At 31.4% G+C, this 212,035-nt stretch overlaps 25 protein-coding genes and 2 non-coding genes across 40 annotated transcripts; 16 read left to right on the top strand and 11 right to left on the bottom strand.

The window, feature by feature from the left end:
* Positions 1–6,371: 6,371 nt before the first annotated feature.
* On the bottom strand, positions 6,372–6,511 carry Bma-mir-5364. The gene has a single exon (XR_006228211.1). It is a non-coding gene; the product is annotated as a pre-microRNA Bma-mir-5364 (primary transcript).
* A 12,375-nt stretch (positions 6,512–18,886) lies between these two features.
* On the top strand, positions 18,887–20,729 carry Bm10403 (Uncharacterized protein; the record flags this gene model as incomplete). Its single annotated transcript, XM_001899887.2, has 5 exons — positions 18,887–18,953; positions 19,227–19,431; positions 19,615–19,793; positions 20,323–20,452; positions 20,663–20,729. 5 exons carry the CDS (start codon positions 18,887–18,889, stop codon positions 20,727–20,729), a joined length of 648 nt encoding a protein of 215 aa, XP_001899922.1.
* Positions 20,730–22,757: 2,028 nt separating this feature from the next.
* Bm10402 (Uncharacterized protein) lies at positions 22,758–33,104 on the top strand (the record flags this gene model as incomplete). Its single annotated transcript, XM_043078588.1, has 23 exons — positions 22,758–23,016; positions 23,457–23,711; positions 23,893–24,062; positions 24,912–25,072; positions 25,439–25,523; positions 25,679–25,858; positions 26,115–26,305; positions 26,394–26,486; positions 26,656–26,897; positions 27,269–27,437; positions 27,679–27,782; positions 27,907–27,999; positions 28,297–28,541; positions 28,771–28,993; positions 29,124–29,228; positions 29,439–29,549; positions 29,748–29,996; positions 30,143–30,360; positions 30,498–30,573; positions 30,869–31,012; positions 31,079–31,193; positions 31,388–32,522; positions 32,958–33,104. 23 exons carry the CDS (start codon positions 22,758–22,760, stop codon positions 33,102–33,104), a joined length of 4,770 nt encoding a protein of 1,589 aa, XP_042934522.1.
* Positions 33,105–34,440: 1,336 nt separating this feature from the next.
* Bm1416 (Uncharacterized protein) lies at positions 34,441–35,827 on the top strand (the record flags this gene model as incomplete). Of its 2 annotated transcripts, XM_001899884.2 has the most annotated exons (4): positions 34,441–34,561; positions 34,861–34,989; positions 35,232–35,417; positions 35,808–35,827. In XM_001899884.2, 4 exons carry the CDS (start codon positions 34,441–34,443, stop codon positions 35,825–35,827), a joined length of 456 nt encoding a protein of 151 aa, XP_001899919.1. The 2 variants fall into 2 exon arrangements, with proteins under 2 accessions (XP_001899919.1, XP_042934521.1); XM_043078587.1 differs by lacking the exon at positions 34,441–34,561 and having other exon boundaries at positions 34,875–34,989.
* Positions 35,828–36,728: 901 nt separating this feature from the next.
* Positions 36,729–42,684, top strand: Bm2313 (Uncharacterized protein; the record flags this gene model as incomplete). The annotated part of the gene is made up of 15 exons (XM_043078586.1): positions 36,729–36,783; positions 37,017–37,265; positions 37,478–37,632; positions 37,823–38,009; positions 38,270–38,562; positions 38,746–38,925; positions 39,256–39,421; positions 39,718–39,845; positions 39,994–40,219; positions 40,321–40,523; positions 40,880–41,212; positions 41,432–41,677; positions 41,902–42,129; positions 42,243–42,461; positions 42,559–42,684. 15 exons carry the CDS (start codon positions 36,729–36,731, stop codon positions 42,682–42,684), a joined length of 2,994 nt encoding a protein of 997 aa, XP_042934520.1.
* A 436-nt stretch (positions 42,685–43,120) lies between these two features.
* Bm10401 (Uncharacterized protein) lies at positions 43,121–51,109 on the bottom strand (the record flags this gene model as incomplete). Of its 2 annotated transcripts, none has more annotated exons than XM_043078585.1 (20): positions 43,121–43,206; positions 43,531–43,671; positions 43,963–44,092; positions 44,206–44,372; positions 44,554–44,605; positions 44,815–44,865; positions 44,975–45,033; positions 45,206–45,246; positions 45,456–45,588; positions 46,514–46,872; positions 47,153–47,376; positions 47,758–47,886; positions 48,061–48,110; positions 48,231–48,348; positions 48,466–48,575; positions 48,835–48,943; positions 49,031–49,154; positions 50,426–50,602; positions 50,860–50,903; positions 51,065–51,109. In XM_043078585.1, the coding sequence occupies 20 exons, from the start codon at positions 51,107–51,109 to the stop codon at positions 43,121–43,123; spliced, it is 2,349 nt and encodes a 782-aa protein (XP_042934519.1). The 2 variants fall into 2 exon arrangements, with proteins under 2 accessions (XP_042934519.1, XP_001899917.2); XM_001899882.2 differs by having other exon boundaries at positions 44,984–45,033.
* An 848-nt stretch (positions 51,110–51,957) lies between these two features.
* Bm6762 (Uncharacterized protein) lies at positions 51,958–56,476 on the top strand (the record flags this gene model as incomplete). Its single annotated transcript, XM_043078584.1, has 10 exons — positions 51,958–52,021; positions 52,359–52,511; positions 53,672–53,777; positions 53,999–54,152; positions 54,341–54,590; positions 54,684–54,792; positions 55,087–55,274; positions 55,538–55,705; positions 55,932–56,068; positions 56,348–56,476. 10 exons carry the CDS (start codon positions 51,958–51,960, stop codon positions 56,474–56,476), a joined length of 1,458 nt encoding a protein of 485 aa, XP_042934518.1.
* A 1,167-nt stretch (positions 56,477–57,643) lies between these two features.
* On the bottom strand, positions 57,644–59,298 carry Bm3283 (Uncharacterized protein; the record flags this gene model as incomplete). Its single annotated transcript, XM_001899880.1, has 5 exons — positions 57,644–57,762; positions 58,160–58,370; positions 58,450–58,626; positions 58,896–59,011; positions 59,187–59,298. The coding sequence occupies 5 exons, from the start codon at positions 59,296–59,298 to the stop codon at positions 57,644–57,646; spliced, it is 735 nt and encodes a 244-aa protein (XP_001899915.1).
* Positions 59,299–63,934: 4,636 nt separating this feature from the next.
* On the top strand, positions 63,935–76,754 carry Bma-unc-104 (Uncharacterized protein; the record flags this gene model as incomplete). Of its 3 annotated transcripts, none has more annotated exons than XM_043078583.1 (34): positions 63,935–64,034; positions 64,310–64,460; positions 64,580–64,748; positions 64,847–65,025; positions 65,119–65,230; positions 65,348–65,491; positions 65,651–65,811; positions 66,092–66,291; positions 66,528–66,682; positions 66,802–66,881; positions 67,138–67,409; positions 67,798–67,952; positions 68,124–68,244; positions 68,495–68,658; positions 68,800–68,972; positions 70,163–70,300; positions 71,029–71,169; positions 71,243–71,364; positions 71,460–71,624; positions 71,749–71,878; positions 72,004–72,088; positions 72,179–72,309; positions 72,501–72,593; positions 72,677–72,780; positions 72,950–73,169; positions 73,373–73,576; positions 74,219–74,316; positions 74,655–74,800; positions 74,907–75,128; positions 75,243–75,310; positions 75,570–75,729; positions 76,035–76,175; positions 76,324–76,461; positions 76,671–76,754. In XM_043078583.1, the coding sequence occupies 34 exons, from the start codon at positions 63,935–63,937 to the stop codon at positions 76,752–76,754; spliced, it is 4,926 nt and encodes a 1,641-aa protein (XP_042934517.1). The 3 variants fall into 3 exon arrangements, with proteins under 3 accessions (XP_042934517.1, XP_001899912.2, XP_042934516.1); XM_001899877.2 differs by having other exon boundaries at positions 74,219–74,325; XM_043078582.1 differs by having other exon boundaries at positions 73,373–73,630; positions 74,219–74,325.
* A 6,582-nt stretch (positions 76,755–83,336) lies between these two features.
* On the bottom strand, positions 83,337–87,695 carry Bm5781 (Uncharacterized protein; the record flags this gene model as incomplete). Its single annotated transcript, XM_043078581.1, has 12 exons — positions 83,337–83,591; positions 84,259–84,418; positions 84,559–84,707; positions 85,055–85,190; positions 85,331–85,479; positions 85,589–85,729; positions 85,867–85,937; positions 86,222–86,354; positions 86,540–86,671; positions 86,982–87,080; positions 87,294–87,443; positions 87,606–87,695. 12 exons carry the CDS (start codon positions 87,693–87,695, stop codon positions 83,337–83,339), a joined length of 1,665 nt encoding a protein of 554 aa, XP_042934515.1.
* Positions 87,696–89,055: 1,360 nt separating this feature from the next.
* Bma-rnh-2 (Uncharacterized protein) lies at positions 89,056–91,252 on the bottom strand (the record flags this gene model as incomplete). Its single annotated transcript, XM_043078580.1, has 7 exons — positions 89,056–89,194; positions 89,436–89,559; positions 89,621–89,711; positions 90,016–90,153; positions 90,306–90,455; positions 90,749–90,828; positions 91,060–91,252. The coding sequence occupies 7 exons, from the start codon at positions 91,250–91,252 to the stop codon at positions 89,056–89,058; spliced, it is 915 nt and encodes a 304-aa protein (XP_042934514.1).
* A 574-nt stretch (positions 91,253–91,826) lies between these two features.
* On the bottom strand, positions 91,827–96,262 carry Bm12685 (Uncharacterized protein; the record flags this gene model as incomplete). Its single annotated transcript, XM_001899874.2, has 16 exons — positions 91,827–91,871; positions 92,219–92,332; positions 92,548–92,629; positions 92,737–92,857; positions 93,018–93,210; positions 93,297–93,423; positions 93,551–93,687; positions 93,768–93,827; positions 93,913–94,041; positions 94,288–94,351; positions 94,474–94,628; positions 94,725–94,823; positions 94,992–95,103; positions 95,316–95,410; positions 95,851–95,964; positions 96,245–96,262. The coding sequence occupies 16 exons, from the start codon at positions 96,260–96,262 to the stop codon at positions 91,827–91,829; spliced, it is 1,665 nt and encodes a 554-aa protein (XP_001899909.2).
* An 8,815-nt stretch (positions 96,263–105,077) lies between these two features.
* Bm4138 (Uncharacterized protein) lies at positions 105,078–106,635 on the top strand (the record flags this gene model as incomplete). Its single annotated transcript, XM_043078579.1, has 3 exons — positions 105,078–105,288; positions 105,826–106,053; positions 106,424–106,635. The coding sequence occupies 3 exons, from the start codon at positions 105,078–105,080 to the stop codon at positions 106,633–106,635; spliced, it is 651 nt and encodes a 216-aa protein (XP_042934513.1).
* A 1,876-nt stretch (positions 106,636–108,511) lies between these two features.
* On the bottom strand, positions 108,512–114,031 carry Bm3692 (AVO3, putative; the record flags this gene model as incomplete). Its single annotated transcript, XM_043078578.1, has 14 exons — positions 108,512–108,656; positions 108,976–109,078; positions 109,268–109,388; positions 109,738–109,887; positions 110,204–110,299; positions 110,553–110,683; positions 110,773–110,842; positions 111,129–111,289; positions 111,587–111,703; positions 111,783–111,994; positions 112,387–112,493; positions 112,831–112,983; positions 113,299–113,457; positions 113,888–114,031. 14 exons carry the CDS (start codon positions 114,029–114,031, stop codon positions 108,512–108,514), a joined length of 1,869 nt encoding a protein of 622 aa, XP_042934512.1.
* A 3,594-nt stretch (positions 114,032–117,625) lies between these two features.
* On the top strand, positions 117,626–121,457 carry Bma-pqn-32 (DB module family protein; the record flags this gene model as incomplete). Its single annotated transcript, XM_043078577.1, has 7 exons — positions 117,626–117,796; positions 118,728–118,862; positions 119,208–119,387; positions 119,652–120,059; positions 120,363–120,476; positions 120,706–120,834; positions 121,203–121,457. 7 exons carry the CDS (start codon positions 117,626–117,628, stop codon positions 121,455–121,457), a joined length of 1,392 nt encoding a protein of 463 aa, XP_042934511.1.
* Positions 121,458–121,991: 534 nt separating this feature from the next.
* Positions 121,992–128,509, bottom strand: Bma-rict-1 (Uncharacterized protein; the record flags this gene model as incomplete). 2 transcript variants are annotated; one of them, XM_043078575.1, is made up of 17 exons in its annotated part: positions 121,992–122,094; positions 122,540–122,676; positions 122,788–122,964; positions 123,163–123,329; positions 123,531–123,709; positions 123,971–124,137; positions 124,548–124,631; positions 124,853–124,933; positions 125,111–125,199; positions 125,729–125,877; positions 126,116–126,256; positions 126,586–126,644; positions 126,782–126,912; positions 127,056–127,135; positions 127,538–127,768; positions 128,036–128,166; positions 128,366–128,509. In XM_043078575.1, 17 exons carry the CDS (start codon positions 128,507–128,509, stop codon positions 121,992–121,994), a joined length of 2,250 nt encoding a protein of 749 aa, XP_042934509.1. The 2 variants fall into 2 exon arrangements, with proteins under 2 accessions (XP_042934509.1, XP_042934510.1); XM_043078576.1 differs by lacking the exon at positions 121,992–122,094 and adding an exon at positions 122,095–122,215.
* Positions 128,510–129,368: 859 nt separating this feature from the next.
* Positions 129,369–130,320, bottom strand: Bm1415 (Uncharacterized protein; the record flags this gene model as incomplete). Its single annotated transcript, XM_043078574.1, has 3 exons — positions 129,369–129,414; positions 129,822–129,839; positions 130,280–130,320. The coding sequence occupies 3 exons, from the start codon at positions 130,318–130,320 to the stop codon at positions 129,369–129,371; spliced, it is 105 nt and encodes a 34-aa protein (XP_042934508.1).
* An 809-nt stretch (positions 130,321–131,129) lies between these two features.
* On the top strand, positions 131,130–137,263 carry Bma-efr-3 (putative 96.7 kDa protein C32D5.3 in chromosome II, putative; the record flags this gene model as incomplete). 5 transcript variants are annotated; one of them, XM_043078569.1, is made up of 18 exons in its annotated part: positions 131,130–131,206; positions 131,353–131,500; positions 131,815–131,940; positions 132,104–132,269; positions 132,385–132,495; positions 132,739–132,844; positions 133,072–133,231; positions 133,438–133,558; positions 134,082–134,233; positions 134,481–134,594; positions 134,754–134,893; positions 135,061–135,201; positions 135,327–135,426; positions 135,571–135,741; positions 136,058–136,243; positions 136,398–136,656; positions 136,722–136,810; positions 137,048–137,263. In XM_043078569.1, the coding sequence occupies 18 exons, from the start codon at positions 131,130–131,132 to the stop codon at positions 137,261–137,263; spliced, it is 2,583 nt and encodes an 860-aa protein (XP_042934503.1). The 5 variants fall into 5 exon arrangements, with proteins under 5 accessions (XP_042934503.1, XP_042934506.1, XP_042934507.1 ...); XM_043078570.1 differs by lacking the exon at positions 131,130–131,206 and having other exon boundaries at positions 131,384–131,500; XM_043078572.1 differs by lacking the exons at positions 136,398–136,656; positions 137,048–137,263 and having other exon boundaries at positions 136,722–136,778.
* Positions 137,264–138,858: 1,595 nt separating this feature from the next.
* Bma-sgt-1 (TPR Domain containing protein) lies at positions 138,859–141,176 on the top strand (the record flags this gene model as incomplete). The annotated part of the gene is made up of 8 exons (XM_001902689.2): positions 138,859–139,018; positions 139,273–139,382; positions 139,584–139,747; positions 139,977–140,081; positions 140,168–140,330; positions 140,402–140,581; positions 140,693–140,762; positions 141,112–141,176. The coding sequence occupies 8 exons, from the start codon at positions 138,859–138,861 to the stop codon at positions 141,174–141,176; spliced, it is 1,017 nt and encodes a 338-aa protein (XP_001902724.1).
* An 806-nt stretch (positions 141,177–141,982) lies between these two features.
* Positions 141,983–146,290, bottom strand: Bm5476 (Uncharacterized protein; the record flags this gene model as incomplete). The annotated part of the gene is made up of 12 exons (XM_001902690.2): positions 141,983–142,169; positions 142,413–142,549; positions 142,788–142,894; positions 143,051–143,174; positions 143,353–143,427; positions 143,764–143,924; positions 144,217–144,289; positions 144,395–144,561; positions 144,729–144,804; positions 144,937–145,193; positions 145,591–145,789; positions 146,165–146,290. The coding sequence occupies 12 exons, from the start codon at positions 146,288–146,290 to the stop codon at positions 141,983–141,985; spliced, it is 1,689 nt and encodes a 562-aa protein (XP_001902725.2).
* Positions 144,988–145,097, top strand: Bm15511. The gene has a single exon (XR_006227907.1). It is a non-coding gene; the product is annotated as a small nucleolar RNA Bm15511 (small nucleolar RNA).
* Positions 146,291–148,121: 1,831 nt separating the features above from the next.
* On the top strand, positions 148,122–153,810 carry Bma-mys-4 (Uncharacterized protein; the record flags this gene model as incomplete). Its single annotated transcript, XM_043078568.1, has 15 exons — positions 148,122–148,273; positions 148,585–148,749; positions 148,946–149,025; positions 149,313–149,434; positions 149,694–149,836; positions 150,597–150,741; positions 150,920–151,054; positions 151,347–151,510; positions 151,811–152,036; positions 152,214–152,303; positions 152,557–152,697; positions 152,779–152,872; positions 152,982–153,062; positions 153,282–153,382; positions 153,685–153,810. The coding sequence occupies 15 exons, from the start codon at positions 148,122–148,124 to the stop codon at positions 153,808–153,810; spliced, it is 1,965 nt and encodes a 654-aa protein (XP_042934502.1).
* Positions 153,811–154,559: 749 nt separating this feature from the next.
* Positions 154,560–157,329, top strand: Bma-mec-15 (Uncharacterized protein; the record flags this gene model as incomplete). Of its 2 annotated transcripts, XM_001899870.2 has the most annotated exons (9): positions 154,560–154,709; positions 154,850–154,959; positions 155,045–155,186; positions 155,513–155,566; positions 155,788–155,889; positions 156,381–156,554; positions 156,689–156,886; positions 156,965–157,120; positions 157,261–157,329. In XM_001899870.2, the coding sequence occupies 9 exons, from the start codon at positions 154,560–154,562 to the stop codon at positions 157,327–157,329; spliced, it is 1,155 nt and encodes a 384-aa protein (XP_001899905.2). The 2 variants fall into 2 exon arrangements, with proteins under 2 accessions (XP_001899905.2, XP_042934501.1); XM_043078567.1 differs by lacking the exons at positions 154,560–154,709; positions 154,850–154,959 and having other exon boundaries at positions 155,094–155,186.
* Positions 157,330–164,369: 7,040 nt separating this feature from the next.
* Positions 164,370–174,464, top strand: Bma-plc-3 (Uncharacterized protein; the record flags this gene model as incomplete). Of its 3 annotated transcripts, XM_043078565.1 has the most annotated exons (29): positions 164,370–164,499; positions 164,759–164,874; positions 165,230–165,419; positions 165,624–165,771; positions 166,087–166,171; positions 166,355–166,414; positions 166,592–166,681; positions 166,842–166,949; positions 167,106–167,221; positions 167,347–167,432; positions 167,704–167,842; positions 168,020–168,243; positions 168,413–168,486; positions 168,684–168,821; positions 168,933–169,123; positions 169,403–169,603; positions 169,884–170,006; positions 170,123–170,363; positions 170,795–170,895; positions 171,011–171,092; positions 171,210–171,335; positions 171,455–171,644; positions 172,223–172,428; positions 172,798–172,941; positions 173,195–173,315; positions 173,413–173,577; positions 173,756–173,902; positions 173,992–174,127; positions 174,395–174,464. In XM_043078565.1, the coding sequence occupies 29 exons, from the start codon at positions 164,370–164,372 to the stop codon at positions 174,462–174,464; spliced, it is 3,948 nt and encodes a 1,315-aa protein (XP_042934499.1). The 3 variants fall into 3 exon arrangements, with proteins under 3 accessions (XP_042934499.1, XP_042934500.1, XP_001899903.2); XM_043078566.1 differs by lacking the exons at positions 173,195–173,315; positions 173,413–173,577; positions 173,756–173,902; positions 173,992–174,127; positions 174,395–174,464 and having other exon boundaries at positions 172,223–172,477; positions 172,798–172,811; XM_001899868.2 differs by lacking the exons at positions 164,370–164,499; positions 164,759–164,874; positions 165,230–165,419; ... (10 more) ...; positions 168,684–168,821; positions 174,395–174,464 and having other exon boundaries at positions 168,978–169,123; positions 173,992–174,212.
* A 2,439-nt stretch (positions 174,465–176,903) lies between these two features.
* On the top strand, positions 176,904–180,330 carry Bm14825 (Uncharacterized protein; the record flags this gene model as incomplete). The annotated part of the gene is made up of 8 exons (XM_043078564.1): positions 176,904–176,956; positions 177,290–177,398; positions 177,778–177,919; positions 178,349–178,587; positions 178,696–178,926; positions 179,239–179,344; positions 179,440–179,607; positions 180,296–180,330. The coding sequence occupies 8 exons, from the start codon at positions 176,904–176,906 to the stop codon at positions 180,328–180,330; spliced, it is 1,083 nt and encodes a 360-aa protein (XP_042934498.1).
* Positions 180,331–187,560: 7,230 nt separating this feature from the next.
* Bm17502 (Uncharacterized protein) lies at positions 187,561–188,115 on the top strand (the record flags this gene model as incomplete). Its single annotated transcript, XM_043078563.1, has 2 exons — positions 187,561–187,659; positions 188,032–188,115. 2 exons carry the CDS (start codon positions 187,561–187,563, stop codon positions 188,113–188,115), a joined length of 183 nt encoding a protein of 60 aa, XP_042934497.1.
* Positions 188,116–189,763: 1,648 nt separating this feature from the next.
* Bma-unc-130 (Uncharacterized protein) lies at positions 189,764–193,920 on the bottom strand (the record flags this gene model as incomplete). 2 transcript variants are annotated; one of them, XM_001899867.2, is made up of 7 exons in its annotated part: positions 189,764–190,151; positions 190,493–190,671; positions 190,970–191,123; positions 191,271–191,404; positions 192,551–192,676; positions 193,410–193,538; positions 193,777–193,920. In XM_001899867.2, the coding sequence occupies 7 exons, from the start codon at positions 193,918–193,920 to the stop codon at positions 189,764–189,766; spliced, it is 1,254 nt and encodes a 417-aa protein (XP_001899902.2). The 2 variants fall into 2 exon arrangements, with proteins under 2 accessions (XP_001899902.2, XP_042934496.1); XM_043078562.1 differs by lacking the exons at positions 191,271–191,404; positions 192,551–192,676; positions 193,410–193,538; positions 193,777–193,920 and having other exon boundaries at positions 190,970–191,044.
* Positions 193,921–212,035: the final 18,115 nt, after the last annotated feature.

Here is a 212,035-nt window from a genome sequence, read left to right as displayed (position 1 = left end):
TTTATGCTACTCCTTTGGGAATGATTGTCAAATTTATTTGCAATAGTAAAGGGTCATAGCTGTTTTTGTTAATTAAGTGACTGAGTACGAAACGTCTGCATCATACATTGAAGAATGCCATAACTTTGATAAACTTCTTCCTCAGATTTATTAGTAAACTTCGTGGTTTCTAGAACTTCATACTTTGAATAATGTAAGCACTTAGAATGGTCCATTTCATGAAATTAAATTCGTTCAATATTTTATTTCCACTTGCTTAGAATTTTTCAAGGAGAATATTTGTTTCGGCATGCATATTTTATGACGATAGTTATGGTAAATGATGATAATTACAAAGGATTACTATTATTATAACTGTCATCATTACCATAACCATTAACAAGGATATCTTCGAAATTTCCGCATTCAAACAGTTATTTGTGTGATTTTTAGAGATGTAACAGTGAAACAAAAGACAACAATTGTCACTACGATCAAACATCCTTGTTTCTACTATTGCCATTACCATTAAAAATCATACTACCACTTCTGATGTTTTATTATTTTTGTTAATTGGCTATTCCATTGATGATTCTATCACTCATCCAATGGATTTATTTCGCGCTAAAGACGCCATAATCTCACATAATTACAACTCAAATTAAATATTATCAAGCGGCTATGATCCACAATAAATTATCTTTCGTAAAATCTCCTTACTTATAAAGCAAGTGCAAACGAGTTGCCAATAATTGAATTTTTTGATTGGATTTTTGTTGAACCATAAGGAAAATGCGATTTGAGATAAAACTCAATTTCAAAGATAATGCATTCAAAAGAACACAGCCGATGGTGAGAAAAATAAGAATGCAATTACTTGGTGGAATTTCACTAAGACATTAATTCTTCTTAAAATATTTATGAAAGAGCAATGAAATGGACAAAGGATCATACGAGAATGCTTGCTAATTTGAATGTTATCATCCTGAAAAGACGGAATATTAGATAGAATCGAAGGTACATACTCATTTCAAATATTCAAATGCCTGTTTTGAGATGATTGGGTCCTTCCTTATGATGATCTAAGCAAATACCCACGGGAAATCATGGCATTATCCAGAAATTATTTGTTTTCAAACAATTTCTTTCTCCTTTCTTTCTTGTCTTAATCTATCTATACTAATGAAAGTCTATCTGTTAAAGTGTTGACCCTTCCCAACAAATCCATTTAATTCATCATTCTTTTCTCATTTCAAGATCTGAAACAAAAAATCAAATCAGTAATTCCGTTCAATATAACATATAATAATTACAATTCACAAAAATCTGCTTTCTTATTACAGTATCGCCCAAAAATTCATGATGTTTTCATCTAGAAGTGGTAAAATCTTGATAAATGTACTTTAATTTTTGAGAATTGCATCAAAGAAGGACATTTAAAATCAACTATCTAAAAGCATATCAGGTTGATGTAAAGTGCCATATTATGATCATCCCTTTTGAAATAAGAAATCACTCCAGTTTAAATTAGCAACATAAACTAAGAAGTCTGGTGAGTGGAAAGGAACATCATAAGCTTGTATATCTCAGGACAAGAATTTTTCTTTCATGTTGAAAGCTGTCCATATTTTCAAAGTAGGAGCAGAAAAAATAGATGCAAGCGCTGATATTTATCTCTCTTCTCTTCTGATTGCACTACGTAACTTTACGTTTATTCGGACAATTTTCGGGTTGTTCCATGAAACAAAAAGGTGTTTATAGGTTTGAAAATTAATGTCAAGGACATGAGAATATATATGTCGTAGAAAATTTTTTTCAGAAAATGTCTCCTTTTTGCATGTTTGATGGAAAACAAATGCTTCCTATCAAATAAAATACGCGCTTTTTTCTTTTTACTTTTTATCCTACCCATACCTTTCTCGTTGGCCTAACCCAAAACTGGTGCAAAGAAAGAGAGAAATAACTTATGTATGTGGTGCAACTTTTAGATTTAATGCTGGAAAAGATATTTTAAAAGAAAGAATGAAAAATAATAGGTTAGTACATATGGCAATATTTTATGCCCCAATAATTTCTCTCTTTGAATGAAAATTATTTAGTAGATAAAGCTAGTGGTTCAATATCCAATTTAGAAACGGTAATGAGCTTTAAAAAATATCTGTTGTACTTTTTAAAAGTGCTATTCATTCCAATTCGTTCAAATGACACTTTTTTAGGTATGCATATTTTATCAGAATTATTACTACTAGTTTCCTACTACTAACATATGCACAAGAGAAATCCAGAAAATTGCAATTTATTATAAGGAAATCATTGGTTGTGTATTCTTACATAATCAAATTATATGTTTGTTGCGATTCAAAAGTTGAATTACAATCGAAATTTATAGCTAATAAACAGTTAATAGCAAGTATTATTCATTCTAGCATAATAGCTTGCAACAAACTATGCACTAATTTTCACCGAAGACTTTGATGACAGATTTATCCAATTTCATTTAAAATGGAGTGTCTCATAAAAATCACATCAAACAATCGACAAAAAAACTCAAATAACGAAAAAAATGTTGTTTACTTGAAATGTTATCTCTTTGATCTTTAGTGTGCATTAGAGGATTAAGTTATTTTTGAGCGAATTAATACTAAAATAATAGCTTATTATCGTTAAATAATAATTGCTGATTTTTGAACTTAAGAATTTCAATTTGATATAGCCTCATGAGCTTTAAGAAATTGTGATCAAAATTAATGACAGTTTTTTTGAGTAATTGTTTTCCTAGGACCAATTATTCTCTTTTATTAAACTATTTACAAAGGATCTTGGCACTCCTTCGTATATTTATAGAAATTATTTTCAATAATATGTATGAGAAACATATCACATTTCAAATTTCAATACAAAATAAGAAAACAAAATGCAATCATTGAGATGTTTCTGATTATTATCATATTTCACAACTACCAGATATTTCTTCCTTCCTTCTTCCTTATCCCAGTTAAAGATATCCTTCTATATTGTGTTAGAAACATTAGAATATATTTAAAGTTCATGTGCAGAACATTCGGTAATCGTCTGTATGATTTGCTTTTTGTTCTCAGTATTCAGCGAAAAACCAACGAAAATATATCACCACCTTGCTTAGTTCAAAATAGACCTAAGATTCTAAAAATCTGTCAACAAGCCTTTGTTAAAAGTTGTATAGAAAGGACAAAAGTTTTTGTAGAAGTCTCTGGACAGAAAACAAATAACTATTTAAATAAGTTTATTTTGAAGTAGATAATCATTTCATAAATAATATTGTAAAATTCTATTTTTCCTAATAATGATATGAAGAAATCCGAGCAAAAAACATCCTGGCAGAAATCGGTAAGTAAAACAAAATTAAAATCATTTTCTGTAATATGTTGATATAACACTCAAATTGGTTGTGTAGGAAGATTTGAAGTGGTGCATACGAACTTTGCTATTCGATAGAGACAGAAGATTATCAAGAAACTTTCAAAAGCTTCTGAGGTTGACTCTTATTTAAAGTACATTTTATTTGTATTATATCGTATTTTCCTTTGAATTAACTGTTTAAAAACAACTGTTCTTCCATGTTTGCAGCCAGTAGTCACTTTTGATGACATAAATTTGCATTTTCTCGAGCAAAAATAACAAGAAAAAAAATTAATAGAAATTCTGTAAAGGGTAACTGCAATGTCATTCATTATTTACTGGGTCATTTCCCGTTTCAGCAAACTTATAGTTCAGATAAGATCGATCTGAATACCGGCTGCATAAGTGACCATAAGAACGAGTCTTTTCATCTAGCTCTTTCATCTAGCATTGCTTTGTGTTATTGCTCTCGTTAGTCTAGTTTGTACCTCCAAGATTTTCATTTGTTATTTACTTGAAGACGTATTTAAACTTTTAAATTAGCTATCACTTAGTTGATTATTTAGTCCATTTTAAAATACAGCACTGTCATTAACAAATGATATAAATAAATGGAAGGAGTGGATACGGATGCTAGGTGATTAGCATTAAACGAGAAAAATAGCTGTTAATCTACAAATTTTATTCGATATATCTTATTATATGTCGAATATATAACATTTATTCGATATATACGAGTTTTATTTGATATCCTTCGTTGTACATCTCGACTAATTGCAAAACTAAATTTATTCATTTCAGCAAAACATGACTTTGCAGGAAAATTATGAAATAGGCTGTATTCAAAACATGTATTCTTCAGTAACACTAACAGCTATGACTGTCCTAAAAGTGACATTTTTCACAAGATGCTAGTAGCTCATTAATTTTATATTCTGATATACGCAGTTCTCTCTCTATTATGATCCAATTCTTCCTAATTTCTCTTTGGCTCTCCTAAATATTCAATTCCGAGAGCATCCGGAAATTGAGAGTCAAATAATTGCTAAATTTTTGCGGAGTGTCTATGAAAACTTGGAACTTTAATAAATGGCTATAAATGACAAACAACTGTTCCATTGGGGAATCATGGAGCCCATAGGCTTAGAAATTTTAAAATCTTCGTTTTCTTTCTAAATTAACAATATTAGAAAACTGATCATATATGATTTAACCTTGTAATATGAAAATTGAAAAATGTGACGAACGAAAAAATGAAACAGAAATCTAATGCCTGTTCATTCTCATTTATTTCCTGCTTTCTTTCTGTTATCTTTTCAAAGAACATAACAGGACTGAACTATGCATTCATCAGAATTTTAAAATTAAAAAATCATTCTCACTGAGTGCTGTGAAGTTGGCGGCTAACAAAATACCAACTTTTTTTTAAAATTATTTTCCTCTATCGACAAATTAATTTTTATAAAGCAGTAAATTTCATGAACGCCAGTTGAATCGTTGGAACTCACATTTACAGTTCATATATTTGTTGTTCTTTTAGATACGGATAAGTTCATAGAGTTCGATTTTTGAAAAATCTTTACTCGGCATTATTTTTAAATTGAAATAATGATGATATTTATTTAATTAAACTTCAAGACTACCATAAATATTCAGAAATGGTGAGATGGCAATAATCTCGGATGATAGGACGTTGCTTTTCTACTTTAATGATTAACTTTATTTTCACTTAGCACACTTTTTTTTTTCTTCCAACAAAAAAGTTCCAAGAAAAGTAATGAGCAAATAAATAAATATGGATACATGTTGACATAACATTAAGGATAACTGCAAGTACTAACCAACGCGGAATCCATATTTTCCAATAAAATCATGTTGTCTTTCTCGTATCCGCATAGTACATCCCTTTCTCTCTTTAAATGTTTGAGGAAAAAGAGTGAATCCAACTAGAAAATTGAAAGTATTGAGCAAAAATTACTATTTCCGTGTTTGAAGTGCAGTGCTTGAAGTATTGCACTTTAAATACGGAAGTCAATTTTTTGACTAAAAATCAGTTTTACTCTTTTATTTCTCAAAAATTATCTTCTAATTCGTTCCTTATTTTGTTTCCTGCATTGTGAGTTCTATTTCTATTTTTTGATGGGTTTAAAAAAATGAAAACTTACTATTTCATCTGTAACCTTTTGCAAATGTTATAAATAAAGCAGTAGCTTTCATTTCTTTTAAATCTATCAAAAAAGTTACGTTGATCTAAAAATCTGAAGATAATTAAAGATATTTTAGAAATCATAAAATGCGATCTAGTTTCCTGGGAACACTATAACTTGCTGAATAAACACAGGTAATTCGAATTACTGAAGCTGGCAAATTACATAGAAATAAGGCATACGTGTTATAACTACAGTTTCGCTATTACAAGAGATATATAGATATGATCAACATTCTTTTTAAAAAGGAAAGTAAATTCTTGACTCGATGCAATGCAGCGGAAATATACGACTTCGAAACATATGAAAAGCGGAACTACATTTTCCACATACTATCATGGATCCAACAGCGATGTTATATCACTAAAACAGAACTGTATCACTGAAAAAATGAGTTTTACTCATAGCTACCAATAAGACATTGACGACGTAGTTGATTAATACTAAAAAAGAAAAACCTGCAAATTAACCTGTGATCAACGCGGACAATCGATCCACAGTATTGTTTTGACCTTTGAGATTCTTAATCTCCTTTGTTATTGCACGTCGGTATGATCAAATTAAATGAATTAATAAAAAGGAAAAATCATACGAATCTCAAAATATTTCTTTTTTTAACGCATAAATCCCAAATGATGTCCAAAAAGTGGAGAAAAAATCGAGACAATAAAATGTCTTGCTGGTTGTTAAATTATGACATAGAACACTAGTTACTTTGTTACAACATCCACGAAGAAGTATGAAAAATATGTCACAACATCTATAAAAAAGTAGAAAGAAATTTAAAACAACCTTTTCGCAAAAAGGCGATGAATACTGGAGGTATAGCACTCAGCCAATAAACAATACCTCGGCACCTGTACGCATCAAGCAGAAGTAGTGTTTATTAGCTGAATTGCTTAACCGTGCTACAATTGACGATGAAAGGAAAAGAATGGAAAGAAGAAATCAAAATAGTTAGGTGAAGGATAATTTTTGCTTTTCTGGTCTCTGAAATAAGCGAAGTAAGAGCAACGAATATTACCGAAAAGTGAAGCTGAGCATCTGGCCAAAATTCTTAACAACCAAGAATGAACGACAGTAGGAATCCGGACGTGACACAACATCGCTGAAAACAAGGTAATATTATATGCTATTGATAAATAGTAGACATTGGACACTGAAGTTAAATTTCTAGCTGAAGAACACGATCAAATCGTATCAGCAACAAGGTGGTGCAGAACAAACCTGAACTTCCAAAAAGATTATTTAAAACTCAAGAAAAACTCTTCTAGGCATTCCCCAAAACTTTATATATCATTTAGTACCAATTTCCGGTCTGAAATTGCAGAATTGACTTTTTGATTTTAAGTGATCTATCCTGTATAAAAATACTGGAGAACTTACTGTAACCCATTGTTGTCATCCGAGAGTTCCGTAAGACTGCAAAAAGTTAGGTGAGATATTGCAGGAAGTTTATGAATGCAGAATCACAGCTTAAATTCCAAACGTGTCACCAACTAAATATTAGAAGATGAGTTCACTGGAACACCTTTCAGTATATATATGTATGGGATTTGTTAACCAAATTGTGATTCAGAAAGTCCACCACTTAATAATTACTTTCGAATTGCACTAATCAATGCAGTCATTCTAGCGAATGACTTTTGGTATCAAACAAAAGAATGTGACCGGATTTGATCTGTTGATGAATTTGAAGGTCATCTGATATTAAATAAAGTAAACTTGGAGTTCTCACATGGCATACTGACGACACTGGCTGAAATGTCGTCAAAATATGCCTCAAGCGTTATTAGTTCTTACTTTGAATTGTGGACAGATGAAAACATTACCTGTATTTACATACATATATCAGACATATTTCAAAAGATTAGCAGAGAGAAGAAATAAAAGTACGACGTATCTTGTAACTTATGATAAACAAGTCAGGATTAAAAAATTATTATGCAAAAAATTAAAAAAAAAAAGTTAAAACTATTATGCATGCAAAAAATTATGCAAAGAAATTAAAAAATTATTATGCAAATAATGAAAAGAGTGGAAAAAAATTTGGATGATTTCTTGCAGTGATTATTAAATCTTTCTAAATCTTTTCACGGAATGAATACAGTTGTCTAAGCAAGGTAATATTATTGATGGTCATAAACATCAGAATTCCTAACAAATCCTAACGACTACTTCACTCTAAATCTTCCAAACTCTTACTTTCACATAACAACGGTAACGTTTCAGCCATTTCAACAAAACCGTCAAAGTAATGCAGGGATAAAGCAATGATTCGCAAACTTAATTTCTGTTCGATTAGCACAATTCTAACTGGAAGATGTCCGTGATAGCTTTCATTGCCGGACGAAAAAGAACCCTGCCGAAAATTTAGTCTGATCCCTTGAGCCATTATATTAACTTTTACAGTTCGGAAATGGAATATGCATTTTTTACATCAAAGCATCTCACTGAAGATGTGCATCAGTGAGATGTTGTGGAACAGAGCATGGTGCCCTAACATATTTTTGCTCCATCTCTTTCGCCTGATTTCTCATCCGGAAAATTAACTGAACTTGTCTGTTCCGCTGAGGACGGTGGAAATATTTCGGTGAAGACTCTGTTGCTGTAGCAGCTTGCTTTTGATCTATAGAACTGACGCTTTCACTCAAAAGAGCGTGAAATATTTGGCCGCAACGCTGCAGTGATGGGACACTGTGTCCAAATAAATGAGAAATGAGTTATCTTCTAAATATTGTTACTGATAAATCGGGTGCAGAAGAGTAGAAGGTTACCAGATAGTATAATACCGAATGGTTCAGATGAGAATGATAAAATAAGAGGTGGAAATCGAGTGACTATCAACGTAGACTCAGCAATTGACACTGAACTTGCAGAAGGGAAGTGAATCATCAAGCAGAGAGAGAGAGAGCGGGACAAATAGATAAATAGACCAGTATGCCTTCCTCCCTGGAGGACAATGAACATTGAGAAGGGTGACACCTACATGAAAACGCAGTTGCCTTCCCTTTGAAAAACAAAGTGCATTGTTAAAAGCATCCGACTGTGCCGTGTCCTTCCTCGAAGTAATCTGTATACGTTCGTTTATGATTGATTCTCCGACAGTCTCGAATGCTGAAGGACAGGAGAAAATATAGTCACTAACTAACTGCCGAATGGAGGAAGTTCGGGAATAAATGGGAAAGATGTTTCTTCCCTTCCTGCCAGGAAAGAAAACAGAAAGACAGAGCAGAAAGTTTGAGATGCAGCTGACGTCACCGGGAGAAGTGGAAGTTTTGCTGTACTTTGGATGTGCATATATATTAAATGTCTACACGCACCCTGCAACCTACCTCTCACTGCAGCCTATTTCCCCTGAGAGATGGACGATATTCTGAACTTCTGATTACTCTTCACTCCACCCCCTGCAAAAGTGCATTCATCAGACTGCAGTCAGGCATGTGTTTGCGCGTGTAGACAGATGTAAACCGAGAGATGAAGGAAGAGGCGGTATTATATTGATTGTAGTAAGAGCATTGAGAAATCCGGAAGGACGGGACAAGGCATCCCACTGTTACTAACACACACGCAACACGTCAACAATAATATAAATTACGTGAAATAGATGTTTGCATTCTATGCACTTCCTAAGAATCATGTGTGACAATGGCAGCAATCGATTGATGGGCTGCTTTGTCGAGTGTGTACTCTTAGAGAGGCAGAAGGGAAGGAGGAAGTAATGATGATCAATTTAGTTGCTTGGAAAGTGCAGTCAGAAGAGAGCAAAGACTGTTTGCGACACATATCATATCTCTTGCCTGTCTTCTTAACACTGCCATGAGAAGAACCCATCATTTCTAGAGCAAAAGTTCGAGAAAGCAGGAAGCAAACTGGAGGCCATCATTGATTCCTGAGAAGTTTTGGAATTGAACTTCTACCTACTGAACCTCGTTTCCATTCAGTCCTGAGGCTGAATTTAATTTTGTTGGAAAAGATGGAGTCTCAGATTTCTTAATGCTTGCTATTCCATGAGATCCTTGATTGTGAAATTAACCTTTAGATCATCGACAACTTTTTTTTTCATGCATCTACTTTTTAGCTATGATAAGACTTTTTAATTTCCAATCATCTGCTAGTACTATTTTCATGTTAGCGGTATTCACATTCACTCGTGATGTTGTCTCGGCATTAAATGTTCTGTCATTTCGAATTTTGTACGAAGACTAGAATAGCTTATTTAATGTTAAGAAAGACTGAGAGATCAGACTTATCAGGTGGTTGTACCAATATTTTCACTACAGTCTTTCTTTAAATATACATAATGAATTATTTATTGTCACTTACTGCAAAAGTATAAGGATAGAGTCTTAATCTCATTATAATTAAAACAAATTCATAAAAGTATCTTGAGAACTTATTACAATTTGCACTGTTGAAAAAGTTGCAGCACACTGACAAAAGGAAAATGAGACGTTTAACGAGTAAATAAATTCACGGCATTTAATCCAAATAAATGTTATATTTGTTGACATTTTATGCAGTATAAAAAGCGTAGTTAGGCTACCAATTGGCTGAGACTTATCGTTCGCTAAAAAATATGGAATGGATGTGGAAATGGTTGAGTCATTTTCGCCGTTGAAGAGGAAATCTAACGTTGATCAATGGTCAATTGCTCCAACATTCACTGAAATATGTTTATTGGCGTTTTGTATTATTATACTGCATACTTTAGCTATCGTTTCAAGTTATGAAGTGATACTAACGCTGCAAGATGTTTTCTAAAAATGCCGAACTAAAACGTTCTTCACTGTATTATGTGTTTCATGCTTTCAAATCCAAAAGTCCAAAAGCTATATAGCGGAACTCTGTGACAAACGACAAATTTATTGTTATAATGTTTTCCTGACTTTACCATCTTCCAAATTTTGGTACTTTCCAAATATCGTGTTATTGATCAGTCCCAAAATATGTTCGGAAAAATTAAATAAATACGAATTATTTCGAAGATGTAATTAATTTTAAAAGATTTCCATGTAATTCTCTATTTCTCAATTTCATAAATCACATCCGGTAAGGCATCAAAGAGATAGCCAGAAATAAAAAAATCTTTCACTATTTGTTATGAAAGAAAGTAGCGATGCTTAAAACCCAATTTTCTAAAAATAAATTCAATTTGAAATAATTAGCTTCTATAATGCAATAATGGTTCAGTGGAATAGGCCTTAAAAGACGTGACACAAGAAAGGACCAGTAATGCTTCTCAAGCCATTACTTTTTGTTCAGTTCTTCTGTGGTTGAAATAACTTGAAATAACTACAGTAGCTGACTGAAATTTAAACTTGAGAAAATTGCAATATAAAAACAAATGAAAGTTAATACATGATATTAAAAAGAACCTAGCAGTTCTTTGAAATTTATTATTATTTCATTTAAAGGAAAAGTTTAGATTTATAAGAAATTCTCAAATCTTGACTGCTATGAATTAAGGCAATTTTTAAATCACTTGCTATAACTAGAAATCAATGATTATAAGTTGAAATTTAAGGATCAGAATGGAAGCATTTATTTGTATTTAGAACAAGTCCATGATAATAATAAGTAATAATCCTAACTGATAATTAATATTTACTTTTTGTTCCGAATCTTTTTCTGTTCTTGTGTAAGTTCATTTTGTTTATCTTGCAATGCTCCTTCTGTAATTAAATGATTAAAAACGGAGATGGGGCATTCAGAGAAAATTCCAACATATCAATGTTAAATTTTTTATTCTGCCGCGATTCATATCACCACTTCTATTAGATTAGTCCGATCATTTATGATATCACTTTTCTGTATAAAGATAAATGTATAAAGGCTTCTGCATACTCAAATATGATTTAGTTTAGAAAGACTCAATTGCAAAATGCTGCTTCGAACTTGTCTAACGATAGTACAGAATTCTGGTTGACACAATTTTTTCTGCAATGGCGCTACCGCTATCTGAAGGATAGTGCAAGACAAGCTACAGTTGAAAATATAGCGTACAAATGTAGTAAATTTTTTACAAGGAGTAGTAGAGCCAGAACTAGGGCACCGATATAAGCTTGGATTTATAATAGTATTGTATTTTGTAATTTTTTTTTTTTTTTTGCAAAACCTTATTAACTCTGGTAAGATAATGTATTTCTTGAAAACAAAAGCATTTGGAGCAGGCCTTATAAAAAGAAAAAATAGAGCTTTTTGTATCCACTGACACTCATTTTCATACCTTATTTACTTTGCTAAAATAATAAATATATGATAATATATGAATTATGGAATTAATATATATATAGAAAAATTATGAAACTTTAACTAGCTTTAAAGCCCTGGTAATTTTCCGTTTTTTTCAAGCAATAGGAGCATATTCCAGTATGGTGTTAGAAAGAACTGTTGGTGATTTATTTAAATAAAAAAGAAGCAGTGTAAATTCTTGCTAGTATTACCAGCCATATCTCCTAATTATAGGACTCCTTGCATCTTATTTTAACTGGTGAGCTAATTTTCTTTTTTTCAGTAATCATTAGAATTATATTGATGATCATTATAGTTAATTTTTTCAGAGAAACCTTACCCAAAAATAAAAGAATTAGCATATTTATTACAGACCTTATAACCCAATCTATTAGCATATAGTACAATTGTATGTGCGGCTTACTGTGCTTATTTTGCCCACTTAATCAACTCTCCATTTATCTTTAATAAATTAGGGTTCAGTCTAGGTAACATAGGTTCTTCTATATTACCACAGTTTTATCACATATATTAGGCTACGTGTTAAGTAAATAAATAATAAAAACCAGCACTATAGATAAGGCGTTATTAGACACAAGAATCTTTACCATCATTATTGGGTCAATGATATTTATTTTAATTTTGAACAGAATTAGTAATCCAGTAGAAATTTTCTTTTCTAGTAGTCTATCTCTTATTTTCAATTGATTCTCATCTTTGAAAAGGAGAAATGAACTATGAAATTACAGATTTCATTCAATTACAAAATATGAAAATTATTTGAATTACACATTTCAATTAATACAAATAGACCAGTACAAAAAATTATGAAGTAAAATGATTCATAATTTCTGAGCTATTTGTTGTTATGATTATAAAATTTTTATGAGCATATGAAATTTTTGTAGGAAACGAAATTTTAGAAGCAGTTTAACAAATCAAAGATAGAAAGAATGGTTTAATTTTAATTAAACATTCAGCTGTATATATGACTTAAAAATAAAATGAAAATTAATTTTTGACTTTTAAACCTGTCTGACGGGATTTGAGAAGCTGATTAAAATTAAAGGCAATTGCAGTGACATTCATTGGTCATCTGGTATTTGCTCACTTGAAAAGGACGCTCAACTTCGTGATGGCATACTTAGAAAACTGTGACATTTTTAAAAATATGAAATTTAATGTTTTGAAATACAAAGCTAAGAAAAAAAAGTATACAAATTTGTGTTTTTTTATGATAACAAATGCTCATTACATTTGTCATGCAGATGTTTCTTTAATACTTACCACTTTGAGATAATTCCAGTATTCTGATAATGAAATAGTTGGAATAGTTGATGATATAAATTTTCCGCTTTATCATGAAACAATAAAGTTTAGGCAATAAATTAATTAAAAAAGAGATGCTAATTATCAATAGTAAACTAAATGAAAATATTAAAAGAAACAAAAAATTTGGTTGTTTATCGAATGCATTTCGATACACGATTTACCAGTGAAAGAATATTTATTGCTTTTTCTCTTATATGTAAGTGCTGCAACGATTTGAGATAAAGTTTACAGATAAAGCATGAAAATTTAATGGGCAAAAAAAAATGTAAACAATACAGTGACGGTAAGATCAAATAAGCAATTTGAGAAATTTAATTGGTTTAGTCAAAATGAATAAATCAATTTGAAATATATGGATTACTTACTGAATGAATTGTCTAAATAATCTTCTGTGAATGAATCCGATTTCCATACCAGAATTCATGGGGTTGAGAGCATTAAAGTAGCATGTTATCATCATGAATATTTTCGTTTTCTTTGAATACAATTTATCATTTATCATTGAGTAAAATCATCACAAAATTGTTCAAAAAAGTGTTAATATAAATTTGATGTGCAATGGTAAATTTAAGAGCGATGTGTGAACAAATAATAAAGTGATACAACAAGATTTATTTTCTCATTTCCATTGTTTTCAACTAATTATATTTTTTGCGATTCCTCGATCTATTACACAATTAAAAAGCCTATCTTATAATTGTTTGAAAGTTCGATAGTTAGATTTCAGGATGAAGGAAATGTTTCGTTCATTTGAAACTTAAACTTCCAGATTTCCAGAAAAAATTATCTTTCGTTGATAAAAAATGTTGCCTTCAATTTTATAATCTAAAATTTATAATAAACTAAAATAAAAAAAAAAAAAAAAAAAAAAAAAAAAACTAAAGATAATAAGTATAAATCCAACATTAATGCGATGCTAAGTTAATTATGAGTTACTCTAAATTGATGTTTCCGCCTTACCGACATGCGTTTCAGTATTCAAAATAAAGCGAAGTGTTCCAGATATCCGCAACAACAATTTAAGTTTTCTTTTTTTCTTATTACTTGTAATCAACCTGCTCCTGTGTTATTTTAATTGGTTAATTAAAAAGGTAAGAAAGATAAGAGATGAATGTTCGTATTATTTGAATTGTCTTTGAAATATTGAATCATTTGTTATGAGTGCTGAATTAATAAATGATTGTATTTCTCTAATTTTTACTACATCTGCAAACTAATGGGAGTACTAATAATAGAGTTAACCGCATCACACACTTTTAATTAAAAAGATTAAAAAAAAAAACTTTGAAACAAGAAGAGAAAAAAATTTTAAGAAACAGCTGCAATCCATATTTTTAATTTGCTACAGCTAAAAAATCTAATAATCTTATTGCTAGTACTGTCAACATCAAACTATTTTAGACTTTAGTATTCCTGTGCTTATTTTTTGGAAAAATGAAAAACTGTTGGCAAATATTTATAATGACCACTAAGTATTTTTTGAAATTTCTTTTGAAAATCAATACATATGGCAGTCGAATTTGAATCCTTTATTTCCAATATTAGCTGACCAATAAGAAATTAATCTTCCAACTTCATTTATCTTATATGGATTGCAACTATTTCTAAAAAATTTTTGAGGTCATCTTAGCTTGATCTTTGATCATAGTTGTGTTTAATTTTATTCTTTGTTATAAAACATTTAAGTACACGATGTAATGGAAATTCTATTACTGTATGTTACATTAAATTTTCGAAAAAACTGGTTGTTATACGTACGCTGCCATTATTTCACGTTTTCTGCGCAATCTCTGCAGTATTGTCTGATTCACTCTTTTACATCAAATTATTAACATTAATTTGTGGTTAACAATGTATTTGCATCTATTATTTAAACAAAAACATATCTTAATGTATATTAGCCAGTAAAAGCTGAAATTTGTCAAAAATTTGTTATTGCTTTGTCAAATAAATTTATCCTAATTTTCAACTTGCATTTGTTATGTTTTCGTTATTATTTCGATTGTTTGAAAAAATTATAATATCTTTTTCTTGGACTTATCTGTTTAATTTTCATTAGCTCATCCTAAATATTATTTTGCTACGCAAATTGATAACTTTTCTTACCAGATAGAAAATCCGACCCATAGTTTTTACGTTACGGTACAAACATTAATACTAAATGTTTCCTGCAATAATAATGTTGAATAAACTGAGCATACTTTTTTTCAAATTAATCAATTTGGAATGTCTCTTTGCGTTTCATGTAACTTATGAATTTAATGGTCGTCGTTAATTTACTTATTTTCCTAGTGAAGAACAGCTTTAGCTGTTCATTTCTCTTCCTTTTCATAAAAAAAAAAAAAAAACAGAAATTATATTTTAAGGTCTGCTAAGGAAGTTAGTTCAAACCAAACAATTTAACAAAGTCTTAGTTTCTTGCATCTTTTTTTAAAATGAATAACTTTAAAATATGTGTTGGAAATAAAACAAAAATTTGAGACGGTGCGAAAAGTTTTATCACTTTTTTTTTTATTAATTCTTTCGTAACAAGCAGTACAGAACGACTGGTACTTTTCGAATATTAGGGAGCGTATCGTATCCAGAATACGTGAAAAGATTGCATTACAACACTAATTACTACCAATTAATACCACCGTAATAAGCTGCTAATCGAGGGATATCGTTTATTTCTGGAATTATCTGAACAGATCGATGAGTGTAAACGATTGCTAAAATTTCCTACCGCTTCAAAATTATTTTCACGTTTATTTAATTTTTATTTAATTTCTTTTACACATTTTTATTCCATTTAATGAAAATCTATCTCATTTATCATAAACTTTAAGCAGGAATAAATTGTAGATTTCATTTTTGATTTATTTACTTCAATGATATTTTTATTCATTTTCAAAACACAGGCTGAAGTCTATTGCTGAAAGAGGTATAATTTCCCAATATTTTCTAAATGTTATCATGAGCTAATTGAAGGAAACTTCTTAAGCAGCTGTCTTTCTAAGTGCATTCACTTCAAACTAAGCTTCAACTTTATTTCTTTTTCTACTTCATGGGTATAAATGTATCTGTTTGCTCAACGAAATAACAACTGATCGAAGCATACTCAAACATTTACTAGCATTTTGTTTTCAACTATCTCTTTTTGCTCAGACTTTAAATTTATGTTAAGTGTAATTGTTTTTACTTTTCATCATTGACACTTTAAAAGTTTCACTCATCATTTATTCCTTTTAAATGAATCTCGAGGATCATTATTTAAGCCAAATTAGTACGTGAATTCATTGAGTATTATATTGAATATATACGTTGAATGTATTCGTAGAAAGTTTTAACCATTTTCTATGGGCAATTATTTCAGCGTTTAGAAATTGTTATCTAAAAAGATAACTTTATTCCTTAAATAATAAATATAATATTTGCCAGTTATGATCAGTTTGTCTTACATCTGAAAACGAATGTAAATAATTGAAGTTGAAATGCCTGCAATTTATCTGTGAAAATTTTGAAGATTAATAAATAGATGATACTTAAAATTTACTTAAAATTTAATTTTAAAATTAAACTTAAAATTAAAATTAAAATTAAACTTAAAACTTAAAATTAAAGTCTTACTTAAAATTTAATTAATAAAATACTTTCTTTTTGTTTTTGAAAATCAAATAAGACAGTTCTGTGCGCTTTCGAGCAAAACAAAGAAACAAATGTAATGGAGAAAGGTTAGGAAATTGAATTCTGAAAGTTTTGCAATTAGTAAAGCAGTTGCACGTTGTTCGTTAGCTATTTGGTCTAATTATTTAACTAAGATCTAAAAACGGTTTCACTCGCTCATCACAAGAAAATAAACTCGTCTTTACACTGAGTTATACTACATTTCTTCTACTCATTTTCCCTTGTTTATTTCTCCGAAAATTATTTGATCTTTTAATTTTTGCAATATGGAGGAAAAATTTCCCTTTTTCTTTTCAATTTCATAACTGTTCCACAAAAATGATTGAATTAGAATTTTATTAAACCTAAAAATAAAACAGATTTGAGCGACTTACATTTTCAAGTTTCCTTTTGTTTATTTTGTATAAAAAATTTGTATTAAAAAAAAAAATAATAGACAAGCGAAAAAATATCAGCCTTGTGCATTTGTTATATCAGTTCAATTGTTTTGCTATTGACTCGACCATATTTTGTTTGATCAATTTATTCGTATTATGATTTACTGATTTGTCTACTTCCATATTTATCATTTCGATCCAATCTCATCTTAGTTACATGAAAATTTCAGAATTAGGTAAGCGTCAATTTTGATTAAAAGACTATTCAACACACCAAGTCTCAAATGTTGTTAGCTAAGCGGCTGCTTGGTAACCAGATGTCCGCTTTCCTTCTTTATTTAAAAAATTTTTCAATTTCCATTGCCCTGTTATTCCTACCCTACTGCACTAGAAATTCTAAATGAAAAGAATCAATGAAGTCTAAAATGTTGCGTTTATAAAATTTCAATAGAAATCTTTTTTGCATTGTTTTCGTTGTGAATTTTGATCTGTGAATACTTGGCATACTATTATCAATCAAATGTGTTCTCTCCCTGACAAATAGTCGAGCAAAAATTTTTTTCTATTATTATTAACATTCACACTGTAACATTTTATTTTGAAGGCGACTACGGCGAATGTAAAATAATTTAAGGATGAATGCAAATATCTGTATAAAATTATACATTTTACCTTGATCCTTGATTTTATGCCACGAATCTACCTCTTAAATTCATTGGTCTCTGATATGATAAATGTAATTGAACAGACATTGTAAACTAGTGAAAATATAGGACTCAATTTCAATCATTGATTTTGTTCTTGAGAATAATGAGAAATATTTTACATCTTCCAAATTAAAGTTTTTATTTCAGGTATATAACCTTTTGATAATTCCATGAATTCAGTTAAAAATAACAGACGATCCTATGTTTTCTACAATCGATAGACCAATCATTAAAGGACAATTAAGCATAGCAATTCGGCTGTGTTGTGCATCAGATCACAAAAAGCAATCATTTCTCAAGGTTGGTCTTATCAGTTGCAAAAATATTACAATCAAACTAACTTAATCAAAACATGCCTCACTTGAGATGGAGCACATACTAAATGATAAAAGAGAGATGAACATGGAATCATAGTTGCTAATGTCTATAAATTCCATACAGAAGATCTCAACAAAGAAGAAATGTCACATATAAGGGCACTTTTACTTCGATAATTACTTAATTTCTTGAGTTTCAAAAACGTACCCAATTTGGAATACGTATTACTTGAAACGTAAGCCATTGCTAAAATTGTAATCGAAGAGCATGGCAGATTGATAATAATTGATTTGGTTCGAAGTGAAAAAAATCAGTCATCACCAAAAAGTGGTTGAAATTGATGAACACTAATCCCAAAAAAAGTAGTGAAATAAGTACAAAATCAAAAATAGAAGAATTCAAAAGCTATGTCTACAGGAGATTACCTTTAATAGTATGGCGCACAATTTCAGACGTTTCTTCTTCCTTCGTTCAACTTTTGAAAAGCAGTTAATCACAGTGCAATGTTTCTTTTCAAAATTTGAATATCATTTAGAAAGATAATTATAGTTACAGTGAGTTATATACTTGAAATTTGTTTTTTCTTAGAAAGATGTGTCACATTAAAGTTTGACTTCAAGATAAGGTGATAGATTAGAAATCCCACTAATTATGAGAATAATTTTTAGTGGCAAAAACTTGTACGCATATGAAAATGGAAAAAACTGATCTCAAACCCTTGATGACAAAATCATCTTCACCTGCTGTTAGACAAGGTAAGCAACAAATAAAAATACATCTAACAAATTTTAGCAAGATATGACCATAAATTATTATTAATGTTGCAGAATTATTTTTACTTAGTTTTATCCATTATTATTCTTGATACTCTCTAATTTTGCTACTTCTTTTTAAATATTTATAAACGATTATTTTTAGGGTAGTACTTGAAAAATAGTTTCTGCTATAACATTAACTCAGTTTATTTCTTCTTACTCGTTGCTTTGATTTTTTAAGTCACTTGATTGTAACTCTATAAATAATTGCAGAACTTTCTCATTCGATGCAACTTAATGTCGCACAGATATGGCCATGTCGGTTCTGCGGTATAATGCTTGGCATTTGTCATTTACCACTTGGCATTGTGTTGCTTGTATTTGATGTTCTTACTAACAATATCTCGGAAACAGCATTTGCTGTGACAGCATCACTGTCATTTATCGTCTGCGGAATTTTCTCATTTATTTCGGCAAGGTTAAATTTGACTCTCTAACAGAAAAAGCCAATATAAATATTAAAGAACCATCTTAAAATGGATATTATTGTTGTAAGCAAGTTAGGATGGTAATTTAATTGGTCTCACAACCAATTAAATTCAAACTTGATCGATCTAGTCATATCAAAAAACATAAAAAAAAACAGCCAAAGTAGTTCCAGAAGACTAGACCGCCCAGCGCAATTGTTACTGCTGCTTTTTTCAATGTTTTCCATGGTAATGAGCATAACAATGTTTGTGGATAGTGCTGCTTTAATAAATTACAATTGTGATCGAGGCGAGTGTCACGGAGCAATAAGTAACGTCCACGTTGTTCTTCTCTGCTTCGGTCTGATCGAATGTTAGTTGGATCTTTTTATGAACTATATGTAGGAAAATTCGACGCAAAATAATTAAAACACTTCAAATTGATTCTTCTAATCCTTTCCTACATCATTTGCAGTTATTGTCAGATTTGTTTTCAATGGTACTTTACTATATTCCATTAAAATCAGTTCTGACTATATAAAAAACTTGCAAATTTTGATCAATGAGTTAATTAACGTTAGTTAAGCTCGTGGAAAAGTTTATAGTATTTTTTATTTCTAAACACTATGACGTGAAACATATTCAATATCACACGAAAATGTGTATTAATTGAAAAGCAACCATGTAGTATCAGATGAAAGTTTTTTTAACATTTCTGATCTAGAATATGTTTGACCAAGCTTGTTTCTGTGCTCCTGTGTGAAGAGAGAATAGGAGCAATTTCCGATAGGATCTAATTCATGGAAGACTAGAAATTATAAATACGTCGTGAAAGTTCATAATTGAATATCAGATTTTTATTATAACCAAAATGATTATTTTAACAAAACAGTGAATTTCAGTTACGGTAAGTTTTGCGACGATGATTGTTTGTTTTCGATCATTAAGACAGGCCTATCGAGTACGAAAAGCAAGTTCGCCTTATAGTACATTGATCGAAGGGGACTATAATGCCTTTTATATTACACCAAGGTTTCCTGAATTTTCTTTTTTCAAATCGTTATTGACAAATAAGAATCGTTTTTAGCAAAATGCTTTTTATTTCTTCCTTACAATGTTGGAAAGGGTAAATGGCAGTTAAAAAAAACACTGCGATTTGACAAGACATCTCTGGACAACCAAAATATATATGCATGAAGTTGAAGCGGCAGGTGCAGAAAGAAAAGCATTACTCTTTTGCAGGAAAATAAGTGTCTATAAAAAGAGCTCGAAATGCCGGAGTATGTCTTCAGGTGACCACAGACTCTGATACAATGTACTGTTTTGTATTAAATAACTTTTCATGTCAATAAATTAAAATACATTGCACAAAATAATTTGGAACATCTTTTTTCTGCTGAAAACGATACATCGGTGCGCTGAGATTTTGGTGAGTGTTTATTCCAGTAAATATGTTCAAATAGACCTCATCGACAATATCAGCGGTAATTCCAGTATAGCTTAATGAACAGGTCAGTTCATGCACAAGCTCGTACATTAGGATGAATCAAATATAAGATAACACAGCGAATTCATTTCCAAACAAACAGTTCCTTTGGACACTAGTATAAACAACCTTCAGAAAGTTGAGTCCCGCCAAGTGGTTTTATAACTTTCATAGATCTGACATAAAGGACATCTAACTTATCACCTCAACCAGCACCATTCCTCTTTCGATTACCGCTGATATTGTCGATGAGGTCTATTTGAATATATTCCATTTCTCAAGAAAATAAGAATGCGTTTACAAATCGTAGGATTTAGCATCATGAAATTATTTAATATACACACCAATTGCTGCAAACCGACGGCAGAAATGTTAAATAACAAACTGAGAAATGCTGTAAGAACTATGTTAAGTTAATCCGAAATCAGACATAATGAGAAACAGCAACTGATTGACTTAGCTGTTAAAGTTTAAAAAATGAAGTTAAACAAATTTAAGGATGACAAATGAATATAGATAAAGCCGTTACCACATGCTGGCAACTTTTTCATAGCTTTAGAACTTCAATGCGTATGTAAACTTTAACTCGACAAATTATGCCTCCCATTCTGACACTGACAATTCACCAATCGTAAATGCCATCACTTATTATCAATACAAACAATAAATTTAAATAGAAATGTCTCTAAACTCTCGAAACTTTAACTTATCTATTAAAAACGTATGGACAAAAACACGGACACACAATGAAATTTCACATAGAGACAATGTGGTTGCACTATGATATTTATTCACTGGGCTACGGCCGCGTTATTATTCCAATTCTGTCTAAGTTGTGAGGGTTCGATGAGAAGGAAGGGTGATGGTGATAAGTAGGTAAAGTGTCAAAGTGCCTGGTCCTGGAGATACTACTATGCAGCGCAGGCTTTGCTTCAGATAAGAGTGCTCAATTGGATTAAGTCTTTTCTGGGGAGAATGAGAGTTTATTGGCAGTTAAATCTTCATAGGCAAGGCATTCATTTCACCCTGTAACTGAACTTAGAACGGCCCAATAATGATAAGCCGATGGTAATATTTGGTAAAGAGAGTGTCACTCGCATGACATTATAGCCTAATAAAGTAGAGTTAACGTTGCAGTACCACCAAGCCTAAGCCTTTTGTAAACGTCCTTTACAGGATTGCTGTTACTCTGCTGTTTTATATTATGCTGAATGAGAAACGCAGTAACTGGCTGACGAACTTGATCATAAAGGCGAGAGACGGCAGTACGGTCTCAAAAATATGTTGAACAGACACTTCATTTGCCCACATATGATTTCATCGTTTCCTCTCAATTACAGACGCTGACGAAGGATTTGTTTTTGGACATTCGTGACGTACTTGCCTTTCTGGAAATTGTTCTGTCACTGGCACAAAAATAAATTTCATTTGAGAACTTCACTACGTTTTGTTCTGACAAGGTAGAAATTTCCAAATTACTAGAATATGACTCAGCACAGTTCGATGCTGTATATAATTTGGGCACTACTCTCAATGATGCATTTGTCATTTCATACATAAGAAAATCAGATCAGATCAGAAATATAGTTCAGGTAGAAGATGGAGTTGATGAGTTATTCTAAGTGGCGTAAATATTTCTCAGTAATTATGAGAAGTATATCACTTCATAGTGTGTTCTTCAAAAAACGCTGTGTTGACGTACATTAGAGAATTTCTAGAAATATTTGTTTAGTGGTTCCGAGTGCTCATTAGTCTTGGACACAGTTAAGTTTCAGATAAGAGGGAAGTAAAGTTTGAAAGCGTCAGAATAAACTGAATTCTTTAGAATAGCTGTGAATTGTGTGCCGTTACATGGCGTTTACTCCGGAACGTGGAGCATTAATCGTTGACTCTCAGTATGAAAATGAAGATCAACAATTTTTGGAGGAAATCCATCTCTCGAAAAGTAACTGTAACGGTGCAGACAGTGGTTCTATTAACGGCGATTACGGTAGCAGTAGTGGATTCTACAATCCGGATCATTCACAGCAATCGGTCAAGACATATGCACGATTACGAACAGTCAAAACTGAACCAATAGATTATGATGAACAAACTTGTTCAGAAAATGGTTTCTTGTTTTCTCATCCATCTTCAATTGTCTTTTGTTAGTTAATAGTTTAGTTTTAAGCCGGAAGAGATTTCTGTAAATAGTTAATAAATCTGTTATCCTTGGCAGGCTAGTAGCACTCTGTCAGTTGAAACAAAGTCCTTTGGATTCATCACCAATCGGTTTTGGAATAGAAGACTACTGCACCAGTCACCAGTCGAATTAGAATTACTAAATTAGTTGTAATTTCGTTGTAATAATAATTTTACAAAATTTAATTCTCTAATTGATTTGTACCACTTTTTTTTGATTCTTTATTAAACATTTTTGATTTTTGGGAGCTTAAATTCGAGATGAACAATTCAAAGAAATCTCTTCAAATTATTAGCCCCAAGTATTGCTAACTGATTGAGAATTGCTGTACCGCGCTTCTAACTGTTTACTGTTTTTTTTTTTTTCAGGCCGATCGGCTCAAAGTTTTGGAGAGGATACTGCATCCATTAGTGAAACAAGTCAAGCGGATTATTCTGCCAGTAACCGTTATGTAGGGCATTCTCCACGAACCAGAGGCTATGATATGATGAACTACAGTACTGTGGAATGCGCTAATCAAAATGGTGAAGGTGCATTGGGATTGAGTACCAACCGAGTGGTACAGGAACCAGGTCCTATAGGAGATGATATTGAGGAAAGACACGATAACAATGGCTTGCAGAGTCGTAATGCTATTTCTGTGTGGACGCCACCTTCATTTCGAACTTATCGTAATATTTCATCCGATTTCTTATTGCTCATTTGCTAACTTGATTAATACAATATTGTATTCAAGAATTTCAAATAGCTGGATTGACTTGATAGGAATGTAGTTCCTTCAGAATGTCGTGACATATGTTTCAGGTCCACCATGCTCTGTTGATTGGCGGCATCCACGAGTGAGAGATGTCTTACGTGACTACAGAAATCAGAAAATTAACTCACGTGAAGGTGCAGAACTGATCAAAAAAATAACGGGTAGTCCAGTATCTACAACAACAGTGAGAGTGAAAAGCCGAATGCTGGATGAATTGGTGAGTCAGCTTTGAGTTTTAATTTTGTCCGTTGCTTTTTATCGCTCATCCTAGCTACTTTTTTCAAATCATGTGTGTGTTTATACATCTATATAAAGCATTCATGAAAATTAATTCAGTCAGGTTTATTGTAAATGAAGTTATTTGGGTTTTTATCAACTAACTTTACCGGAATGCTGGGGAAAGAAATAGCCGATATGAACCAGTAAAATCGGCAGATCCTTTTGTTAATCATAGAAGGGAAATGTCATGATCATTCTCTGAGTTGCAAATATTTTAATGTACTCTTGGATGTTTTTAATAATTTTTATGGATTTAGCTTAAGCATTTTCACAATTCAGTGCACTTACGTTTGTCAGTATTTAAAAGTGCAGATTTTTTGGAATTCTCATAAAAAGCAAATATCTGTAACACCATAATTTCTTATGACTTCGTTAGCTGCAAAATTTTTTATCATGTCGCAAAAAGAAATACGTTGTTATTATTATTTTAATTCTTGAACTTTGAAGATGGTGATATGGAAGCTTTCGCTTCTGTATTTATAAAGGGCTATTTTGATTGTAAGGTAGAATCGAAGTGTCGTTATCTTAATAAAGAGAATATGATGAGCAAAGGAAGGGAATTGTGATTATAAAATGAGCTTTTTTTGAATTAATTGTAAACATAAATTTTCACATACTCAAAACCATTCAGTCTTTCAATGCTGAACATGTATCGGCAGTTCATACTGTCTAACATTTTTTTAATCAGTGAGTGGTAAAAATGTTGTAAACATTTATGGAAAATTTTTGAGAAAAGGATAGTCGTACTCATTTATGTTAGTGAATTTATTTTGGATTTTATGTGTAGGACGCACAGTGCGTAGAAAACAGTGTTGAATCGAGGTGTGGTTGTGAAATTGGTGGTGACGGTACAGATACTAATCAATCATTGCGAGAAAATGGAAGAATCAAATTTTTGGCGAACAATGTGAATAAAGCTCTAATTCCTGGTGTCAATGCTCCGATTGTGTTAGTTTTTTTTTTTATTTACTGAGTGTAATATAAAAGGGAATTATGATACATTTCGCTAGCAAAAATTACATAAGAGTTTTGCAGATGCTTTCGTCGTATTTCTATGAAAATATTCTGTTAGTATGTTGTAGCTATGAGCTAGGTTAATACAAAAAATAAAAATATTAAGATTGAATAACTTCAAATATTGGTACATCGAAGTTTATTACGATAATTATGTGTCTACATATGAGAATAAATTTTCTTATCTCTTTTCACACAAGTGAAAAATGGAAGATTACATTTGTGAGTGTGGTAGAATTATAGATTAGTGAATGTATAAGTTGATATTAATATATCTCAAATTCAAGCTAGTCTTTTTAGAGCTCCGCCAAATTCTCCTTACTATCTTTCATTTTCACGCCGCTTCAAGCAAACTTCATTAACAGTACCTCTCAATCCGGATGAGGTTCGGTTGTACAGACATGCATCTCATTCAAAATCGGGACGAACAATACATTTCAGATGTTCGCGCTGCGATACTCTACACCAAACCTACAAAAGCGGTGAACTATTTTGCTATTTGAAAGATTCAGTTCACTTAAAAATATATCTCTGAATCAGATTCCAGGTGAAATTGCACGTATAAAAATGGTAGATGGCGTTGTTGTTAGCCAATTGTATCCTGTACATCATGAACGTTGTAAACCAATAAGACTAGTGGAAGCCAGAGCGAAAGAAATTGAACGACGTTGCCGAAAAGATATAATCATGGGAATGAATCCGAAAGAAGCTTGGAAAAAGGTGCGCAATTCATTTCAGAAGCTTTTGGTACTGCAATTACTTGAAAATTTTTGCATGATACGTTTATTTTAAGCTGACACATCAAATTTTTTGGCTGTTATTAACCAAATAGAAAGGCTTTACCCGAATGTATCACCCGAAATCGCAAATAATATCAAATCTGAAACTTAGCTGTTTCTCAATTTAATCCACTAATTGATGAGCTGAAGATACATTTCATAAGAGTTCTAAGTATGTTTCTGTATACACTGTTAAGGGACGAAAAGCAGCTATTTCGGAAGCAACGGCAGCTGGTTTTCCTGTGTATGGTCCTGGCTCTATTTTATCTGCCTTTCCGGAGTGGGATAAAGTAAAAGCACTCTTTGGTGCCCTACGGGCAAGATATATTAGAAGACAAATGCATCTCAAACAGCGTATGGCTGGCAAGAAAAATCTCGACAACGATGAGTATGCTTCCTATATTTCGAGCATGCAACTTTCTCTTCTGTCTGTAAGTCACTTTACCAAAACTTCATTTTTTAAGTTCAATGTTTAGGAAGAAACTAGAGACTGCTGATTTTGACATGGCGGAAGTTGTACGACCAAAAAGATCGTGGGTTGGACAAGGAGCAACCTATGCTAATTCTGTGTAAGTTTATGTTGTGTGATTTTGAGGTTCATTAATTTTGGCGACGTTAAAATTGTCAATTGTAGTGTGATTTTTCAGTTTGAAATTAAAATATAGGAATTTAAGGTGTGTCTATTAATATCAGTTTTTTTTTTTAAAATAATTCATTGAAACTGATAGAATGTTGAAGGCGACATGATGACGGCGCATCAACAAGTGGTTTGGAGAACGTAGCAATTAGTGAAGGTGAGGAGATTGTGGGTAATGATTTCGAACTGGATGATTTTGAAGAAGAATCTCTCTATAATTTCATGCAAAATGCCGGAAAAGTTGCAAATTTCAACCAGGTCTGCAATACAAATAACACTTCTAATAGTGCATTCCCCAGAAATTCATCAAATGAATTGGCACTTGCATCTAATTTTACATCAGGTATCGTTTTATTGCTCCTCCAACACTTCGAGTTTAGGTTCAAAATACGGATATATTCATTTGTACGAAATGTATTCTAATGTTGTAATGTTTCGGAGAGTTAGATTGTTAGAAAATGAACTTTCTATATTGTATCTCATTTTACCTTTTGTTGGCGATATTATTTTGGTCTTTTCTTCAGGCAAGTGATTTTATAATGCTGACATTATATTGTTGTTTATATTGATTCGTCTTTTTTTTTTTTTTTGTAAGACTGTATAGTTCTTTTCTTTTGCCAACTCGGATTTTTGATCTGCTGATCTACTTATCACCCCTGTCAAATTTTTGACGAAGACTACATCGACTGTTTGTAAATGTTAGTTGTGTTTTAGAAGCAACAGTTGTAGAAGAGCGGCAGCCTGATGTTCGACAAAATATCCAGCAAGGGCATAGTACTATGGATTCTGATAATTCCAAGGTAACTTATGAAGTGCAGGAAGTAGAACGGGCAATTGCCAGAGCAGGTGTACCACTTGAACGAAGCTTTCCAGATCAACTGAAGTTGGTTTTGATTTGCTAGTTAATCATATGTTTTGAAAAGATAAGTTTTATATTATAGTTTATTGTATTGTTATCTTGATCGTGCATATGGAGAGTTTTTTCTTGTCGCGTAATGAGTGAAACTTTAGCGAAGCTCCCTAAAATGTCTTCAAAGCATGTAATGAAATCCAATACCTTTTTCAGGCTTTTTCATGCTATTTTTACTTTATTCCGTATTTGTTATTTATGCATTTTTTTTCAGTCGACCACCAATCTTGACACCAGCTCGTTCCAGTCCATCATCCAGCGTTCTTTCTGCTTCTGTAGAAGGCCTGTCAGACGTTGAAAAAAGAGCTGGACATCCAAGTAAGTTCTCTTCTGAAATAAAAGTTTGCTACTCCTTGTTAGAAAGCGCAGATATCTTTATGAATTCATATATTTTTGGAGTGCAATTCAGTCTTTTAAACACATTTCGCCTCTTTATTTACAGGAAAGAAGCGAAAGCGATCGGAGGATCCAAAACCAGGTCAAGATTATATTACATTTGTGTCTCCAGCTGGCGTTTTACCATGCGCTGAAAAAAGTCAGTTATTCTTATATAAAGTTCCACTTGTTTTCGTTGATCTAATTCGATTTTCATTTCTGGTGACTTCTTATTCACACGTGCATGATCAGACATTCTAACTTAATGAAGCGTGCTTTTCTGGGTTACGAATCGTTATAGATTGAGTTGTGTCGTTCATGTTGCAGGTAACTGACGCACATTGAGATTGCAGAATCTTCACTTAGCTTGGGCGGTCAATACGTTCATCTTTTTTTCATTCTTTCAGAGGTTAGATATTTAGCAAAATTTGAAAGGGAAACTGACAGAAAATTTCAGAGAAGAAATACACTGAAGAGGATGCGACGGAGAAACTAAAGAAAATAGAATTGTATATTGCCCAGTATAATGCACTAAGTGATAATAAAATTGCCACAATTCATGTGAGTCGAGGCGGTGATTTGAAATTGCATGGTAGTAAGTACATCGTCGATGCTTGTTTACACTCATCCATTATTAGAGATTTGAAAAATAAGTGGAGAGAGCGGGAAGAGGTTGATGAGGAAGGCGTCGATGATGATGAGGTTATATTTTGATTCATTTTAATCATTTTTGGAAAGTTTCAGTTGAGGAGTACTGTTTAAGCTTGTTAGATTGCTGCTTTTTCTTTAGTGAATAGCTTTTCTAGTTACATACTTATGTTTTGTAGTATTATTTGACTGATTTCCATTTTTTTAAATTGGTATCTTTGTTTGCTGAATTTTCCAACTCGATGCATCAAATAAAACGAAACTAGTTACATTCATTTTTTAGCTTGTTTCAATTCCGTTGGTTAGATGCTTACCAAACCTAGAAATTAATATTGCCAGCACTTCTGATGTACGTGCAATGCTTAACAAATTCTTGGAAGCAATGCATTACCCTTGGAAGCCATGGTTTGGCGTATCGCATAATCCAGATTACTGGCCGCCGTCTGTTCCATTTTACGATCCGAATAACGATCTCCTTAGTTTAAGCAATCTTAAACAACGAAAAGGTGAGTTTAAATTTTTACTTTTTTTATGGGTTGAAAAGGCATGGGCCTAGACCGCAGTTTGCAACATTAACTTTTTATATTGCATATGGTTCTCATGTACATGTTCTTAACCGTTGATTCAATTTTCCAGAAATTGAAAAGCATTCGATTGTGGATCTTGAAAGAGATATTCTGAAATATGCTTTCAAACATTATATAAGCTTCATGGAATATCATTTTGGACTTTCTGGACCAGGTAAAAGTTGTTATATTTTACATCTTTCATATTTGCTTAACAAAAGATGTTGAACAATCATCTAATTTGCTTGAAATTCCTATAATTTGATTTTTTACATTGTTATATTACAGTGATATTGTTTTCGAATCTTTATTTCATTCACTTTCTATTTGAATTTGCAAGAGCACTGTTTTTTGATGTCGTTAATTGACATAATTGATGTTGTAGATTATGACGAAGACTCGCGGAATATTGAAGGAGATACGAATGTAGGTACACGAGTGGTGCGGCAATGCACTATTGGTGTAAATGTCAATTTGCTGTCAGAAGAATCTTCAGGTTTTTTTTTTTTTTTTTTTAAATTCATGAAGTTATGCGTATACACGGAGATTAGAATGTGTCATGCCGTTGTTCAAAAAGCAGAAAGTTCGCCATTTTTTACTTTTTCGATCAGCTGCTTAAGTCTTTGTGCAATATAAATGTCAATTCTATCAATATAGAACGATCTTTATTTGTTTTACTAGTCATTTTTTTCAGCTGTTATGGCATCAGAAATACAAAAGGTGGAAGCAGCAAAAATACAGTCGGGTGAAGTTCAAGAGCCAGTTTCATCTGTAGGCTTTACTTCCGGAACTCCTCATTCATCACCAGGTAATGAAGCCGGTGAACAGTATTCCGATCCTGCAATTTCTGCAGGTGATGTTCCGGCTACTTCAACTTTTACCGCAATACCTCTTTCCAATGAAAGGATTTTGGAAGATCAGCTTTCACTTTTTCGGAATTCAGGTGAGCTGAAGTATGAAGTATTATATACTTCGCGTAAATATCTGTGGAAATTTGTTATGTATATGAATGCCCAATTATTTGACTAAAAATTGTTTTGCACTCCTTTTGCTAATGAAATTTAAAGTTTATAATCACTCTAGTTTTAGTTTTACGAATCCGTTACGATCAAATGGGTGCAGATGTACGGATGATTTTTGAATCAGTCATAAAGATTCAAAGTCATTCAACGTGCAGAACTTTGGTGGTTTTCGCGGATGAACGAAATAAGCTGAGCTTATCTGGTGACAAAACCCTGATATCGGCCTTTTTAAGTTCAAACATACCTCATTGTTTGCCTGCGGCTATGAATAACGGCTTTGATAATGTTGGTATTTCATTTAATGTTCTAAATTTATGCTGAGGCATTTCTTGACTGCTGTCCATTCTTTTATCACAGCGCAGTATCAAAAAAATATTTATGTTGTTCTGATGTATTATTTTCATTTTAACAATAACTTTTAGCAAGCCATAACACTGCCTTTGCTTCAACTTTACGACGACACCGTTGTCGATCGAATGACTGAAGACCGTGCATTAGGTAGGCTGTTCCATTGAACTAATAAATTTTCCAGCTGTTTTGGTTTTAATAATTTCAATGTCATCATTGTCGGATTGGCGTTTAGTTTTCATTTTATTAGCTTGTTTGTTAGAAAAATTAGCTCAAAGCTGCACATTAGTGTATAAAGGTAATTAATAACAGATAACTTTTTCGTAGGTTGGCTTCATCATGTAGGTAATTTAACTTTTCCTATTTTATCTGTATTCCATCTAATAAAATAAACAGATTGTATTTTTTATATTTCTGTGTATTTCTAGAATTTAGAAATTTTAAGATTTGCTGGATGATATGATGATGCACGTTAATTTCCCATGGACAGATCCATATGATGGCACTCAACCAGATTGTTGGCCACCTGAAATACCTTTCTGTTCGCCTTGGTCAAACAATGGAAGAGGAATATTGAACCGACGAATTGGTATTATCTTCTCTTTTTTTAAGCTGTATTTCTAAAATCATGAATTTTATAAATCACTTTTTTAAGGCGCTAATACTCCTGGTCAAGCTGCTAAAGTAGTTCTCAAAAGTGTTCGGTGGTTTTATTCCGAAATGCTGCTTGAGAAATTGAAATTACAAGATGGTTTGAAAAGGATTGCTCCGTAAGCAATTTTTTAAAGATATTAGTAGCTGACGCATGTTTCATCTTGTTAATTATTATAAATTCTTTTAATAGATCTTTTTTATCAATAAAATTCAAGTTTTCCAATTAAACTTTTTAATTTTCATTAGCTCAATTTCCATGATCTTTTGTAATACTGAACTTTTTTCTTTGCCTTGTACCGCTATATTTTAGATCATTAGCTGAACTGACACATAATCTTCTGCAAGAAAGAAGCAGTGCTTTGCAAACACCCATTCCACGTCCAGCTTCTCAAGAAATAACTCAGTTTCGTGTTCCTGGCAAAGTTGTAAAACGGAGTCCATCTCAGCACTCTTACCGTTCGCATTTACAAATTGCATCTCGTCATTCTAGTTCATCACAGGAATTACGAATGTATGATCAACCGCCGCCTGCACTACCGCCACCGCTAGAAGTACGGACTGACTTCACATTGCAAGATTTGCCTTACCGCGGCCATACAGCTCCACTCAGTCCATCACAGCATTCGGTTTCATCCCAGGAAACTGTTCCGTTTCGACTACCACCTCATCATCCGTTGGCAAATGCACACCTTACTTTGCAGCAAAATCCGGTTTCTGAAGAGCCTTATGATGCTCAAAACTATGAAGCTCGTTCGGAAAGTTATATTATATCTGATGATCGTGGTATTTCTGTGATGACGCCTGCTGAATCTTGCATACTGCAGGAAGTGCCTTTTCAGAATCCTAAAACAACAGTGCCAGCACACTCCCGTGTGTCGCCATCATCTCGAGACTTCAGAATGCCGCGAATTCCGTCTCAGCAAGTACTTACTCCTGAAGATCGTGCAGCAAGTTGGACCTCACGTCATTCTTCGGCCAGTTCTGGGTCGAGATCTTCACAAAGTAATAGAAGTTCACTTCACTCTAGTGTACATTCTGAGTCACGTGGATCAGTTGCAAGTGCATCATCGAAGTTTACTGCTCCGGGACATTCCTATCAAGTACCTGTATACAACAAACCAAGCGCAGTAAGGTTGCATAACAAGAAAGAGCAGCAGAAATATTCTATGGCTGCCAAATCTCAACATAGTCCTTACGTAGTTGAAGATTCTGCTACAGCGAGTAGGTTCCGAGACGAAAGCTCATTTCGGACTGCAACCCCGCACTCCAGTTACTCTGAATATTCTATTGCGTCGCGTGATGTGCTTGTTCAGGGCTCATTTATTGACGATGCAGTCAATCCACAGCTTCATTTTCAGCAAGCAGAACTGGCACGGAATTTTGTAGCACCGCAGAATCCACCCTTACAACAACAGGAGCATCAACAAGAGAAAGATTTTATAAGGGTTAATAGTTATTTCAGACCATTTTCTAATTGTGTTGTTAATCAAATGAGACATAGGACAAAGTCGTTTAGTGACATGTATGCGTAATATTTATTCTTAGTAGTTATTATCTTACTATACACTTCCTATTTCCAAAACTGATAAAAGAAATTAGAGGTATTTTTGATGTCAATAGTGTCCAAAGATATAGTATGGTTCACATTTTTTATTGGAATTTAGACATTGGAAGGATACATTCTGAATAAGATCTCTTTTATTTAATATGAAATTTTTTTGAAATAGTTGTACCAAACCTTTCTGTCGAAAGATTTTGATAACTAGCTTTAGTCTCAAATTTTAGGAAAATGTGAACTACTGTGATGGAATGATCGAAATTAAAGTGTTTTATATCGCAGAACATTTTTAAAATAAAAACGCTAATTTGTATATTTTTAGGTACTATGTGCCTGTGAGCCAGGTTTGGAGTTGAATGCGAATGATTGCGTACGATGTAATCGCTGCCATAAAAATTTTCATTCTAAATGTTTGCCGTTAAAACGGCGAGTTAGTAATTACTATTGTGCGTCTTGTTATGAGAAATGATGGATTCGTAATTTAAATTAAAAATTTTTGTTCCCTATTACTTCTTGATGTTTTCAAATATTGTAGTTTTAATTTACTTGATGAAGAATTTAAAACATAGTGATGGTGAATGATTATGTGTTATGTTTTCTTTGTTTATCCGCTTTATTACGTTTTTATAATATCAATTATATGTACAGTGACTTCATGTATTCAAAAACTGGGATTCATGTATAAAATCATAGTTAAGAATTCTTTTCAGTGCTCTCTTGAAAGTTTCAGTTGGATCAGTCAAGTAAAATTTGTATTGAGTTTAACCGAAATTTAGAAGTAAAAAAAATTTTTTTGTTCCGGTAATGTATATCAGTACATTTTTGAAAGCGTTTTTAAGTAATATTGTTTGCAGTGGTTTTCATATTGGTTTTTTATAAGTTTTTAAATATTGTACTTGTTTTATTCTATAACTTTTGTATATGCATTGGATTTGTATTTTTGTATATGGTTTTCTATTTTTTGCAGTACAAATTCGTGTTGTTGATAAATTAATGATTTCAAGCTTTATATTTAACCTGGGGAAGCTAATTGAGGGAAAAGCTACTGAGTCTGTTGTCATCACTAATTGTTATTCGGTAGCGATAATTCGAAATGCTGAATTTTATTTGCATCTCGATATAGAGTCGGAAGTTCTTTTGATTTTAATTAAGGGTAGGGATTAGTGAATTTTAGTTTCGAAGGTTGTCGAGAGTGGAAACTGGAGTTTCATGATGTAAGAGTTGGTATGTGGTGTTTGCCAGAGTATATTTTCTCGCATTGCATATGTTAAAGAGCTTGAAGGCTGAAGTATTGAATGTCTCCAAGATGAGAAGATTTATCAGAGAGGAAGGGGGAGAGAGAGAGAGAGAGAAATTGTCATTTGGTAATATGCAAAAATGTATTGTAATGACTTAGTATTATAAGCTACATATAGTTGCCATAGATTATTTGCAGGCAATTCTTAAACTTCTTCCTGCAACGGTTGTCGTTTCTGTACTAAGTTTGTTGCATCATTCTTTTTTTGTTGCATTTGAGAGTATAGAAGTTGAAGTATATAGTTAATGAACAGTTTTGTCTACTGATAGCTTTTTCTTTTGAATCCGAATAAGACAGCAGTACTCAGAAGAATGGCCGTCTGACAGTTCAAAACAAACTGAATTATGATAATTTTGTATGTAATGATTCCGGTCCAAATCTATGAGATTTAATTAGATTTTGTCGGTTCTGAATTTAATCTGTTAAGAATTTCAAACCCTTTACAGCTTAATAGTTCTTAAAACAGTGAATGCATAAAAGAAACTGAAATAGAAAAATCCGGCATAAAATGCATATTGTTAAAGCGTTGCCTTTCATTGTTTTTCTTGCGATTTGTAGCCGAGCAGCAAATACTCAGGTAGATGACTACTGGGATGCTGAAAAAGATTGGACGTCACATTTTGGGCCATGTTCGTTCTTTAGACTGTTTAATTGTGTACTTTCTAATATTCTATGAAGATGCATGAATTAAAGCTAAATGAAATGATAAAAATGGATTAAATAAGTATAGGAATGCAAAAAAAAAGAATGGAACAAGAAAAAATTTTAAAAATGTGGCAAAGAATGTGACACGATGAAGTGAAGCGGAGTATAGAGAAGAGGAAAATAAGTTAAATTAATTTAGACTGAATTGAAGTAATGAGTTGGCAAGATTAAAAAGGGTATAAATGATTTTCTAATTAGGATTCGATAAACTGTTATTATAAAGGCAGGTCTCATTTTATGTTCAAATTTTCGCCATGTGAGCCGAAAACAAAAATGTTGGCATGCTGTCGGCGCTTCAATCCCTTTGTGCTCTTTCTTCTTATGGTCCTCAGTTTAACGGCTATAGCTACCGGTATGTTGTTTATTCATATTGACAAATAACTTCCTCTCGAAAAGTTGCATTAAAGAATATAACAAATGATCACTGAAATCAAATCACTAAGCATATACAGCCATCACTGCATGCTACATTTATATAAAATGTCACATTTCCGGGCAAATTTGAGAGCAGTTAGAGTTCAAATGTGATAATACTTGTCTCATGTTTTATATCAATATGTTTCTACTTAATTGATATAGCATTCATTTTGACAGTACCGATACTGATGCTATGCTGCATTTGTCCACCATGGCGTGTACTATGCGAATGTTGCTTGTGTTGTCGTTGCTGTGCCATCGATGAAAATGGCAATTTTATTTATTTTTTGGAAGATGAAGAGAAAACAACTGAGGATTTCGGTATTAAGACAGAGGAACAAAATTCCATTAGAAGCAGAATGGGTATACTTCTAACATTATAGCAAATTTTTTTAATAGAATTATTTTACAGTATATCAATAAACTTTCATTACTATGTTCCATCATTTCAATACTGCTATTCATTCAAATTAAAAAAGCCGAAATCAAAAGAAACAGTGAACTACATTTTTATTACTTTCTTTATTCATGAAAAAGATGAGATTACATATTATCGTGTTTCATCTCATTATGTTCTTTCCAATAGTTCCAGAGAAACTTCTGACAGTATTTTGTGTCCGCATTGTTCCAATTAATAAACAAGTAGATAAAGCTCAACAAAAATTAAGTGCGAGTTGAATTGTGAGAAAGATGTCGAGAATCATTAGAAAATTGACCAGTATTTTAATAGCTCTGTAAAAAAAAATGTTTCAGAAACGATATCCAAAAAATAAAGAATGTGGAATAAGAACAGCAAGGAAAAAATATTAAGCAACTTCAAATTGCAAATACTGATAAAGTATAATGGGATTGTAAAGTATTTCTATTAATTAACTAAATACTGTTTTGAAACACAATTTTCTCTGTGCGCCTGCCATAATTCCTGTAATCCTTGCACCATTTCCGAATAAAAAATTTAAATTGTCGAATTATTAAATACATTTTGTTACTTCGTGGCGGATAAGCATCAAGTTCACATAGTGGTGATATAATCTGACTTTGAGAAAAGCTGAAGAAGTCTATGAATGAAACAATGAAACAGTAACCTAAGGGGAAAAAAATACTACAAACATTTTCGGGTCTTCTCTTCTAGTTAATTGGCTTGTAGTGATTATGTTAAAGGTCACGAAAACTTATTATTATTGTTCGTTGCATTCACAACAATTTGAGATTGACATCCATTTCATTTGATCTTCTTCACGACAATTTCCTTCGTTCACTTTCTGAACAGAATGTCAGGTATCAGAAGGGTATCAATCTTCGACTGTTTTGAAATATGTGCTGATGAAGAAGGTTGCAAGAGAATTTTTACCCACCAATATCTATCATTTAATTAATTGCATCTTTTATCAGCTAAGGAATTTACCTTACAGATTTATTTCCTTATCAGTACCCAGCATTTAGAGTGCGCAAACACGATCATATTTATTAGCTTGTTCGCTTCTAGAGAAATCTTGATTTTTCTACCGTTTTTCAGTTTTTTCAACTTTTGCCCTTCTCAATACTTCTTTGTTTGAAGTTTCAAGTTTTCGAAATTATTTTCATTTAATAATCTTCCTGAAAGAAAAATATTTCAGTCCTTCAAGCCGCAATTATTTCATTTTGTTCATTCGTTAACTAATCTTTATCACAAATATGTTTATCCTTCTTCTCACAGTGACACTCTTCCAATGCTACTTTACATTTGCAGGTGATTTATTAAATTTACAATATTTCGATCCTACTTTCACTTCTTAACTTGAAAAAAAAAACCTTTTGTACTGATTTATTACGCAGCACAAATCAGTCCACACATATTTGCTGTGATTACGATAGTTACACTTTTAAAATCACCTTATTTTACATAAAATTTTCTGCTTTAATACTTTGATTATCTTAAAATCAACTTGTAATTAAGCTGAAATTAAATAAGTCAAATTTCAGGAAATAATTTTATCCAAAAGGACACAGTTATAAGTTACTGTGAAAAACCTAGCAATAACTTGTGCGAAAATGGTGGAACATGTGTAAATGTTGGTCCTAATGACTACGAGTGTGTTTGCCTAAACGGTTATTCCGGAAAGAACTGTTCAAGAGACGAAGATGACTGCATAGAAAATTCATGTGCTATTGGAAGTACCTGTATTGATGGTATAGCCAAATATACTTGCGCTTGTCCGCCAGGAAGAATTGGTTTGTTTTATTTAATACGAGTCTAATTATGACATGAATTTGGTCAAGGTTAACTTTGCGTAATGACTTTTCACACATATTAGTGACCAATATTCGATAATCTTCCCACACTTCAGTGCATTCCAAAAGGAATCCCACAGAGATTTTCCATTGAGTGATTGTAGTATAATGGATGCTTTGAGGTATTCGTGAGAGTTTTATTGTTTACTCAGGGCTATTTTGTCATTTGGATGACCCTTGTATGCAGAAACCGTGTGGAAATGGTTCCGAGTGCATTCCGGACACAGCTAGTGGCGAGTTTTCTTGCAACTGCATGAAAGGTACCACAGGTCAAAACTGCACCACTGATATAAACGAGTGTTTGGAGGTTCCAAGTTTCAGTTTTACAGTCAAATTTGAAATCGGGAAGGCAAGCAGCTACAGATGAACGAAATGAAGAGCAAAAAATATATTTTAAAAATAAAAAATATTTGTATTTCCCTACTTTTTTAAAGTATTTTTTTTATTATTAAAATAATGTGTGAGCAGTTAGTTAGTTTGAATTTTGTTTGTTGTAGAATGAAAAATTGTGCTTCAATGGTGGTATATGTGTGAACACATTTGGTTCATGGTACTGCGATTGTCCTCTAGGATATAATGATCCTTACTGCATGATCCATGATAATGAATGCGAGCCAAATCCGTGCCTTAATGGCGCATCTTGTCTCGACTATGGCAATCGTTATGAATGCATCTGTCAAAATAGTAATTCAAACTTTTCTGTCCCCAATTTTTTTGAACAATGAAATCTTTATTTGCGTTATTTTAATCCAATTTTGCAAATTGAGTAAATATCATCTGTATATCTGTTAGAAGTAATTCCGTAATCAAATAGTTGATAATTTAACATTAATATTTCAATAATTTTCAATAATCAATAGATGGTTGACTAATTAACTTTAATTAATAAGTGACTAATAAATGAATTATTAAGCACATTGCAACTATTTATATGGATTTTTCAGCTTTTTATGGCACTAATTGTGAGAAGATCTGCCCACCTGGTTTCGAAGGTCGGATGTGCAAGCAGCATCGTATCTCACTAGAAAATAATCATCTCGAAGAGTTATTTGAGGAGCAGATTTGTTTGCTTCATAATTGCTCATCAAAAGCTGACAACAATATATGTGATTCAGAATGCAACTATCCATCGTGCCAGTATGATGGATTCGATTGCACTGCTCATTTACAACCGTTTCGGCTTTGTCCATTTTCTGATTTTTGCGGCCGAGTATTCCACGATAATAAATGCGATTCGGTTCGTAATGACTGCAAATACAAACAATGCTTTTAATTGTTCCTCAGAATTTCTCCGTCAAATTTCAGAATAGTCTCACAATGTTAACTCTATTCAAAAGAAGAGATGCTGATTCACTAATTGCTTGTATGTGGGTCACTGGCATCATTGTTCTTTGGTTAAAATCATCTTTGGTTTATTAAGGTATGTGATCGTTTTGAATGTCTGTTGGATGGATTCGATTGTCACGAAAAAAGCGAAACATGTTTGTTTGAAGATTACTGTTCCGCTCGCTTCAATGACGGATATTGCGATTATGAATGCTTTACTGAAGAGTGCTATTTTGATGGCGTTGATTGCACGCAGGAAATTAAGTATAATAAGGTTATGTTATACGCTAATTACGTTTCTGAGTTCACGTTATAGTAAGAGTAGCACGAAATAATGCCAGGGTAAATATTGGCTCTGACTTCATCAATATAGATAGTATTGATAAAAGCTATCAGTTCCCATTTTAGCATCAATTGAAGTTAGCTTACTATATCTCAAAATCTGATGATATGTGACACGATTTAAGCTGACCTTCAATCGCAATTAATTGATGTAAAAAAACTTATGCTTCATCATACTGCGTTTGTACCATCAATAGTTAAAGTCAGTAATTACTTATTAACTTTTTTTAAAGCAGAAATAACTTTTGATATTTCGTTTTAGTTGGAAGGAGCTTTGAGTTTAATAATCCTTATGAAGTCAGATGAATTTCTGAAACGCGCACCTGTCTTGCAATTCATCCTAAGCCAAGGTATGCGAGCGAGAGTTACTATTGCTGTTGATCGGCATAATCATAAACGACTTTATTCATGGAAATCAGATGCAAAAGGTTGACAATGTCTAAATTTTATTGATGGATTTTTGTTATCTTAATCGTTTGTAAGATATTCATGTAGAATATAAGGTTGAAAACAGATGGTTTGTTTTAAATTTTGAGGTAAAGATGACTTTGCCTTAGTTCAGCTTCTTAAATTTACTAATTTTTAATATATTTCACTTCGTTAATATTTTATCAGATCAGAATGTATCAGTTCATGTTTGTTTGAGCTTATTAAAATTCATATTGATTTTTTAAAACACTTGAAAAACCAAACATTGGGAAATAAAAACTTTTTTTCCCTTCAGGATTGCATGGTACAAAGGTATACCTAAATGTTGAAACAGCACAATGTCGCAAAGGAGCTAACTGTCAACATCAAATTAGTAATATTGAACAAGCCGTTAATTTCGTAGGTGCAATGAGCGCAAACCAGGTAGGATAATGTTTGAACTGGATAATTTAGTTGTCAAAAAAGCAAAATTAATGATTAATGATTTGTACTGCTACGAAAAATTACTCGTAAGTTATGAAGAATCCAGGATTAACAGTGATTTGAAATGAAAGTTACACGTGTATTCCAGTTGCTATGGCGTGTCGGTGCACGAATACACGCTGCTGAAGCTGAGCTATCATCCAGTACCACAATTTGGAAGAAGTGGATGGTTTATACGCTTTCGGGTTTTGTGATGCAAACATTTGTGATTGCCATCTTATTTACACTTCACAAAAAGCATCGAAATACTACGAGACAACTACAAAAGAAGGTTCATGTGGTCGGGACGTGGTTCCCACCTACTCTGGATGATTGTAAGTGTCGTTGGTGCAACCTTGTATTTCCTGACAAACTAATGTTGTAATTTTAGAGACTTTTTTATTAAGATAGAAGGGGAAAACAAACTTATTTATAGATTTTCCGCTAAAATTGTTTAAAGAGAGTAATGGAAATATCCAAAGTAATGGTATACCAAGCAAAAAAGTTAACGAAGATGAACAAAAGCATCATTTTATCGAAGTTTGTGTGATTCCTGATCCTGAAGAAGAAAAAATATGCAAAAGAAAGTGGACTGTGCTTCATACTCAGGCAATGGATTCATTTGCAATCAAAACTCCGGTGAAAACTCATTCACTTTTGTATTTCTTTTTCTTTTATGCCTTAAAAACTGCAGTCAAAAAAATAAAAGTATAGAAAATTATAAGAAACATTGTAATATATGTGGTTCTGTTATTGACAAACTAGTATTTTAATAAGCTTCTTTCCAATTTCTTGTTGTCATTACATGGAGATGACCTAGTCATCATATTTAGTTTTCATTACTCAGTAATTAATAACAATTTTTTCAGTTTCTACTCCTCAATTAACTTTATCTTTTCAACAAATGTGATCATTCGTCAATTTCAGATTATTTATTTCTGAATTATTAATAGTTTGATAATTAAGATGTCTAATGAATTGCAACCAAGATTCAGATCGACAAATTGCTTGTTAATACGAAAAGTAATGATGGAAAAACCGCACTGATGCTAACAGCTTTGAATCAGGAAAAGGCTGAGGAGATCAGTTGTACGGATGTAGAGAATTTGTTCTTAGCTGGAGCTCTTGTCGATGCTGTCGATGACTGTGGTCAGACGGCGTTAATTATGGCCATAAAAGCAGGACGTGCTGAAGTAGTGAAATGCTTGCTGCGATTTGGTGCCGATACTGCAATATCAGATATTCACAGTCGTACAACATTACATCACGCTGCTTCTATAAATGCAGCCGATATTATTCGTATTCTTCTTGAAACGGAAGAGATAGAGGCATGTTTTAATTTATGGAAATTTTTTGTTCCCAACTTTAATTCTTTATTTTGTCTTCAGTTTGAAAATATTTTAAATTCAAAATTAATCCCAAAAAATTGCTGCCAAAATTTAAGATTGATTGTTTTGAATGAGTGATCCATTTAGTTCATCTTTCAACAAAAATACAGAGATATATTTGCAGTTCAGGGTAGTTCACTTGATTTCATGCTTATTAAGGTAGATGCGATCGATGATGCAGACTGTAGTCCTCTGATGACCGTGGCTAAGCTTGGCTATCGAGATCCTGAGGCAATTGCTCTATTGATCGATGCGGGGGCTGATATTAACTGTACTGGTAATCATGTCAATGGTGAAATGTACAAGGGCAGAACAGCACTTCATTATGCCATAATGCAAAGTAATCAAGAATTGGCAAGATATTTGGTGGAAAGAGGCGCTAATTTGAATATTCAGGATCACATGGTAATGTGATTATCTAATAACTGTTAAAGTGACACGGGCGCAATACAGTTTCATTTATATAATCTGCTTACTTAACTGCTTATTAGTAGTTTTATTTTCAAAATTACCTATCAAAAAATTGAAAACCCTAGTTTTTTAATAAATATTGTACGAGACATTAATACAATATTTATTTTTCTCTAAGACGATTAAATTTGTCTCCATGCAGTAGTTTCTTTTCGCAGGGACAAACACCACTGTTTTTGGCTGCTTCTCAGGGACATGTTGAAATGGTTCACATGTTAGTGACCGCTGGCGCTCGACGATACATTCCTGATAATATGGATCAAACACCAGAAGAAATTGCAAATTACAAAGAATACCGGGAAGTGGTTCAATACTTCAGAAATCTTCGAATGCAAAACGACTCTGTGACAAATGGGAATGGAAGATCAAAAAGCAGAAATGTGAAGGTAATTCTTACAAATATCACATGTAAAAAATTTCGTGAATTTTGTCATCAAGTTTTTTTCAAAGATTTTCAAAGTTGCTCATGATAAAAATATATTTATTTTGAAAAATTTAGAAGCCACGACTCGTTACAATATCACCTACGCCGCTGGAGATGATATTGAATACAACTGCGATGACACCCGAAAGCTCAAATTCGTCGAATTCTTCCAGTTTCTTTGATCACTTTAAGGAATACTATAACCTGAGCTCACATGTCCCATGCGAAGTTAACGCCCAAGTTCCTAGTTTACCAAATACTATTCCGCAGCAAAATTCACAGCACTTCGTCCAGGTAAAAAATATGTGATTTAAAAACATATAATCATTTCCAATTCATAGAAGAAGAGATGAAATTTCTTTCCTAAAAGAAGTAGTAATGCATTTTTCAGATACCATATTCTTCCATGAATCATATGGCTAATCAAAACTACAATATGCGAAATAGCTGCTTAACGATTAATGAGAATAGGCCTGTATCCTCAACATCTCTTCTGGAATTTGAACATTATGTATAGGTGACGTTAATGCTATAATGAATTCAGCTTGAGAGAGAGAGAGAGAGAAATAAATTCTCGAACTCTTTTGAAAACTAATTTATTTAATATTTAGCAGTTCATCCATTCCTTCGTGCCATTTTTAGTGTCCTTGTTGATCTTTTTTTACTTCTTTTTACAGAATTTCTTATTTTATTAGTTAAATGTAGTTTAATATTAGAAAGGTTCTATTATCTTTAATCTATTTTCGTTGCTATTCATGAGAAATAATTGGAAAAAGGGGTGGAACGAAATTGAAATTGAACTAATCTAATATTGAGTAAAAATTGTCGAAATATTTACTGTGACATGTAACGTGTGACCAAGTAATCATTTTTATTAGTGGAGCATTAGCTTAGTGTAATCCAGTAACGACGTCATAAGATACATACAGTTAGTCGGCGATGATTTATCAGATTTATTTCTTTACAGCAGTAGTCGCATCTTTTGATTGTTCTTTTTGTAAATTCTCATTTTGCCACAATACGTTGTGATTGAGTGATACTAAAAACGTTTTTTTTTTTTTTTTTTTTTTTAAGGCTATAAAACATATTTAATAATATGATAATCTATAACGATAGAATGTTTTAAATGAAGTTTAAGTTGAAAAAAGGATTGAAACTTAGTTTGTAATTTGATTTTTTTTCCAAGATGACTAAGCAGTTTGGCTTTCTGAAATGGTCGTTATCGCTCTTAACATATCACATATTTTTGAGTACCTTTTGTGTTAATCATTGTATTTAGAACAGGAACAGAAAGAAAAAGACATGGAGAGGTAAATAAGAAGGACGGGTGAATGTCATAATTATAAAATTTAGAACATTTTACATCGATTAGGAATAAAAGTTGGCTTCTCATTAGCATCGTGCTTTACTCGTAATCGGATCGTTGTACACCACGGCAAACCATTTAGCTCCCCTTTAATTTCAATTGGAATTTCTGTCACATTCACCTCTTTGGTTGTACTTACTGAAATATTTTGCGATTTCTTTGCCAAAGTTTTTCTTTAAATGTACACCGCTGTAATTAAATGATTTACAAATTAATTAAAATAGATTCATCAAGTCAAGTAATATCATTATATTTGCAGACGTCATCATACCGTAGTTATTAGCAGTAATTATGTGGTTATTGATCTAGAAATTAGATTAACCTACTACTCAATCGCAAAATAAATCAATATTAGTGAAGAAATGATCATCTATAAAAAAAGTGATCTTGCTTTGTCCTAGACTAAATATTTATTGAAATGAAACTCACGTGTGATATCGCAATCAAGAGTGGAGCGTATATGTGTTCCAGTGCCTGAACTTTGACTTTTTGATGTCTTCACGCATTCCTTCATCGGAAATTTGTTCCGGTCAATCAAATCTTTTGCCGTTGTAGGGGTCTGAAAGTTTTACACTTTTAGATATTCTGGAATAAGTCGAGTTGTTTAAAAAATGTTTGTTTAATGAATGTACCAATCAATCACTACACTGAAATATTAAAAGGTTCGATGACCTTCTTAATTGGTGTTGAGGTTTCCAACGGGCTGAAAGTGGCAGGTACAGTCCGTATAGACTCTGTAGAATTTGGATGGGATTGAGATCTGCTTAGTGCAAATCTACTCCAACGGCTTGAACGTCGTAAACCACGACGTAGTGAATGTGCCTTTTTTGATCGCAAATCTGCAGATTGCAGTAGATTATGATTATTGTAGTAGCTTATCAGATAATGCAGGGCAAATTTCTGGGCATCTTCAATTTATATGATTTTGAATGTTAATAAAAATTTGCATAAATTCCTGAATCTTTAGAAATTACTATGCATTTAAAATTTTTAACAAAAAAAGATCAATAAACATTCAACCTATTTTTTCTCGCTTTGCACTATCAATAAGTTGTTTTTGTTTGGTAGACACCTGCAATAAATGAAAAGCATTTTAATTGTGGTTGATCATTCTTGCATTATTTCATCAGCTGAAACTTAAATTTACTAATAGTCCTATCACAAACTATGTTTTTTTTTTTTTAATATTTTAAAATTTTAAAGTTTAGAAGGAAAGCGGATAATATAAAATTCCAAAGCTTTACCATGGGATCCAAACCTATTGGTTTTAAAAAAGCTTACTTGTGATTCTGCAGTGCTGTTTATGATTGGTATTCCAGTAGCATTTACTCCCTAAAATATACTAAGTAATAACATATTAGGTTCTTAGGACCATTTTCATATTTTTGAAGATTCATCAAAATTTAAAGAAACTTTAGAATTTGCGGAAATGAATTTTTACTTGTATAACCTGCGTTTCAATCTGGGTTTCTGGGTGAAATTTCTGTATTGGTATTTGTTCTGAAAAATTAGTAATTTATTCAAAATGTCATTTGTGATAAGAACATTACGCAATTTATAATTTTCTATAATGGTTAAATATTTGTTGAATCCTGCATTTAGAAACGGTTTAATAGATAAAGTTAACGTGCCAAAAGATGTGTCAGGCGGTTTTATGTGTCAACAGTATTACCTTTTAAATGTTCATCTGCCTCAGATGATTGCGATCGATATCTAGAAATTGTTAAATTCTGTTGGAATAAAAGAATTTGAGTAACTCAGAGTTGAACAAATTCACTCTTTACAGAGGTCCCTTGCTTGTTAATATCGGTCAAGTTTTCCTTCTCATCTAACTTAAATGGTCCATTGCTCCTTCAACATACTGAAAAAACTCGCTTAATACAAAATTGATTGTACTAAGATTAGAAAATGTAATAAAATACCTGGAAACATAGCTAGATGAAAATTGTTCCGGTTTCGTTTCTTTAACCTGGCGCATCTGTCCAACTGTTGAAAATGATGGCAGGGAGCGCTGGATGGGATAACTTGATGGAATGTGACCAAACGATTGAGATGCTGAAAATAAATTTGAAATGAAATAGAAGACAACGATACTATGAAATGCTTTAAGATAAAGTCCTTATTGAGATTAATAGTTCTGTGCACATAATTCTCCTCCATGCCATCAAAAGATGTTTCTGACAAAATCAACGAATAAAAATGATTGTATGGGTTGTGCAGTAACATTGTATGGCAATCACTCTTTCAAAGAATTTCACTGTAATTCTATAAACTATTAGACGAATTCTTGATTCGAAATGACAAACGTCTAATAATAAATATTTATCTTTATTATCTATAATTTTACTTCTCAATTTTTGATTTTCAACTACTGAGGAAATAGCTTATAAATTTATTTTCCTCATATTTCAATTCTATATCATAATGATTTAAGTAAATAAGCAGTCAAGATTCAACACTATGAAATGTCTCGAGGAATGTTGTGGGTTGACATCTACGAATAAGCTGATTATGTCCAAAAAAGCATTATTATTATCACCTAGAATTCGATGAGAATGTAATTGATCAGTCCACAATTTCGTCTGTAACACATTGTTTTACTAATTAAAATATCATCTTTCAATATACATTTTATATAAATGGATCAATTTAAGTTTTTTGATATTGTAAGTTACCTTCTTAAGTAGCTAAACACGCAGAACTTCAAATTCTGCATAAATTTTTGCGTTTAATTTAGCGATTGGTGTTTGTTAAACGCAAGTTTAAAAACTATCAAAAGATAATATGGAAGAAAGTAGTGTTTGATTATGCACAATATTTTATAATACCAAAAAACTTCATTTTGATATCCGTAATATTCTGAAATTATCAAAGCTAACAGATCATTGATTGACTTAAGTTCTACATTAAATAGGCATTTAATTCAATTTATTTAAGAATAACTTACGACCTGGAACTTTTTAAAATTAAGAACACTCACATGATTCCGCAAAATCGCCATATTTTCGTATTTCTCCAAATTCAAATATTTGCGGCTCTCCAGCGGTCAAAAACTCACTTAATCCTTTTGGAGGGTTAATCTCTGCCTCACGAGTAATATCAATACGACGCTGTCCAATCAGTACTTCCTCAGTGTATTGTATTGGTAGATGATAATTCTCTGGCTTAATTACTCGTTCTTCAATTTGACGTTGCAAACGATGGCTTGCTTCGGGTTCTTTGCTACTGGACAAAGTGATAATCAGCTTTTCGATCAGTCGAATATTGCCGTTGATGGATCGCCGTTCACCACAGATCAAGGTAATATTTAACATTGACTGTGGTCTCAAGGCTACATTACTAAAGCAAATCCATATTTCTATCAAGATTACAGATTGTCTTACAGAAAAAGCAACATCAATCCATCATTACTGAAATCAATAGGTTAAATGTTTTTTCTTAATAATATGTTTAATGAAGAGAAAAGGAAAGAAATATAGACGTATTGAATCTCAGAGAATTTCAGAGAAGTTATATGAACAAAGACCTTCATAATTTTTAAGGGTACCTTAAAACTTAAAAAATAGGCGTTAATATTATACTAAACGATTTTCAAAACTGTTCAAATTGATATACTAACCCATAAACTTCACGTTGAGCAATATTAGTTACTTCTGCTGGACATAAATTATCATAAGTACGACGATCACTTGCTATAACTTGTTTACCATCTTGCAAATCACAAAATAATGTTGATCGTCTTATTTTAATTATATTATTTTTGACAAATATGTCTTCTTTCAAATTTAGTGGCCTTTTATCCCATTTTGTCTCGCTGACCTCGCGATTCATTATCGGTGCACTCTAAAGTTTAAACACTGAATACCAGATTTCAACTTACAAATGCAGCATAAACAATGTTTAAATTACTATTTTATAAATTATACAACAAATCTGCCTAATTTACAAAAAATTTGTATGCATTCATTTTTATACTGTCAACAACATTTGGTAAAGAGTATATCGTTTGAAGTGTTAAATGCGTTTTTTCTGTATCCAGTGACCAATTTCAATTTCCACCAATTCAATAGACAATAGCAATTAAATCATATTGCAAAGACGTAATTGGGAAAAAAAAAATTTATTTCTATGTGTAATATTCATAAATTCATAGTTTCAATTGAAGTGCATCCAATGTTCAATTTCCATTCCAATTCAATACACAAACAACAGTTAAACACTTACTACAAGCATTTTCTCGAGTTCTTCAATATTGCAATGTCCCAGCTCACTGGCAGAATAGACGTAAATTGTTGAATGGAGCCATAATTGACGTACCGTCGTTGTGACACGAATACGTTGTTCTGTGATCACCTGCATTATTTGAATATTTATAAAATGTTTTGGATCCTATCTCTTGCCAAGTGAATAAAAAGATTATACGAGCAATCATATTACGGTAAGAGCGATTGTGGTCGATTTAGTAACTAACCATAATGATATTATTGTTAGTTTTATCAGAACAATAGGATATGAAAAAGGGCAAACCGAAATCGGAAGTTGTAAGAGGCATTGTGGTGTTTTGTCACTTCTCATAGCTATAAAAAAATATTGCTTAACCGTTAAATTTCATTTCCAAAAACAAAGACTGACAAAAAAATAGGATTAGAATAGTTTTTGCGCATCCTCATTTCTTGAATGAAAATTAAAGAAATAACCTGCTATATCAGTTATCAGTATAGCATTCTGCCTCATCCGAGTTTTCTTCTTGTCTGGAATACTTAACAACGAAATCCCCGTTCCAGAAGTAGCTTCAGTCTCCTCATATACTTCTCTCTACAAAAACAATTATGGACATATGTAAGTTACAAAAAATTTACAACCTAAAAGTTAATAAATAAAATTATCTACAACTTAAGTTATTTGCATTCAAGTCACTAAGTTTAAACTTACGTTCCTCGAACTCCGAGAACTATAGTCTCGTACCGAATCAGTGCCGTCGTATAAAGAGACGCCTAACCTTCTTCTCGATAGCAGTCGAAGTCGTGATTTGTTCTTTCTCACTAAATACTGTCCAAAAATTACAGGAAAATTAATTTGAATTTAAAAATTAATTCTCTAATAAAATTGCTCTACAGTAAGGCTGTGTAATTCAATTCATCATCGTTGAAGGATGATCTGGTTCAACTAGATTATAGCATAATAGAAAAGAACTGTGCTGGCGTTTTTGTCATTTTCTTTCAAAATCACTCCGGAGTTGGTGATCCATCCTTCATCATTTTTCTCTAGTCTCTAGTTAGACTATAAATTTTCATATTCTACTTCGATGATTTCTTGCACTTCCGGAAACATCTTCACAATAACCACCAGGTCCATGATTATAAGAATACCTTGTTATAAGGTCATTGTATGGAGAATTTTTATCCTCAACCTATAATTATAAATAATCATCTGGGTCTCAAATATTGCGTATAAAATTATTTTTGCGAGTTAAAACTTTATTTTTGATTTAACTCACATCATTTTCGTATTCTCGTACAATAACTCCCTTGTTTCTTTTTCTCGTTCTTCGTTCTACTTTGTTGTTTGAGATAGAATCCGATCGAATTTTGTCCCTCGATAATTTAGTATGGCTTTCTGATCTATACATAATTATCATTTATCATTTGTTTAATTTATTCCTGAAACTTGACTTACTCCATTCTTTCCTATATGTTGGCCCTTGTTCTTCAATACTTTCTATTTACCAGTTTGTTATTAACTAAAAACAACAAATTGCTTCCTTATGGTTACTTCTTTCAACTAGCCCCATTTTAATTTGCTGTAAACTATCTGCTCCATATTCCAGTAAAAAATATAGCAGTTGTTTTATTAGGAAAAAAATATGACGAATCGTGGGCAACAGGAATCCGAATTTCAAAATGTTTTTTTTTTTTTATAAGTCAAAGAATGGCAGTTAATAATAAGAACAAGTTAGGGTCTTTAACTTTTCTCACAGAATGCCAAACTGAAAGCAAGTAGAGCATCAATTCCTTTCTGGCTCTTCATGTCCTTTTTCACCCTTTGATATTTAAAAAACTTCAAAAATTTAGTAAGAAAAGTGAACTGATAGGAATTAATTTACCTAAGACGTCAACCTCTGCTAAAATGTCCACTTTAACTTTAATCAATTAATTAGGTAGATTTTGCAGAGTTATTTATTATTCTAATTCTATTTTGTGCATTGATTTTTATATATGATAAAGAAATTTGTTTTACTTTTTGCCAACAAAAAAATTAAAAAATGAAACAACTAAAGGTGAACTTCCTCACAAATTTCTATTTCACTTCACTTTGTACTTCATTACTATTATTTTCTTTGTCTCTCATTATCCTTTTTTCATTTCTTGCCGATCAATTAGAACTGACATCGCTTTTTAAAATGTTTCAAAAAAAAAAACAGTCTTCATTCTTCCTCTTCTTTAATTTTCTCATAGACCATTTTTTTCTCTCATAATCCTTCTTAATAATTTTATGAAATAATTTCAGAAAATGGCGAGACAATTAAAAGTTTGCTATTACTTCAAATAATTTTCGACGAAATAAAAATTTTGAATTAAATTACTTGTAGGCTTTCTATTATTCACTTACAGAACATTTCAACTGCAATTTAAATAAACATGCTAAATTGAGCCACTTTGTCATTCCATTCAAAAAAAAAAAAAATAGCAACTAATTAAAAAGATTTAAATTCCACCATTATTTTTTACAAATTCTATTCATTATTTTTAATTGAAAATTTTATTACAAGAATCCAAAATAATTTCCAATAATTTGCCATAAAAAAAAAGATGTATAAAACACTTAGCCTTTGTTGAAATTAAATATACTACTCTGCTGAAGAGAAACAAAGCCAACTGTTTGAGAGACATACTTAAATACTTTGAAGCTTTTTGAATGGTCCATCCTTAAACTCGTTTCGCTCATGGGACGTGATCCTGTCTCACTTTCCTTGCTCTCAGATGATCCGTCAACAAGTGTTTCTCCACCGGTTTGTATTGTATTGTATATTGTTGAACCTATTTCCGGTATGTTTGCAGTCCGATGACTTCTTAAAATCTATTCCACTCATTTCAAGCATTCAACCTCTTATCAATCATCCTCTAATTATCCTTAATGAATCTCATCTGTGGACTGAATGAGTTCTATAACGAAGTTTTACCCAAAAAACACTTAAATTTACATAGTCGCTCATCTATCGTCTTTTCGATTTTATATCGCAATTCCGATTAATCAAACTACAACTTAGATAAAATAAATTTAATAATTTTCGTTTCACTTAATATTAAAAATCTTTTCAAAAGATACGATTTTGTTGTATCGAACACATGTCTGCCACTGCTTGAAGGCTTCTGAAAATTTGATGAAGCTAAGTTCTGTTTCAGTTTAGCTTTGAAATACTTATTTAAAAGCTCTATTACTGAAAAGAAAATTGAACGTAATAAAATAAGTGTAGTTAGTAGTTGTTGGTTTAAAATTTTTATCCAAAATTTCTTGAAATGAGGAAAATTACTTCGACATTTTTGAAGCAATAACCGCTCAAATTGTAAAATGACATTTTCAAGAGTGGAACTGGAATAAACCACCCACCACGAAGTAGTTTTTATAAAATTAAGATTTTCGTCAACTGTGTGAAAAAAATGGCACGATGACTTGTCCAATTAGTCATACTGCAAATAAAATTTTAGAAACTGTTTTAGAAATTCCCAAAAGGAAAATATTTGAAGAAACCTCTAATATGGTAAACTGTGCTGCCAAAAAAAATATCTAGGACGAAATATAGGACAAAAGAAAGAAATGTCGGATTACCACATTCATCACCAGAGTATCATCCATATTTTCATTCAACAGACTATCGTGATATCTGACTGATTGATATGATAACGTGGATAATGATAACACTCATCTTATGATACGATCTAAAAAAAAAGAAAAAATAATATTTGTCCACCTGTCACTTCATATTCGGTAAAAAAAGCATTTTTAAAAATGCAAATTGTATTTGAAAACAATAGAGAAACAAAAAATTTCAATTCCTTTGCTTATGAATTACGATAAAAAGAAAAAGGCAATTGCAAGTTTCTTTAAGGCTTTATTAATGATAATGATGACGTCACAGTAATGATAATATCTATGAATGATAGTTCTTAACATGTTCATCTTGCTTTGAAAGTGTCTCTATCATGATCAATGATCCTGTTGGGTAGGTGATATCAAGAACTAGTTCAACGAGGGCACTTGTTACATCAACTATTACATATATCCATGAATACATCGACGACAATAACGACAGTGGAAGAAGTGCTGCTGAAATTGTGACCATATGCACATCTCTTCTTTCACTCCAGGAATTATTGTCTGTCAGTAGTGCGAGTGATACGAATTAAATCTTTTTATTACATCTTTATGTTCTCAGTTCAGTCGCATATTCTGATTTTTTCATTACCGTTCACCTTGTCACAGTTCCGAGGTAAGCATTACCAGCTTAATTTGAAAAGAATAACTTTTTCAAGAACTTTTTAATCATAGTTCGTTTTCCTACTTTACTCTCGTTAGAAGTGATGAAATGCATGATAAAATGCAATCTGTTAGGAGTGATCAGATAAACTTGTTTTAAATATACTGTCATATCCTAATTTCTTCGAGAAATAGTCAGATTTTAACTCTGTCAATTCCGAAAAGATTCGTAAAATCAATTCCTTCGACGGATTCGTCAAGAAATTACTTTTATGAAAGCATTTCACTGTGACATCTTTTCGTTCTCAAACATTTGATATTCTGTGATACGTGCAGAGACCTATTTGCAGTTCATGGTAGTTCACTTGATTGTAAGTTTAACTGGACATTTTGCTGCTGGAAAAATAAAGGTGATGGCGCACCGTGGCAGATATATCGCGATAAAAGTGATGATCATAAGAACAGAAGCATTTTGTATTCCCGACTTCAAGACGACAAATTAAGTAGTTTTTTTATTTCTTCTTTAGAATAAATATATTGTACATAAATTACACAGATATTTAAAATCATAGTCAGGAAATCTTAGTTTAGAGGAATGAACTCTGTTATATTGTCAAACACAATGTTAATTTATAAAGCTCACAAATCTTTTCTTTTTTTAAAAACAATTTCGTGTGTTTTTTGTCTCGTGTTCATGCTTATCTAGTTTTAAAACTAAAAATAAACTTTTAAAATCATCAAATTTTTCAAATAAAAATTTTTACTTTTTTTATTTTACCATTACGCTTTGAATTGCTGCAAACTAAGTTTTTTTTAGAAAAAAACTTCTTAAATTATTTCAGGTCATAACTCTGCAATGAGAAAACAACGATATTGATGACTTTGAGAAGTTTATCTTTAGTTTATATTTTAAAAAATACTTAAAATTAAGTAAGCATGGACAAAACGACATTGAAATTGAAAAGAATATTGATTAATTCCATTCAAAATACATTGCCAAAAAATCTAAAAATTTGAACTTTTCCACTTGTAATTGCAATGTCAAGTAAGCAAAAGTTCTGAATATGTTCAGGCACTTCATTTTCTATTTTATCTTAATATTTGTTTTAATTCATTTACTGTACCTTTCCAATTCAAAAAACTTTTTTTTCAACTTTTCTAAAAACCGAAGTTACTGTTTGCTCAAACTAAAAATAAGGAAAACATTACTGCTATGTTTTTGGGCGGCAGAAATAGAGTAACCTACTAACTTGTTTACGAGGAAACTTACATGAAGGTTTAGAATGCAAAGAAATATTTCAGAACACAATAATCCACTGATGAATTGTCAGTAGTCAGGTTGCCTAGTGCTGAAGGTTTCAACAATTCGTTGATCAAATTTTAGTATTCAGGATGTTTTAATTTTGTGATTAGATATTTCAGATTGTAAATTTCTTAAATCTTGCTTCAGATTCCACCAACACTGTCTGGCCTTGAATTTATAATTTCTCAATTTGGTATAATTCAAAATCACATAGAATTAAATCAACTATTGTTTCACTTTTCTGTTTAATTTAAAATAAAAATTTCAGCTTATTAATAGATTCATTAACATAATTTTGCAGTGACAAACTTTTTTTGCATAACATACTATCTGTGATTGTTTACAGAAAATTCATTTCAGACCATTTTTTTCTGGCAACATCTGTAACACCGGAACAGAGATTTTCGAGTGACTGGACTTCATGTGCAATATGCTCCAAAACGGGTCTTTTCACAGTATTTGTAAGGTTTGCTTTGATAAATTAATCAGAATTACTCATATGATTCACTTCAATTACAACATACTCAAATTTTTTATTGATTTTAATGTTCGAACTTTGCTATGAATCATTTAAAATATTTATAAGAATTGTGGTAATTTGCCAACCAACACAGTTTCTCGGAATTAAATTGCAATTTCGATGCTTAAAATTATCTTCTTTCATTGACGTGAGTTATATGTTTTTAGAGCTTATCAGACACCGAAGACAAGAATCAAATTGTGCTGGAAATTTGCTAACGGAGAAAATAGCATTTATCGATATTGCGCATTTCTACGGAACTGGAAATCTTCTGATTACGCTAGCAAATATTTCACTGTCACTCCCAAACGACCAATCCAAGTATCACATTATTGTGTTTTTCTCTTTCTTTTTTTTTAAGAAAAAAAGTAAACGAGATTAATGGGGACGGAACCCTCAAATAAATTCCGTTCTTTTAAATATTTTTTAAAGTTTAAATTTAAAGAATTGCATTCAAGATTGGTATCTGTTTGAGAGGTGATTATTTCGAAAGAAATATTTCTTTTAAGTTTTACATCAAACTACACAATCATGGACAATCCATAGCAACAGCAGTTATTGACAGTATAAAAGTTGTTACCGAAGAATGTCATTTACCTTTAATAAGACCAAAACATCGACAAGTCAAGCTATATTCAATACAACCAAATGAAGAGAAAGAAGAATTTACAACAAAAGTCGTAACTTCTCAGCATACAATTAGCAAATTATCATCTACCAAGAATTTTACAATTCCATCTAATTCAAATTCTCCATTTAGTTAGTTTACTCTTTATAACTTTTTAGTTGTTTTGAAGATATGAAATATTTGCAAGGTTAAAAAAAGATTCCCAAAAAGGCGTTAAATTTCAGTGCTAAGTGATATTTTTGGAGATGCTTTTGCGCAGTTTTTGGAGGATGATTCGGACGGCTTAATTGTTGAAAGCCAGAAGACTGGAAAAGATGATGTAAAAAGCAGCGAGTAGGTCTTTCATTCCTCTTCTAAATAAAAGTAAAATTGAGAAAAGTAATGGAAAAAGCTAAGTGAAGGAAAAAAATTTTTTCAATAGTGGAATATTTGAGTCGGAATTTCTGTTAATGAAGCTTTCAAAAAATTGCTATATTATTTCAAAAATTTGAATGAACTGTATAAACTCTGGAGGTGGACCTATTGCATAATATGAATCAGATGGATGTAAATACTGAATAGACAAATTTTCAGATAAGTTTGTAAAATCGTTATTAAGCGTTCAGAAAATGAAAATAATATACTTAGATGGTTGGGTCGAAATAACGCCAAACAAGACAATGTGCTATTTGTAACAACAACACTTGCTCCAGAATTACCTTTCAATTTCAATTTTTTAAAATGCAATACTGCTGGTGGGTGCTTGTTTGATCAGTCGATGTGCTCTTATAAAAATTCACCAATGTCTCGCGGTTCAACTTTCCAACGAGTTAGGCGTAAGTATTTCGACTAATATTTTGAAAATCCACAAATGCCGACAATTCCCACTTTCGTAACAAAGTTTCTCGCTAATCTCATTCCGAAACCAAAAAGTTATAGATTTTTTAAATAACATTGCTGAATTGTTACTTAAAACACACTACACTTTTGAGAATGTGAAACTCGTAGTTCCTATGTCCAAGTGTGTATATGGTGCTTTTTTATTTTATTTCTCCTCTTCATTTGCGATATTCTGGAACTTCAATCTCTAGCATTTTAGTCTATGATCAAAATTTTATGCAAGCACTCACGAGACCGAATACAATAGCAGTATTAGAAACAGACACAACATTCACAGAAGATCATAAAATTGTATTCGATGTGTTAGAATTCACAGAAGGACAACGACTGTATGGATGCTGCTATAACACAAAATTGGATGCAGACGGTTCATTTACTGCATTTAACCTCATTGAATATCAATTTCATTCAGTGAAATGCATATTATGCTGTGAAGATAGCAACGATTAGAGGTTTCGAAGTAAGCCATCGTATCTAGGTAGACGAAACATGAAAGCGCTTTATCACTTCTTAGACACAAAGTTTGAGCAAAAATCTTGAGTAAACAAAATGCTATGCTTCTGAAAACAAAAATAGGAACTAATTTTTTCCAGAAACCTTAATCAACATAAGGAAATTATTGGGAGGCAAACGACCATCGGAATTATTTTGTCCATTTGCAACAGCGGCATACTCAACTCCACTTATTTGGAGGACAGAAAGGTTTACATGTCCCCAAGGTACCGAAAAGGTATAAAAATTTTGAATAATTAAAATAATGGGTAAACAGACCACTGATCAAATCTAAAATCTAGTATTTGATAATGCCTCCAGTAGATCGAGATAGTAACTCTCAACTTAAACTACTTTTACCAGGATCGATTATTAAATCACTGATTGATAAATCAAGTAAGCGACAAAAACTCTTTACTAGAAAAGCAGCTGCCAAATAACTATAAAAAAAAAATTAGACCGATAAAAATAGAAAGTGGGGGGATATACGACCCTCGAAATAATTACAGTATTTCAGATCCTGTTTATGTGTGAAAATAATGGAAAAATAAATGGGGCATGTGCAATGGACAACATCCGAATACACAAAATTTTGGATATTCTGGAAATGGAACCGTGTCAAAAGAACATTATCACATTCTCATAAATAATTTTCCAGTCAATAACTTTCTAGGTAATTTGATCACAGTACATTTTTTGACCTGCTGCCAAACAGTTTAGATATTCCATTAAAAGACGATCTGAAATCATCTGTTACGAAATTGACAGCTAAAATTCAGAAATATGTATTTTCAACAGCATTAAATCAGCATTTATATCTAGTCTGTTACTCATATCTGGCATATTATATTATTTTAATATCGAAACATCTTTATAATTATCGAAAAAAAAATCATTTTTTATAGAAAAATAAAAAAAAAAACCCATTTTATAGAAAAAAGTCATATATAGTAAAAGTAGTCCTTTATAGGAAAAAATTCTATGTAGTAAAAATATTCATCTCAAAAATCAAGTTCTCACACAGATAAAAAGCAAATTACAAGACATATTGGAAGGAGGTATTCCAATGCAAAAGACTATAAAACAACTGCTCGTACAATTTTTTTGAATAGTTACCAGGTTATGTAACATTTGTGACAAGTTAAAAAGGATAGCAGATGGCAGGAAAGAAATTAAGTTTATCACTTTCAAATTTTTTGAACCAATGATTTTGAAAAAGGCTGAAGAACTGATTTAGAAATACTCGAAGAAAATAGTGTCTAAGTGTCGTTATTCAATAGTAATCTTAAAATTAGTCTGCAATATCGACTATAATTATATTTTTGCTTCGTTTTTGTTATGCAGTAAATCCAAAGAATTAACTTTCGTTTGCTTAGAGTCATGAAAATGATTTAGTGTCATTCGAAGAAACGTAAAAATCAAAAAATAGATGGCAAATTAATCACTCGCAAGCAGAATAAACAAATGAGAGGTAAGCAGATAAAAGAGATGAAATAGTAAGGTGCAAATTGAAAGAAGTAGTCATGTGACCAAAGACAAATTCCTAAATTTTGACGAATAAAAAAGTCTATTCGAGATTGAAAACAAAACAGAAAACAAAGACATATCTGCAAGAAAATCACTTCCCACTTAACCATAGCTATGCCTACATAATCATTATACACAAAAATTCGAAAGACAAAAAATAGAAAAAAAAAAAAACTCTAAACATAATACACAGAAAATCAAATAACAATCCAGTAAAAAACGAAGAAAACAAAGAAACGAACTCCGGGAACAACAGAGATCATCGACAAATCAGCGTTTATCACTTTCAATCAACCAAATCAGGAATCGATTCATTGGTGACATCGAGAAGTGGTAAAACACTAGTAGTAGTTTTACTAGCACCATCAAGCGATGCTTCCACCTCTACATCAGCTTCAATTTTTTCTGAAAATAATGATTAATAAATAATCTAAATGAAATCCAAATATCGATCTCCAAAATGTAATTCCTATTTCCACTAATTTTTCAGTTCGAATAAATAACAAATAACATTACTCACGTAGTGATATCTTAAATCATTAAAAAATTTTTAGTCCCAACTGCAGAAGTATTAAAAATAGTGTTGTCTAAATAAAAAAAGCTTGTTTATTTTATTCCTGCAAGAAATGAAAACTAGGATCCGCTTCAGAAAAATAGATGCAAAAATGAAATAAGCAACGACCTAAGCTTTTAAAAATTTCTAAATTGAGACTCCATTGGGTATCAATAGTGAAATTCTATGGAAAAAAAAAAAAAAATGGTTTTGGAGAAAAATTTAATAAAATGGTACTTTACGATTTACCTTCAACAATTCCTGCATCCTGCTTTCCATCGTCACTTTTATCAACGTCGCTTTTTATAGTAGAATCGTCCTCTGTTTTTTCACTGGTGATTTCAACACTTCGCAAATCTACAGTTTCAACACCTTCCGTATCCCCACTTCCTTCATTTTTGTGCCATTTGATCGCAAAAGTAGTTACACGGACGTCATCAATACAAACCCTTCTTTGCAGCTGCAACGGACTTGAAAACTAATTCAGAACTTTTATAAATCATTATTCATTAGTCGAACTGAAGACAAAGACTTAGTACTTTTTCCAGGATTGGAGATGCAGGGGGTTCCTCCTGGAAATCCGGATCAGTGTATTCTGTTGCAACGAACCATCCAATATTGATGAACTCTTGTTCCATATACTTGCACTTTAACAACAGCACTGTTACACCAACAATTTCACTTTCCGGTATTTTAGATGGATCCGGACCACCAGCCTGTCAATTGCATCAAAACATTATAAAAATATTCCTATTTATTAAATACATTTCCCAAATTCGAGCCCATGGATGTGCCCAACAAAATATTTCCTACTAACCTTCGATGAAATTTCAAAAGGTTTAATCAAAATCCATATTGCACTCAAATCTTTATATTTCAGGTAACACGCAGCATACTAAGTAAAATAAAAATAAAACTTATTAAACAAATAAAACCATTTTTTATCATTTAATTTGCATCTCTACATGGTCCAAAAATAGAAAACCTCGAAAATAAACTTGTGACGTCCTTCCACAACTGGACCAACTAAAATAGAATCAAGAATTTGATCATATGCATTCGATTCCCCTGAACCGACATATACTAGTTCCCAGTCCAAGTCTAAAAACAATCTGAGAATAACATAATTTCTATGACATATGTTTGTTTCTATGACAAACATACTGTGTTTACTTAGAACAGTACTATGAACCTGCATTATTTGGCAAGCAATGCGCATTGTCTCATTAATAGACAAACCAATGCAAGGAAAAGTACAAATTACGTGTGAACTAACCATCTGCAAGAGGTTCATAACACTCAAAAGTGATTTCCAACTTGAAAGGGTCGTCGAATTTGCCGGGATTTCCCAGTACATTTACACTGCATACATTCACAACAGAAGCCATTCCTAGAATATAGTTAAGCAGAATAAAGTAGTGGATAGGCTCACAGAAAAAATTGAATTATTTCCTTTATCCGTACAAAAGTGCAAAATGACGGCTTCTGTCTAAGCGTTTCTTCCAAACAACATTTCTTTAAAAAATTGGTCATCAGGAGGGTTCACTTCATGTTTCAGTGCTATTCCTTACAAAGGAAAAGACATCTGTCCGAAATGTAGAATGAAATTTTACTCCTTCAATAAACTCTAATGCACTTTCCAGCTACCAACAACAAAAAAATACCGCCGACTGAAGGGCCAAACTATTTACATCATTACCTTTTGACTTCCTTGAAATCTAATTATAATCATGCGGTCAGAAAATGAAAAATTTCCATCCCAATATGAATAGCAGCAATTTGTTTACTGATTACTTTGTCAGCAGTCATTTTGAAAAAAAAGTTAAGCAGTCGCAGTTTTAATAGAAAATGTTGAGCAGTTTTTTAGAGGAAGTCTTAAAACTGTTAAATCTTCTAACAGAGATGTTCAATTCGATAAGAACATCATTTGTTTCTCAAAATCGACATTTTGACATTTCAGATTCCGCATTGATAAATAGTTCGATTATTCATTGATGATTTCTATAATTCTAATTCTTGAAATATAGTAGTGACTATATTGGAGTGCAAAGCCAAAATGTTTTCATCTAAATGTAATTTAGGTTGTTGTTGCTCGTTGCCGTTATTTTGCGAGGTTATTATCATGTCGAAATAATGATTATTTATAGAAGTAAAGAAAATTGTTAAGTATGAGCAGAGACTAAAGCAATGATTAGATTGGAATAAAATTTTCTCAGAAAAGAAATCTGATCTTACAAATTTATAAGTTTGGTTGATGATTGCAACTCATACTCACCTTAGTTTCTTTGTTTAAACAATGAATGAAGCTAAACTAAATTCAAATTTTGGATTCATTATGTTTAATGATATGTCAAAAATAATAAAAAGCAAATCCGATAAAAATTCATATCTGTGGTCCGTCGCTGGTCACCAAATAGTTGATGTCAATGTACTGTCATCTTTGTCTCCGAGTAGCTCTTCATTAATTACAAATAAAGGCAGGTTTTATAAAAGGAAGCTACTCATTGCCAGTCACATCATATCTGTAGAGAGGTACGAAAAAAGAGGAGAAGAATTCTAGGCTGATGGAATTAGATTTGTGTAGGACAAAAGCTTAATAATAGTAGAATGTCCTTCTCTTCATATCTAACTCTGCAGTCAGCTTGCATTGGCGAATAACATCGAAGGAAATTTTTTTAAAGGATTTTCTCTTGAAAAACATTAAGGCCCTTAGGTGGAATTGCGATTGTCTTTGAGGCAATGTGCGCAGGCGAAAAAGGCTTTAATTGCAATGTTATAGGGGCGCAATGAGTGTGTTGTTCAATGATGAGACACGCAGCAGAGAATATTATCAAAAAGGCTCTTTTCAGGCCCAGCAAAAAGGCCTGCCCTCCTCATTGTGTTTCTACTAAGTTGGTTTTAGCAACAGACTAGGGCAGTATAGTTCGAAGCGTTGAGATGCAAGAGGAGGAGACACTTCTTCCACTGGGCTCCGAAGAATCAATATATATGGGTTTCAAGCCTAGTGCACTTGGAATGTAATTTGCCTCAACTGTGGATCCTACTCTTTGTGGTCGTCTACTTTTCCAAAAAATAATTTTCATTCTAAAATTTTTACAAATTTTCATTTCATAACTTGAAAAAATCTCAAAAAATTCATTCTAACTAATTCGACGGATTCCATTAAGGATGGCACCACTTAGGTGGTACTGTTATTATATGATCTTTTTCTACATTAATAATTTCATGTCTCCAACTTAGGACTTATCAAATGTTTTTGATTTTAGGGATGATCAATTTGCCGGTTTTCAGGTTAATGTTTCAGTTAAGATAAGAGATATGCAAATAAACACAAAGTAAGTTTTGACTGAGAAATTCATCAAAAATCCCATTTAAGATTTAATTGGGTGAGTGCTTTCATGCTTCGCGAGAAAAATGCATCTCATCCATTCCCGTCCTAGGCATGTATTTGTGATAGAGAATGTTTGGTTAATTACTCGAGAGGGAAAGGAAGAAAGAAACAAGCTGTTGGCTCTGTGAAAAGAATTAAAATAGCTTTGCTTAACAAATTTTTGAATTCATTGAATGAACTTCTGTCTTCTCTTTTTGCGCTATATGTTTTTTAATGTGTTCTCGTTTGTTTCTTTGTTATATAGCTTTAATCTAACAATTCATAATGAGTAATTAGCTAATTCGATAGGTAACTTGAAATGATAGGATCAAAAAGTTATAATCACGAAACGATCTGCCCAAGTTTAATTTGCATCAAACGTAGCTTAAAGATTTGCAGTAGTCAAAACGCAAGGACATTAGTTTATTAAAAAGCTATGATGAGCTATTGGCGAATGCAGTAGTCCACTTTGACTTCCATATCGATATCATTAATACATTAATACCTATTCCAAATATGTTAATGAGACGTCTCATCCTTTTTGTTTCAGTGATTTATATTAAGAAAAAGAAAAAAAAAAAAAAAAACAGTGACAGTAACTTTGACCCAAGGTATACCTGTGTTTTTAATGAAGTTTTAACTCTTTAACTAACTCTGTAAAAGCAAAATGCTGGTTTAGAAATGTATGGAAACTGATTAGATAAAAGGAAAAGAGACAGAAGGGAGAAGTAAAAAACCAACACACAGCATTGCTTAATTAAAAAGCGAAAAATTTGTTATAGAAAAAGTCGCAAATAATGTTTGATTAAATCGTCTCGTTTAAAAAGTCTAAAAAGATATTAAGCAATTAAAGAAGCTTGTAACTGTCATCAATGGAAATATCAAGAAGACTTTTCAAATCTTTCACATCACTGGTTGACTTTAATTTTTTTCTAATTTTTCAAATGACTGGATAATAGCACTTTTAGCTTTTCCATCTTCCGCTTTTTCTTTATTCTCTTCCGTTTTCTTCTTTTGCTTCCCTTTTCCACTTTGTTACCTTTTTAACTAGATGTGAAAACGCAGCAGTTCGTTCCTGACCTCATTTTATGAATTTTTTTACCACAAGTATCCTTTCTTTTTTCATACCACTTTATAATTTGCAGTAATTGCTGCATCGTAATGCATCATACCTCTTTTTCCCTTTACTTTGTCTTATTGATTGATTGGCTGTTTAGTGAAAAAATTTAGACCAATAAGAAATTTAATTGGCCATCCGCACATACATGAGAGAACTGATTGGTGCGATTATATGTGTTAATTCTGCCAATCCCAAATTATTATTCGTTTCTTCAAATTTCTGGTTTAGTTGTGCGATCTTACGAATCGTTCAGACATGCACGCAAGCCTTGTCATACTTCACGTTGATCAGTACTGTGAACTATTTTCTTACAAATAATGATATGGTTGAAAATGTCATAACATATCTTAACCTTCCGTCCCAAAGCGCTGAAATAATCCAGTATGAAATAGCCATTACAGAAAGATTATGATAGCTATAAAAATTAAAAATCTATTTTTAAAGATACTAACTTCCTTTTAAAACTTCGAAAATACATTTTAAATCTGAATCATCATTTCATTTTACAAACTTTCAAAGATTTTCTTGTGGGTAGTGCCATTTGTTCATTTATTTCACTATTTTTAAAAAATTTTTCTCTTGTTTGCAAAAAATCCGTTTCAGAGGGAATAAAAGGAAGAAAGAGAGGGAGGGAGAGAAAGAAAAAGTGAGAAGTTGAGGTGAACAGAAGCAAACGACGAATGGCATTTTTTTATAATGAGTAAAAAATGTGTTGTTGCATCATCAATCTATTCGTGTTTTAATGGAAGCGCCGAATGGTGCGTGCGAATGGCACTGATAGTGGCTGAAGGATTGAGTGGACGGATGACATTGTCACTTAATCTTTGACTGTCATTTAATAACGTTTGATTTGTAAGCTCTTCTAACTCACTTTTCTTCATTTCTGTACTTTCTGTCATTTCATTCAGAAATGAGCAGTTAGAAAAGGAATCGTTTAACAAGTGAATCAGTGGATGGATATAATATGGTTAATTTTTGCATGGCTAAATGATATATTTTTATCAAAATGTACTAAGTATGAATAGTCTCTCTTTTTTTTTTATTCTCTTACTTCTATTTCTTCCAATATTTTGTACCAAATTTCAAATCTTGAGCAATTACAAACCATATTTGCTATTTTATTTTATTGCTTGTTTGCTTGGAAAAAGTTGAACAAATCATTACCTAATGTTCAAATTTTTCTTTGATATATGTAACATTCAAAGATTTCAATGTAACAAAATTAAATATTCAAGTTCGATGTAATTAAGATGTAAAAAAGGAGAATTATCCAATAGTCTGATATAAATTAAATGCGAAATTTTGCACAATATCGTATCGGGTTGAATAAGTAATTTAAAAGTTATATTTTTTACAGAAAAGCTAAGAATAACTGCCCCACATAGATATAAATAGATAGAGCAAACATTTAGTTAATTGAAACAAGCATTTGATGACTTTATCACTTTAGTGATGCATTCCATCTCATCTCTATTCATTTTAAATGTCATTCTGCATAATTTCGTAGATTTTCAGGCATTAACCTAGGTCAAGCATGTCATCTGTCAAAGTAGCTGTCCGGGTGCGTCCTTTTAACAACCGCGAAATTAATAATAATGCTAAAATAATTATTGCAATGGCTGGAAGTACTACAAGTTAGTTACACTTTTATTTCTGTAGTTTTTAATAAGAGAAAGCGAAAGGAAGTTAAAACAGGCAGTTGGAAAGGAAAGGAAAAGACATTGGTACATTTAAAGAATAACTTTTTTAGTTTTTTTTTTTTTCAAGAACAAATAAATTGAATTCTAAAATAAATGCTCATGCAGGATAAGTTTAGACAAGAATGGTAAAGAAAAAAATATTAGAAAAGAAGAGTATTTTATTTTCTTCCGACATTTCCGACATGAGAGAATTAAAATTGATTATTTAGCAATAATTGGTGGAAGCGGTCCGGAACGAACTCATAGTTTTAACTTTGATTATTCCTACTGGTCATTCAATAAAGATGACAGTAATTTTGCAAGTCAGCAACAGGTTTACCAGGATTTGGGCGTTGAAATGCTGGACCATGCATTCGAGGGGTACGCTTTTTGACTTAAAGGAGTCTGTGCATAAAATCTTTTTTTTCGATGATTGATAATTGAAATTTCTTCACTTTTCTCTAATATTTTTTCAATTTGGAAAATTGATTCTTTCGTAGATACAACGTCTGCATATTTGCATATGGACAAACGGGTAGTGGTAAGAGTTACACAATGATGGGTAAACCGAATGACGAGGCTGAAATGGGTATTATTCCTCGACTGTGTAATCATTTATTTCAAAAAATTCATAGCAATTCGGATCTGAACTTGAAATATTCGGTTGAGGTAGGTTATTTGAATTTACTCTTCTAATCTCATCATATATTTTAGGACAGATTGATCTGAGCTTTTTGATTTTCTTGCGTTATTGTGGGTTTTCTTAGGTATCATATATGGAGATCTACTGTGAAAGAGTTCGAGATTTATTGAATCCATCAAATGGAGGAAATCTTCGTGTGCGAGAACATCCTCTCCTTGGACCTTATGTTGACGATCTTACGAAATTAGCAGTATGCTCCTATCAAGATATTTGTGATTTAATGGATGAAGGAAACAAAGCCAGGTAAAGAAACCGAAATCAGATTCTGAAATTACTTTATTATTTTTTAAGCCTGCAAATATAGTTTGCAGACACTTTCCATTGAATACTTTTTAGAACTGTAGCTGCAACAAATATGAATTCGACGTCGAGTCGTTCACATGCTGTCTTCACAATTGTTCTGACCCAGAAGAAGCATGATCCGGACGCAGATCTGGATTGCGAAAAGGCCAGTTCCATTTGAACGAATTTCTTCTTTCATCTACCTGTTTTAAATTCTTTTCAACTAAATTTCTTGCTTGAATTCAACAAGTTTATTTAATTTTTTTTAATGTTAAAATTATAGGTCAGCAAGATTTCATTAGTTGACTTGGCTGGAAGTGAAAGAGCCACGTCAACTGGTGCTGAGGGGCAGCGTTTAAAAGAGGGTGCCAATATCAACAAAAGTTTAACGACCCTTGGGCTTGTCATCTCGAAATTGGCTGAAGAAGTTAGCTCTTCACATGAAATCCTTATGATATTAATGATTTATATTTTAATGTTTGGTAGTTTCAGCTTATTTTTTAGAACTTTTTTTTTTAAAGAAAAAATTTTTGCAAATCCACTTATCTAAGTTTTTTCATATTTTTAAATATGCAGCTTGTTTTAGGCAAATAAAAAGAAATGTAGGGCTAAATCAGTGATACCATACCGCGATTCGGTACTCACTTGGCTTTTGCGAGAGAATCTCGGGGGAAATTCGAAAACTGCGATGATTGCTGCATTGTCACCTGCCGATATTAACTTCGACGAAACGCTGAGTACACTGAGGTACCCTTTTCGAGATCCCCTTAATACGAAAACTCGTTGTTATGTTGTTCACGCATCAGATTTCTCAGTAACCCAACTGATTTTATCATCATCTGAAGTTGACAGCATAATGATATTGTTTTTGTTTTATCAGAAGTTCCTACGCTCATTTTATTCCGTATTGACCTTTGTAGTTGCAACTGCTGTCAGTTTTTTTTTTTTTTTTTTTTAACTCGTGCTGAAGCATATGAATCAATGATTCAACATCCTGCAGTTCATATAGTTTTCGATGATATTTTAGGTATGCGGATCGGGCCAAGCAAATTGTATGCCAAGCAAAAGTGAATGAGGATCCGAATGCGAAACTGATTCGGGAATTGAAGGAGGAGGTATTGAAACTTCGCAGTTTGCTTGAATTAAAAGGTATCGATAGTGATGATCCACAGAATGAAAAAGCAATCTATTCCGCCAGAGATCATGACACTATTGAACAACTGAAAGGTTGCCTTTCTCTTCTTTCTGTTTATCTTTTTAAAGTTTCAATTTAGCAACAAAGTGCACGCTGTTATTAACAGTTTAAAAACTTCTAGTTAGTTAAAAAATTTTTTCATATGAATTCAATGGAAAATTACAAAATAATTTCAAACATACTTTTAAACATTAAAAATTGAATGCTTAGAATTTTTCTAAGCAGTTATAGAAATTTAGATTCCAAAATCACTTTGTTGTATTTGTAGCATCCGAAAAACTTATCGCTGAACTTAATGAAACCTGGGAGGAAAAGCTACGCAAAACTGATGAAATTCGCAAACAGCGTGAAGATGAACTACGTGAAATGGGTTTAGCTACCGGAGCAGATGGTACCACTCTCGGAGTTTTCTCACCAAAAAAGGTTAATGGCTACTTCATCTCAAATTTATTATCATATATTTCACACAATAAAAGAAGGCAGAGGAGGAGTAATTTGGTAATAACATTTTCAAAAAAATTTTTAACAGCGTTTTTTTACAGTTCCCTCATTTGGTAAATTTGAATGAAGATCCATTGATGTCAGAATGTTTACTCTATTATTTGAAAGAAGGAATAACAAGGTAAGCACTACCCAATTATTCTCCATATAATGAATTGAAAATGTAAGTACCAATAAGGCATTCAGTGTTTGATATTACTTTTTACGGTGTCAAAAATTAACTTTTGAAGTTGCACTAAAAATGTTGAATTGGTTATTTTGAACTTTGACTATGATGAATAATCGACTACAATTTATGTTTGCAACTTACAATCATGATTTACAATTATAAGCTTCATTTGGATGTTTTTTGAAATTCATCATGAGAACTGTTGTAGAGTTGGACGGCCGGAAGCATCCCGTCGTCCGGATATTCTTCTTAGCGGTCAGCTTATTCTCGACGAGCACTGTCGTTTCTTGAACGAAGATGGAGTAGTACACTTGATTCCAGAGCCCGGTGCTCAATGTTTTGTAAATGGCAAACCAGTTGTCTCCTCGGAAGTATTACACACAGGCTCACGTGTGATTCTAGGCAAATATCACGTGTTTAGATATAATGATCCAATCGAAGCCCGTCAAAGTCGACAAAATTTAACAAATTTGGCGCCTAGTAAGTTTTCCTTTTAGCATTACAAAGGTATCATAACGTCCATTTACTTAGCATCTCTCTTTTAAATATTATACCATTCTATCATTTATGGCTTTTCAACAACTGAAAGAATCGCTTCTTTGCAACTCGAAACAGAATATTCAGGAACTAATGTCTAGTTCGAATTAGGAAGTTGAAAAATTGTAAAGAATTAAAAAGCAATGATTATTAAAGTGGAAGCAAAAAGCAAAACGGTAGACTTGGAAAATGCTATTTACTTAAAACTTAAATTCGTGCAGTAAAACTTGACAACAGTGCAATTTGATTTTAATTTTTTCATTTAAAATGCAGAAAGTCTTATCTTAGATCTCAAAACAATTAGACATATAAATGAGAGCTACTTATTTAGGTGAAACATTAGATTGGAAATATGCTCAACAAGAACTGTTAGAGAAACAAGGCATCGATCTGAAAGCCGAAATGGAGAAAAAAATGCTCGAAATGGAATCACAATACCGCCGGGAACGTGAAGAACTTGAAGTGAAAATGATGCGACAAACGAAGGTTACGCTATGATATTTTCTTGTTGCTCGTAATTCTGAAGCAAAAATTTAATTCTTGCTAATGCTAATGAGCTATGGTCTAAAACTGTGACCTTAAACATATAATCTTAACCAACAGCATTAATAGATGAGAAGGATTATTGAAATGGTAATAATCATGTGGATATTTTAGGAGTACGAAATGCGTATCGAGACATTACAACGACAAGTTGATTTGGCACAAAGCATGATTTCATCTACGTGTTCCACGTGGGATGGCGAACGCTTTCTTACAAGCAGCTTACTCAATTTCGGTAAACTTTAAAGAAACACTGTCAATAGAAGCTGATGGCAGCGATAAATTGATTACCAACATTATTATTACAAGCCAATGGCTTAGAAGAGAAGTTAAGGTTTGAAATTTAATTGCATAAGCATAATAAAATCTTGATTTCGGTTGAACTTATATGAGATTGAATTGAATTATATTCACATATGTTTGATGAAAAATAATGAATTTTCTTTAACATTTAACATTTTAAAAGCAGTTATTATGAATTTCAGTGGCTGAGCCAGAGTGTAAATGGACCCCAGAAGAGGAACGAATTGCTCGTTGCACAGCAACGAAATGGCGCTATCATCAGTTTACTTCAGTTCGGGACGATCTGTGGGGAAATGCAATTTTCCTGAAGGAGGCGAACGCTATTTCTGTTGAATTACGAAAGAAGGTTGAAAACTCTTGGAAGAATACTTTTTAAAGATTTTTCATGGTTCCACTGCTATGTCCTATTATCAATACTATAAATTATCATTATCATATGTTATTGAGAATTATAGTCCTTCCCGATCAATTATATTCATAATTTCAGGTACAATTCCAATTTGTTTTATTAACAGACACAATGTATAGTCCGTTACCGCCGGATCTACTTTTACCTGGTGAAGATTTGTCCTTGCGCCCATATCCAAAAACAGTTGTTGCGGTGCAGGTGCAAGACTTAAAGAATGGTGCAATGCATTACTGGAGTATCGAAAAACTAAAGTAATATTTTCTGTTCAGATTTGATTTGCACTTACGCACTTACGCACCCGTGTAGTATAGCCAGAATTTCAATGCGAGCTAGTAGATTGTTGCATGAACTGTGTGAAATGTAATATATTAGTTGTTTTCAAAAAATATCCTTTGATATTAGACTAGACTAGGATAAGCTGTATGACTTCTTTCGTTGCATCTACTTATCCATCCAAGACTTGATTTGTAATTATTGGACTTTTTTTTGTCTATAGCTTTTTACCTAAATCGATTACAACAATTGATACATGTAAAACACCTACGATTTTGCTATGATTTTCATCAAATATGTAATGCATTATTTTGATCAGTGCTGTTTAGACACAATATTATGTTGATGATGATAATATCCAGGCATGCACTTCTCACCTTTTCATTATTTTTCTTTATCCCAAAAATGTGACCATCAAAAAAGATACCGAAGAGGGGGACTGTAATTGAAGTTAGGATTTTCAGCATTCTGTTTCATTTAGAACTCATAGCAGAGATCTCACTTTAATGATTAATCTTTCCGCATACTTGTCAGATCAGCTGAATATTTTAGATTTTATCTATTTGATGAACTTGCTTAGAATTGTAATTCTTTGTCAAATTATACCAACTTTACTAAATATGGCACCTTTTTAATTTCACTTTAAGTTGATTGTTTACAATATTCCCTAATATTTGAAACATATAAAGTGCTTTCATCATATCAATTCTAACTTCCTAAGCAACCAAGTTATTGTGATGATGATTTATCTACAATATATCTTTCAACCACAATTTGGGAGAAACATTTCTTCGCTTGTGTTAACCATATTCTTGCTTTCTTGTTTCAGTTCTTTTCGAGGGAAAAAAGGGGAATGAAGAAGGCTTCATTTCTAAACCTATATTTTAAGCTTTTAACTCTGTAAAGTTAGAAATTCAACTGAATCTTTTTGTTGTTTCCTTGACTGCTGTCAATTACTATCCATCAGTTCTGCATTTTTCAAATTTAAATTCATCCACTAAATCATCCTAAATAAATTTTTATCCATAGAAAATTTCTGTTCATAGAAACCAAAAATATCTGCGAGCGAATGTGAAATTTTCTATGAAATGATTATTTATTTTCTAGATTATAAGAGAGAAAGTACTCGAAAGTTTAAAGAATTAAATAGAAATTGAGTTGGTTGCAGAATGAGATTGGAAGGTATGCGTCGCTCCTACAATGCCGATATAAGTGATGCGTGTACTCCGGATAGTCCCGAAGAGGAACAGCATCAATGTTGGCTTAGTGCTATGCAATTCAATCCTGCGAGACTTATACCTGACAGGTGCTTCACCTCATCTCAACCTCTATTTCGCAAGCATGATTCTAAACTGTAGCTTTTGCACCCATCTAACCATAATACACCTTTTTATTAGCACTTCGTGATACACTTGTTAGAGATTTTTCGTCAACAATAGCTCAATATTTATTTATTCCTGAAAATTTCACTTAATCAAGCTCGAATTAAGATTGTATATATATATATATATCTTCTCACTTGCTATGGAAAGATATGCTAGATGCTCAGGGTGACTTCATAAGTTGATTTAAAAATTTTGAAAACTTTTAATATTTGTCTTAGCTAATAGTAATATAAACTTTTAAATGTAATGTTAGAAATAGGTTCAGTTCTATTATTGAGAAAGGAGCCTAATATTTAACGCTATAATTTGCATTTTTAAACATTTTAGAAGAAAAAGTAGAAGATTTTTGGGAGGATTACCTAAGCTGATCCATAAAATCTGAGTAACATTCGGTGCATATTTTTTTAAAAAAGGGATCAGTACTTATGATCTTATTAAGATTCTTTTTTTTTTTTTTAAAAAAAAAAAAAAAAAAAAAAAAACGTTAATCGAATGTTGCTCAATTTTTGGTTTAGAACAAATCAAATATAATTAAAATATTGCAACCATTTTTGAATTACAATCCGAATTATATTATATTTCTCTTTATTATATATTTTTTTCCGAATTATCTTCAAACTTGACATAATTTAAAAAAAGTCTTATTAAGGCAACGTTTGGAGTCGATGCGTGAAATGTATCATATGGAAGAGGGATATAGCTCTGAAAGTCCAGAAGATCCAATGATCGATGCATTAATGGGTACAGATCCTTTTTATGACCGTTTCCCGTGGTTTCGAATGATCGGAAGGTTAATATTATTTATCTATTACATAGTTAAATTAAGCTTTATTTTATAATTTCATTTTTCTCTGTGTTTGCAGGGCTTTCGTTTATTTAAATAATCTAGTGCATAATGTGCCTCTTGTGCATAAAGTTGTGATTGTCAATGAAAGAGCCGAAGTCAAAGGTCATCTTCGGGTTGCTATAGAGCCTGTTCTGGATGGTATGTTTTACCGTTCCTTACGGGTAGAAATTATTGCTAATAAAGGATATATTTTCATTAAATCATCCCAACAAATATGTTATGATATAATTCAGATGAGATGAAACCATTGAAAGGTGTTAACCAGTCGGTAAAGTGTCACTTCCGTAAGGAAGACTTCACAAAGAGAGTTCAACCAACGAACACCACATTAGAATCAACAAATGAGCGTTTCGTAGAAGGTATTAATACAAAAGATGATGAAATGCAACAAAGCATCGGTGAGTTTCTTTTTTAATTTACAGTTCTGACAGTCTGTATTTCATAGAGGATTTGAATTTTGAATTTCAGAATTATGATTTATTTTGATAGTAGACAATTTGAATATCAATAAAAAATTTCCAGAAAAAATGGACGAAGAAACTGTGCATTATCCAAAACACATGCAACCTGATAGAGAATACTGTTTCCGTATTACTATTATTGAAGCATCTGACATTTCCGAACAATATAGTGACGTGTTTTGCCAATTCAAGTTAGTCTTTTTCATGATTAAACAGCTAAATTTAATTTTAACTATTTTTAATTCTCTATCTTTTCATTTATTGGACTTTAGGAGCAAGAATTTTATGACTCTAAACATATTTTAAAATATTACAGTTTCTTGCATCGTCATGATGAAGCATTCTCAACCGAACCAATGAAAAATACAACGAAAACTTCCTTAACGTTTGGTCATGTTCAGGTAAGTAGTCAAAAGCACTTTACTTTGTCATTCAGTCGACGCTTGCTCAATCAATTTATTTTGTTGATAATTTTAATTTTATAATTACAGAATATTCGAGTGGTCATGTCGCCAACATTTTTACATTATGTCAATCATTTCCCTATCATATTCGAAGTTTTTGGTCATTACAAGCCATCTCTGCAGCAGTTTGTTTATGAACGTCAGAACAGTTCCCTCGGGTATAACTTATTCCGATCGATTATGTGTTGTGTATCGAATTAACTTTGATTTAATTAATACTGCTTTCCCTAATCAAAATAAGCTCTGCAGAAAAGTTAGAGTAGGCCAATACTTAATTTAGGCAAATAAATTACACTAAAAGTCTAGTTTGATTATGATTATGGAATGGAAATGAAAATCTGAATTTTAGGCGAAGATTATCAACAAAATTATCGTTCCAGCAACCATCATTATTAATCGCAACACCTGTTAGAAGTAAAAAAGCCACCATCATTCCAAACAAGTAATCCCTTCATGCGTTTTTGAGATGGATGAGGAGTGTATTTTGACATGTCTGAGCTAGTTCATAATGATCTGACATTATAGTCTGAGTCAAGTACGATCGAAATATGATCTACTTGTGTGGTTCGAAATTTGTGAGCTTGGAAGCAATGGTGAATATGTTCCAGCAACTGTAGACCATGCCCAGGGTGAGTGAGCGATTGTAACATATGAATATAAACGAAATTTATGAACTTAAATAATTCTCAGGATTCCGGAAATATTTTTCCGGAATCTAAGAATTGAATGTATTGAATGTTCTGCTGAAAATTAAGATTTTATTTAAGAAACTCCTTTTTTTTACCGATTATGATTTAGGTCTACTAACCCATGGCATATTTCTGCTCCATCAAGGGATTCAACGACGGTTGAAAATTACAATATGCCATGAAAAAGGCGATGATGTAAAATGGAAGGACTGTCAAGAATTAGTAGTCGGTCGGATACGATCAACACCAGAATGGAGTGGTGAAGATGTCGACGTACTATCTTTGGGACTATTTCCAGGAACGTTCTTAGAATTCTCGATGGATGACAGGTATGCAGAGAAAATAATAAAAATCCAAAACTATGTCGAGGTTTCCCTTATCAAGAAGAATAAAAGCTTATCATCACAGTCTCAAAAATTATTTTATCTAAAATGAACCATATTTCAGCTCCAGAAAGAAATGAAGCATTGCTTCATTTTAAAGTTGGTCCAAGTTTTTATCCCAAAATCAATAAATTTCATATATTTTCCAGGGTGTTCTTCCAGTTTGAAGCAGCTTGGGACAGTTCACTGCATAATTCTCCTCTTCTTAATAAAGTATCAAACTATGGTGAGCAAGTGTATATGACGTTATCTGCCTACATGGAACTAGAGAATTGCACCCAACCAGCAGTGATTACGAAGGATCTTTGCATGATGATTTATGCCAGAGACTCGAAAATCTCAGCCGCCAGCAGGTTACCAACAATAGTCGCCCTATACAAATACGGCCTTATTATATGCTTTTTAAGGTTATTTTGAGAACAGCACAAAACGCAACAAAACGAGCCTCTCGCTTGCTTTTCCTTCTTTTACCTTTACCTACTTACTCGCACTTATTCAATACTTAGCTGTTTGTAGATATGCAGCTAATTCAAGTTTACCATACACTGCGAAACATCAGCAAACAATCCAATTGAACTAACAACAATCTTACCTGCTCACTTAATTATCTGATCATTCCTCTTGTGTTTTTCTTACTAAATTGCTTTCTTTCTTTATGCTAAATCTACTTCAAATGATATTTATCGTGGCTAATTCAAATAAAAATGGATTACTTTGTAGAATATTTAATAAATAGGTACAAACTTGCGTGGCATAAAAAATGCAATTATAAGCAAAACCAAAGATTATTCAACGACTTAAGCACAGTAAGCTGGGAACCTTACATCTGTTCCACCTTTTCCCATGTTGAATTTCCATATAATTTCCTATTTCTTATTCCTTTAAAAGAAGGACCAATTTCTTACAAAAGTTTTCAGCTCCAGGATAGGATTAGAACCATGCTTTTGCTTACACCAAGTGATAATGACTGTTGTTTAGTAAATTCAAAAATTAAGGTTTTGTCGGTCGTTGATTGGTGGAATAAGCAAAAGTCCAGAAATGAATCGTGTACCTGGCGTTTACGAACTTACTGTCAAGGAAGCTCTCGACAAAGGTAGTCCAGGTGTGCTTGTCGATTGTGCTTTTAAGTGTTCTCTATCTCTTTGTTGTACGTGTTCATTTCAATCGTTTTATTGTGATAACTGTTGCATAAATTTTTCGTTAAGCTGCCCAGAAAATTTAGAAAATTAAAATTTTTTCCAAATAATTTTGCACAATATTGAATTGTCTGAATTTGTCCCTATGTATGAAATTTGATCGTAACATTTATAGGGATGTGACGCATGTAGACTACAGCCTTACTTAATATGATTTCATTTCTGCTAGCATGGTTGCGGTGTTTACAATTTATTCACAATTAACTATAGTTAACAAATTTTTATCCAACAATAGGTGCTGCACGGAGGCAACGTCGCGTACTGGATACTTCGTCTGCGTACGTTCGAGGCGAAGAGAATCTTGGCTTATGGCGTCCACGTGGCGATTCACTTATATTCGAACATCAATGGGAGTTGGAAAGATTGACACGATTGCAACAGGTATATGACAGGACTATTAGAAATTATTTAATGAAAATTGATGATGAATAACAGATACGTAGAGTTTTTGCAGTATGACAAGGGATATTTTGCTGAAATGTTTCAGGTAGAACGTGTTAGACTATTTCTTCGTCTTCGAAACAAACTAAAGTCAGGAAAGAAGGTGGGAGAAGAAAACGATATTAAAACACCACTTTCCCCAACAATACCAAAATATCCCATTCCGACAACATGCAAATTAACAGAGAAGGAGGCAGGTCTGGCACAGAAAGTACTTCGTCTAATCAAGCAGAGAATACCAATAAACAAAGAACCACCTACTGGAAAGGTTGCTTTTTATTTAGTTTCTGGACTTCTGAATATTATTTTGCTTATCTCTATCTTCTTATCCCAATAAGTTTAAGTACATTCTACTGGTCAACAATGATCATTTTTATTGCAGGCAATGGATCAGAGTGACCAAACATTATCTTCATTAGGAGACAGTATCACAAGTCCTACTTCCGATAGGTTAGACGACATTCAGTTTGGAGACAAAATAATTCAACATAAAAGTAATACGAAAAATTATAAAAATTAAGGAGATTTAAAAAAATATATTATACCCATCGGTAACTCTTTGTCTCATCATGGTCCATCAAATGGATTTCGAGGTTTATTTTTTTTTTTTGATTGTGCGAAATGCTTTAAATTTCTTTTGTGAAAACTACAGACTTGAAATGTGAAAACGTATTGAAGATTAGTTGCAAATAAAATCTTATTCTTTCAGGAATTTACTGGTTAATTCTTCGCTATCACTTGAATTTTTGAATAAATTAAAGTCGAAATCAAACCAAAATCTGGTACTTAGTTCCAATGAGACCGATGAAGGCGTGCAGCGTTCAATGAGTGGAAGTCGAATCTCACAAATGTCTCTATTAGTTCCTGAGGTAACTTCGCTTCAGCCTTCTTTGTAACATAAGGCAATTAGCAAATTAAAATTTTAATTGTTTTCATATTCCACTTACAGTATTAGAAGCAATTATTAACTGAAAAGTTGCACTAAAAACTAGAAATAAAAAAGGAAATAGGTAGTGAAACAGCTACTAAACACTGTTAGAATAAACCGATATTATGTGACACTGATGTGGTTGAGATTTATAGGGTATGAGAAGCATGCTAATGAAATTTCGCTAATAAGCTTACTTGATTATACCATTTAAAGTAATTGACGTGAAGTTTGTTGAAGTTACAGGTGACAGAAGAGCGTGTGGGAATCGTTGTTTCCAAGAAAGGTTACATGAATTTCTTAGAAGAAAAGACGCAAGGCTGGGTAAAGCGATGGGTGGTTGTGAGGAGGCCATATATTCTATTATTTCGTGATGACAGAGATTTGGTCATTGTTATCTTCATCATATTTCATACATTTTAAGTTAAATTTATTAATTTCTCCTGATCTAATTTAAAAAGGTAAAACATTTAAATTGAAATTATTTTTTATTCTACTAAAAATGTTTACTTTTCATCAACGCTGAAACATTTAGGTAATTCGTGGTATAATAAATCTAGCAAATGCACGAGTGGAATATTCGGAAGATCAGCAAGCGATGCTTAAGGTACCGAATACCTTTTCAGTGTGCACAAATCATCGCGGTTTCTTGATGCAGACGGTAGATAATCAAGTTGGTTTTTCCCTCTTCCCAACGTTATATCCAATGTTAACAATATTTGAAATTACATCCTATTAGATTTTATCAATTTTACTTGCATTACCTGACAATATTTACACGTATAACTACCAACCAAAAAGTGTTCAAGGTATCGAAACTCATTTAAGTCATTAGTGTTTTTTTTTTTTTTTTTTTTTAAGTAAATTTATGAATGGTTTCAGATGTATGATTGGCTCTATGCTATCAATCCGTTACTAGCAGGCCAGTTGCGATCCAAGAAAGGATCAGTGGGTATCCCTCTATGATGAACTATGTTTCTCCACTGCTAGTATCTGCTGCTACAATTGCTACTACTATATGGGTATCGTGAAGAGAAGCATGTTATCATTATCAAATGATACTGAAATGATTATTTTGGCTCTTCTTCCTTTTCACTCTTTCTGCTTTTCTTCACTCAGCAATGAATGAATTTCATATTTTGTAAAAGTGATGTCAACTGATAGCGGTGAAATATTTTTAGGAAAAACAATTCAAAGGAAATTTGTTTACATAAAACGGAATTTTTTAAGTAGTTTTATTGAAACTTCCAAATAAATTAACGGAAGCTAACACTTCGTATTTTCTTAATTCATTTTTTACCAGCGATGATTTTCTTTGTAAAAAAATATTGATAAAACAAAAATTCCGTCGTTACAGTAGGGAAGAATTTGTGCTATTTTCTTTTTCAAATCGGAATTTTGTTAAAAGTTTGTACAAATTAAGCTATAATTTCTCTCTTTGCTCACTTAATTTTTATTGATATTTTGTTTGCTTAGAGTGTTGTCAGAGCAGTATGTTTTCTGTTGTCATATAAATAGGCTTTGATATTACTTTCGATAAGCGATAGATGATCATCTGTATCTAATAACCATTATTTTCCAAGCAGTTTATCTGTCGATGAGTTGAACGACAGTTATCTTCGGGAAAGAGATTTAAATTAGCTAAAATAGAATAACATTGACTGATTTTAGGCCTCTTGCTTATCAAGGAAATATTTTTCATGTATTATCCTGATATTTGTATGAAAGTCGCTACTTTTCCATAGCTTTATCCATATTTCTACCCTTACAAAGGACAAAATCTAAGTGTTAGTACGGGGCCGAAATAATTAATGGAAACTAAAAGTTTCAAATAATCTGTGATGGTCGTAGGTGGAATGATTTATTATTACTTAGTTGCTCAGAACAATTTAGTTCTAAAAGTTGAACTTATTATAATGAAAAAATTTACTAATTGAACTAGTCAGTGATATTGGGTAAAATAAGCGTATCATCGTATTAGGTAAGTGTTTCACTCACAACTGTTGGAATGAATATTGGATTTTGCTCCATAATTAAGATAAGACAGCTTTGTTGTGAATCCAAATATTTTAATTTCGCTTAAATTTGTGAGAACAAACGCATATTTCCGCTTGTTTGATATTGGATCTATTTTTGCAACTATTGTTGAAAGCATCCACTATTTTATCAATTTCCCTACTGTCTTCCTAATTCCTATTCGTCCCATTTCTCTTTTCCCATTAATACATGAATTTAAGATCGATGTTACTGTACAAATAAACTATACTTTTATACAAACAACTATATTTGTAAAGGTTATGCCGTAATTGGACTAAGTAGTGTTGAACTCGTTGTTCCCAACGGTAATATCAGAGTATTTTCTTAGTTACAGTGTCATCGATTGAATCTATGATGGACAACGAAAAGGGTAGGAGAGACTTTCTTGTTTCATTAGTGCTTTTGCAGTTCAAACAATAAACTTGTAAAAATATTAACTCGATAATAAGGCTTCGAAATGATAATAAATCTTCAAAATTAGAATTCATTAAAATTATAAAATTATTGGGTCATCTTGATTTCATCCCTCCTTAAAAATTAATTTTACTTGATTATATATTATTTAAAAATGACTGAAATTTTGCAACTGACATTTTTAAAATAATTACAATAGGATTTAAAGAAAGTTAGCATTGAAATGCTGATCAGGTGATAAAATGATGATTTACTGACATTATCTTAATTCTCTTTAATAAATTATTTAAGCGATTTTAATTCCATATTTTACATTACTTTTGGTCTTAAGCAATAAACTTTTAACAAATGAAAACATGCTAATCAGAATTCATTAAATTGGATAATTCCGATTTCATTTTGATCAAAAAATGAACTTCGTTGGTAAAATAACACTTGAAGCTAACAGGTAACATTAAAATGTTGATTCACTAAAATATTCGATCATTTTTAATTCAGTTTTCCTGTAATAAATAATTTGAAGGATTTCAATTTCGATCACCATTTTGATCCCAATTTTTTTTTTAATCTGCTGTAATTATTAAGAGATGTACCCTTAATATTTGAGTCATTTTTGATTGATGTTATTATCAACAAAGTTGAATTTTAGGGAATAACGAAACAAAGTTATTCAATAATTTAATAAGTTTTTATTTTGAAGCTTTATTGTCACTTTGACGTCTAAATTTTTATAAGGTTTATTGCTCAAATTACAAAAGTTGTAGTTGCAGAATTGAAATCTTTCAAAATATTTGTTATTAATAAAGTAAATTAAAATTTATTAAATACTGTTTGTTGCTTTTTATTTTGAAACTTTGTTCCTATTACAGAATTTTGGACTACCTGTTTATAATGCAAAATTTTGGAATATCTCTAGAATTCTGTACTATCTTTTTAATGCACCACTTCTGGACATTTCTACAATTTTGCACTTTTCTTTTTAAAACAGAATTATTTTTTTGTACTCATTTTAATACAAATTTCTAATACAAAAAAAAAAAAAAAACTCTTTTTAATACAAAATTTTTAATATAGATAAAAAAGTTTGTCCAATATTCCATATTAAAAAAAGAGATAATAATCACAGAATTACAGATGTAACAAAAATTCTATATTAGAAACAGATCATCCAAAGTTGAGTATTAAAAGGGAAGTCCAAAATTATAAAGATATCCAGAACTGAACATTAAGACGAGACAGACCAAAATTCTAGAAACAATCGAAAATTCTGCATTAGAAACTAAAAGTTTAGTATTCTAACATAGTCCAAAATTCTGCATTAAAAAAGCACCCACATTCTGTGTTAAAAAGATTTAGTACAAAATTCGAGAGATTTTTCTGCATTAAAGGACTAATTAAGAAGCGATATCGACAGTGTCGCATCCTACAGACAATGTTGCAATTTCGAATGTCGCGAATCTCAAGCTAAATTGTAGCATTAAAATAATTTCATATAAAAATCATCAAATCGCACTACGAAGAATCATTTAATTAATTTCTTACTTCTCATTAAGCATTTCTTTGTTTGATGCCCTTTCTTTGTTTATAAAATAAATCTAACTAACTAAATCCCACCTTCTGTTGATAGCTATATTTGTCCATAATGGTTAAAATACCGCAAGTCGATCAATTCAAATATTCCCTGTCTTTTAATCAGTAGCATCAGATATTCCTTAACATACTTTTTTTGTTCACATAGCTATTTTTGTATGCGACAGGTACATCAAAATATTGTAAACCATTGCCATTTTCACAGGTAAATATACATTATGTAAACATAACCAAAGATTCATCCTTCAAAAAAAACATTTTGCTTTCTTAGCGATCCTTAATTCTACGATTATTCTTCGTTTACTTCCATGAAGATAAACTGTTTGTTGTATTACTACTACTACTACTATATCTGTTAATAAAGGTATTGTAATATGCTGTGTAATTCATCCCTACAACTGAGCGGAACAACTTAATTCAGGTGCACAAGGTGAAAAATCTCATCGTACTAACACAACCCATTAATCTTTACTGGATTTCCACGGTGCTAAAACCTTCTAAATTACTATATTACCACAAGATACAGTCCAGAATCCCGTATTATAAAGAGAAAATTCAGAAGCTACAAATAGTTCCGAATTCTGCACCAAAAAGAGATAGTTAAGAATTCTAGAAATGGCTCAGAATTAGATTTTAGAATTTTATAGATAGTGAATTTCGTACATTTAGATTTCTGAAGACAATCCAGCAGCATTCTATGGCAAAAAGATATAGTAAGAATTCTAGAGATAGTCCCAGAATTCTCCATTACAAGACTTCAATTCTACATTGAAGCTTAAATAATAAACTTTTAACGTCGCAATGAAAATGTTGCAAGATTAGAATTCACCTAAAATATTGAATCTCTTTTTTTCAGTAATGAACTTTGTTTGATAATGTTAAAAGTGACTTAAATCCTACAGGTGACATGTTTTTAATAATTACGATATGAAAAAAAAGACCAACCATGGAAGCGCTGATAGGGCGACAAAATGTAACTTGATGATATTATTTAATCATTTTAATTCATTTTCATTAAAATAACTAAATTAAAAAGAATTCAATTTTGCAATTAACATCATTTTTGCTGTTTAAATAATAAACGTTGTAGAACTTTCAGCATCGAAATGGTAGTAAAGTTTCAAAATTATAGTTCATAAATATCACTTTGATCCCATTTTTCTACAAAGATGAGATTATTTGAACAAATTTCAAATAAAAAATCAATCTGTCTCTAATGAATGAAACACCCGAATGGTTTTAAATTTAACATCTAATTAACAGTCAATTAAAAGTGACTTAAACCTGACTGGTGGTTTCTTTTTAATAATTATAACGATAGAATAAAAAAAAAATGGTATTATTTCAACCGCAATAGTATCATCAATAATCAGCAATTGCATGGCGATTAGAATTCTCAGACTAATTGTGGAGTACTGCTAAATAAAGTGGTATTTTTAACAATGCTCATTAGAAATAATAGGTTCACTGCTTTATATATTGCACATTTTTTATAGTATCTGAACTTTTCAATTAGCTTTAATAGAAATTCAAAGAACTGTGCACTGCAAGACCGACCATACAGACGTTCCACATGAAAAGTCAAAACTTGAAGAAATGTAATTGGAGAAAATAGAAATTCGCAGACTCACCCACAAAGAATACTTTCCCTAATTCCCGACAGCTATCGACGCACCTTTAAAGAATTACAACGGCAACTATCTTGAGTCACTCTGTTCAAATATTTTGAATCAAATCCCCATTGAAATGATTTATTTGAAATTCTTAAATATATAATATCCAAAATAACAAGACGATGAAATAAGGAAAATATTTGCTAACAAGTCATTAAATAAGAAAATCAAGTGACAAAAGCCATAATTGTTTACAAAGAATAAATTAACACCAAGTAAAATAGAAGATAATTATCTATACTAAGTTCAAAAGATGAAATAAATAAGGCAATCTGGATTTACAATAAAAACTAATTGTTATTTGGACTAGAAATTGAATAGTAAAACCAAATAAAAAGAACATTTCGTAGGCTCGCTCTTCAATTAGAAATCGGCATTTTTTGATAAATGAGATTTTAGACTGCTAAATCATAATAAAATAATCACTGAATATTGTGTTAAATTAAAAAGCAGCTAAACATTTTACAGTGTGCCCTAGAAAAAATATATTTTGGAAAAATTAGTGAAAAAATAAAATTTAATATAATCCATCCAGATTTCGGTAAGCAATTGCATCTGATTTAAACTAAAATTATTTCCAGAAAAGCTAAGGAAGAAAACTTAGGGTATACGTAATCTTTAGTACATACTATGTATTAAAAAAATGAAGAAAAATACACATAAATAAGAATACTGAAATAAGTTAAAAAAGGTCTATATTAATAAATTTTTTGAAGCCAGTGACAAAATGATATTTACAAAATATTGAAAGGAAGAAAATAAGTCGTTGCACATAACCTTACAATTATTTATGAGTTATAATTATTAATTATGAAATTTAAGGAAACAAAAAAAAAATAATATTTTTTAATATTTAAGAAATCAAAAACTTACAAGAGGACATAAAAATACATCGTTACACATAATCTTATAATTATTTTACAAGAACATTAATACCGGTACATAACCGACTTCAATTACACTTTTCATAACATATGAAATTGAATCTCTCTGTATCCAGCAACTACTTTATGCTGCCGATGTAATATTTCATCATTTTAGGATGCACAAGGAATTGATATTCGCTGTAAAATGAATAAGCATATCAAATGATATCACTTGTTTAAAACAACAGAGATACTCGACATCATGAAAAACTTATTCAAAGCTTTAATAATCATTCATTTCAGTCCTAATAATATATACCGATTTCCTATATTAAAAGGATTTCACACGAAGACAGCAATGATTCTCCACAAATCCGCAACTATAAATTTTGATTTAGACAGCTGTGTGATCCAGGCTTAGAAAAAAAAAAAAAAAAAAAAAACGAGAACTGCCAATACGATCCATACTCGAACTTAGTTCTTGAAATTAGACTGCATTCTAAGAGGAAACCTAAAAAGAAAGAACAAGGCGTGAGGAAAGACTAATTTAAGTTAATTTCTCAACCAAAACTATCACTGTACCAGTATAAATTTGTCCCCATAAGATTATCAATTTTTGCTCAAAATTTTTTAAAAAAAAGCAAAACAAAGTATACAGTCAAATTCTAAAATTCCAAAAGAAGTCCCACCCAATTACTTATCTTTCAATCCAAAATAAATCTTGAGATAACGCTAAAAGGATTTGTTATAAAATGGAGTGACAGAATAAAAATGGGAATTTGAAGAATGTTGCAGTTTAAATTTTGCAGAAAAATAATGACTGCACCATAACACCACGATCTGAAAAATTTATGAAAAAACAATTGGAAAAATATTAAAAAGCACGAAACTTAGATAAGAAAAATAACTTGACGTAATTTGAAAGAAAAAACAAAAATTCTTTGAACTTCAGACATTATATTTATTTTTTAGTCGGCTTTTGATTTAGTTTTCGGTTGTGACGATGGTAGCAATGCTGAAGATCCGGACTTTTGGACATTCTGAATTTCAGTATCTTGAAAACTTTCGCCAAATTCGTTGATGCGTGATTTATCCACCGGATAGAGATAACGTTGGTAAAGATAAATGACAAAAACTAGATCATCCCGGAAACAAGCAAGGCGATGAGACGTCGGCATTGTGATAATAAATGCAAACATATCATCTATGAAAGTATTAAATGCCTGCAATTAATTATTTAATTTAGAGTTCTACGTCCCAAAATCATGATCTTTGGAGATATACGGAAGTAGTATAACAACAACAGAGGAAAACTTTGAAAGTTTCTGAAAAACCCATAAGTTCTTAATTTGAACCCATAAGCAATCTAGTAGTCGTGTAACGTCTTATAAGTTAACTATAATCATTTGACTGGTTTGCAATAATAAATCATGCTTTCATTAAAGACAGAAGTAGAAATAAAAAAAATAAATGTTTAGCTAAGAATTAGTTTCAGTAGAGAACTTGAGATATTTTAAAGTTAAAATTAAAGACTAGTGATAGGACACGAATCAATAAAAAAGAAAGGAATATAATTGCAAATGGTCCAACTGAGTTCTCATTAAAGTTTGAATATTTTTAATGTAAATGAAAAGATGAAGCAGTTGAACTGCTACACAAGATAATTTGCTAATTCAATTTAGATACTCTTTTAAACTTATGTTCATATGTTCATAGACTAATTTTTGTTACTTTACCACTATCTACCCACTTTGTCATAAATGCCTTCAAAGCTCCCACCAAAAATTTGGTTCTGAATATTTAATTCTTAGAGCTATTATTAACCTAGGCTTTCTATCACCATCATTCAAAAAAAAAAAAAGAAAAAATACGTAAACAATTTATACATACCTTATACATAAACGTTCTCCATGGAAGATGAGCAACTGATTTCATACGATAATTAACAAACAATTGCGGTAGCATAAATAAAAATCCGAATGCATATACACCGTTAGCCATGCACTGAACCAACCAACTATACCATGACTTATGTGGGATGTATGCCAGGCTGGAATAAACTAAATTCCATATTTGAATAGACATCTGGTATTGAAGTTCTTAATTACGTTATCATCTGGATGTTTATGAGTTCTTAAATCAAACAAGTGAACTTGAAAGATCAGATGCAGGACAGATCATAAGTGATACCTATAAATGGCGCCGCCTATACACAGCGGTGTAAGTAGAAAAGTGAGATATTTCATTGCTTCTGAGTCAAATGATTCTGTTTCTATTTCTGCTGCAGTGGAAGTCCCAAATTGGAAATGTGGTATGCCTTTTGACCAATAAATTGAAATCTATAATAAATATATCAAATCTAACACAATGTATTTGTTTTTGTAATAATAAAGCATTTTAATTCAAATCAAGAGGAAAGATTACAAACACTACGGTTTGCTCCCATTAGTTTGTTAAATACATATAGTGATTTCATCAAAAAAAAAACCAAGCAAGATATCACATATGCTAACTCATCAGACTCATTAATTTAAAGCATAATCTTATCAACTTGGGATACTTATCATTTCAATGGTAATATTTTAATAAAGTTCAATATCTATCAAACTTTTTTTTTAACCTCCAAAATTTCTAGCAGTTATAGCAAAAACAGCCAACTGGGAAGCGAAAACAGAAAATTAATTACTTTGGCAGATTTGGTTACTTTCCAGTATTCAATAATACATCCAATAGCAGTAGGAATTGTTACCAGAAGGCTCGTATCTTCATCAAGAAGATATATAAATATTATTGATTGACTGAATGAACGCCATAAAACAGTTCTGAAAATGAATAAAATAGAACCGCAGATTTTCATTAAAGTTGCTCCTTTGGATAGCATTCTAAAAGTTCTTTGTAGTTAAAAAGTCATTACTATAATATAATGTCGAGTCAAATCTTTAAAAAAAAAAAAACTCTTAACCTCGTCGACAGACCGACCATACTTCTACGATTTCGCCAAAATGTTATATCATTTTTGAATGCGAGCACATCAAATAACATATGCAAAGCAGCGACAAACATTGTCACAGCCAAAAAGTAAAAATTCGTGTCAACAAATATTCCCTTCACCTATAAAGAATCCAAAATAACTGAAAGCAAGTGAAGGCTATAAAACTCATGATGGGCTCGTAAAATTCACTAAAAAAATTTACGATAAAAGAATATAGCGACAGCTGACCTCGTCAACATCTTTGTCACTAAAACCCATTCGCTTCAGTTGAGCAAGAGACGCTTGAGCAGTAATCAGCAAGCGTAATTTACCAATGGATATCGGCCGATACTGGATCCTCATCACGACGCTTTTTTGTTCCGGTTCTATCTGACAAATAAATTATTAGACTAATTTATGACAGCTCTTCAAAGAAAAAACGAAAAAAAAAGATCTTTCTCGTTACTCTGAATAAAACGTTTATACAGAAAAGAAAATTGGCTAAGGTGAAATAAGACGAAGTCCACCTGTATGAGATCCTTGGTAAGGAAACTCAATTCATCGATATAAAATATTGGCCAATAATATGTTTGACCTTCTGAAACATAACTGATTTCAAAAATTTCAAACATAATAGATTTGTGTAGAGGAAACTTTATCCGATTTTCTGTGTCGATTATTAAAAATAACAAGGCGAATAACTTGCCATTATTATTTATATAGAAACAATTTGTAGCGCAGTGATATCTGTAGCGCTATGTGTCCAACTAAACAATATATCATTATGAATAAAATTTCCGTTATTTGAAACACAAATTACATCGATACTAAATCAGTACATGAAAAAATTTTTGATAACTGAAGATTTTAATTAAGAAATACCCTTGTGGAAAAACTGCATATGGTGATAGATTTCACCAGGAAGGGCATGTAAATCAAATTTAAGCGATTCAGCCACAATCGTTAGTGGTAGTTTGCTACGAAAATGTGTGACTGGTGTTCCTTCTTCACGTAACTGAACACAATAAAACTTTCATTCTTTAATTTTTGTAGAATATAGCGAACAAATAAAATTAAATCGCTTAAAATTCCAATAAAGTTTTTCGTTGAACAGAAAATTCCTGAAGCATTTTCGTAAATTCATTTGGTTTCACCCTCATAGGAAACCACTGATAGAATCCAAAGAAAAAAAGTTGACACCTGATCTATAGATCTACTAGCTTCTTTATTTCTCTTTCGTTTTTCATCAGCTTCTGCAATCAATCGAAATGTTTCTGCTTGGGGAATTTGATATGTTGTTACACGAACTGTTTGTATTATTTGCCAAGATGACTGTAAAATAGTAGAGTCTCAACATGCAGACATCTTTTGTATCTAACATGTAAATTCTCTATCTAGAAAACTAAATTTAGTCACTTAACATACATACACTTACACTAAAATAGAGGCAAACATATTATTTGTAATTCAAAATCATCGATTAATAAGCACTGAACTGAACTGAGAAAAGGAACGTTAAGTCTTACATATACAAAACAATCATTTTGTATTCGTTAAGCTGCACTATTAAAGTAAAACTAATACTAATAATCATAATTCAATTCAAGACAAGTAAACACATTTGTAACAATATGCTATATACTTGGTAGGGATCCTGATGCTTATGTTCGGCTGGTAGCAAAAAGCAGTGCAAATATAATGAACCATTGTTACGTGTGTGTTCTGGAAGATCCACATGTACCTAACATGAAAACTATTATTGAAAGAACTGAAATGAATATACTGCATCGGAAGATGGAAAATATTTTAATAAACTGTCAGTAATAGCAGAAAAAGCAGAATCACTAAAGAAAAAGCAAAATTGAGCAAGTCCTACATAACAGCTGCTGTTTCACGTAATTACTAAAATTTAAAACGTGCAATAATTTAGATCTTTAAGAAGCTCAAAACTTACTTCCCTTTCCATGACTTCATCAATATCTAGAAATGCTATTTGATGAATGATTTTTCCATAATTTTCTTTGGCACGAGAATTCACGGATGCATAAATACGAAACTGTAGCGGCGGCCACTCAGCACTCACTGCATCCCTTTGGATCATAGGCTGGAATAAATTACGTAAGCCTAGAAATAATTTCCTTTTTCCTCTATCTTTTTCATTTCCTTTCCAATCTATTTGAAAAGCAATCTTTCCTTCTTGTTCAGTCCTTCGAAAATGCCATTCATCAAATAACGGCAAAGAGGAAAGAAAGACAACGAAACTAACAATTAAGCATTCCTTGTCATCTTGATTTTGCTTGCATAATGGTGGATGAAATAATGTATATATTGAGTGCATCGAATGGGCAATATACATAACAAAGATTATTGTGGCCACGCTTGTCAAAGATAACTTGAACATATTTCAAGTTTCTTTCTTAGATAACAGTACAAGTCTGAAATTTCCAGAATTTAAAATTATTGAATGGTTGGTGCTATTTTGCACAAAACATATTTTTAAATTATTGGTGAAGAATCCTAGTGGAGAAAATTACTTCCATTTCTTTTCATCGATGGAATTAAGAATGGGAAACTCTGATCCTCACATCACAATAATTGTTCAGAGAAGAGGGCAAAAGAAGTAAATTTCTAAAGATTGCAAAGTCAGAGAACGAAAAAGCAGTAGACAATTGAAAAAAAAATAACATCTCGAAGATATCCAATGAGTTTCCATACGAATTTCAATTTAGAAAATGAAACAAAGTAAAATGCACAAGACTGACTGGCTGCCAAGGAGACGCCATTTGAGGATGAAGCACACATGATGCCGAAAATCAAGCGATGGTAGAGAATGGAACATTTCTACGGGTTTATGAGGCAGTATCTGAGCAAAGCCCTCCTCCGCAATCTACCACTTAAATTCATTTGAGTCTTGTACCTTTGATATTCCGATCAACAAGTTCACGACATACACGACTCAGAAGGCATGTTAAATATAAAAAGTTGAAACTGCTTGTCTCTTTGCTGAATAATAGTAATGTTTTCCTAATTACTGTCAAAGGCTCCACATTTGTGCAGAGTAATTGATAACATCCTATTTTGAGCAAACAGTACAAACTTGATGAAAAGATTGATAAAGAATACTCATCTTTTTCTTGTAACATGATAACACTTAATTAAATAGCTGAAATAAGAATTCTTTTCGTTTATCGTCAATAATATACAATCATAAAGAATATGACAGAAAAGAAAATTTTAAGCATCAAAATTATGGTAGTCCATAACATTAGTGTATATGGAAACCAATATGGGTATTTTATAGAGAATCCCCGTTCTTGTAACCAAATTTTGCTATGGAAGATTATTTTCAAATACTTGTCTCAAAACCCAGCAATTATTAGATGCTGAAATAATAACTCAGCATAATGAGAATTGCCGAGCAGCAACTAAGACATATATAAATGCCAATGTTTAATGTCAGTGACAGTAAAAATACCTATAACATTAGTGATACAGTTTAAACAAACGGTAAACAAGCGCAAAACAGGATGAACACATAAATGAGCCTATAGATAAAAACGCAAACAACGACACACATGTTGAACTCTAGACGAAATTTTTGAATTGAAAAAAAAAAAGGCATAAAGCAATAGCCCATGATAATCCTTAAAATAAAAATTAATGTGAGGGAAGTCTTGCTGAGAAAAACCTAGCATGTTATAAATTTTGTATCCACACTAAAAATCTGAACATTTTGATATATTTGAAAGATAACGATCGGCGAAAAATCGACTTTTCATTGAATATTTCTTTCCACTAGAATATGGTTTAAAGAACGATGTTATAGTGCTGCCGGGTGCATTTTCTGCATTTCTCCTGAAATCAAAAATAAATGCATTAGTTTTCAAAAACTTATTTACTTCCAAACATCACATGAAATGTTTACTCTTGCTAACTTTTAAAGGAAAAAGCTTTTCGATTGCCATAACACCATAATATAACTGTATCAAAATTTTCACTATGTTGAAATTTCTCTCAAATTGTGTCTTCATTATCGAATCGTTATACTTAATACATTGAAAAGTGGATGAAAATACGCAGAAATGCAAATGAATACCATTTACACATCACTGCCTTTCTTTGTAACAAAACTTCGGCTGTCTTCCAACTGAATCGCACCAAATTTGGGTATCCAAACACTTGATCAACTGCATTCAACAAAAAATTCTTTGTATTTGGATCTAAATCAAAGTCGTTCATGAGTGCTAAGAAAATAAGCCACATGCGCTACAAAAACTACACCTCCAGGATAACCACTTCCATATCCTCCTGGCGGCACGTTGACAATACCCTCCGGAAACGTCCAGTTTCGTAAAGCTCTGTCACGCTTAACCTAAAATAAATTAGAATAATCAAAAATGAGCTGTCCACAGAAGCAATTCAAGTAAAAGAATCTGCCGTTAGAAAAAATAAATTAACGACTATGAAAAACTGCTACAAATCAAAATGATATGTCGAATGTTTAAAATATATTTAAATAGGAATAACAGGATGGAGCGAATCACTATAAGAATATTTAAGAAGTTTTAAACTAAAAATAAGAAAAAATACGCAAAAATTTTAATCAACCAAAAATCACTAAAATAGTCTTGAACCAAACTAAAACTTCAATTGCTGGGATAAGACAGGAAGATTACTTTTGCAATAACTGAAGCAGCACTGACAATTGGAAATTTAGCATCCGCTTTTTCCGATACAATAATTTGCATGTCTGGGAATTTCTTGTGCAACATAGCCTGGTATGGATCTTTCGGTCCAACTGTGTCAACATAAACCTAAAAAGTGTTAGTTCAGAACTAAAGCAATTCCTTTTATTCACTCGAATATCCTATATACTCCGAAAAATATTCCATAATATTATCATTATATTTCCTGATAGTATAAGTTACAACTTGCTATTCATGAAAAAAATAAAATCCACACTAACATCCACAACATTTATATTATTGTCGACTGCTAATTTCAGCAATTCTATCGCACAATCATGTGACAATTTATTTAGTGAATATTTTGTTCGACCTAACATTGCAGCGCTAATCATTTGCGCCGATACCGAACGACATGCATATCCAAATATCTGAAATAATAAAACTTTTGCTCTGATTATTAATACATCTATTTGAATAAATATAATGTTTTTGTGTGATTTTGGGATACCATTAAAAAGTAGATACTTCTTTTTATTAATTTATAATACCACTGCTAATTTCATTCTAAACACTGGAAACATTTTTACAAACCAAATCTCTCCTTTAAATTGTTACTTTATTAAACTTAAAAAAAAATCCATCACATTCGTCTATAAAGAAGACAATTCGTGAGTGAAAATAAAGAATTCCAGGAAGAACATGAAACAAAGAGAAATATAACCTCCGACATATTGCTTCCCTTCATTCTTTCAAAAATTTCTTCACGTTTTGCCTCTGTTAGAACTTTTGAATCGTCAACCCCTATGATAAAGATGACTTTAGAACAGACTGTGGAATTAAAAAAATGAGAAGTCATCATCAAGAGCTTATAATCGCATGATAGGAAATCTGCAACAATTTCTAAAGAAAAGTTATTAAACTGCGTGATATCCTAGTAAGTGTAGTATTATGCAGAACTGGCCAAAATTTAAAGCTTGCACAGAGTAGAAAACTTCATACAATAGAACAATAAAACATATGAAACAAACAAACCTATCTTGGTCAACATATTTTCATTATTTACCAGTGTAACAGCGCATGTGTAGACCATCGGCCCAAGAACTGGTCCACGTCCAGCTTCATCAATGCCAATTGCACAGGGCATGCTTGAACCGAAATCCTTGAAATTATCACTGAATTCCGTAACTGCCTCGATAACTGTTGGTTTAATTTGCGCAGAGGTCATCTCCTCAAAAATGTCCTAGATGACGACGAAACTTGTGAAACCACGAGAATTTACTGAATCCGATCCTTCACATAATAAAGCATGCATTTCTAAAATATAAGAGCAAATATCTCTACCTGAATATCTCACACTACCTTCCTATCACGGAACGACTCTTAATTCCCCAATCTTACACCGGTGCTCAGCAGTCGCTAACTACTATCCCTGCCAGCCAAATTTGAGATGTGAAATATCTTAATAATTTCAACATACTTCAAGCAAAACTATTTCCTAGAGATCCAAAATGTGAAACAACTGAAAAAAAGTATTTCTTACTTCACATTTCTAGAAAAGTATCAAGATGAATGACGATAGCTTCAAACGATAAAAAACGTACATTAAAATAAGAACAATTTATTAATGATGAGAAAAACGATATACAAAACTTCACAACCACTGCAAAGATTAGAATAATCTATAAACGTCGTTAATTTTACAGATCCCGTGTTGAATTTAAATTTTAAGTTTTAGATTGAAGAGAATACAAATTTAAAAAAATCATTCTAAATTATATCAATTGCATTTATATCAGATGTTAACCTTCTATTCTCCGCCTTAGTTCCTCATTTTCATGGCAAGCCTGCAAACACAAAGAAATGAGAAGCTGGACAAATAAGCAAAAATTAAATAATTCTTTTCAGCAGCATAAAAATTCAATCCAAAAATATTTTCATTGTGAAGACTAAAAGATTCTAGCAATGGGAGAATAAAACTCTAAGGTAAGAAGAACTACTAAATTACTGGAACAGGAAAATATGAGAAATTTCAGATATAACCCCACTAATATCCCAGACCAGTTAGCTTACATTAATGTTACAGCCAAAAAGAGTACTAGAAACAGCGTTCCAATTTCTTGATACTTTTCTTTACCTCAACCTTCAGACTAAATGCAACTTACTATAATGGTTATGAAACTTTGGAACTAACATTTTTGAAATCATCAACTGTTTTGTAATACAAACGTTCTTTTTCCAACAAGTACTGATACTCTTCATATAATTTGTCCCTTTTTGCTTGCAGTTCATTTTGCTTCGTTGATATCTATGGAAATATTAGCTGTAGGTAAATAACGAAATTAATAAAACCTTGAAAAATTAAAAGAACGGCTTAAAATCAACCTATTTTAAACATAAATGCAAACATAAGTCCTATCATAAATATTTCCTTTACAGAACTTTATCTATAGTTACAAGATTTTGAATAAGTATAAACGCATAAATTCAGCACATGAAACTATTCTAGATAGTGTAGCAAACCTTATCAAGAGCAGCATCAACACCTTTCAGTATTTTCTGCAAATTCTCAACAAATGAGTCTTTGTAGCTTTGCTTTGATGCCCTACAATGTATAAATTAGCTCATTAATAATACTGACAATGATGCTTATGAATACCTTATCTCTGAATGAGAAATTTATAAATGAACAGCAAAAAATAAAAAGATTACAAGTCTTGGATGTCGTCGATATTGTTCAGCATGTCAACTTCTTTTTTCATAAACGTTTTGATATCAACCAAAGTATTATGTAAAATATAAAACTGCTTCGTTTCTCGATGTTTACTTGCCACTATGATTTTGAAAATCTTTCGCAAGAAATATTTGGAAAAAAAAATCATAGTACATCATAAAAATTCGTTAAGCATAAAAACATTCAGCTGAGGGATAAAAGCGGTTATGAAAGTCCATTTCTCCAAAATAACTTTTACGACTCATCTCAAACAACAAACTTTGATTGTAAAGCTCGATAATTCTACGCTGATACTGGCTGATTTCAATTTGAGCTGGAACGTTATCGAGCAGGCGTTGCTGTACTGCAATCTGTCGATTTAAATCTGCTAACTCTAACCGAACATTTATTAGATGTTGATTCGCTTCCAGGCTTGCATTTCGTACCGAGTCGCTATCATCCTTTAGCACATTCTGGAAATAACTTTAGTTTATAAAAAGATATTTAAACTACTAGCTAAATTTTCAAAAAAATTTATTTCTCCTTCCGTAGGCCTTACTCTTTTCAGTTGTTGAAGGACTCCATCCAATTCCCGTAGTTCATTTCGACAGTTTACTTTGAAATCCATTTCTCGCTTATAAATCTCATCATGTTCAATCAACAGGTGTTTCAGCTTCTCTACAGTTCTGAAAAGAAATCTATATAAAAACTGACAACGACTGTAAATAATTCAGAAATGTGATGTAAAGAGAAAAAGGAATTTGAAAAAGTGGTAGCTGATAAACACAACAAATTTAAAAATCTGTATCCTACTCCACACCACTATTGTTAACCAGTTGTTCAAATTCTGCAATTCTCCCGTCGATTTCATCCATCTCTCGCAGTTGAGCCTCCTTGTTCTCTTGGAGAATTTTTAACGAATCATCCAAAAGTCTATCTTCTTCTTTGAGCTAAAAAAACAACAATAATCATTTGTTAAGAAACGGACAATCAGCCTAATCTCGCTAACAGAAAGCAGTAGAAAACTAACTTCCATTAATTCTTTTTCTACTACAGACGTCCTTCGCTGATATCGTTGAACAAAACTGATCTAAAAATATATTTGATAGGAGAAATTCAAATAAGAGATATAACTATAAAAATAAGAGTTTGATATATTAAGCTTTATAAATCACCTCCTCTTTTAAACCATCAGCATCGAAGTCTGACACATCAATGATCTGAGTCAGTGTTTTCGATGATAGACGTTGATTCGTTGGATGAATTTGAGTATGTGATAATTGCATGAGAAGTTGATCAATTTTCTGGAATTCCATACTATTAGATTTTTATCTGTTACGTAAATAAAAAAAGTCATTCGACTGTTACCATAGTGTAGATCCTCATAGGTATCGCAGTTATGCTAGGACACCAATAACAACTATTTAACTTATTTGAATTAATTCCATAAAAGTAAAATTCCTAACATTTCCTTCAAGCGTAACTCAATAATAACAGTTTTTTAAGTAGCTCAACATGTTAATAAACTGATGATTCATCTTCAGTCTTACCATATTTTCATCTCCTTTGGACCATTTAGTACTTTCCTGAACTGATGTATCACAGACATCTCTCCTGCATTATTTCACCCATTAAAACTATCAACGCATGATATTAACACTGTCAAAATATAACTTTAAAAAGGCTTTTGTTCCATCACCATACTGATTTGTCTTTATCGAAATAATAAAACGAACCAGCCATATTCCAATAAAGTGCAACGAATATCGGTACGCAAATCCGGTGGTTTAACATCGCCCTTCCGTTTATAAATGCGTTGGGGTGGACATTTCGCTTTCACATTACTACAGTTGTTTAAAAAAATATTTCTTTGTTTCTCCATATATTTATCCTGAAAGCTTACACATGAAAAATGCAAACTTCAACAAGTAAACTGCTTGAAAATTATTTCAGAAAGAAATTTTTAGGGAGAAAAATAGAACACGACCTTTGAAAAACGGAATCGTTGAGCGAACTGATATATAGCATGACTTCGTATACTATCACCATACTGCTCTTTCGAACGAACAGCTTCCCTAACAAGCCACTGAATAATCTAGGTCTAATTAACTTCCAAAAAGTGAAATGAGTATTCATTTGTTATCAAAATAACGAATTCCAGTTCTTTCTTGCACCGCTGCCAATATTTTGTCGAGTTTTTAATTTTTTATAAAATTGTGATTTGATCTACTGATGCAAAAGTCAAGAGATCTACCTGAACAACAGGGAAGATATGAATATAATCAAGGCCTTGAATTTGATATGGTTCAATGGTATAAGGACATTTTAACTGAGGTAACACTTCCACCACTTTTTCAGTTAAAGCTCTGAAAGAAAATTAAATTTAGAAGAGAATTTGGTGATCCTATTAAGATGTACCTTTCCTTAATAAATGTTCTATATTTCTTAACTTTAAAAAATTGATTTTCGTCCGTCATAATAAACGGTTATTTTTGCTCCATCATTGTAAATGTGTAATTATTGAAGTGAAATTGCCTAGATGCGCTCCTCAGTTCGATACAGCAATAGTAATACTAACATCTTCTGACCAATGGTTGCATTTTCGCAGTAAAACAGATCAATATCAACTACATGGTTGCATGACGTTATACACCACACTATTCCACCGATCACCTGCAATTTCAATCTTTTTCCAATCTTTTCTGGAAGTTTAGTTGTCTTGCTTTCACTTCAATTATTTTCAATAAGTCCAAAAAATTCAGACTAAGAAATCCTATAATGGTTTTTGAAGCACAATGGAAACGCTCTAATCATGCAATGAAAAGTGATTTCTAAAACTTATTTCTTTCGTTGATTTATAGAAATTTTAAATCGTTGGAAGGTTGACTGATTATTAAGGTTCGAGAATTCTTACAAAACTAGAAGCTTTCAAAAAAGGACTAACTAACTAACTGTAATAAATATAAAATATTTGGTCTTTCCACAAATATAAAATAGTTTTGAAAATTTTGGAATTTAATAAAAATTAGTGTGGTCAAAAGGATAATTAAAGTTATATTCCTAGCTTTAAGGTGATTTTAAAATGTAATGTCAAAAAACCAAATTCCACAAACCTTATCGAAATGAGGAAGTGATTTGATGCGAGCCCGAAAATAGCCGGCGGCAACGAGTAAATCAATGATATCTTGCAACTTTAGCAGCTGTTCTTCATCCTCACGTATATCAAACTATAATTTAAAACCGTCAATTGTTTAATGATTTGTTTACCCATGTATCAACCTGAATTCAGTCTAACACGATTAAATGCTCGAATCTTTAAACTATTTCTTAAAGATCAGGTTTGAGATAAGAAGACAGGTAGCACTGGGTCCTCTTTTATAGTTTCCTTTAAGGTGATTCAAATTTATGGTTCAATTTACTACATATGTCTACTAAACTGAAACGACAACAAGAAAAGAAAAACAGCTGAATGGGTTTAGATTACGTAGATAGAAATAATGGACATACTTCTCTAACAGGTGTCATTTGAAATCACTAATTTTCGCAGTTAATGAGATGTAATCTTTACAATAAATAAAGCAGAGAATCTGAAATACACTGCATGTACTAAGGAGTATTCAAAACAAGCTGGAACAACGCAACAGGTAAGATTAAAATTAGGTTCCATGTCGACCACTCCACTCCAACTAAGCCCAACAAGCGGAAGAGATTATACATTCAGCAACAAACATTTCATTTCTATCTCATCACTTTTAACGCGGTCCTCTCTCACTTCTGATTTCAAATTACCTCCAATAACTGCTATTATTTTCCGAGTGATACGAAGGGTTTTCTGGTAGGATGGATTTGATTTCTAGTAGGATTGACTTTTATAGCTTTACTTTTCAGCCATGTGAATAGATCGTTGACGGCAAGAAATTAAGGTTCACTTCAAAAGTTTGCAACATTCTGAAACAAGAAAAACGGGAGCTGAGCTTAAGATGCACAGTTAAGTGTATCCATGTGCCAGAATTACTCCAGTCAATTCGAAATGAATTATTCGTATCAAGCAGAAATTGAAGGAAAACAGATCATCAGCATCTGATCAATTTCTGTTATTACAACTGATGCAACGACACCTGCACGGATAAGAGATGAAGTTTGAAATATTGATGTCACCGTTTTCCATTCAGTCCTAACATCTGCGGCTTCCATCTTGAAAACTAAATGCAAACAAAGCAAAATTCTTGAGGATTTGTTGTGACTGTCATCCCTTGCTTCATTTAATGGAAGAATTTTCTTCTCTCAGATACTAACTAATCTGAAATGAAAGAAAAAATGATATCATGTCACGGTTGCAAGATAATAATGCAAATTTGTTCCACAGTCTTTTCTTATCAATTTCTTCTATTTAAGCTCATTTACAAAATAATCATTTCCAAATAGTAAATGTGTAATAACGATTGGAGACAGATTACTTAGTATTAAATGTTAATGTTTAGTTATTACTTTCTCTAATAATACTTCTTATAGATGGATGAAATAGTCAGGATAGTAAAATGTCTAACCATCAAGCAGTAGTATTAGTCAGTGGTTCACTTTTTCTCAGCAAATGTAATTATCATAATCAGCTTATGCTGTTTTGATAATAAAAAGGAATTTTAATATTCTAATCGCTGAATTCGAAAGAAATATTCATTTAAGAACGTACTTATTATTACATGTTCTCAATAAGCAGAGAAGAAACTACTATTAAATTTTATGTATGTAATATCTGCTATACTATAAAGAGGAATTTTAATGTTCTAATTCAACACATCAATAAGAATCAAAAGTATAAATCATTAAATAAATAATTATGTTGAGAAGTTAATTAAAACTGAAGTTAACATGAAGCTTAGATTATTACATCTGTGTCATACAACATCAGTTAGTCAATTTGATGCAATTTTTAATCGGTCAATCTATTAATTAGTTCGTAGTCAAAAGGAAAGCAATGTAAGATTTATTAAATCTTTGTCTACTAATAATGCTTAGTAATTCTACTTTCTACTGAAGGCTTATAATTGTGAGTCACGATTGTTGCCTTCTACAATTCTGCCTTGCTATTGAAATTTGAAACATTTTCAGATAGTTTCAATCAAAAGCAAATCTTTGATCAGCTTTTTAAAGAATTATTCTTATATGTAGAATCTTGTGCTATCATATTTGATCATTGCAAAAATAAAATTTGTTAAACTTATTCACTTAAAAGCGGGACATTTATTTTTGTTCATCATTTTTTGATTTTAATCACTCCTACTTTCCTGTCCCAGCTTTTGAGATTTTTTGTTTTTAAATTGGTTGTCTACACATTGCCATAGTGTCAAGTGTTAAATATTCAATTACTTCTTCTCGAGTTTCTTTTATGAAGGTTTATATTGCACTTCGCTTCACCGAAGTGTAGTATCCTTTCTTATGTATAAAATATTCGCTGTCCAAATATTCTCGAATTGGATTCTATATGTGATAGTATATGAGCCAAAAAATCTTTCAGGCTGGTATATTTCTTATATTCAACTGTTTATTAATCTTTTGCAATTAAGATCATTTTGAAAAAAAACTTTTTTATCTGATCTTTCAAAACAGCTATCCTTTCGTTGTACTTAATTGTTAGAGAAAAATTGGTGCCCCATATCAATTTTCACAAATGGCCGTTTCCAGTCAACCTTAACATTTTTTGGACCATAATGTGCTCTCGTCTGTAAAGGTAATTGAAAGGAAAAGCAATAAATGCAATAAGAAAATGAAATAATTATGTTAATCATTTCTTATTTTCATTCGGGTATTTGTTGATGAAAACTTCAGTGTTCTTCTATAATGATTAATAAACAAGAACAAAATTAAAACGACAAACGACAATAATAATGCTTATTACTATAGTTCATCATTTCGGTCTTATTGAAATGAATTCATTCGTGCCCAATTAAAGGTGATTTCTACGACCTTAGTTTATTCATTCGAGAGTATTATTGACTATTGAAGATAGATATATATGTATGTATAATTTCATAAAGTAACAAAAGGCTATAATCAGTGATCAGCTTGATGTCCAAAATTTTCCCCCCTTTTTATTTTGATCTTAAGTGTCAATAGATTTCTATTAGTGCTTCTTATATAGCCTGAAATATTTTGAATATTGGTTAAATTTCATTCATTCCAGTTTGATAAATATCGTCCCGCGGATCAGCCGCTTGAATTTACAATTCAATTGTTCAAATAGGAAGTTGAAGCCATGTGACAACTACCCTGAAATATCCTGAAACACCTCCTAAGACATTTCAAACAAAACCTTTCAATTAGCTGAAAATCAATTAGTCGAAAAAATTTTCATCCATCTTATGTAGCAATAAATGATTTCATTTCTTGATTAAAATAACAAAAGTATATTTTCAAGCTATGTCAATAATTTATCCTAAGAGCTCGATTTTGTTATATATGTCGCCATCAAACCTTTTGCCTTGCAAATAAACAGCAGCTGTTAGCACAATATGAGTAAATGCAGCCTTCCACACTTGAAGCAAAATGCTATTTCTAGCAATAGCGTGAATGAAGATTGAAACTCAATTTGTATTTCATTTTCAGGCTCGATTATAGTGAAAAGAAATGATCAAAAGCCAGACATGCCACATTTCCACTTTTCTTCTCTATCAGTTTTTTGATCAATTTGATGGTTCGTTGCTCTTTTTTCTTCATTCAATTTGATTACTAAAAACGTTTATTCTTCGCAAATATTTTAAATGGGCAAAAATTTAGCAATGAAGTACCATAATTTTTTAATATATATTTGATTTTTAGTACGATCATTCTCCGCTTTTTCACTTTGTTATTCTGTTATTTTATAATTCCTTTATAATTTGACAAGGTTGTTAGCCTCTACCGTCGTGAATAGCTATTCTTTTTTGAACTTCGAGTACCAAATCTTAGTAATGAATGATTACTTTGTGACTGCTAGTAATAATTTAAATTTTATTAAATTTTGAATCTTGGTTTTAAAACTTTATAACGTATACGTACCATCGTTAATCCATTGATTACTAAATCGCAAATCCAGTGGTATCTAATTCACTATGTGTTATTCTTATGTCTTGTGGAAATCGAAAGCAGTGTTAACTCTATTGTCACTTCGCAACCACTTCCCTCTTTTATTCTTTCATAAATTATTTCATATCCAATATTCCACATAAGTAAGAAATATTATAGCAGCAGCTTGATTTTATTCTTTCATTATATTTCTGGTATAATCCACACCTGTCATTAAGTAATTCTATTAAGCATAGAATATGATAAAGTTTTAAAATTTTGGTCTTCAGATTTTATGATTTAATTACTATACCAATAATACTAATTTTCAACTTTAAGTAATGACTTAAGTAATGATGGTCTAAGTTTTATTATGTTTTAAATTTTGGTCTTGAGATTTTATGGCTTAATTGCCGCACCGATAATGCTATCTTTCAACTTTAAGACTTCTTAATTCAGTATCTTACATAATCCTTCAGTATCTTCTCTCATCTTTTTCTATAAATCATTTTTATTTGGAAATATTTGTACTTCTTCCATATTTTCGTTATTACTTCCATTGTTTAATTTTATGTCACATGCTTGAAGATCACAAAAGCGAACACAGCATAATTGCCGTAATCAGTAGTCTTTATTTGATTTCAGATTATTAGTTCTCATTAAATTATATATGTTTAAGTTATTGAGCTTCCAAACGTTTGTTCTACATAATGTTGTCATTAAAACTGGCTGTGCTATTTGATTAGCATTTCAAGAGTAAACTGAATAGTTTGCTTGCACTGTAAAAATGCAATTCAAAATGAGTCAATGCATTTAAATTTAATTATGCTAAAAGCATATCCAATTATATATATATATATATTCATAATAATTTTATAAAAGTTTATTTAGCTTAAAACGGATTTGTTGAAAGAAGTTTTTGTCAGTTCCTGAAATTTTAGAGCTAAACAAAAAAAAAAAAAAAAAAAAAGAAAAAGAAAAGTGGTTTGGAGATTTTTTTCTTTTTATTTTAGATTTTTTAGTTTTTATTCCTCACGATTCTATCACTAAAATGAAAGGAGTAAGTTTCTCTATTCCTTATAATTCCAGTTAACTCCCTCTTGCTGATCACTAAACAGAAACTAAATCCAGAAAATATTCGGTTGACTATATATATATGTGTGAAATAATTTAAATCTATGAAAATTTATCCTGTGTCTTATTGGTCGAAAAAAATAAACCAGTCTTTTTCTGCTTGATCAATTTTTTCTTCTGTTTTATACAAAGGAACTTTAATTTCCTCATTATAAAAGCCATCAAATCTTTTTCTCTATAAATTTTTCAGTTTCAGAAAGTAAAATGTTAATGGTTCTCAGTCATATTTCTCTCTTCTCTAAAAATAAAAAATTCAAGTCGTTACTATTTAATCGTTTATTAGTTTTGAAATTTCTTTAGATTAAATATTGTCATTCAGTACAACTGTCTAAAAGACTGCGGAAAATGCAAATCATTCGACGAAGCGAACAATTTGCTTCTAAGAAAAATTCCCTCGATTACCCATTCTATTCTCATTGCTCATACTAATAAGAAGCATTGTAAACATTCATATCCTAAAACAAGGATGATCCTTGTGTTTCTTTTTTTGGAAGTTACCACTCTAAATAATATTATCGCTGGAGGCTTAATAAATAGATGAATTAAGTGTGAAACGGTTTTTGAATATTGGTTGAGAAACCTAAACCACTATTGCTGTATCGAATTGAGAACACATTTAAGCAATTTCACTTCAGTAATTACACATTTATTCGGGAATCTGCAAATGAATTGAACATATTCAAATTTTTAATAGCTTTTCGTTAAATGATATATTCCAGAAATTTTAGATAAGATACATGCATAATTTATTGTTCCATCATAATAATCGTTTAGCAAAAAAAGGAAAAAAAAAAATGCTGCCGTATGAACCTCTTATTAATGACAATCCTTCAAGGGCAATTTTGTGATTTATTACTTGCTGGTAAGTCTGATAGTCAAAGTAAGTCTTATAAATATACTAAAATATTCCCATAAAATTGGTTTATTTTTGTTAAGCATTCATTTTCTTTCACATGACAGACATTTTATTGTTTCTCTTTTATCCATTTTAATTTTCAGGTATATTCTTAGAAACTAGGGCATTAATACACAGGCATTTTTAATCGTCATCAAATACTTTGCAGTTTATTTTGTAGGACATTTACTAACGAATAGACAAATATATTATCACCATGCAATTTGTTTGAAACAGTTTAAATGATTCCGTTTTTTGTATCTTTTTTCTGAAAATTTTGATAGATTTCATCAAAAACTTTTGGAAATTTTCAACCGTTTTCACTCAACAGTTAAATTTAATTACATTTTTCACTTGCAACTAAAGAATTTTCTTTTTTCCCTACCTCTCATCCTCTCCCTCTCTCTCTCTCTGTTTTTCTCTTCACAAATATTTAGCTGTTGCTGATTGTGATTGTAATGCAATCAGGGAAATAGTTTTAAAATTGTCAAATGATTGTTGTGCAATTAATTGATTCCCGGAACTGAAGTACACCAAAAATTTGTTGGATTTGAATGAATAGCTTACATTTGACTCTCAGTGAAGCTTATGTATACATCTAATCGTTCTGAGGAGTAAAAAAATAGAGTAACAGAATAATTTTTTAGATATCATTAAAAATATGTCGACTGATTGAATTAATTAAGTTTACTAAAGGTTTATTGCTTGACTGAAAATTGTGGAATTATTTGCGATGCTCAATTCAGACATGTGTTGTAGGGAACAAAATATAGCATTATTCTGAACAGAATTGAGATGTTGAAAATTTTCTGAACTGCTCTCTAAGGTCTAGGTGATATCTTCACTCAGTCGCAAAATGATTCCGTAATAGTAATCTGTCCGAAGGAAGGAAACTAAATGAACAGATTTCGCAAAACTGAATATCTTGTTCAATGTTCATTTACCTGAAGGGAGTAAAGGTCTTCGTTTTACAGAATGAGAAGAATTAAAATTACACTGACAATCCTCCAATGTTTCATATTTTAATTTCAAAGTAATTTTATAATTTACAAATTTAGGGATAGATCGCAGTTTTTATTAAATCCTTTTCTTATTCTACATATCTTAGTGGCTAAAATGACAAAACAAATCTGAGACTCAATTTTGGTTAGTATTTTGCTAATATAAAAATAATGTGAAATAGTTCGCTGCGTGCGTTACGTTTGCACTAAATTTTATGCGATTTTGATTGTTCCATTATTCGTTGATAGCATCAATTCTGTAGTTCTAAAAAAACATTGAAAAAAGGCTCTTTGAAGTCTTTTTTCAATGTTTTTGATTTCTTTGGAGAAGAATAAACGCAAAAATTGTAAATTCCTGTTTGCGTAAACTTTTCTTCTGGAAGGCTAACAGAGTTAATATTTCCAATGATCGCATGGGAATTTCGTTCTAAATACTGAGAAAATAAAAAAAAAATAAAAGAAAAAAATTAGACAAACAAAAAGAATTTCATTCTCAACTATAAAATTATCACCCTAACAGCATGAAAATTTTGATCTTTTGTATCTTTCTATTAAAAAAGGAAAAGCAAGGAAATTTTCATATTAATATGTTGACATTTTTCTTAGTCTCTTCCTTTTCGTTCAATAACAATGTCTTCAGTTGTAGAATGATAGTGAATTCAACTTGAAACATTGGCGAATTTAAGACCAATGGTTATATTTTGAGGATTCTGGTGCTTCTTTTTTTAATTTGAAAATTTAAGTCATCCCTTAACCTTACGATTTTCTTGAGCCAGGATTATTTATGATCGATATAGCTCCTCTCGTCTTGAATTTTGCGGAGATAAGAAGACATAAGAGACTTTATATAAGATTATAAGTGTCGTGAAAGCATAAAGTATCACTGAAATAAATTGTTCTGGGATGTCATCGAATATGTCAATTTCTTTATGTCTCAGGAAGGTACTTAAATTAGTATTACAGACTATGGAGGCTACTGTGTCCATTTATAAATTAGTTTTATTTCATTTCATTCCATTTACAATGTCGTATGCAAAAACTTCTATCGTCCTGTATATTAACTTATTTTTCACTTATAATTTGCAAAATTAGCCATAGTATTATTTGTTTCAAAGTAATTTAAAGTTCAAAGAAATCATAAGTTTAATGAGAAGTTAAATATAGAGCCGTTTTACTAAAAAAAGGAGAATAAAACATCTAAAAATAGTTCATTTCATTTTTAATTATTTTCCCTATGTCTACTTTTATTGGTTATTTAGAATTTGTTTTGTCTACAATACGCCGAAGTAACCGTTATGATATTCAAATTTTTCTAATAAAATCTCATTCGTATTTTTCTTATGAATCACTAATCTTTGTTCCTGTATTTGTAATCAATTCAAATTAAAAAACATCCAATTTGAATTCTTCAATTCTCAATTTTTCATCATTTTTTGTTTTTGATGTCAGAACGGAAATTAAAACGACTAATTTATTAATTTTGTGTTTTTTTTTGTTTATACCTTTCAATTCATTTCAATTTTCCTTTTTTTTTTTTAGAACAAAGAAAGCGGAGTTATTGTTTTGTTTTTGTTTATGCTGCCAATAAAATTAGCTTTCTTGAAATAATAGTTCATTTTAAATAACATTCATTTTCTCTTGTTCACACGATTTGTTGAAACTTCAGCTAATCATCAGATGCCTTAACAAGTTTCTTTTTCTTTGTTATTGTGTTTCTTTTTTCATTAATTTCTGTATATTAACTAACATCTAAAATTAGTTAAGATAAAGAATAAAGTAAGCTAGTAATTTAATAGAATATTGAAATATATGAGAACAAATTATGGGCTATAATAAAGAATTAACTTTTAATGGGATAAAATAGCGAACTATCAACACTTACGACTTTTTTCAACTCAAAAAAGTCATACGTATTGATAACTAATAAACGGGTACAATGTTTATTGCCTATTAGTTTGTAGAAGCAGAATAAGTCTTTTAACATCTGATAAATTTTAAAGCTTAAATCGAATGCTGTAAAATTTTTTCCTTAACCTAGCAAAATATTAGTGATGCAGACTATTGAAATCAGATGAGAAAAATTAGATGAACAAGATTTGCAATAGTATAATCGACAAATAAAAATGAGTTGGGAGTTAGTAAGCGTTCCTACACTTCTAATATCTATATTTGAAATTGAAATTGGGGTTTATAAAAGACAAAATAACAAAATTAAGCTTTTTACAGGATGTAAAAAAATATTAAGTGGGAGAGCAATACTATTTTGTTGATGCTGACATCCCTTTTGGTGACAATTTATTTTGCACTTGTTGAAAATGCAATATCTTTCCTGGGATTGATCGACGATTTCGAGTTGGATCGGCAACTCCCGAGCGTTACGTGTCGACAGTGCATTCAGCTGTGGTATGTGCTTGCCAAAGATCCTCATTCCACGTGTGGACCGCATTCACGCACTTGCACAGGGAACGTCTGCTTTATGAGTATGTCCAAACTTTCTAACGTCACCTTTGAAATAAATTCCTTCATTTTTGCTTTGTAAATATATACATCAACTGCGTTGTTAGATCAAAAATATAAAATTTTATTTCCAACATAGAAAATGATAAAAAAAATAAAACAAATTGCATATTTCCATTTAAAATCACATTTATTTTCGAAAATTTCGCTTAAATGATTATATAATTTCAAGAAGTTGTTTCATAAGAAAGTGACAGATAAGTTTTTGGGTGTAAAACTTGCTATATCCGTTAATAACTTTCATGATTCTAATCATGAAATCTAATCTTTTGTCCTAATTTTGGGAAAGCTTTAAACCCCAGTTATAGTTATTAACTAATTTCTGTATATTAACTAACATCTAAAATTAAGTATAATTTTGCCATATGTTAAAGGATGAAAGTACTCCCATCAATTTAATAAAATAAGGTAATGATAATGTCTGAGCTAAGTGAAAATAATTTGTATAATCGTTTTAATAAAGCAAATAGAAAAATGCACCATATAATTATATATTTTAGGACAGTGTAAGAACTGTCCGGTGTATCAGTATATGGCGGGCTGTTTAACGTTAACTGATTGGCAATTTACCGATTTATCATTTTCACGACAACGTGCTGAACTTCTCGCGACACGTGTGGGAGCTACGCTCCTTTGTGAAGATTCTATGAATCAGACTACCTGTATTTGCAATCGTAAAAACAAGTGCAATGATATTCATGCAAGAGCACCGTTTTCCACATACAGTGGTAGGTCTTCGGTATCGATTTGAGGTATTGCACTACCTTCATCAAGATTAGAGTTAGAGGAATATTCTAGAATCAACTCTTGATTAGTACTTTCTTCATTAGTATTGCAACTTATACTCATATATTTAGTCTTTTACCAAAGTTTCAGTTACAACACGAATAAAATTACAATTTAGAAGACTTTTAATAATTTATAGTTAGCTTGAACCAAAAAGATTAGTACAAAACGAGTATGTTAATTTTTCCTTATAAATTCTCAAATAATGTGTTGTAACAATTTATGATTAGATCTAATTATAGTTCGAATAGAATTACTTAAATCAATAGTATTAACCATTCCAGTATCCGTCTTAATATACAGTTTTTTCAGCACCACTCTTCGGTGGTATTATAAATTTTGATGCAGTAATTTCCAAAATAGATCCTTACTATAACGACATTGTTCGACCGAAACATGCATCGAAGTATTATCCAGCTGATACGGGTATTCGCACAATGTCCCTCCAAACATTCTTTCTAAATTGCTCAGCGCTTCTCCTTTCATTTTTCTTATCTTTATACAACGGCTATTTCCATACCTAGCTTAAAAATTTAAATAAATTTCCTAGCATGCGAAATTAACTGTAGTCCACAAAATTTTAAATAGAACATTAACCTTCCGGTTATATTTGGTTAATATTATAAATTGAACCGTGGCTCATATTCTTGTCCTAAAATCTTGGTTATAACATGGGTAAAGTCATGATTTATACCAATAGTTCTCAATAATTTATAGTTGTGGTCTAAAATATTATTTGCATACATAAAACTTCTTGTTATTAAGAGAAGGAGTAATCCACTACCGTCTCCCCTCTCCATTTCTTCTCATAAATTCAAATTTTCAGTTTTTCAGTAGATCCACACCGATTTCTGTATCATGAGGAATCAACTTAATGTAAATTATTTTTTGAAAAAAAAAAAATTCTTTTTAATGCTATTTTTGAACGTTATGTTTTGCATTTTTTGCTGTAATATATTCTTACAAATCAAAAACTAGCCATTAACTACAAGCATGAAAAGATATAATCTTAATCCCTTGGTACTCACATTTTACTTTCTTTATACAATAACCTTTCTGATTTAACACGATTATATCTCCTATTGGATATCCGGAGGATATTTACAATGCAGTAGTCAAAAGATAAACTTTTTTTCTTAAGATAGATCTGTAATTTTAGTCGCACAGTTCAGGCCGACAAGTTCTTTGAGATTAATTGGTTGACCTTCACTTCAGTTCAGCAAATTATATTTGCATCAGTCAAACTGTTTATTTCTTATTTGTCTGATTAAATATTCAATGGGAATTATTTTTGCAAAGACTAAAATGGAAAAATACAATTTTTTGCAGTAAACTTCATCAGCCCACATAGTCTTTGGCTCAATTTTAAAAAGGAGAATCAAGTTAAGAAAAATAAAATCAAGTCAAGAAAAAACTAAAATTTTATAAAGGAAAATTTTTAAAAATTCTTTCTTAACTTGATTTCAAATTACAATGTCATTCTTTATGCAGAGCATAATCTTGCTAAAGTTTTTATCGTGTAATTAAAATGCTACTGCAAAGATTCCTGAAACAAATCCACCGAATTATTCGGTAAACACACCTGATTGGGCTTTTTTGCAACCAATTCCTTTATCATAAAAAAAAAAAACCTAAGGTTAACAATAAAATGTTAATTAACAAGTATTTCTAAGCATGAAGACAGAAAATTCCTACACAAGGAGATTGGGAAGAAAGTGGAGTCTTTCTCATTAATGAAGAAAATGAAGTATCTTCCGTTTTTATAACTTTTCGTGATAAAAATATCAAGAAATTACTGATATTTCACCTTGCAGCTAATCTATTCAAAAATGCGAAATAAACATCACCTTAATAAAACTGTTCAAAAAAAATAAAAACAGGAAAAAACTTTAAATATAATCATATCAACATAACTTAGTTCGCATTAATTCAGCAGCATCCATTTTTGACAATCAGAGTTTTCCGGAATTTCAGATTCTCCAAAGTCAGGTGTTATTACCTCTGATAATGAAAGCAAGTGAAACCGAGATAAATATGACGCACCATTATGCTTTTAGATGCAAGTTTCACGAAAACTGAGCTGAAAATGATATAATTTTTTCGATTGTTTATAATGAGTGGCTAAAAGAGGCAATGAAGCTAGACCAAATTCTGATAATAAACAATCTGATTTCGACCGGAAGTAGTTCTGTTTCGAGTGTCAATTTTTGAAGCTATAACATGCTTGGAAATGAACTGCATGACGTTTTCAGATAAGGATTAAAATCGAATAAAATTTTCACGCAGTAAAAGAGCTAGCGACAAAGCATTTAAACAAAACAGTTAAGCTACAACAAAAATGGCAAAAAAGTCAGTATGAAAATGACAATTTTATCAGAAATAAATTTTCCAAGGTAAAAATTAACTTGCTTTCTTTAAAGCATCTGCAAATAACTCATGAACCAGACGCCTTGTTTCTAAGCTGAAATTATGCTGGGCTAATAATACCAGAACGTCTGAATAAAGGCAAATCGAGGAAAAAACTTCGCGGTTAGATAAGTAATTCCTAAAAAAAAAAACATATTTTGATACTAGAAACTGAATCAAACTATCAATGCTTTGATCCGCTTCAGCGAAGCATTTAGAAATTTCAAATATTTCAACTTGTAATTTAGATAACGAGAAAAGATGAGGATTTGTCCATTCAATCCTATTTACGCATTACATTACCACTAAACGTTTGTTCTTGGGAGTCGTAAGGAACATTTTAATGAACGATAAAGTGCGGAACATTTCGCTGCAATAAGGAACCACACTAAAATTAACATCAGCAATCAATTATCCTTCAAAGAGAAGGAATGAAAGTTAAAAAAGTGTAGACTTACCTGAGCAACTTTTTTGAACTGTTTAAACATTTCGATTCTTGTAATAAAAACATTGATATTATCTCATCCCTTGCTTCACTAGGTACCTCAACTTCCAAAACATCTAAAACCAGGAATCTGATAAAATATTAATTGAAAAAGGGAACTGTCATCAGCACTCACTTATTACTTAATCCAGAGATCGGAATTTAGCTTATGCTAAAAATTGAAACAAATCCCTGATTATGTGCAGGAATTAAAGTGGATTTATCGAGATAATTTAGAAATAAAATCCAAAGTTCAATGAACAAACTTTTACTGCCGAAATATTCTTCAGGCCACGAACAATAGAAGCAATTACTGATTTGATGCATGTGTTTAACAATCGATGAATTACAGCTCTGTTCTGTGAATTCGTCACCAAGAAATACGTTCTACAACTTATTATTAGTTCTCTAAACTGTATAAGATACATATTGCTTTCTAATATTGCATACCCGTAGCACCTTTTTAAAGTACATTGAATGCGCTTAATATAAAATTAGACATAAATACAGTTATCCTGAAGTTGAAAATTTTTTGCATAAATTGGCAATATGATTAGTTCACAGTAAAAGGAATGGGAAAGAAAAAGAAAATTTTTCATTTATTTTGATTTACTGAAATGACCTAAGTAAACTGAATTTTAAATGAAATAAATTTATCATGATATAAACTACTTTTTATAATTTGAAAACACCAAGATTCATAGTTGCATGGAAAAGCACAAAAACCACAGCAGACCTTTAAAAAAAAATCAGGAATGAGAGGGAGTGAGATGGACTGATCGGAAAAGTTGACCGGTCGAGATTTTGTCGTTTCTGAATCAGTTTTTCTCGAAAGTTTTCTGTGTTTACTTTCTAGAGGATTCAGAAAGCCACACAAACACAGAAACTGCAAAATAAAATAATTTTTATAGTGTTTTACCCACTAAACTTCAGGTTAAAGTAATCATATTTAAGCCTTTCCAATAAACGATTGCTTCTGTAATGATCGAAATAGAAGCTTAGTATCGTCTTTTCCACTATAATCTATTTTGAAGAACATAGCCTGACCATTTCTTTGTAACTTATAGCAACTATTTCATGATACAAAAAATGATAGGTTTTTAAATCTACAATTTCTGTTTGCTCTTGAAAACACATTAAATAAATTTTTTTTAAAAAAAAATTATCAATAGTGTGGAGCAAAACAGTCAAAAACAAATCACCTTATTATCTGATATAGCGGTATAATTTAGCGCTGTGTCAAACGAAAATGATGGTAGGCGAAACTGAGTGCGAACCATTAAACAATCTTCTCTTATCTATACGACAAAAAATGTTTAAAGCTTTACAGTTTTCTTAGAATTTTTCTACGGAATGCATAAGCATTTCACTGCCAGAATATTAATTTCCATAATGTCATGGTGTAGTGTAATGCGAATATAACAACCTCTTAAGAAGGATAGCACACAGGGGTAACGGTAATAACCATTCTATTAAAAAAACGGTTAATCAGGATTTAAAATAAGAACAGACCTTAGTATATCTATAAATAAAAAGAGCTAGAACGCTTACACCTTCCATTTCCATAACACTAATATTGCCATGATTAAACAATCGACTTTCAAGTTCAAAAGTCACACAGCTAGAAACATGACGAGTTTCAATTGAGCAATTCATTTTTCGGTGCCAAAGTGTTCCATAATCTAAATTGCTAGTTCAATATATTTTCTAATAATGTTGTCACTTTAAGAAAACAAGTATTAAATGCTGTTTTAAATATGAAATTTGGTACCAGTAAATGGAACTGTCCCATTCTTATTCGTGATAAATGTCGAGCTCACAAGATCAACGCCAAAAGTTTTCTAAAAAATCGTTTTTTTCTTTCTTTCTTTCTTAAATAGCATATGTTAGTCTGCAGTTTTTAATATCGCAGAAACTGAATGCAATATGAGAAAATATGAATTGCACATTTTAAATATTAAGTAAAATCATATTACTAAATAATAATAAAATTGGAGGTTTCCGAAGAGAAATAGTAAAAGACATAAAACCCGACAAATAAAAAATATTTGTGAAATGAAACTCTGCACTTAACATTGGAAATATGAAATGATTTTCTTCCAAAGATAATCTGCATATTTCATTTACCAAGTTTATTTCTTGTTGCGAAGGAAGTTTTTCATCGATGCAACGAATCCAAATTTTATTTATATCTATATTGGCTGCCTTTAGTAGTAACATATTCGATTTTTTCTCACCAATAATAAAATTGCTGCTTTCCCAGCCTAGTGACAACAGCAAAACAGAACCTGCAAAAAAAAAAAAAAAAAATAACATGTATAGAGAAAAGTAATAATTGTACTCTAGGTAAGTAAGCCCACATGTTTAACATCATCTAAGTTCATTACACTCTGAGTTGTATCGGTTCATCAGGTTGATGTAGGATTTATTAATTTGCAACCATTAAATGTCTTAATTCTAAGGTTATAGAATGAACCAAAAAATTATCCTTGAATCAGTTAACTTTCAAATCATTTAAAATTATTCCGAAGAATGAAAACCAAATTCTTTACAAAGTCACAAAATCAACGTTCAGATTTACTAACCAAGTTGTGTATTGCCAATAAGATTAAGGACCCAAAAAGCTGAGCCTCGAATACTAAGAACTGGACAACATTCAGCAAAGCGACAAATAATTGGTACTGTTTCCATGGGCAAAAGGCCTGAAAAGATTTTTACCAGAGCTGGAAAAACATGGAATCATCAGACCGTGTAAGCTGGAAATTTTTTTAAAGAACTTACTTGGATTCAGATTGGCAACAATATGCCCCAACGCGTAGAGCGCACCTTTTAATTTAGATGTTTGATAAGTATCTGTTGGTAAAGGCGAGTCACGTAAAACATCAAGCAATCTATCAACTTCATTCGATCTCAGCAGTAGTTCACGACCAGTGTCATGTTGTACTAGCTGTCCATAAAGATGTACTGGCATTGGCACACCTAACTTGGAAACTCTAAATTTAAAAAGCGTAGTCATTGCTGTAAAATATTAAACTTCATTTTTAATTTTATAATTACCATTTTGAATGCAATAGTTGATAGAATCTCTTTCAATTTTTTCTGAAAGAAAAATCACGAAATAGTTCGAAATGTTTCATTTCTCGTTTTCAGAATTCATGAGAAGTATGTTGTGCATCGTAAGATATCATTAATTTCAGCCAGATAAATGAATAAATGGAAAAAGCCCTTCGCAACATCAGCTACGATACTGCTATTGATATAAAATAGTGTTGAAGAAGTCAACTTGAGTGCTTTAAATGGTTTAATGCATATTATTATTGGTTATTGGAGTAGTCTAGCAATAATAACTATGAAAAGTTATGGAGAATGATATTAATGAACAAACCGCTCATTTGAAGATCTTGCATATTGTCCATTGATTGAACGTTTCGAATCCAACAAAGCAACTCTGACATCCTCATCAACTATCTCGACGTAACGCATATTAAATTTCTGTAAATAATAACCTGTAAGAATAAAAACACAATACTGATTTCAAAGTTTGCGCAAATGAATGGAAGCTAATAGTGATTACTACTAATTCATTCAATTCCACAACATTGGAAACAAACTTATTCGAAAATTAAGAATAAATAATGAACTGACTACCAAACAAAATTAGTGAAGGAAATGATTTCCTGATTTAACTGCGATAAATAATCAAGTGGCAATAGAGCTGAATGATAACTACACAATCAAACAAAGAGAAACTCTAAACTTCCACATTCCAACGTTTTCATATGTAATCGCATTCTTTCTGACTTATTTATAAAAAATGATTCAAATAAACCCTTTTCCAATAATCCAGAGTTGCTAAGACATCACGAGAATTGTCCTTTACATAACTCTCATTGGAGAAGAGATATGTCTTCAACAAAATTCCCGCATCACCAAATATATCGAAACATATGTCTTTGATTAGATAAACACTCTCTAGATAATGCTGCAAATAGACAATGCAACGTTAAGTATAACATAATAATATTAAGAACGAACTGTGTATCTGTAATACTGCGAAGCAGAGATTGAAATTTAATAAAATGTAGAATAAATAAACAAAAATGCAGACCATCATTTATTTCATTTAAGTCGTTCTTAATTTTTCTTAATGCTATTTTCAAGGATTAATAGCTCAGAACTTTAACTAATCCATTTTTTGGTAATAAAAGGCTTCAAGAGTTGAGAGAAATATGTCGTCCCCGACTTCTTTAAGAGATAAATTTCGCGAAATTCCAAAGAAACAAATCAGCCAACATACTGGTATCCAACGATGCAACAGACGTAAAGCATGCCGGACAACTTTTGCTGAGGGATCCGCGAGTTGTCCCAACAACAATTTTATCCCCCAGACTGAGAAATCACTGATATTGTGAGATGCCAAAATACTTAAAAATTGAGTTGCCCATTTCCTGCCAGCCTAAAAAATGAGTGTCTATCCATACAACAAAGTCAGAAAAACATGTAAATTTACCATTTTTAAAGGTGACTTCAAAAAAAGCTTTCGATAAAAGTTCTATCATTTAGCATTTCTTCAACAGTAAAAACCGTAAAAACAATAACGGCAAATAAGACGAACGGATAGCAGAATCAATGCAACGATAATTAGGAATTATATTAACTGCATAATCGCGAATCATTATTAGCGTCACACTACCGCACTTGCTGAATTTTCCTATCTTATTAACAAGGAAGTTAATTTTTTTTCAGAATGAAATTATTCGTGATTTAAATAGGTATACGTAAAAAAATGAGTATCTTTTAATGTCATTCAGTAGTCGTTCTTCTGAACTAGATTTTTTCTAAAAAAACATTTAAGTGCACTTCAAAAAAAGATTTAAAAACGATACCACATTAGCACTAGTGAGAGCTGTTTGAAGGATAAAACGATTGAAAGAATCTTCAGAACCGTAGTATAAGCAGGATACGATAAGTTTAACATATTCCACATTTGTTGTATCTTTTATTAAATCTACGAACCTGAAATGACACATGAAAATTAAAAAATTAATAAAAAGAACACTGTGAAATCCGGTTATTATGTGAAGAATTACCTTTTAATCACCGCAACTAGATTAGACTAGTTTTGCTTCTTCACCAGAAATCGGAAAACAAACATTTCAGTGCTATTGTAAATTACTAAGAAAAATAATGATTTTGTCAGCACAATAGGTGAAATCATAAAGAGATGTGTTTAATTTCAAAATTTTTTAATCTATGTTTTCAACACAAGTTTTACTTATCACTCACTATATCTCTTTGAAATGTTCTAGACCTTGATCTGCATTGAAGGGGAATAAGAATACTTTCAGAGTCATTTTATCATTACATTTCATTTCATAGCAACAATAAAGTGTTTTAAACGAAAACTACTCATGTATGACATTTATGACATGATCCAATTTTCATAAGGAAGTCAGTAGACTGATGAAAATAAAAAAACGTAACGTTAATTCATGACTAGTAAGCATAAAATGAAAGGATGGAACGATATTTAGTACTTTTTAACTTTAAACTAAAAAATCTCTTACTAAATGCTTCAGTCTGTTAAGAAGAATTAATAATCACTAGTTACTTTTCGGATGTTTTCTTTACATCCCTTTGTACTCATAATTACTAACGACAAATTTTCATAATTTTGCTTTTTTTTGACTTCAAAATCCTTAAGTAGAGAGAAGGTTTTTTTTCTTTCGCTTCAAAATAATTCTTCAATGAAACAATGTTCATTAAAACCAATGGAATATCGATATTACAATGTTGTTGTGACTTTCACATCTCTATTCAATCACGCAGAATCAACACAATTATGTGATGCCGGTTGCGGATTCGATGATCTGTTCTCTGGTATTGACTTATCGAAAATTAATCTTGAAAATACTGTATCATCACTTTTCTCCGATAATTTATTAACATCATTATTACCATTTAGCAGTCAAATTTTAAATTGGATTTATCTACGATGTAAGAAGAAAGAACACTATTCACGAGAAATTTAAAAATGGAAACTGCAAACACTCTTACATAAATTATAACGATAAATAATGTTGATGATTTTAGTGAAATAAAATGAATTATGGTACTGTTGTTGGTGAGAATGAGAAAGGAAAATATTTAGGAAGTTGACAATTCCTATCATGGAAAAACTTAGAGTTCTCAACATTTCCTTCTCAGTGGATTTATTCCGTTAAATAAGATACAAAAATGAGACTAAATAATATCACTGATGAAATGCTTTATTTGGGGACTATTTTTAGTAAAGAATGTCGTTTACTCTTTACTCATTTGTAAATCTGGCTCAAAAACAGATCATGCATGAAAAGTAACTGTACCAATAATTATTCGAATTGTTTGCGAGTGATATTATATCTTCCGAGTTTAAATTTGATTGCGTATGTACATGTAAAGGAATGTATTACACTCAATTTAACTTAACATTCGGATATAGAATGCAGACTTTTCCGGGTCTCTTAGTTTCAGTGACCCCTTAACTGTAATATAGTACAGCACACTAAACCCTTAATATTACTATTATTCATTAAGTCACTACAATAGAGAATGCTGATAATAATTATCAGCAGTAAGATCACCAATAATAATTTCTGATCATAAGAAATTTTCGTCCCTTCCGTTCTATTCTAAAATGCAAGATTTTCCCGATTTTAGTGAGGAAATAATGCAGGAGTGGATGATAAGATTGAACGTGAAATATAAGGAAAGGAAGCTGCTGATTAATGGGTGTCAGTGTCTATTGCCTTGTTCATTCGTATGTTCTCTAATTCTAATTTTCCCATCTGATTATTTTGTGTATTACGCACAACATGGGCAATTGTTTTCCACACTCAATTGTCCACCTCGCAAACACATCCATGTATACACATAATGGTGACAAACAGGAACAGCAATCAAACCCGATCTCAATAAAATCTCCTATACCCATCCCCTTCAGGATGAATGGGTTTGATCCGAAAGTCCCTTCCATTTCTCTTTTCCCCCCCCCATAGGAGTTTTCTCCTGTTTAGGTGGACAATACAGTTGCAAGTGACCATCATCTCTGTATGGATCGGGCAAGTGATGAGTGGATGAAAAATTTGTTCATATTTGCAAACGCAATTTTAATCCATTTTCTATTTCTAATAAACTGTCTCTTCATACCAACTCCTCCAAGTTTTTCTCCATTTTCTTATAATTTCGGCAGCCTTCCAAAAAGGAACGAGCCATAACAGAATTTCAGTTTTCGTCGCTACCGCGCTGCTTTAATACCTGATTAAGTGAAGTGAAAAAGACTCACAACGATCACCTATCTATTTTCTCTCCCATTCTTTCTTGATTATCATCTATTACCGATTTCTCTTTCATACTACTTTCTTCTCCTTCAATTTTAACATTTTATTCCTTAGCATACATTGTTTTTTATTACTTATTAATTTCGATGATCTTCCTCGTTTGAAATTTTAGCTTCCACTAATCAAGAAATTAGTACTTCTTGAAGTTCTACAATCTTCCATATTGAGCATTATCTAAGAGACAAATAGTTACGATTACAATAATGAAGAGACAGGCTATAATGCAATAATCTTGGTACGTATCTTTTAAGCAATAATGTAAAGAGAGAAGCTTAATCCAAGTTCCATGGATTGATTATTCGTAAGCGATTTATTTGATGAACAATTCACAAATGTGAACTTGAAAGAAATTCAATACATTTCCTTTAATTTTCCTTTCTTTTAATTCTCACTGATAACTTTTTGAACAATTTTTACTGGTTATATTTATATTGAATTATTTTTCTATTGACTAAACGATTTGGGGTTATAAATGCTCACTATAACTAGTGGTTGATCAATGCCTTATTTTCCTATTATTATCTTGTAATGACAGTAATTATTCTTCATTTTTCTTTACGAGATCATTTCTGTATCATTAATAGCTAGCTCCACTCATAAATTATCAAAATTGAACAAGGCGAATGGCTCAACTTTTGTAATTTAATTAGCAGATAAATGTGAAAATATGGTCAAAATTGTACTTCTCAAGTGGGTAAGAAAGCACGCCCATCAGTTGAAAAGCATTGAGGATAAAATAAATGCGGAGTAAACCATAGAAGACGGAACATTTTAATTCGTATAATAGAAAAATCTTTCTTATCTCACTTAATAAATGATGAAAATGAAATAAAAAGATGTTAATAAATTTAGGACCATTTTCTTGTTGTAAAGAGAATCACAGGTTGCTCTATATTAATTTATGAATAGAACAATGCAAACAAAAGAAGCAGTGTACTCAAAGATTGCTCTACATTAATTTAAATGATTGATTACATTCAAACCATAGCATCTTTGAATATAATGAAGGCGGTAAGGTAACTGCCACGTTATTTCAAACTTCTATCATGATTATCAGCTACAATTATCAAAGCACAATATTCTCTATGTCAGAAGTCATTCGCTATCATCACATAATCAGCCTAATCATAAGAAATCTTGTTTTTCCTTATGCACATTTGATCTGAAATCGTATCATAACCGGATAAATCAACAAATTGTTGATTTTTCATTTGTGAGAATAAATTATAGGAATAGCGTGCACGAATGGATGTGACATTGGTGCTTTTGTCGGTATTAATTTCGATGTTTACCTGCAACATTGGTGCAGATTTGCCAAGTTGTGAACGAGCCCGCTGCCATCACTGTCGAGTGACTTTCATTGCTACGATGTGCCCCGAAACTTGTAGACCATGTTTGAAGGAAATTCCTATACCAGTATGTGTCATCTTATATGGGAAACTGTCAGGCATGTAACAGAATAGTCATGCGACATATACCTATGATAAATTTATTACAAATTGTTTCACTAGGCAAGCATGCCCCATACCAATTATAAAATAGAAATTTGATGGAGCTCGTAATAAACTTTGAAATCTCAACTGGCAGAATTTACATTTCTTTAAGCAGTACTTTATCACTTTATTAAATAGTGAATATTAAGTTATACTTTCTACTTATATAACTTATCCTTTGTACTTTCACAGGTGTTGATAATATAATGTTGCATTTTTGACTTGAATTCCACTGTTTTTTTTGTGTTTTTAGGGAACAAAAAAAATAAAAACTGATAAAAAAATCAAATTTTTAGAGAAATTACCCATAATTACAGAAAAATTTTTCAAAATAGTTTCGAATTACAAACTAAATTTCGGTCTTTTTAGTTTGTAATTCAACGGGATAATTATAAAATAAATTTTTACTGGAAATAATATTTTTCTGAACTTTTAACGGTATGAAAATTGTCCATTATAGAAATACCTATTGTCTTCATTACTTTTTAAACTTTCGGAATATTTGAAACTCAACTCCTGAACTATTAAATAGTCCTGCAGATAATTACAGGAAAAAACGGATTTTAAAATACTTCTGTAATGGTGATATAATTGTATACTGAGCATCTTGTACAAATTTTACATTAAAATTTTGAAAGACCCACAATTATTAAATTTTGTAACTTTATCGAGGCTTCAATGCAATTCCCAATGCAATATTTTGAAAGAAAAAAAAGAAAGATAGTGCGGTAATATAAATTAGTTACAAAAGACCTGAAGTACTGCTAATAATATATTTCCATTCAGAGTTCCACTGATAACTTCAGTTTCTACCCTATCAAAACTTTTGACTTTACAGAACACTATTACTTCAGGAACGATATTCACCAAAGTTTATGAATGACTCATCCAACGTTTTCCAACGACCTCAAGCTAGAACTGTGAATATCCAACAGCTATTACCACAGCACCCATCACAAAATCCATCATACGGCGCAAAATATAGCTTGGTAAGTCGCAAATTTAAACCTCCCCCAAAATATCTTAGATGCTAAAATAAAGTAAATGATGCATTAATTTAAACAACTACACATTAAAAGTTAAGGCTGTTTTAAACAGCCTGAATTGATATTTTCATTTTAACAGACTAAATGAAAATGTCAAGGCAACACGTTTCTGAAGAGCAGTAATAATATATATATACAGAATACAGCGAGTTTGGATTTAAAAATCTTATAAAAGGATGAACAAAAGCTATATTAGTGAGCATACTGCTTCAGATAAAAGATTAAATAAAAATAGAGCATGTTTAAAACAGCAAGGCAGTCTCAATTTTTGATTGCGGTATGCTTCAGATATCTCCACTACCAACACAGGAATCACCACTCGCCTCATACCATTATCAGTATTTGCCACAACAGCCTCAACCAAGAATTCCACCCATGTCAAGTCAACAAACTGCTTTGTTTGATACTGCATTTCCATCATTCCCAGCAGTTACCTTCCCAACATTTCCGCCATTCACATTTCCACCGGTAATCAGTAATTTACCTTTAATAGACTAAAAATGAACCAAGAGAGACAAACTGGATAATTTGAAAAAGAAATTTTTGCTAAAGACACATTTGCATACCCTCATATGGCAGTTTGAATTTCGACATTATTCTTCCCAGTTACGTAACTGAAATTATCAAAAAAAGTATTTTTGTGTAAGTAATGTTCTTCATAAGCCACTAAAAAAAAAATGGAGTTCCAATTAAATTAAGACTAAACTAAATTCCTATGAATTATTTTTGCAGATAACACTTGCGCCTCCTTTTTATCGAACTTTAGCAACTGAAGTATTACCGAATCAGTTTCCCGCCCAACCTGCCACCCAAACACAGCTACTTCAATCTCAAAGACAAAGAACCGACATAGTTGCTTCCGAACAAGCGATTGCACCATATGCAGCTATCGGTTCTCAACCTCAAATCTATTTACAACCGCAGCAAAAGACAGTCCAATCAGCACCTTATACAATCCAACAGCGAGCTGTTCCAATGTACCCTGTTAATAGTCAATCACAACTACCTGCTCAACAACTGCAATCACCACGACAGGCACCTTACTTGCAAGTCCAGCAACCGCAACAACACTTTTATACGACAAACCAACAACCTACTGTATCCATCAGACCACTTCCACAATCCCATTTGTCTCAAAAAGTTCCTCATTTTCATTATCCAGCAATTGAAAATTTTTGAATCACCTTAACAGTGACATTTCATCTGATAAACTGTAATAAATGTGGTGATGACTCTACAAAACAGAATTTAGGAATAAGCAACAATATATGCATGAACCATGTTCGTGATAGTTGCTAATTCAGATTGCTTATTATATCTCACTATTATTCATGCACTACATAACTAATCTTGCGATTATCAAAATAAAATTCTATCTATTTACTTATTTCCACTGTAATAAATGAAAGTTGATTTGCAAAAGTCTATAATTTGTATTTGCAGATAGCACGACCTGCATTACTACCATCACAAAAATACAGTATCGATGCAGCAACCAATTATATTGAAGAATCGTATTACAAAACTAAGCCAAAACAGCCCCCTGCTCTTACTCAGGTAATTCATGAAAATTTTCAATCTCAATTTATTTATCTTATTTAACTTAACATCACGGTAATCAATCACTACTTCTCCAAACGATCTGAATGAAATTTGTATAAAATCAGTAACTGAAGGAGTAAAATATATGCATCAAATATACTCGCACAAGTAATCTCAATTTATAGAGCGATAAAAAGTCACAATACAGTATTGCTTGTCTCTTCTAATCTAATAAATAATTAAGTGTCCTCGACAACCTAACTGGGAACCATGCATAACAAAAGATATGGCAAATGATAGATTTAAAGCATGCTGCCAGGAACTGGGCGAGGGATGTGCCGCACTATGCAATTATGATGCCACTTTAACTACAGTTTGTTTTCTTTCTTTTACGATGAAAAGATAAAGTTGGTAGTATATGTAGTTGACAGAATTACCCTTCCTTTTATTTGAGGGATAGTCTAAGAATTCTCTGAAGCAGTACTTTATCAAAAAAATTTTTGTTTTTAATGATTGATTTTTTATTTTCTAAAGTGTGACGCTTTTAATAAATGCATAATTCACTTTAAATGAAAGACAATCCGAGCTACAGTCCTATGTAATCCATATAAATACATTCTTCTTTTTTCTTCATAAAATCACAGGCAGTTTATATCAACTAGAATTTTAACAAATTTATCTGATATTTTAATAAACTTATTGACTAAAGATTCATCAAATCCATCTCAGATTTCATTTCAGATTCAACTAGCAGTACTTACAGGCCGATGTCCTCTAAATAAAGTTGGTAATGTAATGATTTGTGCCAGTGGATATCAAGATGCAACACCATGTTGTGAAGCATACCACGTATTCGAACCTGGTTACGAGCACTGTAGGCCGTACTGTAATCCAGCAGCTGGATTACCACAAGGTGTTCTGCTTAGCGAACAATATAAATGCCTCGGAAAATTGAGTCAAATACAGCGGTGTTTCTATGTCTCACAAAGGCCATAATTCTCTGCTTTTTATGTATATTATACACAATTTTCCTTTGTTTTGTGTTACATTTGTGGATAACGTCAGTTTCCGGAAAAGAAAATCGTTTTTTTCTTTTTTTTTTTTGAATTTTGGTAGGATGCATCAAAAAGTTTCTGAACGAAAAAAATGAAGAGACAAATTTGAGTAAATATATTTTTTAGTTCTTTGAAAACTAATGCCTTTGCAAAATGAACCTATGAATTGCTAGGAGTTCCCGAGTCCTGTAGGATTACTTTGATAACATTAAAAAAATGGTTTGAAATCGAATCTCTATAAACGGTAATGTGCGTCCATTTTCCATGATTTTTAGTATAAAACTCCAACAATGGCTGATCTTGAATACAACATTTGACGGGATTGTTGCTACTCTTTTTCAATTGGAGTTTATTTTATAATAAAAGTTCTTCCATTAGTAATCCACATGGAGTTTTTTTTTTTTTTTTTTTTGCTTAAATTTCCTATTTCAAAAGTATGTGACTGTTAGGAAACGTTCAGGATCTAAGACTTAACTCAATTTGTAAAAGTGTTTCCGTAATCATCAAGAAATAAAAGAAGTTTTAATCTGCAGATAAGAAGTCTCTGAAAAATTGTGAGTGCAAGTAACCCACAGAATCTAAAACAGCAACTCATATCCAGCAATATTTAAATGAGCTATTAGTAACAAAAATGTGAGACGACAAATTATTAATTCTACAGTAGGTAGAAGATAACTCACGTAAGAAGTTAAGTTTGAACTACAAAAAATCATGACAGAACTGCGCGATAAGTGGAACCAAACTTAATTCCAATCCTGGTCACCAATAAAAGCAAAACATACGTCGAAGGAATAAGCAAACAAGCAAAAGGGCGGACAAACGGTGCATTACTAAACGTGAAAAAGCATTTACATAAGAACAATTATGATGTTACACTTCATTACAATTGTTGATTGAAATATTATACAAAAATACATTGCATATTTAAGGATTTTTTTCTCCTGGATAAAGTAAATTAGATAGTTAATTCTAAATAAGAGAAATTAAAAAAAAACACTTTCTTCTATCAAACTAAAAACTAACATTTGTAACAATGGCGTAGCTTCTAGCATCTGCCTTCCTTCCTTGTTTGAAGATATGGCACCAATAAATGAAAAATAATATATCGCCCCTGTATTCACCAAATTCTTAGGAGACAATGGCCCAGTGAACAATGCATCCTTAAAGGTCTTAAGTTTTCTCAACACTGCCTTAACCAAAATGCTTGCTTTAGCAATGCATTTGAATATATTCAAATCTACAAAATATTTGTAAAGAAACTTAAAAATTACCGCCGATATATTCGACATAAAGTCACTAATAAAATTTATTAATAGTTCTTTGTATTGCGCTTCTCGTGTAGCAAACAAGAGTGAAATATGTACCGCCCGACAACAACATATGATAACGAAACGATCGCCATCAAAGTTAATCAACGAGCCTTTTGCTGGAGTGATAAAATTGAATACCTGAAAGTGTTATCTCAGCTTTGGAATACTTTCTGAAATATGGTTAAACTAAGGAAAAATATTCGCCTCATGTAAAACCTCGCGTAAAACAAAACTCAAAAAAGAAAAAGAAAAACGAATAATATGGATATTGGTTTGTTTATGATTTAAACCACATTACTACAAACAATAGTCAAAATGTTTAAGAAAAACACAAACCATTGTGAAAATACTGTAACACTTTCTAGAATATTTGATAGGTATATCTTTGCAACAATAGTAAATCTGAAGAAGCTGGAACAGTCTATCAACAACGGGCCAACAAGGCCTTCTGTCAGATTCCGCAGTTTTGAACAGCAATTTCTCCAGTACAATCTCGACATAATCTTAATAAACAGTATTCCAAAAAACAAAAAATAATTTGTCTCATAGATTTAAATCTCAGAGATAATAAAAATCAAATTAAATCGCAGCAAGGCTGAGTGACGTAAAACTGTTCCTCAGCATATACAGAAACTGTAAAAAAAAAATTTCAGAAAAATGGGAAAAGCTTCTAATAGCTCCCAATATGGAATAGACCATCTTACTGGCATCTCCATCTCCATAATCAAAGTTCATTTCAGACAACTTCGCTTTACGCAATTTTGTCGCAGTTGGACTACTTTGTACGAAAAGCTGGAGATTGGTAATTGGAAGTGGTTGCGTTTTCTGTGCTAATGCTATGCTGTTCAAAATCTTCAAACGATTGAGCAGAATGATAACATTCCTAAATAGCACTATGTAATAAAAACATGCAACATTAAAATTTCAGATTAATGTGTGGTAAATTTTTGGAATTATAGTAGTAATAGATATATAATAAAACGAATTGTTGGTTACAATCAGCAGATAAGCTTGAGTTACTACGAAGAAATTAACAAAAATTTAATAAAAAAGTTTCACAATTTCTATATCATGCGATTGTATTTGACTATTACCACAACTAGGATTTAAGAAATTATTTCCAAATTACAGTTTGAAAAACAACCTTCGGTCAGCATGTGTAAAAATGAATTTTTCTATTCCATAATCATTATCATTCAAAGAACATCTTTTTGAAACATGCGATTCACTAATTATTTCATAAGCACTATGAACAAGTGTTGACAAACTCAAAACTCGATGTCTCCATTCCATCGGTAAACAAGTCGAACTCTAAAAAACCTTTGCTAACAAAAGCATCTCAAACAAACCATATTTTGTTCTCAAATCAAAAATAACCACCACCAACATCCCAAATGCAATTTTATATAAAAATTGCATTTGTAATAAAACCTGAACCGAAAAGAATATTGACCGTAAGAGCTTTTGGAGAAGTAGGTAACAAACCAAAGGAGACATCATGTTGGGAAAAATTCAAAGCACCCAACAGAACAGAATAATGTGCATTTAATTACAAAGGTATCAGCATTTGACCAATTTCACAATTGTCTTTCCTCATCTTTATTAGAACAGTAAGCCTCTTTCTTAGCTTTTCTCCGAACTAGAAATACTCGTTAAATTAGGACGAAAACTTTATTAGATTAAATCTGAAAAAAAAAAAAAAAAACGGAAAACAAGATAACCATGAGTAAAAGATCATGCATCAAAACGGTCGCCCTAAGTGCTACTGGATCATCCGGATCTTGCAGTATGATTCGTGATAAAGCCTAAAAAAAGTGTAACTGATGTCCAAATAAATCCAACAGAAAGACTATTCTATTAAGTATTTGCTTCCTAACAAATTCAAAAAAGTGACTCTTAAAAGAGAAATAAAAAACATAGAGAGTCAAAAGAAAAAAAGAATAAAAGCAAAATAAAAGAAGTAGTAGGAAATGAGGTATTATCTACATTGCGTACTATTACGGATTGTTACAAGTTTTGCACTCACCTGGACGAGATTGGCATTGACAAGCAAGTAAACAACAACTGAACGGAATGATACTAATAAGTCGTTAACATTTGCATGTTGCTGAAAAATTAGTTGAAATATCGATATACTTCGACCTTTGAAATTGATAATTTAAAAATATTTGTTAATCGTACCGCAAGAATTTATTATATTTAAACTACTTAACAGAAATGAAACATATCGCATTCTTTTGTTATTGCTAGTACATCAGACAAAAATGATTCTCCAAAATCTCACTTGGTCGAATTTCAGTAATATTTCATGCTCTGACAAAATAAATTCATTGCGTACAGAACATTTGTAGGCATCCGGATGATACATTGTTGCTATAATTGAATTTCTGTTTAATACGGTCAAAAAGAGCTTTGATAAATTGTGTACTATTTCTCGGACATTACAAGTTGTTCGCTCTTCTCAAATTCATTAGTTCATGAATACTACTAATAAGTCAAGATAACTAAGCTCCACATGTTTTCGTCACTAAAATGCAATCAAACAACCAGTATATTTGTACTGGACATCAGATCTGGACCATATACTTCCAGCTATAACTACGAAATTCTCTCCCTACTCTTCCACGCATACTATCCGTTTGGAAGACAACAAAACTGTCAGTTCCTTATACCTTTTAAAAATAAATAACATTTCAAAACTAAGAACTGCGATTGATTCAACGTGCTTTACTTGCTCTTATAATTACAACTCATTTTGTGCTTATTTGTTTTCTTAGCAGCAACCAAATGATATATGATTTTTTATTCCTTTATAGCAGTACTCTGCTCTCCCATTCACCACCACTTTCAATAAAGTGATCTAAAAGATATAATAATTCTATCGGATTGTCCTTAGACATACAGTAGAAATGCGTTGTATGAGACCAATCAGTGAATCTCGTTTTGGAATATGGAAGTTCTAAAATTTCACAACAACATTCAACGATTAAATTATGGATTTTGCAGCTATTCGCATGCGCAGGTCGATTTAATCCTATGTAATCCAAAAAACTGAAATATTTAATGTTCACAAGTAAATTAAAACACAAGGTGCCAAAAAATAATACCAACGGTGCTGTGTTAAAAAATATTATGTTTAAATGAATTCAAAATTTCCATAAATTCTTCCAGTAATATCGAAGGGCAATTACTGGAAGCAACACAAATTTTAAATCATGAAAATTAAAAGAAATTTTTGACAAGAAAATGTAAAAAGTTTGCAGTAATGAAAATTGTTGGAAAATCAAACCATAATACGGGAATAACCGATGTTTTCTGATCATCCAACGCTGAACATGCAAAAAGACCAGCCCAAGTGCGTAAGAGATTTAAAAATATCTGTGAAAAGTTTTCCAATTGGAAGGAGTCACTTGACAGCCCGTGCTGCTCCCTATAACAAAATAATTTCAGTGCAGTTGAATTACATCAAAATAAACTAAAAGTAACGAAGAAACAATTTAATCAAGAATGAGTAATGACGCAAAGCTCCAGTCAAGCAAAAAAAGCAAAAAAGCAAAAAAGCAAAAAAAAAAAAAAAAAAAGAAAAAGAAAAAATTGCTTGAAATATATGTTACACTGAGCTGTTTTCCACAACTAAATATAAGTGATAGTCCTCAGGATGATTTTTCATCTAAGTCTTAAACAAACCTCATTATTTAAAAAATTCTAACAAAACTATTAGGAGACAATTTGCCAAAAAAATCCAATAGAAAAACTTACAAATGTATTGGTTCCTTTCGTTCAAAAAGTTCGACTTCAACTATCGAAGCAAAAATCCTCTGGAAGCAGGCAATAGTTACATATAAAAAATAGCTTCTATAATTAATTGGCAGTAAAAAAAAAGTCAATGTTGGCCTAGAAAATGATAAAAGAATTAAAACAAGTCGGCAAATTAAAATAAGCAATAAAAACATACATTTAAGACCAATCTTAATTTAGCTTGCATTCTCAGTCGTGGTGAATCGAGCCACATACACAAAATCCGACAAACAAAAGTGGATAAACGGTCACTAAATACAGCATTCGTACAAAGTTCTACAATCCAGCCTATAAATATTCTAATAGACAAATCAAGAAACAAAAAGAATCATAAAAGTGTTGATGGCAAATTCGCTAAGTTCAAAGCACCAAATTAGTTCGTTTTATTGATCAAATATATATATAAACAAAAATCTACAATATCTGTGTACCTGTATCAACAGAATTCAAAATGAGATCTGGAGTAACGATAGCCTGTTCAAGTATCACAGCGAAACATGAAAATGCTAATCTGTAATTTGAATTTATATTGATAGATTTCAGATTAAGAAATTTTTGACTCCTCCCTCGACCTAATTTCTATAAACTGAATTAAAGATAAATATCTCAGTACAACAAATAGATGCCTCATCTTTTTCCTTACTTTTTTATTAAAATTAGGATGATTATATCCTATGTTCAAAATGACAAGTACAATGATCTCAGTAAAAAATAGTAAATTATCTCTCTCTCCCTCTCCCTCTCTCTCTAAACATTCTTCGCAATCGCCGATAACCTAAACAATAGATGTAAAATATCGATGTGTACAACGAAGACATGTATTCTCACTAAACTTACCAAAGTCAGAAGCACGTTCATATTAAATGAATATAGCATAATTTTCATAATTTCAATTTGTCTAGGAAAAACCCACTCATCTTCTTTTTTTTCAATTTTCGCACTATCATGTCGAATTGAGAAGAAACAATTGGCAATCGAGATTAACGCACGGCAAACATTTTCTGGAAAAATGGCACTCGAAAAAATTTTCTTCATTCCATTATCTGAGCTTTTTGTCTCCTCGTTCATATAACCTAACATCACTGTACATAATTTTAAAGCCTCAATGCGCTCTTCGGAGTTGTTAGTGCCCAACTCTAGAGATCTGTAATAAATTTTTCTGCATGCATTTCATTATTTTATTAGAGCAAGCAACCGTCATAAACGGTAAGATATAGATCCCTAGCTCCACTTTGTAGTTTACACATATACAAAACAAATGGAGAAACCAACCAGTACAGTAGAAAGAACGTTTTGCAAAACTACAATAAATATTCAAACCAATATTTTATCTAAATTCCACCTAAATTCTATTACTTTCTTTTATATTAACTATCATCCTAAATCGGTAATGAAGGAACAATAATAGAACCTTATTGCAAAGCAATCCATATGCATATTTAGCAATACTGACAAGTCATTCGGTAGCTTAGAGGCTTTCCGTAAGATGCGATATGTAATTGCGCGGACCGAACTTGCTTCCCATAACACATACTTAGCAATCTTGTAACAAAAACTGATTACTTTTATCACCATTAGCATATATATATATATATATATATATGCTAAATAATCTGTCATTTCCTTGCTACTGAGTCACACATCTCCATAAACGTTCAAAATCTGTGTCAATTTGAAAGTTGAAAACATATCTTTTGCAAAGAGAGTGATAGAATCCGATCCGGTTATGAAGGTCTTCGACATTAGCAAGCATAGTGCACAAGTTATTGAGATAATCGATAATTTTTTCAGTATTTTCCAAGTTTTGTCCTCGAGCATTAAGAGCTCGTTCAAGTGAACAACTAATTTCTGCATCTGTTGTAACTTTTTCAGACAACTTTCGCATCACTTATATGCAATATTTTCGACTGTTTATTTCGTTTCCTAAAATTGTAGAAACGTTTTTGACTAAAAACAGACAACAGCGTCTATGTTCGAGCAAGAAAACTAGCTTCTTTTTAGATGTAATAGGTTTAAAAGCAAGTTAGCAAAAAAAAAGTCATACTTCTTGAAGAAAAGAAAAGATGATTATGGTTGCTGATTATCGTCTAGATATTTGCATCTATCAACAAATTCAAGATCTCAATAATTGCTGAAATTTAGATAAACACCCATAATAATATAAAAATATATTCTTCAAAATCTCTATCCCCACAAAATATTCCAACATAATATATTTATCTCGCTGTTTTTTCTACCAAAAAAAAAACTGTCATGTCAAGCAATAGTTATTTTATAAATCCTTCAAATTGCAACTGTTTTTCTTAACTTTTTCAGCTGCATTTTTTCAAAAAATTTGTTTAAAAACAAATATACTTTAAATCCTGATTGTTCTCAATTCAATTATATTCAGGTATATATAGCAGTCTATTCCTAGTACAGAAGTCATAAAAGAAATAAACGAATAGCAAATAAACAATAGCTATAAACACCTTATTTCAAAAATGATCATCAAAATGGGTAATAATTTATAGTACTCTATATCTATAATATACTTTGAGTCCTTCACCATTTCGGAAATTGATTTTTATATAGTTTCCTCGTTCGAGGATTTATATAGCTTCCCGTTCGGAAACATTGATTTTATCACTGAGAAATATATAGTCAATTGACAATCATTTCACAAGTTTAAAATCCTTTATGTTTATTCTTTATGAATTTGTTAGCAAAGGTAATTTCAGTGCGACTCCATAGTCAACGTTTTTTCATACAAGCATATCAGCGCTTACTTCTCCAAAATCTTCCATATACCTATAATAATCCTTCAATGCTTTATTTGTTTAATTTGAGAAATAATTGAACAAAAATGTGAGAAATAATTGAACAAAAATGTTTGCTTTCTATTTGATATACCGCATTTTTTAACAATTTCTCATTATTTGACTACATTTTCAAGCATAAAATATTAAAGGTAATTGTGAAAAAAGAAAAAAGTATGTTTGTTCTTCATGTCAGACTTGTTTATAATGCATTTGTTTCGTTGCACAAGAAATGACTCTCCTATTTTAATATTTATTGGCTATTGTTAATGAAGATGGACCATAAAGATTCCTAAACCAGTTTCTGAACCAAACAATTTTCTCGTTCCTCGTCAACTGAACCATTTTCAAATTTATATTTAGCTCAACGCAATAGAAAACTGGTGGAAATCAACTTACCTGATAAAAATTTTCGATCTATGAAATTATAAAAACAGAAAATTTCTTCCCAACTCTCTGCAGAGTCACATCGGATATTGCAGGGCACGCTATTTATGCCAACAAAAACGTCGGCTCCTTAAGCTATCATTCATTCACAGCAAATATATACGAATTATCAGCAACAAATTATCAGTAAGGTAATAACCTGAAATATAAAGAGACATAGAGAGAAAAATGTTCCTTTTTTTAATTTTAGAAAAAACTTTTTTTAAATAAAAATAAAAATAATCAAAGAAAAATGATAACGACAAGTAAAGTAACTAATTAAATTGATTTATTAAATAGTTAATTTGATACTAATTTTATGAACAATACTGGATACAACACAGCACTGATTAATTATTTAATCCGCCAAGTATATGGAAATGCATTCTTTTCCCTTGAAATAGATTTAAAAAGAATCTGAAATAAAGTACCCACCAGAAACGAAACTGCAGCCAACTGGTGTATTCGGCATTAAGCAGTTTATACAAATGCGAGAATTGTGTGTACCGGTTTCTCATGATATGAGTGGGAGGTGATTTGACTATTCGTGACTGTCTTGTATGTTGTGTTGTTAGATTGCATCTGGACTTTTCAGATGATCTCGAGAAAGTTTTTTTATATTTTGGAGAAATTGTTTGAATTAAGAGGGAAAAGAAATTAAGAAGCAAGAATACAGAGATGACAGGGTTCATAAAAATTACAGGAGAATATTTTGATGAATTGTGGCAGATTTTAACTTTTCTTTTAATCTGTTTTGTAATGGAAATAGATAAAAATGAAAATGGAATGAAAATGAAAATGAAAACACATAAGTGTTTGGTTGGAAATTTAGTGTCAGCTCATGTCTTTCGTGTCTTGTTTCACCCTTCCTTTTTTATTGCTGTTAAAACTTCTGCAAATCCAATTAACTGTCGTAGTTCTATACTTTTCATTGTCGAGTCTCTCTGTTTCATCATATCTGAGAAGGAAGGCTGTTTTTTATTTTTTGAATAGTCTGCCTTGCAAACTTCCTCATTTTTTGTAGTAGTTACAAACACCGTAAAGGAGAATCAGAAGTGTTAGAGAAAGAGAGAGAGAGAAATCAAAAAAAAAAAAGCTTATGATAACACAGTCATAACTCCGATATTAGATTCGTGTGAAAAGGTTTGTCACACTTGTAATTGAAATCAGTGACTTCTTCAGGAATTTTTCTAGTGATATCGAATTTCCCCTGAAAAATTCTCCGAAAATTACTGATTCTAGGTTTATCCAGTTTCTGCACATGTTCCTTTAAATTTACTGATGGATACCTTTATGTGTTGTTGCGCTCCATGCAAACCACGGTATCGACGACTCGTCGACGCCATTTATCCGAGGTGGTTATTTGAAGTTCTGAAATATACTGTAATATTAGAATGAGACCATCAGAAAGCTACATTTGTTGATTTGAATACTTGTTTCAACAATTTTTTGCTGCTATCAACTTTGGATAAACAGTGTATATAGTTCTCTATAAATTTTTTAGCTCGTTAACTGAAGGCTTGATCAATTCGAATATGCAAAAGCTAACATTTTATGCAATATCAAGACCCGAAAAGTTGGATAGAATTGGTGGATACATTGTTTCGCGGTTGTCCAGAGATCTATATCACCAAAAATATAACCAAGTTAAGGTATACCTTATTTGGTATTTTGTTTTTATTTTCATTCCTTGAAGGAAAAATGCAAGTATTTTGGCAAGTACATCTACTTCAGAAGTTACCACTGTGATAAACACTTGATATTACCAAGCCGTGCCAAATGTGTTTAACATATTTTTCCATTCTACCTTTTATAAATAAACTTTGCAGCAAAAATTGCTGGAGATTTTTTTGTAGTGTAATATTTTAAGGCATTAAGTCAAGCGAACTTCCTAGTCGATTTTTTAGTACGAAGAAGTGAAGCTAAATTTAAAAAAAATTTCTTGAACTTAAAATGTTGAGTTCAGATATCCATAGAAGCGATGGATCAACTTCTGCAGAGTTGTCACGATTTATCGAGTCTAAATAAGTTCATCGAACACTTCCTCAAAATGCTGCAGAAGTTGTTGGAAACGAATCATTTCCAAATGGAGGTTAAATTTTTTATTTTTGCTAACAGTGTATGTTTATGGTACTTTCCCTCTGGTTTATAAGAACTTTTTTGAATTGTGAAAGTTTATGGTAGAATGAGAATTATGAAAATATCTTTTGAGGATTTTTTTAAAATTTATGAAATCTAGCTTCTGAATTTTCTAGAAACTGGCTACAGATTCATTTGTGAATTTCGCAAACATCGAAGAAAACACTCCTGCTTATCATCGGGAATACGACTTCTTTATTTCTAAATTTGCATCAATGTGTTATGCAAATAATAGCGAAACTTCAAAAGATGCGCGGTATGCAGGTTTACGTGGCTTAAGAGGTAGTTTAATTTAACTTAATTTTAGTAGTTTTGTTAAGTAAGGAAGGGTGACATCCAACTGAATCAAAGGTTTTGAAATTTTTTGATTTATCTTTAGTTTTTGAGTTTATTTTAGGTGTTATGTGGAAGTTAACAACCGATCCATTGCAAACTAGTATATGGGAAAGGCAATATATGGACAAAATCATTCCTTCGATTCTTTTTAATCTTCAAGAAGAGGATTATGGTATTTTCATATAATTTCATACTAGCTGCTTTTATTGACTTTAGATAGCATTCTTGATATTTGGAAAAATCTTTGATGATCTTATTAGAGACTTACGGGAATTGTAAAAGTCTAGCAAAATCATAGTTTTCCAAACTTCACAATCTTATCTGCATTCTTTCACGTAGGTAGTGGTAGATAATGGTGAAACATGTAGAGATTGTGAGGATTCAGTGTTGTCAGTTGCTTGTTTTACTGTTTTAGAAGAGTCAAGGGAAAAACGGAATAATCACTTCTCAGTAATTGACCAGCCCTATGCAGTGGATGGCGTAGCGGAAAACCCGAAAGCGCTTGCTGATCAGTTCCTACGGTATTTTTAATATATTTATAAACCATGCTTTATTCATATTCAGTTCTTAATGCGTCTTATTGAACAATTTGATATTTCATTTGACTATAATGGTGCAGAAAAATTGGTTTTTACATCCAAAATTCGCAATGCATATAGTAAAACATCAGTAAAGTATTTAATTCATATGTTACTAAATGAAGTTAAGAAGAAATCATTTTTCGAAATTTTCATTTGAAATCTTGTAGAGAATTGATGGCAAAAGCACCTTTTGGTTTGGTTTCTGTTCTGGACCCGGTTCTGAAACACTGTGATTTACATACGAAGTGGGAGCCTCCACCTATATTCGCGGTTTACACATTCCGTGCAATTATGTATAGCGTGAAAGACCCGAGTTTTGTCATCCAAGTGATTTTTCAAAAATTTTTTTTAGTTTTTGCATTTTTTGCATTTCAAAATTAGTTAATTCGTTTCAGGTGCAGTTAATTTGTTTCAGACGTTAATTGGGTTCATTTGTTGATTATCGGTAACTTATATCTGTTTGTTCTCTTGATTCCTTTTTGATCTTATACACACTGAATAATTTTTACAGTTTTTTGTTTTAATATTTTTAGGCTTTAATAACTCATTTGGAGAATATGTCAAATTCGAATGCATCTGTACGCATTGGTATTGCAATGGTTTTATCAAGTATTGTTTCCATTGCCGGTACCAGTATCGGACCATCTTTAATAGGTTAGTGCAAACTTTAAACATAGCCTTTACGTTGGTAAGTTGATATTTTCGTCTTTTGGAATTTTTTGCATCTTTTTTTTTAAGATTAAGAAGATTATTTGGAGTCGATAACTTTAAAATTCAAAAGAAGTTTTTAATAAGTAAAGTGGTTTTTGGCCTATAGTAAAAGAGAGTTAAACAGTGCTAAATAGTGGGGTGGCCAAAGCAAATGCATTAACAGTTTCCCGGCTATCCGTTTGGGTGAAAGCTGAGGATTAAATTTTTTTTGCTAAATGGAGATAAATAGAAGGAACTTTTTTACCTATGACAATCAGTAGTCAGAAGTTGATATTACTTCCAAACTTACCAATCACAGGGCATATATTTAGTGTTCATCTAACGTAAAATTTTTCCATATCATGATTCGAATCTATGACACGTTTGAGATTAGGATCATTAATAGAGAAATGAGAAAGTTTAAGTAACCATAAATAAGGTAAGTCTTAGATATTGTGTAAGTTGTAATTTTCGTATTTCATTTCAGGTATATTCAATTCTTTACTGAAACATCTACGTCGATCTGTTGAATTTCAACAAACCGTAGAATGCCCATCAATTGATCAAGAAAAAATATACCAAGAATCTTTAATTAATGCTATGGGTGACTATGCATATGCATTACCTGATTACCAGAAGGTAATCCGGTGTTATATAACTTGTAAAAAACGTCTGTTTGCAGTGGGTCTCACGAAATTTCATTTGTCTTGTTTCATCCTATAATATAATTTTTTCTTTACATATTCATATTATGTTTCTTTGCAACTTTGCAAATGTTGTTTTTCATAGTGTGCTACGAATTAATTTTAAATCCAGAATGTTGTCGAATATTGAAAATTTTTGTTGAGAACACATAATGAATGCTTTACTCAGTTTCAGTTTTTAGGTCGAAATTATGCTTTTTATATCCGCTAACATACCAAATCTTGGAAAAGACAATCAGTCACTAAAACCTAGTGATACTTTCTTGCAGCATATACTTGTAAAAACACTTTTAAAGGTGTGTCTTTCAGTTTTAATGCTTGAAGTTCAATTTAATTTTATTGTACAGTTTGTATCGTCTCAGGGTTATTTTGTAAACTTTTCATTTTCAAATCATTCCAGTAATGTGAATTTCAAATTAAACACAAATTAAACACTTATAAAGTCTGATTTTTAGGTGGCAACGAAATATCGAACAGGTTTCATGTCAACGATATTTAGCAATAATTTCCCAAACACACTACTGCGATTAGCTTTGACTGGTGATCCTGTCGTTCGTTTAGATACGCAGTGCATTTTCCATACCTTACTTGACAGGTTTATATCTTATTTTTATTGTCTGTTTATTCTTTAAATTATTTAAATGACTGAATTCAAATATAATTCATTTCTTGCAAATTCTGAATGCAAAATACAAATTGTGGATATCTTCATGCCCCGTAATATCTGTAAGAAGCTTTTGCAGTTTCTTCGACTTCTTGCAGGCATGATAATTTGTCAGTGTTACGGCACTTACCTTACGTCAACGATGTCACTGATTTGCAGTTAACCTTTGAAAAATGTAGTCGGTCGGATGAAATGATTATGCGAAACTATGCGCCGCATTTACTTAATGCTCTTCATAAGTAAGTATGTAGGTAATCTATATTCCAGATTTTCGAGTCGTTTGATTCTGTTACATTATATTTATGACTTGGCATGGAAAAAATTCGAGAACTTCAAACTTTTTTTACCACCGGAAAGCTTGTAGATGTGTTTGGATGGTGCCGGAAGATGAGACACAAAGAGAACATATGGATGCAATCCTTTGCACGATGGCTTTATTATGCATTGAAGTTGGTTTTGACGAAGTAAGTTCACTCTTAATTATTTTCGCTCTACGGTTATGAAAAAAATATGTCATAAACTCGTTTTTGTTGGGTGTCTTAACGATCGCTGTTTTTGTTAGCAAAATTACACTGTATATAATGGAAAAGTGGATATTAACATTTTAGATGTTGATACAGTTATTCCGGTTGTCTTTTGCTCTACAATCAATGGCACTGGAATCGTCATTTCGTTTTAATGGTGCAAAGCGTATAGCTATTCATAATTTGGTGGCAAAATATCTTAACTTCAGCAGTCAGCTTATGGCCATACCATCTCTTTGTCAACATGTTCAACAGGTAATATACTATTGTAGAGTTTAGATCTAATTTATGAATTAGTGAAAGAAGAAAAATATTTTTTTCGATTAAAGATATTCCGTATATGATGAATTCATGTTGTTTTTCATTCCCTTTCAAAAATACGGAGTGAATATGCATATGCTTCAGGTGTGGAAGGGACACGATATGTAGGATTGTTGAGAACATAGAGTCTTTTTTTAGGTGCATAAATTTTTCGGAAGAAATCTTAAGGACAGTTATAATTTTGTTTTGCCCCCAAACTTTAATTTTAAGATGAAAATTCAAGAAGTAATTAAAGAAATCACTGATTTAGATTGTAAAGCAACGGGCGTTACGAGCCCACCCGTTGCTAAATCTTTTGTCGGAATTCCAGTCTGACAAAAAAAGTCCTAAAAAGGCTCCACTTGCAAGTGATGACGATGAAGAACAAGCGGCGCTTTGTCTTGAAGAGGATGCAACAATTCTTTTCGATATCGATGACGTCAGCGAAATGCTTAAGGTGGTAAATGTATATTTGAATTGTTCGCAAGATATGTTCGGTATTTTCAGTTGTGTGAATAACGGGTGTCACGACCTTTTAATTTTTGTATACATAAAGCTTTGAAAACGTACTTTGGATTGCTACTGACTTCTTGTTGCTTGCGTTATTTTAGGCTACCGGTAAGGATGTGAAGAACTTGACAGTAGCATTTGTTTCAAAAGGCGTAGCACTAGCGTCATCAATATCTGGTGACATGGAAGTAAATAGAGATTGGCCATTCATAGAAGCCGAAAAAATGAATAATGTTGATGGAATAGATAATAGTGGAATTGATGAAAACACAGTCTCCGTTGATATGAGCATTGATTGGAGTCCATCTGAATCTATACAGACTTCTCGAAAAAATACAATCTTTTCACCAGCACGAGAAAGTAAGAATTTCTATCTGCAAGATTCATTGAAGTTATTTCTTTAACTTTAAAACACTATATTGCAGAATCTGATCTTCCTCCGACGACTGTTAGTGAATTGCGCAAGAGAACGAATACGTTAATTGACCAGAGTGAAGAAGAAAAAAAAGAACAGGTTTATATGATTTGTTTGTGTGTTTTTCGGGTTTTGTGATTTTTTTTTTTTGACCTATCGTTCATAGTGTCACATTAATAAAAAAGTGGAGGCATGTTCATTGCCGTAAAAAACATAAGCAACTTTGTAGTAACTTTTATTGGTTAAAGGGAATTGCAAATATGAATACTGTTAACATGAGTACTTGGAAAATTACTACTGTTGACTAAACCTGACTTCAATATGGTTCTTTTATAGAAACGGACACAAAGGATTCTGGATAAGTTTCGCACTCAGGACTTCAATCAACTTGTAGAAGAAATGCATCAGGAACGTGAAGAAGTTGACTTATCGCGAACTGTGAAACGATTACTTCAACGAAATGACGATGCAAATCGTATGAATGAATATGGATGTTACAATAAACCGAAAAGTATTTTCGAACTCAAATTACCTGAATCGTATGTTTTTTAATGTCATCTTAGAAGATTTTTATTTAAAAATTTTGTAATGTGAGAAAGGAAGTGAATAATTTTTTTGTGGGAAGTCCGAAGAAGAATTCGCATCAATTAACTGCATCTTTTGTTCCCCACATAAGTCAAATTCCCAGCTTCAGTGTATAGAATCTCCAAATGAAAACATAAGACATTAAATATAGCTGTACAGCGACAGTATGATCTAATTCTTTGTTTGTGCTAATAGGCTAGCGGTAAAGCCAATAATGAACAGAATTCAATCATTTACTTTAACGCTGTAAATAAGCGCGCAGTATTGCACAAAAACCGATTGAGATAACTAAATTCATTTTAATGACGTATTGTATACTACATCATTGCATGACTTAGTACCCTGCTAGTAAATTACATTTGATATTTTGATCAATTTTTTGAATTTCGTGGTGTGATGATTTAGTTGTAGATATATATATGTGTGTATATGTAGATTTTTTGTCATTCATTTTCAATCATTTATGCAATAATTAATCCCAATGTCGTTTCCTTTGATGTACATCTTGTATTATTAAAAAATTTAAATTATTATTGCTTATGGATAAAATGATCATATAGAAACCATTTCTTTTGGATTTTTTGAATAATGATGTTACGGAAGTCACAAACAGAGATATGGTTGTTAGATTTTATAACCAATTGATCCACAAATTTTTTGTAGGATTTCTAAAAACGACTATTCTGTTCCATTTTTCTGCTGCAGAAGCAAGTTACAAGAGATAGAGATATCGTTCCCATTATAAACTTTTATAAATAACTCTCTTCAGATCAGGTCATAAATTGAAGTTCATGCTACAATTGAGTACTTTCCTGTATTTTGGGCTCTTTTCATGTAAAACATGTATAACGATAGGTAGATTTCTGACAAATACTGAGTTTATGTACGGAATCTCTAACTTATTGAAATTTTTTGGCTTGTGAAAAGGGCAGATACAATGTTACCATCACTTTAATACATTTACTGAATGCAATATGCCGAGTCAGCGCGTATCCCATGAAGGTGTTTCTTTTCCACAAACAGAATTTTTCTAGTGATTTCAAGAGAGAGAGAGGCTCATCTTCCCGAGAAATCCCAAATCGCCTTGTTCACTTGACTGAAAGCAACCCCGAAGTCTCTTCCTGTCCACTTGTGGGACGTGCCAATTGCATTCAACGTCAGTTCTTCATTAGTTCTTCTGAGAATGTGGGCGGGTTGAGTTCAATTCATAGGCTCACGATTATGTGTGATTTATGTGGCTTGTGGTTACGTGTTCACACGTTCCTTTTGGCTCATAAATCTGTATATCCTTGTCCTGTTTTTCTTAGATCAGTTTTTTCCGACGTGAATAGATTCTGCGGTTGATTCAAACGTGATCTGCAAAACCTTTTAGAGAATTTTATTGGCTTTCGTATTCCTGTCTAAGGACACAGTATGCAAATCAGTGGAGACTTTCGATGCATTACGTGTATGATATTTAGACTTTAAAAGATATCGTTTTCAGCTTCTCTAAAATTGTAAGCTGTATAAGAAATGCTTTCAGATTTTGGTGAGTATAGAGTGCGTGAGGAAAAACTAAGACAATGAATGACTCAGCTGATACAACATTCAGCAATCCGGAATCGAGTCATAAAAAGCAAGATATCAGTGATGAAAAGAATCTCGTCGTTTCATTCATTCAATTCTTGCGCCAGCGGATTTCGCGTGAACAGTGCACAACTGATCAGGTTGAAGGAATTGAAGGTTATTGTCGTTGTTGTACTTCACTATGGTTTATCTCACTGATGCGATTGTTAATATGTCTAGGACAAGTAGTAGCTTTGTAGTAAAACTCGTGATTGCTTCCGGAACATCCGTATTCATTGCATCCCTGCTTTTACTTCTGTAAAATTACAAAATTGTTGCATATCATCCATGAGTTATTTCAAGCTTGAAAGAATTAATTTATTGCGTATTTTATTAATATTAATCAAATTTTATAAAAAAATTTTTTTCAGTGGCTATTCAGTGCCTTGAAACAGCATTTGATTTAACGGATTCCAGTTACTTGTTTCAACCATCAAAACCTCTTCTGGATATTTTCGTTGCAGCTGAGGGTCTTCCTGCCGTATGCTTCATTTTAAAATCAACTAACTATCGCAAAAAAAAAAGAGTCATTAGGATTTGCTAAATGCAGCGCAACTGATTTTTCAACTGTATGTATGTCAGTCTTTGTACACAGCACAAAAAAGGTGTGGTCCTAAGTGACTAAGCTAGATTCTTTTGAAGCAGGCATTAACAAAAAAAGTGTGGTACATCGAAGTTTCAGGGTGTTGATGATTTTCCGAAACCAACTGCAGAAGAAATCAAAATAGCGAATAATTTAAAAGAAGAAGGGAATACATTAATGAAATCTTCGCAATTTGAAAATGCCGTGTTAAAGTACAATGAAGCTATCAAGCTGAACAAAGATCCGGCTTATTTTTGCAATCGGTAGATCTAGAAGTCCTGATATATTGTCTGTAAAATAGACGGAACTTATTAGCCTAGTTGACATAATTGCTGGGAAGTTTTCAAGTATCTGGAAAAAACTTTGGAAGAAGACAAAGCATTGAAAAACTTATTTTAGGAAAACATGCTATAAACTGACAGCCCTTAAGTTTTTTATAAGTGTATTACTCAAAATATGTTTTTCGTTTAAAGAGTTTATCATGCATTTGAGAGCAGCAGCTTACTGTCGGCTAGAACAGTATGATTTGGCAATACAGGATTGTCGTGCTGCACTGGCCTTGGATCCAAAATATAGCAAAGCTTATGGACGAATGGGGTAAAATTTAGCGTGTTTTGTTAAGCCAATATTTTTTCATCACAATTCGAATATGAACGGTTGCGTAATTTCGCGTACTTTTTTAGGTTGGCATTGTCTTGCCAGAATCGTTATGAGCAAGCTGTAGAAGCATATAAAAAAGCACTAGAATTGGATCCGGAACAGGAAAGCTACAAAAATAATCTGAAAATTGCTGAAGATAAGCTGAAAGAACTAGAGGAATCATTCAGGCAGGGGCAAGGTCCTGGGGTAGGTTTTGTCATATTTTCGAGTGATTTAATTCAAATTTGGCAATCTCTATAAAGATTTTTTTGTTTCAGCTGTTTGGTTCTCAGATGCCTGACATGACTGCACTGCTGAATAATCCAGCGATGATGAACATGGCCAGACAACTGATGTCTGATCCTAACATTCAGAATATGATGTCACAGATGATGACTGGTATTCTCGGCAGTGGATCAAATGCTGGCGTTTCTAATCTTATAGAAGCCGGCCAACAGGTTGTTTTTGTTTACACTGACTACAAATTTGATTAAAGTAAATAGGCTTTAGAAACTTGTGTATGTTATTTCGAGGATATGAAGTGCGTTACTATTTTTGTCTACTTTCAGTTAGCTCAGCAAATGCAAAGTGCTAATCCAGATTTGGTTGAACAGCTGAGACAGCAGTTCCAGGGCCAAGGTGGTTTTATATTTCACTGTTTATATCTAGTTAAGAAGCAGACTGCTATTAGTTACTATTTCAGCTTTTACTCAGCACTTTTTGGACAGCATTTCGTTTTTCTATGTGAGATGCAAGTATCGCTTTTAATTAAAAAAATGTCCGAAGCGACTTAAAAAAACTATTATGATGTCTTGTTCCGTATAACAAAATGAGATAAATAGATTTTTTCCCTCCGATCCTAGCAGTATATTTTAATTGCATTTAATTTAAATGAAATTTTTAAATGATTAAAAAAAAAAATGATTTCTATTTAAATGAATCTAAGCTGAACAAAATCTAAAAAATTATCTACAGAATTATTTCCTAGGAGGTCCTAGCAATGAAAGCGATAGGAATGGACCGCATGAAAATGGCACGCAGCCTCCGCAGTAATTCTCTGAAGTATTAGTGATTTTACTCTGCAGGCTTTTCTGCTTTTTTGATATTTATGTTTCGGCGACCACAGATTATTACTTTTGATTATATTCCTCTTCTAATCACTGGTTCCTTTACAACTTCTAAAACTTTTTATATGATAAGCTGTGTGCTGTTGTCCGAAGCGACTTAAAAAAACTAATATGATGTCTTATTCCATATAACAAAATGAGATATATTCCCTCCCTCCGATCCTAGCAGTATATTTTAATTGCAAACCGCCGGATTCCTATTTAAATTTTGAATATTTTCGGACATGGCTTTTTCTTCAGTAAATTAACTTATAAAGGTCTGTGAAGAATGATTTGATCCCGACATGGTATCACTTCCGCATCATAAATTACGAAATCAAAATGAAAGGGAAAACGGATTGTAGTTTGAGACAATTCTTGGAGTTTATCTGTGTGAAGAAGAGAGATAAGAGGTTGGTTATTTGGAAATGTAGTCTATAGGTGTAAACTATTGGTAACATATTTTTGTACTCAGAGTTCGCTTGAGCGGAGTTACAATTTATGAAAGGTATCTGCATGCATGAGAAAAGTTGCGATAGATAATTCCTTGGAATCATACTGTTTAAAATTAACTACGCAAGGTGAAAAGAAAAAATCCTCTTTATTCTCTTCCAGTCGAGGAGTATGTGGTTCAGCTATTTCATTCTGAGAAATTTATTACAAAAATCTATTTCCTTTAACTTCTAAGTTATAGTAGGAAAGTAATTCGCCGTATTCTTCACACGCAGGAACAAATAAGTTTGTTTCCTTTATTCAACAAATAACCCTTTGCACACAGGAATCTTTGAGACACTGTAATGCTTTATCACTGAACTTTGGACGTCCACTAAAATCAGCGTGTGATATCCATTCAAGGTCAGGACAAAACTGCGCCAGCAAATATATTGACTTGTCTGTACATGACGTTGCACGAATTCGCACTTCCTTTAAACAACACTTCCTGAAACATAACTTTTGATTGCACCTATCGAATAATATACTGGATGTCTTTACTATTCAAACTTCTGATGGAAATTCAATAAGAAGCATGTTTTTTGTATTTTTATTTAATAATGAATGCAAATTCATAAAAATGAGGGAAATAGAAGTTTCCAGTGTATAATTTCATTACGTCATTTTAGAAAATATTTTTTGAGCTTGTGCAAATGAAGGGAATGGAATTTATGAACTAAATAAAGTTCACCGCGCCAAGGCAGCAAGTCCTTTGTCGGTGACATATCTACAACCATTCAAATTAATATTTTTCAAACCCATGCAATTATCTGCTAATAAAGCCAAGAAGCGATCATCAACACAAGGGATGTGCGACACCTCTAAGTCCTGAAATATTCAAAAATATCTTGGATTAACAAAAACGGCTTTTGATGATGGCGCTACTTTTATAGTTAAGCTTAATTTCTTAAGTTTATTCTGAATCTAAGTCAAAAGAAACGATCTGTGGTATATACACGAGAAGAAAGGCTTGACGAAATGGAAAAGTGGTAATGCTGGATTGACTTAAACCTAATAAAAAGAAATATTTAGAGGAAGCAGGTTAGAAAATTTAAGTTTCATGTACCGTGATTGAATGTGCGCCACGCGCAATCGCAAACAAAGCTCTGTAAGTTGTTCGAAGACGGCAAAGTTTCAGCGATCGCAATCTTGAACCTGGCGAATGAATTCCACCTAGAATATTTGTCATAGCTTTTAAAAGTTTTTATTAGATAGTTTTTATTAAATTTTTATTAGATTTCTTCTAAGATTACATCTGCTTTCTGCTGGATTCAATACTTAGTTCCTCTGTTCAAAATGTCCAAAAAATCTGGAGATCGAAATGCAAACCAGTAAAGAATAACCGCAGTAGTTTGTTGTTGATGTGCTTGACGTCAAGTGCCAAATGACTTAAATTTGGTAGACACTGTGTTATCAAACTGAAGACACCATCAATAATCGTTGGCAGCGATATCTAAAAATTAACAGTAAAAACAAATACGCTTTTCCTCACGATTATCCGAAACCCAAAAAATAAACTAAAGGAGGATTTGGGTAAAAAATTAGGGAACTGAGGACGAAAATGATGCTGTCTATAGAAATCGGTATCAGTTTCTCAAAGTTACAGAACAATTGAAAATTTAAAAGCTAACATGAAGCCGCGTTATTTTGCTTCCAATATACGGCAAGATAGAACGTAGAAATGAATTAGCATCTTCTACACATCGCTAAAATTAAGTGAAAATCGCTAAAAGTTTAATAGTATTTATGATTGTTATACTTACAAAGTGGGACGATAAAATTTACCTCTTCCGCCTCATGAAAAGTGCTTTTTATACATGGTACTCGATTTGGACAAGGAAATGACTCCAAACATTCAAAATCATACCAAGAAATTCCCTATGAAAAAGGAAGTGCAAGGAAGGCAGAAGAAACTAGTAGCAAAGTGGTTAAATCATGGATATTTGTGAGCAGCAATAGCTCGCAGGGCAGCCATTTCTAGATGACAGGATTTCAGGATAACTGGACCAAACAAGGTGTAAAGAAAATGGTTAAATCCTCACCCAGCTTGGTTCCTTGCAGTTCATCTGTAGATGAATACTCGTCAGTTGAGGTAACATCTCCAAACGATCAATTAAACTATTCACGTCCTCATCGCCGCATACTGACAACCGTATTCTGTTTACCGTTGGTGGTAAGAGAGGTAAAGTGAAAAAATAGTTGCCTAAAACAAGTGATAATTTGAATTACAGTCTAATAGTAATCATTCAATAGATTTCGTTCCGGGTAAATCTGATAACAACTAAAGTGGATACACATAAATGAATGTATATGTGTGGAAAATGAAGCAGCCTTTTTCCCAGACAAAATCTGCAGCAATCGCTGGATAAATATCAGGAGTAGCTACTAACGATTTCGTTAACTACATCAGAATGCAAGAGAATGCTAAAAGCAAGAAAAAAAAATGAATAGAGAGGTGGAAATGGATGTTCAAGATAAAAGAAAATAAAACAAACCATGTAAATCAACATCACGCAGTCCTACACCAGCAATTCTGTATTCAGGCATTAGTGTAAGCTCTCTCCCTACCTAAATAAAAAGCGCTTTTAAAAAGGTCACTCAGTATTAAATTTTTATTTTTAATGCAGATGTACCCAATTTCCAAAGTGGATAATAAATTCCTCAAAAGAATACCTCGAAAAAACGACAAAGCGATAACTGCTTAATGTTTGGACAATTACGACTCAAATAAAATAGAGCAGAAGATGGATCGATTACATTTGGTAAAAAATCCAACTCCAAAACAGATAATTTTTCTCCGAGGTAGTGTGCGATATCATAAAGTGCTTGATCATTTAGACCTAAATTTCGGCAACAGAATTCAATCAGTTCACAAAAACAGCAGTTAAAAGACTGAATTAAATCGAACATTTATGAAACATGATGTAGAAGTATTAGATTTCGAGATGATATCGAAAGAATGTTAAAATAAAATGCATAAGTTTTTTCTTTTTTTGAAAGGACTAACCTCTGCAGCTATTCAAATACAAACAGTGAATGTTACGATTTAAATAAACAAGCTGATAGATCCCATCGCTTTTGATCTGAATTGAAAATATGAAATTGACAGACTTCATAAAAGAGCAAAAAATATTGCAAATGACATCCAAACTATAAAATATGTCAAAATGCGAAACGTAACACACAAACAACCAAACCCTCAATCACACACCAACTTCTCCATCTTCCATTGAAACCTTACGATGATAATGACGACAATCACCTAGTGCCCTCGGACAAATGCCTCTAGACATCATGACTAGGCACGGCAAGGTGCAATAACTGCACCCCGCATCGTACAAACTCAGACTCGTCATCTTGTATTTCTTCACAGGGCTCTGAAGAGACGAACTGCCGAACTGTTGCGCAGCACGACACTCCCAAACCACTACACCAACACCACCCCACAGTGGTGAATTGTACATAAACCAAACTTAGATTGACAACAGTTTGATAACAAGTATTTTATTCGACCTTGATGCAAGAGCTTAGGTCGACTGTGTGTAAGAAATTTGACTTTATCAGTGATAAACCATTTGATGTAAGCTTCTTCAAAGCTCTAAATTCTAATTTCTCGATTTTTCGTTGTCCACTTGTTATTGCACGAATACCCTAAAATGGATTTCGAGATCTTCTATCTAGGTCTTTTATCAACAAATGTAACTAAATGTTTCCAGTTGAAATTGAAATCCGTCAAATTAAGATGTAACAAATTTTGAAGCCTAAAGATATTTTTCAAATAATATCATTCCTATAACATTAATTGTGCACAACATGAATAGATAATACCATTCCTATGAAAATTCACTAAATTGAAACTTTAAATAAACTTCGAGAAAATAGAGTCGTTAACTTGTCAGTGATGTTTTGACAAAAAATAATTGCAATTTGTTGAAGTGCACGATTATGAGCCGCAATGGCTTCCAGAACACTATCAGTCACTTGATCGCTCAGATAAAAACGTAATTCCGTAAGATTTCTTCCAAATGAAGGTGATGATACAAGTTGAGCGCATTCTGATAGAAATAACTGAAAATGAGATTTAATTCATATGAAATGACTTGATCAAGGTTTAAGAAAATGTATATATATTCTTTAAATGGAAAAATAGTGTGGTGATTACTGTCTTCCTTTCTCTAATCTAGTGATAAAAACAACTTCCTAATAAAACAAACGATTGTTCAAATCATTCAATTAGCATTACAATCAGTTTTTGTGTAGTGGATACAAGTATTCTGAGGCTTATTATGCTGAGTTTTTTGAAGAGATGCAAATATACTTAAATTCACTGTCTAAATTCATCGTACAACTCCTGGAACATATTTTTGAACATTTTTATTTTTCTATGGATAAAATATCCAGGGATTGACATTTTTAATAATTACAACTGGGATAATGTAATACCTGGTCATGTGAGCTAAAGAATTCGAGCAAACGTTGTTTACAAGATGTTGGCAAATCAGCCAAATATCCATATAAGTTATGCTGGCACGTAGCTGCCAAACAAATATTGAACAATGATTTAACCATTTTGAATCGGGAGGAGCAATCAGTATTACGCACGTGTGCGGTGGGCTGTTGCTAGTTGACCTTGCTTCAGGATCTGCTGTTATTGTTTACGTCACTTTGTTGTTTATGCTGTAAATCATCTTAAATTGCTGGATGATAAATTTTCGAACTCTCATCTCATTCTTTTTTTTTTTTTTTTTTTAAATCATACGTGCAAAAAATGAAAGAGAGCAAAGGGTACTTTGATACTCTATGAAATAAACTGGTACAAATGGGATGATTTGAGATATAATCTATCATGATAGCAATAGAGAAGCTTTTTGGCTAACTAGCATGAACAAAAGCAACTAGAATGCGAATGCTGTGAAGTGTACGAAACTATGATGGAAGTCAAAATATTTAAGGGAAAGGAGAAAAAACCTTTAAAAATCTTTTTGAAAATGAAAAGATAGAATGGCGTCAAATTTTATCGGATAGATTCTACAAAAGACAATCATAAATTTAGAGAAATAAAATGGAAAGAAAAATCAGATCGGTGACTGGAAATGCTAAGGAGAGGATGATTTGCTTAACCTATTTTTGAAGAAGCCAAACACTGAACTGTTTATGTCTCAGATATATAGAGGATCGGTGGAACGTAGATATCGTTTCACTCACTCAGGCCTTAAAAGAATAGAGCCAACTGTGATCAGTACACTTGCAAAGTTGTGAAAAAAAAAAAAAAAAAGCACAATAATTGGGAATATTTGCCAGAATATAATAGTACAGTAAAAAAGAAGCCAGAGTCCTAAGAGATATTATAAGTTAGTTTGGCATATGACTGATGTTTATTATGCTTCAAGGATTATCAGTGACAGAAAAGGAATGAAGAGAGAAAGAAATAGTATGGAACTGCTTAATTTAACAAAAAAAAAAAACATACTGATTGATGATATTAATCGTATCATCATTTATATTCCCTTTATTGATTATCAGTGATTCTTTTCTTAGACGAATACTTTTGTTTTATTTTACTTAATTGATTGAAATAATAAGGAACAAAGAATAGACTCACTGGTTTTTGTAACAGTAAGTTACTTAACAATATTACTCCTAATAACTTAGCCATAAAAAATGAAGAATTTTAAAAATCTGCTGGCATCGCGAATACTATGATGAGAAATACCTAAGCTAAGAAACTCTGTTGCAGCAGAAACTTGATGAAGTTGAGGTTTAGAGCAGAAGCAGCAGCAGAAGTAGCAGAGGCGGCTTAATGCTTACTATTATTTCAGTTGGACATTTGTGCTGAGCTCGTCAACATCTGTTAAAGAGATAAGTGATCAGTGTGTTCAAATATCAGTCAGTGAATATCACATCCATCCATCCATCACAGATCACGCCAGCATTTCAATTCTCTACTGATAAGCTTCTTCTTCTTAATGTCTACGTTCACATACATTCATTTAATTAAAAAATTATGCTGCAATGGACGAAACCTTTCATGAAATGGGTGATTGTGAGTAGTACTTAAATTTTCTTTGCGTGTAGACATTTTGTTAAAGGATTGTACGTGGTTGTGAAATGTGATGGGTGAAGCATACCGCTATAATGTTTCACGTGTAGAGAGAGACGCAGTTACGTGATTCGTGAAGTGACTGGAATGATGAACAAAATGTATTTCAAGAGAGAGAGACAGGGAGATGAGTGTAAATCTTCGTATAGTTGTTATAACTTATGACATACCACAAAAAGCTGAGAATTTCGGCTCTATTTGTGGCGCATTTCTCTGTACTGCATGGTGTTTAAATTTCTGAGCTCAAGGCAAGATGTTCAATTCACATTAGTATCATCATTCAAAATTTGTATTGTAGAAATGAAGACTCGAAAGAGGACATCTGAAGCTACGAAAGCATCAAGAAAAAGACAGCAGCAAATAACTTTTGTGAATGAGAAGGTGAAAGCTTTATCTACTCAGACTGCTTCATGCTCGAGAACAATCGGGAACGGCGATAGCAGGAGCAGAAGGTAATTTAAGCTTGCCTAAGTAATTTGAATTGAATTTGCAGGTATTCAGCCTCATTAATTGGGCATGTATTAGCAGTTGTACTAACAAGTGGATTTAGTTAAGCTAAAATTTAAGTCATTAACAAATTAATACTATTATAATATTATGAGATATGATTACTTCATTGTTGCATCTAATTTTTTACACTTATAACTTACTTTCATTGTAGTTTATACCATTATTTAGTTTATACCTTGTGACTGTTTAGCTTTTTTCCTGTTTTCGTGTAGTACATGTTTCTTTGCATGTGCCACATTTTTTTATCATTCAGGATTGCAGCAGTGAAGAAAACTCGACTTAATTTACAAACTTCTGCTGACTCATCTGACGTTGTAAGAAAGAGCGAAAAGATTTTGGCAAAGGTCAGGGAATACAAGCAGCAGAAAAGCTCCTCCATTTATTCTCCAATCAAAACTAGAGGATTATATAAAAGGCAGTTTGTGGTTGAATTTTATTTTAGACATTTGAATTCATCGTTTTTTTTTTTGTAAATTCTTTGAATTTTATTTTGGACATTTGAAAAGAATTTGTGATTCAGTTAGACTGATTTCATGAATTACAGTCAGTTTCCCATAATGCTTTTGCAAATGTAATGCTGACTTAAAGGAATGATATTTTCTAATTTATTTCAGGTCACGAGGAACAGACCGCTGTCGACTATGTAAAATAAGTGCTGGGGGTTTCATGACATGTTCTGTTTGTGAAAACAAATGTAAATTCTTTTCAGTCAAATATCTTTTAATGTAATCATTTCATGTGATAGTCTCCGTATTGAGTGCTTTTTCCATTACTCTGAGTACATGAGTTTTTAATGCTATGAATCATATAAGCGTGTAAAATAAAGCTAAATATCTATAAATACATTATTTTTTTAATCAAGACTTATTTCTTGTCTATGGTAATTATGCCCGTAGTTTCCTGCCCTTATGAAAATCTAATTTTTACGCCGGTCAGATATTCAAGTTTATAGTCAATATGCAGATCAATATGATTTTTCAGATCACTTGGAATGTTTGGGATATGCACCAGAATCTATACGTTTGGTGTCAGAAAAACGGTGCTGCACATGGCTTTGTCCGACATGTATATACTGCTACAGTTGCAATGAGTTTATATATGATGTGAGTTTTTATGATTGAGGATGTTCCTCTCTAGTTGGAATTTCTTGTGTAGAACACTGTAGATTAATAATGCCTTTATTCATAGCCTGTTTTTGCTTTGTTTAAAGTTTGAAGTTTTAACTTTTATCTAAAGTTCATTATAAAATATCTTGTGTTGAGACTTTCCTGTTCCTGTTAATTTTGGTGTTTTTTTAAAAAAATCTAATTTTGAGGCATTTGTCAAAATTGAAGCAGATTATATAGCTTTTACGATTTTCAGCCGGAAAATGTGCAGTGTTTTGCATGCGATACAGCTTTTCATGGAACATGTAAACCACCTTCTGGAGCGTGGATAAATCCGAAGGATCCGCTTTCAAGTTGGTTCTGTTCAAAATGCAAACATCTTTTGGACATCGAAAATAGGTCAGTTGATGTTTTTAAAAAAAAATTGCTTATTAGAATGTATTGACTGCCAGATATTTTATTTGCCTCAAACTTGGGTAATTAAACCAAAATTAACATTAACGCAAAAATCAATGTTATAACAACGCATAGATATTATAAATGGTATAATAATGATCATAAAACACTAAAATACTTCAAAAACTACCCAAAAACGAGGCATGAATAATGGTTAGTATGGAAGGTTGGTTGGTTTATATATAGAACTGAACTGACAACCCGAAAGCTGGTTGAAACATTTGCATGAATGTAAACAAAAACTGGTAACAAAATTAGTTTTTCGTTGTGTGAGAAAAGAGGATGTAATTAGCTTAGTGGCTTAAGGATCTAGACAGTGTTATTATTTAAATGCAGAAATATTTGGTGATTGACTCATCACGCATCTGGCAAAAAATATTAGGATTTGAATGTAATTTAAATGTGTCGTTTTTACGACATTTATGCTGTGCAGCTTTTGGACCAATGAAAAGTAAGGTTTTCGAATTTAAACAGATCTGGATTCACTTTCAAGTTTATTGTTTAGTTTATTCAAAAGAGTTGGTCTTTCAAACACTGTCGTGGTTGCCTTTTGAATCGTTTTTGATAAGCGGAGAATTAGGACTGTTTTCCAGATTTCGAGGGAGAGAAGGAAAATATGGGAGACGATAAATAACTGTTGGATCGATTAAAACTAATGCTAATGATTTTCGAAGAAATACTGACAAACTTTTGGGTTTTTCAGTGAATCGTCGATTAGCTCCTTTTCATCGAGTAGTTCCCTGCAAGGAAATGGATCAACGGGGAAGAAATTATATTCCTGGCATTTAAAACGTGATTGCACATCAGCTTATCTCTGGAAAGCTAAGTTACAAGCTGAACGAGATGCTGTATGTATCTTTCATTATGCTTCTTCACATCGTATTGTATTATAATATTTTTGTAGTTAGCTTCCTAGTGACAAGTTGTTAATTTTTAATAAGATTAAATGATTGAGAAATGATATTAATTTTTACTGTAAATTTATTCCTTTAGCAAAGCAGATTTTGTTTATGCATGGATTTCTAGATAAACGATCAGTTGAAAGATTCCTGTCATCAATATTTGGAAGAGAAAGAACAAAAAGAAAGAAATAAAGTGAAGCGACAAATTGAAAGGGAGGATTTTTCATTGAAGAAAAAGATTGCTGTAAAAAATGCGAAGGTTTTTTTTTCACTTTTTTCTTTGCTTTTTTGGTTCTTTATTGTTTGCCTTAAAACATTGATCGTATTTATGGTTTTGATGAATTTTCCAGTTTTTTTATATTGATGTTTATATCATTATCAAGTTCCTACTGAAATATCAAGTTCCTGAAGCATCTTTTTTGGTTAAATTCCATTGTTTTTCAAATAAATCGCTATACATTAGAGCACAACTGAAAACTTCGAACTAAATTTGTTTAGGCAACGTTATTGAGAATATTTTCTCATAAATAGAAAAGGCTGTAGTTGTTTAGAAAGTAAAACGGAGCGATTCGGAAAATGAATCGGCTAGGAATATCAATATTGTCGATGGGATTAAAATTTCTGTTCACGCAAAACGAGATGTTTCTGAGCAGTTAACAGAAGCTGAAAAACATCGAGTGATGAAGGACAGTTCAACTGCTTTTGACCATAATTTGTAAGTCCTATATCTTGCATTTTATTTGCTTGTATTTTACGATGTACATTTTTGAAGTTAACGACGAAGCTCTATAGGTTGCATTTTTTTAAAAAGTAAAATAAAGTTAATTCTAACTAATATCCAGGAGGAGGAAAAGTGATTGCAACGATATTCGGACATATATGGTTGATCAGCTTTTATTTATTTATTTTTTTTTTTTTGAACTTCTTTCTACTAGATAGAAATTTGAGTTCTTATATGTTTTCAACATTCTTTGTAACACTGTAGAATATGATTTCTGTCTCGTAGAAATTACAGGTACACAACTGCTAAAAGAGAATTTCTGGCATTTCAACCATCGGAAGATTTAAATGCTGATGAAGAAAGACCGCCTCAAACACAATGGGTCCACTTGGGTTCCGAACGTTTACTAGTAATGTACCCATCACCTTACCCAAAACGTATCGCACAATCATCCAGTGTTTATTTATGTCGATTCTGTCTCCTAGCTCTTGAAGATTCTACATTGTACGAAATACATGCGGTACTTATGCACTCATTCTTTGTAAATTTATCTGATATTGTTTGATACCGTATATTACTGACTACATAAGATTAGGTTCACGCAGCTTAAATATTTTTTACGATCATTCCAAGTTTTTGCATTCGTGTTTTATCATATTTTATGCTTTTATGAATTGATGAAATGTTCCTTTTTAAGGCTTGTTGTGAGTGGAAACATCCGCCGGGGAATGAAATTTATCGGGATGATAGACTATCATTTTGGGAAATCGACGGCATTGATGAAATTGTTTGTCTTCTCTCTGATTTAGTAAAAACATTAAAGAGAATTTCTCATAATTGCGCAGTTACCTTTTGCAGATCTAAATTTTTTAGAAATAGAAGTTTTGGAAAAAAAAAAAAGAAAGAAATTGGTTTTTACATAGTTTTGAAACGTCGAGCGTCATTTCATATCTTACTACATTTGTACATAGTACTTCACATAAAGCTGATGATTATAGAACTTATAAACGATTGTCTTCAATTTTTTGATGCTATTTTAGGCTTACTGCCGAAGGCTGTGTTTGCTTTCCAAGTTGTTTCTTTTTTCAAAAACTCTTCATCATGAAGTGGAAACGTTCTTGTTCTATATCTTGACGGAATATACAGCGGAGGGTTATGTGCTTTTGGGTTATTTTTCGAAGGTATATTTTCAGCATTATCTCTGAGATCATTCTAAAAGTCAGATAAGTAATCCTTGTTTAAAATATATTGTTTTATTCAAGGAAAAAAATCCGAGCAAAAATAATAACTTGAGCTGCTTATTGACTCTTCCATCATCACAGCGAACTGGATATGGCAAATTCCTCATCGATCTCAGTAAATTTCTTTCTGTTTTCACAGATTTTAATGAGCAGTGAATTTTATACTAGGAAAGTTTTCTTTTTTTCTGCTACGTTATAATTTTTTTCCCTGAAATCTTTCCTAGGTTACAAACTTTCTTTACGAGAGCGGAAGATTGGTGGACCTGAGCATCCACTTTCGGATATGGGTTTAATCACATATCGAAGTTATTGGAAAGCAGTGATCATATGCTACATTCGAAAGCGACGGTCGATGAAATCTCTATCCATCAAAGGCATGAAATTTAGTTTTTTGATATCTAAGCAATATTAGTATAATTTCTAAAGCCGTACTAATCATTTACTTTGTGATGAGTACTACGAATTAAAAATATTTTGGAAATGTATATTTTTTTTAATTTAAAATTGGAACTCAATTTTTTTAGAAATGAGCAACGAAACTGGTATACATTCATCAGATATCATTAGTACAATGCTTGAAAATAAAATGTTGAAATATCGTGATGGAGGTTACTTGATTAATAAAGTAAGTTGTTTGTTATAGTGCACAACTTAGGATGATTGTTGGTATTCTGAAGGATCACTTCATTTAGATGAACTCTTCTCTTTATCGTGATGCGCACATTGCACACATCAAACTTTGATAGTTTGTTTTGTTTGCTATTGTTTTCATTGTTCTAAAATTAAGATATAGCTAATTGCACTTCTTTTGTTTAATATTTTGAACTCAATTAAGTAATTAGAAAGATATTTCTTCAAAATACTTGATTAATGCATTTTTCTTTAATTGCTTAATTTATATATAAGTAGAGTAGCTACCTGTTTTAGAAGAAAGCATTTGCTACTCCACTGCGTATGTTTCGTCGTCGAGTTGTGCATGATGCCAAACTTATTTGGGAACCTGAATTCGATGTCGATGATGAGTTTAAAAAGATGGGCACATATGTTGATTAGTAATGAAGATGGTTTATTAATTACTTATTATTTATCGAAAATTCGGAGTTTAAATAATCCCACTTGTTATTGTTTTTCACTCACAGTCAACATTAATCGATTTATTTTTATTTTTTTGGTAAAATGTACCATCTCATCACTATCTTTTACTGCATGTTGTAGTGTTCTGAATAAAGATTTGCATCTTTTTTTTTTTGAGATTTATTAGGAAACATTAATTGGTTATTTAACCAGAACTACTTGATTATTCATCAAAAGAAAAATTAGCGATGAGATGCTTTTTTACTTCTACTTAATTTGTGCGTGTTTCCTATGACTAAGGGCAGTGACAAATTTTGAATTCTCAGGGGAAGTTTGATATTTCCTTTGCTTCACGCAAAATGATTTAAATTTTTATCGTTCGTCGTTAATATTCAGATTTTATTCAATTTAATAACAATAAATATGTCAACGAAAATAAGTTTAAGCGAGAAGGAAACTTGTATAATAGAAAGGCATCTACTTAAAGATGCACACATACTCATACACAAAAAGATTAAAAGGAAAATAGAGTGTTATCAACACCTAATTCACTGTCAGCTTCATCATTTTAAAAATTTTCTTTCTTTTCTAGCCCCTTTTGGTATAAATTTATCCCAATTCGTTGAAATTTGAATTATCAGATGGAGCTGTACTGTAATGTTCATTACTTTTTGTTTTAAGTGGTTCTAGTTTCATTTAATACTTTACGATCGTATATAACATAGGACATGTCGGGAATGATCGACTTACCATGTGAACTAATTTTAATAATTCTAAACTATCTCCCAAGTCGTGACTTATGGCAAAACGTTCGTCTGACATGTCGATTTTTCGCAGCGATTCTTGCTGATCACAGCTATTGGAGACGGAAATTGCAGGTAGATTCGTTTTATTTAAAAAAAAAAAAATTTGGTGTACAAGTTTTTACTATATGGAATGGTTTAGTTCGGGACTTGAAATAAGAGGAAGGGCTTATATTCATATTTCGAGATTCAAGTTAACTTTGAAAGCATTGCAGAGAAAGTTTAAAATTGAATTGCCATCTTATCAGTTAGACGGCTCAGTATCCTCATTATCACATTGTTGCGCTAGAACAGAAGAAGAAACGGAACGATGGAAAGACGGGAAGTGTGACTTTTTTTCTTAATTCATTAAAAAATATTGAGTTTTTTTATAGTTTTGAAAAAATCTTATCCTCATTGAAGTTTTTCAGATTGGGACGACTTATCTGTGCGATAGGACATGATGGAACAGTTGATGCTATGGCAATGATGAAATCATCGGCACATAAACGACTGTGTATTTCCGGTGCTCGTGATCGTGCACTGATTATTTGGGATGTAGATACTATAACCGTTAGAATTCTTCAATTTTTCCTATTTTTTATTCAAGAATTCTTTTTTCAACTTTTGCAATTTTTCATTTGATGAAATTGAATTCAGTACTCTTTCTTCTGACAGCTTTTATATCTATGGTATTTCTTTTTATATTAATTAGAAATGTTTGGTTTGTTTGAAGATAAAACTTCGTTTCTGCAGTCTTTGTTCGCTGTGCCAAAATTTGTAAGTAGTTGCTCTTCAAGTGCATTATTAACATACAAACTTCCTTCTTGATAGGACAACTAGATTTTAAGTGGTTTTTGTTAATATTGTTTAAAGAACCGAGATCTTCATTGTTACAGAACGGTGTGAGAAGCGAAAACTGGAAACTATATGAATTTTCTGAAGCTCATCAGGTAAAGTTATTTGTTTAGTGTAAGAATTAAAGGATCAACTTAGATTCTGAAACAGATCATTCTGTGTAATGTGGGTGATCATTTAACTATGCTTTGGACATGGTCCTAACGATCAGTGCATAGATTTCTTAATTATTTTAGTGCTCTTGTCTTTATTGTATCGTGAAATTCAGATTAAGATTTTTATAACGTGATTTTGCATAGCTTCATGTAGTATGCAGGGATGGATATGGAGTGTATGCAGAGCGGATACAGATATGTTTTACTCTTGTGCATGGGATCGTTATGTAAAGCAATGGCGAATCGTTGATGGACATCTTAATGTAAGATTTTTTCGCAAGCGGTGTTATTTTGCGATTCTTTGAAAGATTAAAGGATGTTTTTTATTTTTCTCTTCATAACAAAAAATGCGAATAACATTTGAGATTACAAGGTAAACGAAGAAATCAGGAAAATAAATTTTAAATGAATTAACTGAATAAGTTTGAACGTCGTTGTAATTAATAAACGGAATGAACTGCTCGTTACGTATATGTGATGTATAATGCATAAAGTCAAGAAAAGTAAATATGAGCTTTCAAAAAAGAAGAATATAAAGTGGTGAAATCGAAAGGTGTAAATAAGATAAAAAAGAAAGTAAATAAGAAAGATAAGAAAAAAATAAAAAATAAGAAGAAAGAAATAAGAAAAAAGAAAAAAAATAAGAAAGCAAGAAAGAATGGCTGTAAATAAGAAAGTAAGAAAAAAAGAATGCGAATTCATTTTTTCTACATAATTCACTTTTTCCTCTTCCTTATTAATTCATTTCTTATAGGCGCTTTGTGATGTTCAGATGAACTCTGCAGTGCTATGTATTATAAATGATGGTACAACAGCTGTTTGTTCCACATTTGGACGAAGAGTGGTCGTTATGGATGCGCGCAATTCGTTGCAGAAAATTACTGATATGCTGTATCACCGAAGCGCTGTTTTCGATCTTGTTCAGATGGTTATTATTTTCTCAACTTTTGATTTTCCTTCAATTTTGTATTCACCAGTGTTTGGTTTTTTCGAGCCAAATGGATACCTTGCCGAAGAAATAACTCTAAAAGTTTTTTACTGTTGTTATAACTTCTGTTATAGCCAGGCAGCAATTATCTTTATTCATGTGGTGAGGATCGACGATTGGCATGTGTAGATAAACGTATGTGGGAGGTTGTGACAGATTTAGAACTGGAAGCTTATTCTCAAACTATGTCGTTACGACAAGGACAGCTACTCTGTGGAACCAACGACGGAAAGATGCTTTCTATCAACCCGAACGATTTAACAGTTATCAGTGTATGTTTTATTTCCATTAATGTGATATTGCTGTAATTAAGAGATATTGGAATGAAGAGATATAATGGCCTATTTCAGGAAGTATTCGTTGGAAAAGGTGGTTTGCGGCAGGTAAAACTGAACACTGGAAGCCAAATGTGCATTACGAAGGATCGTCTTTTTAAAGTGTTTACACCTGGTTTAAGCCCTAGCCTGTTTGCTGAATCCGAAATGTTTGATGCAGAACCGTCCAGAGTAGATTTTATTATACAGCTGTGAAGATAATACAAAAATACTGACAACTCATGTTTATTTACAGGCAGTGAATTCAAGAAAAAGGAATCTTTCTTTGTGGTTTCTTTTTGGTCTCATTGAAATATAGGATTAATTTTTAGTTCGACTATTACGATGATGATTTGGCCATCGCCTGCGGTGATGGATCTATTTTCTTCTACGCTGCATGAAATATCTGGGAGCGAAGCAGTTCATTACAGTTTATTAGTCATGATTTTGTAAAAAATTTTCTTTCTATCTTGTCCTTTCTATTTGCTCTGAGAAATTTAATCCGTTGGAGCTTCGAAATTTTTGGTTGGTAAACTTGAGTGTTCCAGAAAATTTTTGAGCTTTTCTAAGTGATGATAAATTAGGAAAAAAGAGCTTAAATAAATATAAAAAAATGGGAGTGTTCCTTTTCTCCAGAAGATGCTTTTTTGCTTATTCCTGATCTCCTTATTTTTAATACACTTTTATTATGTGCATATTCATCATTCATGACTTATTTCAAAAGTGTAGAATTTTAACAAATTATTTAATTATTTTTTCTTCTATGTTTGAAAACCGTTTTTAATTAATGAACATTCGAATTTTTCAGGCTCAAAAATTTTGAGATAAAGATACATTTTTGTAATCTTCCGATATATGTATATAAAGAGAATACTTTACAGTAGTGCAGCTTAAAAACATTTTTTTCTTCATTCCTATTTGTAATTACTTGAATTATCAATAAGAACTAAGAACTGTAAAAACTGTTAATATACTACATCATGTTGCAATTGATTATGTTGAAATTATTAAAGGCATCGTATTTGATTCATTAAAATGTGCTATTCAGCCCTTTTATTATGCTATGGTTTTCTGACTTAAATTTAGCATGCTATGTTGATCATAATTTCAAGTCTAGGATCTTGTACTTTTGCTTTCCAAAAAAGGCAGCATTTGATAGCTTTAGAGCATGATTTTGACATTAACTTTATATTAAGTGCGATTTTACTTCAAATTTATGTATTGTTGGTTTTGACGGTTTAAAAATTTTTTGTTTGAACGTTAATTTCTGCTTCAGATATACTCTGTTGGAGCCTAATAATGCATTCAAACAGTCTTCCATTTCACTTCTTTCATGCACATTTTTTGATCTCAGGCTTTCTTTTTGAAGATTTCCAACACTGAATAATGTCGTAATGTGATTTAATTTTAAGTTTCATATGTAATTTCTGACCTAAGCATTTTATCTGTAGTTATTTGCTGTAAATGCGGAGATTTTAAGCATCAAAAATTTATTCTTCACTCTAACTGTTCTAATGAGAATTATCCAGCACCATTTCGATGTCTAAGTGGGTATTGTGGTTTTGTTATATTATTTATCGTGTTGTATAGTTCGTGTTAATGTACACATTGTTTATGGGATAAAATCTTATGTGCAGTGGAAGGTTCCGCCTAGTTTTAACAGGAAAATTGATTTGGAGCAGTTTGTTTATTGATATAATCTAGTGACGCTTTCAATTTTTTCCAGGAATATCCTACTAATTAGCAAATGATTGTTAGGATGTTGTGATTAAAGTGCCTTTATGTTATATTCTCTATTCATGCTTCCCTAGGGATAGAAAAGTTTCTTTAAGTTAAATAAAATTACAAATTTTTAGAGGTGCAGAGGAATCTCTCCGATGGATTTAATTTCGAAGAAATCCTCGTGCTTACAACGAATTGTCAGGTTAATTTTAGAAAAAAAAGTGATGGAAATTTTTAAAACTTAGCCTGTTTTCTGGCTTTGATGCTGTGAAATGCATGTTATATGGAAGAGTTTAATTATAGAATCAATGATTCTTTAACCAGTTGAGAATTATTTATTTCAGAAGCCGGAATTGTTAAACTTCCAATAAATTTGTTAAGTTCTTTTTCTATCAAAGCCATCGAGTAGTTTAAAATAGTTTCGAAAACTTTTTTTTATTTTGGAAAATTTTCTATCAGTTCTTTACAATTAAAAATTGTTTTATTTCGATGATAGGACAAATCTTTTGTTTGCACATTTGATATAATTTCCGTGATATATTATATCAGCTCTTTTTTGCTAAATATTCGAAGTCAATTAAATAAAAGCTTGACAATGAACAGCGTTCGAACGATCAAGTATAACTATAGTGCAAACCTATTTTCCTGAAACTGAATTTACAAACTTCACGAAACGTATTAAGGTTTAGCCATCTTTTGACAACTAATTAACTCTTACTCATTCCAGACTTCTTATTATGCTGATAAAAGTTTTGTGTGCAATGCACAACATTTTTAAACTAAAATTTGAAAGATGAGAAAGAATAGGTGAAATAGCAAATGCGAAGCAAAAGTTTTAAAATATTTTTAATGATATTACGTCATTTTCTTCCCAAAATAATGATCAATTAGGATTGATTTTATACAATGTAACAAAATGACGACGAAATAAATTTAGCAGAGAGATGATTCATTTTTTGAAACAGTAGGATATGAGGCATATGACAAGCTGACTTTTTTTCAATTTTTGAAATTTTAGAAAGCGAGAAGTACGTGTAAAAACATTATTAGCATTGAATGGCATTATAGAATGTCGTGTGATATGTGGTAAATAAAATGATTACTATTGAAGAATTGGGACATTTGATAGCGAACCTTTTAAAAACATCCAGAAATTGGGTGAAGTGAACAACTGATTTTAAAATTTATTGCACATCTTTTATTTGCAATCAATGAAAATTTCAAAATGAAATGAAACAAATAGAAATAGTTATTTCCACATCAGCTTTAGTTAACAAACATTATTCAAATTAATTATCTGACTAAATTTGTTCGTTTTGAAGTAAAAAAGTTACACTTGATATGGAATATAACTTCGCTAATTTTCTGCAAGCACATCTCAGTATCGCATACAATAATTTCCATTTCTATTATACCAAAATTTCTAATACATACCAAACTGGCAATAAAACAGTAGGGCGAACTTTTTGCTCTTTAATTTTTCCGTTAAAATAGTGAAAATGTTTCTCTTCCTGCCTTCCATTTCGATTATTTTATTGATTATAGAAGATTTCTTAAGAATAAATTTTTGACCGTAATAAATGCAAATAGCACTATTTACTCTAATTGTTTGATGCAAGAACTTACTGTTGCTATTCCTTAAGCTTCAGATTTCTTTCCTCTTCCACAATAAAATTTATCTGATAAGAACAGAGCTGCTATAAGATAAATAAGGTTCCATGTTGTTAGGGAAACACCTAAGATATGTCACAAAACGGAAAGTAATCAGGGGTTAACAGATTATTTCTCAGCTCTTCTACACTACGTTACTACTTGCTTGCTCTGCGTAACCTAAAACATCATGAAATAAGTGGGATTCAAGACCTATATGATTTATATATATATTTTTTTAATTTCACAAGTATAAGAAATCCATTCCTATTCGTTTAAAATTTCAATGAAATTTTGATTGACCAATGAATTAATTAAGCTTAATTTTGAAAGATCTACGTTTGCAAACAAATATGCATATAGCAAGCAAAAGAAATGCATCTATAAATTAAAAGACTAGATATCTCTACCAGTACATTCAATCGATCATCAATAAAGCTTTCTGATCCACTCAAATAGAAACCTAATATTTATTCATATTAATTGAACAATTAGACAAATGAGCAGCGAGAAGTGCAGACTTTCATAAAATATTATTCATCACTTAAACAGAATCAGAGATGTTACCAATTTTTTCAATTCTCTTTTAAAACAATTAAGCATCTTAAAATCAAAATCGAATGCATCCAGTTAGCAGAACTATTCTAAATTATTTGATAGAGCATTAAAAGATAACTTAATAGTGGACAATGAAAAATAAAATTTTGTGGAATTAATAAGTCATGATCTCCGGTAGATTAAATACGCAGTATTTGATGCTTTTCATTTTCTTATAAAGTACAAGCTGGTCCTAAACATAAATTGAAATTCTTAGGAAAATTAATTTGCACATTCATCATTTTTTTCGTTTATTACCGTATTTTAGGATTTGAATTCACACTTTTGAGGACTAAAATTTCAACAGCTTTCAAAGATTATCTTCAAAATCAAAAGGAAATGAAGTAAATATTACATTCTGTGTCTTGTTAAAGTTTGCTTCAAATATGGAATATTAACGGACAAAAACGAAAATTTCTTTTGTGAAACTGGCATAGAAAGAAACAATGAGAAGCTGAATGAGTGGGTGAATAAATTAAACTAAAAACAAATAATTTTCGTGAAATTAAATAATTCTAATAATTGTTAATTAGATTGTGTGCTTATTAGCTAAATGTTTGTTGACTATTCGATCAGAGAGTGAGTGTTGAAAAACTTCCCATTTTCCGGAACTCTCTTCTGCTTTAAATTAATGATGTGACATACAATTAATAATAATAATAATAACAATAATATTAACAATAATATAATAATAATAATAATAAATAATAAATAATCCATGCATATCTTATAATCGATATAAATATTGTCTGCTTGTATCGTAAATTTGTTTCATTCTCGCAAAATGTAATAAAAATATTTAAGTCCAAGGATTTTGGATTGGAAAGGAATTTTTTGATACTAATTTTGATAAATTTATGATAGGAAAGGATAGCGCTCAAAAGACAATCTGAGGACATCCCGGAGGCAAGTTGTATGAAATGTTGAAAATAGTAGCAAGTAGAGTTATTATTTTCAAATAAATAATTAGATTCGATATAAACAATTAAGTTAAATAGAAGACATAGAACAATTTACTACAATTTTAGACAAAACTAAGGTATTCCCCACATTAATATATATCTATCTTTATTGATAAAGCGGAATTTTAAAGAAACAAACTGCAACAGTGTGGTTTTATCAGAAACCTATCAATAATACTAAGGACTATCGGGACTTAAGACAAGACTTGATGGAATACACGAGCAAGAAACTAGTATGACCGGCCGGTGTTACTAAACAAAAGCTTTCTGAACTTTTCCTGCTTAATTTGCTAGACTTGACTTCTGAGAGTCGCAAGAAATGCTGACAATAGCACGAGATTATTATTATTGTAGCTCCCTGGCTTGCGTCCGGACACAACCACACTTACGCGTCCTTTTCCGCCACATCATCGATTCAGTCTATAAGAATTTTCGAATCTGTCCGATTCTTGCAACGACAATCGGCTATCTGTATTGTTGACATTAAGAAACCTGACAATATCAGGGATGGCTGCGGAGTGATCAAATGGATGATAAGGTCATTGGTAGAAATTTTCCCATAGCTTTCCTTCTTTTGACAAGATATTATTGTTTGAAGTGTGTCACTTCTTTTCGTTCCACAGTTCAATAATTTTCCTAATGTCTACTACAAAGATTGAACACTGACCATAGCACTCATCACTCCAACAAAAAATGATATCCATTATTTCAATAAAAGATATCCATGCAAGTTAGAGTCTCTTAACAAAGCAAATTTAACCAATCCGTTGTGTTTTTAATTGACTTAAGAATATATAAGAGCTTGTGAAAGAATGAAGAATGTATGATGGAGCAAAAGTAATTTCAAAGAAAAGTAAGTGTTTTTCGCGCCGGACCAAGTTTCACTAATATCGATTGAAAATTATAACTTGGTTGCAGTAAACTTTTTCAATATAACTTTTTAGAATTTTTTAGAAATATTTTTTAAAAAGTTTTTTACATAGTTATTTTAAGTTTATTGAAATGAATTTTTGTTCAAGAAGTATTAAATAACTATTACAATCAGTTAGATTTTCTTTTTCAAAGTGATTATTGAACCTGGTAATGAATTCGTTTAGTTGTTTAATTTATATAATTTTGTTAACTGTCCTAAATAATTCATATTTCATGATTCTAACTGATAGCCTAATGGTTAATGAAGTTGAAAAATATAAGAATTAAGCAATGAACTGGAAGTGGAAGATGTTAATATTAATATTTCTCATTAGCTTCAATTATTAAATTTTGTTCCGAAGATGGCAAAGTGTGACATAGTGTAGTATACGTTTGCTATTTTTTTTCTTGCTATTCCGAAGGTTTTGTAGTAATTTCTGCTATTTCGGGAGTAATTTTTGCTATTCATTCATAATGGAAGAGATCTCTGCAAGAGTCTAAATTTCAGCTGTTTCTTTAATATGTAGATTTGAAGCTGTGATTTTAATTATGAGTACTTTGAGAGAATGAAAATTTTCTACTGAATCAAACAAGATATTAATACTTTCGCTGGTTTAAAGGATTCCGCTATGCTTCATCAGTAGCACTTAAAGTAAAGAAAGCGTGATTTTATGTTTATAATTTCATTGCAATTCTTAATTAATGTCTTTACTATCTCTACTAAGGTGGTCATAAAAACTTTCTATAGCCACAGTTAAAAGTGCAATAGAGTAACAGTCTAAAGATGCAACAGTTTATCCAAACTTTCTGCGTGGAAATTAAAAAATATAAAAAATTTATAGGTGATATGAATAATTTAATCCATCTCTCGAAAGTAAACTTGGATAGATTTTATGATTATTAATACATTATTATTTCATAGCGGTAGAAGAAAGAAATAGAGATTTTGTCTCTCCGACATTTTAAGTTTTTTCTCAAATTTCATTTTTGATCTTCAAACATTTTTTACTTAACATTGTCAATTTTATGTATCCTTCGAAATATCAGTTTGTTATTTGTGCTCAGTTTTTTGGAGTGTATTTTATGATGTAAATTAACTAATATTTTGACAAACTTATAGGATCCACAAATGATAAATGCTCCACTAAAAAGTTCTTGTATAAATTTATCATGGTCGTTCATAAAAACTACTTTAGAGAAAGTCACTACTAAAATTTTTAGTACTGGAAGATTTGATTCACTATTCATGAATACCTATTATATTTGAATAGTTGATGAAATTGGCTTAAATCTTCAAAATCTGATTTTTCGCTAGCTTTTGACTTTGCGTCGTAAAGTTACTTTTTACACTTCTTTGGGTCATGTTTATACTTCCTTATTTATATTTGTTATGTTTATACTTCTTTGTTATGTTACACTTTTTTTGGCTTAAAGTAGTAGTTACGGACATCATGATTTAGAAAAAATTATGAATTCGAGATTCAGATATCTGTGATATACTTTTTCATATTTTTAAAATTTCTTTAACTTGACTTTTTTTCAGACTGAAATGTGGAATGAATACTCCTAGTATTGTAGGGACATATTCCAAGAGCTAAATGTACCCTCAAAGCTCAGCAGATTCGGTATTGTTATTTCAGCGTCCTTTCGTATTTACAAGCAATTCGCTTATGACATCAAGCTCAGTGGAATTCGAAATGGAAAAAGTGTTTCATGCAATGGAAATGGGTAATTCTTATTGTATAAAATATCAAATGATGAACTGATGTCAGACGAAATTAAATATGGCGTAACCGTAAGTAGCTTCGAGCTGGATGACATAATGACCTATTGTAGCTTTTCTGGAGAACTTTTTTGATGGAAGAAGTTTGTTTATATTCATTTTATTATATTAGAAAATTATTTTAAAGCGCGATAAAATATGTGTCTTTCTAAGCATTCGATAGCATTTTGTTTAACACTTAACAATGAGTCATTAATATTTCAGGTCACAACGTCTACAAACTTCTATTGATGAAGCGACGAGATCCGGCACAGAAAAGACTTACGTACAACCGTGAGACGAGGCAACTGTTTTTGTCGAAACTGGATAATTATGACAAGGTTAAAGTTATTCAAGTTAAGGATTTTTATGTGCGTCTGTATTTTTCTACTCTGTCTGGCTACATATCCTCATATTTTGCTTACCAACAGTCTGAAAATTTTTGCCATAGTTTCTAATTGGAGTTGTAAATCAAGTAAAATTAGAAATGAAATAAGTTTTAAAAGGAAGTCCAAGAGACAAATGTAAAACTGCCTTTTTAATGCAATGTTAAAAGCTATAATATTTTCACTAAATTTAGTGAAATAAATGAACTAAGCATACTTGATGAAATGAATAAAACTAATTTTGAAGAGTAAAGGTATATTATTTGCATCACTGGATTTATTGTAAATTCAAACTTTAATTACGTTTCAGAGTGGTGGCAAAACGCTGCGGCTAGATTTGCGAATAGTGAAAGAAGTGCACACCCTTGATTTTAAACTGAAAAAGATCAAAATCGGCGATAAGTGGGAAAAAGACAAGGAAATTAAACAGTTTGATGCAACCAGAATATTAGTTCTAAGTTATGCAACCACTTTCAATTTGCGATACTGGATTTTGTTGTGTGAGTGGCTGCATTCTGTAATACGGAAGACATGATCACATTTTAAATATTCATAATACTATGTGTTAATAATTTCATAAGTTTTGGCAACGTAGGCGCAATTAAGCATACTAATTTTCAGTTATGACGTCTACTTATAGTGGCAAATTATTGTAATAGTAGATCCAAATAAATTAGTTACTTACTAGAAAGTGAATTTTTTAGTTGATACGGAAGATTTATGTCGCATGTGGTGTCAAGGTGTTCACTATTTGATGCTGGATACAATTTCTGCTTGTCATGCACTCCTCGTGGAACGGTGGCTAAGGAAGGAGTTTTATAATATTGCTGGATATGCTCTTGAAAATCCTTGGTAAGCAGAATTTCAAGTTGTTTTGAACTTTTGTCTTTATAACTTTTTATATCGCGATAGAAAATTGATAGTCACATGTTGCATTGTTCAGATGTTTATGTTTTGATGTTGGCCATGATTATACTGAGATTACTGTTGCCAAACTATGGGAAAAATTAGTTGCTAGAGCATTCGCTGAAATTGATTTAGAAGAGACAAGAAGTTTAGTAATCTATTAATGTATATCAATATGTTTTAAAATAAATCATGATTTTTATTTTTAGTACACTATGATTTTGTCATATTACCGTTCTGATTGTGTTTGTACGGTTTCAGCGTAGCGATGAAACATATGAAGCCGTTCGTACAAACAAGTCTACAATATAAAGTGCAGTCAAAACAGTTGCAAGAGGTTTGCGAAGTAAGTTATTTTATTTGGAAGAAGCCACATTTACAACCATTTTCAATGAATTGACTCATAAATGTATTAATTGAGCTCAAATTGGAACATATTTTTTTATTAATTTGGTGTACAGAAAATTTAACTAAAGATTTTTACCTACACCGCTTTGCTACTACAGACCACATTTTTGGTTTACTTCAGGAGACAATGCATTATGACAGTTTCGCAAATGCTTATCGCAAACTTTTGCACGCCAATTCGGTAACAAAACTTCTTCTTTACTTTTAAGCAATTTTTGTTTATGCACCGCAGACTTCTCGAAGCCCCTTCTTTGTCTCTCTTTCGCTTCTGTCTCGGTTGACATTCTAGAACAGTTTGTTATTTAATTGCAATATTTCTCTTCTGCTCATAGTTCAAGATTTTTTACGCTTTTTGCAGCTTTTCGCAGAACATTTTGCGGCTTATTCGGATGATGCAGCTGTTGTTAGCTTCAACAATTTCTTGCGCTTTCATAAGGACAAGCAAAACGTGGGTAACAATAAGTGTTTTTGGTTTTAGAATAGGGCGCACATAATTAATAATTAATCAGTATATTTTTGAATGTTTAGTTATTATGAATTTATTGTTGCACTTATATTAGAATATAAACATGCATTTCGTCACAATCAATATAAGACTGAAATTTTAGGATGAAATAGGGATGATGCGAGAAAAAGCCAGTGATTTTCTCAGACATTTTTTACGACAGTGGGACCCATATAGAGATGTTCGTGAACCAGCTCTTAGCGTTACTGAAGTGCGTTTTTTTTGCTCACATTTTTATAATTTTGCTCAAACTGTTTACAAATCTATTGGAATTATCTTAATAGTAATTTGCAGCTTCTTCATACACAATATCATTTTTAGATGTTGTAGTGATTTTTTTGTCATCAAAAAGGGATATTGTTTCCAGTTTTGCGATTTCCTCTTCTCTCGAGAAAATTCACTATGGGATTCTGTTAACGAGAATGTTATACATGACATGAATCGACCACTAAGTCACTATTGGATTGCTTCATCACACAACACGTTAATTTTGTATTTGAGCTAAATCTAACCACTTGTAGCATTCAATTTGATTTCACTGTAAATTATTATAAGCCATTATCAAATAAAACTATTTTAAAAATCTCACATAACTAAAATAACTTTAGATATCTTACCGGTGATCAGCTCAAGAGTGAATCCTCCTTGGATACATATGCTCGAGCTTTGCTTATGGGTTGTAGATGTGTTGAACGTATGCTTTTGTTTGTTTTAATTGATACTAGTGATTACTTGCTTGACCAGGCAAAAGGAAGCTTCTAACATAAAATACAAAATTTTAAATTGGTCACATGACGGGTAAAACAGACGATAAAGCAAAATTGTCGATGAATAGATCTTCATCAGTTCATAATAGGAAATATTTGAGAAACAAATGGAAAAAAAAAATCAAATTTTGTGAAATTAATGAAAAATAAATTTAAATTGTTAATTGAGTAATATCTAAATATAGTGTCAGGTTTTAGTTGATTGTTGGGATGGACAAAAGAGAAATTCAGGTGAAATACAAGATATTGTTATTTACCATGGTTACACGATGACTAGTAAAATCAATTTACGCGATGTGCTTTATACCATTCGTCATTATGCTTTTATCAATAGCGAGTAAGTTTAGATAAATGATATTAAATCTTGTAAAATAATCATTCAATGCTTTTTATATTCCTAAGCTTTTGCATTTATAACTCTACTTCAGAAAAGTAAAATATGGCTTTATATGAGATCAAAGCTATGTATAAGGTTGTATTGTCCTAAACGCTTAAAAACTCGTGATAAATTTAGGTTTCCAGTAATTCTCTCGATTGAAGACAATTGTTCAGTACCGGTACAACGCCTACTTGCTCGTGAAATTAGAGAAATTCTTGGTGATTATTTACTCACAGCTCCAGTTAGTCGTGAAGAAACTTGTTTACCATCTCCGGAAGCTTTAAAGCGAAAAATTATTCTAAAGCATAAAAAGCTACCGACAGAAAGTGAAAATATTATCTTACAGCAAGCTGATGAGGGTGAATTTTTCTAAATTTATTCTAAGTGCTTCCGAACGGTATATCTGTTTTAATGCTCCTGCAGTTGAATTTCGTATATTTGCGTGTTTTTGCTTTAATGGAAATTGGAAAGAATTTACACATACATGTCTGAAGAAACTTGAGGGTATTGAATTCTTTATATTTTTAGATCAAGAGCAGGATTTGCTTTTGCTGAATTTTACGCGGCAAGGAATTCTGTCATTGAAGAGCGGAATAAGCGATGTAGGTTGCTGCATTTTTCATATGTAAAAATACTTTGACTCCTGGGCGTTCTTTTTTTTCAAAGGTTTACAGAAAGGTTGACTGAACATTATTGCTCTTGCATTTGCTTTTTTGGGATGATTTGTAATTATCACTTAACACTTTTATAAATACAGATTTTTACTTCTTTATAAATATGAGCAACTGACGTTATTTAGGAATGGACAACTCATTTATTTATATTGTTTCCGGATCGTTTATGTTACATGTTGGAACAGTGCGAGAATAATATTGATAATCAGGGTATTCTGAGACGTCAAGATTCATTGGGAAACGCACATGATGATGAAAATCAAGTGATGTGTTTAGTGTATATTGTAATTAATTTCTCGTGAAAGTTTTCAGTGCGTGAAATAGTTTAACATTTCTGTTTCAGACATTGTTTCTACTCCGAATTTTTATTATAGGATGTTTTGACAAACTTGACGGGTTTTGGTGTTCCTCCAGAGGAAATGCATATTACAGAAGAATGGTTTCACGGTAAAACAGATCGAGATACGGCAAGAATTCGCCTTTTGGAGCATAAAGATAAAGGCAATGGTCTTTTTTTGGTTCGCGATTCGACTATTTTTATTGGCGACTACTCGTTATCATTTCTGTAAGTCTTTTAAAATTAGACGGGATGCAATTAATTGTTTCTTCTTTTTTTAGAAGCTTTTATTTGTGATTGTTATGAGGATCTTTTATATTATTATTATTATTCTTATTATTATTAATTATTGTTGTCACTATTAATTATTATTATTACAATTATTATTATTATATATCCTTTATAAGGTTACTGGATCATTGACATTCGTAAGATAAAGCTGACGACGTTAGTTTTGGACATTTTTCATTAACTAAATCAAATAAGAATGAAATATACCAATTTTAGACATAATGAAAAAGTACATCACTGTCGAATACGCACAAGGATGGTGAATGGTGAAAAAAAATATTATTTTTTGGAAAATAAGCAAATGGATACACTTTATGAACTTATATCGCACTATACAAAGGAAAGATTGAGGACACCTAATTTTAGCACGACACTGATCACTCCATGTCCGCAGCCTTGTCCTCATCTCGGCATGATGTGAGTTTTGGATTAAATGTGTGAGAACATCCTTGAATTGTTTCCAATCTTTTATATTTAAATATCAGTGTTCTTATTTTTATTCTTATATTGAACATATAGTATTAGTTAATGAAGAGCAGTATTAGTTGCAGTGTGTAAATCACGTTTTGGTATCTAGTTTTATTTTTATGCCCAAAGAAATAAAAAGACATTAGTAGAAAATGAAGCTTAAAATACGAAGCTCTTGCAAATATGAGATATCACAGACATAATATAAGGCATCGTGTTTATTATTCAGATGGTTTTGTGAGAAAACAGATAGAAATCGTGCCGAAGAACTGCTGAACACAGTTCAACAAGATGGGGCTTTCTTGCTGCGCTTTAGTTCTACTGATAAAAACGTTTTTGTGCTTTCTCTGAGGTATACATCATTCCACTGTTTCATTCATTCATCTTGATGAAATTTCATTACTTCTTTTGTATTGGCTAGTAGGTAATCACTGCTATTACACTATTAAAAGTGGTGTTACATTATAGAGTTGACGGCGAAATATGGCACTACCATTTGAAACGCGATGGTCGAATTTTTGTTGTTAACCAGACTATTTTCGAGAATTTGAATCAAATAGTTGAATATTATTCAACAAGGGAATTCGTTCGTGGAATATGTCTAAAATATCCTGTGGGTGAGGATACCATTATTGGTTCTGCAGGTATATGCTGTAGTACCGACCGGGCACTTGGTTGTTACATGGAACTCAAAGACATTGATAAAGAGGTAATAAGATTGGTTTTGTTAAATGAAGCATAAAATTTCTCCAAAGCTATGTGTGAATTTATCATTTTCATTGAGTTCCAGTAAGTTCCATTAGTTTTCGATATTCTCAGTTGATGTCTTGAGAAGAGAACTCTATTCATTCAGATATACTGCTAGTCATGACTATGCAGGCTAGAAATCTGAAGTCATTTGTTTTGTCATAATTTGTAAGAACAGTGGAAGAATTTATGTATTCTAGGATTTAATGTAAATGGATTGCTATTAGTACTAAGACATTTCTCCTTAAATTTTTTCTCGTGAAATCTCATTTTTCGAAAATATTGTTGAACAAAAGGAAATTGGGCTACATTTAATTCATATTATTTTTCATTTTGTTGCACTAAGACATTTCTTTTGCAGCTTAGCGAGTATAACTCATCATTTAAATTTAGGTATTGGTTCGAGCTATCGAGTCCTACAATGGATCTCTTCCCTGTGAACTTTCATTCCCTGTAAATGCGGTGATAAATGTATTCAGGAAAGATGGCGACCGGTAAATATTTTTTAAAGTGAAAATCTACAGTCTCATAAATTTGAGAAGATTTGATTTGGAGCTGTCTTGAAAAATTCCAGTTTATTAAACTCAAAGTTGAAATACTATGTTATAGCTGGCGTGGCAAATATCGCGGTCGTTCAGGTTTCTTCCCTTCTCGATGCGTTATTGAACTAGAAACTTCTGATAATCAACCGGTGTGTCCTTTCCGGAGTCTTAAAAAAATGCTTATGAAATTTAAAGCTTTCCTGAATTTGCTTATAGCTTATTCGCTAATTTGACAAAAACTCAGTATTTACGTATAAATTTTTTAGAGTGAGTTGGGGCCTTACGCAGCTATCGATTTGGCCGATTCTTTAATTGAAGAAGTACCGTTTGAAATTGCTGGTCGACCGTTTGCATTTAAAATCAGACGTGTTTCAACGCACTGGAATCCAAGCGTATATTAGTTTTGTTATTTACAATTTGCTCACAATTAAGAGTTAATGTTTTAGATTTAATAAAGATGAATTGGTTCTTTTTTAATTTGAAATATAATTTACCTAGTAATTATTTTCAGGAATACGTTTTAGCTGCCAATTCAAGTGAAGAACGTGAAGACTGGTTAAATATTCTACATGAGCTGATGAGGACAGTTACGGATCGCAATACCTTGATACGTACACGAGAGAAAAATCTGCGAATAGCTTCTGAATTATCTGATTTGGTGGTTTACTGCCAGGCGGTCCCTTTCAATTCACAGTTTGCAAGTATGTTATCAATATATTATTAGTCTCTAGGATCTTGTGCTGGAGAGAGACTGAATAGCGTTGCGGTTCTTTCAATAACTTAATTAATCACGTCATAATGAATACTTAGTTGTCCGAAGTTTAATGGTAAAAATAAATTCATTAAAAAAAAAAAAAAACGTTTAAAGAAAAAGTAAATCTAGAATTATGAGGATATGGACATCACATCAAATGCACCCGTGTGGAATATGAGAATATAAATCGTTTTAATATAAACATCTTTTTTAGTAGTGATTAAAGAAAAAATGTGTATTAGAGTTGAAATTGAGTGGAATCTATATTTGAAATATTCTGTATCCTGATTCTTGAGTCTGAGATATTCTTTTCTTTTGGTAAAGGACTAATTAGATCTCATGGATCTAGTTCTTACCAGAGTAGTTCAGAAAGGTGGAGATTCAGAAAATAAACTTTAACTGTAAGTATGAATTTATATTTAATTCCTGAACTGCTTAAGCAGTGCGTTGTTTACATGTATTTCAAAAATGGATTCTGATTTTGTATAGCGCTCTTGGAAAAAGCAAATTCTGAAAATATTGTAGCACAAGGCAATTTCTATGAAATGTGCTCGTTCAGTGAAACAAAATTCGAAAAATTGGTAGAACGAGGTTTAGTTCAGTTTAATGCTCGTCAGTTGTCACGCGTTTATCCGCAAGGTTCACGTGTAACTTCAGCAAATTATGATCCAGTACCAATGTGGAATGCTGCATGTCATATGGTTGCATTGAACTACCAAACTGGCGACAGGGTTAATGTTCAACTCTGTTATAACATACTTAAATGGAGAAAGGTGTTAGGTGTTGTTTTTATTATTTCGTTTCTATAGTCCAATCATTTGGCACGTAATGTTTTAATTTTCTTTGCTATAGACAGTTATGTCGACACTGATTGTTCTTTGTGTACAATTTTAGTTTGTAGTATATTTATATCATATCTCCACTATTTTATAGATTTTTTTTTTATGCATGAATTTTTGTCTCTTAAGAAAGTTGGTTTATTTTTCAAACAATAGATAATATGGAGCGGTAAAGTATTGTCTTTTTTTAATAAAAACTTTAATAGCTTAATTTGTTTCATTGTTGTTCTTTTGATAGATGAAACTAAATGAAAATTTTAGTCGATGCAACTTAATCAAGGCAAATTTATGGCGAATGGTCAGTGTGGATATGTACTGAAACCGTCTTATATGATCGATGAAATGTTTTCTCCCGATGCTGCCGAAGTTGTATCTACCTCTTGTCCAATCATTCTTACTGTTCATGTAAACATTTATTCGCTGTTCAATTGGAAAGGTTTTAGATTTCAAAATTAGAAGATTCATTGTTTTGGAATTGAAGTCCGAAACTAATTCTGTGAAAGCGAGTTTTTTCCTAATTTCAAAATTTTGGTATTAATTAACTTCTTAAAATCCACTGGATTTTCAAAATCGAAACTTAACGCTTGATAGTGATAAACAAGTTTGGTATTTACTTTGGAATTAGAATTATTAAGAATCACTTTCAAAGGTTATTTAGGTAGTAGGAGGACAACATTTGTCAAGGAAAGATAGAAATCGAGGTATCTGTTCTCCTACTGTTACTGTAGAAGTTGTGGGTTTGCCGGCTGATTCAACTAGTGTTCGAACACGAGCTATTGGTTCGTTTTTTGGCGAGATTTGTGGCGAAAGATTATAAAATTTAAACGGTTTTATTGATAGATCAGAATTCAAATTCAATCTTGAATTTAAGTTCAGCTTCCAATGGCTTGAATCCTGTTTGGAATGAGAAATTCATCTTCAAAGTGTACTGTCCAGAAATAGCTTTACTTCGCTTGTATGTTGAAGATGGCGATTTTATGGGACCTAAGATGGATCCATTTATTGGACAAGCTGTGTATCCACTTGACTGCATTCGCACTGGTATGTTTTTCATTTCATTCAAATATAAATTGTCATTCACTACATTTCTTGAGGAGCTTAAGGTATAATAAACTACGAATATAAGTTTTTGGCTTTAAGCAAATTTAGTTATATGGTACTTGGAATAGAAACTCTTGGTATTGTAGTTCATTGTCTGCTAATTTTTATTTTCTTTTAGGTTTTCGATCCGTACCACTTCGTAATCAATACAGCGAGGAATTGGAATTGTCGTCATTACTTGTTTATCTCGATATGCGCCGTCGAAGTAATGAAGCAGAAGTTCTAAATCCACATGTTGATTTGCAATCTGACCGATATGTTGCCGGTATTACGTTCATTTCACTGAATTTGAAAGCATGAATTTGCATCCTCGATAATTCGCTCCAAATTAGATGATATGCTTTAACACTGCAGGTGGATTGCACAAGACATTAACATCGTCTGGCGTATTTTCGGCACGGTTGAATTCAACTGATCAAAGTAGTTTCACGGTACCATTAACACCCAATTTATCAGTTGCAAAACAAGTCCAAGTTCTAATGGATTCGACGTCCGTAGAATATTTTTTTTTTTTTTTTATGATTATTTTATATGATTTTTTTATATTTCTTCAAGAAATGTTTATAATTTATTAGGAAATTTCTTAAAACTCATTACTGTGCATCATAATGAATATGAACTTGACTTACACTGAACTTTTCTTTTAAACTTTTTCTGCTTTTCGAAGTATAATTCAAGGAATCTTTAAAGTGCTTTACGAGAATGTAAATTACTGGATCGATTTTATTTTGTTAAAATCATACTTTTTCTGTTTTAGCGGTTCAACAACATCTGCCTCGAAAAAAGAAAGCAGTTTGAAAAAAATTTTCCGGCTTGGAAAAAATTAGAGCAAGTGGTTTGTTCAATTCATCAGCAGTTGTCTTATCATTTTACCTGATTGATATGAGATTAACAATCTTGATAGCAGTGAAATATGGTTTATTGGTTGGTATTGTAATTGAAAGAAAAATACAGAAATAGATGAAATTTTGTTTTTAGGGCTTGCATTAATAGTCCTAATGTAGCCCATGTTTGTGAAAAATGAAATTAAATTTCACTATTTTATACTTTTAACCTATTATTAGAAGGGAATTTTCAAAAAAAGAAAAATCCTTTTCAAATATCTTTTTCAAAAAGGAAATCAATTCACTGAAATGTTCTTTAAAGTGCATTTATAAATTATCTGAATTTTTGATTGTTTCATACATTCCAAACAATTTTATGCATTGTAAGAAAGTTATTTTAAATGCAGATTTAATTTTAATTTTCTCTGACTGCATATGTTGAGGGGCAAACAGACTTTCCAACTCTTCATTTAATGCTTTCATAACAAACCACTTCATCATTTGGATATTGTAAAATATGTTTTTTTTTTTTGGTTTAGCATAGATAGGTTGATATGATAAAGATTTTCACTGTTTCCAAGATATAAGATGTACTGCTTTTGAATTTCCTTTATAATCCAATTATTTTTTATAAATTGTGGAGGTGCTATCATTCATAGGTAAGGATTGGAATTTGCCCTGCATAAGGTATACTTCTTTTCACAACTGATAGCTCAAAAATTTATCATTAGTTTAACTAGAAAATTAGGTTTAGTGCATTTATCATTTTAATCACTCAAGTATTCATTTTGTTTCTCATTATTCGTTTATTTTTCAAGGATTTTCCTTCTTCATTAATAGTTTTGTAGTATTTCGAAATAGCAAGTCAAAACAAGTCGAAGAAAGTCTTTGAACTTTTTTAGAAAGTTTGTTTAAAGATATTCTTGTAGTTCTAGCATCAAATTAGTTCTCCGTTTTCGAATTTCTTTTGCTCATGCATGCTTAGTAGACCTTTGCGCATCTCTCACTTTTTACATTCTTTGTTTTTCAGCACCTTTTTCTGGAAATTTGCCACTCATCTTGTAAAAGTCCTTCTTTATCCTGAATGATTCTTCTAGGTGGTGCTTAGTGAAGATGATTATTTATGCTTCGTTTATTTTTCCAGTTTTTTTTTACATTCCTTTGTTTTAATAGTTGAATTGTATTTTATTCTGCATATATTTCAGGAAAATCTTTTAGATCACTTCTGAACTTCATAAAATGCGCGTTTTCTCAATACCTGGAAATTTTTTTCAAAAATATTTAATGTTTTAAACTTCAATTTCCGAAAGATTATTCCAGCTTACTGATTTTGAAAGGGTTTGAATCTCTAATCACCACTACTTTACAGTAATCACCAAAGTGCATATACTGCGAATTGATTAATTAGTATTTTCCCTTTCTACACTTAATAAGATCTGCAGCCTTTTCAACTTTATAAAGCAGCGTAAAATTGAACCTTGGTTTAATTCATTATATAAAAATGAAAGTCCTTACATATCTTTCTTGTTTATAGTAATCGGGAGTGACTATTGTAAACAAAGGAGAAAAAGAACATTATAGTCCTGTCCGATGATTAGGAAAGATTGAAGTTGGAAATTCAAAGACATGTCCTGACGTCATTTATTTAAAGAATATATTCTCGCAATAATTATGAAAAGATTTCCCTTCCTTTCCGTTCATTTTCTGATATGTAAGAAATGAAATTCTCATAACGTTTTAGTTAGTTCCCGAGAGTTTACTAACTTAGCTAACTGAACAACTTTTGCATCTCTTATTATTCTATATCTTATGCTTTTATTTTGCTTTTCTTCTTAAGATTGATATTTTTTTACTGGTTTTTTTTACTGGTTAACAATAATTAGTTGGTTGATTGCGCACGTTTATATTTACTGATATTTCATTTCTTTCTTTCCCTGTGAGAAAATTCAGTTCTACATCTCTTATTGTATTCTTTTACATCTTATTTTCCTACTGTTTTATTTTTTCCTTGTTAAAAATTAGTATCCATAAAAACGTTTAAACTGACTCGATTATATTGCCAATTCTTTGCCTTTGAAAGCTATGATTTTGTGTGTAATTTATAATGGCTTCCCTAGCTTACTGCTTAATGCAAATAATTTTACTCAGTGCATTTACTTGTTTATTAAAATTTACCCGAAAAATGAGTGTTCTAATGTGTTCCACGAATTTCACAGTACATAAGATAAAAAGGTGAACACTTCAGAAAGGTATGCAAGTTAACCGGTGAACTACGAGTAATGGAATGGACATATCTGTCTATTTCGGTGATAGTTTGGAGGTTTATCTTTCAAACATACAAACATGAAATATTGTGATAATGCTTGAGATGGATGCGTTATGTCTTATGGCTTTCAAATCATTTATCTGAGTTAATCGGCTAATAATCAGAAATAATTTCTTATGGGTAGTATTCCTGCGGTAAGAGTTCAAAGTCATATAGCTTACCAACGAAGGTAGGGGAGAAAGGATTTACGCTTTTCTGAGGAATGATGGAAGTCGAAGTGACAAAATATCAGCAGAAAATTGATGCATATTCTCTTTGTAAAATGAAGGCGAAATTTATTTTTTCTTCCCTTCTTTTACAAGCAATTTTAACAACCTGATAAAACTCCAGTTTGTTAAGTCTAATTTTAAAAGCTTAATTCCAAAACTAAAGTTGGAATTAATTGAGAGGTAAATTTTTGTGGAACTCATGGAAACGCTGTTGTTTAAAAGAAGTCTATTCGTAAATCCCAGGATAGTCCTTACGTCATCGTAGAGTTCTACTTTAAATTCTGTTTTTTCAGCTTTCATAAAGGTGTTATCTTAATTATAGAAGTTGCAATGTCAAATTCGTCATCACTTATAGTACAAGATATTAATGAATGCTTTGAATTTCGAAATGAGCTGCTTAAGGTAAGTTAGCAATAGTATTACAGAGCATATTTCAGAAGGTATCTTGTGAATAGCAAAAAAAAAAAATTACTTCGTTTCAAATTCTTGTTGAGATAGTTGTACTTTTAGAAATTTAATCAATTAATTAATTGATATTCTTACAGAATCTTTCGAAAACCACATTATGTTCAAATTCTGATGTGTTAAGCGAAATTATGAAGAAAATAGCAATGTAGTAATGAGATAATTCTTTGACCTAATAGGTCAGTCAATCCATTTGTGAAAATTTTGTTCTCTAAATCAAACAATTTCAGAAGGTTCACGATACTACAAAAGGATTAATTAATAATTTAAAAATAAAATTAAGCAGAATGAACAAACAAATATACACATACTGCAGGCCATCTCATTTATTCCATTTGGTATTTGCTCCACTATATCTAATATCATCCTAATAACTGCCATACTACGAAACAGCCACTTGCGTTACCGCCACGAAATGCAAATCGTCTGCGCCCTGTCTGTTGCTGATTTTGTTGAAGGTTTATACATTTTACTGTTGAAGTATGATCGAAAATTATGAATACTGAAATTCATCCAAGTAATTGAAACTGAAACTATTCCATTTACTGAATTTCTTAATTCAAATTACCTTTAAGACTGCGGCACATTGTATCTCATGTTTTTCTTCTCTAACGTTTCATCTTTAACATTTCTTTTCCTTTATAAAAATACTTGATCAACTCCTGCTCAATTCGTTTCAAACTCAAAAATTCAAAGAAAAAATTATTCGAATCTGGTTTCTAACTGAATCATTTCGTTCGATCAAAACAAGTTAAATCTTGTAATATTTGCAATCGTTTGTTGTGATGTATCTATATGACAATATTCATTAATTAATGAGCAGGAAAAGATAAAAATAAAGAGGTGTCATAAAGTTGAGCAATGTAAAAATTAGTTAAATCTTTTAGCATTTGCAACCTTTTGTGGCGGTGTTTATCGTATACTGGTAATACTTTTGAATCTGAAAGATCAAAAGTTTCATCTTCTCCAATGTATGTTATTGCCTCACTCTTGGTTATGGCGTTGGTCTGATTTCGCTACTTCATTTATGCTATTAACAACAACATGCGACCGGATACTCTCAGTGATTTTTCCACTCAAATACATGAGATGGCGATCCACATATTCTTATATCGCTATTGGATTAGTAATTTTTTTACTCTGATATTTTGGTACAATTCAGTTTTTCACTTTGTACCTTCTTTTTGTAGAACTCAGTATTCATAAGTGTCACTGAAGTCAAGAATAGTTTCAGCCATATGTATTATCAGCACTGTTATCAATGTTTGCTTGGCATCGATCCGTTACAGAGTATGCTGAAATATCAATGCTTTGCACGAACGTTTACATTTCACCTATCTTTTATATGTTCTCTAAATATTTGACCTCCGCATCAAGTATGCTTAGCGTCATCCTTTATATTCCTACAATTTTCATCGTTAAAATACAAAGGAAACAAATGTCACATATTTTAACTAATTCACAGGTTTGCCTTCTGCGACTTCTCTGTTATATTTAATAAATTAAATTATGCACAAACAAGTGACAATTATATTTGTTTCTGAATATAAAGCAGATCAATTGATATCATTTGCTTTTAACTGGTTATAGTAATTTCCTAAAGTGAATATGGAAGTTATAGAGCTCAACAAACACCAAATGGTCACTTTGTAAATTCATTTATTCAACTCAATAAGTAATTTAATATTTAAATTCATTTACTGAAACTGCTACTTAGTGTAGTTAATGATCATTTTGTGAACAACTTATGAACTCATTGAAACTATGTACTCTTTAGATAGCTCGTCAGCACAGAGCGCAAGTACGAATGACAATGACATTAGCAATTTCATGTTTTGCGACATTCTTTCTAGACGCCTTGCCTCGAGCCATGGGTATTTATGGTGAGTTGATTGAGCAAAATGATTTGTAAATGTGATTAGATAGGTATTTACCTATATATGTTGAAGTTCATACTGAAGCAATTGCCAATATACAGGCATTCTAGACGAGAATCCAACTGAAGCAGGGAAACAATGTGAGAGTGCAATGCAAGTATTATTTCATTTAACAAAACTGAATTCGATTATCAATTTATTTCTTCACTATCATCGTAATCCTACACTTCGCGAATCTGTTTTGAATGTTGTTCGCATGTTTTACATTGGTAAATTTTTGATTTGGAATTTACAAAATTCATTTTAATAATTACTCATTCTTCAGCTTTAGAATAAAATTTTTACATAAAAAGGAAAATTTATATGATTAGCCCCTTTCTAAATAAATATGAGAGCACGTGGTAAGTCTCTTTCTGTTTACGGATATAATTTCAGGATTAATAAAGTATCTAACAAATTCGTTTTTTCACAGCAACCTTTTTGACCCTGCGCAAATGGAAGATTTTGAAATAAAATAAGTGATTTTTAAAAATTTTGATGATTTCAAGCATAGAGCAAGGTCCAGAAGGAAAATAACTTGATAAGTAGCCACTTTTTGCCTTTACAAAAAAGAAAAAGTTCACTTTTTTTTTGAGAAAATACGAAAAGATAATAAGAAGTTTAAATATGGAATTGCGCAGATAAAACTCGAACAGTTAAGATAGTGGTAAAGATATGGTTTACAGTATATAGTAACAAACCTGAGGTTTAAATAAATTTGACACTTTTTTACAAAGTCACTGCATATAAAACCGGTTTTCCTTATTTTAATTTATGTACAAAGTATCACGCAATTCAGTTTGTCGTAGTTGCTGTTAACTCAAGAAATAACGTCAAGACATAAGTCATCGTGTACGAGTGGTCCTTTTATATAGTATTGACTTGTCCTTAAAAACTTCAATAGTTGAAACATTACAGAGAAGCGTACTGAAGTCGTGAAATACTTGTCATGAATGAATAATGGATTCCATCGAACTCTCAAAACAGTCAACTTTTCATAAAAGTTACAGAAATGGAAGACCAAAATTCCGTAATTTCCACCAAATTATTATCATTTTTTGAGAAACTTGATAACTTCTTATATAAAATATTCCAAAATGCTATCCTATTCTAGTTTATTGCTTTCAATTAATTTTATTGTATTATTACGTTGATCTCAACTAATTTAATTTATTATTGTGTTAAGAATTCATTAACTGCAATAAAAATCTGAATGGAAAACTTTGTATTCAATTGGATAAATTTTCAGAATTGCTTCATAATGTTTAACTGTTTTCCTTTTGCATCTTAGAAAATTAGCATTTACTTTAAACTATTAATGATCATCGGATTTATGATAGCTTTAGTAATTAAGTTTATCAAGTTCCATGAAAAATCATGGGTAAGAGCCAAAAAAAAAGAAAAAAAACACTTGATATTTTAAATTTAAGTACTTAGAAATTACAAGTTCAGATTTTATTTTGTTCTTTGTATCAGATTATGCTGGTGAGTGAAGCATAATGCATTCATTGAGCTTATTGCTTTATAATAAATCTGACACTTTTTGTATAAGGCAGAGTTTTGAGACTTTTAAATGAAAAGGACTTATGGTATGCTTTATAAAATTTCATTTTTGAGTGTTATCAATAATATACGAAAAAGAATTCTAATGAATTCTGCGAAATGAATGGTTGAAAACCAGAAGAATTACCGAAGCAACCTGTTACTTTTTCCTATGAAGAAGTATAAGTAAAAGCAGTGACAGTATTGTGTTAACAGTGGAAGTAATTAATAACTGTTTGTTTTAGATGTGTACCGCTATTACATTCAGAAAATCTTATCATTAATTAACTAGTATCACAACTATAAGAAGTAATCACATGCATCCTTGATTGGTGGTCAGATATTCTTCCTTTTGTGAATTCGATTCTAATTGCTTCAATTTAAATTTCTTTTAAAAGTTTTGGCTCGTAATTCCTATCGACATATATTTAAACTTTCCATAGTTTCACTGTTATTCAATCTTATTATTTTTCATCTTTCCTGCAATAGACAAAAAACTGTATTTATTAAACTAATTAAATATTAGTACAAAAATTTTTACCAAATTTTCACAAGGATTTAAATGCATTTCTAATTGACTAAATACAACTTTCTCATATTTCACTAAACAAACCGTTTTTTTTACTGTTTAGCTCGAAGAGAAATATATTGAGAGAAAGTTGGACAGACAAGATACATTGATCAGCACATGGAGTGATTTTTGTTTCAAAATTATTGTTTTTATTTAGCAGTTATATATAAATGAAATGAAATTTTGATGCGAACGATTAAGAATGCCAGCTGAAAGGCAATGTAGCAATTATTTTGTGAAAAAGTCCATTAAGACTTTTAAGTACATTTTCCACAATAATCCGCAAGGATAAGTTTTTTGATGATTTTTACTAGACAGATTGTAAAAAGTCAGAAATTTAGCATCTATTCCAGTATTTTTATGAATGCCATACGGATAAATGATTGATGATGAAGCTAAAATGATATCTGCAGGATATATGCTAAAATTCAAGCTAGAAATGAAATAATTGTAGCATTTAAGGTAACCAATTTATGTTTCTTCCTTACATGGAAGGAACTTCATGTGATTAACTCATTTTCAAAGAAATCTTATTGTGTACGGGCAGTTTGTTTCTGTCTGAGAAAATAATTACACTGTTCCTAATGAAAACGTATATTGTAAATAACAGTTAAAATTTTTTATAATTCCAAAAATTATTCAAAATTTTCATGTCTATATGCGAGTATTAATTTTATCTAATAATTCCATAAATATCGGAAACCATCATAAAATGATGGTTTAAAAAAATTAAAAAACAGTTTTTACTATGGCTTTTTAATGAATATCGGAAAAAAAAAGCATTCTGAAATTAGGGTTCAACATGCTCATTTCAATTAAGACAAGAAAGCGTTGCTCCAAAAGATGAGTAATGAATACTACAAATGTTATATTCTTATACGGTAAGTGATAAATTTCCTTACTTCATCTTTACGGGTCAGTGAAGTGTACAGGTGTGTGTGTGTGTGTGTGTATGTGTATGTGTGTGCTATGGATGTAGTTAAAGCAGCAGTATTAATCAAAACTTTTATGAATAGTAACATAGTAACAGGAAGTAGCTATTTCATTAAATTGAAATGGACGTATGCGTAGTTTTTTAGGTATTCAATCTCGGTTTCGGTGATAGATTATTTCGAATTTCAGTTGCCTAAAATTATTAAAATTACATTCAGAATAATGTTATTAGGGAAAGATAACATAAACGTATGTTTCGTCACAAAAACAGTTTTATGTCATTATTTGTACACACATTATTAATTATATTCGAATCAATAAATATGAATTAATGACTAAATCATGTATTAACACTGTGGTTCAATAAGTGTCTCATAATATAACCTTTATTGAGGATTTATTGCTGATTGGGTAGCTATTATAGAAATATTTATTTATAGACTAATTTTCCTTAAATGTTAATTTTCGATGGCTTAATGACTTCTCTTTTTGAAACTCAATTAGTTTAGTCAATAATTCCATTCTCGAAGTTATTTTTGTTATCTTAATATGGAAACTATATTGTTCAAAGTAATTTCAAATAAAACTTGGAGTTAAACAAAATTTGATAAATATTGCTTCTGGGTTGAGTTTTCATCATTTGAAAGTATTGCATTGAAAAGTTGGCATAATCCTATAATGAAATTGTGAAGTTGTGTCGAGAGTTGAATATAGAGTCTTAAATTTTCTTCTACTGAGCGAGGTATATTATATTTCTGTAGTATTCTGGATTTTCTGCATATCTTCAATTTCAAAATGTGATGACTGAAAAGGGCTCTTTAATCCAATTTCTTTAAAAACTTCAATTATTTCTTTGCTTTTTTCTTTATTTTTTTAGAAAATTAAATAGTAATTCGTTTTTTATAGTTTCATACCTTTCCAATTTAGCCGTTTCTAACAATGTTACTTATTTCATAGTGAAAGTAATTTCAATAATTGTGGATAACAGAATTTGAAACATTTTAAAATTTGTTTGCTAATCAAAATTTTCAATTATAGTATACAATGTAAAGCATATTATAAAACATATTTAACTTATCCAAACAAGATATGCAATATTATTCTCACATTAAATTTTTCAGTACGATAAGCAAAATATGAGATCTATTGTTGATTGTGTTAAAACTGTTATTTTGACTGCAAATCACAAGATCTGCTGTATTAATTATATTAAGATTTGATCAACTGCACACGCATGTACAGTTGATCCTATGAAAACTTGTAATTAATTCAGGAACAGTTTGTGTGATCATTGCCCTATTTTTTGCAAAGTTAAAGATGTTTAAGCTGCGTCCCTGTAATACTTATTCCATCAGCATTAAACAGTTCTTCTCTACCTGATTTGAGTAATGATGTGCAAACTTTTTTATTCTTCGTAACCTATAATCTATGTTACTTCACTTTTTTTTTTTGAAATATTTATTTAACTGGAAAAATCATATATTATTTGATCTCTTATTATCAAGTCTTGTCTCATATACAAAAGAACTGACAAGCATTTGAAGCTTCGTACTGAAACTGAAAAAGCTTTGAATGTAATTAATGAGTTTTACCAAACAGTAAAGCTTAAACTTAACGAACGGATTGCATAAATGCCTTAAAGGGGAATTCCCCCGCTCTCGTCATCAATTATTAGATGTTTAACTTTCTACGGAATTCTTTTCGTTCCAATATTCAGTTGCTTTTAATAATTTTCACTTTAAATGTGATGAAAAGAGATAATTACTGCTTTTTATATAAAGTATTACAGTTTTTTCATTAGTAGAAACCAGAAAATATAACCAATCTCTCTTCTCTTCTCCTCTTTTCATCAGATACCCTTTCATCCTCCACATCTAATGTCCTCGATTCCTTCAATCAAAGCTGAGCCAAAACAAAACATTTCATAGTCATTCTCTATATAGAGTACAGTAACAGTTGAACTTTTCTAGATAAGAATTTTATTGCTTTTAAACAAAACTAAAAAATTGCATACATTCTTCTCATTTTTCCACAACAAATTATCACTCTAAACAAGCAAGAATACATTTTATTTGGCACTTTATTGGTCAGTTGGCCGACCAAACGAGAAGGACAGAAAGAGGAGGCAACTAAAAGAAAGGAAGGAAAAGCTAGACCGGTGAGTTATCGGAAAGCACTGAGAATTACGGCTCCAACAACTGTTGGTAAGCAATAAACGGTTCGCGAACTTCACACAAGACTAATGAGCGACAAATTGCCTCGATGATGGTGTGAATTGTAAATTATCCCTTCGGTTTAATCTTCTTCGCCTCCCTTCTCCCGCATCTTCAAAGAAAGCTCGAAGCGACTATCACCGTTCGCAAAGCTCAGCTATCTTGTCGGAATCACAGCATATCCTGTATTCTTGATTCTAAAATCCAGGTTGAATGATATTTTTTGCTGGATGAATTGAATGAACTTTTTTGAATTGGGTGAACAGTTTGGTTGCAAAAGATGTCATAAATATTTTCTAACACATTCAACTACTATCAGTGCTCAATGCATTGCTCGTTTGCCTGAAACAGTTAAAGTGAAGGAATCGAGGATAAGAAAAGTTTGTAAAGCCTCGTAATCAATTAGGAACCAGTAAAACTCTTTGTGACAATTGCATGTTAAATTCAGGTTTGCTAGATATGCCAGTGGTACCAAGGTATTGAAGAACTACATACTAAAATGTTGCATGCGGCTTTGCCAATATATCAAAGAATTTTTGAAAAATTCCCTTTAGTTTTCTTTTTTTATAAAGAATCATAAAAATGAAATATGAATGCTTTGTTTGCATTAGTGTGACCATTAAATCAGTGATAACTTCCACTGATAATAACGTTAGTTTTGCGACTTAAGCATCGAACAAGTTTAGAAGAGAAGGTATTAGCGGCAAGAATGAAAAGAAGCGGCATCGTTTGTCCTTTTCTCATAATGAGGACAATGTTATTTGTTCCTGAATAAGAGAAGATACAGAATACACGTGGAAAAATTTGCCAAAGTTTTATTCTTGTTTTCTATCTTATCAGCACAAGTAAAAAGGATGATGAGAAATGATAGTACAAAGACAGCTGACTCACTTACATATACATAAGAACCTTTATCCTTTACTTATCAAAAGTTTCGTGATTTTTTTCTTTAGTGATATTTTCTTTTGAAAATTGCAATCAGGACATTGCGCTAAAGTCCTACAAAAGCATATATGAAATCAAGCTCGTATTCAGCTGCTTGAAGTTTTTTCAAGTCTCTCAAAGAGTATTAAAGTATTGGTAGAAAAAGAAATAACAATTTAAAATTCAATAGTATTTCAGCGAACAACCTTAAAGAATTTTGGATATGAACAGTGATGCGATGTTGTATTGTATGACAACAAGTTCAAAATTGAAATTGTTTATACCTCGCTGTAATTTATAATAAAATGTTGAAATTTCTTTTACTACAATGATAAATCAATAAATGCATAGCATTTTCTATCTAATGCTGACAAATCACTAGTTTATTATTGATGAAATTCAAAGTAAGAATAGAAAATTATTATCATGTAATTTCTCAAATATGAAGTTAATAGTTGAATAATTTTCGGTAAAGTGGTAATATGACAGGTCGATGAAATGTAAAGTTATTTATCCTTTTGAGAAGCTCATTTAAACAGAATTATCTTTACAGTGATGCTAATGTAAACCATGAACAATGTTACCAAATCTTTGAAAACACTAATTGTAAGGTGGCTGTCCTTCAAAATTAATCAGTACTTTTAAACTCCCTTTTTACTACATATATGATATGAAGTGTTTTTACTATATAAGGCAATAGTGAAGATTAGTGAATCGATTTCAGTCCATCGTCCTTGCAATATTTGATGGGTTATTATTTTTAAGTTGTATTACAGTTTAATCGTCATATTTTCAGATTTCATATATGCCTGTGAATGTCATTTAGATGCAATAATTGCCGCTGAGCTTAATCAATGCAATAGCACAAACAGCCGTTGATCTTGTTAACACCTGACTAATTGCTCAGAAGACAGAGATTTCGCTATCCTTTGATGTGATCCCAAAATATTGCTGCAAGAACTTTACAGTGAAGCGATATCACCAATTGCAAATAGAGCCTCAAATGTGATTGTGAATGCTCCGTAACTAATCTTTTTCCTTTCTCAAAAAGTCCAATTTTCTTAAGTTAACAGCGATTATTGTATATCTATATGTATTCATGCAATTGTGTGTATGTATGTTATATGTGTACGTTAGTATGTGTATGTATGTGTGTGTTTGTTTGTTTGTTTGCTAACAGTGATTTATTTATAACACCGATAAACAGCTTTGTCAGGCTTGGATAAACCTGAAAATTTAAAGTCCATACTTATCTAAATAGTAATGGCAGCACTGATAATTAGTGGTATTTCCAAATGTCGTTATTTTACTCATTTTCAATTGATTTTGAAAATTTATTTATTTCTATGACAAAATTTGAACGTTCAGCAAAAGCGAAAAGAATAAACGATTCTCGAAGTAAAAAGATTTACAAATTTGAAAAAGTAAATCAGTAATTGTTTACTATTTTGTGTTTTACTTAGAACAATAACTTTACAAAGGTTATCATCATTCTTTGAATTCGATAACAATTTTTTGATTCTGACAAGCAGTCGTAGTCTTAGGAAGGATAAATTATGCAAAAATAAACTTTTTTCAAGAATTACATCGACAAATGTATTCAAATTTCTGCATTCAGTTGAAGGAACATTTGAATCAGTTAAAAAGTGACATATGTTAACAATAAAATAATTTTAAATCCAATTACAAGAACACACACGGAGAGAGGGAGAGAGAGAGAGAGAGAGAGAATTGTGGGAATGAACGATGAATAATTCACCTCGCTACAGACAGGTCCTTATGTAAGGGTTCTTCTATCTTCTTTCAGTAAACCACAATGTTTATGGATTTAAAGCAAATCATTCAAGCATCACAGAAAGGTTTCTTTTGACATTCTGATATGACGGGAATTTTCATAAAGTAGCAAGTGAGAAACATGATACTTGGCTGTTCATTCTTTCCTGAAGGATCCAGAAAATCTTTGAAGTATATGGAGATCTAACAGTATTACAAAGAGGATAATGCGGACTCGCTTTACAGACTGGATTTCTAGTACACGAAGTAAACTAAAACTTTTTGTTTCTCGACATGAAGTTAGTGATGCTACTTATAATTTGAAAGTAAGTACCTTGTAGAGGAATAAAATGAGTTACTTGAAGTCATATGATTTCTTGTTCCTATGATTTAATAAGAAAAGTCCAATTTTGTAAACGATTATTTGACAAATTAATTAAGAGTTTGTGTAAATTTTGACTGGGTGAGGAATGGTTCTTTAGAGAGATAGAGAAGTAAACAATTTTTGTTATTGTGTCACATCAAATTAGTAACAACTGTTGATTGTCGTTTCACAAGTATTAATTCTTCCACCCATCATATGGAGTATCTAACCTTTTCCTTAAAAACAGGTTTGAATGTTAGACCGTTTATTTGAGTTAGGAAAGCTTCGAGAAAATGATTTTTAATTAAATTCTTAAGAATTTTTCCAATTTTAGAAAACTTTCCCTATTGGAAGGCAACATTTGATAAGTAAACGTTTACATCGAAAAAGTTCGTTTATTTTTTATGCTTTGTTGTAAAATTATATTTATTATCTGTTTATTTAGAGTGAACAGAATTCTCATCATCTGTCAATGTATCTCATAGCACTTGTTTTTTTTTTCTTTTTTTTTCCCCTAATTTCTTTATTAAACAAAGAATGAATTACGAAAATGGTAAAGTTTTGAAAACAATTTGGCGACTCATATTGGCACAAATATCTTGTCTTCTCAAAATCTAGAAATCTTGAAATATTGAAAATGATTGTTTGCATTTTATATCAAAACAAATAAACGATGTTTTTTATGACTCTCAACAAATTTATCCAAGCAATAAGATGATCAATGACCTGAAGCTGTTCAGCTTCAAGCTTTAGTCTGAAGCACAACTGTGAAAGCAGTGATTCTCCTCTCCAAGAGATGATGGATCGTAATTTATTGAAAGAAAAGAAGATGTAAAGAAGAGGTTGGGAGAAAAGACGATAGTGATTGGCAGTTGGGATGAAATAAACTTAAAGATTGGAATGCACTGGAAGTATCAATGCAGTTGGATAATGCAACTTCATAGCATAAGACGTTCTCTCTTCAAGGACGATTGATTTTTCAGATAAAGGAACGATCGGTCTATCAAATTTTCATCTATAACAATAATTTAATTTTCTGACGGGCGATTTTCTTTTTTTTTTTTTTTGTTTTGAATGTATTTCGATTCAAAAGAATTGTCACTTTTATTAGAATAGATACAATATCAATAAATAAACAAGTGAAAAACTAAATAAACAAGTTAGCAAAAAAAGAATAAATAATAAAAACATGAAATAGCTATTACAATATATTTACATTAATCCTTTGACCCAGATGAATACATTTCAATATCAGAATATGATACATAGAGGAAGTCTAGACTTGTGCTGAAAATTTTTTTTTTGTTGAAATACCTGGGACAACTGAAATAACAACCACCGTGAACCGCACTGCTTATCCACTTAAGAGAAAAAATAACACTACTACGACAGCATGACACGTAATATGTGACGTGTGACGTATTATCATTTCTTGACAATCTTCAGATGTTGCCACGGCTCGATTACCCAAGATATTTGAACTCTGTAAGGGAGCAAAAAGAAGACAGAGAAAACTGTTATATTGAGCAAGAGCTACATAGCCTGATATTTCTCTATCTATGGTTCATAACATTGATGGATTTCAAATTTATATTTGAACTCAGCAGGTAGAAAAATGACAAGATAAAAACAAATGTGGTGATTCAGGTGGGAATATCTCAGAATTGTGCAAAATAAGTCATCTACAAATATCGATAAATCAAACTTTAATATTGTTGTTAAACATAGAAGTCTTCGGCAGCAATTTTAATAAATAATCGCATGTTTTTATTTAATCTGCAGATAAACTTTTTAAAGAGAAATGACATTATTAGAAATTATAGTTTAAGAATCATCCAAAATAGAAGTTAAAGCAACTCTGAATGTTTCATAAATGTCTGACAAATGACCGCGGATCATTAGACTAATCAAGATTAAAAATGAGCAATAATAAGTGAACAACAGAGATTATACATCAATGAAAAGAAAAGGGCCCTGTTGAAATTACAACTGATGAGATACATTTAGTAAAAATTGATTTAAATTATTATCATACATACATTCAATATGTCAGTGTTGACCTTGTATTATTTGTAAGTCGTAGGGATACTGTCGCTTTGCGATGATGCTATAACTTTTGCGGCTATTGTAGCAAGCAGTTTCTGATGATCAGCAGTTGGTGATATACCCGTGGGAATACATGGAAAAGGTGAGGGTGCATGCGTAGCTGGTGGTATCATTAATGTTCGTGGATTAGCGACAGGAATTCGAGGTGGAAAACCTTCAGGTAAACGAGGCACAAGTGGTGGAAATGCCAACGACGGAGCCGGTCTGATGGGTGTTAATCGCGGAAGTGGTGAAACACCAGGGGTTCCAATGAATGCTGAAGCTAGAAAAGGTGGTCCTGGAGGTAAGAACGTTGTTCCAGGATAAGCAACTGACTGATAATCCTGTTCTGGTTGCTGGCGTTTAAATCTGAAAATTTTTTTCTTACAAATACCGTTTAAATTTATTCAAATACCAAAAATTAAGCAGGAAATTATAGGTATGCAAAACTCTGTTCAGAGTTTAATCTATTGCTTTAAAAATTCAAAATTCATAAAAAGACCGCCTCCACAATTTACTTTCTGATTTAATGAGATGGCACCCAGTTGTCGGCAACTAATTAATTTTGTAGTTGTTCGAGTTGTAGAAAGCATAAAAAGCATTCCTTTTAAAATAACATCATTTTTATACCGTAATCCTTAATTAATCATTGCTCCACTCGAAACAAGGATCAAATAATTATTTCCGAAATGTAAAGGAATGTGAAAGACCTTTTGCGACGTCTAAGAAATGATCCATTATCGAACATATCCTCAGCTTTCGGATCTAAGGCCCAATAATTTCCTTTCCCGGGATTCCCTGGTTCTCGTGGAATTTTAACGAAACAATCATTTAAACTCAAGTTATGCCTGATTGAATTTTGCCATGCAGGAAATTTTTCTCGATAGTACTGTAAAGGCGAAATTTGATTGCTATCAATTAATAAAGTTAAAAATTCGAATAAGATATGTTAGTCATACTAATTTGAATTGTTCTGTAAGTTAAATGAAGTTAAACTTCTTGTTAATGAGAAAGAACATTTGCTGACTTCTCTCAGATTTCATAATTTCCAAAGATCTAAAACTATTTAGGTTCTTGCCAAGAATTGAGCATCGATTTCTCTCTCTCTTCTCTGGAAATCAATTGCTTACCCGCTATATGTCAACTTTCACAGCTAGCAATTAAGAATTTGCAAAGTGGAGACAAACCTGAAATCGGTTAATAATAAAGTCGCATATCTGTGACAAAGTCAACTTCTTGTCGGGACTATTCAGGATTGCCATTGCAATCAAAGCAATGTATGAGTAAGCTGGTTTAGTTGTGCTAGACTTGCTTCGGTTACTGCTGTGCTTGTTCGTCTGCCTATGAAGAAATTAGTTATCTAGAAATTGCGTTCTCTAAATAGATTCGTGAAATAACTACTAGGAATACTTTAATCATTTAAACTCATTGAGAGTTAGTTTTTGAATTTTCATTGAGAAGTAAGCTCTGATACTGACTATATAGTACCTCGAATTATCTTCGCACTGGCCCTCATCATCTGAACTAAAACTGAGAGGTTCGTGATATATTTCCAAGCTTGAACCAGGTCGATTAGTATCCTTGGTAAAATTAGTTGACCACTTTGGTGATGCTGAACCTTCCTGAAGGTATGACATGCACTTTTACAACATTTTTGTAAAAAAAAATGAATAAAATGTATTTGCAAGTCTATTTATTTTGCTAGTCTTAGTGCAATAAATTTAGGCTTGACCTTTTCATTTTGAGTGTAATAATATTCTTAAAAATTTTGAATTAAAAGAAATAAACTACTTTCCTTAATCTTCTTGATTTACTGGAAAAATCTAAGTAAAAGTTGGAAAATAGAACGGAAGCTGTGCAAAATAATAAGTGTAGTAACAGATAAAGTTGCGTAATATGAAAGAAATGAAAAGAGAATAATAATTAAGAGGAGAATACACAACTCAATTCAATAATGTTAAATGATCCATAATCAATAGGGTTACTTTAATGTATGAAATAATTGTTGGTAAGCGGCACTGTATTGCAGACTATTGCGCAACAGCAGTTGTTTGACACTGTCGAGACGATGAACCAACTGCTAATGAGACAAGTGTTACCTCGATAACCTAATGCTTGGAAATGGTATTTTCTAGTAAGAATGAAAGAATGACTGATATCACATCGTCTCTTTTTATTATCCCTTTACTAAGTAACCCAATAATTCTGCCCAAAAATAATAATAGTCGATAGTGCTGCATATGAATATTAGTTGGAGAAACTCATGAATTTCTTTCAGTGATGCCTCTTTCTATTTGAGCAAAGAAGGCAATAGCAATTATTCAACGAAATCCTTTTAAACGTTTAAAATGTAATTAATTTTAAAAAATTATTAAATTCAGAACTTTGCAATTTCATAAATAAATAAAATAGAATTTTAATATTGTTGAGAAAATATAAAAAGTAATTAAAAAGGTATTTTGAAGAAATCAAATCTTTTTCTTACAGAAAAACTTTCTTCTTCAACTAGGAAAAGATTAATCAGAGGCCAATGAAAAATTATTTCAATTTATTTCCTGGTACTAAGTTGATAAAGTTCGTTTTTATTATTTAAAGTCTAATTCTATTATGTCAACACAGCAAGCTTTTATCATCTAATAAAAAGTCAATATATTCCAAATTGATGAAATGGACATAATAATGAAATTAATTTTGTAGTAAGAATGAAATAATAAACAATACACCAACAAGTAATGCAATTTATTACCGAATAACCGATAATTACTTACCGATCTAGAAGAGCTGATGATACCTATTTTGCCATCACTACAAGCATTTCTGCTGATGTCGATTCTTCCCTGCCTTCCTGATTTAGAGTACCTCGTGTATTTTGTACTATAACTAGTCTGGTGAGTCTAAAATAGCAAGGAACAGAAATCACAAAAATTAATATAAATGTTTAAAAATAATTTCGAAATTCATCAAATGCCATCAAACCACACTTATTACATAGGCTTGGAATAAATAAAAGAACTGAAGAAATAAACATATTACGAGTGATATGAACAATAAATGTGCAACAATGTTTGACGAAGGAAAAGATAATAAAACTTTTAGAATGTTTCCACTTTTGATGGATATTATTTTCTAATGATCAATGATAAGTGTAAAGAATTATCAAACTGCTGAAGCGGTACGGTAGCAAATTATTCGACACGAAAAGTATATGATGATTAAGACAGCATAAGTGGTTGAAGAGCTAGTTAATCGTTAGTAATTTAGAAGACCACAAGCACAAACCATCCATCACTGCGCTTGTATTGCAGCAATGTATGATTGGATAAAGAACCTATCACCGCCCCAATATTTCCAGTCTTACGAGTTTGAACTAGAACTATCAACTTTAAATTTGAAAGTGCTTGATATATATTACATTAAAGCTTGATTTTAATTCTTTTCATTCTAACAGTTCAAAAAGTTACATTAAAAACTCAGCTAACAGTTTGAAGATTTGAGTCAGAACTATTTGATTTTTTGCTTACATTGTGAAATGAGCTGACAATTTACATTTCATTAATTCAGTAAAGCAATTTTTTGTTTCCTAAATTCAAAATTCGCTTCTAAACATACATTAATTTTATTGCTTACGTGTTCATCCGCAAAAAAGCTGTAGTCAGTTAAGTGTGATGATCCTGAGCTTGAACCTTGAACAGATGTTACAATATTATTAGTGCTGTTTAATGATGAACTTTCCGGTCGATCTGGACTTGTACTTGCCTGCAAATTTCGTAGGTAAATTAGAAAGATAAAGCATTATTATTATTGCTATTATTATTGTTATCAAATGTTCGACAACCACTGAGGGCACTTCAAACATGGAGCTTATTATATCTCAAAATATTTCTCATGCAAATAAATAAAATAAGCGAATCCATACCTAACCAAATTAATCAAATTAGCCAATTAATCATTATGCCCCAGAATATGCTAGAATAAGATAAAAACCTTTGCTTACCCTCAAAACCTCACTGCTTGATTCTTTGCATTTATTTCTGTTACCAAAGGCGTCTTTGTTGCAACTTTCATGTGATCGTTTGCGCCCTTTAGCACTATTGTTCTTTATTTGACCGCACAATATTGATTCCATCGAAAAACGCATATTGGCACTCATGCATAGATATCATTCACCTAGTTTTTATAGAACTTTAATTTAAGAGAATGTTTGTAAGCTTACGAGACAGTTCCAGACTAATAATCTCGACCAGCATAACAACAGAAAGCACTTATGTTACTTTATAATTTTCTCGAGTTTCTAATGAATATGTAAATCAGGAGGTTATTTTGGAATAAAGTAGGAATGGCTATCTAACAATTACCAAGTAGCTAATTTAGTTATTTAAACAAATTCTACAGTCAGACCAAATGAGTTTCATATATATTATTATCAAATTGAATGGCATATCGGATTATTGCTGGCCAGATTAAATCAGAAGCCATAGCCAATTTATTTCCTTTAGCTTCCCAAATCCACTCATTTCTCCAATATTGTTTTTTTGATAAAACAATATAATCTAACAATGGCACAAAACCATTTCGGAAATTTATCATGAATGTTTATTCACGATGTTTACAACAGTTAAAGTTATTAGGGAAAGAAGGAGGTGTAACTATTATTACACAAAATGATAAAAATAAGAAGCAACCTGTTAGTTTGAAATGGCGAGAAGTGGAAGAAGAACGTGCTTCATCTTTGTGATTGGATTATTCTGATAAGGACAACTTTTTTGTCTGCTTGTTTAAACAGTGCAAATAAACATGAATGGTCTTTTGTTGATTTATATCACACTGCAAAAAAAGCAATCGAAGGTCAAAAAGGGTCTATTAGATTGTAAGCTATCTTCTACATCATTCATGCTATTTATGAAGAATCTGAACAGTTTTGCAGCAAATCCCCTTCTTCTTCCTTTCCTCAGGAAAAATGTTTATCCCACCAAATCTAGCCTAAAATACGTTTACCAGCCAATTATACTGCGATTGTATAAAAGTAATAGATATCCAGCATACCTAAAACAAGAAGGTGAATCTATAATCGCATATTGCATGTTTCTGTTCAAATAAATTTGATAATGTTATCAGCTATGTAATTAATAAAAAAAGATGTTGAAAATATAACATTTCTTGTCACTGTAAACAATTTATAAAAGACATTTTTCAAAAATCTGATAAACTCCATTAAATACGTTGTGTTAGGAGAAGTGAACTGTCTGTGATAAATTCAGCTTATAAAATGTAACTATTAACTTAATATTGACAACTATTAACTTATAAACCATAAAAAATCAATATACCTGTTTAAAAGCAAAAAAAAAAAACTTATAAAAACAAAATCTATCAAAATAAAGAAAATCATTTAGTGATGGAAGGAAAATTTTCGTTCAAAATCTTCGAAATTTATCATGTATCGATATCTTTTTAAAAGCAAATAAACAATGAATTATTTGGAAAAAGAGGTATATTGATTTTTTCAAGCGTTTACCGCGAAATCTTGCAGTTAATTCGAAGTAGGATTATATAGCTGCTTAGAATTGAGGCCAAAATATCTATAAGGTGACACAGCAAATGTCACTTCCTTCTAATATTTTTGTCTGTCCCAAGCATGAACTAAAATATTTCAGGGAATTGAATTCTGTGTCGACGACGAGAATAACATTTCAAAAAAGCAATCAAGTTAAAATTAAATCATAAATCACTTATAACACTCATGTTCTTTACATCAGATTCTCCTGTATTTCCCTAGCAATCTAAAATAAGGTTATGGATTATAAGTTGAAACAGAATTGAGATCATAAAGTTATATTATGAATGTCTCTTACAATATTTCCTGAACAATTATTACTCAGTAATTACTTCATAATTCAGCACAAAATATCTATTACCACTAGAATTTTCTACTATAATTTCTAATCATTAGACGAGCTCCTCTTCCTATTTCAACTCTTAAAAAAAAAGTAGAAAATAGCTGCAAAAAACAAGTAGCAGGTAAGCGAATTTTAGGGCATCGAAAAGACGAAACAAACCAGACAACTGATAAAAGTTTGATCGCTTTTAAAATAATCAAAAAAATTCGAATATTTTTGCAACAAATAAAAAAGCAAAATGCAAAATGGAAAAAGACAATACTAAATTGGATGCGGTAATGATTTTTGAATAGTATTACTCTCGAAAATCAGAATGAAACATTTTTTCATCTCATATTACTATCACCGTGTAATAATTAATTGTCATTATTATTATTAATATTGCTACTGTTGAACATATGAACTTACTATCTTTAAAAATAATAACAATATCAGACAAGAATTACATAAGCCCATGCACACATACAAATTAGACTCTGAACAATCGGAGATATTCAGAACTTTTTAAAATGTGTGTTCCCATAGCTCTGCGAACTTCTACAACTGCTTCTCCAGTTGAAATATGAAGTAAGCAATGTTTAATATATTGTCGTCCATATCTTTCTCTTATTAGCAACTGTCCTTATCAGTACCAATCAATATTGCTACAGAAATGAATATATCATCCCCGAAGTGATTCCTTCCCCGAACGCATGAATCCTTCCCAAAAAGTTCCTTCATTTTTTCGCTATGAAAATATCTACGAAAGCGCAGAAAACACCTACAGTCATAAAATGAACAATCTCAAGTAGACTCACTTATGCTTTGATGACACACACACACACACACACACATACATACACCCATACATCCATATACACATACACACGACATGGTTTACATTTTGACAGCCAGCGAGCATGCCTTGGCATAGGTGGTGGGCGGAGCTTTTATTAGATATAAGCTCCGCCCTCTAATGTAATTGGTTTATAAAGCAATTTGACTAATATTGAATTTATTGCGTTATTCGTTAAGCTAGCGATCATATTACAATGAAATAGGCGTTGGGATGAATTTGTAGTGAGGGGATAAGTGAAGCGCTTGGTACACGTTTACGCAGTCAACGTATGACGTAACACGGCATTTGTCGGATCACTTTCAAAGATAAATGTGCTGATTTCCCACAATTTCAAATATGTGCGTTATTGCCATCTTTCAAATAGCATGAATTAAGCATGGAACAGTTGTTGATTGCTTGTAGGTGAAAATCAAAATGAAACTAATTTCCTGCCACTGATTTAAGTGGGAACAGCACTTTTATCAATAGAGTTCCTCTCTCTTCATAATATGAAAAAAAAAAAAAAAAAAAAAAAAGAATGACTAGGATGTTATTTGTTCAGTCCGGATTGGGTGATTTATTAGATTACAGTAACTTTTCTTGAAAGAGATACAGTTCTTAATGTCTTTGTAACCTTACAAAAGTATTTCACTTTCCTTCAATATTTATTATTTATGGGAATATCAGGGATACATCAGGCATCAGTGATTTGTTCTGGAAAGATAACACTCAATATAGTTTTGATTCTAAGTTATTACACCGTCCATGCACTGATAAGTTAAGCTGATAAGACTCCCAAATTCCAGTTTTCTTTTTTTACAACTCATAATAATTAAAATTTCATGATACTTTGAACAAACAACTATATACAGTAAGCATAAACGCTTTCATATGTAGGCGTCAATGATTTCTCATAAGGAGCAGATGGAATAATACTGCGCACATGCTATTAACTATTTTGCTTATATAATTAGTTAATAATGCTAAGTCTGATATACCGTAAGACAAGTACAAAATCTTGCTGAAATACTAGTAAATGACAGAATTAAGATGTCTGTAACATCTTTCTCAACTCATTTAATATCTCTGATTTCACTTACCTTTGCTTATTTCACTTAACGGATTGCAATTTTTTAATTCAATGTTTCATAAATGTATGCGTGAAGACTGCAAACATAAAATGAAAATGAACATAACAGTATTAAGCAAATACGGATACAAATAATGTCCTATTATCTTCTTGTAATAAGGATGATAAGGTTGCTTAATAACAAAAACTGGTGAATGGAATGCTAAAATATGAATTTGATTTTTATTATCTTAATTCTATTATTGTTAATAAAATTATGGAAAATGAAATTTTCTGGGCATTCAAAGAACTTCAATTTTTTAACTGTCTTCAGTACAGTATTTTGAAATTTCGAATTTTTTTTGTTTTTTAGAATTGTATCTCGAAATTTTAAAATTACAAATTAGGACTTGAAGTATTTCATTCAGTTTCAAATAGAGAAAAATCTAAAGTATATCTTCAGCAATATAGATTTTTTTAAATTAAATTAAACCCAAATAGTTCTCATATATTGAAAATCTTCGTGGGTATGATGAAATGGTGGATTATTGATATTTTCTGTCTTATCTGGAATACTAAGCGATAGCAATCCGAAGTTTTTAATGTTAGTCTCTTTCGATGATCACTATTAAGAAAAAGGTAGAGTCTTTTTTTGAAGTAAAAAGCATCTGACAGATTTTAGCCACAAAAATCAAAAATTTGTTTGTTGAAATATTAATGCACTTCACTCATTCTAACAGGATAAGCTCAATTTTATCACCCAATGTTAGTGTGACTGGTTTGAGGGGCGCGCACGATCAATCTCCTCTTTATATGCTCTAATACTAATTTGTCCCGATATCCGTCTTTTCCTTATCTCAACTGTTCTTCATTAATCATTAGATACCGACATGTCACCCACGCATCTACCCATCTACCCACCTACGACATGCGACGAAGAAGAGATTAACACAGATATTTATACAAAAGGTACTACTAATGTCCACTCCGAAAAGGATGCTAACACCATAATGTCTTGTGTGGGTATATATCTCTTTTTATTTGCTCAATCCCTTTTTATCTAATTTATAATAATAGAGAAGCAGTTTTCAGCTCTTCCCACGCGATCGGAGTAGACACACTGACGCTTAGTTTGAAAATAATTAATTTAAATTTAGCTAAATTACCGACTCAGTTGTCTATGAGGAGATTTAATGACAATTAAAGAAACCATTTCCAATAAAGATTGGAAGCGAATTCAAAGGAGTATTTAAAACTTTGGACTTCCCACAGATTTTCATTTTGAGAAACTTTTTATGTTTCAAAATTTTCTTTAATTTTAAGCAATCAAGGAATTTGAAACTAAAAAATATAAAGCTATTTTAAATGTTGATATACTGTTCTCTAAGGAAAACATTTCATCTTTGATGTATTATATTTTTTCTTCTCGAAAATTTTATTAAAAACTCAGAAAATGCTAAAAAAAAATCTATCATTTGATGTTTGATATAACCTATTGTAAAGTATAAATGAATTTGATGATTTAAAACTTCAGTAAATTAAGCGGTTTAAAAAGAATGGGGGAAGGTGGAAGACGAAAATTTATAAAATATCTTTGTGGCTAAAATGTCTGACTAACAAAAATCGATAACTGAATCAAATATATTTCATAAATGCAACGATAATGAGGCATTAATAATTGCGCTTGGCAAAATAGCATAAAAAGTACAGCAAAATAACATAATAAAAATAGTAAATAATAAGCAGAAAAGATTTACATCTATTAGCTTAATTGCAAATCAATTTTTCATTCCATTTTTTTTGCACAAAATAACAGTTTAATATGAAAGAAATAGTTTTGATTTGATTGTATCTCACACTTCATCCCACCAAATTGTATCATTTGATGTTTGATAGGTGCTAATCCGGAAAGATTTAAGAAGAATAATGGTAGTAGTTGATGTAATCACATTGTTCCTATTTCTGAATACTGTTTCCTACTACTGTCATAATTGCGTCATCTCAGATCTTCAACCATTTCTGGTACACTGTATTTTCCCTCCAATTAAAGATTGTCCGATTCTGTTCCTTATCAATAAAAATATGAAGAGGAAAACAAGCAGAGAGAATCAAAGAGAGATGGTCACTTTGTTTCTAAGCACATATCATCAGTCCGGAAGATTTTCTGAATAGATTTGCTTCTGATCTGTGGAAAAGGAAAGAGGATATGGAGAGTTTTGAATTAATTACACCTCTCCTATTTCTTCTATCTTGCCTTTGTCAAAATGCAAAGCCGACTTTTCAACATCTTATAAATAAGAATTACTTGTTAGCAAATAATTAACGGATGATATGCATGAACCGTCTAATTTACTACTAATAACTAAAGGTCAATGATGTGACTACTGCAAAGAAATGATCTAGCCTATTTCAATCAAATCCGAAATTTAATAATTACAACGAATATCAATTGTGATTATTTAAGCTCAATTACACGCACGATTGCATCTATTTATTTGCACATCTCACGTTCTAATAATTACATTTCATTAATTAATTCAGATTTGGTAGAAAGTAATAATTCTGATAGCTTTGCTAATACCATTACAGTTGATAATATCGTCAATCATCATTGCTATATTAATATGAATAATTTAAGGACAGGTGTTGAAGCTAAAATTAACTACTGGCTTTTCAATCTGCTTTATTCATTGATCAATAAGAAGCATATAAATTCATATTAGGTTAACCTTATAATCATATGTTTGTGAAAATTATTAACATTGAAATCAATTTTTTTTACCAAGCTAGAAATACACATGTATAGAGAAGCATATCTATACTGCTTAATGGTTTCCTTTGCCCTCCTGAAATCTGGTTGTCTCGGTAGTTCTAGGTGCTGATAATATATTTTAATAAGAATACAATTACTAGTGACCATTTGTCTCAATCAAAACTAATTCCTTGGTGACATAAGCAGACAAAATTCTTAGCACACATATCGTAAATAAATATTGCTTAAAAATTTGTAGCCTTTTACAATAGATTCGCATACTGCACAACAATCTGTTTCCAACTGTAACTCTATTTTGTATTCATCAAGAATAGAATTACTAATCAGGAAGATGTTATCAGATTTCATATTTTCTTGTGTTATCAATTATTTTTATCAGACATGAAAAACAAGAAAAAGCAGAAGGGAGAAGTGGCAGACAAAAGGTCTAACAAACATCCAAAAAAGCCTAGTGTTCTGTATGCTTCACTGAATGCTATTTTTATTTGGCAGGCATATCTAACGGATTACGGTAATGCTGGGCAATAATTGTTTTTAGGATTAGTTGCATCCCTATTTATGAGCCACTATGGCAATAAACTGGAAACAATCATGAGCCGGAAATAGTGATTAAGCAATAATAATGCGATATTTTCACTTTCTCAACAGTCGAACCCAAGCGGCTGAAAAAAAAAATGGAACTCTTTCATTCCTTTTGAAAATGAAGTATCAAAATGTAGCAGTCAAATTGATAGAATCATTAACTAGCAGTTTTTGAAGTTGTTGTTTTCATTCTTTGTTATAAAATATGAAAAAAAAAATTCCAACATTCATAATGATTTAGTCTAATGTTTCGTAATTTATAATTTTGCTATACCATCGAAACGTATAAGACTCTAAGAGCTAATGTGTTTCACTGGAATTTACACTGCATAGTGTTTAATAATTTAAAACAAACTGCAGAGAAAATGTGCCATTTATCGCATTTATAATTCAACTTATGATAAATTAGTATTGTAAGTTGAAATAAAAAACATGAACTAAATATCGATTAAAATTTAATTCGCTTTTAAATTTTATGCAGCGTGAAAAATAAGGATTTCTATCCGTTTTTTTTTAAAGATAAAAATTAATGTCATGCAAAATAATAAATGAAATTTTTAATTGAAGATATATCAAAAGATTCAGTAGATTGATGGATGGTCTTTGTCTTTTTGCAATTTAAAATTCAGCTAATGAGTTATTAATTAGCATCTTCAGGCGCTTCAACTTTCTTCAAGGCTGTAGGGAGAATTAAATTAAAAAAAGGAAAGCTCATAATTTGAAAAACCGTTTGAGAAGTTCTCTGCTATATTAAAAAAATATTTCTATAAATTTTTCACATGATAAGGGATGTAGTGAAACTAAGGTAAGAACACTATTTCTGTTATGCTCCATTTTTACTAATTGACAAAGAAAGCGAAAAAATAATTTAATTTGAAAATCTTCTCTAAATTGACAAAAAAAAAATTATGCAAACAATGATATTCAGGTCATAGGAGAGAAATTCGCTTTATTGTGGCAGTTTAATAAGATCCTTTTCGTGATATTTTCAACATTCAAATTTGATCATATGCCATTATCGTTTTTTGAAATTGTCTAAATATAGAAGATATGTGATAAAATAGATAGATTGACGAAGAAAGAGGGAAAAGAACACGACTGAGTGGAAAGGTGCCATAATTTAATTTTAAAGTTCTGTAACTAAATTACATAATTTTAATTAATGAGTGGAAAAGTTAGAAATGAAAGAATTGAAACAGTAATTGGCAATTAGTATGCTTGGTTACAAAGTGTGCATACCGTTGCAAATTAAATTAGTAAAGGCTAGACATAATTATTCATTTTTTAGAGCGGTCAACAAGAATGTTTTTTAACCAAATTAGAAAGGAGCGACAATCAAATTCCTTTTTCTCATAAATGTAAGATTGCTACATACTCCACGTGTTTACTATATACATTATTGTAACTACCGAAAAGAGATAAAATAATTTGTTTTCTACCCTTTAATCCTTCCTTTCCCTTTCTCTTTCCACTATAATCCTATAAGCAAAGTATATTCCTTCAGCTCTGTTCAAGTACATACCGGCAAAGAATGGTTTTATCCTTTCGAGACAAAGTAACATCGTGTATTTTTCAACTGCTTCAAGTATACCGCCGTAATCTTCACTCTTTTTTAACTATGCAATTTAATGAAAATGATAGTAGAAGAGCTTCAAATATCTCTCATTTTTAAGATCTTAAAAGCAACACAGGCAGATATGAGACACATCATTTAATTACCTTATTTCAGTGTGATATTTGAAGCCATGCAGTCAAAATTACAATCAACTGCAATAGTCCATCTCTATTGCCTGGTGAAAATTGAATGTAATGCAAAAATCAAATGTTGTTTAATATTCAAAGGGAGTAATATTCCGTTATATTACCAACAATTTAATTTAATAATACGATTTTAAATATTTCATTAGAATATTTTACTTAATGCCAAAACTTGAAACAGATCAAAAGGCCTTATCTTTGAGCTTAAAAATCTCTTTCAAATCTTTCAAGTGCGGAACTAGTAACCTGATCTCAAAAAGTACTATTTATTGACCTTTCTTGTATTCATTATTCCTAAATTTTTTAATAAATGCAGCAATCCAAATAAATACATATTTTATGGCCCAATTTTCTGATAGATCAAAAACTTTAAAGATTTGCAGGTTATCAACTGATCTCATGTGGGCTTCTCCTACTGCAAAAAGTGTCACAACCCGTTCAATTTAATAATTTTTTTAAATTATTGTTGTTTTAGTCATATCATTGAGAAAATAAGAAAGCAAAGAGTGAAGAGAAATTAAGGTTGCAGTAATAAACAAATCCATACAGTAAGATCATTCTGTAAAACATCTTTAGTTGGTCTAATGAAAAAATGGATAATAGAAATCCATGAAAAATTTTAGAATTTCATTTGAAGAAATATGCCTGTGTAATTGAAATAGTTTGCACGTGCAACTGGAGTAATTCTGTTGACAACTTAGATGTGTTATGCCCATTAATAGTGGGAAAGTATGTTCCTGTAATAGCACGATGCTTACATATTTCCAATTTTTCATCTTTTAGTTTATTTCATGATAAAAAGTGACGTAACGAAGATACGAAATAACAAGAAGTGGAATATCATCACGTGAGATTTGCAATAGTAGTAAGAGATCCATGCGTTGAAAAATGTCTGATATAATAATGCCAGATAGTGAAGGATATATATGATATTGTACGAGGAGATAAAAAATAATTTTTCCAATGCAATTGGGAACTAAGGTTTCCTTCTGAAATTAAGCAGAAAAAAACATCTTAGATTATGTCAGAGCAAAACGGAAGTACAACTTATAAATAAATAATTATCAGTTGGAAATTAGCTCTAGTTTCATAATTAAGGTTAAATTCAGAAGAACTAACAATTTTATAGAAAATTCAGGATCTTTCACCATTACGTAACGTTTTATTCAAAATTTTTATTTCATTTATAACAACTGGTTTATAAATGCAGCACTTTTTAATTTTTAGCTGTGCAGACAGGGCTACAATCTGGCGTTTGGTATTCGGTAAGTTTGAAATTAAAATGAAACGAAAATACGAATTATTTTATTCCATAAACACTGCATTTGATCCATGCCACTATATATATTTGCTTTATATTTCATCAGTGATCCTAATTTGATACTTCATTTATATTAGGCGCAAAAGTTCATTATTATTCATATTGCCACTTCTCATTACTAACACTTCAAAAATGGCAAGAATCAGTTTTTTTTCTCAAAGTTCTGTCTATTTATTTTCTACTACTTCCGCGCTATTTTTGTTCATTTACATGTTAGCTTTAGATTTTTTTGAATGTTTGAAGATGTTAGTTGACAATGAGGAAAAAATAAACAATTTGCCAATTATAAATTTAAACATGCGACCAAAATGGAGGAATTGCTTACTAAAAAGGGATTAAAATTCATGCAATAAAAATTAAAATTTAGAATAACCCAACTTAACAGAATCCAAGTATCTTCTTCGTTCTCTCCACCTTGCTATACATCAAATAATGATTTCCTTCAAAGACATTTGGAACAGTTTACTTAGGATCAACAATCTTAACAATTATGTGTTTACAAACAATTAAGTAAACAAACAAAAACAAGTGAAAGCAAAATTGTTCATTCTAATGAATACATGGCTTACTAGACATATAAAATAATAACGTTAAGGTGGCATCATTACGTCATTGAATGCGGCACATTCTTTGTGCAACTACGATCTTTCTTGATTCTGATTAGTTAATAATTATACCAACATAAAAGTTGCGATCATTTCCACTTACGTCATATTTAACATAAAACTGGGATAAAAAAGACTGAAAAACATAAAATTTATGAAAAAGTATGCTACTCACAACATTTCTACAAGGACACTTCAGCGACGGCTCAGCTTTGATGAGAAAACTATTTGACAACTTTGTATTTTGTTATATATCTTCGAATTTTGATTTGGTATTTAATGAAGATGTCAAAAAAGATGAATGAAATTAACCATCGCTATAATTTAATAATTACCAAAAAAATTTTCCTCACAATTCTAATCAGAACTAGGTATAGAGTGCTTAAGAAAAGGCACCGATAATTAAATCAAGTATGTTATAGTATTATCACTGCATGGTTATTGCACATTACACAGTGAGCATTTTATAACCTTCGTGTCATCAGTATAAAGGAGATATGACAGGCTACATTTTGTAATCTGCATCAATAACCTTATGCTCCCATCGTTAATGACCAGCAATAATGACATTAAAACTTTTATAGGTGTTTATGCCAAAAATATTTTTAGGTCAATCATTCTCAAAGTTATAATAATCTTAGCTGTCAAAACGATATTTATGCATGCAAAATAACAAACACGCGCCAGACTTGAGCCAACTTAATGAAATAGATATCAATAGTTTAGAGCAACAGTTGCACACATGGACAAGTGATTCCTAATGCGTCCTTTAAATGAAGTCACTTGAAATATCTGAATTTAACCTTGACGTTTTAATGATCACAAAATTCTTGGCTTAGAAATAGTCAAGCAGACTTTTCGCATCCTCTTCCCTTTAAAAATGATGCAATTGCCATCTTTCATTTTGTCATGAAGAGTTTGTGCAAAAAATATCGCCTTGGAATTTATGCATCACATACAGCTTTTTACGAAGAGCACCTGACGTTAACTTACGGATCTGATCGTACTGATCGCATTTCGTATCCCTAAAACAGCAGAGAAACATTTGATGTAACAGCTGATTTTAGATTTAACGAACCTCACAGTTTTACACGGTATAGTTCATACTATTTCAACTTTTTTTTAGTAATAACTATTTGTTAACCTGGCAAGATGAGTTTACATATGAAAATGTATATGGCCATGTAATAAATAATCACTTTTTTAATCATTACAAAAATAATGCTAAGCATTATAAACTGAGGCGTCTATTATCATTGAACATAATGAACACTGAAAGGTTCATGCTTTCTCTCTCCTCAATATTGATGTTCATTCCGCATTCCGCAACTATTATTTTTATTATGAAAATGGCAGACGAAACCACGGGACAAGAGGAAATCATCAAAAACTATCTTAAATTGAAACGTTGTTAATTTCCTAATCCAAAAGCAAGATGAATTACATAATTTCTTGAATAACAAATATCTCTTTGAAATTTCTTAATAACCCCTCCCGCTTTGTTAGATAAATAACCAGATGAGAGAAAAAAAAAAGTCATTTCAAAAAAAAAATCTGCAATATGATACAGCAGCTAAGGTAAGAAATATTCATAAGATCATGTTAATTGATGAAACATTTCTGCTAAGTACATTCAAAAACTTGCGCACAATAAATAATTAAGGTAAAAACAGGTAGTAACAAATGTATTGATAGCAATCAGTACATCTATGCACATAGGCATACAAATTTATATACTCTACAAAAAAAAGAACATTAAACAACGAAATTATTGTAAAATCGATGATGGCTTGACGGGCATTTTCGTTGAGGTCCGCTAATCGAATTAGTTTCGAAAAATTTAGTGACGAAATTTTCTGAACCGAAACAATTTTTTATTTTTTTGGGGAAATTTTCAAAATGGTATTTAGCAAATTCTGAATAATTTGGATTGCGATTATAATTTAAACAACTTCTAATCTGGAATTCAGCCCTTTGATTTTAATTATTAAGTTCTGAAATAGACTTTCAGATCGAAGCTTCTGAAGTAAAGAAGTATTTCAGTGTGAAAATGTTAATGTTAACTGAAAAAGTCCGACTAATTGTCGCATTTGAGGTGTTCCCTCAACGAAATTATGAACAGAAGGAGAAAGGAATTTTTTTTCATTTATCTTCCTAAAATAACAAATCGTTAATGGCAGAGGATTGATTTGAATTGGTAATTAGTGTAAGTTCTACACATTAAAGCACAAAATGAAAGCATTAAAGCAAAAATTTTTTTCAACACAAATAAACAAAAATAATAGCGTTTGTATGAAAAGGTCTCCTGAGAATCGAACATCCAATTATAAACTGCATGTGAAATGAAACGTATCTCAAAAGCAATATTTGATTAACTGACTATGAAATTTCTTATGTTTGGAACTCCTTACTTTTTCTAGTTTTAACATGTTGGTAGTAACATGATTATTAAGTATTTCCATTAAGGTATTACTCCATTTTACGGATTTCAACTTCTAGAACTTCTCTGTAATAATCTTATTATTTGAGGGAATTAATTTGATAAATCGAAACATATAATATATTTTGATTCTATTTGAGTGGAACATACTGCTGAAAATTATCTTTCCAAAAAAATTATCGTATCCTACTAGAGTGTTTAAAAAAGTATTTATTAATTCAGATTTGAATTTCAAAAATGTGAGTGCAGGACTCATATTTTGAGATATTTTATCAGAAACTTTACAATTCGGTAAGATTAAATATCACTTTGTTTAATATACGAAATATTTTATGCATCACTCTGTCACATTCAAGCAATGATGCACCATAAAAATTTCATCTCTTTAAAAGCATACGATAAAAATAGTTATACGACAAGGATTATGTATTGTTTGTCACTGTAATGAAAGATACTTGATATGTAAATAGTAAGCTATTGTGATCTGAGTGACACAGCTTTTAACCGTTACTAGTTGCTATTCTATCTTGATGAAAAAGTAGACGAAATAATTTGAAACGATTCAATAGATCTGCTCAATAAATTTGCTTGATTTTGGTCAGCGTAATTTGATCGATAATAGAGAAAGCAACTGAACATTGAAGATCTGCTTCCTTTATGAGAAGACAGTAAGAAGGTACTAAAGCAAAAGTAATCTGATAATTACAAAGTTATCAGCACTGAATCTTATCGGTCTGAAGGTTAAAAAGATACAGAAAGACTTCAGTAGACGAAGCGAAATGACATTTTGATGGCTGTGGGTCTTTCTTTCCATCCATTTGTTTGTCAGTTCATGGGCGCAGAATACAAATTTTGAGTGACAGCATTGCGGCGGCATTTTGGCAAATTGATACAAATCTTCGTACCATTTTCTTGAGTTACCATTTCTATCCTCCAGAACTACTAGTCTTAACACTATTATTATTGCCAATGCGGCTACAGGAATGATTGCTGTTAATGAAATAGAAGGAAATGGACAACTTAAACTGGCAGTTATTAAAAGTTTTGAATTTAAGATCCCTAGAAATTATATTTAAACTATATACCTGTTTAAGAACAAAGAATATGGAGTACTAACAAAGCTAAATTAATTTTTCAAAATTCTAGGCAATCAAATTTTGAAGAAAGTGACGAGAAGAAAAAAGCTCCAATTTATAAAATCAACTGCAGACAAATATCGGTGTTAATAAATGAGCACATCAGCAGATTTGATTATAATAGTGAAAAAAAAAAAAAATAAAAAATATATAACAAAAAAAATACCGTTCAGTTTCTCTAACATTATATTAAATCAAAATTTGCTAAAAAACATATTTTCTGTTTAAGATAGATTTTGCTATAGTAATGTTTTTAATGGATTCTTATATAAATGTTTCATTCGCTTAAAAGCAAATATCAATTAAGAGAAAAATAACTACGGAAAAAGAAAACGGAATTGTTTTCTAAAATGAAAAAGGAATGGGAAAATTTGCAGCTTTGTCATAAAGCAAATTTAATAGTGACGGCAATAGCAGCTAGTAAGTTCAAAATTTCTTAGATAAAGCAGTTAAGTATTTTGATTTCTCTCTGAACCGCTGATAATAACACAATTGACAAGATACAGTGATAAATAGACTGACAAAAATAAAATGATGAGAAGAAAGAGAAAAAGAAAACTTGGATATTTTAAAGTTGGAATAACTTTTGTATCCTCCTCCGCCATACTCTTGTATTTTCTTCTTGTCAGGCTTAGAAGTTTCAGAGCAATGTTAAGATTATTATCATTTTATGGTTAGTCTCGAAGTATGTTTAAAAAGCAAATAAGTTCGAAAATAGTAGCGATGGCAGGTTTTATTTTTGAGAAGCGATAGTGGATGAATGATGTGTGCAGCAATAAACGAGCTCTAAATTGTATCTGATTAAAGTCATATAATTGTTAACTGCAATTCAAAAGATTTTTTTATATTTCAGCGAGGGAATGAATCCATCATATTGGCAACTTTCTTAATAATTTCTCTTAAATTAAGTGAAAGTTACAAAAATTTTGAATGAATGTTAAAATGTAAATGCGAGAAAAATGCATGCGAAAATACAATTCTGTAAGTCCAATTCTGTAATCACTTTACTAATTTTCAACACTTTGTTGCGCAGAGATCATCATTCATTACAACATATCAGATTTGCTTTTTTTTCAACAGTTGTTTTGCAAGATTAAGCAAATAGAAAAAACATCTTTTTATGATTCAAAATCTCATTTTTCAACTATTTTTACTTCCTTTACTAGTGTGATATTTTTTTGTCAGTTATTCCGGACAGAAATCTATGTTCTCCTTATCGCTTTAATATATATTGAGAACTACTAAAGAAGCTAATAGTTAATGTTGTAGGCAGCTATAAAAACTTTAAATTGTCCTTTAAGGATTTCAACTTCTATTCTGCTCTATCTAACTTTACATCTCTTCATCTGCCATCCTTTTATTCTGATCAGCTGTGATAGAATAGATTCTATCATTACTGAGATGTCCAGGTAACAAATCATTTAGTCCATTAGCTATTTAGACTTTAAATCGTTAATTCTCTGTCCCTAAACATCCGACTTATTTCCGCAGCTTCTCAATTTATTTTGATGTATAAAGTAGTAATTTAGCACTAACCAATTCTGCCAACTCCGAAATATGTGAAGGTATATCTGCAACTGTTTCTTTCACTGAGCATTCATTTTGTTGTGGATTCTGCTTCACTTCAAGGATTTCTTAGGTACCACAGATGATTACTTCACTGAAATGAATGAATCGTTATTACTTGACGATGGTATTTAGATTCAATCTCAGAAGTTTGAAATGGATGAAGAGGAGGAGTTGGAGAAGAAAACGTATTTCATATTTAGCGGTAAAATCAACTTTATCGCTTCAGGAATGATTAATAGATGTGTTTGTACGAAAAATAATGTTATACAAGCGAAGATAGATTTTATGATAATAGATCTATTTTTTCAATATTATTTAAAGAGTTAGGAGGTAACACAAAAAAGTTTTGGAGATTGGAAATATGGTCGAACAAAGGTGTAATTTAACCATTACTTGCATATCCATTGAATACCGTAGGATTGATTTCAGTGATGTGGGAAGAAACATTTTGATTGCAAAATTAAAGCGGAAGTAAATTTCAGATCAAATTATCACTTCATTAAATATGATAAATCAATTGAAACGTCTTCACCAACTTTTCTGAATTTTTCTAATCCTATTTTGAAATTCGAAACTAAGTTTGTAATCAATAAAAAATTTTTTGAGATATTTTATGTTGCACAGAGTAAAATTTGAAAATTGTCAAGTTATTCTCAGTAATTTCATTTTAAGATTTTTTCCTTTGTTTGCGACAGCATAAAAAGAACAAAATTTTTTTCATCTGAGACAGCAAACTTTCATTCTGTTTTTGTTTAAGAAATAAATCTAATTTGACAAGTAATTTTCATTTGATAGCTATTTAATGATTAATTCACTCTTTTAGATGCAATACTTCGAGCAAATATGTAATGAAATTTTATTGCATTTGCTTGGGATCGAACAAATATTTCCTCTGACTCAATAAAAATATTTTTAACAATAATTACATTATTTATCATGATTTAGAGATAGCTGCGATAAAATTCCAGCAGGTACTAAATCTCATTAACTTTTATATTGCCTCTTTTGATTAGGTGCTTAACTTCACTAATAATTAATCTAAAAATTATTCTTCCAGGGATCTGCATGAGAGGGATTTGGAAAGGATTAAAGAAAAGAAATTTATGGAACTATTTGGAATTTTTCCTGCATTCAACATTATCAAAGCACTCAGAATTTATTCCTAATTTAATTCATCTGTAATTTTATTTTTATTTTTTATTAATACAAATTAAAAACACATGATGAATTCAGAATAAAACGTAAATAAAAAGGGAAATAACCACAGACGTGATGCATCATTTGCGCTTGATTTACACTAAGCATTTGCTGGACGGTCAGTAAAATAGTCATCTAGGTTGATAACAGAAATTTTATAAAGTGCAGAGAGTTTTCAACTATTTATTATGCTCTGCAATAGCTAACAAGCTAGAAATAGTCTCTTTGTGTTCTCGTGATTTATCGAGCCGTCGATTTCGATTGCAGTTATTTTATCCAAGACGGACGGAATCATTTTCGATAAACAAAAAGTGAGAGAAGTGTTATTCAGAACAAAAGCTTTATTGCTCGGCCATTGTAAGCCAATTCTTACTAATTACACCAACATAATTGGACAGGTGAGGAAAAATGTTATTGGTTTAAAAAAAATTATCCATGAAGAAATTGAAGTGCCCCAGTTTTCCGAAATATTGGTCGAAAATTAAAGCAAATTCAATCTCGAACTGGATGAAACTTTTTAGAGCAATACATGCTTAATCTGAAATTTTAAGGAATTGAGACATAAAATTTTCCTAAGGTTTTAACAAAAGTTAAAGTAAAAGTTTGGTTAAGTAAAAAGCTTTACTACATCTTTATGTGTATTAAATCTATCACCAGACTACTACTTCCACAGTAAGAGATGACAATGTAAACATCCTGATAATGAGAAAATTTAAATCAGATTGAAAATAATTATAATCAGCGGGTTTACTTGAAAGGATTATAAGTAAAAAGTAGCTTATAACGAAGGAAGGAAGATGGAAGTGAACTACAATAAAAGATTTAATGTGATTTTATGAGTTTAATTTGCTGAAACGTTCAAATCTCAATTGTTTCTTTAGATGAGGAATAGATTTGGACTTAAAAAGGGATGAGTAATACTTCCGGTTGCATTTCACAATGAAAAAGAAATATGCCGGATCAGTTCATAAGTAATAATCCACGCAAAATTCGTCTTTTGAGACTTTCAGGTGCTCTGGTAACTGATACATTTCTGTTGATTCTATGAGTGTAATTATTTTCATCAATTGCTGATATTATAATGCGCCA

The sequence above is a fragment of the Brugia malayi genome (genome assembly GCF_000002995.4).
Source record: "Brugia malayi strain FR3 genome assembly, contig: Bm_v4_Chr2_contig_001, whole genome shotgun sequence".
NCBI lineage: Eukaryota > Metazoa > Nematoda > Chromadorea > Rhabditida > Onchocercidae > Brugia > Brugia malayi.
This window is presented reverse-complemented; position numbering and strand designations above follow the sequence as displayed.